Source organism: Episyrphus balteatus, chromosome 3 (genome assembly GCF_945859705.1).
Source record: "Episyrphus balteatus chromosome 3, idEpiBalt1.1, whole genome shotgun sequence".
Taxonomy (NCBI): Eukaryota; Metazoa; Arthropoda; class Insecta; order Diptera; family Syrphidae; genus Episyrphus; species Episyrphus balteatus.
In genome coordinates this window covers 17,916,774-18,188,878 of record NC_079136.1, presented here as the reverse complement: position 1 = coordinate 18,188,878, position 272,105 = coordinate 17,916,774, and the positions used below count along the sequence as shown (strand labels likewise).

The 272,105-nt window shown below is 30.4% G+C and overlaps 2 protein-coding genes and 1 long non-coding RNA gene across 3 annotated transcripts; 1 reads left to right on the top strand and 2 right to left on the bottom strand.

Moving 5' to 3' along the window:
• Positions 1-40,457: 40,457 nt before the first annotated feature.
• Positions 40,458-266,091, bottom strand: LOC129915696 (serine-rich adhesin for platelets). Its single transcript, XM_055995351.1, has 7 exons — positions 265,634-266,091; positions 245,311-245,933; positions 107,269-107,390; positions 45,682-45,880; positions 43,067-43,152; positions 42,746-43,001; positions 40,458-42,686 (listed from the first exon to the last, which is right to left on the bottom strand). The coding sequence occupies exons 2-7, from the start codon at positions 245,581-245,583 to the stop codon at positions 40,482-40,484; spliced, it is 3,141 nt and encodes a 1,046-aa protein (XP_055851326.1). The 5' UTR covers positions 245,584-245,933; positions 265,634-266,091; the 3' UTR covers positions 40,458-40,481.
• On the top strand, positions 263,798-266,423 carry LOC129915697 (uncharacterized). The gene is made up of 2 exons (XR_008772354.1): positions 263,798-264,983; positions 266,087-266,423. It is a non-coding gene; the product is annotated as an uncharacterized LOC129915697 (long non-coding RNA).
• A 3,418-nt stretch (positions 266,424-269,841) lies between these two features.
• Positions 269,842-270,383, bottom strand: LOC129914805 (39S ribosomal protein L55, mitochondrial). Its single transcript, XM_055994209.1, has 2 exons — positions 270,101-270,383; positions 269,842-270,044 (listed from the first exon to the last, which is right to left on the bottom strand). The coding sequence occupies exons 1-2, from the start codon at positions 270,293-270,295 to the stop codon at positions 269,895-269,897; spliced, it is 345 nt and encodes a 114-aa protein (XP_055850184.1). The 5' UTR covers positions 270,296-270,383; the 3' UTR covers positions 269,842-269,894.
• Positions 270,384-272,105: the final 1,722 nt, after the last annotated feature.

Below are 272,105 nucleotides of genomic sequence, written 5' to 3'. Positions count from 1 at the left end.
ATTTGATGCAGTCATGAACAATGAAAGAGGTATAGATGATAGAGTGATAGATAAAGTGGTTATAGAAAAATAAATAAATAAGTAGCCAAATTATGTACACTCATGAATTTACACCAAAAACCATAAAAAAGGATGCTATATCCATTATCCTTTTGTAGGCAAATGACACAAAATTTTATTTAAAAGAAGTGATCCTAAGACGAATCAGATCCGCTGCTGGTATACTAAATTACCACATCCTAGTCATGTCAGTTTAACGAAAATTTTGGTTTATTTTTGACTTTGTTTTCAATTCCTAACTAAAATATTTAGTTGAAATATGTAACTATGTTTAAAATGTTTCTAAAAATTTTGTTTTCACATTTAACATTGAAAATAAAATTTTTAATTCATTTTTAAGAAGAGGTGCAACAGTTATAAAACAGCTTTAACTGCATTTATGTAGTGGGTTAGTTATAAACAATTTTATAAACAATAGAAATTGGTAAATTCATTCATTCTTGGATTTGTGTTTGAAAACGTAAGATGATGAAATTAAAAACACACTGAATGAAAAAAAGGGTTAATATTTTTTTAAGTGGTTGGGAAATTGAAATTTTATTTTTAATTAACAATATGTACCATATGATCAAAATGGAGAAGCTCGATTTTCTCAAAAAATGGATATAATGATTTTGATTAAAAAAAACATGTATGCTTTGGCAAATAAGGTCATAAAATATAAACGCCACCTGTCGTATGATCTCTTTCTTGATTTCTCATTTTCTCGTAAGCCCTTAACCCCTTGTAACCCTAGGTCGCAAATTTTTAAATTAATAATGTCGATCAAGGCAAGTCCCTTTAGCTATAGGTAAAAAAACACGTATTTTTTTTAAAATGTAATATCTTCATTATTTACTTAGTTATTTCGAAATTTACGGGGTAAAAAAATAAGTTTAAATAATTAAATAATTTATTTAAAAAAATAAGTTTAAATAATTTATTTTTGTATATTAATGCAAAATTTAAAACAAAAAACTTTCCAATATTTATTTTAAATGCATTCTTAAAATCCAAAAATAAAACCCCGTTAGTTTATATGCAGGAAAAATATTGTTTCTGAGTTTCGTAGTTTTTACACAAATTTGCTTGTTTTTAAAAAAAGTCGAACTTTCAAAATTAACTGCCAATTAAAAACTATTGGTGCCATTTATTAGAATTATGGTGTATCTACTATTTCGATAAAGCAATATCTAAAAAAAATATGTTATAAGCTTCAAAAGAAGAAAAATATATATTTTTGCAATTTTTGTGGGATCTTTGTTGGTTTGTAACAGATATGTCACATGGGCCTACAAGGGTTTAAACAGATTTCAACGAGAATTTCAAGGAAAACAATTTGGTAACCCTTGTTTAAAAATTAAGAAAAATTTTCAAAAAAAAAAATATGAGTTTTGAATAAAAAAATTCTATTTATTTTTAATGATAATTATAAAAAATAATGATAAACGGATCATTTAATTTTGTTGAAATGTTGTTCCAATATGGGGATTAATGGTTTCTTCAGAACAGCATACCAATTTCTTTTAAAAAGATTTTCGAAAAACTTTATGTACAAATTTTTTTTGCATACATAGCTTAGAGATTAAAAACCATTTAAAACGTTGTTTTCGTTATTTTTTTATAATTTTTAAACAACTTTTAGTACACGGAGAAAAAATACCAGATAAAAACAAGCCTATTCCACATTAAATTAACCGGATTTCCGCAAGGTTTTTTGCCAAATTGACTTCAGTCTTAAATTTATTTCTTGAATGCGCAAATTTAAAAGAAATATACTTAGTACAGGTAAAATAGTACATAAAATCAAGAAATAGAAAAAAATTGTTACACTCATGAAACTTGGCAAAAAGTTTGCTTTTGTGATAAGAACCAAGAACAAAAAAAAGTCTATAAAAAAAAAGTTGGGTTTGAAGGGTGTTTTTTCGCGGACAAGAGGGAGGAGCTGAAGGTCAAAAATATACTGAAAAAATTGTTTGTTGAATATCATCATATGACACATGTTTTCAAGGTATTTTTTGATGCTGAATCTAATGACATACAAATAAAGTCAATACGATTGCTCTAAGAAAAGTTATTTCCGATTAAAAACCAGGGTGCTTGTTTTTTGACCTCAACAGGTAAAATATAATCGAAACCCATGTGAAAAACATGCTACACTGACTAACTTTGGGATGAAGGTTTAAGATAAAACAGGGACAAAGGATTCATAAAGTTTTTAAAAATATTTTGGGTGAAAGGGTGTTTTTTTTCAAGAAATGATGAAATTCGGAATTAGTACCACAAAAACTGGGAAAAAATTGTTACACCAATGAAAATTGGTAAAAATGTTTCATTTATAACAGAAAGCAAGAACTCAAAAAGTCTATAGGTATAAATATTTTAGGTTAAAGGGTGTTTTTTTGGGAAATAGGGAAAAATCCGCGATAAGTCCGATAAAATCAATGGTATAAATGGTACCCTTACGAAATTCATTAAATATGTTCTCTTTCCCATGGGAACTACGAATAATGTAAGTGAAATGAAGATAAACTTAAATTCAAAATAATTTTAGCGGATTCCACTCATTTAAAGCGGATATCTTATTGTTTCAAGAAAATCATTTATTAGTTTTAGTCTCTTTATGTGAGTGTGTCAGTCTCTTATAGTGGTTTTTATCCATGTACTTTTTACATTGCTTGAAAAATTAATGATAAAATTAACTTAAAAAAATTTGTTTAATGAGTGCTATACAAAAAAAAAACTTCAACATTCTACAGCAATTTTCACCATGAGACGAATTTTCGTGCGATTTCTTGTTTATCTCTGGCAATATTTTGAATACCAATTTAAATACAGCCTCGTTGTCAAAGTTTATATTTTCAAAAAATTATAGAAAAGGATGTAAAGAGAAATATTTTTCCATTCATCTTTGTAAGAAGGCAAGATGAATATACAGAAAAATCACCTACAGTAAATTGCCAAGAATTGATAAATTTTCTATTATTTAAACCATGTTTTTCAATTGAACTATCCATATCCCAAAAAAAAGAATAAAATTGTTCAATAAGAATCAATACGTCTTGAGAACAAAGACGAAAGAAAAATAAATAACCTACCATCTACAAAAAAAAAACAGTATATATTGACACAGAAAACTGGGTCATCTCAACAGAGAACTGTCAAAATTTGCAGCTCCAAAGATCAACTACACAAAAATGCTGGCTAAAAAAAGGGAAACCAGTTGAGCATACATCAAAAAAACGTGCCACCCAAAATGATCTCAATTATCACGAAAGGCCACACCGAGACCGATCTGACTCACATAAAAAATATCCAAAAAGTCAATAAAACATAATAACTGAATTAATAAGCAGACGAAGATGATGTTGATGATTACGATGATGATAATGTTGATAGCCAGCAGCAGAAGAAGAAGAATGCAAAAAAAAAGAAAGAAAAAAAGGTGAAAGTGAAATCTAAAAGAATATTTATGTGTTTTTCTGACCAAGCCTGGCATGGCCATCATCATCATTGGTAGGTAATAGCAATCTTCCTCATGCCAAAGATAATTATTTATTATACAAAATTGGAATAAAATTCCAGTGTCCAATAAAATCACAAGATGAATCTATATGCAGATGAGCCTTGAGCAAAGTGCCGGTTTTTGTTTTTGTCTCAAAAAAAAAAAAAATATTTAAAATTTTACTTTCATCTTTGTGAAATGAAAAGTGAAATAAAGAATCACGAAAAATTTATTCTTTACATCGAATAAACGACAGTATTGTTCAGCCTTGAGATTTCTTTGTTCTGTCTTTTTTTTTTGTGGTTAAAAAGGTCCAAAGATCCATTTTTCATTGTCATTTTAAAACCACCAGAAAGTGACAACTTCATTGTTGTCATGTGTATAAAGATATCTACCATCCAAATTAACAACTTCGGATATTGGAATCACATTCGTACCGTTAACGTAATGGCTAAGAAAAAGAAGAAACAGAATTGGTGTGTGTTTGTAACTTTGCGTTTCGCTGTGTTGTGTTACCGGCGCACTGCTTGCCGCTAAATAAAATGAAAGTTGTCCTCCTACATTCTTTCTGGAATTAGTTGAACATAGTCATCTCTTGGATGGGTTTGTTTGTTTGTTTATTTGTTTGGTGCGTTTTGTTGATGATCGAGTATTTTTATGGACATTTGAGGCAGAGTTGTGTTAGCCCGATGTACAAAAATACTTATGGCTATAAAAAATAGACTCAACTATTATAACTTGAAGTTGTTTCGGTTTGATGTTTTTGGATGGGTGTTTCATATGATACGACTACATCACTCCTTTATTCTATGTGTATATATGAATGGAAATAGAAATACGTCTCAGGTATTTCATCATCAATAGCAATAATAGGAGGTCTATAAAAAAATATTGACAAGATGGATTTTGGATTTTATCATTTCCCCTCAACAGCATTTCTCCTCTATTTTGAAACCCAACTTTTTAAATATATACATTTCAATTAACTTGTAGGAGGAAAAATGGGTTGAAAGAAGGTATATAGTATATTCAGCTTGAAGTTACATGCATGAAAGAGGACCCAAAATCGCCCCATAGAAATATTTTTTATGTTCTCATCAAGTTAAAAAAAGTGTTAAAAACCATATCCGTTTATATGTAGTTATTATAAAAAAAACACCCTTTTACGTCATAATATTGAAGACTTCATATTTTTAGAGTCTTGCACATCAGAGCGATCAATGAATAAACGAATGCACGAACAAACGCGATTTAAAGTATTTCTAAAAACAATTTTAACTTTATTTTGATTTTTTACTCGGAACTAGATTTGGCGCAAGGTCTGATGTAGGTATTTTGTTACGTTGCTGTACTATAAACAATGTTAAAACACAAATAACAATTCAATTCCCAAGCTTACTCTTACTTTTGTGTCATAATTATTTTTTCAAAGTTCAAAAAAAAGTGTATTTCCATTTAAAATAACTCTTTCTTCATGTTTATGTTTTTAATTTCACTTAAAGAATTCTTTGAAAAAGGAAACAGAAATCAATCAACTCAATGATTTTATTAATCACCTTCCATTGGACTTAAAGACCACATCACAAATCCTCTTGAAATCCAAGATGTAATATATGTAATTAAGATAATTAATCGCTGCTAAAAGTACTTTTCCCGATTGAATTTGCCGACTGCATTTTTAGTTTCCCTTTTTTCTTTTCAATTAAAGACTCAATTATCAATGACTTTGGAGCTTATAGCCACTTTATGTGACTACCGTTTGCGTTAATCAATCATATTCAGAAAACTATTCCAATAACTTGGATTACATGGAGAAGATCCCCTCTGCCTCTGATTCAAAGATACGACTCGTGTCTATTTGATGAAGAAATGTCACTTAAACCTACGGATCACTTTATGGCTTATAATGTTTGTGCTCTTGTAACTCGTCGTCGTTCATGGCTCTCTAATATGTATAAGAATTCCTCTGATTGATTGATTGGCAGGATCAGATAGCATCAAAGAGGTGCTATTTTAAATTGTGAAAATCTCCTTGCTCAATGAATACGCTAAGCTATATACAAAGTAATCAATCTCATTGCTAAGTATCATTGCTTTTAGTGTGTGTCAGGTTGTGCATATAAATGCGCTATATGTGCCGCAGTTAGTGACCGTTTTGAAAGCTAACAAAGAAAGTTTTTTTTTCTTCTCAAAAATTGAAAAAAAAAAAACAGAAAAAGAAAAAGAAAAGCAAACTAAATGAATAGCAATTTTAAATCGCTAACCAAACAATTTATGAGCCATTAAGTACTTATTTTTCTTTAATTTAGTATATTTTTTTTCTACAATATTGGTGGAATATAAAAAAAAAGAACCCAACAGATAGGCCATTGTGAGTTGCATAGTAATTCATATAACTGGAGGTTTCCAATTAAATCTCTGTCCGGGTTCACTTTTCATATACAGCTGTGACATTTTTTCAAACATATTTCCATTTTTATTGTATCTTTGTGGTTTTTCATTTCAAATGAAAGTGAAAAGATTGTTAAACTATTCAAACAAACAAAAAATATATTAATGTTCTACTGTAAGATTAAAATATTCGAAGCTCACAGTTTGAATCTATTAGGTGCAACAATAATTTATTCATCAATTCCGAAAATAAATTGATTCGATAGATTTTCTTTATTTAATTTGGAAATTGAAAGTTAAACATAATTTAATTAAGAGTTTAAGTAAAACATGATGGATTGATGGAAGATTAATTCTTAACCAAAGAACTATCCATATTTAGTTTAATTAATACAATTTAAACTTTAAATTAATTCAATTGGATATTATTTTGATTTGTAATGAAAGAATATTGAACCATAGTCTCTTTTGGTGTGTGAAAAACTAGATTATTTAAATTGAACATTTCTAAAAAATCTTGTAGATTTCGAAGATATTTAAATTTTTTTGATTTTCTTTGAAATAAAGATTTTGAAAAAGATATAGGAGAAGTGCAACCCCGATCCTTAAGTGTTTAACCGTCTTAAAAACCGATAAAAAACATCTTTTAATTAAAATAAAGTGTTTATTCATTAATTTTGATCTTTTTTGCAGGAAATCTCATCAAAAAAAAAAAAAAATAAAAAAAATACTGAACATAAGATAATAAGTTTTTAAAAAAACATCTTACAACTTCTGTTGACAGTAAAACCGTTTTTATCTTAAAATATGGAATTTTTTTGCAATAATCACAAACGTATGCTATATTTTCATTGGTTCCCATTTTTTATTACAAAAAATAAATAGTTAAGACTTTTAAATATTTCAATTAAAAAAGTACAAATTTCTTTTCACACGAAACATGACGATTTGTTAAAAAAAAATCACAAAATTTTCTATAATTTTTCGGGATTTCAACCAAACCTGCTCTTACTTACAGACATAATCGATCTTACTAGAAGGCATTTATTTTATATTACAAGTCCTGCCAATTAATTTTTTTTTTCAAAGAGCATAGTACAAAAACGGTCTTGCCCCCATAGATAGGCGGTATTGCCCCCACTTCCCCTACCTAATTTAAAGTTCAGGTTTTTTTGTTGAAATGTTGGCATAATGTCGGTGGACTTCTACATCCTTGCGACAGGAAGAACTGTTTTTGAGTTTTTGGTTTTTTTTTTTTTTAATTTAATTTTATAATTATGATTATGAAGGAAAAACTGAAAAAATGTCACTATCTTTGCTTAAACTTATAAGCGAATTAATAAATCTAAGGTAAAGGTCATAACATCACAACGGAAATCTAGGCCAGAACAAATAAATCTTAACTAATACATGTGAAAAAAAAAACTAGTAAACCACAACCGATGTCTGCTAGTAAATCACGCCCCAAAATGTTAAATGTAAATAAACTCTGAAGTCAAAAGCGCAAGAACATAACAACCAAAGACTTTACGCCTAATTTGTATTTTTGGGATTATGCCCCACTTCATAATAATTATGATAAATGATCTCCATTATGAGCTTATAGCTACTACTACACTGAAATTACCTATTTTGTTAAAGCCTTATTTTTTCTCCGCGAACATCGTTTGACTTGAGTCGTCCTTCGATTCCCCTTCCCAGAACTTCCAGCTAAATCCTCACATAGAAATCACTGCATATTTCGTCACAGGTTCACGCCTTTCTCAGACCCGAATTCAGAACCCATCTTATTTACATTTTAAACTCTCACTGCACATTCTCTCAGCTAACCAAAAATTATAGTTAATGATTTACAGCGGAAAATCCAAAACCAAATTTTTTGAGGACTAATGAGGAAAGCGAAAGCATTTTTAAAAAACAAAACTCTTACCCTTCTTATTCCGATAAATTCACATATAAAATAGTACATAATATAAAATAAAAGAAATTTAGAGCATTTAATTGAAGTATGACAAGTGTTTCCTCAAAAACAACATTACATTTTAATTCGAACGATATCAATTTTCAACGATTCCATATAAAACAAAAGAGCTGAGCATCAAACTCGATTTTTTTTCTTCATTGTAAATTGCTTATAATTTTTCTCTTTTCGAAATTTAATTGTTTGCTTGTTTTATAAATTGAACAAAAATGTTAAATATTGTGTTAAGAAAAATTATTCACTTAATAACAGCGATTTTCATGCCCCATCTGAGCGTGATGGTAATATTAAAGAACTAATAATAAACGAATGTTGTATTTAAACTTATCTATTCACTAATTTAAATTCACCAAACATTATCTTTTTTTTCTCTATCATCATTTTGTTTTTGTTATTTATGTTTTTCTATCAATTTGCAACTTCTGTTGAAAGATCTATCCATCAATTTCATACACTTCAACAGTCAGTGGCTCTAAATTAAAAACGATAAATTGAAAACACTGAATACAAAGAAAAAGATATATGAAATATCATGTGAGCTTGTCCATCCGCATGTCTGTCATTGTTGTGTAGATTTCAGCGCCCCTTTGAAAGTCCATCACTTTTGACAGCTTGTTCGTCGGCTAGTTCAATGGCTCTTTCACAACATCTTTGAGAGCAGCATTATCATCATCATCAACAACTTGCATCAAACCGAAACATTCTTAAGTGTGTAAGCAAGATGGATAGAGAAAAAAATTAAGAAGAAATCATAGAAAATTTACAGCATCCGTAACTCTCGATCGTGATAAGCACAAAACATGGTGCATCACAGGAAGCTACCACAGGAAAACCTTTTTTTTTATTTCTGCACAATAAACACACTTTTGCTTTATAACAACAGAAGCAGTATAACAATAACAACAACAATAATAAAACGATGCGAATTGACTCAAGACTCGTCGATAAAGATGATGATGAAGATAAAATTACAAACTTGGATTATTGGATTGTTGTAAATGATGGTCATTAATTATTTATATGGCTTTCGTTGCCCATAATTATATCGTGATGTGGTCTTGGTTGAGCAGTGTGACTTAGTGTCTGCGCCTGCAAGTCAATGTAGTATACGAAGCATCCAAAGCATCGCATCGCGCTTATTGAAGTAAGTGCTTATGAAGCTATTTAGGTTTTACTTTCATCATCGACGTTTCATCTATTTTTACGTGATGTGCACCCGCCCGTCACCACACCATCATCATCGACACGACCGTGAAGATGGCACATCAGAAGTTTCCTTATGAGGGTTTTATTGTTCGCGCTGGGAGAATGCATCAAACTTCGACAAATTGCTGTAGATATTACACAGTTGCTATGAATTTTTTTTTTTTTTCATTTTGTTTTTTTTTTTCTCCATTTTTGGTAATGGCAATTTTATTTTTAGTGCTGTTTGCCACATGAAACGGTGGGCGGTAGTCATTGTTAATAGCATCTTTCAATTTTATATCTCACTTATGACGATAATGTTGTGAACTACCAGAAAGGAAGTGCAGTCTTTGGTAAATTGTTTAGTAAAATTGAGGACTTAACGGTGGAAATGATGACAGTATTATTAACAATAATTCAATATAAATGGCAACTAGCGAAAATTCAAAAACGTGAAGCTTTCAAATTTCATGAAGGGCATTTAAGTTTCGGTGCTTCTCCACAAAAGTAATAAGAAAATCGTGACTGTAGTCTACTTGTATTTATGAAAGTTTATCATTTTTAAATGAAGACAATATGTGACCGATAGTTCCGCAACCTATTCTGGGAAATTTTTTGCTTCAAAATTTATTGAGGAGAAAGTTTTAAATCCATTTTATAAAATATAAGTCTATTTAATAGACCGGATTAAAAATTGAACAAATTTGTTCAAGAGTTTTTATTGCTGATTATGATTCCTTGGCATAAAAGAATACTCCAGCCAAAAGTGCTACTAAATCCATTGGTGCATTTCTTAGAAAACGGCAACACTGGTCGGTTTTCAGTTTTTTTAAATTTAACTCGAAAACCAAGCCTAACTTTGAAATACTTCAAAGACACTTTTCATAGCCTGGGCTATTTTTTAAAAAACTTGCTTTTAACTAAAAAAGTCAAAAATTTAGAAAAAGTGCTAATTTTTGAATAGGTACATTTAAGTTGTTTCTTGACAAAAAAAAATTAAAAATTGCATATTATAAAAGGATTTTACCTATGCTTTATTTCATTTGTATAAAGTTTGGACGTACTGGCTTCATATACAAATTGCCACTTGATTTACTAAAAAAAATAAAATCGTCAATTTTATAACTTTTTTTTTTCTTTGATTTTAGGTTAGAATTTTAGTCAAAAATAATTTTAAAAATTCTTTATTAACAATCTTTACTTGACAGAAAATTTAATTTGCTATGAAAAGTGTCTTTGAAATATTTCAAAGTTAGGCTTGGTTTTCGAGTTAAATCAAAAAAACTGAAAACCGACCAGTGTTGCCGTTTTCTCAGAAATGCACCAATGAAAATTTTGAAATTTTTTTTTCAAAAAATGCACGTTAATATATCAATCAAAACTGCATACTTGTTTTGGAGGGCAATTAATTTTCAGATTTTATTAAATTTTTTTTTTTAAACGAATTTTATTTTTTTTCCAAATTTCTATATAAAAAGTCTTAAACATTTAAGCAACTTTAACCCCAAGAGCAAGTTCGTGCGACCCAGTCGTGCATTTTATTTTCAGTTGCAATACCTAAACATTTGTTTTATGCAATTATTTTTTTTATTTGCCATAAATATTTTTTTTAATTTCAAATGCATTTTGTTCAGCTGATATTATTATTATTATTATATTTTACAACCCTGTATCAAACAAGCACTTAGGTGCATCCAGAAAAAAGAAGAGCTTCTTCGGATAAGGTTTTCTAAGATACAAAAATCACAACCGCTAACGGTCAGGTCAATTATATGAAATATGTATGTATATTCTTTTGTAGATGCTGTTAAGCAAAAAATCGCTGACTTCTCTCCTCTGCAGGACTGAAAAATACTGGAAGAACTGCTCTTCACAGATCTAAACGAGGTCCAACTCCGCGAGAACGCGAAAAACCTACTGTTTGTCTCGTATACCTCGACATATGCCAGGTGTGCAAAGACCACTTCTAGTGATTTAATGAATTAGACTCTTCTGGCAGTTATAATCGGGAATAAGTGATTATGCACAAACAGAATCAATAAGAGGACCCTTAGACATGTTTTACAATAACATTGCAATCAAAATTCCCGGTCGAGTGACAAAAATTTGGCAGTCAAACTCAACGAACTGTTCAGATTCAACTCAAGTGCAACAGCGGTTTTGAAGAAAGCTGACTTCGGTTTCCACCAGAAAACTTAAAAAGTATCTAATAAGTCCTACCATCACATGCAGCTTCCTAATTTAGTAAAACTTTGAACAACTCGAGATAAGAATTTATTTAAATAATTAATAGAAAGAAAAATATGAGTCTTATTAAGTCTTATCTCAAATTTAATACTTCTTTTCATAAATCTTAACTTTAACTGACACTTGTATTTTTAAGGTACTGTTGGTTTTAATTATAATAATCTCTTAAGCCTATACAGATAATTCTCTTACCTATTAGTTAGGGGTCTCGAATTTATGAATCCACCAATAAAATCTGAAAGGAAAAAAAAAATGAAAATTTGTATTAATTTGATAAAATGTAGTTAAAAAAAGTCGTTAGTTTGTCAAATTAATCTTAAAATGTCACAAAGCTAATCTCCATGTACCTACAAGTACCAATCTATCTTCGGCTAACGAACTTAACTATACACTGACAGCGTCACATTCAAAACAAACCAACATGTTTTATTCTCGTACAAACATACATCGCTTTGACTATCGATATACTTAAATTGAGATACTTTTTTTTTTTTTTTGTATTTGCAGTTTGCAGATATCTTTTGCGTACTATTACCATATCGGATGATAAAACTCAAAGAGAAAACAAGTTTACCTAAAATCTGACCTAGTTCCCCAGTTTGGTCGCCAGACTAACAACTCTGCCAGCCATTTAGACGGTAAGATTGGAAGCACTTGAGTGCACTTGCTGCTGCTGACGGTGTGACGGTGCTTGTGGGTAAGCGAGTGGCAGTGGATATGTGTGTGGTGATGTATTTCTAGAAACGAGGGGGACACATCTAAAAAGAGTGATGGACAACTCTTGAACTTGATTTTCCCATCGCCATTGGTATCGACTGAATAAGAAGTGATGGTTTGGTAGTGAATTAGTTGGCGGAAGGCTGTCGCCAGTCGCCATCTCTAGAGTCTTGATGTCGTTGTTGTTAATGATGATGATGATGATGGCGTTGTGGTAACATTGAGAAATTGCGGAGGGAGTCTTGTTTCAAATATGTTTGCAGATGAACTTTTTGTGTGTGCATTGAAACGAAGCATAAGTTGAGAGGAACATCATTATTACAAATGACTTGCTGTATAGTTTGTTGCTGTTATTGTTGTTGTTGTGTTTGTGTGTATTGGATATCTTTGCGTGCGATTTTCGATATTACGTAATTGGAGACCCCCATCATCATCAGAAGATCGTTGTTTCTGCTCTGTAATGGGTGTGCAGTGCAGGTGACGAGTAAAAATGACCGCATTAGGTGATGCACACACTTGCAGATCAAGTTGGTATAGTTGCAAATGATCTGGATTTGTTGATTGCTCTTTTGCACATCATCATACTGACTACACGTTTATTAGGTTCGAACTGGTTGAAAGTGTATAGCTTTGTCCAATTTAAAATTGAAAGAAAATCCAGAGAACGGTTGTGAAAATATGAAAATCATGTTGGTAATAAGCGGTTCGTCGACAATGATGAAGCGACACGGTCGTTGAGTAGATTTTGTCAGCTTTTGTGTTCGTTTTCTTCATTGCCAGAAAGTCAAGTTCAATTTCATGCTCGGTCAGAAAAGTTCGTGTTTGAAAATGCATGTGTGCTTTTGTGTCAACATAAACTTTGGAATTTCATAATTGGAGTTTGCATACCAATTTTTATAAAAAGTTATGAGACGTGTGATGAATACTTTGACATAAGTGGGTTTTTCTGTTTTCTACTCATAATATTGAATGTGGAATAGAAAACACACTGTTCTCTTGTGCTTTCAAAGATTTTAGGATAGGTACTACTAGGAAAATTAAATTTCTTTATGTTGGCCGTTTTGAAGAAGTAAACACAAATTATTATTTTTTTTTTATTGAAAAGTTGACCTGTGCCTATTTAGTCTGCTTTATTTAACACAAAGTATCTCATTTTCAGTTATTTCCCACTTAACTCTAAGAGTTGTTTAAAATATTTAAAATATCAAAAAAATTGCACTATTTGCGGCACTGTAACTCTGAAAGTGTATCTCCTAGAGAAAAATGATGTAGTAGAGAAAGAAAGATAATTTATTATTAGATTATTAATTAGATTGGATATACCTAATTTTAATCAATTGTTTTTGAAATGCCCGATTTCAAAGTCAAAACTTGTGAAAAAAAAAGTTTAAAAAGCACATTGAGTACAATTTTCAAAATGACTGTGGACTTCAATACGAAATTGATCGACAAAGTAAACTGCCTTAATTGATTTCTTATCAAATCATGAAAATCATAAAAAAATAGAAAAAAAGACAAAATACTTTCATTATCGGAATCACTCGCTTATTTCAAAAACAATTGATTAAAATAACTTCATTTTAAAATTAATATTAAGTTTATAATTCTAGCTTTTGAAAAAAGTATCAATCAAAACTGTAAGTGTTGCCGTTGTTTTTTAATAATTTTTTTTTATTTTAAGTATTTTTTTTTGAAAATTGCCCCTCCCGCCAAAACGGGGGGACATAGATCCCCCCTCCCATAGTAAACAATGATTGTATTTAACCCCTCTACAGAATCTCATTATCAGTTCTTGGTGCTTAAGTTATCGTACTTTCCCCTCAAATGTTTCTGTTTTACTTGAGTAAAACTAAAAATGCGAAAAAAAGCTAGATTAAAATGGCCATACTTCGGTTAATTTTCAATGAAAAAATTTAGTGAGTACAGCATTTTGAAGGAAATTTAATCTTCTTTTTTTCTTTATAGCAACGTTTATGTCTATCTCAATCCAAAAAAATGTACAAGTAAAAAAGCAAAAAAACTTAAAAAATCGATTTTTTTGATTTTTTTTTATGATTGTTTCGCCTATTTTGGTATGGAAATTTTTTTTTTCAATTTTTAAAAAACATTATTCCAATAGGAAATTTAATTCTCTACAAAAAGTTATATATGCAACATATCAAAATTTTGCTTGGTTTACGAGGTATATTGAAAAAACCAAAAAGGGGGCTTTTGCACCCCTATCTTCAGTTTTCACCCTCTCATTTAATAGCACTCCGCGGTTTTATCTTCTTTTATAACCCATTGAACGATTCCTGCAATAAAAACATGTGAACGTCTTAGTTCCTTTCTAAACTACATAATCAATAGCTTAATGTTTGAAATAAGGAATAAACAAACGAATCTTATGATTTTCAGGTTTTGATAAAAAAATTAAAAGGGGTAGATATTTCAGATTTTGGAGGTATTTTGAAAAATGAAGTATGCAGTTTTAATATATTTAATATGCCCTACAAAACGTATTAGGTCACCAGAAAAATATTTTCAAATTTCGTTTTTTCGTTAAACAGTGTGTTGAAATGTAGAGCTGTAGCAAATCGTATGTATTCGTTACTAAAATGCGGGTATTCACTTCAGTAACGAGTAACGAAACGTTACTTTCTAAACAGTATCGTTACTCGTATGTTTCGTTACTGGGTACTGAAGTAACGAAACATACGAAACGTACGAGATACGAAACATACGAGTAACGACGCTATTCCAGTTTCAATACTAAATCCGATGTAAGAGATACGAAATGAAGTGATACACTCAATTTGTCGCATTTCGCATCTCGTGTCGGTATCGTAACCATAGTCAGAATGCTAACTGCAGATAATTATCTAAAGTTTACTTTTGTCTTGATTAAAACAGTAGTGCCAAGGTTCAATAATCATTGTGTTGTCGATAATTTATACAGAAATATCAAAAGAGACGTTTTTGTATTTTCTATATTTGGCCGAAATATGTACATATATCCACGAAGCACGCAACCAATCTGTTTATGGCCTTGGTGTTAATGGTATTGATATATAGCTTAAGAATGTACAAAAGTTTTTTGGTTTTTCAAAAAATTAGTTTATTTTCGGTGCAAAATTTTCAACACAAAAAAAAGCAGAGAAAACGAGGTTTGAAAATCACTCTCAATAGAAAAAATAAATGAAAAATTGTTCGACATGGTTGTATTGAAGTGTTAATATTTCGAGATCTGCGCGTTGTACTTTTGAAATAAAGGTCTCTAAAGAATTGTGATAAGATTACTGAACAAATATAAACAAAAAATTACTAAAGTTTTGTCGAAAAATTTAAAAAAAAAATCAAAAAAGTTTTCACGTTTGATAAAAAAAACGAAAAAAATTCAATATAGCTACCTTTTAACTCTTATTACATGAGAATACCGCAACTAATTTTAATGTTTATGACTTTAAAATGTAGCTTAGATTATAGAAATTGTTTTTGATTTTTATCAAAAAAAAAATTTGTACACCCTTACTTAAAATACCAAACATACGAAACGTATCAAATACATGAAATATACGAAATGTACGAAACACACGAAGCATGCGAAAGTAACGAAAGTAACGAAACATGCGAAACACACGAAACATACGAAATATGCGAAACATACGAAAGTAACGAGTAACGATATTATTGATGCGGGTACTAGTATCAAAAGTAACGTATACATGCGGACTCATTTTGTCGTTACTTTTACAGCCCTATTGAAATGTAATAATCTGTAATTCTTCCAAAATACACAGTTATTTTATTTTTTTCTCTAAAAACATAAACATTATTTCAAATACTCTTCGTGCTGATTTTTGTTGAATTTTTTCTCAAACATCAAATTTCACGGTTTTAACTATTAAACGTCAATATCTCGAGTTACAGGGTTAGGGTAGGTCGTCCTAGGCTGGATATTTTACTATACTAGCCCAGACAAATTAGTAGGTAGGTAAAATTTTTTTCATGAAATGTGATTGGGTGAATGTCCTTATTATAAAAGTCAATATTTTGGGATGAAAGGATTTTGGGATGTTTTTAATTTTATAGCTCCATTTTTTACTCATTTTGACCATAAGTGACCAAAGACAGACTTATTCACAGTAAAATTATGTAAAAAATAATAAATACAAACAAATAACGTGAGTCCGTTAAATTCAATTTTATAATTAGTCAAAGTCCGAGTTTGTCTCGCAAGGTGAGAGCAAAATGACATTTTTCAAATAAATGAAGAACTTTTGATTTGGTTTATCCAATCCGATAATAAATTCTGAACAAATCTTCAAATTAGTTTTTTTTTTCTTTTTCAGAAGAAGTATCAATAATAAATGGTTCAAACAAAAGAGTTGACATTCGATCTTTGTTACATGTTTTATTATTTCAATTATCATATTCTGAGTTTTTTAATTACCCAGTTTATGTCACCGTGGCCGGAAATCTTCTTTTCTTTTTAATATGCGCAACAAAGATCTTGGATAAGCTTTTACGCACCTTAAAAAGTGAAATTTTTTTGTTGAGAAAAAAAAACCGAAACATATATTCGCATTAATGATGACTAATTTTGAAGAAAAAAAACACACATTCACATAAATTAACAACGAAAATAACTTAACACCGAATACCACACGCTGTTTTCTCGCTGTGTGTCAACCACCTCAACGAATATAGAAAAGCCCCTGTTTTTTTTTTTTTTATTTACCATTTCTCATTTTGAAAGCCAGCGTAGTGCGCTGCCAGTTGAACATTCCAACACGTTGCGTTGGTGGTCAATATTAATTCCAACTTATCTAGTTGGCTTAACTTATCAACCGGCACAATAATGGGGTCAAAATCAAAGTTCGATTGGTTATTTCTTTACACTCTGCTTGCGTCGGTGTGGTTGTTATGATCTGTTGATGTTGTTTAGAAGCCAAAAATATTGGAATTTAATTGGGGTTCAAATTGGGGGCCACCTTCCTAAATGATTACAATGCCAAAGAGAAACAGAATAAAGAAAAAAACAACAGAGAAACCACATCAGGCATTAATATTTCTCTGTATAGACATCACGAATTTTCGGCTTTGGATACTTTATTTTATATCTTTTCTTGACACCATCGGCATCGTCTCAGACAGGAACAAAAGTGAAAGTAAATTCTTTTGCGAGTGAAGAAGCACATTTTATTTATTTGTTTTTTTTTTTATGTTTTTTTTTTTTTTGAGAAAATTTTTTGACAAATTATACTACCATGACCATGGGAATTTGAATGAATTGAAGATAATTTGTTGTTTGTAATACGTACTACCAACTAACTATTCAACACAGTCACGACCGAAATAAGTGGCTTTGCAATTTGTTAGATCTATGCCGATTCTTGAAGTTTATTTTAAAAAATTGTATAATTTTGACAAGTTCATTTTTGTTTAGCTTCGAAAGAGTCTGTTCTTAAATGGCCTTAAATAGCCTGTTAAGACCTGATTTAACTGTTTAAGAAGCCTATTTTATTTTGATTGCTGAACAATGAACAAGTTGTCTAACATCATATCTTAACGCAGATATGAGAAATTATTATTAAAATATAACGAGAGATGGGCGCTAATAAAACCAAAAAAAAAACGTCTTTGGTACCATCTAATATTTTCAATCATTATTACATAGATAATGCAAAATTTGATTGTGGTGGTACTTAAGGAATATAATTAAGGACAGACAAAGAGGAATGACAGAAAAAATGGGACTAAGTGGCTTTTAAGAATCACAAAGAAAGTCCTTCCTTCTATATACGGAATGTCAGAAATCTGATTAATCTGAACATGCGTCCTCATGAATATTTCTTCGCATCGCTTTTGGCTAAAGATAGTTAGCACCGTGCCGTTTCAAGATTATCATGAGGGTATATGAAATTAATTTATTAATTTTTTTTTTTTTTAATTTTAAAATCTTTTCATAATTACAAAAATGATGTTATGGTCTAGAAATCAAATTTTTACTGGACATATCTTCGAAATTTCGCTCCAACTTGAAGTGTTTTGATCGTCACCGATTTCCAAAAAAGAAGAAGAAGAAGAAAAAAAAATGAAATCAAGTCTGTGATCTTTCATTCTAAAAGCTTATCTATTTCGTTGAAGAATTTGTTCTTCGCTGCAGTGGATGCTTCTGTTTAGCCAGGTGAAGTCACCTTTTCCTCAGTTTTTCTTAACCAAATTTGTTTTCGCTTTTTTAAATTTTTGAATTGTTGCTAAGCAAAATAGCATGATTCCATTTCTTGAAGAAAAACCTAGTTCAAAAAACTAACTAATTTTCAGAACTGTTCTTCTGTCTTTTAAACTTCTCCTACTAACAAGTCAAATAATTATTTTACCTGAACTCTACTACGGATATGGAGCTAAATTTAGGTTTTAATTTTTGTCTTCGTTTTTTTTTTATTCCATTCGTTAAAATTTTTGAGACAATCTACTATTGGAGCTAAAGCTCAGCTCATTTAAATTAATTTTTTATTTAAAAATGATTTTTTTTTAAGTTCACTCAGTTTGTTTATTTTTTTAATTGCTTTCAGTATGAAAAAAAAACTTATTTTTTTCGAAAATAAACTGGGCTTTAATAATAATCACAAAAAATTAATACTAATTTACGTGTTTTTTTTTTACTTAAATGATATGAAAGTGTAAAAAACAACTTAAAAAACGAAGAAAGTTGTGTTTAATGCAAAATTGCGGAGAAACGGTTGTCCGAAGAAATAAAAGTTTTGAAACAATCTAAAACTGTAGTAAATTCTTGATAGTTTGGCAAAGACGGGACGAAAACGAGAAAATTGCCACTTAAGTTTTTCGACTTAAAATGACTTCAGGAATCCATGGTTTTCATTTGGGGCGGTGACTGTTTGACATCCTGTATATAAAAAAATTTTAAAAAAGCCTCCAACGATTTTAAAATTTTGTTTTTTCTTTTTATTCAAGAAATCAAAATGAAATCTCAAAAATTATTTAAAAAAATCCGTGAAAATTATTAGATGAAGAGGTAAAACAAGTTTGACGCTATTAAACCAAATTTTTTTGAAATCTGTTTAAGTTTGGCAAAAAAAAAAATAACACAATAAAAACAACAATGAAAAACATAAAAACCATTATAAACATAATATTCTAGTGAAATTGTTGATACGATTAAGGAAAAAAGTTGTATGTTATTTCTTCTTAATATTAAAACAAAGATACATTCATTGTTGTCCAACAGTCCAAAAGGAATAATTAGCAAAAGGAATTAATTATGTAGATTCCTCTAACTGCTTTTAACTTTGAAAATTCACCATCAACTTAATATCACTGTGTGGCATTAAACACATTAAACAACAAGCATCTGTCTCAGCTACATGCCTTTAGATAAAAGTGCTTTGCTTTGAACGTATGTATAGGAGTCTACAAAAAAAAAACCGTACCGCAAATGTACAAAAGCTTTTATTACTGAAACCAAAATATTCTCAATTATTACCTTGTTATTGTTAAAGAGACTCATAAGTTCAAATATGTTTAATTTCATTGAATTTATAAACATTTATTTTAATGTAATTTTTATACCATTTATCTTCCGATACATTATTAAATAAATATATTTATCCATTTCCATCCTCTTGACTCAGGAGAAATCTAAGGAAAAAACCACATCATTGGACAAACCCATAAGATCAACGAACCAAAACACTTGCTACAACTCCATAATAACCATCATCACTTGGTATTAATTAACAATAAACAATTCATTTATCAGTTTCACGAATTTCTTTAATTAAGACTTCACAAACTGCATATCTACCATCATGCAGAAGGCAGCAGACACTCTTATGTACGTGTTAAAGAGTGTGTACCAGTACCTACTTGATTTTGGAGTGTGGCCGCGCATAGTGCAATGCACCTCAACAAACAAACCAACACAACAAACCGGCTATAACCACGTAATTACGTTATATCGATAAATGCAAGAATTATTGTGCATGAAGCCAAAAACCAAAACTTAACAGTTATCATAGAATAGGCCACCATATCTTCTATACAATTTCTCCAAACCACTTGAAATAATTTTACAAAAAAATGGGTCATCACCACCGTAAAAGAGTTACTAACTCTAGGGAGGAAATAATACAAAAAAAAAAAAAAAAAAACAGCCGAAACTTCATAGACCATAACGTTCTATATAAATTGGTCTAAGCCAGTTTCAAGCTCACCACAAATTTGACCAAACCACTCATCACCCCACAATTGGAGCTGCATAAGGCTGCTTGATTTTATTTTGTAGACCAAAAAAGAGTTATGGTGGAGTAAAAATTTAATTTAAATTCACCACCAAATGGCAATACAAGATGGTTGCTCGCAAAAAGGAAGTTAGCCATAGTCACATTCCAATTAAGGTTCAAACCAATTGGTTCGAATTGAATTTTTGAGTTCATAACATACACAATGAGTTGAGAGTTGGCAAAAGAACACCAAACTACCGACTCGTACAAAAATGACACACTTTTTTTGTTTGGTTTGTTGGCTAAAGAATTCTTCTTCCTATACAATTCTTACCTCGAAGTTGAAGTCATGACAAAAATATTAATAAGTACAAAATATTTTCTATACAATAACATATAAACGTAATAATGGAAAATAAGAAATAAAAATGAAAAATGGTAATAGCGCTCGCTCGTCTTGAGCCAGAAAAAGAAACGAAGAAAAGAACTAGTTTCCATTGTATTTGGTTGGAGTTGGTTATGGGGAAACCATAGATAAACTCTAGTCAAGACACACTGGTAAGTCAACAACTCACCGAGTGTGTAAACAGACATTGTGCCGCACCACATGCCGCTTGCTCAGCTCTCAAGATGTGGCTGGTGGCATATGGAGAGTCAAACCATATGAGCATTGTGGAAGGGAAATTGTTGTCTGGCTGTGATAATGGTTGTCGTGCGCACAGTACCACTTTCCTTTTTCAAACACACAATATTTCCATTATTGTACTAATGGTTCGAGAGTGTGTTTGTGTGTGATATTATGGTGGCTTTTGTGTATAAATGTATATTACATACGAATGTGAAATTTAATGTTTTAATTATCATATTTGTTTTTTTTTTGTATTCTTGTATAAATTCTTAGGAATGCATAAGCATTATGTTCGATGAAGATAACACAAAATATTATCGTGAAGAAATTTAACATTGTCTAAATTTTGTAATCGACAAGAATTTTTGCTTGAAAGCAATTATAATTTTTATGGATAGTAAAGAGGCGTGGTACTTTTTTTTGTTTAAAAATTTCTAGGTTAGTGGGTGGCATTGTATTTTTTTTTTTTTTATGGGAAGTTTGACATTCATATTTTTAATTTTCGGGGACAAGCATGTTTTAGAATTAAATATTTTATTCGATAAAAAAAATTACACATACACCCGAGTGTACCTTGAGCAGTCAAATGTATTTGAGTTAATGTTAAAGTGTGTAAAATTGTTGAAATTCAAGTGAAAACTGTTTAAGCCTTTTCAAAATATATTTTACATGATCGCAAAAAATGTTTTTGTAAAGAATGTTAAGATAAAATATAGTCTAAAGTTATATATTTATTTCATTTGGGCCAATTTTTCAATAGGCAGATAAACCCCAGTTAAGGCTTATTCCTACGAATAAAAGACATTTATTCTTCCGATAGTCTAACTGAAGATTGAAAAATCAGGGCTTAAACAGCTGAATTTAAAAATTAAAAAATAATTAACTCCCAGAATTTTGCGAAACTTATTCAGATCTGTAAGAGTTTAATTTTTATGGAAAAAATAATAAAAATAAGCTAGACAAATTTAGACAGCATTTGCATGGTAGAATATATTTTTATCACACAACGAGTTAAATACTAAATTGGAAAAGAACTATAGTATTTAATTAATTTAAAGTATTATAATTTTATTTTAAGTTTGAAGAGCCTTGTATATTTTTTTAAATAAATATTAATAAATAATAAATGCAAAACATTTTTATATATGCCAATGTTTTTTTAATGGAGAAAATAGATTTTCTGTTTGTCTCTATAACAGTATAATGGACCGAAAAGGATAATGTTTTTAATGTTGAGTAAAGGTATTGCCATGCAATTGGAATATGACAGCTAAAAGAAACTTTTCGAAAATCGGTTTCATGGAGAAACATTGAAATTCAAAATATGATAATTTTCGGGGTGAACAAATTAAATATCTTAAAAATCATCTCATGCCAGTGAAAACACTATTTCAAATATTGTCTCTTAAATCTTAATACGTACATATACATACATACATATATAAAGATTCAAAATTGTTGATAGAAAAATAAATTGAAGGTGTTGAAAAAAACACCCATAGAAATATTGTAGTTCTGGTTTTTAAATTTGGAAATTAATTACTTAATTACAATTAATGCCTTTTCTGACTTTAAGTTTATAAGAAATTTCACTGAGGCAGTCAAGATAGATGCATTTTAGTGAGAAGTTTTAAAAAAGTTATAAAACAAAATAAATTCGGAAAAAAAGTATTTTCTCGCTTGCCGAACTTCAACAAAAGCCCAGGCAAATAAGTTAAAATATGGTCATCGCAGTTTTTGCGATGACCATATTGGCCAAATTTTTTTCAAGGAATGTGTTTAGATGTATCTTTTTATCATAAAAGTCAATTTGTTAGGATGATCGGATCTCGGTAATTGCCGGCATCTTGGAAAAGATGTTGGTACCGTTTTTCTTAAAGAGTTCCATTTTTACTCATAATAAAATTAACACATTGTAACTACTTAGCAGTGAAAAAAGAATCGCCATCATAATCAATCAGTATCGGTTTCCTAAAAACAATCATTAGAATGAGGGATATTTATACTATTTCAAAATGTTTTAATTTTTAAGAAGATTACAAATCTTCAACATATTCATATTTAAATGCAGTTGGATACAATTTTAAAACCAATCTTCGTATTTTCCTCATTTGAAGAAATTCCTTGCTTAAAATATTCACAAAATTATATTAATAATATTGGTTTTAGCCTTGGTGTCTTACTTTCACCCAATCGTGGTAAGACTTAAATTATTTATTGTAATGAAAAAAAAAAAACGATAAATTACTAGTCTTAAATTAAAAACAACTAATCTTTGCTTTGTTTTTCAAAACAAGATAGAAGAATGGTTTAGTTTCAGTGTTAAGGAAATTAAATAATAAGAAAGTCATATTTCTTATCAATTTTGCTTAATAATGGGACGATATCAAATTTTTTAAGAGCTGTTAAGACCGGCTTTCAATTAATGATGATTTCGTTTGGAAAAGTACTGCAAGATCTCTTTAATCCCTTAATAATCCCTTAATAAAGTTATTTAATTTGCAATTCTTGAATTATTTTGTCTTAGGGCTAATTTTTCAATAATCAGACAAACCTCAGGTAGAGCTTATTCCTAGGAATATCTATTGTTATTATATTCAATTTATTCGTTTGATAGTCTAACTGATGATTGAAAAATAATGGCTTAGTGAAAAAATGTTTTATTTCGGTACAAGTTTTCTTTTTTTTTTTAATTTAAAATATCTCTAGTTTTTCGTTCATTTATTTTAAAATTTATTAATTTCTTTTATTTAATATATTATAAAGGAAATTAATACGAATTTAAAATGAGATAAAAATAGCCAATGATTGAAACTATACACAAACGCAATGTTGAGAGCGAAACAATGCACTCAACCGATAAGTTCTACGCGCTACTTACTAAATAAGTCCATCGTCCAAAGAAGATTCATAGCGATACTTCTGGTGTTTCAATTTGGAACAAATACAAAAACCAATCAATCGAACAATTGTGTTAATAGTTTATCAGGTTATTTATTATTATGATTTTCTTCCGTAAAAATCGTAATAAATAACACTATTTCAGAAAAAAGTGAAAAACTAAGAAAAAATAATTGCATAATTAAGGCCTCCAGTAAAATTCTTGCATTAATTTATTCAAAACTTGACTTCTGGAATCTAACCCATATTCATACTAGCTTTTTCATTATAAACATTTTAACAAGTTTTATTACTCAATCATAAAAATAACCACACACATACCAAAGACTCATCACTACTATGTCCCGCTAATTTTTATAGAATGTAGCATGTGTAATTTCTTGGTTTTACATTAATTGCCTCAATTAGATGTCTTACCATGCAAGTTGAGAGTGCTTATGCATAACTAAAACTCACATACCCGGGAATACATGAAGAAGGAAAACAAAAAAAAAACTAAAAAGTTATAATCATAAATGTTAGCATAAATTAACACATGCCAAAGAGCCTATAACATCATTCATCGTTGTATTTTTATATCAACTGTAAGACATATTCCATTAATATGTACAAGTACATGTATGCATGCTCTGCAGTACTATGATTGCATTTTTATAGGTCAACGTAACTAAATATTTAAAGAGGTATGAATACAAAATTCTTACCCTCTCTGGTAAAAACAGGAAAACAAATGAGAAAAATATACATATATTTTTTCTTCTTTTTTAATTAAAAAAATAAAAAAACAAACAATCTGGATGATTTATTAAGTACAAGCATCTGGAAAAATCTTTTTAAACGAAAGAGTTGAACATTGAACTCGAAGTTGATGCAAATTTGTTTTCCAAAGCAAATTTTCGAAAAAAAAATCCTATTTTGATGCTACATTTGGAAGGTCTCATAGAAAATTTGAAAAAATTATTAAAATATTAGTTTTATTAAAACAAGAATATTTGTCTCCTATTTTTCATCACAAAGAAATTAAATAATACATTATTGTAAATTTTAATATTATACTAAACGAAAGAGTTGAGCAGCAAACCTTTTTTTTTGTATTTTAAAAATCAATTGAATTTAAATATCAATTATGTGAAACTGGCAAAACAAAAGAGCTGAGCACCGAACTCGATTTTAATATTTATTGATATAATTTGATATATGAGGAGCTTATTTACCTTATATCGCCTTTTGAATTAAATGAATATCCAAATTGAGAAAGTATTCTTTACGTAAGAACTCAATATAACGGTTCTAGTTTAATTTTTAAATGTTGCACAATTTTTTCAAAAATATTTTCTTTTGCAATTTGAAAAAATCTTCATATTTTGTTGTTCGACACTTTGAAAATTAATGCACCTTTTCGGAATATCTTGTCACTTAAATAACCGTTATTTACGCACACAGATATAAAACAATTATGTATATATTTTTTTGTAATTTCCCCCCGGAACAGTATAATTAAGCGATTACACTTATTTCTTTTTTTTTTTACAATTCGGCAAATGAATTGTTCGTCAAAACCAAGAGAAATATTTAACCAAGCATCCGACAAGTCGGAAGGTTACTTACTGAATGAAAACTGGTAAAGTTAGCAAAAGAAATTTTATTAAAAAGAAAGCATAAACCTGGATGTGGATGAATGGTAGGTATACCATCCGTTCGTATATATATGCATAAGCTTTGCGAAGCACTGCAGCATGTACGTGTGTATGGATGACGATGACGATGATGATGATAGTAGCAATTTGTTGAAGAACGATGGCAAAAGAAGAGGAAAAAATAAAAGAAATTGTTATTTTTATTATATTCTTGTACATTTTTTTAAAGTTTTTTTTTTCTTCGAATAACAAAATTTTGAAATACTTCAAGATACAAAAAAAAAATTAATAAAAGACTTTTTCTCAATGGACATCTGTTGATGGAGATACATATTCAGCAATGGAATGCAAGTAAGAGTGCGAGATGACATTCAGCTTAGCAATTTTTTTTTTTTTTCTGATTTGATTTTTGCATTGCACACCAAAATCTGCTTAGATAAGAATCATGGTTGTTATAGGTGCGTGAGGCTTAGATATTGTATCTTTTTGTTTTTAGTTTTGTAGAATTGGTGTTAGCTTGGATTGTACGAGTATGTTAGATTTTTGTAGACATATTGAATTGACATATGTGTTGCAAAGAACACACATTCGAATACGAGTGTTGTTGTGTGCTTTCCTCTGGCTGATTTGCATGCAGGTTGTTTGCTATATTATGGTGGTAAAGCCTTAGTTAGAAGGTAGGGCGGTTGGGGAACGATATGGTATGTAGCTGTAAGTGACAATCCATAGTGTGACACTGGGTTACGTTAGTGTTTTTTTGTTGATTTGGTTTAAGATATTCAGTTAACGTTGGTTCTCTTTATTTATTTATTTTTTTTGTTGTTTTATTTTGGAACTGTAAATTGTTCTTTTAACGCATATGAAAGTGGAATTGGATTGTGTGTTGTTTTTTTTTTTGTTTGTTTGTTGAAGTGCAAACTGGGCGTCTCATATATGGTTAAGCAATAAAAGTATCTTTGTTTTTGTATCATGTTCATGGGTAAGAATATTTTGGTTAATTAAGATACAATAATGAAGAGAAACGTAGGGAAGAAATAATTAAAACAAATATTTTTGTTTAAACATAAATTAGCGTTGAACTTGTGCAAAAGCATATTTTTGAGGTCAGCTCAAAATATAATAAATTACATGTTTGAAAATCGGTGGACAATTTTTCGAATTGAATTGAATTGAATGGAACAACATTTAATAAAAATATATTTCAATAATTAAATTCAAGATAACAATTAAATAACGTTTTTCCATGATGGAGTTCGAAGAATAAAAGTTTAAGAACCTATAAATTGTATAAAGGGGTACCATTCTTGCGAAAGGATTGTTTGGAAACAACAAAATATTGAATACTATCATATGCTCACCGAATTAGATGTGGGTAGGTGGAAGAAGATGCATTTTGGCTAGATTTCCACAAAAAAACTTGACTCAGTATAAACTGTTTTTGTGGGTGGAGATTTGATTGGAAGTTTGAAAGTTTAATAATAATTCAGATACGGAGCTAGGAATATTTCTAAAGGACAATTCCTATGTCACAATTAATTTATAGTGTTAAATATTACAATATGTACATTAGGGTGGTCGTTATTTTCCAAAAATTGGAATTTCTATGCTCCCAAGGGCTTATATGGTTGGAAATAAATAAAAAAAAATATTCCCCAAGTTTCAAGTCTCTAAATTAAGTTTAACCCGTGCCGAAAAGCGGTTGAAGTTTCTTATGGGAATAACATGGGCTTTTGGACCTTGTCCCATCAAATTTAAATTCCAGCCAAACTATTCGTTCTTAAAATCTGAAACTTGGCAGACTTATACCTTATAGTTGTAGCAATCATGTGGATTTCAGATTTTTAACTTATATAGTTTCGGAGATTGAGCTTGGTAAAGAAAACCATTTTTTTTCAGGCTTTTTAAAAGAGTCGTTCTTTACAATTTTAATGTCAAAAATTAAAAAAATAAACATTTTATACGATGATAAACTCTTGTCTTCTTGGTGGCTGATTAGTGAAAGAAAGAGGTAAAACATAAAAAGTTCAAGTCATTAACAATAAAAAAAAAGTCAAAGCATAGATAAGACGAAAAACATTGCGGAATTCTATGCAGTTAAAACGTTAGAATTAATGAATCCAGTTTCGGTTCAAAAAAAATAATGTAGATTACAAATGGTTGGTAAAGTCTACCAAATGTAAAAAAAAAAATAAAAATTTGAAAGACATCACCAAATAATGAAGTGAGAAAATATATTTTCTTATAAATGAACGTATAAACGAATAAGGAATTTATTATTAAAAAAAAAAAAAAAATGAAAAAAGTCTGAACAAAATGGTTTTCTTTACCGAGCTCAATCTTCGAAACTATAATAGTTAAAAATCTGAAAAAAATCCACATGATTGCTACAACTATAAGGTATAAGTCTGACAAGTTTCAGATTTTAAGAACGAATAGTTTGGCTGGAATTTAAATTTGATGGGACAAGGTCCAAAAGCCCATGTTATTCCCATAAGAAACTTCAACCGCTTTTCGGCACGGGTTAAAATTAATTTAGAGACTTGAAACTTGGGGAATATTTTTTTTAATTTATTTCCAACCATATAAGCCCTTGGGAGCATAGAAATTCCAATTTTTGGAAAGTAACGACCACCCTAATGTACATATAATAATAATATTAAAATCGAATTCGTTACTCAGCTCTTTCATATTTTTTTATTTGTTTGGTCAAATGAATCACATGATTGATCTATAAATTTAATACATATTTAGAAACCTATTTTATTTTTACTAAAACAAGGTTCGCTGCTCAGCTCTTTTGTTTAGTAATAAAAATTATTACATATTTTGTTCATCAAAGAACGTTGGCACCTCATCATTTACAGAAGTCAACCTCCTCCAGTTTTACAAACATATTAAAAATATTTACTGTAACTGTAAAAATATGAACTGTAAAAATGTTTTGCATAAAATTAAAAATATTATTCTGCATTGAAAAAAAATTCAATGCAAAATGCGTGCATAAATGTTTTGTTTTTTTAATATTCGTCGAATTTCTTACAATTTTGACTATTTGAGATGGAAAAAATTACTCTGCCGTTCAAAAACACAAAGGTACTCGGCCCTAGCGAGGTAATTCGTCGGAGCTTATTTTGTCCGCTCCGACGGATTACCTCGCTGGGGCCGATTATTCTAATCAACACTAGTCTCATAAAAAAAATTTTGGACCCCGTTAAACCTTGAAAAAATTTAAAACCTATTCAATCCTCCAAGTTTTATATTTTTATTGAAAACTTATGGTTAAGTTATAAAGATGTGACCATTATTGCAACTATAAAAAATTCTGACTCTTTTTTTTTTACTTTTCGATCTTTTGTCTATAACTTGAAAAGCAAGAGGAATTTGAACATTTCCTACTGATTTAAATCCCATAAAAACAAAAAAAAAAAAAATGTTGGACAAAATTTAAGAAAAAACTATTCAAATAAAGGGTAATTTTTGATGTTTTATTAAGTAGCTTATTTGTTCTGAGCATTAATAGATATTGAACATATGAGCAGAAAAAATTATGTTTTATGTTTTATCTATAAACGGACGGACAATAAAATGCAGCTAAGATTGGATGAAATATGAACTATCAAAGTCTACAGTTTTTGGTCTTTTTGAACAATCTTTCTTTGTCATATCTTTTAAAAAGTTTGTTTTCAAACAGAAAATTACGAAAATAACGTAAAAAGCCCGATGATGGAGTTTGGAGTAAATGTTGTAAAAACTTGGTAATATCAAATAAAAATCATTAAGATTAAATCTAACTTTTTCTTTTATTTTTCTTAAAATTATATTGTTACATTTTCAATACGAGCATTTTTCACTTGTTTACAGCCTCTCAAAAATCACTAAAAAATCAAATTTGACCTAACATTTTTTCACTAGTGTATAAATGATCAGAACATATAAGTTAGCTGTATAGTAAAAACATAGGTATAAAATTTCCTTAAGAGTTGCTAGAAAATAACAGTGATATAAACCGTCCATTTTGGCTGTGAACCAGAGTTATTGTTCCCAAACTTAATTTTCTCCTCCTTTAGAATGGTTTTTGTCATTTCAGCTTTAAAACCATGACTGCCACATAGCCAATTAAAGGACGCCAATATTGTATGTCGTAGTTTCCTTGAATTAAAGGATTATTGGAGTTATAGGGTAATTCCCTATTTCTTATATCGCCACATTGTTTGGATCCCAGCGAAAATTAAAAGATAATGTAAGCAAGGTCACAGAAAATCAATCAAGAATTCTTGATGTTTATGTAGTTCTATTAGTTGAGTATATTAATTGAACCAAATTTTGTGATTGATTTACGCATGATTGCAATATTTGTCATAATAATTACATATTTATATAGAACCAATATTTGCATATATCGAAAATAAAATTAAGTTTTCGAAAGTGAAACATTGTTGATTCAACTAGTATTTACCTATTAGAAATGTTAGAATTGTCAAATAAAAACGATTTCCTTAACATATGATTTGCTTAATTAAAAACAATACCACACATGACAACATGTTCGCAAATGTATGACAACATATTATTTCCTAACATAACTTTGATCTGTTTTGATAGTCTGTTTTGCGTACGGTAAATTTACTTCTTTAATTGATTGACGTTTAATTACACAAAATTGCTATAATTCCTTCGCAATAAATAACAATCTTGATAGTATAATAGTTTTCTTAAACTGCTTTATAAACATAGTAAAACACCTCCCACACTTATGAGAAGGAGGACAGTGTGGCAGAAACCCAAGTCAACATTAAAATGACTAATATAAATGTTGCAAATTGACTTTCTTTTTTTCTTTTTTTTTTAATAATTAAAATTATCTTTTATGAAGACATTTCAATATAAATGGATGAATCAACGGGCATGACGTGCGTCTTCGTGTGTTATGCTTCCATATTGCCTTAAGGAAACATCAACTTATACTTCCGCCGTCAAGACAAAACAATCAGTGTGGGTAAATCTACGTTAAAGCTTCTGAGCTACACACAACCTACATTATCTGACATCTTTAAGAATTAAAATATATTTTCACATACAATTTTGTATCTTTCTTAATCGGCTAAAAGATACCTTCTAGTCAAATTATACCGTTGCTTAATTGTAAATATTTAAATTTTGTAATTATACAAAGTGACATAATATAGAAGTTGTATGTAGGTATGTGATTTTTAAAGCGCAATTAAAGGAAAGCCACACTATACAATATACAGACATCACAAAATAAAGAGGAAATAAGAGAAAGCAGTCAATTTTAAATAGAAGGTAGATCTAATTACGTATATAAAATCGGTGTTTGTTTTGGATTTGTACAACAATAATAAAAATAAAACCTGTCAATCTTGATTGTATGTCATGGCTGAAAACAATGAGATTTGGTGGATTGACAGTAGGAAGAGTGTAAAGGATTTATAATTTGTTATTGATGGTAAGATTCAAAAGATGATGCCGCAACATGTAGGATTTAAGTTAAATGAAATTATTAAATATAACACTGGGTGTGTGGTTACGAACCATGTAGGCAAAATCTATTACTTAACATACAATGGGTATTTCCCTGGGAAAGAAACACATAAATGATTATGATTATAATCCGTACCTAAGAGTTTAAGTACAAAATGAATGAATTTTTCATGGCCAAGCTAACTTATTTCACTCTTTGCGTAATTTTTATTGAAGAAGAATACAAAAGCAATCAAAATATGAAAAAAAAAGGTACAAGAATATTATATTGTTACTCTCTTTTCTCTTTTTTTTTGGAAGCAGAAAAATAATTACTTTTTCTTGTTCTATACTTACATTATAATATTTTGTATGGACAAATTTCAAAACTTATACAAATCTATATTAAAATATATCCTTGGTGACTGCTTTAAACAGTATCGCTTTTAGCTTTTTTTTAGATTTTCTGAGAAATGATAAAAAGTGTTTTGATCAACCTTACCCCTTTGAAAAGTCACATTTCACCCTTCTTATTCTTCTTCGATATTATAGAGGACAGTTCTGTTTCTATCAATCATTAAAGTTTCAGGCTTTACCATTTTTGGAACTACCAACAGTTGATTTTTTTTTTTATTCTTTGAACATGTCAGAAACAACTTAGCAAGTCGTGCTTTATTTTTTGGGTACATAGCTCAGATGTTCAAACACCTAGAACAGATAAATTTTGCATTAACAACATTAACAACAAAATTCAACTTCAAATTCCAATATTGAAATTCGGGAAGCCTGCCGATCACCTATAAGTTTTTTTATTCGTATTACAAAGAATTTTTAAAATTCTGTTTTGAAAATTGTGGAACCGTTTTTTTTTAATGTTCACAAAATTTTCAAAAGAAAAAAAATTGGTTCGCTATTCTGAAACTGTCCACATTTTTAAGCAAAATTTCAAGAATATTGAATCCTAGTCTTGCATTATAGTTCCTACATTTATTAAAATAAATTGCACGACTGGGGTCGCACGTACTTGCTCTTATGCTTAAAGTAACTATAATGTTAAAGCTTTTTATTCAAGAAATTTAAAATTCGATATTTTGAAGAAATTTCATAAGTAGTATAAAAAAATTAAATCTGTTTTTATAATTAATAAAACTCCGTTTTAAAATATCTTAAAAAAAAAAAACAAATATGCCATTTTGTTTCTCGTATAAAAAGGTATTTTTAGAAAAAAAATTTTGAAAATTGTAGGAGCCGTTTTTTAAAAAAATAATTTTTTATATATAAAATTTTTTTAACATTTTTCAAAAAAAAAAGTTGGTATGCCATTTTGAAGAAATAATTAATTTACACATAAAAACTAAATTTCAAAATTTTTCATTGATATGTTTTCAAAAAATTGATTTTTCAAAAAAAAATTTTGAAATATTTTTTAAAAAACCAAAAATGCGTTTTATGAAAATTTTCTAAAATTTTAATATTATCTTTACTTACACACTTTTGTATACAAATTTTCATTTAAATCGGGTTAATTTTGTACGAGATATTCAGAAACGAAAAAAACCGTTCTATGACAGGTACCGTTAATAACGGTACAAAAAATATTTTTTTTATTTAAAAAGTTGGCCCTTATGTATAGTATTACACACAAAAATTTTAATCAAAATCGTTAGAGCCGTTTTTGAAAAAAATTAACTTTTCTATTTCCGTTATATGGCAGGTACGTTAGTTTTGGTCATAAAAAAAAAATTTCAATTTCCCCTCTAGGGAACCACCAAAAATTGCTAACTACCAAGTTTGAAGAAAATCACTTCACTCGTTTAGGCTGCAGCTCCAGATAGAGACAGACGGACAGACAGACAGACAGACAGACAGACAGACAGACAGACAGACAGAATTGCCGGACCCACTTTTTTGGCATTCTCCATCATCGTAATGTCATGTAAAATTGTTATCTCGAGTTCGATTTTTTTTACGAATCCTAAACTTGCCCTATAGTACCTATATCGCAAGTAAAAAAATGCACGCAATTGATCCCTCTTAATTAAGTTAAGCACATTAAGTTTTTACTTTCAACTATTGATTGCTTTTCCAAAAATGTTCACTTTTTCAACCGAACAAGACCCATTGCATCGGATCATGAAAACTCCAAATCGGCCTTATCATGAATTCCACTCCAATTTTCCACGTTATGTTAATAGTTAAGGATGGTGGTTGTTTTCTTCCCCTTTAAAAGAGAGACATTTTTTGTTTTCTAAACTTAATATTCAAAACAATCGAAACAAAAACCTCGTACAGACTCTTAATATCAAAACAAAAATATTGAGTCAAAAAGGTACCCAAGTACCAACTTTAATTTGTCTATTTGAAGGAATTGTTTTACTGGGTTATATTTAGGTATAAAATAAAAACCCATTTATGTTGCAGGTAATACAATTGCGTGGCTTTTACTAAAGAATTTTGTAGCCAGAAAAAAGTGTTTCCAAGAAATTCATCAATAGCCATGTTTTATTTGTTTCATTTATATTTTTATTTATTAATTCTGCATTTGAAAACGTTTTGATCACTATGGCGTATGAGCAACAATATGCCTTCTGGGGAAAGAAAACCCGCAAGATGCGAGTAGTGACTTCCGTATTTGCCATTTTTATTTTTCAAAGCTATAGCTTTTTTTTTTGACAAAAATACATTTTATCATAGCCGTTCGGAGTATGATTGAACTCCTCTATTGCAGTTTTACTATTCGCTAACTTGAAAGACCAAAGTTTAATAATATCCACAAAAATAAATTTCTTAGTTTTTAATCTTAAAATTGTGATAGAACCAATTGACTCACCTTAAATGAATTTCATTTTCTTTTATAAGTAATTTAAACAAGCAAAAAACAATTTTTTTACAAATATACTTTTTTATTTCTTTCTTAAGACTATAATTTTCTTTTTAATATATTACGAATACACTTACAAATCTATAGTTTACAATTTAATTTAAATTTATTTATCCATTTTTCAAACAAATTCTCTTGCTTCTCTTGTAAAAAAAAGTTAAATAATTGAAAAATAAGTTTTTTTTTATATTAAATTAATATTTAACCTCAATTTAGATTTTTTATTTTATAAATACAAATATGAGGATGCTTAACTTAAAGAGCATGTTGTGATGTAATGAAAAATTTGGCATCAATGAGTGGGTAATGGTTGACAATGATTATAGTATATTGAAATAATATTTCTTTTGGCGATGGTTACGGTTTTTTTTTTTTGTCAAATTTTGTTTATTATTATTATTATTTTTGATTGATTGTGAGAAGTAGGTATTGATAGTAAAATTATTTATGTTTATTTGTTTGATATACATAATTAAAGCTTATTGTTACCTTTTCAAGGTATGATGGATAGTGAGTGTGTGCATGATGAGAAAAAAAAAGAAAAAAAATTTGCTATTAAATTTAATTATTTTTTTAATTTAAATATTTCTACAGAAATATGTGAATAGAGATGTGTGTGTAAGGAAGAAATTCAATAAAGAATATCTGGAAGATTAAAGTGACTACAAATATACGAAGATGTTCCAATTATTGAAATGATTAATTTTGTTTTGATTAATTAACAAGTGATATGATATTATGCTACTTAATTTAAAAATTTATAAATTATTTTTATTTTCGTTATAATTTGAATGCCAAAATATTAGTTTTAAAAAGTCTCTCAAAATATTTAGTTTTGAATTTTTGAGACATGAAAATACAACTTTAAACCTGTTTTCCAAATTGTCTGACTTTTATTATATCTTTTTTTTTCTGTTTCAAATTTTAATAGCTATGTATGTAGTTATATTTTTATATGTATTTAATTGCAAATTTTTTTGTAACTTTAATTGTTATGGACGACATTTCCTTTGAATACTTCTGCTACTCCAGATCAAGATACTATAATTTGTTTGCTAATTTAATTTTTTCTTTAATTATAATCTACTAATAATTAAATTACTTTCTATATTTTCTTTTCTAAAATTTTAAATACACAGACTTTTAAATTTACATTTTTTTATTATTTTTTTAATTTTAATTATCTTTTGCCATTTAATTAGATTGTTTTTGTTTTTTAAATTTACACAAATATATTCGAAAAAAAGAAAAATGGAATTATATAAAAGGGAATTTTTAAATTTTAATACAAAGTTTTTTTTTCTAATTGATGTTAATTTTTTTTTTATTTTAATTTTTTTGTTGAATGATTTGAATTCTAATTTGATGTCCATGAAATATACGTATACTAATGAAATGTATATAAGGCCATTAAATTGTATTACACATTGAAAAGAATTATTATTATTTTTTAACAATTTGCGAAGAGTCTTATTTGTTCATTTGAAATTTTTATTTTTTTTGAATATGAATTGAATTACGAAAACTGCGGGGAATCCAAGTTTATAAAAACAAAACAAAAACAATAAGAATGAAATCATTTCTTAATGATTACTTTAATAATTACAATGAATGGAAGAATTAGCGTGAATTTTGAATCGATATTCGGTTTTTGGAAAAAAAACTTTGACATGCGTTTATACCCCAAACCTTTACCTAAAATAATGTAATATGTAAAAATTACTTGAAAACAAGAAAAATTTTAACTTATTAAAATTTTTAATGTCGTTAAGTTTGATTTTGCATTTCAGTTCCAGTCATATTGATTAAATAAATAGAATAATCGAAAAAGAGTTTTCCCTAAAATGAATCTCGTTGGATTCTGGAAGAACAGAAAATTATATTATAGAAAATATAATAATAAATCATAGCATCAAAAAAAATTGCCATTAAATTAACTTTTCACTAGTTCAAATATTAGGATTCGATTGTTCAGTGACTAAATTAAACTCATTTATAAAAATCAAAATAGCCTTAAATTATACTCTTTAATAATAATAGGAAGAAAACAAAAAAAACTTTTTAGTTCTGAAAAGTAGATGTCACTAGCAGTTCATTGATTTTTTAAGGCATACTTTTTGGCGATATTGTGTAAAATGCAGCTTCCGGAATATTCTAGATGTCGAATTGCTAATCTGTCCAATAGATTTCATTACTCCAAAATTTGTTTGAAATTACAAAAGTCAATAACAAGGAGTAAAAAAAACCCCTACGAACGCCCTACGAACTCATTGAACTTTGAAAAAAAAAACTTTCCATTTTAGTCATCATTTAATGACATACGATTATTTAATCGATTTTTTTTTTAAATTTTTCTCTCAAGATCGGTTTTGAACTTTTTGTTCTGATACGTTTTGAATTTCGTCCCGGAATTTTCTCCGAACAAAGACACTTTAAGAGGGTTGAACTTTTGCCATTTGAAACGAAATACGATTATTAAATGTATTTGAAAGAATGGATTTCTCCAGTAGAAAACATGAGCCCATTTAAAATCACAGAACCAAAAAGATTAATAGGTACTTATTTCGAGAACAAAAGTTTCTTAGCCAAAGTTCCTATTTTCCGTTAAATACCAACAGTGATAAGCTCAATGATTTTCGCCAGCAAAAAAAAAAAAAAAAAATCAAAGCCCGTATTATGACTCGCGAGTCCAAAGTGTGACTAGAGTCAAACAATTTTGCAAACACTCATGTTGGAGTATTTTGACTAGAAAAATAGGACGTTCGCAAAGTAATTAAGTCAAAATAAAGAAACGAGGTGTTAATACCATTTTCAAAGTGCACAATAGATCTTATAAGTCGCAATCCATCTTACACACGCAGAATCCCTTATTAAGGACCCAATAACTTTGATTCGCCAAATTTGTTCTTGCGGTGGATAAGTGGATAACAAACCAAATTTAAAAAAAATAAATAAATAAACTCAAAATTGAATTCCCAACAAAATAATAAGAATTTTTATTCAAATATTTTTCATTTATTTTTTTAAGTTTTATAATATTTATTATAATAATATGTATGTATTTGCATAATTACATTTTTAGTCTTACAACCTCGTTTATATATTGTTTTATTATCATTGTATTTTTTTTTTAATTGTTTTGTATTTTCTTAATAATTCTATACTTAAAACCTATTTATTTAAGTTTTCCAAAAAAATTAATATTTTCTTTTTTTTTTAAAGACATTTCCATATATTTTTTTTTGTGTTTGTAATAAAATAATATACATTTCTATTTTTTATATTTGATAATAATAATAATTCATATATAATATTTGTTTTTACAATTGGAAATAAGAAATTATAATTTGTGATATAAAAAAATATATTTACGATAATTAAATTAACTTATAATATTTTTAAATAGGAAAACAAAATTAAGAAAGCATTATACAAAATAAATTAATTAGAATTTAAATTGAAAGAAATAAATTGTTTTGTTTATACATGAAAGAAAAATAGTTGAAACTAAAGAGTGTATAAGGTAATGGTTTTTTTTTATTAGAACTAAATTATTAATTATTCAGTATTGTATGGATAAATTGAACTTTAATTTTTTTACGTTTATAAATAATAACAGGACTAGGAAGTATTGATATAAATTAAAATAACAAAGATATTTTTTTTACAAAAAAAGAGGCTGTGTTTTTTGTGTTTTTGTATATAAATAGGTCTCTTTAATGAAAAAAATCTAGGACAGAACAGATCAGAGCAGCACAAGTTTATAAATACTGTCAGAACAAGAAAGAACAGAAAAGTTCAATTTCGTATTTAACAAGATTGACAGTTGAAAAAATTTGAATTCAAATTATTTTGAAATGATTTTTTACTAAAGTAAATGATTTAGGTACTAGCACTTTTAATAATTAGGTACTAGCACTTTTAATAATCCCGTATTTTTTCTGTTATTAATCAAAAACTCTTAAGAAATTCACTTTTTAAAATCTTATTTTCTCTTATTTTTTCACAATCAAACAGCTGACAATTAACACTTTTCACTCACTTGCTCTACCCTAAAAGTAGGAGCAGAAAAACTTGAACTTTTCTGTGCTGAACAAATTCATGAAACAAAAAATGACAGATTGTAGAACAAGCTGGGGCGAGTTTTTTTTTTCATGAAACACAAAAACTTGTACTTTTCGGATCTTTTCTGTTCTTTTCTGTGCGGATCAGATTCATTAAACAGACCTAATGTGGATATAAGTTTCTCATTTTTATGACTTATTTATCATTATTGATTCCGTTTATCTCGAAATTTTCTAAACCAAACAGAAAAAATCCTTTCAAATAAGTTGCAAGTTTATTTTTTTTTAATTTCTCCGATGTAATCTTAAGCCTTCTAAATATAGAGCGTCTCGCCATAGATCTTAACATTGGCAGCATTTGACTTGTATCAAAAGTAGGTAAATTTTCAAGTCTGAAATTACCAATACTTTTAAATTTAAAACCTCTGCATTCGATTTTGATATTCCAGATCAAAACATGAGTGAAGTTATCAAAATCTGGGTGATAGTCAGCAAGTTTTCACATTTCCCATCTTTATTCAAGAGAAGAGATAACAAAAACATAAAGGTCCGAAAAGCTTTGAACACAAATCCTTCCCACTGTTTTATTTATCTTCCATTACCATCGGCCGCTTGGTGGTGTATTTGTAATACATAATTGGCTCTAGCGAAGTATCCGTCGGACAGCAAATTTGTTCGATTTTATACAAATCGGAGGCCAAATATAAATACAATGCGGAAAACTTTCGCAGACTTTCTTCTGAATAGTTTATAACTATGGAAAGGATTGTTTTTAGATCTTCCTATTGTACTAATTCACTTTCACTATAAAAGCAGTCGGCTTGTTGGGTGAATACTATAAAGTCCAACTTAAGTTTTTTATTACACCTGCGTTCGTATGACAACGAAGTACGAAGATAATAGGAAAACTACATCTAAAAAAATACCATCTCAGTTGTTCAAGCACATATCCTGAGAATCTCGCCAAAAAAATAGCATTACAAAGAAAGGTATGCCTAAAAACTTGTACAGGCAAATCCAAAACATCAGCATTCAGTTGGCATCAGAAGTGGAATAATACAAAACCGGGAGGCTTGCCCCCTATTTCTGAGGTCAACTCGGCGAACCCAACAGGTGAATCTGTAGTGTGAAGCAGATACGAGGAAGATTTATGATTTCCTCGACATCAAGATAATAACCGCGCCAAATAAATTAAGAAGAAGAATATTACAGTCGGGTTCAATATTAAGCCTTGCAAAAAACTTCAAAGTACTACTGACTTTATTCAACTAGTTTTACTATATGGACAAGAAGACGTTGAATGCGACATAAAAGGACTTTCCAAGGTCCACAAAACACCTATTATAGACTTCTTAGGAGATTAACGCCCTAGAAGGTAGTTCGAATTTTGACATAAGAGAAAATTTTGACAAAAATGATAATAATAGCGTTTCATTATTCATATGGATCTGGATCCGGACCAATTTTACAAGTAAAACAAAAACAACTTGTAATCCTGGTTTCTATCGGGATCATTTTTGTTGAACCAAAAATGACGGTAGGGTAGGGAAATATATAATTTTTATCATCGTTTTATAGTAAGCTGGTTCGAACTTCAAAAATGGTACTGTTCTATTCTCACTTGAGAGTAAAAAATTATAAATTGGCACTAAACAATGTGAACTAGCTAAAAAATTGAACCCAGAACTTATGACCTCACAGTTCAGCGCACTAACCATTAGGGTACTATCCGAAAAAAAAGTAGGTAGGTATGTAAAAGACCTAATAATGGTTTCTAGAGGACAAGAACTTCACTTCCAGGTAATTAGCTGTGCTCTAAATCTTGAGATAAAGGGTGGTTTTGGCTATACAATTTTTTTCCTCAGTATGGCTTTGACGCGTTCACATTCTCAAATTTCTCTTACTAATATTTTGATTTTGATTACATATAAGATACATTCTCAGTTAAATTTCCATACAAAAATAAAAATATAAATCTTTTTGCGACATCATAATTCATTCAGTGAAAAAAACAAGTGACAATTTTTTTTCGAAATAAATAAGTAAACCCATATTTTGGAAAGTATAACAAAAACTAAATTAAATTGTCAATTGTATTTTTTTTTTTTTGTTAAATCAGAAATGTTCGTAAAAAAACATTATAAATTATATTTTAGACTTAAAGTAAATAATATGTTTTTTTTTCTTCTTGTTTAACTTAATCATTTCACTTAAAAACTATACAAAGTTATGACAAAAAAAAAATAAAGGAAAAATAATAATAATATTTATTTATATATATAAAAACACACTATAAATAATAAACTATAAGAATATTGATATTTTTACTTTTATTGTTTTGGCTTATAAATTAATTATTAAGGAAAAAAAAGAAATAAACATATTAAACAAATTAAATAAAAAAAAAAAAACAAAAAGCTAAAGAAAAACTTTTTCTATTTGTATTTTAGGGCAAGGAGGAGTATTGTTTTTGGAGAAAAAGGACATTTTTTTGTTTTGTTTTCATTTAAGCACGATCTTTATATATAATAAACAACAATAAAATTACAACAATTGTTACTTGTTTACTCTCTCATTTTTACTCCTCCAGAATCGACTCTCATTCTTTTTGCATGCCATGTGGTTGTTGTTGCTTTGGCTTGTCGAATATTTGTAATTTTGATTTGACAGCACCTTCGCACACCATCAGACGTTGTTGTGTGGGTTTTTTGTCCAAGTCAAAGCAGAATGCTTCATAGTCACCTTGACCATAACGACTGCGGAAATGTCTTGAATCATATCCACTCAAATAGTCAGATCGTAGATTAGCTGCAGCTACAGCTGCTACGGCTGCTGCAGCTGCCATGGACGACGACGATGTTGTGGAAGAAACACCACTACTACTACTGCAACTACTTGCAGCGGCAGCAGCAGCTGCAGCAGATGACGATGTCACCGACGAGGTTTTAAACGAATCAGGTACTTTAAAGTTGCTCAGCGTCTGGCCCTTGCGCTCGAAGTACTCGACAATTTTGGCAATTTGTGCCGATCGGGTATTGGGATGCGAGGAAAACGACCGTTCATCCCAGAGCAGGGAATCCGAGCCGGCCAGACTGCTGATGTCATCCGAGCTGTCGGTGTAGATCGATGATGTGCGGTTTTTGCTATACAGCAATTGATTGGCAAATGGAGACTTTTGGATGAGAGAATTTATCTCTGAATCCAATGCCAGTCGGTTAATAAGTCCCATGTCGATTGAGGTAGCATCCATGTTACTCAGTAGATGATGATGGCAAGGATATCGTTTCCGTACATCGGCAAGTTCTAGGTCATCCAGACTCCGCAGGGAGCTGACATTAGTTGATGAAGCAGCCACATCATCAATCATCAGCACCGATGAGGAGTCATTAAGCGTTTGATTGGATAGCTGACTGTTTTGAAAATAGCAACACCGGCAGAGATTTGCCAGTTTGTCACTGGACGAACCATCCAGATTAAGGTGTGTCTTTAATTGATCCATGCATGTGCAGGGTTGTGAATTTTTGAATGTGATTGCATCAGCGTCTTCATTGAAACATGAAAAGAAGCCACTCTCGATGGAATCACGGCGGGTTAGGGTCTTCGGAGTCACATAATCTTGACTCTTTGCCTCATAGTCGGCTGATTGCAATGTCGACGGTGGAAGAGGTGGCTTTTCGTCTGATTTCACTTTGATATTGTGCTCACTGCCTTCGTACTCTTCGGAGGAGTGTGAATCAGATGTGCCGCCGACATCATCGTTTTTTATATTCCTAAACAGCGGATGATTGAAGAGTGAATTGGCCCGATACTTTCGCGGCAGCGGGTGGTTTTCCACCTTATTTGGCATTGTTGACTCTCCATCACTGCTCGATTCACCATCGGCACAATTTCCACTCGCTCCATTCACTTGATCATCATTCGGCACACAGAATGCTTCAAGTTTACTCTTTGCCGACGGCGATAGTTTAAGCTCTATAGCGCTAAATTTGCGTGTCACATTTGGCGAGGTGGGCAGACTCTTTGGCTCTGTTGCAGATTTGGTAGCTTTTTGTAGAGCTGCGAGTTCTTTAAAGAACGGCGCTGACATCTCAAAGCACGAACTAAACAAATCACCAACACCGGCTGCGTAAGCCTTTGGATTGGCTCCGAGGATCTTTTTGACTCCCCTGAGCTGGGCTAATGCTGTGAATGGATTTGACTTGACACCATTATGATCCAGTCGGATGGGTTTATACTGAGGGTCTTTCAGGCACATCGTTTCAGCCACTTTGCGCAGCGTCAGGTTAAGTGAAATAGGTGATTCGGGTGTTGGTGTGCAGACGGTTTTCTGGCGATTCATCTGATGACACCGTGCTTTGTCACTTGGCGTTGTATGCAGTGGGAAGTGGATGATATTCTCGCTCATCGACCGTCTGTGTTGTAGTTCAGCTTCAAGCTTTTTAGTAGCTCGTCGAACTCTGGTCTTTAGAATTCTTGTCTCGAATTCATCATAACCTTGACTACTACTCTCATTGGAACTTGTGGGTTGTGGACTAATGCCACTTGCACCATTTGAATCAATAGAATAGCGCTTGCCATTATTACTACTAGCATCTAGACCATTTGGACAGCCGTTCATTAAGGTACTACAACTGCCACCACTGCCGTTGCTGGTAATTGTTATTTGACTCTCTGAGTCACTGCCACTGGGACTGCAGGTCAGTTCGAGTGAGCTCAACGGACTCACATCCTCACAGAAATTCTCCCACATGATGTTAAGTTTCTTAACGATGTCATTAAAAGTCGGACGACTTTTTGGGTCATACTAAAAGAGTCGAAGTTAATACAATAGTTTTGGGTGGTAATCATGTTTTTAAAACTTACTATACAACAATAAAATGCCAGTCTTAAAAACACAGGTGGTGTGTCCATCGGACACAATTCAACAAAAGCCAAATAGTCCAGACCAAAGGAATCGGTGCGTGGCATCACATCCGGATCGGCTTCAATTCGAGCGATTGTTTCGCACAAAATGATGCCAAAGGAGAAAACATCGCTGGTCTGGTCGTACCATTGACCTTTTAGGCACTCTGGACTTACCCAATATGGTGAACCGACTGTATCAAGGCGGGTTTTAACACTAAAATTGGATAAATTAAAAAAGTAAGTGGGGTTTCTTTCGAATTTTATTTGAATATAATTTACCCTTTGTCAGGAATTTTCGCTGCTAGACCAAAATCACCAACAACAGCATCAAGAAGACCATCAGGTAGTTTTCTTATTAGAACGTTCTGAAATTAAGGTAATCAAAAAGGTGAGTTAGTAAAGTTTTAAAGACATTTCAAAAGAAGAAGCTTTAATTCAAAGATAGGATTACAAAAGGATTTGATGATAAGTTAACAGAGTACGCTTCGTTTCTAGAATTCCAGGAATTCAAGTAGCAGAACGGATTCTGAAGACATATAAATTCTATTTAGAATGGTATATAGAAAGTGTATAGTATTTTTAGGGCCAATTTGTTCACACTTATCTTTTAATCAAGGATTTTCCTTGGCATCCTTGATTTAAAAGACAATCGAGTGTGACCAAACTGGCCCTTAGTCTGATCACTGAGGATTGCCTTACAAAGAAAATCACAACTGGTTGCCGTTAAGGGAGAAATTATATGCCCTTGCTTTTGAGTTGTAAATTTTTATCTAGAAATTGATTTTTTTTTCATTTACTAAAAACCTATTTTGAGTAAATGTATGACAGAAAAGTTATGTTTTAAAGGACTAGCTTAAAACTTATTTCTAGTTTGGGAGTTTATATACCAATTAGGGTCAATTGGTTAAAATAAAATTATTTAAAATAAATAACTTGGAAAACAATAGCAAAAGATTGATGGACCTTTTCGTGATTGAGTGATTCCAATCCTTTTAAGGGCTAGATAAAGGCGTCTTTGGCGTGAAGAACTTAATCTATCAATTTCTATGTGATGGTCTCGACTTTTTATACGAGTAAGTCATGTTCCAAGGCAAGAAATACAAACAAAAAATAACGAGTGTTTCTTGCATTGATAAAAATTTGCTGTTAGGTTAGATTAATCAGGAGGAGGTTAGGCATTTTTTTGAATAAAAACGGTTCACACACATTTTAGAAGCTGTGTAACAACATGTACGATAATTTTTTTTCGATTTTATAAAATTTAGGATTGTAAATTGCAGTTAGGCTGTTGTGGCTAAATAAATAGTTTGAATATGGGTTGCTTAGCGATATTCTTTCAAGTTTTATCGACTACGCGACTACAGCCCAAATGAGACAATTTAGCAAATTATCTCGTATTATCGTATAAAAAAAAATTGAATTTGAAATTTAAACTAACCTAATTTGCGAAAATATCCCATATAGGATCTAGTGAAACCAGGCTATAAATTTAAAAGTTCGAATATGTAATCAGAATTTTTAGAAATTAAAAATTTGAGTGGAGTAAACAAAGGTGAATTTATATAAGATTTATATTGGAATCGATAGATATTAGAAATGTATGAAAGTCACATACAAACAAAAAATGTAAAAGCCAACAAACTCTATGTTTGAGAAATAAAATTCATTAAAATCAGCATTAAAGGTGTTTGAATCAATTATGTTATTTGAAATAGTACAGTAAAGGTAGACTTCTCCGTGGAACGAAATATAGGAAGGCTGATTTTTTTCAAATTTAAAAGAAGGGTTATAAAAAAGCTTAAGTCCTGGTTTTCGGGACGGCTCCCCCAGGCGAGATCCGTCATTTTTGAAAACGCGAATACATAGATGCATATGTCCCAAATTATTGGTTAATAATTTATTTGATCAAAGTTGTAGGTAATACAAATATCTCTTTTTTTCTGTGAGGCAGAGGACAATACATTTGAGGTATTGTACAATATTTTTGTATGGTATGGAAGAACCATTCATTCATTGATGTCGGTAAATGTATTATATTTTTAGGTATCAATGGCTATTTAGACCACGTAATAAGGATCTTCCTTACTTATTAGAAGTTGCAGTTTTAAATAAACGGCGAAGGTTGAATATGTCAGATGTTGATTAGTTTACTTGTATCTTCTAAAAAGCATTTTTGCAAGTATAATTTACGTCTACTGGAAAGAGCAGTAGTAGCAACAGCAAATAAACTTCTGCAGAAGTTGTTTGAGGCCTAATTTGTATTCACTTTAGTCTGATTTTAATCATTTTTTCTCTTTACAAAAATTAATTGAATAAAATTTAATTGTCTAAAAATATATTTGGCAGAATAGGTCTGATGATCTCGCTATCGGGGGGATCATAACTTTTCCACTGTTTCATTTTTGAAGACCAGGAGTTTTTAAGTTTACTTTCCTCTTAGTTAGCGGTCGTATCAGCAACGTTAGTTATTATATTGCCTTTTTGACCGTGTTCTCAGGACCTATGAACACGCCAATACCAATCGGATATATTCTACTACCAAATCCGCATTGAGATTGCTCCTTAGCTATGTAAGAAAGTTTTTCTCGATATAACATTTTTAATCAGGGGTAAGTTGAACGCAGATCAATAACATATTAAAAAGTTTCAGAATAAAAAGGACAATTTTTGTCCTTTTTTTATACATTAAGTAAAAATATAGGTTCTTTCATTATAATTATCTATAAGCACGTTGTTGTACCTAAGTCTTTTTAAATAAAGAAAACCTCTCATAAATCATTTGCTTGTATCTACGAATATGTCTCTCTTTGACTAATAACTAAACACAAACATTATGTTTTTTTTTTTTCATAAGACAAACACAAAAAAAAACTCTATAATTAAAAACAACTTACCTTACTAGTTAGATCTCTGTGAAAAATACCAGCCTCATGCAAATACTGCATGCCTTTGGCAATTCCAAGCGCCAGTCTTATTTTAAGGGAAGGACTTAATACTTCATTCTTATTAGCTAATAATTGCTCCAAGGAACCACCATTAATGTACTCGGTCAGTGCATGGAGTTGTCCCTCTTGAACGCAAACACCCATAAAGCTAAAAAGACACAAAAAAAGTTGATTATTAATTGAAAAGTGTCAGACCTTGAAACACAGAAGAGAAGAAATTTTTTTATGTGAAAAAGATGAAAATAAAAAAGTTGTAAGTAGTTTTTTTTTTAAGTCTCCTTTGTGTTGATAACCAAAGACCAGTAGCTTCATAGCCATCACTTAATCTATCTATCAATGTCAGCTGAAAGGACAGTGATGTACCACCTTCAGACGAGAGACTATGCCCTAGAGAAAACCAAAAGGCTAACACAAAAGATTTTCTCGCTGAGTTTGCAGCATGGTTACCTTATACCTACTACGTGTGAATAGTAAATGGTTATAGTTAATGGAAATGCGCAATGTAAAAATGTGTTGTGTAAGTAAAAATGTAAAGCTTGCAATTGCAAAAAGGATGAAAAGAACAACGATTGCAGTGAAGGTAAGTCATCAGTCAGTACTGTTTTTTCTTTTTTTATAGATGGAGTGCCACTTAAATGGCTTTGTTGCATGCAATTTTCTTGAACCCCCACAGTACAATCATCAACAGGTGATAGAGAAGTTAAATTCAATTGGATTGGAGTGACACTGACATGTGGGGTGGTAAAATATCTATAGTTTTGTGGCATTTAATGACATTTATATGCATTTATGGTTAAAATGTTGATGTAGGAGGAGGACAAATGAGGATTTATAGTAATTATTTCTTGGATTACAACGAATAAGCTTGTTGGGGATCAAATGTAACTCATGGATAAGTCATGTTACTAAGGCATCAGATAGAGATAAGCAGAGCAGGAATAAATACATCCAATTATAGAAGCCAAGATAACAAAAGATTAAGTTTGAATATTTAACAAGCTTAGAAGAAGGATGGAGACCATCGAAACGAGGACATTCATGCAATCAATATTGAAGCTGAAATTTTTGATGGGAATGGAATGGATAGTTATTTGAAAATTTAAACTAAACATTTTAGAGTAGGTACGTCAGATAGGGATGTAACACTGTTATTATCACACTTCTGTTTTTGGAAGAAATTATCTTGATTTTATAAAATATTATTGCTGTTTTGCTGGTATTATCTAAATGTTTATAACTTTTCAAAAACTTTTGGAATATTGATTTTTTTTACCCATTGTTCCATCTTATCTTCTAAATTACTTATCGTTATTCGTCAAAAAAGGTTTCGTTTAAAGCGTCTTGTGCGTTCAATGGTTATTGGCTATATGACTCTAATTTAAATAGAATTTGGCGAACTCTAGAGGCAAAAGTCATGAACTAGTTTTTCTTATAAGTAGATACAACGACTCTGCAAACATATTTTCAGAGGATTATCTTCTTCTTCCTTTTTCTCGGCGCTGTTATGAGCTCGATGTCGAGGGGATCATAACTATCCCACGTAACTGCTTCACACTAGTGATCCGCCTGTGGGGTTCGCCGGGTTGACCTCAGAAATCGGCGGCAAGCCTCCCGGTTTTGTATTGTTCCATTTCTAAGGCCAACTGAATGCTGGTGGTTTTGCATTTGCTTGTACCAGGAGTTTTTAGGCCTACCTTTCTTTCTATTTCGTGTTGGAACGTTGTATGATATTGCTTTTTTGACGGGGTTCTCAGGATCTCTCCTTTGAACATGGCAATACCAACTGAGTCGGTCGTGTTCAATTTTTGCTCCAGTTTTGCTCCAGTTTTGTATTTGATCTATCTTTAACAGCACCGGTGATCTCCAGTCGTACCAACCCAGGGACTGGCATGCACACTTTTGGGAAAGTTTACAGGTGTTAAGTGTCGCTAGGTTCACCTTGGTGTTTGTGGCCTAGTTAAATTTACTCCTTTAGTTGCCTTTTACGACAAGCGGGGAGGCGCTGCAGGAATATTCCAACCCGTCCCTGCACAGGGAATATTTTCAGAGGATTATAACCTCAAGAATGACTAGGAATGAAGTTTTCTCAAGTTAGATGAAAAAGATGTTCGTATTTAATATTTTCAAGACTCTGTTGTCTAAGTTAGTCTGTGTAAAGTCGTCGAGTAATTTTTGTTTGTGAAACTTGAATACGTCCCAAACGAAAAAGCAGTCAAAACAATAATAATTAATAATAAGTTAATATGTACATCAAATGCTCGTTAGAAGAATTAAGGATCTTCACTTATGATGACTCCATCGTCATCCTTTTCACTTTTTGCTTCCGTCAGTTCATAATCCAGCTGGAAATGAAGAACTAAAGTAAAGAGCAATGGCCTTAAGATGCTTCCCTTGTGCACATCAATTCTGTTTGTGAACTGTTGGAAATGGGCATCTTACCGTTGTTTTTACTTAGGCTTGCATCCAACTAAATGACTTGTGTGTCTTTACCATTCCATTTTATATAAAGGAGATAAACATTTAAAGTAATTTAAAAGAAAATTTAAAACAAAATTCAAAATAAAAAATAAGGAAAATTTTTATATAAAAATCTATTATTCCTTAACCCTTAATTGCATGAATTTTCCAATTTTGAAAAAAAAACTACTCAAATAATTAAACGTAACCCCAATAACACGGAAAAAATAAAAAAAAAAAATGATTTCCCAACATTTCTCATAAAAATAAAAAAATAAGCATTTGTTTGCCCTTTTTATGACCTCCAATAATTCTCTTGCATTTCAATATTTAAATTTTTTTGTTTCCGTATTTAATAGCTTATATATTTACGATTCTTTTTCATATTTTTGAATTACCAAATTACGGCATAGAATTACTTTTTTTCTAATTTACAAAAAAAGGTTGGGTTCCCAAAATCAAAGCGGTTCAAGCCAAAACATCGGTTTAGGTTTTAAATATTCTTAAATTAATACAATATTTGAAAAAAAAAAAAAAAATTAATAGATGTTTATTAACAATATAATGTATACCACAAACAATTAATTGATTCTCAAAACAATGATATATTTAATCAATTTCATTTTAAATTACATACAATTAATTGCGTACCTACCTATCAAAAATGATATAATATGCATTTAAGGGTTAAAACCAAAACTCTTTAACCTGAGCTTTTCACAATGAAACTTTTTGAGATAATAATTAATTATTTAAAAAAACATGAGAAAGAAAAAGAAAGTCTGTTGATGAACTAAATTATAAAAAAAAAGTAACAAAAGCTTTCCTTTTTCTTGCAAATAAATATTTAATGTCAGCTCTATTAGGACACGACAAAAAATTGTTCTCAAATTGAAACAAACATGCAATGTCTACATTTGTTTTCTCAATATAAATCTTAAATCTCCTGTTGGTTTAACATAAAGAAAAATTATCCTGTCTAGACACAACCACACACATCTAAAGTTTTTATTTAATAACAAAATTGCATGTCCTTTCTACAAGAAAAAAAAAAAAAACAAGAATACACTCATCAATCTTTTGTTCTTTCCGACACAAGCCATTCAAATATTTATCTTCAAAATGTCATCTACTTAAAATAACATACACGATTTACACGAAAAGACAACAAAAAAAAAATTACTTTTGTAGTACCTAGGTAAGTTTTGAAGAAGATAAATCATAAAACGAACTTTATTTACATTTCATAGAGTCTTCCCCAAGGACATTGTCATAATAAACTTAAACTAAAACTCCAAGTCCAAACACAATGCAAATTCATTTAGCAAAAAAGAAATTCAATTTCCTTTTCATATAGATAGATAACAGAGTAATACCTAGAGTGAGATCTCCTTCCCTAAGGATAAAAACGAAACATGATGTCCTTTTCAAAGAAGAGACTATCATTAATTTTGTAATTCATTTCTACAGAAAAAAAAGACTACAACTTATTTATTTTGTTCTTTATCTGGAAATATCTCTTCTTTTCGAGAATCCTCTTCCAGCTCGACAATCTTTCTTGTAAATCAATTTACTGATGCATTTATTTTTGAAGTTTTTTGTTGTAAGGCAATCAAGAATTACAAGGAATCACCTCTCTTGGATTGTCTTGTCGTCCAGTCGAGATGACGAGTTCAAAAAAAAAAAAAAAAACTTAGTGGAACGTGCAATAGCCCCATACCTATTTCTGAGGAATTTTTCTGACTTACAACAAGGAGGACCTTCAAGTATTTCGTTGACCATTTAACGATACTTGCGAGTATTCATCAAAGTCAAGTCACTGAGAAACAATAAAAGAACAACGAATAAGCGCCTTTAAAATGTACATGAAATTTAATAGCTTATTGGCTACATCATTTGTATAGTGCCCTGCCCCATTGTGACAGGTTGATGATAATAATCATCATAAAGGATTGTGCCGCATTGAATCTTAAGTTAATTTTTTTTACTTTTTATGAACATGAACAAGAACAAAATAATTTGTATACACGGAAAATCATCAACATGTACTTGGAAGAGATTTATTGAACTCATTGAATGCTTATAACGTGTCCTACGTGCTTCTTTATGTGCAAAGACATAATGTGCTCTGTCCTTCTTTATGCAAATTCTAGCTTAGTTGCATAGCATCTCATTGTGGGGGTTCGTTCCTCTGCTTTTTTAATAGTTCAAAAGTACAAGTTGAAAATAAGATATTTTTTTCAGGCTTGATTTCATTTTATTCAAAACAAGTTCAACTAGATTTTTCGAAATTTGTCCAGAATTGGGCACCGAAGGACTTTGCAGAGAAATTATCAAAAAATTGGAATTACTCAAGAATTTAGCAAACAAATATTCTTCGTCCAAAATTTACCAAAAGAATATTCTTTGTTCGAAATTTACCGAAAGAAATATTCTTCGTCCAAAATAAAGAGCAGGAATATTTTTCGTCCAAAATTTAGCGAAAGGAATATTGTCAAAATTTAGCGAAAGAAATATTCTTCGTCCGAAATTTAACAAAAGAAATATTGTAGCGAAAGGAGTATTTTTCGCCCGAAATTTAGCAAAAAGAATATTCTCCGTCTGAAACTAACCGAAATTCTTCTTTCAAAATTGAGCAAAAGGAAGGAATATTCTTCATCCGAAATTTAGCAAAAGGAATACTCTTCGTCCAAAATTTAGCAAAAAGAATACTCTTCGTCTAAAATTTAGCAAAAAGAATATTCGTCAAATTTTGCGAAAGAAATATTATTAGCGCGAAATTTAGCAAAAAGAATATTCTCCGTCTGAAACTAACCGAAATTCTTCTTTCAAAATTGAGCAAAAGGAAGGAATATTCTTCATCCGAAATTTAGCAAAAGGAATACTCTTCGTCCAAAATTTAGCAAAAAGAATACTCTTCGTCTAAAATTTAGCAAAAAGAATATTCGTCAAATTTTGCGAAAGAAATATTATTAGCGCGAAATTTAGCAAAAAGAATATTCTCCGTCTGAAACTAACCGAAATTCTTCTTTCAAAATTGAGCAAAAGGAAGGAATATTCTTCATCCGAAATTTAGCAAAAGGAATATTCTTCGTACAAAATTTAGCAAAAAGAATATTCTTCGTCTAAAATTTAGCAAAAAGAATATTCGTCAAATTTTGCGAAAGAAATATTATTAGCGCGAAATTTAGCAAAAAGAATATTCTCCGTCTGAAACTAACCGAAATTCTTCTTTCAAAATTGAGCAAAAGGAAGGAATATTCTTCATCCGAAATTTAGCAAAAGGAATACTCTTCGTCCAAAGTTTAGCAAAAAGAATACTCTTCGTCTAAAATTTAGCAAAAAGAATATTCGTCAAATTTTGCGAAAGAAATATTATTAGCGCGAAATTTAGCAAAAGTAATATTCTTCGTCTAAAATTTAACCCGAAATAATTTCATTTGAAAGAAAAATCAAAATGGTGCTTGAAAGTGATTTACAATCCTAGGACCAACCAACTCAACCTCATAGACTATAAAACAGCCTGATGATAAATGTTTATTCTATGTAATCATCAGCACCCAGGTGGATGCAATACAGAGAAAACGACAGACAGACTATACACATCAGCCCACCCAGTAGAAGACGACGACACACAGTCAAGTCGAGTCTTTACTCTCTTATATCCGGATTTTGCTTAAGTCATATCCGGCACTTAGTAGGAGGACATTTTATTATTTACCCGCTTCATCATCATGGGAGATTTATTCAAACGTATTTTTTTGTTTTGTTCGTTGTGTATTGTTTTTGTTAAATTACACATGTCATGTTGGTGGAACATCTTCCTTATTGTCCTTGGTAATTTAAAATATAAACTACAAGCAACAAAAAAAAAAAATCTTCTTCCTTTATCAAATGGACGTCTCGTCGTCTGTCGTCGTCGTTTCAGTCGGTCGTCGGCGGCATTGGTCTTGGAACACAACTTGAAATGCCAAGTGTCATGCTGCTTGTCATTTTGTAAAAATGTAATTTAAATGCGAGGGTGGTTGGTTGCTAGGTATCCTTCTTCTTTTAACTTCATTTTTTCTTAGTTCTCTTCTGTTTTATGTTTTCCAGTCGCCTACTTTATGCTTTTAAATTGCCTATTATGGTGTGTGTGAACTTTTTTATCGGTGAGGTGAGTTTGGTGCAAATGCAAAAGAAAAAAACAATGTAAACACTTTTAATGTGAACTTTGACACTTTTCTTTTATTTTTTTCTTCTTCTTCTTTGTTTTTTTTTATCTTTTTGTTCATTGTTTGAAATTAATTTTTGAAGTAGAAAAAAGAAAAAGGATCAAAAAGGACGAGCGAGAAAAATTTCATTCAAGTTTAATTGCAAACTAAGTTGACAGTAGAAAATTGTTCGGTATTTGGTGTGCGATGATAAAGAAAGGTTAAGAAGTTCTTAAAGACTTAAAATTAGATTGAAAATATCACCATTGGTTTTGGGAATTAAGTTTGAACTTTGGGAAGATATATTTAGAACCGTAAATTAAATGAAGATTAAAGTTCAAAACAAAAAAAGTCATTGCAAGAACTTTGAATTGTTGTCTTTTTTTTTTTTTTTTGTTATTTTAGGAGGTCGTCTGGAAAGTTATAAGCCTCAAAATGAAGATGGGTATGAATTGTGTTACAGTGAAAAGTTCACCTAATTTGATTAATTTTTTTTCTCAGTCGATATCAATATTTTTATAAAAATAACAAGAGATGTGAACAAAGTTTAATAACTGTGTTTCAATGCCCTCAGATGGGTTATGACACTGTCCAACAACCAACTTAAACGGCTTAAGTTCATTTTTAACAATCTGTTATATTTATTAATTTTGACTTAGCAACGAAAAGTCCGCACCAGTCACATGTAAACAATTTCGATGGAAGACTACATAATTTAACTGGTTAAAAATTATCCAAAAAGACCATCTGGTTTCACTATTTACTTCGCAAAAGAACAATGTTTCCTAAGCAAAAAAAATATTCCACATACGCCACAGTGACCCTCAATTTTTAACTTGCAAAACTAAAGCCCACAGAGCACAGTTGCGATATAAAACATTTTTTTTTTGTAATTTTTTTCTAGCAATTTGCAACATGATGAGGACCGAGGCCTACCTTACCATGCAGTACACCTGCATAAAGGGCTTCTGAGTGCCATATGCTTCCGCGAAAAACCCACAAGCGATCTCTTTTGGACAAACACAGCCAAACGGCTATAGTCTCACTAAATAGTTATTTGTTATCTAAAGGCTGCTTGTCCCAAAAAAAAAACTGTTTCTCTTGTATCAACAAGTTGTCCACGATTACCATGGTGGGTCAGTGAACACAAAAAGCGAAATTAGAAGCAGTCAGAGGCAGTGGCGCATTGAGGGGGGGGGGGCTCAGGGGGCTCAAGCCTCCAAAATCATGTTACTATTTAGCTGATTTCATCATAATCTACATGATTAACTGAAACTTCTTCGTAAATCGTAGAGATTTAGAGGCAGCTCAAATGATCGAGCCCCCTCCAAATTCTAAAATGGTTGTTTGTGTTTGTTTGAGTAAGTGCCTTAGTTGACGTTGAGGTTTGGGATTTTCAGGATTTTAGTCCAATTCAGAATTCTTCAAATAATTCGATTGTTGTTTTGACGTCGAATTACATCACCGTTAAATTTTGCAAAGCTTCTTATGCAATCACGTCGTATTTTATTGTCTTGAGTATATTACTTTTTTTCAAAAATAATATTTTTCTCAAAGATATTGGAAATACAAATTTTTTATATCTCAATATCTTAGTGGTCAACATAATGGTTTATTTAAGCAAATTCCAGTTTGTGATTCTGATTTGTATTAAAAAAGGAACAAATTATTAAAAAATATATATTTCGGATTAAACATCAAAAGAATTTCATTGAAAATTAGTTTTTGGAGACTTTTACGTTCTGCATTTCACTTTTTGAGCATTCATTTGCGTTGCCGATAGTGAAATTAGTGTTCTACATTTTTTCGCTCATTTCATGTTCAAAGTAGCAGTAATTTAACTTTAGAAACAAAATAAAAATGGATGATCCTTCAGTTTTGACAGTTCGAAGCATTTTCGAAGTTTTCGAAATCGATCGGAGATCAATTTCACGTGAAATTGAAAAGTGATGCCAGTTCACTTTCGGTCGAATTGCGGAAATATGGGCATTTATACCGAAAAAAGTGATGAGTATAGCTCAAAAACTAGACGTGATAGGAATTAATCTGTAAACAGTTTTGAATTCAGCACATGAAAAAGTTCGAATGAAAAAGTGTTTTTTTTTTTAAAGATTACTAAACACCTTGCTGTTTGTGTAAAATGCTTGGGATACAAGAACTTGGAAAAATAGCTACTTTGAATGTGAAAGGAGACAGTAGTACGAAGTTGTCGGGAGCAGTAAAATGCTACTATACGACTTTCAGTACCGCAGCACAGCGCTTTTCTCTCGATCAAAGATCAATAAAAAAAGAGACAAATTTGTAGTACATATACCTTACCAAAAATGTTTGAAAATTTTTCAGCCCCCCCCCCCCCCCAATTTTTTTTTTTGGATACGCCACTGGTCAGAGGTATGATAAAACAAGCATTTTTTTTTTTTTTTTTTTTTTTTTTTTTTTTGTCCGTGGGTAGGTGTTGAAATCTTCAAAAGATTCTATGAGGACCGGAAAACGCGTGCTCATAGATATGTGGGACTCTTAACCACTAAAACCACCTCCTCCTCCCGATTGCAACTAAGTTCAGATGGAACTTATCTAGCAATTTATCTTTCTCGAAGTTAAGTTACGTGTTGTAGGTAACTTTCCGATGAAAGTTCCTACTGATGATATTTAAAAATAAATAAATAACTTTTGTTTTAAATTAAATCATTAAGTAATGGTTTAAATTTTTGTTATCAAAAAAATATTTTAAAGGAAGTTAAATAAATAAAATCTCTAAAACATTTAAATTTATATTAATCAATGCCGATATTTCGAAATAAAGGAATTAAATTGAAAAATTTCACTGTACCAAATTGGAAGGTTTAGTCCTTCGCAAACGTCGTACTAAGTTTGTTTCGTCGAGAATTTCTAGTATTGTTCTATTAGTATGTTCGACTAACCGTTTTCGATGTTTTTGGGCAAACGTTTTTATTTCTTCGCGAACCGTGGGGATTCCAAGATCCCTGTGAAGATCTTCGTTTCTTATATACCACGGCGCATTTACAAATGATCTTAATAATTTATTTTCAAAAGTTTGTAATCTATTTAAATTTGTATCGCGTGTACAACCCCAGAGTTGAATACCGTATGTCCAGACAGGCTTTAGTACCTGCTTGTAAACTAATAATTTGTTTTCGATACTTAGTCTAGAATGTTGTCCTAGCAACCAGTACATTTCTCTCAATTTCATATTTAATTGATCACATTTATTTTTAACATGCGCTTTCCATTTTAATTTCGCGTCGAGAGTCATCCCGAGATATTTTGCCTCATTTGCAAATGGGACTTGAGTAGTATTAATAAAAACAGGTAGTCTATTTATTTTCTTATATGTAAAGTCCACGTGGACTGACTTAAATTCGTTAAGCGCTATTCGCCACGTTTTTGTCCATTCATTGACATTGTTAAGGGCATTTTGCAATTTACTTGTCGACTCGTTGATTGTTTTGCCTACTGCAAGTATTGCGGTATCATCAGCAAAAGTAGCTACAATTGTGTTTTCTGTTTGAGGTATATCGCGTGTGAATAGAAGGTACAAAATAGGACCTAAAACACTACCTTGTGGTACCCCAGCCACTATTTCCCTAAAGTCTGAGTAATCATTTCCGTGTCTGACGCGGAAAATTCTGTTCTCTAGATATTCTCTAAGAATGGTAAAGAGTCCTTCAGGTAGGACTTGTCTTAACTTGAATTTGAGGCCCTCGTGCCATACTTTGTCAAAAGCTTGAGATACCTACATCTAAAAAGACCGCTGAACAAATTTTCTTTTCTTCGAGAGCTCTCTCAATGACATCGGTGATTCTATGCACTTGATCTATCGTCGAGTGCTTGTTTCTAAAACCGAACTGGTGTTCAGGTATAAGACCTTTTTCTTCTATTATTGGCTGAAGTCGCTGCAAAAATATTCTCTCGAAAACCTTCGATACTACAGGAAGCAGTGAAATGGGTCTGTATGATTTCTTTTCGTGTGATGGTTTGCCAGGTTTCAAGACCATTATTACTTCTGCGACTTTCCATTGATTTGGAATGTATTCTAACCTTAAAGTGGCATTCATTATATAGAGGAGATTTATTAAACCTTTCCGTGGGAGCATTTTAAGAATTTCCGCTGTAATTAAGTCGTATCCGGGTGCTTTTTTTGGCTTTAGCTTCTTAATTTCTTTTTTTAATTCGGCGAGTGTAACATTTCTTGTGATAAAGCTTTCACTTGACGTTAAATTCATATTTATACTATCATTCAATGCTTGCCCATTGAATGGTTTGAATGTGTCCTCTAGGTAATCAGCGAAAACGTTTGCTTTCTCTTTGTCGCTTCTTGCCCATGCATTTTGGTCTTTCATAATCGGAGGTGCTGGAAGCTTAGGTTTTTTCGTGGCTTTTATAGCTTTCCATAGAGAGTAGTTAGATTCTTTACCTGCCGTCAAATTTTCAAGGTAATTTTTAGCTTCGCGGTTCTTGAAATCTGATATCATTTTTTTAAGCAAATTACTTAAGCGATTTGAATTAGATTTGTGTTGAGGAGCACGAGTTTGTTGCCATTTTTTACGCGCTTTTCGCTTTTCTTTAAGTACGTCTTTTATCTCTTGGGGATATTTAGCATCTTTGTACCCTGAAATTTCTCTTTGGCAAGGGGTATTGTTCCATGCGGCTTTTTGAACAACATGCACAAAATTATCTACCGCTTTCTCAAGCTCAAGAGGTGTCTGTAGTGATACCCTTAATTCAACATTATCCTCAATATCTTTCTTAAAGCCTTCCCAGTTAGTTTTACCGTTTGTTAGTCTAGGTGGCATTTCAACTTTAACAAGACTTTCGCTGATTGTGAGTATAACGGGAGAGTGGTCTGAAAAAAGATCAAAGCATTCCGTTATTTTAATTCGATTTGACGGTATTCCCCTGACTATAAAGTAATCAATCAGGTCAGGTATTTTGGAGGTATCTGCCGGCCAATAAGTTGGTTTCCCAGTAGAATGAAAGCATTGACGATCAGAAAACTCTTGAGAAAATGCAAAAAAATATATTATTTTGACAATTCTGACCGCCTCTTACCTTTAATATGCTTTCATAACTAGCGCAAAAAACAGTTGCCTTTCCTAGTCGAAAAAGAAATTGTTTTTAAGTTTTATTATAATTAAATAATGTGTTTTTAAAAAATTTCTAAGGCCAGTGTCTTCTTTTACGTATGAACCGGGATTTCGTGACCAAAATATATCTAGATGATTGACGTTTTAATGAATTAAATACTGTGAACTTTATATTATATCATATATTTAATTATGCCCTTATTTCCATCAACTAAATTGTCTTATTAAAAAAAAACAAGAAACTGGAACTCTTACTCCACAATGTTTTCAGACTTAGGAAAGAAGAACACTATGATTTAATTATTTTTCTAACTGAAATTCTTGTGATTTATTTATCAATTTAGAACAATCTCTATCGAACCAAAAAAAAAGACCTATATGTGCTTCGTGACTAGATTTGAATTTCCATTTTTATGATACAATAAAAAATGATAATTCACTTCAAAATGATTTAATATCGATTTCAACCAAAAAAAAAAAAAAACAAAAAACCCTCAATCGTAAAAAAATAACTTTCAATAGATATTGAATTATGCTTATACCAAACAAAAAGGTCCATCAAATAAAGTACTACATTTCCATAGAATCTCTTAATCCACCAATTCTTAAATAGAAAATAACCATCTTGTGAAAATCAAAGGCGCACGTGCTTAAGATGAACAAAAAGACTTTGTCGAAGAGAGACTTCATCATCCTTCATCGGATTTCTAATCTTTATTCTTTCAACGCATCCATCCAAACGATAAATCCTTGATTTTTTTTTGAGAATTTTTTTTTGTCGATATCCTAGTCAGCCTGTTGTCTTCGTTTTTGTCATCATCATTTTCTTCTTTTTCCCAGATAGAGAGCAAAACTTGCAATGATGTAGTCATGGAAGTAGACAACCTGCACTCGAGGAATTTCAATAAAATTCCAAATTGATTATTTCGATGGATGATGATCTGAGTGTGCATCAATCTCGTAGATTTTTTTTTTTTTTTTTGAAACTGAGACTATACGGAATCAATGACTTGCAATTCTTTCAATAACAATTGAATTAAGTTAAAAAAAAAAAAACGAACTTGTGCCAAATCCATAACAATCACTCTTTCCGAACTGAAATTTATCGACAACGGAATTCTGATGTCGCTGTTCGAAATAAAAAATGTCAAATGATTCCCAATTACCCATGAATCCTGTGATATAGGTAGTTTTGTTTCAAAACAAAAATTCTGATAAAATATTTATTCAGCAAAAAAGGGTGAATATTAAATTTGCACCAAAAAAAGAATTTTAATAAAACTTCACAAACTTTCATAAGCCTCAGCACATGTGCAAATAAAATCGTAGCGCAAAAAAGAACTGTATTGTGTTCTCATGCGAAAGAATGTTTACTTTATCTATAAACAAGCGGCACGATATTACCAAGAACTTATGCCAATACCTATAATTATTGCAAAAGCAATAACAATGGCAGTAAATATTTATGAAGAACAAATAAACATACACTGAGAAGAAAAATTGTGTAAAATTGGGAAAAGTTGTCTAAATTCTTTCTGAAGAATTTCCTCAACCGTTCTTGATAGTTTTCTTCAAAGGCTGAAAGTTTACTGTCCTGAATTGGGTTGAGGAATAAGTTTTCTGTGATGGCTTAAACGCCAAGATATCGTTTTCAGGGAAAAATTAGCGGAATTGAAAGTTCTATTCTGATAATTTTTTGTTAGAATTTTGTATTACGTCAGAATTACAGACTTAACTCTTTAACTGATCTTATTTTTTTTGTCAGTGTAGCCAAAGTGGAGCTCTATTTTGATAGCTTTACTTTATTATTAAGTAATTGTTGCAATATTATATTTTTATATTATTGACTCTATACCTGTTCTCAAAACGTAAAATATGTTTGCTGAGTTTTATCGCTGCCATGGAAAATATTTACAGCTATTTGATAACACGAGACTTAGCAAAGGTAATAATATATACGAACTACGTAGGTCATGTGGGTTCTGTCGCGTCGATAAACGATGATTTACTAACTTACAAATGTGTAATTTTGTTGTTGTTATTGGAATGTAAAAGGTGAACGTATTTGTAGAATCGTGAAAAGTATTAGACTCTATTAATTAAATTTTAGTATTTTTTTGTTTTATGTCGAAAGTAGTTAATTATTAACGAAGAAAAAATAACAAAAATAATAAAAAATTATTAAAATTATTTTTATTTTAATTGATTTATTTTTGGTACCAATGCGATGCTATAAGAAGAATTGGGAAAGTATTATTAAATTCTGATAAATAAATCAGATAAAAAGAAGAAACCTAATTAAGAAGGTAGAAAACGGTCAAAGTGTTCAATAAAATAAGAATCTAAAAGTTACCAAAGCTTCTTCGGAAACACAACATTTTGGGGCATTTTCATGAAAATTATTGGTGCAACATTTCGTGATTTATCTCATTCAATAAATTTTTGTTTGCATACCACCTCAAGATAATTCTCTAAAAAAAAAAAGTGATTAAAGAGTTCGATTTTTCATCTTTTTGCATACTACCCATTGAATGTTGCAGTCTGCTTTTGGGCAGTGTTAGTTTCAAGAAGAGGTCTTAAAGAGGGTCTGTAAATAACTTAACTTAGAAAACGCAATCTAGAAAAAAAAAATTCTTCGGAGGTCATTTAAAGAACCACTATTGAGAAAAACACGAAATCCACTCCAAAACAAATGTTTAGCCATTGTTACTTTATAAACCTACCTGTTGAAAGTTAATAGAACTTGTATTACTAAATCAGTCATTTTGTAATTAATTGTATCAATGTTAATAGAGTCGTTTTTGAAAAAGTAACCCTTTGTGAAATTGTATATGGGAAGTATCGTTATTTTTGGTTTAATTTGGATAACACTAGTCTGCAAAATTTATCTTTTTCTGTCCTTTTTTCGTTTTTCGTAGGAGTAAAAGTTCGAATCCCACGCCAAAAACGTTAGCAGCATACTAAAATCCATAAGAAAAGTATACTTTTGTTCTTGGGAGAAAGAAATATTAATTTTTAATGATCTGTTTCTTTATGTTAAGATATGTTTACTAGGCTGGAGTGAAAAAAAGTTGTCTTATTTTTTGTTCTACATAGCCAGGATGGGTGCCATTCGGAACCTAAATAACGACAAAAAAGTTTCAGATCGATCAAAGAAGTTTTAGAGGGTTCACAAGTCACTTGAAAAAAATGAAAACACCATAAAGGTTAATTTATGGAGTTTTTTGAGTTTTTATTGTTTTACTCAGTTTTTTTGATTTGAAAAACATGTACATTTTTATTTATTGTTCAATTTTTATTAAAAAAATAGCGATTTTATTGACTTAAGGCCCTTACTGCAAGAATCCATGGGCGGCGAGCACCCCCAACCCCCATGATCCAGCCACGTAAAAACAAAAAATTAAAAAAATTCTTAGACAAAAATAGTTTTGGTTTTTTGTTAATTTCTCGAAAATAACAAGATATTTTTGGATGTGGGTGTCTGTTTTTGCTTAAAAACAAATAAGAGTATTGAATTTTAAAAACTAAAGTAGTACCTACTTAGTTACATAAAATTTTGAAAAAAATTTGTTTGAAAAATTTTTTTTTTCAAAATTTTGATTTCGAAAATTGATTTTTCAAAAACTATGCCAGAAAATGGCCATATTAAATTTTTTTCTAAAAGACGAGGCTTTTGGCTTTACAAAAAGGTATAGCACGTTATTGTAAGTGTAACCGTTGATTTTTAATATATTTTTTTTTTCAAATTAAGTAATTTTTTTTTTTAATTGCCCCTCTCCGCTAAACGAAGGGGAATAGACCCTCCTTCTTGTCTTTTTGGCACATTGTTCCCTCTCTTTTGGAAATTGCTCCCAGTACTTTACTTCCAACAAGCATGTAAATTTTCAAGGGCGTTGTGAACCCTCAAGATATTTTTTGATCGGGCTGAGATTTGGTATGCACTTTTTTGATGAATAATGGCACCCGTCCCTGGTATGTAGAAGAAGAAAATAAATAAAGTGCAGTTTCACTCCATCCTAATGTTTAACCTACTTGACTTACTAAAATTTTGATATCTTGGAGAAGAAAAGAAAAGATTGAAACTGAATTTGAAAGAAAAAAACAAGTTCTTTCATAAACCGTGACAAATTTAGTTGAAAAAAATTACATTACGCCAAAATATTGCTTCGAAACAGCAAAAAAAAAAAATGGGTTTTCGAGATTTTCTAGGGAATATCTTTAAAAAAAAGTGACGTGCTAGGCCAATTTGACTTCGGATTCGGAATCAGCACACAAAAATCCTCTACAAGAGTATAGTTAAATTAAAAGGAGGATTTCCTTGCAGACCAGTGTATTTTTTCGAACCAATTTATCTACTTAAAGCTAATTTGTTTAAGCAACAGTTTAAGTAAAATTTCAAAACAAATTTCGGAGAATAATGCTACGTCTACCTCATTCAGTTTTTTGTATGTATTAAACATTAAAGTACTACTTATTAAGTTCAATAAAGATTAAGTTCATGGTAAAAAATGACTGATTACAATGTCATATATAATTTCGTTAGAAAATTTGATTAGACAAACAAAATTACTGATTTATGACCAGTCTAGTGATTAAGTTTAAAATGTCTAATAAAATATTTATTTTAAAATTTATGAATAGCTATGTACGCCTTGGTTATATGTATATTCATGCATTTTGTCATTTACAAATAAATATACCATTTCAGTATAATTTTTAGTCATAAATATTATTAATACGTAAGTACATATTTGCCTATTGTTTTTAATTTCAACATGGCATTTTATCTCACTAATATACTGTAGTTATCGCAAACCAAATTAAAAAGGTGACAGTAAAATATTTGCATCGATTAAAAACGCCAAGAAAGAAATTAATATATCTACCATCAAGAAAACAAAAGTGAAATTTATAAATTTGTTTTTGGTTTTGCAAAAGAAAATTGGCGTCAATTCAAAAAAATTATTTCAAAACCCACAAGGAAATCCCAAATGAAATTCACTGTAAAATTAATATGCACTTAAGCTAGATGTGAAAATTTATAAGAAGAAAATAAATGGTTTTGCATTTTTCTTTTGTTGAATTTTTTTTCAGTTTAAATTTTTAAATTCGTTGAAGAATGAAGAAAAGGAAATGCTAGAAATTCCGGATACAGAACATTGATAAAATGAGACACGTAATTTTTTTTTTTTTTGCAAAAATCAAGAGTTATATAATTTGTAACTCTTCAATTGTCTCTTGGCTGTGTTAAAGCAGTGATTGGATCTTTGACAAAAAAAAAGTTTCTTCTATTCTCGTGGTGTATTTCTCCAAGAATTAAGTTCATTAAAAAGAACTTCTCACATTGAAGTTCTTAAAAAGAAAATCCTTTCCATGACGATGTGAGTTTGAAGAACTACAATCTCTATTAGTAACGAAATTGCCATAGCAAAGACGACTTGAAAAATTACCATCTTCATTTCCGCCACATAGCTCTAATCCTTGAAGATTTGCATTCGAATATGTACACAATTTCCTTTCATTCCCGGTATTCTCAAATTTCCTCTAAAAACCGCCGCCATCGCTACTACCGTCACCACATCACCATCACCCTAATGCAAAGCCACATCTTAAACGGAAGACAGAAATAACAAACTCCTCCACAACTACTTTAACTGCATATAAATCCGATTACTTCCTTCTTCTACTATACACCTTCAACTCAAAATCATACATACATATATAAAGTCGAGACACTTCATCATCTCAAGCCATACACATACACCTACTCCTTGTAGAGTTCTTACGTTAATAAAGGCAATGACACCACTTGCTCCTGCCTGTGCACAGCTTGAAAGTTCTCATATTGCAGCAACACATCACACTCCTTCATAGAATCCTGATCCCCCTTTTGAAAAAAAGTAAACAACAACAACAAAGTTTATATTTTCATGCAAAAAAAAAAGATTTTGCCAAAATCTATTTACCAAAGTGTCAGAGGCATGATTTTTTTTCGATAACCGATAACAAAAACAAAAAGGGCTTAACGCAAGTCAAGTGTGAATTTGCAGATTTCTTGTTTTTTGAAAAGGGGATCGACTTGAATATGAGAGGGCGAGAAAAATTGACAATATTTATATTGATTCGATGACAGCAAATGGGTTGTTGTAATATTTAACTTCGATAACATTTTCCCACACTCATTTGAATCACAATTCACAAATCGATTGTGCAAAATGTTGGAAAGACTAGGTATCTTCTATTTTCTCATATTTCTATGGAAATTTTATACCCATTTTATTGCCCATAATTGCATAATCCTTTTGATTTCAAAGTAAACAAAAGTTTTTTTTTTAATTCTATATAAGACTTGCAAGCAATCCTTGTTTTGTATAGACCAGAAAGATTGAAGAAGAAAAGTGTTCTTCCGTATCGTGCAACCCACACAGAGAGTTTGCTGTTTTATTGTAAGACATTATACCCGACCGAGAGGCAACAACTTTGTAACAATCGAAAATGAGCCTTTCAACAACAAAATGTGGGCATGTTCTACGAGTAGTACAGAGTGCAGCGCAAGTTTAACTTCCCTTTTCCGCCAAAAACAGCGGTAAGTGCAGATGTATATATATTTGCTTTTGTCATCACCTTTTAACCTCTTCATGGTTTTTCTGTTGGTGTATAGTGCAGTTTTATTGGTTGCCAACTGGGATATTTTTTGAAATTGTACTAGATTTTTTAAACAAATATACATTAAAGAAGTGCAAATGGTACTTATCTACTCCAAAAAGACACTTGACAAACCCTGATGGAAATCAGACGTTGAGAAATGTTTAGCAAAACTGAGCTCAAAACTCCAAGCTGTTAAAAAGCTAAAAGCCAGGCCTGGGACTAGGATAAGACAAGTTATAAAAGAACTCCGGTCCGGAAAGGCATCTAGAAAAATCCGGAAATCAGGTATTGAACAATGCTTACACTGCTCTCAAAATTTTTTTTTTTTTTTAATTGAATTTATTAGTTTCAATGAAACTCTTAAAAAATAATTTACAATAAAATTATAACAAATTATTATATAATATTAATTTTAGACGTGTTTTTATGACATTTAAATTACTCAAATTTTTTATTTCATTAGGAAGAAGATTAAAAAGTTGCAGGCCTTTGTAAAAAATGTTGTTTTGAGTATGACTTCTTCTATAGAGCGGTAGTCGAAAATCACCAATGTTCCGAAGGGCGTACCTGTCATTAGTAACATATTGTACATTATTCTGTAAATAGACTGGATAAAGATTTAATTTTATTTTAAAAATCATAATTAAAACGTTAAATTTTAGTCGCTGAGTAACATTTAGCCACTTTAGGGATTGTAACATATCTACTATTGCAGTTAATCTATCACACTTTAAAACAACTCTCATCGCTCGGTTTTGAAGCACTTGTAATTTATTCTGGTTTTGAATGGAAGACATATATATGATGGAAGAGCAATAATTGAAATGAGGAAATATAGTAGTGTTATATATGGTTACGGCACAGTTTTTTGATATATATTTTCTTATCCTTGAAAGGAATCCAATTTTTTGTGAGATTTTTGAACACAATTTCGAAGTATGAAAGTCAAATTTTAATTTATTGTCAATATACACACCTAAATATTTCATTTCATTTACACACTCAATGATTTCATTGTTTATTTGAATGTTCACTCCTGAATTACCATTTATGCACATGCATTTTGTCTTTCGAATATTCACCATTAGTTTGTTTATACACAGCCAATTATAAATTGCATTAAGTTCTTGTTGAAGAATAATTTCACATTCGTCACTATTTTTACCACTTGTGTATATTAAGGTATCATCAGCAAATAAACATATTTTACAACTTGTCAAGGAGTTTCCAATATCGTTTATGTACAGCAAAAAGAGCAAAACACCCAGAACTGATCCTTGTGGGACACCAATGGGGATCAGCTTGGAGCTGGAATAAGTGCCATTTACTTTTACTCTTTGCATCCTGCCTGACAAGTAGCTCTTGAACCAGTTTAGCTCGTTATCCCGTATTCCATATTTATAAAGCTTTTTAATTAATATTTCTCGGTCTATTGTTTCGAACGCTCGTTTGAAATCTAAGAAAACAGCCAAAGTTGTATTACCCTTTTCCATTTCCTTTTTCCACTCATTTATAACGAAACTAATAGACGTTTCACACGAATGGGCTCGTCTAAAACCGGACTGTTCAACGCATATAATTGTCCTTTCTTCAATAAAAGATGTAAGTTGTTTACAGACTATGACTTCCAGTATTTTTTCATATGTAGGTAACATATTTATTGGCCTCCAATCTTCAGGACTATTAGCGTTTTTAACTTTGTCTACCGGCACAATGTCAGCAACTTTCCAACTTTCAGGAAACGACCCTTCATTTAGCGATGAGTTTATTATTTTTAGGAGTGGAGGAAAAATGATTTCTTTGCATTCGAGGATCATTTTACAGTTTAAACCATAGCTATCATTTTTTGCGTTTACTGATTTCACCGTCGCTTCAAGTATTTGATCATCAATTTGCTCAAACTTAAATGCATCATCATACAAGGCAAAATTGTCAGTGTACTGAACACTTGGAATATTACTGTTTATTTCTAAAACACTTTCAATAAAAAAATTATTTAAACCATTCGCAATATCGATATTACTTTTCAAAATAGTCCCATTTATTTCCAAATTGTTAAATGTACTTTTTTGATCTTTGAATATTTGACTTTTTAATACTTTCCACATACCCTTTTGATCGCCAGCCTTTTCATTTATTTTGGATTCGATGTATTTTTTCTTTGCCTGAACACACATATTTTTATAAGAATTTCTCGAGATTTTATAAATATTCCAATCTTCCAAAAGGTTAGTGAAAACTGCCCTATCATGTAAACGAATTTTTTCGGATCTATAAATCATCAATTCATCATCATACCACTCCGCACACTTTTTATCTACTATTATATTTTTAGTTAATTTTAATAAAGAATTCTTTATTGCTGCCTCAAATTTCACTGAATAGTCATTTAAATTATCCTCCGCATTTTCATTAAAACAGTTTTTGAATTCATTTATAAATTTATTTTTTTCATATTTCACATACTTTATTGTGTTTGGTTTGCAAGGAACTGACAGTCTTGTATAAATTTTAATGAACAAAGATTCATGATCAGACATTTTCCAATCATTTCGCACTTTAACATCTGCTCTAAGGGTAAAGTCAGTCATCACATAATCAATAAGTGTTTTTGAATGCTGTGTTATCCTGGTTGGTTCTTTAATTATTTGTTGAAGACCAATAAGATATTCAAATTGCTTTACATGATTCAATTCATAATTATTTATGTTAAAGTAATCTATGTTAAAATCACCAGCTATTACAAAATATTCATTTTCATTTATGTTTTTGGGAATCCATTCATTAAGAACATCAAAAAATTGAATAACACTGAGAGTTTCAGATCTGTAAATTAAAATCATATTCCACACTTCACTTCCATACGCTATAGTAACTGATATAATCCAGATTTTTTTGTCTATCACTAATGAGGTTTTATATGTTGATTTAAGTCCTTCTTTTACGTATATTGAAACACCACCAGTGTACCGCGAACTTGACATGCAGTCATATCTTCTATAACCAGTTAAACAAACTTCACAACTGGCTATACTATCAGTCAGATGTGTTTCAGTTACTAAGATAAAGTCAAGGTTGTTTTTAGCAACAATATCCTCAATTAATGTAAAATTTCCCGTTAACCCTTGTACATTCAAAAATAACCCATTAAAAAATGAAATTGAATTTTCGGGAGATTGTTCTTTTAATTGCTAATAAAAGGTACGACTCCTCTTCGCCTCGAGCTTTTTTAAGTAAACTGGACAATTATAGTCTAAAGTTTTGTGGGTAACGTCTAGATTCAAATTTAATCTATCATTTGCCAACTTGCAATTCACGCATTCAAGTTTTTCTGATTCTACACAATTTCGAGAGTCATGCTCACCACTGCACTTTCTACAAACCGATTTATTTGTACATTCTTTTGATTCATGATTGAAACCTAAACAATTAAAGCATCTTTTTACTTTTAAATCTTCATAAATGTTGCACCGATCCCAACCAATGTTTACTTTCCCTACGCCCATGGCTTCTTGGAAGCTTTTAGAATCCAATTCCACCACTGCGTTGCAATATTCAATGTTTTTGCCATTCTTCTTTTTATTTACTTTCATCACTTTGACGCATTTGATTTCACCTTCACTCAATGTTTTGTTTTGTGCTTTAAGCCTTTTCTCAACTTCTTCTTCACTCATTTCATCACTCAGACCGGTAATAAATAATTTGGGTTTTTTTAGTATTGGTACTTTAACATCATATGTATTACCAAGTTCTTTTTCAACAGCTAATTTTACTTTGTCTCTTTCTCCCTCACTATCACACATGATTTCAACTACACCATTGTTTCTTGCAGCTATATTACTAATTATTAAGTTAGAAGGGTCAACATGACTTTTCAAATCTTCCTTTGTTTTTTTACCACTTTGCTTTTCTTTAGGTTTAACAATAACGGGTGGACATTTTTGCAATTGACTTGCATATGTTCCCGTTTTCTCTTCACTTTGTTGTTGACATTCACCACTATTTAGTGTATTTAACTTTTCAATTATTTCGTTTACCAATTTTTCTTGTTTCACGGCACTCTCTTTATTTGCATTTACTGACTGTAAAATATCTTCAAGTGATTTTTGGATTGCACTTTTTTTATCTAAGCAGTCGTCACAGATAAAAGCAATATTTTTATGTGATCTTACAGCATTTAAATCATATTCAGGCAAGCCAGTACACTTGTCATGAAATAAAGCTTCACAAAATCCACTACATTTTACTTTCATTTTTGTTTTTCCCGTGAATTTGTCACCGCACTTCTTACAGTTTTCTTCCATAATTTTTGCGAATTTTTATTTATCGAATTTAAAAGTTTTTCCGGACAGATTCAAAAACACGTCTATCTCGCTCGCTATCTCTCTTCTTAAATCCAGGTTTCAGACTTAATCAAATGATTAAATGCATTACTAGTCCAGATATTTCGTCGGAAAAAACGGCTTAGAAATGCAAATGAACCGAGAAAGCTGAATTTTTGATATGATGTAGGCGAAGGGATTCTTAGAAAAGCTTAATTCGACCAGGATTTCTTATAAGCGTTTTCCGCCATTTTGAAAAAAAGGAATACATTTTTTTTTGACAATGACGTTGCACCGTTATCGAGATATTTATCAAAATAATCAAAATTTTAGGACACAAAATTGTTCTTTTGCTATTATCTTTTTTCTACTAGTACCTAAACGGGTGGATAAATTTGCTTGAAATTTTGTACAGATAATTTTTTTGGAATTTCCGAAGTTCGTGTTTTTATCTTTTGAGTTATTCCAATTTCCTCAAAAACGGCTCTAACGATTTCGATTACATTTGTACGTACGTACGGTGTACGTACTAATAGTCTAATATATTTAAATTATATATATATTTGTCGTTTTTAGAGAAAACTTTCATTTTCGTTATTTGCGTATATATCTCCTCAAAGACTAGACCGATAAAAACTAAAAATGCAGTTTTGTTTAAATAACTTAGACCATTTTATACACCAATTTAATCGAATCGTTGGAACCGCAAGGGAATTTTAAAAAATTAATAAGAAAAGTTTAAATTTTTATATGTATACCAACATAAGCGACATGATTTAAAGGTATTTTTTAACACTTATTCCAACAAAACTCACAATAAGTCAACCTGACCATCCCTGAAAAGTAATGCACCTTATTCATGTTGATCTGACACAAATATCTGAAGTGTAGTTTTTCAATTTTTTTAAAATCTGCACCTTATTTTCAAACCAAGAAAATTAGGACTTGCGGACATGAGATTTTTTTAGATTTTTGAGGGTAGTTAAAGAACATCCAAACAAAGAATAAAATGAAAAAATTAGCCTATTAGCACTTATTCCTAAGATGAACAAGAATCTTCTTTAGTGCATATCCTAAAATTTGCCCCTCCATCAAAAAATACCATTATTTCGTAGGTATATATATTTTTTGTAATGGATTGTTTTGATTTTTAATAAAGATGGATTCTAAAATCTTTATGCAAAATTTGGTTCATCTACCATAACTTTTAAGGGTTTTTCGGCAGTAAGTTTGCAACTGTTATAATAACACTGGTCAACAAAATTAAAAACTTTTTTTTTGTTACAGAAACCAAGGTATACTTTTCTATAGGATTTTGGTGTGCTGAGCTCGAATCCAAAGTCAAAAAAATTCTATCACATCAGGTTTTTGAGATAATCCCGTTAGAAAATCGAAAATGCCGCTTTTTACCAGTTTTCGAGATTATTTCTTAGATTTTGGTTATTTGTTTTAAATAAATTTGTAAGGGTTTCTAGTAGAACTAAATCTTGTATTTCTAAATCCGTTTAAAACTTTTGAATATCTCTTTTCTTCTTTGAGAAATCTGAAATTGAAATCAACGTGTTTGGTATATCTCATGTTTATTTGCTTTTAATAGCAAATTTCCAAATGTTCTCTGCCAATCGCTTTCAAATTTTGACACAACGTTTCATTTACATTTCAGTTTATCTTGTTTTTAACAAGAAAAACAATATATTTTTCTCACTAGTAATTATTTAGTATAAGTATCTGACACGGTCACGCTTTGATGTATCTCACTGCGATTCACCACCTTCGCAAATATAAAAACTTGCAAGATTCTAAATGGAACGTTATGTCAAAATTTGAAAGCGATTGGCAAAGAACATTTCGAGATTTTCTATTAAAAGCAAACAAACATGAGATATACCAAACACGTTGATTTCAATTTCATATTTCTCAAAGAAGAAAAGAGATATTTAAAAGATTTAAACGGATTTAGAAAGACCAGATTTAGTTCTATTAGAAACCGTTACAAATTTATTTAAAACAAATAATCAAAAGCTAAGAAATAATCTCGAAAACTGGTAAAAAGCGGCATTTTCGATTTTCTAACGGGATTATCTCAAAAACCTGATGTGATAGAATTGTTCTGACTTCGGATTCGAGCTCAGCACCCAAAAAACCCATAGAAAAGTATATCTTGGTGTCTGTAACAAAAACCTTGTTGACCAGTGTAATATGAGTTGACAGATGAAAAACAGGTATAACTTTTTCCAGATTGTCTTGATTTTAGATTTTTTGGAATCAGCATTAAAAAATACCTTGAAATCATGTATCATATGTGTATATAATACCATAGCCTATTTTTGCTAATTTTGAAAATCTCCATTTAACGATTTGACCTTGAAATCGCGACAAGCGGACATGAGATTTTTCTAGACTTTTGAGATATGTTATAGAATGGCAAAAGGAAGATATTGAGCAAAAAAAATTTCTACTAACATTCATTCCGAGGTTAAACCCTTATTTCACTGGATTAATAACGATTTAAATTCATTTTTTAATTTTCACAACATCATTTTAAAATCTAGTCTAAGTAAGAAAACGTCAATATGTCATTTTGTCACTGATTTAAGTGATGTCCCATTAGTTATCAAATTCCAGTGACACCTTCTCTTCCATTTTACTGCACTAACTCTCAAAAAATGGAGTTTCTATCGTAGCTGGCTACATTGTTTATGATGCTTTATTGACGTTGTCTTTGTTTCAGAATGGAGAAGGTAAAGTGATCTCCAGGTGGAGTTCTGCGATGACTGTAAAAAAAAAAAAAAAACAAAAAACAGTACTTTGTGCTCTACTTAAGGTGTGTTTTCTATGTACACTTTCATGTTGTCGTCGTGTCGTGTCGTCGCCTATGTCGTTTGGTCGGATGAATAAATAGATATATAGTTAGGCACTTTGGGGTGGAGTAAAACAGTGACTGAACTGCACACTAACAGCAGGCATTTTTGTAAGATGAAGTTAAGAGAGAGAAAAAAACGTGCAAACGTGCCAATTTATAAGTTTTATATTTATCCATCAACCAGACACGAGGTTGCACACACAGGGTTAAGGAACAAACATTATGGTGGTGTCGTTGGTTGATGGTAAAAAAAAAAAAATCTAAGGAAATGCATTTGATTTTTTTTTTTCATTTTTTGACATCATTGTTACATCTTAATGTTTTTTTTTTTTTAAATTTTGTTTCTGTTTTAACAAAAGAATATTTTTAACAAAGGAAATATAGAAAAACGTACAAATCTTTATGATTGTTGCTTTTTTTTTTGATAAAAAGGTATGTTTCCGCATTTGAAAAAGTATCCTTTTTGAAACAAGGAAATTGTAGGTTTTTGTTGAAACACTATATTTTCATGGTACATTGAACTACTAAGTGATTTGGAGAAAACAAAAAATCATAAACCAAGGATGCAAATAACAAAAAAAGAACAATAAAAGAAATACAATAAACAATAATGAAGATAGGCTGAACAAGAAAATTATGTCTAAAAAAAAAGAAGTAAAATTTTGGCAATAGGTACCTATAAAGATGCATTGTCCAATCTCTTCTGACACTCTTCATCCTGGCAACAGGGGCCTCAAATACATCTTTAACTAGAAAATCAGAAGGTTACAAATGTTAAAAATCGCTGATTGGAAGACTCCTTAAAGTTGTGGCGTGATGGTTATTGCGATGGACTATGACGGTAGAGTTCTGGGTTCGATTCCCAGTCTCAAGCATTCCTCTTGCGAGGAACGGATTAAGCCCCCTCCTAGAGTATCATTGTCAAGAAAAAATTCATCTCTTCTTTGCCGTTTGGGCTTTATAGTATATTGTAGGTCCCTTCCATTCTAGCAAATTTCTGTTCAGTACGTACAAAAATGCCTACATAGAGCGGTTTAATAGTGACTCAAAACAATTGTATAAGTCTATTTAACGTCTTCTTCATTTCTGAAAATCATATTTGTCTAAGTTGTGATGACAAATAATATACTTTACACACAGAATGTCCTTCAAGGTCTTTTGTTTTCATGATTTTTTTTTTTTTTTTTTAACAAAAAAAAAATTCCGCTACTTTGCCAAAACTGTAAAAATCAATTTGCCGCCACTACCTACTATCTGGTACCCGTATAACAAAATAATATTCATCATCATCATGAGAGAAAAACCACAACCGAACATCATGGCGCATTTTAAATGTATTTAAAAGTTTCGAAATTTTTGCTGATTAATTTGTTAAAAGTCTTCATTCACAACACAACACCCGCACAACAGATAGAAACTGTACAGACGACAGACAAACAATTAAATCGTTTTTACTGATGATGGCTGGCCTGGCGCACCAGAAGCACAAAAACATCAGCTATGTGTGGTGTGGTATCCACAACAAATCACCCAAAAAGATTGCAGCAACATTTATGCAAATTTTTCCTCTTGTCAAAAAAATTAACAAAAAACCAAACAAATAATCCGAAACAAAAACAAAAGTCAATTTTAGATACAAAAACTCTCGCTAGTCGGATCACAGTTCAGTTCAGTTTGTTTTGTTGTTTTGTTTTTAATTTTTTTTTTTTTTGCTTTGTGTGGGATGGAATCCCGTGATGTTGCTGATTTCTATACTCATTCGCAGGGGGGGACAAGCATCCCCATAGTCACCGCCAAATGGCCAATTACTCATACAAATGGTATTCGCGAATTTTGTGTTCACAGTCAGACGCTCCGGATGTACGTTTGATGCGGCTGTCGACGACCGACGAAGACGAACTATGATGACGATGACGATTAGCATTTGGCACTCAAAAAGACCGTGAGAAATTATAAAAAAATTAATACGAAAATAAAATTCGTTTGTAAAAAATTGGAAAATATATAAAAAAAATAATGGAATGTGTTGTACGAACTTGCTTCAATATTATCGAACAAAGAAAATTTTACTCTTCAATTTCAAACGCTAAAAATAAATAAAAAACCGCGGAATACCACGAATAACAGCGGAAAAAATTCACAAAACCACGTTTTTTCAGCGGTATTTCGTTTTTTCTTTAGGTTTTCCCGTTTTTTCCGCGGTTATTAGCACTATTCCGCGTTTTTTTCGCGGTATTCCGCTGTTTTTGCCACGTTTATTCGCAGCGGTCCACGGTTTTTTCCACGATGAACCACACAACCGCCATTTTTTAGAAAACAGCCAAGACACATTCCATATTTATTTCGAAGACAAAACTGAATAGATTTCCCTTGAAATCGCCGATGGTTTGAATCTAAATAAAACATTCAAATCAGAACCATTTTTTCCACTTCAATATAATTCACAGTTTCTTTTGTTTGACGAAAATTAAGAAATAATAAATAAATAAGCAAATAACACGAAAAATGCAGAATAGATTGGTATGGAAAAAAGACGAACAATTTTTTCCCCGTCACCACTACCTTGCCATTAGACCAAACAAAAACCATATCCCACAGTAAAAATAACAAAAATAAGTTTCTTTAACGACTTTTAAGTGGAATCGATAAAAAAAATAAACTTAACAAAAAATTGAAAAAAAAAAAAAATAATAATAATAATAATCTAAGCTGTCGCCAAAGGCTTGCGACTAGCGCCAGACAAATTCGCACGGAAAAGTCAATCAACAAAATGCGAAGGCACAAGCATTTGACGACATACAAACGAACGCATGGACGGATAGATTAACAGATTCATCCAGAAGCGGTACGCGGTTCAGATACATTTTAAGATATAAGATACCCTCTACTGATAAATATATAAGCTTTTGCTATAGGCTGTATTTTTTTTTATTTTGTTATGCAAATTTCAAGAGGTGAGGATGAATTATGTGAAGATGTCTGTTATATAGGTACACAAGTAGGCGGAGAGTTTTATATTCATATGTAGGTCCAAATGGAATGCTTGTTTAGTTGATTGGTCTTGGGAAAACCATACGTGGCTTTTGTAGCTCATTAGGCAAATTATAGAGGTACCCTATAGATTTTAAATGAATGCGGGTTGACTAATTGCATTCGATTGCCGCAATTAGTTTATTTTTTTTTCTTAGTTTTATATTGATGTAAGAGAGAAATTGTGTGACGCCGAATGACGCGGAGTTCTTGGCGCCAGTAACGAAAAGTTTTTGATTGTTCAATAATGAGTTACTTTATGGTAGAATAGGGACTGTAAGATCTTAAAAGACATCAAAGAAAGTTGATAATTAAAATATTAAAATATTCGTTTTTTGAGATAGCAACATTCAAGATAAACATGCGTTACAAACATGCGTTACTAAATAATTGCGTTACTTGCTTGCGTTACTAACCTGCGTTACAAACCTGGGAAACGATCGCGATGGTGCCAGTTCAGTTTCATCGAATTTTTACAGAATTACATTAAAAATTAATTCTATAAGAGCCGTGTTTTATTGGTAACTCAGTACTTAGCTCAGTAAACATTTGCATGGGAAACAACAACAAATGAATACTAATAATTAACAAAAGTTTTTTATTCGTTGGTTTACAGAGTATTTTTTTTTTTTCTAAACTTATACATTTTTGATCCTTTAACAATAAAGGATTATTAATAATAAATAAAAGTAATCGTTTGTTGTTGTTTAAAGGATAAAATGTTTACTCAGTAAAATACTGAGTACCAATAAAACACAGTAACGATAAAAGTTTTTGATTATTTAATAATAAGTTACTTTATGGTAGAAAGGGTATTGTAGGATCTTAAAGACACCAAAAATTATTATTTAAAACTTTAAAGTATTCATTTTGTGAGATGACAATATTTAAGATTAACTTGCGTTACTAACTTGCGTTACAAACCTGCGATACAAACCTGCGTTTACTCGATAATCAGTTTATTAATCGAATTTTTATAGAAAAAAAACTTTTCATTTTTAACCAGATATTCAACAAGGTTATTCAGTAGCCAACCAGTTCATCAAATCCTCTAAAAAGTTTGCAAACTTTGGAATTTCCCTCATTTATCTTCAAATCCTTAATCTATAAAAAGAGATTACTGTAATTATCTTTATTAAGACATTTGTAGTAATAACTGAGTTACTCCCATTTATTAACCTCAAAGTCTAATTCTTCTAAAGCATGCCATATAAATTTGCTCCTAGCGCCATTTAATTAACTCATTTGATCTTAATTGACAATCTCTCTCTCTCTATCTTCACAAGTAACTTTCAATTGCTTTTAAAATTAGTCAAGCCTTTTAATATAGCAACTTCATACAAACCTCCTTTGCGAAAAAGGTACAAAATGGGCTTAAATGATCATCATAGTGTAACTTTAATAAAGTCAACAACAATCAATTCTTCACGATCGCCACCATTAAACAACATTAAAAATTAATTGGTCTTCATCTTCGATCTATGCCGAAGCAATTTTGTGTTCGACAATCAATCATCTATAGACTCCTAGTCACTATGGTTATGGTGGAAATGAAGTACCTATTCCATTGAACGATCATCCAGTAAATAATAAGTGTTTCGTGTTCAAATACCACCTTTTTCATCAATTACCGAGCGATGTTGAAGAAAGAAGACATTTCAACTGGACTGCGGTGGTAAGAAGAAACACAATCAATAACTGTAATGCGCCATGTTTTATAACTCTACTATAACTTGTTATGGTTTTGATGATGGTGTGTGCATCAGCAATGGACGACATCTCAGACAACGGCGACAATGTGGTGGACAATAAGATGTTCCATAATCTTGACAAGTGTGCCGAGCATGGATCTACTACATTTTTTTTTTTTAGTATGAAAAGAACCGACTGCGAACACAACCGTTAAACCGTTGTTAAATGATAATGGTCGTTGTTTTTTAATGATGATGATGGAACTGGATAAGATTGATCGATAAAAATTATGCTACATTGCCATTTGGAACCTCCCTGTTACACTTGCTTTAGACTTAGAGGTTCCTCATACCATTTTTAAGGGTCAAGTAACGGATTTGTTAAAAAATTAGCCCGATTTTTGTTGTATATTGTTCAAACGAAGGTTAGAAAAAATATGTTAATATTTCTGTATCGAATGTCTAGCCAAATTGGCAGAATTGGAAAAATTGGCACTGTTCCAATCCGAAAATTTTAGATTAAGGATTTAATACGAATACCTCACTTACAGTTTTGAGCTTCTACAAAGCCTTACAGAAAGTTGAAGTAACTCTTTAAAAGCTAAATCTTTAGTTGGGTAAACACAATCCGTTTGGTTACGATTGATCGCATTTTTAAATCTCGTTCTTAAAATCTCGCATATTAAATTCTCGCATTATGAAATCTCTTACATCGAAATTCAAGGTAGAGATTCTGATGTATCGAAAAATTAATGAACTACCGATATTTTTTTTGCTAAAGTGCGAGAAAAACGCGAGATTTTCTTATGTGAGCTGTTTAAAATGCGAAATTTTGTTTTGCGTGATTTTTGCAAAAATGCGAGATTTCGTTATGAGAGATTTTAGTTTGCGCTCAATCGTACCGCTCCCAAACAATCTCAAGGAATGAGCATAATCCGCAGTATTGAAAACACATTTCTAAAGGAAACTGCAGTCAATAAATTATGGAAAATCAAAAATTTGTACGTCGCATGGTTTTTGAGTTATTGAATTTTGCGCTAAAAAAGGTCTGAAGTGTGCTAAGAAATTTTGAAATTATTAAAAACAATGGGTCTCGTTGACATCCAAATTTGTAGCTTTTTATGCTTTTCAATTCCACAAACTTAGTTTTTATAGCCTTAATATTTTTTTACTATTTAAAATTCCGCTAATATACATAGGACTGAACTTGGCGGACGAAAATACGGAAATTACAATTATAATAATTGTAGCTTATTACTCGTAAATAATGCTAATGTGTTGCGCAAAAACTAATTTTGTAGCTTCACCCAGTAATTTTGTATTTCGACTTAAAGTTTCAGAAGTGAACGTCCGGTTTGATCAGGCCAGTGGAAATTTTTTTAAAAAATAACTTTTTTTTAAGTTTTTTTCTTTTGTCCGTAATTGAAGCTTGTATAAACAAAATTTTTGGTGCAAACTCCAAAAAGGGTAAGCTCGAAACAAAGCTTTCGTAAATCCAAAAAAATGCGAAATTCCTTTTTTTTTGCAGAAATTTTGAATTAACTTAGACTCAGATGAAACGCGAACCTCGGTTTTGTAGCTCAATAAATTTTCTTGTTATTCAAGATTCCGCTAAAATAAGACTGAAACTCATATGCAACGGTCAAAGTTTTCAAAAAAAAAGTTGCATTTTAAATTATTTTTCTGTTCTCGAAACAAAATTAGTTGCGTAAAAATAAATTTTGTAGCTCCTCTCAGTAATTTTCTGTTTCATTTTGAAGTTTAAAAAGTGTTATTCCGGTTTGCTGTAATAATGCACAGAAATTTAAAAAATTTTTTTTTTGATTTTTTTGCCAATAATTTTGATTTTGAAAACAAATTTTTTGATGCAATCTCCAACCCTTTTAAAAATATTCAAGGTTTTTGAAAATTTTAAGCGTTACATTATGAAGTTGAGTCATATTTTAGCGGAATTTTAAATAACAAAAAACAAGTTGAGGCTTAAATAAAATGCACGACTGGGGCCGCACGTACTTGCTCTTGCAGTTCAAAGCACTTTTATGTTAGCTTACTTGTAGATTATAAGAGCTGCCTCTATATACATTTTTAAAAAATTTGATTGATGTAGGGGAAGAGCCGGCATGGAGGTTAAATAAATTAGTTAGTTAGTTAAATAATTTTTTTTTTATTTGACTTGACTTTTTTGAGAAAAACTAAGAATGCAATTTTACTGCAATTACTTTGAATATTACGAGAAAATTGCAATAACTCCATAATGATGTACGGGAAGAGCCGACATCCGAGATTTAAAAAAAATATAATGACCATTTCCACTATCCGTATTTTTTTGAGAAAAACTAAAAACGCAGTTATGTTAGAACTATATACAGCATTACGTGTGTTAAATTTAATCAAAATCGTTAGAGCCGTTTTCGAGAAATTTGCAATAACTCGAAAATTTTGTATGGGGGGTATACGTTCTAAGCGAGATATTAAAAAACAAAAAAAAACCAACCTTGGAAATTACGAAATAAACATCCATACCAAATTTCAAGAAAATCAGTCAACCTGTTTAGGCTGTAGCTACTTGTACAGATGGACGCACGGACGCACCGACGCACAGACCGACGGACGTCATGACGAAACCCACTTTTTTGGACTTCTCCATCATCGTAATGTTAGTTTTGATTAAAACCTCGAATTTTTTTTTGACACGAAACCAATACTTGCCCTATTGAGCAAGTAAAAACCATATTTGTGGAACTGAAAAGCATATACAAAAGCTACAAATTCGGAAGTCAGCCAAACCTTAATTTTTTCAGGTTTGAACTATTATTATCTTATCATCTAAGCAATTTCGTACGACTTACTCATGCTATTTTAATTTATGCTTATTTATTTTTTTTTTTTCTTAATATTCTTTTCCTGAGAAATATTTGGTATAAATCCTTTTTGTTATCCATAAATAAAAAAAAAATAAAAAAAATTAATGACGATGATGAATGACCGCACAATTTAGGCTTTATTCAATGATTATCTGCTCACTTAAAACGGCACTAAAGCTGACACACACGGAATCTTTGACCAATTGTTGATTCCACACTATATACTTTATGGCTATTGTTTGAAGTGGTATTCGGGATTTCTCCGAATAACCGTAATTTATTTATTAAGTGATGGAACTTGTAATACTTGTTGTATTTACTATCTCTGATGAAGAGATGGTTTTGTTGATTGTTATTTCATATTGAATGTCAATTATTGTATCTACGTTCACATTCACATTTGTTGTATTTTTGTTTTTATTTGAGCTTCATTATAATTGGAATTTATATTGAACATTTTAATTTGAGATGCTTGTCAATTGAAAAAGGCTGGAAGAAGAAATAGTTTATGATTCTATATTTGGCATGAAGTGTGAAACTAAACAATGAACAATCGATTGAGATAACTGTGAGGTAGAATTGAACATGGTTAGTAAACGTGATTGTACATACCAACCTATGATGATGCTTTCGAATTATAAATTGTTGAAAGTGCTTTTAAAGAGGTGGATCAAATTAAGTGTGAGGAGTGCAAGTGGATAGTTGGGAGAGTAGTTTTGTTCCGTTAACTAGGTAGTTTAACATTTGGTTTTACAATAATTTTTTTATTATGTATGCTCGCTTTTTGGACGGATTTTTTTTTACTTAAGTTTAAGTAAGTATTTTGAACTCGGTGATATCTCCATTTGGTAATTTTATTTAAAAATTCTTACTTAGAAGTTTTTGTGTACATTTTTTTATGCAAAGTTAATGGAAAAATATATAATATTTACGCCTTGAATTTCAATTTTGATATCAAGGTATTCCATTAGAACAAAAACTAAAAAAAGGACGAATAGTCGCATTCTTAAATGAACGTAAATTCTCTAGAAAAAAATTTGCAAGATTGAACCAAGAGTTCTCTGTTTTTAATTTGGTAATTTTGATTTTTGCACGTGACTCTCGTACTTTTGATAAAATTGGTTGACAAACTTATAGAATACTAAATTTTCAGCAAAATATGTATGTTAAATATTTTCGCTTTTAAATTAAGAGTTGTGAACACTTTGGATTACCTACATTAAGTAAAACTTTTAAACCGCTAAAATTTTTAAAACTTTTTATTTTTAAATTTGGTAGGTAAACGTTTGTGAAAAAAAAAATTCGTTCTTCTTAAGTGATTTTGAGTTACAAAAAGTATGCAATTTAATTTTTTACCCAAATTTCAAAAACATTCAATGTACCATTTTCAATGGAATGGACATTTGAGATTTTTTAAAGTCGTCAAAAATCATTTCATGGGTAAAATTATAAAAATTTAGCACCCTTAAACGTTTAAAGGCCGGCATTTCATAACGGGCAGTTTTTTTGATTCAGTCATTAATGATGTCAAATTTCATAAATTTTTGTGAAAAGCGGGAAAGGGAATGATTTTTGACGTCGAAGTTCATGAAATTAATTATATTTTGAAAAGTAAAATTTTTTAATAAGGATTTAGCAGATATAGAGAATTTCAGAAACAAAACGAATGGAAAATATTTCTGCCACTTAAGGAACACTAATTGTATGAGATAAAAAAATAACATTTTATCAAATTCATATTTCGATACATTTGAAAGTATCATAAGTTAATCAACAGCTTAAACTTTAAATGCGTTTTTTTCGAAACAAGATTGTATAAAATTGCTTTAGTTATATTTATTTGAAGACAAATTAACCTATCGACTTGCAACTTTTTGCAACTTTTTACAACTTCTTTTATATGAACCTCCAGTTTTTCGATTGAATAAAAACTTTGAAAATCATCATTGCGAATTTTTTTTTTTTCAAATTCCGCCATTTTTGTTAAATTTCTATATAATTTTTTTATTTATTTGAGGTTCATGTTACGGATTAGATTTTTTGATTTTGTGGCGATATAACTGTTGCCAGAGTCGGCTTTTTATCCCCAAAAAGGCTCTTGAACGTTTCACTCGCTCCTTAAAATTTTGATTATCGATTTATCGGTATTTGGCTCTTTTAATTCTGAACTTTGCGATTTAAGGCTCCTTTAAAATCAGGGCATTTTGCAACAAAAGTCTACCACAGATGTGAACAGAGACAACTAATTTGCATACATTTTTCAGTTTTATGTATTACAAATTCAACGCACGTCAATGAGCATGAAAATCATAATATATCAACAAAATGAAAAACAAATAATTATAATTGATGTTTTATTAGGAAAAGTCATCTGAAAACTAAAATAAAAATAAAAAATCTCATACAAAAAAAAAAAAAATTGTTTGCGTTTTTTGGTCCATTTTTGAAAGCGGATATTCTTGGCTCAAAGATTTGTCAATATTCTGGAAACAATCTTAGTGGTGCTTCTTATGATCCTTAATATGAAATAGAAACCTCCTATCATCAAAGAAAATAATTAAAGTGGTACTTATTTTCGTTTTTCATTTTCCAATCCGAATATCAGTTGATAGAAATTGATAATCTTAATTAATTGCACGTGAAACATGGTGCATCACAAACAAAAAAACACAAAAAGTGTAAAAGTGCTTCTGATGCAAATCACAATTGAACAACCATCCCAAAACAACCTCTGACATCAATTTTGTCACCTAGCAACTTTCCTCAGTTGTAAACATAATATGTCTGCTGTCGCATTGCAATTGCAAAGAATTTATGAAACATGTTACAAGAAAGCTACATATATTGTCACGTTTTATCTAAACAACTTAAAATTGCAACAACAAAAAATTACTTTCCACACAAAGTATCCAAACTACAAACTTGAAAAGTTAAAAAAAAAACAAAAACAAAACAAATTCAAACTTGTAATTCATGTTCACAAACAATGGAAAGCCCAAATAAATCTATAATGAACATTTTACTTATCTAAATACGGAATCATTTAACGAAAATCATTTTTATCCAGATAATCATTAAATATTTTTATTATTTTGTTAATGCATCATAAAGAAAACAGGTCCTTCTCTTGTGCGCAAATTGGAACATTCTGGGTCTTTAAATTATACAAATTTGCAAAAAATTAAATTGATTGAAGTGAATAAGTTCTTCCGAAAAAAATGGATAATTTTATCAAAATCTTAGGAACTATTTCAAATACTTTTAGAGCTAGTAAAAACAAACTTAAATTTGTGTCTTAATGCAAGTGAACCGCAGTGTTAAACACAAAAACTGCTACCATTTATCACAGAAAATGACATTGAAACTCCCCCTCATCTCTCCCAACAGAGTTATTAATTTTAAAAAATTCCAAAGAAAATCCTCGCCATTCGAGCAGGTGTCGCCCGTTGTCCGTTGTCTTCGATTTTGTTCGCCCTGCTCTCAAGGCCCCTCCGGGGTAGATCTATATTTATTGTGATTTTTATATCTCGCGCACGATTACACACCTCAGCTGTACTTAATTACACGTTGATTACTTTGGCACAAGACACAAATTGGCCAATCCAGAAGTGCCTTCCCGTCTTTTCCTCCAGCCCGATAACGACAGGTATTTTCAGGAACCAGTTAAGAGAGGTGTGTTTGCTATAGTGCACACACATGGTCAATGCAGTTTTACATAAGAAAACAGAAAGAAAAAAAAAACCAGAGGCTATATACATGACGCGGCGGCAGGATGCTTATCATCATGGTTGAATTGTGTATAAACTAAATGATTGGACGATGGGATGGTGGTGTAACACTTTGCCAAGAGTTTTGCAATAAATCATACAAGTTTATAGGTATACTCAGGGACTGGGTGGGGACTGGTTTGTAATCGGGATAAGTTATGATGTTATACAGGGGTTAAGTAAAATGAAAGAAGGAGCAACATTGTTGCTAAAAGAGGAATGACTTTTCATGTATGTATGTGTTTTTGTACGTGCGGAAGAAAAAAAAACAAATGGAAGACCGGAAGAAATGTAAGGAAATAAATCAATCTAGGAATTTTTCTTAGCAAAAATAAAATTAATTGACTTTTCCTTCTTTTGTTGGTTCATTGAGTTCAAAAGAAGGAATGTTCTTCCGAAGAGCTTTTAAGGTTACTGAACTTCATCTTTTCTTCAAGAAATCTAGGTTTTGTTTGATGGAGAAATTTCAGTACTTCATTTACCAAATTACCTGACAAACTTATTCTCAACATGTACCCCACATTTATTGACTCTTACATAACAATCCACTAAGAAATCTAAAAGATACCTCCTTCCATAGTAATCAGCACAGTTTAACAAAAAAAAAGCACAAGACACATGCAAAAACCAACCCATAAAAGCGGATATTGAAAAAGATTTTTTTTCTTGATTCCTGCGGCCATATTGTTCGTCGTCGTCCATCGTAAGTTAAAGTGATTTACTCAAATGAAAGTGATAGTTTTTGGTCATAAGAGGTCGTCGCAAGATTTTATATGTGTGTTGCACATGACGACGATGATGATAATGATGATGATGACCGCCGCAGAGGAATATTATAAAATTCGCAAGCCTTCAACGTCAATTGATGCATGGTACAATGAGGCGGAGGATTAACTTTCCAAGTAAAAGAAAAAAAAACTATATAAAATGTGTAAATTATCCAGGAAATGAGTGTGTAATCAAAAAAGTATTTTTTGGGGCGAATTTTATATCTTTCGGATGCAATGCATGTTGTTCATTTGATTGCATCACACCTGTGTCATGTGTGAACTGATTTCATAATATTTTGACTTAAAATGTGTTTTTATTTATTTCGAGAAATAAAAAATTAAGTTTACGACATGGTCGTAGGAACTTGCGTTTGTAAAAAAAAAAAAAAATTCAGTTGGAAATTAATTATTGTCATGTTCGGAAGACTTCGAGGATTCATAATCATTCCGTTTTAATAAAAACTAGTAGAAAAATTCCGTTAAAGAATTCAGTAGAAAAATACAGTAAAAGAAGCGAAATGAGTGGAATTCCATAGAAGAATTTGGTAGAGTTCCGTAGGTATTTAGTAAAAGAATTCCATAGAAGAATTTAGAAAAATTCCATTGAATTCAGAAGAATTCCGTAGAAAAATTCATTAGAAGACTTAAGTAAAAGAATTCCATAGAGTATTTCAGTAGAAGAAGAACTCCGCAGAAGAATTCAGAAAAATAGTTGAATTCCGCAAATGAAATCAGTAGAAGACTTCAGAAGACGAATTTCGTACAGAAGAATTCAACAGAAGACTTCAGAAGAAAAATCCAGTAAGAGTATTCAGTAGAATTCTGCAAAAGGATTCAGAAGAAGCGTAAGGAATGTTCCGTAGAAGTATTCGATAAAAAGAGTCCACAAAAGAATTAAACAAAAGGATTCCGCAGAAGAATTTAGAAAAAGTGCTCAGGAGAAGAATTTTGTAGGAGAAGAATTTTGTAGGAGAAGAATTTTGCAGAAGAATTCAGTACAAGTTGAATTCGGCAGAAGAATTCAAAAAAAGACTTCAGTAGAAGAATTCTGTAAAAGAATTCCGAAAAAGAATTCCATCTAATAGAAGTAGAAGTCTAATAGAAGTAGAATTCTGCAGAAGAATTCAGTAGAAGTAGAATTCCGTAGAAGAAATCAATAAAAGACTTCAGCAGATGAATTCCGCAAAAGAATTCAGTAGAAGAATTCCGTGGAAGAATTTAGTAGAATCATTCGAAAGAAGAATTTATTAGAAGAATTAGAAGAATTAGTAGAAGTATTCTGTAGACGAAATCGTACTATTTGCTGGATATAATTTATTCTAGATTATCAGTTGAAAATTTCTACAAAGTGCTTTATTTGGCTTTCTTTCAGCGAACTTGGTTGCAGATGTTCTCTTGGAATTTCAATTCTTCTTCTTCTTCTTAGAAGACTAACTGAAAATTGAATTATCAGTTGAAAAATTCCACAAGACAAACTATTTTGGTTTTATGATAGAATTTTAAAAACACTAGGTACTGATATTTTGCAGCTCCTAAGGTCAACAATTTTATTTGTAGAAATAGTTAATTTTTCGGCTCTTAAAAATTACGTTCAAATTTAAAATCACAAATCCTTTATTTGACTTGGTCTGGACCAGAAAATATAATTTTTCTGATCTTATTTTTATTTTATTTTCCGGCACAGTTTCTAACATTTCTGCTTTATTTTCCAAATCATTTTCTGGTGTTGTTTTTCTAATTTTTGGTACAAACAAATTTATGGCTTAATATTCCCGTGAGCCAATTTTTTGGTAAGAAGCGGCTGCAAATTCAATAATTAATCTATGAAAACATAACTTGCCCCTTAAAACAATGCTAATAAAAAAACCAAAAATCATAATAAAATCAACCAAGTCTTTGCAGCTGACGTTGTCGCTCTAAAAAAAAATGTATCCCAAAAAAATTCAAACAACTTCTTGTGTATACGCGGATATTATTTTTAATTTCTTATAAGATGCCGCAAGCAACCTCCAATTCGTGCACTGACTCAGGCTAAACATACGGAATGTTAAAAGTGAATCTTAAATGTATTCAAAAAAAAAAAAAAACAATATATATTCGACGACAGTCGCGCGCGATCTCGTTTAAATTTTTGTTTTCTTTTTGTTTTTTTTGGGTTAAGTTTATCGCATAATCATAATAATAAAATTCAGGTGGTCGACAAATGTTGAGAAGTGGGCGTTGTAAGGCATTAATTTGGGTAAAACAAAAACAACACACAATACAAAAAAAAAAACGTTAGTGTTCTTCTTTTTGACCATACAAATGCCGCTGGCTGATGAATGAGGGGATTTATTAATAAGACAGTTTTTTTGATAGAGAAAAATTATTATTAACAAGAAATATTTAAAATGGGTTTCGAATAAATTTTATTTTTAGGTGTTTTTTTTTATAGGTAGGTATGTTGTCAAATTATTCATTTTGATTAGATAAAAAAAAAATAAAAGTATAGAAAAAGATGGGCTTTTTTTTTCTTTGAATCATTTTAAAGTGTTTTAAATGCGAACTTATGTACAAATGAGAGCTTATGTTTAAAAAAGAACAAAACAGGTGAATTTTAGTATCACAAGGAAGAAATAGTGAAATGTGAGTTTTTCTGAAGGAATAGCTGATTGATCGCTTCTTTTTGTCGTTACAATGAACAAGAAACTATTTGAACAGAAAATGTAAGTTTAATTAGGGAAATAAATGAAATACACATTAGCTTTCGAAAATCAGGACAAAAACAATAAGTCTGAATACTTCTCAAATTTGAAAAGGATAAATTCGACTTTTTTTATATCGATACCTTTTAAAAAATATCGACAACTTTCAAAATATATCGATGAATTTTAGACTACATATCGATTACTTTTAGAATATATTGATAAATTTCGATCTTTATCCATAACTTCAAAAATATATCCAGGACTTTCAAAATATGTAAATCGATTAATCTCATTATAATTCGAAAGCTCTAGAAAATATCGTTAACTTTTAAAATATTAACTTTCAAAATATATCGATGATTTTCCAAAAAATATCGATAACTTTAAAAATGTGCGTATTGATAGCTTTCAAAATATGTATATCTAAAATAGGTACATATATCGATAACTTTCAAAATATATACATAATTTTTAAATATATATATCGATATCTTTCAAAAATATATCGGTAAATTTCAAAATAAATCGATATTTTAAAAAAAAAAAATTGATCACTTTCAAAATATATCGATAATTTTATAATATATCGATAAGTTTCAAAATGTATCGATAAATTTCAAACAATATAGATAACTTTTAAAATGTATCAATGACTTCCAAACTATTTAAATTGATAAATTTCAAAATATGTACAGTTGTGTTCAAAATAATAGTAGTGCCTGCAACAAAATAACATTTGTTATATTTACGGTGCTTCTATGGTTAAAAATTTAATTTCTTTGATGTCAAAGTTTGTAACGGTCAATTACTAATAAATGTATCGTAATTTTAAAATGAAAAAGAAGGTGCCAAATAATTTTTCATTGATTTTTGGTTGTTCTTTCGAATTTGACCTGTTCAAAATAATAGTAGTTAAAGTTATTTTTTAAGAATTTAAAAGCGGTTTATAACTTAGAATATTTATTTTTGGTTTAAAAGTAAGTACTCATATAATTTGAATAATTTTTCAACAAAAAACGATTTGTTTCGGTTTTAATCTATTTAAAGTTCGAAGAGCAAAACACTGCAGTTCGGATAAAGGAAACTTATACGAAAGCTGCTTGAAGAAGGGAAAACCTACTTGGAAATTCAAGTTTATATTAGGATGCTCCCCTACAATGGTAGCCAATGCAATAAAGTCAACAAAAGACCCGAAACGCGCGGTAGAAAAAGAAAAAAGACCGCCGTAGATGACAGGCGTATTGTCCAGACGAGGAAAGTTGAGCCTTCTGCATCGTTGTTTCACATCCAGAAGGCTTTAAGCCTAGATTGCAGTGCAGTGAACATTCGGAGGCGAATGTTAGACACTAATTTGTACGCTTGAAGTCCACGAAAAGTTCAGCGAAACATGTTAAAAAGCGTATCCAGTTTGTAAAAGACCACATAAACTGGCCAGCAAAGTAATGGCGTAACATATTGTTTACTGATGACAGTATATTTGTCCCTTTTGGTGGTACTGGATCTCCACAATACGTCCGACGTCCACCCAATACGGATTATGTTCCAAAGTATACGACGAAAACAGTTAAACATGGAGGGTCGAAAATTTTAGTATTTTAACATATTTCTTTGTTAAGAGCGGAACTTTTCGTGGGTTTCAAGCGTACAAATTAGTGTCTAACATTCGCCTCCGAATGTGCACTGCACTGCAATCCAGGCTTAAAGCCTTCTGGATGTGAAACAACGATGCAGAAGGCTCAACTTTCCTCGTCGGGACAATACGCCTGTCATCTACGGCGGTCTTTTTTCTTTTTTTACCGCGCGTTTCGGGTCTTTCGTTGACTTTATTGCATAGGCTACCATTGTAGGGGAGCATCCTAATATAAACTTGAATTTCCAAGTAGGTTTTCCCTTCTTCAAGCAGCTTTCGTATAAGTTTCCTTTATCCGAACTGCAGTGTTTTGCTCTTCGAACTTTAAATAGATTAAAACCGAAACAAATCGTTTTTTGTTGAAAAATTATTCAAATTATATGAGTACTTACTTTTAAACCAAAAATAAATATTCTAAGTTATAAACCGCTCTTAAATTCTTAAAAAATAACTTTAACTACTATTATTTTCAACAGGTCAAATTCGAAAGAACAACCAAAAATCAATGAAAAATTATTTGGCACCTTCTTTTTCATTTTCAAATTACGATACATTTATTAGTAATTGACCGTTACAAACTTTGACATCAAAGAAATTAAATTTTTAACCATAGAAGCACCGTAAATATAAAAAATGTTATTTTGTTGCAGGCACTACTATTATTTTGAACACAGCTGTATATCGATGAGAAGGAACAAGCTAGATATTATAGGCAATTGAAATCAAAATATCGACAAGACTTTTCCTTATTATAAAAAAAAATCGAGTCTGAATTGGCATATGTGGAGGCTGTTATCGACATTTTTACAATGTCTTGCATCCTTTGATGACCCAATTATTTTAGGCTTATATTTTTTTATATACAAGTTTGAGAGTAAAACGTCATACTTCAAAACAAATAAAATCTTCAGGTAAATCTTCAGAATCACAATAAATCATAATTAAGCTTAATAAAAGTTGAAATTTTAGAAGATTACAACTATTATAAACACTTGAGAAGACCCTATTAAGAAATCACACCTTTAAAGAAACACAAAATAATCTACTATATAATTGAAAACGATAAATCAATAAAATCAAGCCTATTCCAACGTCACTTACTAAAAAGTGACGCAAGCTTATCACTATTTAAAGAAACAATAACAAACCATTTACGAAAAAAAAATTACTTAACCCCGTTTATAGCCTTTTATAAATCACATTTAAGATTACATCATGAAATATTTCCAACCAGCTAACTATACTCACTTACCCTTCATCACTGTTTTTTATTAACTCAACAAATCAAAATAATAACAATAATAAACTTGGGAGAAAAAATACAAAAAGACATTATCGTTATGATGACAGATGACAGTTCCAAGTTTGTGAATAAAAAATTTTTAACTCTCCATCACTTGGCCCCCTCAATGTCACATTATTAAGAAATAAAAATGACGTCGACGCACCTTTAATAATCACATTCATTCTTTTCATTTTGTTACTGAATAAAAATTGCATTTATTATTTTTCGATTGCATTCGAAAATATTTTTCTTACCCACCCCACCTGCCTCAAAACACAAAAGAGAATTAAATTTTTTTATATATCTTCGGATTTCACTTAGTACGAATAGCTCATACTTATAAGCTTATAATTTTGTACAATGGGAAATTCCCCTCCCCGGAATCTGAATTCATGACTAAAATGTATAATGGTCCCGCATAGTGTATAGTAAGTATATGTAAGATGGTTGCGCGCCAGGCCATACAAATTGCGTGACCAGACCTGAGACACTTAACTCGTGAACGGAACAGTGTCTTGAGAGCTTAACTCCACCTGCAAGTCATTATCTGCAATTTTATACAAAATGTTTTTATTTAAAAATAAAGAAGAAAAAACAAAAATTAAATAAGAAAATAACGTGTGTTCACTGAGGTACAGTAGGGCAAACTATGTGAGAAAGATGGCAGAAATTCAAACTAAACTTAAGACATGATTTTTTACATTGACAAATGGCCTTGAAATCTTTTCTATCTGCACTTTTGTATCAAAAGTAAAAGTATAGTCTGAGAAGTCTAGTAAGTATTTGTCCGATATTACATAGAAAGCAAAGTAGGCGTTAAATGGGGCGTGTCATAAAGAGAATGTAATTAAAATTTGATTCTCAAAAGTTTCAAACCCAGATGTGGACGTAACTCATCTGTAATTCATTACTCAGACACGAAATCACTTCAATTTAATTTTGTATTCCAATTTTTTAATTATTTTGTCCCACTGTACTATGACGATGCATGGTGAACACCATGCTCTAGATGAAGGCTGAACTGCCATACCGATGCCGGTCGTTCGTTCGTTCAGTCAGCTTGTAAACATGAACTTGACCTTTTATGTTTTGCTGGCTGAACGGCCATGGCTTTGTTGAATGTCATTGAATTTAAAGCACTTAACTCTCTTTTTTTCTCTCTCATGATGACGACAGTCAACCTTTTGATGGCTTTAATCTGCAGATAGTTAACAACAATTTGTTAAGCCACATTGTTATTTAACAACAACAACCACAACAACGTTGACAGTTTTAATGTTGGGTTACACCTCAGAGACGTTTTGTCGTTAACGTTTTTGGTCGGAATAGAGGTCTAGACTCTTTTAGACGTGTGATCGTTATTTTTTTCAATCCATTGTTGTTGTATATTACAAAATCTCTTCCCAGTCGAGAGGAATAAGAGTAAATGAATTTATTTATTTTTATTGAATTTTAATCGATTGTATGCAATATCGTTTTTTTTTTTTCTTTAGTCTAATTGGTTCCACACGAGTCTAGTCAGGGGCTTAAATTTATATACAGTCTGCTTTGAACAGTGGGAGGTGTCAATTAGATAATAATAACTTTGATAATAGGACAGCTAATTTGAATAAAAAATCTTTAAAAAAAAAATATAAGAGATAAAGTAGCTGTGTGCTATAAAAAAATTAATTCCCCATAGAGAATACATTTTAATTGAAATAAATTAACTGAGAAAAAAATATAATCAATATCGTTATCAGTTTTATTAGCTTCGGGTCGACAGAGGTGGCTTGCAATTTAAAAGCCATAAAATGTTTCAATAAAATCATAAAATAGAATATTTTATCGTTGAACTCTGTTCTTGAACCTGTTATCTTTTGAAACCATTAATGCAAGAGTTCGGTGAAATTGGGGAAGAAAGTGGAAATTAGAAATGTGGTCGTCTGTTTTTTTAGAGGAAAATTAAATAAAACTGCGATATCTTTCAAAATGATGGTAGTTTTGAGCACGATAAAAATGTCTTGGAAACAGTCATTGAAAAGGTTTAACTTACTCGTCATTTTAAATGACGAATTTTTGATTTAAAACAAAAATTATAATTTTTTGAAAGGAAATTTTTGGAAACTGCTGAAACTACAGAGTTTCAGGCTCAAATTTTGGTCCATAAAAGTTTTTTTTGTATTTTTTTGGGTACAAAATGCTATAAAATATTTTTTTTCTTGCTGGTTATTTAAGATTTTTGATTTTTTTTGTTTGTTTGTTTGTTTGAAAGATAAGTTTTATTAAAAATAATATATTGTTGTCCTAAAGCCAATAAAATTGCTTTAAACATGAGCTCTAAATCCTTTCTGTAGGTTTATCAGTTTAAAAGATATCGCTTTTCAAACATTATCAATTTATTTTTTAAACAAGTATGTTTCACTATTATTTAAAAAATATTATATTCCACTTACTGTTTTTCTACTAACAAAATATTTCGTCTTACCTGAAAATAAAAATAAACAAATAAAATTATTAATCATTTGAAAATGAATTAGTGCAAATATAGAAAATAGAAAAATATTTTTGTATGAATCATTACATTTACACAAAATTAGTATTTTAACAACGTAGTTATTCTGACTTGAATTGTCAGGCTTTCAAACCGGTATTCCTTTTTAGTGACAGTATTTATGTCTATCTAACTATCTGAGTGTGATGTCAAATTTTATAACATGTCCAATTTTTCAAATCATCGTAATAGATTTAATTAGTTTTTTATAGAAAAATTTTTGAATATATTTACTTGATAAAGAATCAAATTAAGTAAATTAAATTTTTCATGCAAAGTTATTATAATACATAAGAAAAAAACATTTCCAAGTCAAATTGGAGAGAAAAAACTTTTAATCTATGTGATTTAATAGAAAAAAAAAATCCCTTAGCTAGTTTATTATTTCTATTCTTGTTAACTTGAATGGATTTGTTTAAAAATAAAAATAATAATTTTATTTAAGTATCTACATCTTACTTTTTTCAAGTTAAAAACTGAAATTTAACAAAGTTTAAGTGAATTCCACCAAGATATATAATGAGAATCAACATGAACAAATAAAAACCACATGTTTTGTGAAAAACCCCAACAGATGCAGAATTAGATACCAAACAAATGATTGTATCAAGTCAAGTTATAACTAAATAAATCTTGTAAAAATTGGTTTTACATTTTATTTACAGATATCTAATGATTAATTGAATCGATTTTATCTTCTTATGAAAAAATTCATAATAATTTTTGTTCGAAATTTATGTAGTCTTTGAAGTGTTAACTTATTGAAATAAACTTTTAGTTTTAACTTGTTTTATTCCACCGAATTTTCATTATTTAGATTAAGTAAGAACATTTTTATTCATCTAATCGAGGCTTGTAGTTCAAGCGAAAGGCTGCAGAAAGGCTTATCTCATCAAGTTAAAAAAATTCCTTTTTTTGAAGCAAATAGATGACTATTAGTAGAAACGAAAACCACGGGTCTTGCCATCAGCATCCTGAGACAATTGATGCATTGTGTATCTTAACAAATACTTAAAAAAAATTCGACCTTATTGGTCAATTTAAATTGTTTTCCAAATATATCTGTGGTTTTTGGTATAAATATGATGACTAACAAAATGGGCACTTTTCGATTTAAAGCTCTTAAATATTTATTTAAATCATGTTAAATATTAAAAAAAAAATAATTACAGTCACCTCTAAAAGTACGTTCAGTTTTCTTTATTAAAAATAGTGAAAACATAGGCAAAAACTATTAAAGAAGTATTCTTTGAATGGCTTTTTAATTGCAGTTACCACATATGTTCATATAAACAGTCAATAATACAAAAGAAATGGTGCACACTCTATAGGTATACACAAATCGATTTGTCTTAACAGCCTAGAACTATATCGTGGGCACAACGCCAAAACCACGAATCTGCAAAAGTGTAGTTTTGAGAAAAACGGCTTCAAAGTTTTGGAAACTCGTGCAATCTTATGGAAACCCGTGCAACGAAAATTGATAGTTTAGGCTTTTAGACAACAGACGATTAGGATCGACACGGTGAATAGAGGGACCGATCTTCTTCTTCTTCTTCCTTTTTCTCGGCGCTGTTATGATCTCGATGTCGAGGGGATCATAACTATCCCACGTAACTGCTTCACACTAGTGATCCGCCTGTGGGGTTCGCCGGGTTGACCTCAGAAATCGGCGGCAAGCCTCCCGGTTTTGTATTGTTCCATTTCTAAGGCCAACTGAATGCTGGTGGTTTTGCATTTGCTTGTACCAGGAGTTTTTAGGCCTACCTTTCTTTCTATAGAGGGACCGATAACAAGTAAAATGACGCATTAAAGTGAAAATGTCCAAAAATGCAGATTCGCGGTTTTGGCTTTGTGCCGACCATATAATGGCATTGGTCATTGAAAAATAAATGGGTTGGGGTCAAAATTCTGCCGGGGTCAAAATTCTTTTGTCAAAATTCTGCTTTCAAAATTCTGATTTTCAAAACTCTGTTTTTCAAAATTCTGTTTTTCAAAAATCTGCTTTTCATAATTCTGTTTTTCAAAATTCCGCAAAAAATTAAAAAAGGGTTTTAAAAATGTTAAAAAGCGCGCGCTTTTTAACATTTTCCAAACCCTTTTTTAATTTTTTGCAGAATTCTGTAAAATCATCTTCTTGAAAAATGATCTGCTTATTTGATTACTTACCTAAGTAATTTGTCATTCTTTGAAAGCATATTAATTTTTGTTTTATAAATGAATAAATTTGAAAATATTAAGAAAAGGTTTTTAATACTAAAAATTTCCGAAAATAATTCAAAACTTTTTAATTTATCAAATAAAGATGAATATTCAAAAATTTGAATAAGAAAAGGAATATTTTGTATCAAACAACATCGGTTCCAATAAAATTTATAGAATTCATTTAAAGAAAATCAGTCTATGCATTTTAAAAAATATTTGGACACTTAAACAAATATATTTAGGAAAGTACCAATGTTGAATTACATTAATGATGTGTATTTTTCTTTAGTCAACGCATATGCTATAAAAAAAAAACAGAATTGGCAGAATTTTTTTGGTTATGTATAATAATGGCAGAATTTTGAAAAGCAGAATTTTAAAAAGCAGAATTTTGAAAAGCAGAATAGAAAAAAAACAGAATTTTGAAAAACAGAATTTTCGTTAAAAAAGCAGAATTTTGAAGTCAGAATTTTGACCCGATCCCAAAATAAATTTTTTGGCAAGACAGGATAATGGAGAATTAAAGGGTAAAAGATGTTTTTTTAGTAAATACAAAGAGCGGTTGAACAAAAAACAGCTTAACACTTAGCTTGGATATGCTTTGATGAGTTTATGAAAACAAAAAGTGTTCAGAGTAAAAAAATGGGGACTATCGGCGGTTTTTACTTTCAACTGAACGATTAGCTCAACAACTTTAATTGCAAAGATGTGGTTGGTTTAAGCCGGCGGGCTCAAACATTTCTCAATAAGGAAAAAAAATATTACCCCAGAGAAGTCTGCGCTCATATTCCAAAAATAAGCTTTTCAACGATGTATAAGTCATCAAGTGTTGATTAGATAAAACAACTTGTCCATTCTCATTTTCCAAACATTTTCCTCCATTTTACATAACAAGAAATAAAAAATTATGATTTCACTCTTCACTGTGATTTAAAGCGCGCACACTTAAGCGGAAAAAAGTACTTAAGGTTTTTGATAAAACTTCCTCTCTCCAACATTCTGTTAATTGCTTAAATGCTGCCGCTGCCGGTGATGATTAAATCTAATGGCTTTGCATCTGTTGCATTTGTATAAAATGGATGTCAACATGCAGTGTCAAAATTAATGACATCAGATAAAATTGCACACTCAGTGAATAATTCTATATCCCTCCAGACAACCAACCAACTAAGCTAGCCATTTAGCAGTCAATGAAAATTATACTTTTTTTTCTGCTTTTTTTCTGACCTTTGTATCTTTGTTTTTTGTTTTCTGTTTTATTAATCAGATGGAAAATAATTGACTATCATTAACTGTGTTTAATGTTTTGAAGAACTTTTTTTTTATGATGACATCCCATTTGACACCTGATAAAGCAAAAACATTCCGAAAGTTCTCACTCTTACACCCTCAAATGCAATCAAAACATAAAAAAAGATACAAAACCTACATTTTTCATTCTGAAAATATCTTTTTCAGAATTGGGTCAAAAGATACCTACACCAAAGACCAACATAATGACGTGAGATATGATTATTTTTTTTTTTATTTATGAAGAAAAAAAAAACTATTTTTGATGCACGAAGCAATACTTTTTTTGTGGGACAGTGTGGCGCCACGCCGAATGAGTTATAATTTCTGTCGCAAGAAATTTAAAATTAATTTCAAATTGTTGATGGTTTTTTTTCTTATTTTTATTTGAATTTTTTCGCAAATGAATGAAATATTAAAAAAAAAGAGAACAAATTTGCATAACGAATCGTTGCAGTGCTAAAGATTCATTCTGCACGAACAGATGGACATTGTCATCACGGGTTTCATTTGATGAAAAAAACTACACTGAAGAAAAATTATGTGAAATTGACTGTATACCAACTCAAATGTGTTAGAAATCATTTCTGAAACATTGCAAACATTAATCAACAACAAATTTCCTTAAATTATTTTTTTTTTTTTTAAGTGTATTAATACTGCCCTTGTAGAAGCTCGTGTTGCTGCAACGTTGATTAAATGGAGAAAAATGTAAACTAATTAAAAAAAAATAACAAAAAACAAACCTCAACAATTTGAATAATAATATTTGTACGGAAATATTTCATTTTCTTTATTATGAGGGCGTGTTATTTATTTAAACGAAAATTATTTTATATTCTTTTGTTGATGCAAATATCAAAATTAAATTATTATCACTGAGAATTATGAATTCTATTTTTTTTTTTTTTTTGTTGACAATATACCTGCAATAGATGGCGACAGTTTGATAATGATGCTGGCGCATTGATAATAAAACTGACGCGGCACGTCTATGAAGATCCGTGCGCGATAGTAACAATAATTTAAATTTACATATTTATTAATAATTCTGGTGTAATAATCGTAAATTTGTTATTACATATTTTTATTACTCTCTCTCTCTCTCTCTCTCTCTGATTGAAGGTAATGATTTGTAATCAATATGAGAATTTTGTTATAGAGTCATCATAATAAATTGTTGTATAATATGACCATAAAATGAACCGACAATACTATTTTATTGATTCTGAGGGTTAAATTTGTTAAATAGACATAATATTAATTCATTCATAATATTTTAAAATACTTGAATAGAAATTTTTAGAAAAAAATAAATTTTAATTTTAGTCACGCTGAATTTCCAAAACAGGATTTAATTTATTTTTCTATATTGCGCTTATTTGGGCATTTATTTTATCGTCACGGGTGAGACACTTGTATAAAAATTTATGTTTTTTGTTGGGCAACCCCGAGTAAAAATAGAAATTGAATTTTTAAAGAAAAAAATAAAAAAAAATCTTGACCGCCACACCACAGCTGCACCATCGCCGTTTGACGGAAAATTTCGGTGCACCGACCGACGCACATAGGAGTATTGTCATCAAAAACCTGGCCATAATTATTTTTCGTGGTTTTTGTTATTATTTCTGTTTAAAATGAGTATTTCTACAAGAAAATACAATATAAACCTAGTTTTTGTTATTTTTATTTTTTTACCAAAAACTAAAAAAATTGATTAATGGCCTGTACTCCGCCTGTCGACATTATTTTTCTCAAAATTTTTTCCTCATCCCTAACACGCAATTCTCAGTTTCTTTTCTCTCTTCTTCAACCTTAATTAAGATCACCCAAAATAAAATACACTAATAACATCAGTAAATTTAATTTAAAAACAAAAAAACGTTACATAAAGTAAGGAGTATTTTCTATCAGAAAGTGAAAACTAATTGACCATCGATTCTCTAAAGAGCACCTAAGAGCACCCAATTTTTGTTGCATTGTGTTAAAGTATATATAAACTAACTCAAAAGTTTCAATTTATCGCAGAATAACGGGGTATACTAAAACAAAATCATTAAAGTTCAAATAATAACTTACCAAAAATATCAAGTTTTTAGGTACTAGTTCTAAGCCCGAATTAAAATAGAAAAAAACCATCTAACATTTTCAAAGCTTTATTAATATCGTTAATAAATAACTGAAGAAGAATTCTCCATTTAAATTTTTTTAGATTTCTATCACAACACTTCGATATCGCATATAGAATAACACTTACCAAAATACTTCGAATTCAAATAAAAATGAGGTAGATGTAACAGTTAACTTTGAACTCATTTTTTTAACAAGACACGATCGAAAAACAAAAAAATGAGTGAAGCATATTGACACAGGTTTATTTTGCACCCACTTGCCAAACTTTTTGGTATCAATTTTGATTTTCAGAAAATCGACCTATGACCAGGTTTTTACTGCAAATACTCCTATGTGCGACGCCGCACCAGGATTGCACCACGTCCGCACCATTTTGTTTTGTATGAAAAATTCGCCACATCATGATTTGGATTTTTAAAAAATAAAAAAACAATACCGACGAGAAGGACACTCGAGTATCCAGAGCACTTTCAATTAGAAGTGCAAACGCTTTATTCACTCGACCACCAGTCATGTTTGTACGAACTGGCAATTTGTTACTTAAGTCAAAATAACTTCGAGAGCGAAGTGAATAAATTTTTTTTTCATTGAAAATGAAATGGTGCAGACGTGGTGCAGTCGTGGTGCGGCGGTGGTACAGCTGCCGTGGTGCAGCGGTTTAGAAATGTTAGATCATGGTGCAGACGTGGTGCAGCGGTGCTGCAGCGGTGGTACGGCGCAATAGAAATTTCTGATAATAGTGCGGACGTGGTGCAGCGGTGGTGCGCCGGAATTCCATTTTTACTCGGGACACTTGGATTCTAGGATAATTTTTTGGTTTAAAGAAAAAGTTGGTACCTATCAATTGGCCCCTATATCAGTATTGATTCACATTTTTTATAATCACTGACAATGTGATACAAAAAAAAACTGGTACAATTTTCCTATATTTCTCCAAACAGTAAAGTTTTAGGTCTTTTGTCATTGCATAAGAAAAAAACCATATATTTTGCAACTTGCTGTCTCGACAAAATTACTCAATCTCCATGATTTGGAGCAAGCAGTAATGAACAAAACCCAACTCTAAAACCTCAAGTTAAGACAGCTCAATGTCTGCTGTTGACCAAAAAAAAAAAAAAATAAAGAAAAACTCATTTTGGTGAACAGCTTCATATACCGGAATATAATATCTTAATCGAAGTGCTTCATCTCTTTGGCATAACAATCATATATTCTCTGCGGTTTTCACACTTTTACCTTCATCGTTGTTGTCAGTTTTTATTTTTTTTTTTTTTGTTGTTTTAAACCACAAACAGCTACGCCGACGATGACGAAGACGTCGGCTAAGTAAAACAGAAAAAAATTACAAAAAAATAATAAAACAAAATATCTAACTTTACGATAAACAAGACTGAAATCTATCAGACGTTTGTTTTTTTGTTTTATTTCTACATTTTAGTTCAGTATGTGTGCTTTATGCGCTCCAATAAAGTTGGCACCGCCGCACAATGGGACGAAATGGGGTTGAGCGTCTCAAAAATGGTTTTCACGAATTTCGCAATTTCAAAAATCTAATGATGGGGTTATTATATAGAAATAGAGCTCTTTGCGATACAGTATTTTTTTTCTACATAATATTTATTCTTGGTACTTAAAACAACCTTCAAACACCGCATTTTGTTATTTTATATTTTGCTTTTTTTGAAAAGAGACATTTTGAACTCAGATATTTCGTTAGTTTTTTAATAAACTTTATTAATGTTATATATTTTTGTAAAGCTTGTAATTTCTTCTCTCCAAAACTATAGGAATTTTTTGTATTAAATGGAACAATAAATTAAAAAAAAAAATTGAGTGTGGTGAATTTTTTTCTCATTATTTCGTTTTCAACTAGAGTTTTCTATGTTGGCTCCGGCTGCCTCCGCTGAGTTAATGACTGTTTTGTATTCTATTTTTGTTGTAGATTAAGAAACAAAAATACAAAATTTCCCATTTTCATCCTTTTTCGTTTTACAAGCGAAATTGAATAATGAGAGAATTTATTTTTTATTTATTTTGAGCTTTAAAAATCTATTACTTTTGCAATTTTGAATTTAAAAAGTTAAAATTTGGCACAATAAAAGTTCATATTATTGGCTTTGTAAATAATTATAATTTTTTGTTAAAAATTAAAAAAAACGGTAAAATTAAGCTCACATGTATAACAGCCTTCTTGAAGAAGCTTATGGATGTATACGCACCAAATTCACTCGTTTTCATTCATTGACTTGATAGTTTTCATTTAGCAGACCAAACGGTAAACAAAATAAATGAAATCCTGATCCTTATTTCCAAAGTTATTCCGAGAAATAAAAAAATACTATAGAGCATTTTTCTTTAGTATTTTTCGTTAATGATTGCCACGAAATTTTTACGCAGTGTGGCAATCGTGGCTCTGTTAGATATTAGACCCCTGTTCTTATAATTTTTAGTCGGTATTGTTTTTAATAGAATACTGAAGAATTCCAATTTTTGCATTGGATGTTTGGAAATGTTCTTAAGAAAAATCAATTCCATTAATTTCCCTATTATAATTTATTTATTTTTTTAAATAAAATACATTCTTATCTGTCCATTGAATAGACTAAAACATAAACTACGCAATAACCCATCTTTTGAAACAATTAAAAACCGTTATTAATGATACCTCACAATGCTTTATTCGAAGTGTTTTTTTTTTTTTGAATTTTGAAATAACTTAGTCCATTTGTCAACAAATGACTGATAACGATAAACAAAAGTATTCGTTTGCTAATTTTTACAGACAAATTTTTTTCTTTAATTATGCGTTTTGCTCATTCAACAAAGTAATATTATTTTTAATAAATAAAAGTTTATTGTTGTTAACAGTATAATATGTTTACTTCGATAAGTACTGAGTTATGTACCTTTAGAATAAGACTATTATGATAACAGGAATTGATTAAAACACAATTTTATGTTTTGGAACGTAAATTTTATGAAAAAGGTTATATTTGATCTTGAGAGTTTCGAAGTAAGGAACTATGGCAAACCCTGTCGGACAATTTCTTTTTGTTTTCCATTGCTTAGAAAAAAGATTAAATTATATAGTACATTTTTTGTATGAAAAAAATATTTTTTTAACTTTAATATATTTATTGTGCTTTTAAAACAAACTAACCAGAACAATACTTAAGTACATCAGTTCCTAATATATTCAAGATAATATGTTCCAAATTTCATTCAATTATTCAAAGAAACAAAGAAGTTACAGATTTTTGAGACGATCAACCTCGTTTCGTCCCATAGTGCGCCGCACACATTCCTCAAACTCAACTTGTAGTAGAAGCAGTCGAGTTGAATAGACCTTCTGGTATCGTTGACTAGAAGATGATTATGTTGATGATGAAGATGCATTGCGTCCTCACCACCATGGCTCCCTTTTCTCCTTGTTTTGTTTTTGCATAAAATCTCAAGGTGAATGCATTAGGATGAAGTAGCACATACTTTTATTTATCTTTTGAAAAATGAAGTCTTCTATATTTATATTATACCCCCACCAACGCAATAACTCTCAACGCCCACGTTTAATAACTCAAATGAAGTAACATTCTTTCACTGTCCGCTATTACAGTGGCAGAGTTTTGGAATGTTTGGTCAAAAAAACTTAAAAATATTTAAAAAACTTGAAGAAAAGTTAAAGTTCTTACATAGTTTAACAACCTTGAGGCTTTTAAGTCACGCTAATTCGCCTGTTTTTTAGAGTACTTAGTAAGACATAATTCCACTTCCTTCAGTCGAGGAATTAACACCCCAATCCTTTGAAAAAAGTTCACTCCAGATAACGAATAAATCTGTGCAAGTAAGGCCTTGACACTATGTCTAAAACCGTGTTAAATAGAAATTGGAACTTATGTTCCACTGAATTGCGCTATAACTCGTTTGATTATGTATGTTTTCAAAGTTAAGCTAGCAAATTTATTTGTGAAAGTTTACAATTTGACTAAATGCACTTGGCAAAATTAAAAAACACAAGAAAAAATTTTTGTGGAATGTATTCATTTTACATTCCACAAAGGTTTGAAGCGTCTCTAATCTTTTCCACAGCTTACCAATTCACATTTGATACTCTTTCGAAATAAGTTATGTACAAGATCCCCAAGCTAATTCGTATTCAAAGTCTGATTTATCTTTAATAGTTCAATGTGGGTACTAAAAAAATTTTGCGTCACAATATCACCTTAAAAGTACATTTTGCTATCAATTTTGTCGAAAAGAGCCATAGTGCATTTCTGCGTCCGCTGCCGGCCGTTGTCGATAAAGAATGTATTTTAAAGAATTCGTTCCGTCTTTTGCATTCCTTTTAGCGATCGACTTACGACTTACAAGCAGCAGCAACAACAACAACAACAGCACCCTGCCCCCATTAACGTGTATCTTTTACGAACAAGAAGTATCTTTTTTTTTTATTTTTCTTCTTTCCAACTTTGTATTCGTATGACGATGATGTCTGTGCAATTATTGACGATGACGGTAAATGACTTGTTGCGCGAAAGAAATATACCTTGCAACATGATTTGTTTTTCTTTATGCAGCAACAGCAGCATACTGAATACAAGATGAAAGAAGCAAGCAAGAAGCATGCAGATGTGGAGCAGCAGCAACAGAATGTACATGTATCTAACCATACAGAGTTTGCAGAGATTTGAAGCCAGACACGTAGTTGCCTTTGATGACCGGCTTGACCGCATGGTTAATGGTCTGGCGATTGATGTGACATAATACGAGCGTACAGAATGAAAGACGCAAATCACGTTGTCTTCGTCTGATATAGACTTTTACCAGAGAGCAACATTAAATACATTATAATCTTACCCCAGAGACATAGACCGTTTTTTTCTGCACGGAATGTGTAATGACAAAAAGGCCTGCTGCCATTTAAAGAACAATAGATTTGGTGTGACATGATTTTGTAAAAAAAAAACCTAGCTGGGAGGGCTTGGCTTTTGAGATTGTAAAATAAGTGGCATGCGTTTAAAACAGTTACTAGATATTGTAGTTGAGTTAAAGGGGGATTGTTTTACAATTCACAGTTGTTTGTCGTCTAAGAAAACAGACAAAACAAAAATAAACAAAGAAATTTTCTGTCAACTTGGGTGTTAAAATAGATGAATCAATAACTCGAATACAGTGCCAACACCATTTCGCCTATTCGTAAAAAATCAATGTTTTCTCATATTCATAAACGACCAATCAAGAAAAAAAATGATTTGGACGAAAATCGGTACATATCCCGTTTTTTGTTCCTTTTTCAAAGCTACGTCAACATAAATTTTGAATTTGAGATATTTTGGATGGCAAATATTCTTAAGTTGAAATTTTTTCGGAGTCATCTTTTTCAAAGAGGCATTTTTGAACAGTGAACTTTAAGTTTGTAGCGTTGTTACTTTATTTCGAAGCTCAACATTATTTTCTTCTTCTGAGCATACAAAAATCTTCATTCAATCATTTTCTTAATTTCATACCATCATAATTTTCTTCAATGGTTCCAAAGTTAATTTTGACCTTCAAGTATCAAAATCCCATTACAAAAAATGCTAATACATTATAATGACACAATGGAAAATAGAAAATATTATCCAATACTTCCTGTTCAAGGCCGCCAGCAGGTGTCAATTTAAACATTAACCGCGTATATCACATAGAGTTGTTTAAAATTAATGACTGAATGTCTTGGAAAATTGCTAATGATATTCCAGGAAGACATTCAAAGTGTCTCTTTGTTTTCATTAAATGTTGCGCAACATTTTCTTTTAGCAAAATCCTATCACAATAGAAAATATGTAAAAGCTCAATTAATTCAACTATAATTTCAAAAAGTTGTACAAAAACCATGCGCTTCTAAAAAACAAATTAAAAGTTAAGTATCACTTGAAATTGCACTTGTATATTTATCTACCTAACCACCCAGTGATTTTAGCTATAAATTTCTTCTTCCGAGTCGAATTTCTTCCGCAATCATTGCTCGAAGAAACATCAGCGATGACAGCCAACAGCAGTCACTACAATAACACAAATTTCAATTAAACTACTTTCTTCGTCGTCGTCGTTGCTGTCGACAGTCTTCGAAATTATCCCCACTCTTCAACCAAAAAAACGACGACTCTTCTTATTAATGATGATACCGAAATGGTGTTTTTTATTAGCAACAAATGTTGCCAATTAAATTCCCATCACTAGCACCATATGATGATATATTACGAGCACCATTTTTTTTTTTTTAATTTTTATAATTTGAATCAATATCGGAAAATTTATTAACAATAATTTTTAATAAATCCTGTAAACGATATACAAGTAGAGTTGCGCGAAAAGACATTCATAAATTAATATCAAGACTATCGATATGGTTTTATTTTTCATCATCATCATCGACATGTTGCTATATCGAACAAGGAGAAACAAGTGGACTTTCTTAATCGGGCGCTACCCAAGAAGTAACAACAGCACGGTATTAATAATTATGCCATAAATCTTGGAGCGCTATTGTGCGTTTTCTCCTCGTAAATATTAACAACGATTACTGCACAATTTACCCTATTTTTCTTCTTTCTTTTCTTTTTTTGTGGGCATAAGAATTTACTGTTGCGCCCCCTAAACATGAAAGCCTCTCGTTTTCTTTGTAACTGTTACTTCTTAACGAGGTGCCCATCGATCGTCATCAGTTTCGGTGCAGTTTTCAATTGACTTGACCCAAATTTTTTTTGCTTATAATCAAAATAACAACAACAAAAACGTTTATCCATCCGAAGAATGAAATTTTTTTGAGTAAAAATTATCTGGTTTTGGTTTTGGAGAATGTGCACAAAATATGCGTCCAAGTGGAAAATTGTATGAAAAATTACACAATTTGAGCAACAGGGTGGTTCAAAGTTGAAAATTTCGATTAAAATAAATTGAACTTTAAATTCGTGTCAAATTTTTATTGAAATAATAGAGTTGCCACCTTTAAAATGAGGGCTTCTGTTAGCAATCCTATTTAAAGAAAAGAAAAGCAAGTTGTGAGGAAAAAAGTTTTGTAGAACTGTTTCCTTTAAATAGGATTGCACCAAGGAAGTCCCTCTTTCGTAAGTGGCAACCGTAATATTATTAAATTTTACTTTGAACTGATCTTTCATTTGTTCATTTGACACCTTTTTTAATCCCTCGTCAAGAATATTTTGTAAGTTTTTATTTTCATTATAATTCATTTTTTTTTTTTATTTGGACCACCCTATTCCTAAGTAACAAGAATGAAACCAATGAAGATGAATGAACGCGAATTTAATGAAAGAGGATGACTCTCTTGGGGTGGAATATGTTATTTTTTTTTATGAGACTGTTGCTTGTTTTCAAATGAAATATTGATTGCAAAATCTGTTGCTAACGATAAGAGAGGTGGTCTTTTAGTAAACTACCTGAAGGTTTCTTGAAAATTTCTTCTTCTATTTTTTTGTTGTTGTTTAAAAGAAAAACATACATATATTCAAATTCTATGCCATTGAACAAATGAAGGTTTTTTGTGTTTTTTTTTTTTTTTTTGTGTCTATGTTACGGAAGGTAAGCAAGAAGCTTTGAATCGATGAGAGAATAAATTGTGAATCAAAAATTTAATGGAAATGTATGTGTTCAGTCTTTCGTTGAAAAATTATGTAATATAATTGGGCGTATGAATGAATTTCGATTAAGCTTGCAACATTTTATGGTACAAGTAAAGCAATTCTTTAAAACAAAAAAAAAATTAAATCATTTTTAGGCATGGTCTGCTAACTAAAAGTGTTGTTAAATGAAATTGATACAAACAATAATTTTGAGGTTATAATTCAGAATGTTTTGAACTACAACACCATAAAATATAAAAAATCCGACGTATGAATTGTCTGTAAAGCTTGTGAAAATTCTATTAAACAAACTAGGAAAAAACTGGCAAAAGAAATGCAGGATTCAGTGCTAGTTCAAAAAAATGTGTTTTATAATTACTTAAATAAACGAAAAAGTTACATATACGCTATGGAGAACGGATTTTTTTTTTTATTTAATGAACGAAATATAGTCAGCTTAACAAAGGGAAAAGACTTGAAGAAACTGTACACATTTGGCAGTAATCACAAATAAATAAGAAAGCTTTAAGGCGAAATTTAGGGAATAGGGAAGACGGTCATTTCAAAGTAATGAAGAGGACATTATACACGCTAGCTATCCAGTTTATCTCGTTAAAAAAGCAATCTTTTTTCTTGAAAGTTAGTAAGTCTTAGGCGCTTATCATTAATGTTGATGTCCTAGAAGTTTCACAGAAAACTAATTTACCGTTGCCAAATTGTTCACAGACAACAACGGAAAAGGAGAAGACTTGTACAATCCATTACCGTGTTTGTCTGTAAATAATTTACCTACGTTAAAAAAGATTTTCATGAAGCTTTAAGAACATCAATGACTATGATGGAATAAAAAAAAATACTCTTTAAACGCACCTTCTTCAAGTCAAAAAATTTCTTTACATATTTGTTTGGTATCTCAGTTAAAAACTGCTTAAAGAATGAAAAAAAGGACATCATCTTTTTAAAATTAAAGTAATGGCAACAAAAACCGAGACACATTAATACAGAAATAAATGCACCTTGTTGTAAGTTATCAACGTAATTATTTAAAAATTCGCATTGAAAAATCCTTGAACCTTTCATATTCTAGTTTTTTTAATTAACTCCACAACTTTTTTTTTACTGTCAATGCTCAATTAACTCTACAAAAAGTCAATATATAAATTAAAAACTAAGTTTGTGCTTTTTTCACATCAAGCCATTAAAATCGCAAAAAAAACAAGCCTCTTACTCATCATTTAATATAATATTTTTTTTTTACTAATATGGCAAGCTCCCATAACAGTCGAGTTTCAATTCCAATTTTCCCATAACACAGATAAATAATAAAAAAATGTGCGCCACCATCAACAACTTCTGATCGATTTCAAATTCATTTTCTAATTTCCCACGTTTAATGCTTCGGTAGCAATTAATAAGCGAGCCAATGTTGTAAAAATAAAATAAAAACAAAACAAAAAAACAATATAGCACAGCAGCAAAATTGAATTATTTTTATTCAATTGACTTATAATAGCGAGCTCGTTACATTCATTCATCCGATAGCTGATTTCAATGCAAAGGTCACACCAAAGCGAGTGATGTTGTTTTTTTTTTCTAAACAAATTTAATTGAAATAAAAAAAAAATAAATGAAATTGAATTATGTACACCAAGCAAAACCTCATAATCCACCATAACCGAACCGAACATTGAGAGGTAACATACCTTGACAGGCCACAGGTATTCGAATTCAATTCTATGATGATTTCTATCTCAGCATCGTGCACATTGAATTTCTGATGTTAATTTGTAGTTTTTTTTTTTGCTTTATTTTTGTTATCTGTTTTTTAGTGGTTTTATTACAAGTTTTACTCTAATGCTGACGCCATGCTCAGCTTAGCTTGTTAATAAAAAAGTAAACATAAAATGTGTTCAATTCTCATGGAGATACATGATATGAGTAAACTATAATAAGATTTACATTTTATTATTAATATGCGTTGTGTGTTAGAAATCATTACAAGCTGTCATAATGTCATAAAGATTGATGAAGGTAACATGGCGTAAAAATATTTGTTTTCGTTATTGTTTTTATCTAACTAAGGAAGAATTTATGATTATATTTAAATTTCAGAACGTTTAAGTTGGAAGTGCGAATAATTCAAGGTCATAGGCAAAAAAAAAAGGAAAAATAAAAAAAAGTTACGTATACGCCATAGAGAACTTATTTTTTGTTTTATGTGACTAAAGAAGAATTAACTAGTAGCTATTTAGATTTCAGAATGTTAAAGTTGGAAGTGCGAATAAATAAAGGTCATAGGAAAAAAAAGAAAAATTAAAAAAAAAATTACGTATACGCCATAGTGAACTCTTTTTTTTTATATTTTATTATTTTGTACGGCCTCCTTAGTTCATCATACAACATTTTTTAAAACAATCAAATAGATAAAAAGAGCTATAACTCACCTTAAAATGTTTGGATGTGATAATCTATTAAGAAGTTGCACTTCTCTCAGCATATTTGGTCGATTTGCACGTAATTGATTCATTTTTAGTACCATAACTTCTCCAGTCGTTCGATGTGTGACCTAGAAATAAAAAAAAAAAAAACAATTTTCAATATATTGGCAACGCAATAATAGAAGACATTTTTAAATTCCCATTTTTTAACCTACTCTTGCCATAAATCGATTTGATCTGGGACAGTATAAAGTCAGCTTTAATGCACTTGAATAAGTTCATGAAAAAAAAAAAAAAACAAAAAATGAAAAACAAAACGCACAAAAGAAGAGAGCTTGGATTTTAGTCTTTTGTGTTTTTAAGTCTTCTGCTACAAAAACAAAAAAAAATACATAAAACATCAACATCAGCAGCCATGTTGTCTACATTTTCTATATCTCTGTGATGCACTTGTATTTAATCTAAAAATAAACTTCCAACAAAAAAATTATTGATTTTTTATAAGCTTTCATGTCAATGAAGGCGTAGACTGACTTTTTTATACAAACTTATGAAGAATCAAAACATATCCATTTCAACCTTCAAAAAGGCGAACAATTTGATTCAAAAAAAAAAAAAAGTTTGATAAAAAATATCTTTAACAAAAAGTGATGGGCGGTCAAAACTCAGGAGTTTATGAAGTGAAACAAAAAAAAAAAAAAAAACTTTTGTCATTTGACATGTTACACGAGATTAAAGGAAGTTCGTTGGAAGTTCTTATTTTTTTTTTTTAGTATTTTGGCTGCGGAATATATTTTCTGCAAAATGCAACATCGAGTCGCCAGAACGACGCGAACATTCAATATAAGTTAGTGGTTTTGGTTATTTTTTGGCATAGTAAGGACAATATTGTAGAGTTTTTTTTTTTTTGTAATAGCAATGCAGTCATTGAAGTAAATTGTGTATGGTCAGGGACGATAATATGACCTCGTATTGATTTCATGATATTTTGAGTGTTTGTATTGGAATTAAAAAAAAATATTGTCATAAAGGAAATTAATTTAAGATTAACGATTATTTTCACAGGAACGGAATATAGGATAAAAATGTGTTAAGGTAGTAATATCAGATAAGCCTAGTTTTCCCAGTATCCCATTAAAAAATAATTACACTGTGATAGTTCGATTTTGTAACAGAAGCGAGACACATCGATTCTAGTTAATTCGAGTATGCTGAATTCAGTGGTGGCAACCGTTTTGAAAGTTTGGCTCAAGTTTTCGAGAAATTTCGAAAATAAAATCTTAGGTCGGGACTATTAAAATACTGATAACTTCGAATAATTAAGTTTTTTTTAAGCAGTTTTTAGTTTAGAGAAAAGCTATTCCTGTATATAGCTATATGTTTAACACTATTCCAACCTAGGTTGTTATGTTTCGGTCGCTTACAAAGCATTTTATAAACAAAAACTTCACTTTTTTATGTTTTTTTTTTATTTTGTTGACTTTCAAAGCCTTTAATATGGAGGCAATTTGAGTTTAACATTGATTCGGGATATTTTATATTATTTAAATAGCATATCATTCCAAAAATGAATAAAATACTGCAAATCTGAAAAAGTTCACTAGTGAAAATCAGCCTACTAAGCTACGGAAATGTATCAAAACGTGAACTTAAGATTAAATTAAGATAGTTTTTGGATTTTCAGCTTAAGCTTAAGATATATCAGAAAATAAATTAATGAATTAAACAGTTTTTGGAAAAACAAAAAACGTTCTTATATACTTACATCATGTCGGGATAAAAGCAGTCAAAATAACGTTTTTTCCCTTTTATAACTGTAATATTTAAAAAAAGGAAGCCAAATAAATATGTATGGCTTCGGATTCGAGTTCAGCACCCCTTTCACCTTCAGAAAAGTATATTTTGGTTCTTGTGTTTAATTTTGCTTACCAGTGTTATTTAATACATTTCCGTAGCTCAGTAGGCTGATTTTCACTAGTGAACTTTTTCAGATTTGCAGTATTTTATTCATTTTTGGAATGATATGCTATTTAAATAATATAAAATATCCCGAATCAATGTTAAACTCAAATTGCCTCCATATTAAAGGCTTTGAAAGTCAACAAAATAAAAAAAAAACATGAAAAAGTGAAGTTTTTGTTTATAAAATGCTTTGTAAGCGACCGAAACATAACAACCTAGGTTGGAATAGTGTTAAACATATAGATATATACAGGAATAGCTTTTCTCTAAACTAAAAACTGCTTAAAAAAAACTTAATTATTCGAAATTATCAGTATTTTAATAGTCCCGACCTAAGATTTTATTTTCGAAATTTCTCGAAAACTTGAGCCAAACTTTCAAAACGGTTGCCACCACTGAATTCAGCATACTCGAATTAACTAGAATCGATGTGTCTCCGCTCTGTTGCAAAAAAAAAGTTCTAAAAACTATCACAGTGTTATTAATTCATTAAAATACTTTATTTTAAAAAAAGCACATGAAACATAAACTTTTCCGAAATTCTTATACAAGTGTTTTTATTGTGACTGGTGTGACAATTTTGAACATAGCTTTATTAATTTTTTTTGTTTTGAAACATAAAGAAGTCAAATTAAGAAATGTACAAACGCATGCTTTTCTTTGAAATAAAATAAAGAGTAGATTATTTGAAAATATTTTTGGTTTGAGTTACGGGTGTGACATACTGAAAAAACATAATATTCTTTAAAGTTATTCGAGTTATAAATTTAATACATCATTTTCAAATATATGTATATCTGAATGTTGATCTTCAGTACCTCTGACATAATGAGGTTTAATATAGTGATAAACTTACAGTGTAACGGGTGTGAAAACAGAAACGTTATAGTAATGAAATTTTATATTGGTCTTATTTTAATTCGATTGTTTTATATTTATTAACTTATTAGTCTTTTCTATTGTCACGGGTTGGACAAAAAAAAAACGATAAAACTGCTTAATTTGATTTAAATTTTTTTTTTTAATTGTTTGGTTTCGTAATATGTATAAATAACAAAATATAATTAAAAGCGGATTAACATCAAAATGGTGGACCTTATTTAAAAAAAAAAAAAAAACAGTTATTAATTGCCACGTGTTAAAAATCTTAAGTACTCTAGATTTCTTCACGTTAATATTATTAGGATTGTATTTCTTACTTCCATTACGAAATATTAATCATTTTCCTCTTCGTTTGATATGACAGTAAAATAAATGTTGCAAATACTTTATCCTATTTAAATTCAAAGCTTTACTGACCCACTAATTAAATTACCGAATTACCTTCATTGCAAACACCAATAGCAACATTTAACATGTCACAAAACAAAAAAAAAAGAAAAAAAAACACCAACCAAAACGGATATGTACTCGTGTGTAAAATAATAAATAATATCCATGAACACTACAAAACATGAAAAATAATCGCCTTACAAGTCCATTTTCTAACATGATTCCATTTGGGTACATCAAAATCAAAACCAAAAAAAAAAAACATTAAAACCACCACAAAATATTTTTAACTATTAAATCAAGTTTACTCTTGACAACATTTTTAATCCTGTCCAAAAACATTTACAGCAGTAGAGTGAAGCCATAGATACGTTTTTATTTTTTTGATAAATTTAGTTCAAATCACACCATCAAGTGAGAAAACCAATTTGAATTCGAACAAACTTGCTAATCGTCTAATTTAATTATATTGTACGTCAGAGAATCAACATGTTGCTGGTTGCAGTTAGTTGTATTTGTTTTGGTGTAAAAATAAAACTAACAATACAAGAAGAGTAAGTTTTTGGTCATAAATCGTCTTGAAGTGGATGTCGCATTGGTAAAGATATTTGTGTCTTTTACTGTTTGCATTGAAACGATGTTGACGCATGTTATCTCAATGATATGCTAAGCATGCAAATGTTTGAATCGATTTCGCCGCCGTTTTTTGCAGTTTATTTTGTTAAGAGATGTGGAAAATTTTCCAAACAAAATTAAACCAGATTATTTTGCATTTCAGTGTCTACATTTATTCTGAATTAAAAATTAAATATAAATTGGTAATTTGTTTGGTAAATATTTAAAGATTAAAGTATTTTTCCACGACTTAGCGCAATTTGCCAAATTTTTTAGTGACCAAACGGTTCCTAACTAGGTACTTGTTAATCAGCAAATTGGAAGCATTCCAATATAGCTCTACTACTATTAAGTAAAATAGCATTTTTGGGATACCACTTAATATTTAATATTTAAAGAAAACAAAAATCATAGGTACTTAATTTTTACGACTATCTTAAATGAAGTGATGACTTCTGCACTCAGTGATAAACGCTTGTGAAATCCAATTACTGCTTGCTTCTTTCAGGTCCGTCAAGCTGGGTACGCCACAACCGAAAATCCAAAATCTGAGTATGCAGGAATTTGTTGCTAATTTGTTGCTAATTTGTTACCCCAATCCCGAATTTGTTGCTCCTGCCCTTACCCCTTAAATCTGTGGCGTGCCCAGCTTGACGTCAAGCTGGGTACGCCACAAATTAAAATTCAAAATTTCAAAAATGTAAGTATGCAGGAATTTGTTGCTAATTTGTTGCTAATTTGTTACCCTAATTTCGAATTTGTTGCTCCACGTTTTGCCCTTCAAATGCACATTAACAGATTATGCAAAAAAGCTAAATCGCCCAAAAATGATCGCACAGTCAAAAAAGTGGTATCAATAGAAAGAGGTCCTTGAAACCTTTTCAAAAAGGTCCATATCAAGTTTTTATTCCAATCCCTTCATGTCCAAAATGCCTTGTGGAGCTTGAATGCATTTGTGGAACATATGTGGATGAAACGAAAAAACGCAAAAACACGTAATACTCAAAATTTCAAAAAAATAAGTATGCAGTAATTTGTTGCTAATTTGTTGCTAATTTGTTACCCCAATCCCGAATTTGTTGCTCCCCCCCTTACCCCTTAAATCTGTGGCGTACCCAGCTTGACGTCAAGCTGGGTACGCCACAACGCAAATTTGAAAATCTAAGTATGCAGGAATTTGTTGCTAATTTGTTGCTAATTTGTTACCCCAATCTTGAATTTGTTGCTCCACGATTTGACCTTCAAATCGACTGCAACAGATGCAATTTTGTGGAGACTTTTTATCTATACGCTTTTTCAAAAAACTAAAAACGCCAAATTTTTGACAGAATTTGTTGCTCTGCAAAAAGCTATTTTTAAATTTTCTATCATTAATTAATCCCATCTTACAGGAGGAAAAATAATTTTTCGATGACGTCATCCAACAACGCAAAAAATCGTAATACTCAAAATTTCAAAAAAATAAGTATGCAGTAATTTGTTGCTAATTTGTTGCTAATTTGTTACCCCAATCCCGAATTTGTTGCTCCCCCCCTTACCCCTTAAATCTGTGGCGTACCCAGCTTGACGTCAAGCTGGGTACGCCACAACGCAAATTTGAAAATCTGAGTATACAGGAATTTGTTGCTAATTTGTTGCTAATTTGTTACCCCAATCTTGAATTTGTTGCTCCACGATTTGACCTTCAAATCGACTGCAACAGATACAATTTTGTGGAGACTTTTTATCTATACGCTTTTTCAAAAAACTAAAAATGCCAAATTATAGACAGAATTTGTTGCTCTGCAAAAAGTTATTTTTAAATTTTCTATCACCACCCAATCCCATCTTACAGGAGATAAACTAATTTTTCGATGACGTCATCCATCAAGCTGGGTACGATAAAACACAAATTTTAAAATCTAAGTACGCAGGAATCTTAAGCTATTTTGTTGCTAATTTGTTACCCTAATCTCGAATTTGTTGCTCCACGATTTGACCTTTAAATTGGCTGAAATAGATGCATGATTTTGAAACTTTATGATACAAAGTTAACAATGCATAGATTTAATACTCTTTGCAGATTAATGCTCAAATCTTTAATTTGATGTAAAAACTACCTTAAAATACTGTTAAAAACTTCCAAAAACAGAACATAACGCACTTAAACCAACTAGCTGCAGGTAATTCAATGCTCTTTAAAGGCTACGTCATTTCCAATATTTGGATATACATACATACCTATCATTACCCTTTCATATTTAAAAACCTTTAAAGGCTGGACCTACCTTCAACCTACTTTACTCCCTTCAATAAAACGCAAAGTAAAATTCAACACTCCAACTTGATTTTTATGGATGCTCCTCAATTCTTAGTTTAATAAGTGTTAGGTACTGCTACCCATTCAATTCCTATATTGCCAACAGCTTTTTTGTTCTATTTTTCCCAGAAGTTAGGTTCCTCAATTTCAATATACAGTAGCGAGCAAAAAAAATGCAAACGAAAAAGGTGAAAAGAGTTTTACATGATAACTAAGTCATTTTACATCGTTATGCTACCAAATTTGGCACACAATATTGAAAATGTTTTATTTTCACGAAACAGAGTCGATTTGTGGAATATCTTACTTCAAGACAATTATTTGGTCAAAAGTCTGCCTAAATATGCGTTTTTAGCAGAGCAAAAAAAATGCAAATGTGTAAAAAACAATAAAGTATAATGATTTATTCATATTTTTTTTTATGTTTTTGGTTTTTTAGGTTCATATTTTATTATTATTTTGTTGGGAACCCTTTATTTGAAACAAATGCGCGGATTTTTTTGGTATTGAGTCTATTAAAGACTATCATAAATTTTATGGTATTTGTTCACATTCTGATCAAATTTGCTCCATCAGAACTTTGCATTTTGAATGCTTTCGCTTTCTAATCACCCGATCTACAAGATCCTACAAATTTTCTGTGGTATTGGGGTCTGAAGATCGCGTTAGACACTTCAGAACAGCAAAATTGGTCATTTTCAAAAAGCTTTTTTCTAACCGGCTGGTATTTTTGGGGTCATTATCTTGTGTAAACAAGCTGTTTTCGGGGATATTGGACTAAAAATGTGAAACATATGGGTTTCCACAATGTCCTTGCACATTTCTGCATTCATCCGATTTATTCTTTTCATTTGGCACAAGTGACACACTTCTCGAGAAAACAAACCCTAAACAAAAACTTACTATTAATTTCTTTTCATGAGTATTTTATACTTACCCCACACCTCCTCCGTGTTTAATAGCAGGAACTTGATAAATCGGGTTATATCGATATCCTAGAGGCCTTCACAGACAGTGAAAGCCATCTGACAAGAACAAGTTGAACTTGCTCTCATTGCTCAAAAAAATCCTACCTCACTTTTTCACTTGTCCAATGCATATGGCACTTCGCGAAATCAAACCGCTTTCTGCTATTAATTGAAATTTTGTAAGGTTTTTTTCCGGTCGTCTTGCGCAAAGTTTGGCCTCAAAAATAGCTTGTTTACACAAGATAACAACCCCAAAAACACCAGCCGGTTAGAAAAAAGCTTTTTGAAAATGACCAATTTCGCTGTTCTGAAGTGTCTAACGCGATCTTCAGACCCCAATACCACAGAAAATTTGTAGGATCGGGTGATAAGAAAGCGAAAGCATTCAAAATGCACAGTTCTGATGGAGCAAATTTGATCAGAATGTGAACAAATACCATAAAATTTATGATAGTCTTTAATAGACTCAATACCAAAAAAATCCGCACATTTGTTTCAAATAAAGGGTTCCCAACAAAATAATAATAAAATATGAACCTAAAAAACCAAAAACATAAAAAAAAATATGAATAAATCATTATACTTTATTGTTTTTTACACATTTGCATTTTTTTTGCTCGGCTAAAAACGCATATTTAGGCAGACTTTTGACCAAATAATTGTCTTGAAGTAAGATATTCCACAAATCGACTCTGTTTCGTGAAAATAAAACATTTTCAATATTGTGTGCCAAATTTGGTAGCATAACGATGTAAAATGACTTAGTTATCATGTAAAACTCTTTTCACTTTTTTCGTTTGCATTTTTTTTGCTCGCTACTGTATAAAAATAAATTGAATTTAACGTATTTTTGCATCTTCCTATTTTAAACATATTTACTATATAGGTAACTTCTTCAATATCCTAGAAAAACCCTTAGACATCTTTTGAAAATACCCCCAATTTTTTTCCATCTTTAAATTTATCTCTATAGCCCTAGTTTTGGAGAGATGCATTTCATTTACTACCACACTAACGACCTAAGACCTCAACTCAATTTATGTACCTACTATTCATCCAATCAGATTATTGCGATTTGCGACTTATTTTTATATTATAAAAACAAACCAAATACCTACATAAAAATGTGTACCTACATTATACTAAATACAAAAAAATCACACATTGATTTTCTATTTTCATAGAAATAATCGAGTGTGTATGCGTTGACTTTAAATTTGACTCCGCCCACAACGGTCTGCTTTGATGAAAATAATACATATACTATTACAATTAGTTAGTATCTATATCTACGCACTACGCCTTGAAATGTTTTTTCTTTAGTCGGCCTCAGACCTCTAGTAAGGTAAGTACCATGTACGTTCTTTAGAGGCAAAAATGTTATGAAATAGGAACCTACATTTATAATGTTATAAACACACATAGGTAGGTAGTTTCGTAGGGTTTTCAGTTGAACTGAATTTAAAATTTTTAATTCTGGAAATATGTAGGTATGTGCAAGTTTTTTTTTATGTTTTGGGTCTGCTATTGATGTGATGAACAACGCTGCATATTTTTAGGGAAAAACTTTAAATTCTAATAAACTGAAGACCCGCTTATTGTAGGTATTCTAAATAAAATTAAAACTCTTAGGAAGGTTATAACGGTTTTTAAGTGAAGGTTGAAACGTCTATTTTTTTAACTTAAAGTTTTTGCTTTATATTATGTAAAGAAATGAAGAAATATTTTTGTTCATATGTTAAAATGTGCAGAAGCAATTATTATTGCTTTTTGTTTAAGATAGATAGATTTTTTCTGACTTCGGATTCGAGATCAGCACACAAAAAACCATTAAAAAAATATACTTTGATTTCTATAAAAAAAAAACTTTTTGACTGGCGAAATCGAACGGGCAGAAATAATCGAATGCCTTGTTCGAGTTCACTAGTCAAACAGTTTTTTTTTATAGAAATCAAAGTATATTTGTTTAATGTTTTTTGTGCGCTGAGCTCGAATCCGAAGTCAAAAAAAAAATCTATCACTTCACATTTTTGACATATTACCATGCCAAAACATCACAAAAATAGTGTTTTGGACGTTCAAAATACAATATCTCAAAAACTTTTCACGTAAGAGCTATTCTAATGCTAGATTCAAAATAAGAAGGTTAAAGGCCATTAGAAAAGTATAATTTGGTTTCTATGGAAAATTATTTCTCGCCAATATTACTGTCATTTACGGAAAAATCAATCTTAAAAATAGTTTTTTTTTTCAACTTTCTCAATATTTTCTAAAACAAAAGTGTAGGTTTTCTTAATCTTAAAAAATAGTTTTTAATCTAAATACATAATTGCATTCCAAGCTTTTCAAAAATGAAAATTTTTTTTGGTAACTTTTTTGATTGAAAAATAGGCTATTTTTTCAAATTAAATTCGTTAAAAATCCAAATATTAACTTTTTTCTCAAAAAACATATTAAATAGATATTCGATAGATTTCATGAAAAAGTGGACACGAATTTTGAACAAATTATGCAGTCTTTTTACTTTTTTTATTAGCAAATTACTATTTACAAACGGCAACTCTTTATGCAAGTTGCAAGAAAAGATTGTTTGTTGTATTCCCTTATGGATAGACATAAAATTCAGGGAGTTTAATAATCTTAAAGCATTTTTATAGCATAAGCTTGCCAACAACAGAAGAATTTCACATGAAAATGACGGGAAAACAAGCAAACTGAAAATATGATGAGTCTAATAGTGACGATGACAATATCCCCTCGTGAGTGCTAAAATAAGTTAACATTTAAGCAAACTTCGTTACACACTATTAGATTAAACAAAAACTTGAGTGAAAATGCATCTTTTCTTTACTTTTGGAACCACAAATCGCAGGTAACATGAGTTACCAAAATAATGTTACGTGAGTTACCTAAATATTTTAAAATTTTTCCTCAAAATATTGAAAAAATCTTTGGTTTTGTCACTCATATTAAAAGCTTGTAATTTTGTATGTATGGAATCTTCTTTGAAAACAAATTAAGATTCTTAATTTCAGATAAAAACTTCATACTGTCGGACTCTTAAAATTCGTGTCCGATTTTTGTAACGTGAGTTACCATCAAACTTTTATTTTTCCCAAGCAAATGTTAAAAATACAGACAATTTTTTTAGTTAATTATGAAAGTAATAGTTATGCTCCATTCATGGATAGTAATTTCTTATCAATTAACATTAAAATTGAAAAAAAAAAAAATTATTAATGTGTTGGAAATTTTTGTGAATTGAACGTGAGTTACCATGGAATTGCCCAAAAGATAAAAATAAAAAATCCTATTTTTGCATTTTTTTCAATATTTATTAATATTATATTATACAGGGTGTCCCAAAAGTAATGGATCAAACGAAATATGCTGAAAGGCCTGCTTAAGGGCTCTCAGAATTTGGTAACATGTTCATCCCAAATCCTTACGGTTTTCGATTTAATGCAATTCTTGTGAAATTTCGAAAAATCCCTACTTGGCAACAGTATTGTGCTTCCTACGCCCATAATTGATTTTTGTTTTTAACAATTCTTTCACTAAAACATTGCCAAATATTTAGGAACAATTAGTTGATCAAAATATTTTTTTTTCATACTCCATTTCACTGGAAATTAATTAACAGTTCCAAGTTTTATAATAACTCAATTTCTAACTTTTATTTCAGAGCAACACCGCGAAAAAAATTTGTATGGTGTTTATTATTTTAAAAACTTGCCCTGTTATTGTAGTTTTCAAAAATGTATTAAAGTGTCCAAAGTTGCAGTTAGATCGAAAAACATTACGGTTTGAATTCAACAAAACAGGATTTTTCATTGCAAAAATACAAACAAAAATAGAGGCTTTTTTTCAAAGAAAAATAAACAAATAACAGTTTGAGAAAATGTGTTTATTTTTGGTTGTTTTTTGTTCTGAAAAACCCTGTTTTGTTGAATTCAAATTGTAATATTTTGCGATCTGACTGCAACTTTGGAAACTTTTATACATTTTTGAAAACTACAATAACAGGGGAACTTTTTAAAACAATAAACCATTCTCACACTGTACAAATTTTTTTTGCGGTGTTGCTCTCAAATAAAAGTTTGAAATTGAGTTTTCATAAAACTTTAAATGGCGTATGGAATAAAAATTTTTTTGATTAATTAATTGTTAATAATTATTTGGCAATGTTTTTGTAGAAGAATTTTAAAAAACAAAAATCAATAATGGGTGCAGGAAGCAATATACTATTGCAAAGTAGAGATTTTTCGAAAATTCACAAGAATTGCATTAAATCGAAAACCGTAAGGATTTGGGATAAACATGTTACCAAATTCTGAGAGCCCTTAAGTAGGCCTTTCAGCATATTTCGTTTGATCCATTACTTTTGGGACACCCTGTATAATATAATATTAATAAATATTGAAAAAAATGCAAAAATAGGATTTTTTATTTTTATCTTTTGGGCAATTCCATGGTAACTCACGTTCAATTCACAAAAATTTCCAACACATTAATAATTTTTTTTTTTTTCAATTTTAATGTTAATTGATAAGAAATTACTATCCATGAATGGAGCATAACTATTACTTTCATAATTAACTAAAAAAATTGTCTGTATTTTTAACATTTGCTTGGGAAAAATAAAAGTTTGATGGTAACTCACGTTACAAAAATCGGACACGAATTTTAAGAGTCCGACAGTATGAAGTTTTTATCTGAAATTAAGAATCTTAATTTGTTTTCAAAGAAGATTCCATACATACAAAATTACAAGCTTTTAATATGAGTGACAAAACCAAAGATTTTTTCAATATTTTGAGGAAAAATTTTAAAATATTTAGGTAACTCACGTAACATTATTTTGGTAACTCATGTTACCTGCGATTTGTGGTTCCAAAAGTAAAGAAAAGATGCATTTTCACTCAAGTTTTTGTTTAATCTAATAGTGTGTAACGAAGTTTGCTTAAATGTTAACTTATTTTAGCACTCACGAGGGGATATTGTCATCGTCACTATTAGACTCATCATATTTTCAGTTTGCTTGTTTTCCCGTCATTTTCATGTGAAATTCTTCTGTTGTTGGCAAGCTTATGCTATAAAAATGCTTTAAGATTATTAAACTCCCTGAATTTTATGTCTATCCATAAGGGAATACAACAAACAATCTTTTCTTGCAACTTGCATAAAGAGTTGCCGTTTGTAAATAGTAATTTGCTAATAAAAAAAGTAAAAAGACTGCATAATTTGTTCAAAATTCGTGTCCACTTTTTCATGAAATCTATCGAATATCTATTTAATATGTTTTTTGAGAAAAAAGTTAATATTTGGATTTTTAACGAATTTAATTTGAAAAAATAGCCTATTTTTCAATCAAAAAAGTTACCAAAAAAAATTTTCATTTTTGAAAAGCTTGGAATGCAATTATGTATTTAGATTAAAAACTATTTTTTAAGATTAAGAAAACCTACACTTTTGTTTTAGAAAATATTGAGAAAGTTGAAAAAAAAAACTATTTTTAAGATTGATTTTTCCGTAAATGACAGTAATATTGGCGAGAAATAATTTTCCATAGAAACCAAATTATACTTTTCTAATGGCCTTTAACCTTCTTATTTTGAATCTAGCATTAGAATAGCTCTTACGTGAAAAGTTTTTGAGATATTGTATTTTGAACGTCCAAAACACTATTTTTGTGATGTTTTGGCATGGTAATATGTCAAAAATGTGAAGTGATAGATTTTTTTTTTGACTTCGGATTCGAGCTCAGCGCACAAAAAACATTAAACAAATATACTTTGATTTCTATAAAAAAAAACTGTTTGACTAGTGAACTCGAACAAGGCATTCGATTATTTCTGCCCGTTCGATTTCGCCAGTCAAAAAGTTTTTTTTTTATAGAAATCAAAGTATATTTTTTTAATGGTTTTTTGTGTGCTGATCTCGAATCCGAAGTCAGAAAAAATCTATCTATCTTAAACAAAAAGCAATAATAATTGCTTCTGCACATTTTAACATATGAACAAAAATATTTCTTCATTTCTTTACATAATATAAAGCAAAAACTTTAAGTTAAAAAAATAGACGTTTCAACCTTCACTTAAAAACCGTTATAACCTTCCTAAGAGTTTTAATTTTATTTAGAATACCTACAATAAGCGGGTCTTCAGTTTATTAGAATTTAAAGTTTTTCCCTAAAAATATGCAGCGTTGTTCATCACATCAATAGCAGACCCAAAACATAAAAAAAAACTTGCACATACCTACATATTTCCAGAATTAAAAATTTTAAATTCAGTTCAACTGAAAACCCTACGAAACTACCTACCTATGTGTGTTTATAACATTATAAATGTAGGTTCCTATTTCATAACATTTTTGCCTCTAAAGAACGTACATGGTACTTACCTTACTAGAGGTCTGAGGCCGACTAAAGAAAAAACATTTCAAGGCGTAGTGCGTAGATATAGATACTAACTAATTGTAATAGTATATGTATTATTTTCATCAAAGCAGACCGTTGTGGGCGGAGTCAAATTTAAAGTCAACGCATACACACTCGATTATTTCTATGAAAATAGAAAATCAATGTGTGATTTTTTTGTATTTAGTATAATGTAGGTACACATTTTTATGTAGGTATTTGGTTTGTTTTTATAATATAAAAATAAGTCGCAAATCGCAATAATCTGATTGGATGAATAGTAGGTACATAAATTGAGTTGAGGTCTTAGGTCGTTAGTGTGGTAGTAAATGAAATGCATCTCTCCAAAACTAGGGCTATAGAGATAAATTTAAAGATGGAAAAAAATTGGGGGTATTTTCAAAAGATGTCTAAGGGTTTTTCTAGGATATTGAAGAAGTTACCTATATAGTAAATATGTTTAAAATAGGAAGATGCAAAAATACGTTAAATTCAATTTATTTTTATATATTGAAATTGAGGAACCTAACTTCTGGGAAAAATAGAACAAAAAAGCTGTTGGCAATATAGGAATTGAATGGGTAGCAGTACCTAACACTTATTAAACTAAGAATTGAGGAGCATCCATAAAAATCAAGTTGGAGTGTTGAATTTTACTTTGCGTTTTATTGAAGGGAGTAAAGTAGGTTGAAGGTAGGTCCAGCCTTTAAAGGTTTTTAAATATGAAAGGGTAATGATAGGTATGTATGTATATCCAAATATTGGAAATGACGTAGCCTTTAAAGAGCATTGAATTACCTGCAGCTAGTTGGTTTAAGTGCGTTATGTTCTGTTTTTGGAAGTTTTTAACAGTATTTTAAGGTAGTTTTTACATCAAATTAAAGATTTGAGCATTAATCTGCAAAGAGTATTAAATCTATGCATTGTTAACTTTGTATCATAAAGTTTCAAAATCATGCATCTATTTCAGCCAATTTAAAGGTCAAATCGTGGAGCAACAAATTCGAGATTAGGGTAACAAATTAGCAACAAAATAGCTTAAGATTCCTGCGTACTTAGATTTTAAAATTTGTGTTTTATCGTACCCAGCTTGATGGATGACGTCATCGAAAAATTAGTTTATCTCCTGTAAGATGGGATTGGGTGGTGATAGAAAATTTAAAAATAACTTTTTGCAGAGCAACAAATTCTGTCTATAATTTGGCATTTTTAGTTTTTTGAAAAAGCGTATAGATAAAAAGTCTCCACAAAATTGCATCTGTTGCAGTCGATTTGAAGGTCAAATCGTGGAGCAACAAATTCAAGATTGGGGTAACAAATTAGCAACAAATTAGCAACAAATTCCTGTATACTCAGATTTTCAAATTTGCGTTGTGGCGTACCCAGCTTGACGTCAAGCTGGGTACGCCACAGATTTAAGGGGTAAGGGGGGGAGCAACAAATTCGGGATTGGGGTAACAAATTAGCAACAAATTAGCAACAAATTACTGCATACTTATTTTTTTGAAATTTTGAGTATTACGATTTTTTGCGTTGTTGGATGACGTCATCGAAAAATTATTTTTCCTCCTGTAAGATGGGATTAATTAATGATAGAAAATTTAAAAATAGCTTTTTGCAGAGCAACAAATTCTGTCAAAAATTTGGCGTTTTTAGTTTTTTGAAAAAGCGTATAGATAAAAAGTCTCCACAAAATTGCATCTGTTGCAGTCGATTTGAAGGTCAAATCGTGGAGCAACAAATTCAAGATTGGGGTAACAAATTAGCAACAAATTAGCAACAAATTCCTGCATACTTAGATTTTCAAATTTGCGTTGTGGCGTACCCAGCTTGACGTCAAGCTGGGTACGCCACAGATTTAAGGGGTAAGGGGGGGAGCAACAAATTCGGGATTGGGGTAACAAATTAGCAACAAATTAGCAACAAATTACTGCATACTTATTTTTTTGAAATTTTGAGTATTACGTGTTTTTGCGTTTTTTCGTTTCATCCACATATGTTCCACAAATGCATTCAAGCTCCACAAGGCATTTTGGACATGAAGGGATTGGAATAAAAACTTGATATGGACCTTTTTGAAAAGGTTTCAAGGACCTCTTTCTATTGATACCACTTTTTTGACTGTGCGATCATTTTTGGGCGATTTAGCTTTTTTGCATAATCTGTTAATGTGCATTTGAAGGGCAAAACGTGGAGCAACAAATTCGAAATTAGGGTAACAAATTAGCAACAAATTAGCAACAAATTCCTGCATACTTACATTTTTGAAATTTTGAATTTTAATTTGTGGCGTACCCAGCTTGACGTCAAGCTGGGCACGCCACAGATTTAAGGGGTAAGGGCAGGAGCAACAAATTCGGGATTGGGGTAACAAATTAGCAACAAATTAGCAACAAATTCCTGCATACTCAGATTTTGGATTTTCGGTTGTGGCGTACCCAGCTTGACGGACCTGCTTCTTTCGTTTTGTTTGTTGTCGTATAGAAAATGCAATAGAAAAAGTATTTAATTGGATAGGCGCCACTATTGTGTCCAATGACAAAATTTGTGAGTAGTAGTTATTATAAGGTACTAGGAAATGTTTGTTATTGAAAATAAATAGCTTTAAACTGTCTACTGATTTTTTCCCTTTTGTGAGACAAGTACTGTTTGTACTCTACCAGAAGTTGAGTTTTTTTATGGGAACTAAGCATTAATTTTTTTCAAAAATAAAGCAGTGAATTTGTCTTTGAAAACTGATGTTTTCATTGTTGTAAATTTGTTTTTTTTTTAAAGTGACCTAATGGAGTAACTTAAGCTGAAAAATTGGCAATATTAGGGAACCCGGCCGAATAGCTTAGTTTTTTATGATCTTTTTTTTCAAACGTCGGTAATTAAAAATACTTTAAAGTCTATAGATTAAAAATTGTCGGTGTTGCCGTTTTGATTTTTTAAATTTAATTAAAGATTTTTGTGAACAAAAAATTAATTGATGCCAAAAGATTGTCTAGGAAATTCAAGGAAAAAAAATATAAAGGAGTGGGGGACAATCTTCCATCGTTCAAGCGATAGATGCAATTTTCTTAGGTACCAATTGACTTTAAACAAAAAAAAAATCTTTTAACACAACGGCAACACCTACAAGATTTTAATATACATTTTTAAAAAGTTAGAAGCTTAGTCACATTTGTAAAATTAAAATTAAATTAATTGAATGAAGGGCTTTTGAAAAAATGGTAGTTGAACTCAGATTTTGAAAAAAAAAAGTTATAGACAAAATTTTAACATGGCGTTTTTAAAACTTTTTCGTAATATAAAATGCATTTATTTTCAAATACTTTTGGCCACATCTATTGCATAATTTTTCCTGATTATTTCTCAAGAATTCTCACCATAATTGAAACTATTTATTAATCAATCAGCATTTACCTATACTTCTGTCAAGCGAACATTCTAAGAAACATTTTATAAAATATTGAGAAATTTATTTCCTAAAAATGATTCTTATCGAATAACACAAAAATAAACAAGACAAAAATCTACTTAACTAATAAATTCACAACAATTTATAGTCATTAATTGTCATGTTGTCTACAAGAGTCTCCTACCATGGCTACATGAAAAAATTTACTGTCGTGCAGATATAATTTTCCGCTCAAGTGATATTTTCATTCAGTAAAACGAAACAAACAACAAAATAAAAAAACACTATCCAGCTCAGCATGTTGGCGTCGGCGTCTATACCAACAAGCTGTAATCATCCGTTGGTGACTTCGTCGTCGGTCGTGGTTGTTGCGCGCAATTCTTAAGAATTGCATTGCACATAGTAAATATTTTTTTCTATTTTAAGCAAAAAGTACCTAACTTTACCTTCCCATTCACACCAACATTAGGCCAACATGTTTCATGCAATAAATTTAATGTTTAACGGTTAAGATTTTTAACAAGTACAGTGCGGTTCTTTCAAAACATTTGTGGAAATTGTGCATTTTTGTATTCGATATTCAATCTATAACATTCCAACCAAACTCTGGTGTTGAGCAACATCAACTTTTTGATTAAGATTCATAATTGTCAATTGTAAACATGTGCCTAATCAAAAGGACCGCAGTGTTAAAATTTCCACCTCATGTAATATAATCAACCTGTGTTTGCTAATAATTATGAACGTAACAAATCAACAATTTTTTACAAAGACGTTAGATGTGGGCATCATTTTTTTACACTGCAACATGTTGCAGATATGTGTAGGTTAACATTAGGCCTAAAGTACATATTTTTCTTGTTTTTGAATAAAAACGCCGGCGTCATTGTTCACAGTCACGTGCGGAGGGTAATGTGTAAAAATAAATGCAGAAATGTGACGATTATATTATTATAGGGTGTGGGAGATTTGTTGTGCTGAGAGGTAGTCAAATGGGTTGTAAATGTTGCTGGCGAAAAAGAAACGTATTTTTACAGAAAACTGGGCTTGTAGTTAGAGATAGGGTGCAGCTAGAGTGTGGGAAAATATATTCCAGTTTCTTGAGTTTTAGACTATTATTAACTTAAGATCGCACAGCATTTTTTTTTTTTTTTTGTTGTGTTAGGTCTTAAGAGGTCTTCATGTAAAGGCACTTTTTTAAAGCAAATATTTTCCTATACATTGTTTCTCCATTATATGCGTTTGACCATGATTTGTTTTGTTTTGTATTTTTTTTTTTTTTTTTTTTGTCAAAACATAAGACATGAGATAAAAATAAGAAACAAGTTTTGCTCTACAAGTTCATTAACATTTTCATAATAATAATAAATATTTTGGCTAAAAACGTGGGATTGGAATTTTTGTTTTTTTATTTTGATTTTGAACCTGATAAGGTAATATGTCTGCTAACAACAATCTTAAATTATGAAGTCAAATTAAAACTGCTTATAAATGAGTGAATTAATTTATAAATTAAATTGATTGTAATTAATTGTCGTGTTATGTCAAAATCATTAGGTTGTCAAATTTTGAACTAACAGGTGGGTTTTGAAAAGAAATAAAGACACCAAATTGAAGTGAATTAACACTATTATGATAATAATAGGGGTATTTTTGAAACCGAATAAATATAAACGTGGTAAATGAGGTGTCAAAATTTTTATGAAAAAACTATACTAAAATTTGGTAAATTTCCTGCAAAATTTTATGTGGTAAAGTTAAACATCTGAATGTGCTAAATGTGGAAAAATTTAGATTTTCTATTTTGACGATAAAAAAAAATAAGAATAATAACTGCAAGACGTGGTAATAGTATACTCAAAAAAAATATAATAAAATAGAAAAAAAATATTTATGAATATGTACCTACTTTTTTTTCATGTCCGTCAAGTTAGCATTACCATTTTCTTGATTTTTGCCTTTTAGGGCCAATTTTTCAATAGCCAGATAAACCCCAGTTAAGGCTTATTCCTACGAATAAAAATTTTTTTTATTTTCACATTTTTTCTTCGAACAGTTTAACTGACGATTGAAAAATCAGGACTTGGTGAAAAAAGACTCTCTATGGATAATGGAGCTTTTTTTGGAATTTAAATTGTGATAAAGAAATGATTTTATACGCGTGGATGGCTTTTTCTGCTGCAAAGTTACAAAAATAAGGAAATAAAGAAATATGAGGTACTAACTCACTTATTTTATTTGTTCAACTTATTAATTTACAAATTCTTGTTTTAATTACATATATTCTTTTCTTATTCGTCACTACCCCAAAGTCCTAAAAAAAAAAAAAAAATAATATAAAAAACAAACTTTCCCTGCACTACCCTCACCCATAATACGTCAGTCTTTTTGACTTCTCCTTCTTTTATGTTTTGTTTTGTTAATTGATATTGTTCCCTTAAATCCCCATTGAATTACAACTGCAATTAACTTCAACTTGGCATCGATAACACTGAAAAACGATAAAACACCATATGTGCCTGCCTCCTTCCTTGTTAAACTAATCACTTCCAGCATTTTAAGTACACCTAATCCCATGCAATTTAAAGAAAGAAAATTCATTCATTTTTTCCAAATTTCCGTTTATTGGATTTAATAATAAAAATAAAAACCTAAAACCACCATGTGTGTAATCCGCGACACACGTCAGACGTCGCTGATGATGATGCACCACAAAAGGCATTTACAAACCCACCCTTCGATATTATAATATTTGTTTTTTTGACTATAACACCACAGGATTACTCATACGCTCCGATATCGAGTGCAAAACAATCACCCTGCTGCGATATGCCTATATGTTAGCATATTATTCATCCACCCGCATCATATTAATGTTGCATGCAACAACATCAAAAGTTTACCCTGCCATTTATTCGTTCGTAATTCGGCCATCTTTATTTTGCCGTTAAATTAATTTAAAAACAAAATACAAATAAATCTCACGGAAGTGACCACAGCTGACGATGAAGACCGACACGACGACACGGATGCACCACCGCACGGTGGCATTGGTAGCGGCTGCTGGCAGTCAACACGTTAAAACGTCAAACTAAAACAACAGAGCTGCACGATATCGAATAAAATGTATGTGAAGAATCACGTCATTGCTGTTATTTCAAATTGAGTTTTTCAAGTCAATTCACAGTTTTGTGAAACTTTTTTTTATATTCTTTTTTCTGGATTGAAATGTTGAATGTACTTTGAACAAAGTTTACCTAAAGAACTTTTTTTCAACCCTTTTTTTCAGAAAAAAAATAGTTATTTAAGTAAATTAAAACTGCTTTTATAAACATATTTTGCCTGATCTATTTTCTAAAATTTTTTGAAATATCCTTTTCGATGCAGAATTTAATTTGCCACAAAAAGTTGCTTAATAAAATTCTTCAAATTTTGCTTATTTTTCGAGATAATCTTACCCAAAGTTAAAATTGGAAAGTGAAAAGGTTTATAAACATTTTCTACACACTACTGTTTGTCCGTAATAAATGTAAGGGTGATTCGATTCGTGCTACTGGTGGTGGTGGTGGTTGTGACAACAATGACTATCGAATCTTATATGAACCAAAACCATCAGCCATTCGTGTGTAGGTATTAATGCTTCCGGAATGACTAGCTATTTCTGCACAATAAATGAGAATCCTAACTAAATTCTTTTAGTCCCTCGAAATCATCTAAAACCAGGAGAATACCTTTTCGCTCAAAGTAATCAAATCAAACAAAAGAATCAAACAAACCCTTGTTTTTTTTTTCTTCCACTCACAGGATGTAAATTATAATAAAAGAAAAAAAAAAAAGCCATCACACGTGTAGATTTGCAAACTAAGATACAAATCATATCAAAATGTTGTGTATATATGTAAGCCTTTTTATTTTTCTTTATTTCAGAATTCAATGAGAAAATAAATTGAAATTGATTCATAGACATTGAATGTAATAGATATTCTGCCCATATGGGCAGGGTGTGAGCTCAGAAAGTAATTTTCATTTCAAAAAGAGACTAATTTATTTCATTTTTGTGTTCAATTTGTTAAAAGATAGGATTTTTAATGAATATAAATGAACATATATGAACAAGTTTTTTAAGGATTGTCTATTGTTTTGAGATTGTCACTTGAAAGCAAATTAGTTTTATTTTTAGCAAAAATAGGATGGAATCAAAAAAATTCGTTTAAGTTAGTAATAAAAACAAAAGGTGTGGGTAAAGGACTTCAATTTATGACATAGGCTTGTAGGTTACGTCTATTTCTATGGAATGAAATAAGAAATTAACATAAGAATTATAGTTTTTATGACAACAATTAGACACGAATGATATCATTTTACATTAAAAACACTTGGTCGAGATTTAAGTGAAGCATTTTTATTCAGTCCATAATTCTAGAAAAAAAAAAAACTTTCGGTGAAATATTTTTGGGAAAAGGACCCCAAATTGTATAGTTTCCAGAATTTTCGTTAACTTTTCAATTTTTTGTTTCTCTTTAAAGATAATGAACCACTTTGCCATATCCAAACTGAAATGAAAACTTGCAAACTGAAAAGCCTCTTTTCAAGAACATTCCTTCGTCACGGGTGGAATGTTTAAATATTAAATATATATATTTTTTTTTAAATTTTATTCGTAAACTTAGATGAATTCAGCAATTCAGTAAAAAAACATGTTAATTAGGTACTTCTGAAATGACATAGCAGAGGTTGAATGTTAGAATGAGTACATCATATTATGGCACTTGAAATTTTTCATAGACCCTCACAATTTCAAGTTATCGTAAAAAAACTGTTTTTTAATATTTTCAGGCTTAAAAAATGTTTTACTAAGTCTTTCTTCGGTCAATTTGAGATGTTTTTACAGTTTTAAATAAAATAGGTAGTATTTTTGTTCTTTTTTTAAATATTTTCTTTTGGATATCAAACACCAAATTGGGTGAAGATTTTTTAATTGAATCTCAAAGTTTAGCATTTCTTCCACTTTTTTTTAGAATTGGGAGACCGTTTTAAGCTACATTTTAAGTTTTGGTGTTCATTTTTGCTGAATCGAATTAGCTTTTATATATTAAAGAAGGTGAGAAATTATTGTGGAAGCTGTAATTTTTTACTCGAGAAATATCAATTTATTGGGACAATCGAAGAAATGAAAAACTAATTTCTCGGCTGATAATAATGCTAGAAAATTTGTTATGGTCTTAATTTTTAGAAAAAAAAATTTTATTCTGAGTTACTAGGTACGTTTTTTGGTTGCTCAGATATAAATTTTTAAACACTATTAATTTTTTATTGCCCACAGTCCCACAAAAAAAAGTGCCAATACTTTTGACCGAACCTACTTACCTTTATGTATTTTGACGTGCTGAATACGAATCTAAAGTCAGTTTTGTCCAACACTTTCAAAATTATGAGTGAATTGCAAAAATCCTTAATTTTTAATGCGATTTTCATGTTTTTTTTGCAAATTACTCAACCTTTAACAGTTTTCGCTGAAAATAAATCAAAAATGGTTAATTCAAAGGAAAATGTGGAATATGTTAAAAATGTTTTTATTTTGCAAAAATCCATATGAAAAGAATGTTTTTCTTAGTTTATGTACTGAGTTCAACTAGGTAATAATAAACTCTCAAAGTTCTTTGACCCAAGATTATATCTCTTTTCGCTTAGAATAAAACGTAAAGATGAAAATGAAAAGATTTGAGTCACTGTGACGACAAGCACAACCAATGCAATTCATAATAAAGGTTTCTCTCAGACCTTAACCGAAATTTTTCTTTTTTTTAAATAAAGGTTATTTTATAACCTTTATTGAAAATGGCAACAAATAAGTGTTATTAAGGAAACTTTTAAAAGTTTGAGATTTATTTCTGATCTCTACTTGTAAGTTATTGATAAGTAGGCTAATTTTTATGAATTTTTGTCTAGCTTTAAAATAGTTTTAAGATGATGAAAAATAAAAATGAATTGAAAAAGAATTTTTTAGAATAAAAAAATTGAAATTAGTTGGAGGATTTTTTAAGTTGTACCCAAAAAAAAAATTGGAAATATTAATCGAAACATAAAAACAAAGTTCCATTTAAAAAAAAATGATTTTCAAAAACTCAAAAAATTTTTTTTTAATTTGTTCTCAGTTTTTTACATTAAGGGTGCTTAAAACTTATTGTAAAAACATTTTCGTTGAAATCGGTTACGTTGGTTACGTGAGAGTGTAATATCAAGAAAACAGATCATTAATAACACGGTCCAATTTTTTTTTTTTTATTTCCAAAACTAGGACCGTATTTGGCGCAGTACCTACATGAATTTTCTTCAAATCAAAATCATTAGAGACGTTTTTCAAAATAAAATAATACAGTTTTCTTTTCTGGTCATATGGCAAGTACCGTTAGTTTTAATTAAAAAAAAAAACTATTTCCCCTCTAGCCCTCTAGGAAATTACAAAAAAAAAGCCTAATTTCTTTTCATCACAACAAAAAAACAACCCGAAGACACTTGTTTTTCACATCATTTAATTGCGTTGTTCTAAAAGCTGTTAATAATGCCAAAGCTTCTTCTTTAAATAGTATCGCCTGGTTTGGGATAAGTTCATTCAAAAGAACTCTAATAGAATTTTCCACAGCAACAATTTTTCTATTAAACATATCTTTGTCAAAAAACTAATATGATATGTACAAAAAAGTCTAGAAGATAACACTATTCAGGCAAAAAGCCTTCAATACCTTCTACCTCAATAAAAAAAAATTGCTCATCAAATGCAGCAATCGAAACGTTAATAATAGACCTAACGCCGGCATCAGTAAAAGTCAATCAAGTAAAATGAGAGAGCAAAAAAAAACAAAAAGGAACTCAATAAAAATGCCATCAGGAACCACAATAAAAATAGCGTTGTTCTAATAATACTTTTTTCATACTGCACTAACGAACTACGAAGTCCATAAGTATAAAAGTGTGTATTTCACAACATGCAACATAACATCTCGCACAAATAACACAAAACTCTTCGATTCAACTCGTACAATTTTCTCGGGTCGAACGTCATCGTTCATTTATCAAGAATATTACTTCACCACACAACATCATCACAATCACATATCAAAGTCTATTGGCCTTAATTCCTTTGACTATTTCCAACTGAAGAAATATCTGTGCAACTTGGATAGAGTTACTCTAACGTTATAATAGCGTGTGGTATTGCATAAGTTAAGCACAAACATACCTACTACAAATATCTGTCGTATATTTATTTCCAGTAGAATGCACCAAACACATTCCATGTGCGCATATCTGCACGTCACCAAGATTAGCTTTAAAAGCCTTTATACCTATCTAAACCAACCCTATTGATCCCCATTCTTTAATTAAGTGTAAGTCCTGTCTTGATATCTTTTGAAAATTGTTATAAAAGGAATTCGCTTATAGGCAAGTTTAGTGGCATAGTTAAGTTTTTTTGTTTATTTATATATTTTTTTAGTGTCACTGATGCGCGTCCGTTCGATAACCTGTGACGATCTGAAGGCCGAACTTAAAAAAAAATGACCATGTTCTATGAGTGGATTGAGTCCAGATACCAAAGAGCTAGTTGTTGGAATTTAAATGAAAATAACTCTAAAGCAAGCATGTCATGTTGCATGACTTTTTTATACGTGATCCCTCGGAACAACACTAATTAAAGGTGATTATTTATTCACATGACCAGGTATTTGGCGTCGCGGCTATTTCAATATGATTAACATGGTTAGATTAGTACGCTGTTGCTTTTGCTCTTTTGACTGCTGTTGCTGCTGCTGCTGCGGCAGTAGCATTGCAATGCCGGCAATCTTTAATAGGTAATTCAAAATTATCTAATCGTGTGTGACTAAATAACATAGTTGCAGGGGCGTCAAAAAGGGAAGGGAGTAAAAGGGGTAAGGGAACCCCTTTGATTATATTGATTGTGTGAAAGAAATTACTTGCTTGTTGGCACACATTTTTGTAAGAATTTCTAAAATCCAGAAATGATCATGAATGATAATTACTAATTTTGGAAAAAAAATTTGAATTTGCGAAAAAAATCTAATTTTAAATAAAAACTGATTTTGGAAAAAAATCTGATTTTCTAAAAAATATCTGATAATGAAAAAAAAATAATTTTGGAAAAAAAATCTGGCTTTGGAAAAAAACATTTGACTTTTGGGGAAAAATCTGATTTGAACGAAATTAATTTTGAAAAAAAAAAAATTAATTTTGGAAAAAATCTTATTTTGGAAATTTTGAATAAAAAAAATCCGATTTTGAAAAAAAAATATGATTCTGGAAAAAATCTCAATTCTGATAAGAAAAAATCTTAATTTTGAAACACAAATTAAGCTTTTTATGAGGAAGATAATCTCTCTCTCAATTACCAAATCTGATTTTGAAAAAAAAAATCTAGTATGTATTTGAAAAAAATCTGATTTTAGAATAATATCTGATTTTAGATAAAACTCTTATTTGGGAAGAAGATCCAACTTTGGAAAAAAATTGATTTTGGAAAAAAATCTTATTTTGGAAATATCTGCGTTTGAAAAAAAAAAATTAAAAAATTATTTCAAAAACAAATCTCATAATAGAAAAAATCTGATCTGATCTTTCAAAGGAGCACCTGATTTTTGAAAAAAAAAATTTGTATTTGGGAAGAAAATCTAATTTTGGCAAGAAACTTTGGAAACATTTTCTGATTTCGGAAAAAAAATTATTTTGGCCAAATAAATCTGATTTTCGAAAAAACAATTAAAAGGATTGTGAGCTGATTTTTGAAAAACAAATCTTAGTTTAAAAAAAAACCTAATTTCTAAAAAAAAAACTCATAACTGAAAAAAAAATCTGATTTTGGAAAAAAAAAACATTTTTGAAACAATTCCGATTTTGGAAAAACATCTGATTTCAGAAAAGAATATTTCATTTGCCTTAGACCAAACTAAAAGAGACTACAGATGAGACCATTTACTAACGATCTTATGGTACCTACCTTGAAATTACAATTAGTCTCTGAAAAGTTCAAATGGACCAACACTTCATAAGCAAAATTTTGACTGACGTTTAAGTAATATTAATGGTCAGAAATAGATCCACAAAGATCAACGGTTTGCATATTTTTTTTTTTTTAATAACAAATATTTTTCTCAACCTTCAAAAAAATTTTTAAAAATAAATGTTACACATACACCACAGTGACCCACCAGGTTGAAGGTATGATTATTGATATAATATTTGTTTCCAATGTAGTAAAAATTAAAACAACTGGAATTTGTCGAAATTTTTCCGCTCTTTTAAATGATATATAATATACCTTGCTGAAATATAAATTTTTCATTTCATTGATGGCGGGTAGAGCGAAATCCAAAATTCTGTAAATCCATAATTGTTGATGAAAGTACAAAATTTGGGTTAAACCGAAATTTTGGAATACTCTGAACGTTATGCTCTCATTTTATTTGCCAAACATGCCCCCACTTGGAAAAATTTCTGCATACGCACTTGACCGTTCCATAAGATGAAAATCTTTCAATTTCCTTTAAAGTAGTGCGACACAGTTGGAATTTTGTTTAAGAAAAAACATATTTCTATGCGTAGGTTTTGGATTGATTTTTTTTGTTAGTCTTTTTTTAAATTTATGTTTAAACGAATACAAAACGTTTAGATTTATGATACAAGTTATTTGGTAATACGATGACAGGGAAATAATAAACTGCAGCTATAAATTTGTATTATTTCGTAACCGAACATACCTAAAAAAAATTTAAAAATTTTAACATCCGCGTTTTTCATATACTCGTTTATTATATTGTGTAAAAATTGAAGTTTTTTTGATGAATGAAATCAAAATTAATTATGTAATCAAATTGAAGAAGAATATTTTAGAAATTTTGTTTATGGAACATATAATTTTAAAACAGAAATCTTTAAGAATCTAACAGCTTTAAAGAAGAAGTTTCGATTTGCTTTAAAGAAACTCATAAAAGGCTTACATACAAAAGAAAGATACAAATTGCAGCAAATATGTAAGTCTTCCAAACATTAAAGTGGAATTTTATTTGTTTTTTGCTTTAATTATGCCAACTGAAAATAAAAAAAAAGACAAAAACAATCCATATTCCAGATTCCACGACTAAGAATGAAAAAATGATGCCAAACCGAGTTCATTGATTCGAAATGAGTCTTTCTGTTCTCGTTGTGTTTGCAACCCTTAATGACACATTTTTTCCGGCACAAAACAATTGCCAGAGCATTAATTGCTGGTGCACTGCAACAATGGATTCGAAGAACGAGGCCAGTTTTCTTGCAGACATATTTTTTTTGTATCAACCACCAACATTATTACGTATATATATGTTATGAGAAGTATTAACTCCCTACAGCTTGGTTTTTTTAAAGCAACCAAGAAGAAGAAGAAGGAAGTCAAACCCTACTTATTGCTTGACTTTATGCTTCAGCACATCCCACTTCATACACAACGACACGATGACGGCAACGTGCCACATTTTCAATCCCGACCTAACTTTTTGATTACTGCAACGCGAAAAAATCTAGTGTGGGTGTTGAGTTTGAAATTGATGCCCCATATCTGTGGCAATTCATCGTCGAGGAGCCACACAAAAAAACACAAAATACAGACAACATTAAAAAGTGCATATAGATACGATTACAATAAAAACAACAACAACTCTGACATATCAACATCAAATCATTTTGCGATTATTTAATTGCAACAAGATGTGTGGGTGGGTTGGCTTGAGGTTAAAACTGGGATGTGAATGTAAATGTGAATGTGTTTGGTTTTACTGCAGTGGATGCGGTTTTCGTTTCATCGGAATAATATCGATGTCAACATGATGTACGATTAGTTGTTAATTGAATATTTTGCAACATTGTCTAGTATTGAATTTCCTGGAGTCCTTTTTGAATGGTTTTGGCGGTTTGAAAGAAAAAAAATCAGGAATCGATTGGATTGATATACCTTGAAGTGTATTTATTTTTTTATATGTATGCCACCACCCACACTCATGTTAAAAAAAAAGAGAGAAAGAAATCAAAGAAACGTTGTTGTATCTAGGTTTTTGAGTGATTCAGTGCTTAACGAGCAACAAACAACAAGAAATACTGAACATTATCTGCTAGATACGTTTGTGATGGAGGTCTTGAGGCGGATTGAAGTATGTTGCATTTCATTTGCCAGATGCTGTTTTTTATTTTGTAAGTTTGAAAAGAATCTTAAATAAAAGAGATATGTTGGCTGCAACGATTATGTAATGGATTGATTTTCAAGAGGTTTCTGAGTCATTTTTTGTTAATGGAAATCGATTTTGATGTCATTTTAAATACATATTCATAAAACAGTATGAAATCACTTTAAAAGTGAATCACAGTTCAGTGACATAATGGTGGAAGACAAGTTTTTTTTTAAACGAAATTATGTTGAGTATTTTTTTGACGGGAGGTCAAAGACCTCAAATTAATTTATTCTTGTAATGCATTCGATAATGCATTGATGATAAATATTTTTGAATTGTCATAAATTCACAGCAAAAGCAAAAGAAACATTTTTCTTATCCAACCAACATTTGTAAAAACAAACTAAAAACAAAAAAAATGGTTCCACATACGCCACAGTGACCATTTAAATTTAAACGTTTAAAATTTGCAACACACATACCGTTTCATCAAAAAATTAAAATAATTTTTTCTCTTAAAAGTTCTGTGCGTTTTTTTTAATGATATAATAAAATGAAGTTTTAATTTGGTAAAAAGCTTTAATTTAAAAAAGAAATGGGCTGTAACTTTTACAGGATTTTTTTTTTCGTCTTTTCCAACAATTTTCTATATAACTATGAAAGAAAAAAAAAAATATTTTTTTTTGAATCAGTCAAATTTTTATATCTTTTTTTTTTACGTGATAACGTCTCATAAATCGATGAACCATGGCAGCCACCACGAAAAAGTGACACCATTTTCTAACGTTCCACTTGAAATTTTTAGCAGTGAGGCAAAAATTTCAATTAAATATTAAGAATAAACTATTAGAGATACAAAAATCTTCTATAGCTTATTTGAAAGATAATAACCTAAAGTTAAATACATTTGAAGGATTTTAAAAAATTCCATCTTATAATAGGGTAAATAGGGGTAAAACAAAATTTCAAAAAAATTGGCTATTTTCTAAACGCGACAATGTAAAGAGTTGAATTTTTTTTTAATCAATAGATGAATTTATTGCAAGACTGACAATTGTATTGAAAAAATTCTAAAAAATTTAAAAACCAAGCTATTAATGGTTTTCTTAAACTAAAACATGGGGTAGACCTTTGACAAAGTAGTGATTATAGGTAAGGGAATTTTTTTTGACAATTTGAAAAAAATCATTCGAAAGATAGTAAAAAAAAGTTAGGGGTCTGATACGAATTTTTTTTTAAGTCCCTGCGTTTCAAAATATGAATTTTTGAAAAACACCTACTTACAGTGAAAATACTAAACGACAAACTAACAATAAAGACTAACTCACTGTTTAATACAGCTATTAAATATCAAAACAGGCAAACAACAACCCCAGCTTAGACGAGACAAACATATAAATCACAAACAACAATTACAATAATTCAACCAAAGCAAGCACTGAAAACAAATATTCTTGGCAACCAAAGTCGAATAATTGAGCCCGATGATGGTTTTCTAAAAAACCGAAACGCGTCGCAATAAAAATAATAAATTAATGTTGTGAAAAATTAAATTTTATAAAATAAAATTAAATTAAAATATACAAATATAAACAATTTTTTAATATATTTTTATTTTTATTTTATATTTACATAAATATGTACATAAAATTATATGTTTTTCTTTGCTTTTTTTGATGAAAATTGATCGAGTTCAAATAATTCTAGCTCTTTTTGGAGATGCCTAATAGACATCATCGATATATAATATTTTGAGCTGAAGCAATAAGCTTTCAGGTGGTATAAAATTTATTATAGGTTGTTGTATCAAAAAAATGAATTTTTGGGTGATGGAAATGATTTTTTCACTTTTTTCATAAGAAATGATTGTTTTTAATCAATTATTTTAATACTTTTTGCGCATTGTAAAAATTTAAAAATGGTTTTATTATTCTTAAGTATATAAATTGTTAAACTTTATGATGAAAAAATAAAGAATCTATCTATCTATCTTATTTAGAAGAAATATTTGGCTTTTTAATGGTATAATTTTTTTTTGTAAGCTTTTAAAATAAAAAAATTAATGTAATGAGAAAAGAAAATAGGAACAATATCAATTAACAAAACAAAACATAAAAGAAGGAGAAGTCAAAAAGACTGACGTATTATGGGTGAGGGTCGTGCAGGGAAAGTTTGTTTTTTATATATATTTTTTTTTTAGGACTTTGGGGTAGTGACGAATAAGAAAAGAATATATGTAATTGAAACAAGAATTTGTAAATTAATTAGTTGAAAAAAGGAAATAAATGAGTTGGTACCTCATATTTCTTTATTTCCTTATTTTTGTAACTTTGCAGCAGAAAAAGCCATCCACGCGTATAAAATCATTTCTTTATCACAATTTAAATTCCAAAAAAAGCTCCATTATTTCCATAGAGAGTCTTTTTTCACTAAGCCCTGATTTTTCAATCGTCAGTTAAACTGTTAGAAGAAAAAATGTGAATATAAAAAAAAACTTTTATTCGTAGGAATAAGCCTTAACTGGGGTTTATCTGGCTATTGAAAAATTGGCCCTAAGAGGCAAAAATCAAGAACTATCCGACTTCAAAGTTTTCATTAATTTTTGTTTTGTTTAAATAATTAAAGACTTTAAATCTAACAATGTTTTTGCAGTTTTACTGTATATTAAAAATAAAAATTTTAGTTCATGGCGCTATACGTCCCTTCAATCGACTTAGGTAAATGTGGTCGACGGTGATTTATTTAATGTCTATTTGGAGCTAGAAACTGAAAAAAAAGTAGGTACATATTCAAAAATATTTTTTTTTCTATTTTAATACAGTAAAATAAGGAGAAAAAAGGGGTAAATCTCGGAATGAATGTTAGTAGAAATTTTTTTTGCTTAATATCTTCCTTTTGCCATTCTATAACATATCTCAAAAGTCTAGAAAAATCTCATGTCCGCTTGTCGCGATTTCAAGGTCAAATCGCGAAATGGAGATTTTCAAAATTAGCAAAAATAGGCTATGGTATTATATACACATATGATACATGATTTCAAGGTATTTTTTAATGCTGATTCCAAAAAATTTAAAATCAAGGCAATCTGACGTTTTTGAAAAAAGTTATACCTGTTTTTCATCTGTCAACTCATATTATTATAATAGTTGCAAATTTACTGCCGAAAAACCCTTAAAAGTTATGGTAGATGAACCAAATTTTGCATGAAGATTTTAGAATCCATCATTATTAAAAATCAAAACAATCCATTACAAAAAATATATATACCTACGAAATAATGGTATTTTTTGATGGAGGGGCAAATTTTAGGATATGCACTAAAGAAGATTCTTGTTCATCTTAGGAATAAGTGCTAATAGGCTAATTTTTTCATTTTATTCTTTGTTTGGATATTCTTTAACTACCCTCAAAAATCTAAAAAAAATCTCATGTCCGCAAGTCCTAATTTTCTTGGTTTGAAAATAAGGTGCAGATTTTAAAAAATTAATAAGAAAAGTTTAAATTTTTATATGTATACCAACATAAGCGACATGATTTAAAGGTATTTTTTAACACTTATTCCAACAAAACTCACAAACAAGTCAACTTGACCATCCCTGAAAAGTAATGCACCTTATTCATGTTGATCTGACACAAATATCTAAAGTGTAGTTTTTCAATTTTTTAAAATCTGCACCTTATTTTCAAACCAAGAAAATTAAGACTTGCGGACATGAGATTTTTTTTAGATTTTTGAGGGTAGTTAAAGAATATCCAAACAAAGATTAAAATGAAAAAATTAGCCTCTTAGCACTTATTCCTAAGATGAACAAGAATCTTCTTTAGTGCATATCCTAAAATTTGCCCCTCCATCAAAAAATACCATTATTTCGTAGGTATATATATTTTTTGTAATGGATTGTTTTGATTTTTAATAATGATGGATTCTAAAATCTTCATGCAAAATTTGGTTCATCTACCATAACTTTTAAGGGTTTTTCGGCAGTAAGTTTGCAACTGTTATAATAATATGAGTTGACAGATGAAAAACAGGTATAACTTTTTCCAGAGACGTCAGATTGTCTTGATTTTAGATTTTTTGGAATCAGCATTAAAAAATACCTAGAAATCATGTATCATATGCGTATATAATACCATAGCCTATTTTTGCTAATTTTGAAAATCTCCATTTCGCGATTTGACCTTGAAATCGCGACAAGCGGACATGAGATTTTTCTAGACTTTTGAGATATGTTATAGAATGGCAAAAGGAAGATATTGAGCAAAAAAAATTTCTACTAACATTCATTCCGAGATTTACCCCTTTTTTCTCCTTATTTGACTGTATTAAATCTTAATTATGTAAATCTAAATTCTGTATTTAATTCAATTCCGTCAGTCCTCAATTCAAATTTATAAAAATTCTGTAAAAAAAAATTAATTATCTGAACTGGGGGCACTGGAAAAAGTACGCACTGGAAAAGCGCCATTTTTTTTTTTTTAATTAAAAAAATATTTAAAAAATTTTAAAACCCAATATTTTCAAATACAGAATCATAGATATGTATATAGAATCATATATTTACACATTTTTATAAAACAGAATTTTTTTAACACAGAGTTTTGAAATAACGAATTTTAAAAACCGAAAAAAATATAAAACAACTGTGCTTTCAGGAAATGACAGTTTTTTTATATACTGTTGTTCAATATTTTACGTAAGTTTGAAAATTAATATTTCAAAAACTATATAAAGATAAGGTATAACAAAAATTATGAAACTAAAAGAACGGCTTCTTGATTTTTTTTAAAAGCTATACTGGGGCTATACATTTACGAGTATAGTTATTTTTGCGGAAAGTTCGAAGGCATTGATAATAAACCTGAGAAAAAAAGTGTGTGTACTAATAGGGTAGATTTGAAACCTATCTATCTAACCGTTACGAGAAAAAACACTAAAGTGCGCGAACAAAATACTATTCTGAAAACATTTGGTAAGAAGTCATAATTTTGTAAAAGGTTGTGCTGAAAAGGTCTGTTCTTTTTTTCGATAGTTTAAAGTAAACGCAATATTTTTTGAGATGCCTTTAAAATTGGCAAACATATTTATACCAACTATATTCTTTAATAGCTTTGGATTTAAAAAAAACATCGAATTTTTTTTATTTATCTTTCCACTGCCGTATATTTGAAAAACGTTCCTGAGCTACTAGTTAGTTCCTTGCTTGCCAAGACTTAAATTTCACATCTTAACACCTAGTTCACCAAATTTCATTCAACTCTGATAAAAAAAACATAAAACTGTCAAATGTGCACTGAACAAAATCAACATCTAAAATCTAAACTTATTCCAAGACGTTAATTGAGACCATAAATGAATAGTGCAACATCCTGGAAAATCTGCCAAGCTATAAGAGTCAAACAAATATAAATCCAACCAATATGGGTATGAAACGCTTTCTCTCTAATTTTTGCGATGCAACATGTTGATAATATTACGTTTGTGGATAGACATTAAACATAACTAAAAATTAATTTCATTCAATTATACTGGAAATTATCATATTACAACTTACGAGTGCGAGTGCTTTAAAAGTTGGCAATCAAATCAAATAATCAATTCAATAAATCACAAACCGTAAACCAGAGACTCTTACCTGAAAAGAAAAAGAAGAGAAGAATATTAAATTAAGACATAAAAAAACAGTGCTCAAGATAAATAAAATAAAAATGGTTATGAAAAAAAAAAATAAAGAAACAAGATTCAACATTGTACAAAATCTGTCCAAACGGATTTGTCCCAATTTACATACAGGATTCTTCTTCTTCTTTAACATTTATTTCAATTTAAAGACACCCAATACACACACATCTGAATCTTCTGGATGAGAGACAACCTGTAAAGAGTATTTGTAAGGTCCCCTTGAACAAACGAGTCATAAATTAATTTAAACAAGAAAACAAACAACAACAAAAAACCAAAACTAACAGACATTATTCCAGAATCAAGTTCGAACTATGTAGGTTAAAACGCCATCCGTCGTCGTTGGTCGTTCCATGTCTACCATATCCAACATATTACAAACAAGACTGCTCTAAGAAATGTACCGCAAGGAAAACCGCATTAAAGATCTTTTCAAAGTAAAAAAAAAATATAAGAGCTTCCACCTAGCGGAGCAGACTTAAAATGTTTGCTAATTGGAAACCATAAAGCGGTATTGCGCGTTTTTTTAGAGAAGACATCGACAGTCAACAGTCGACATCTTTGACACCAACTACTTGTCCATATACTGGCCCAACCAGTCCAGTTTTTTTTTTCTTCTTTTTTCCTTTATTTTTTCAACTATTTATCTTGAAGTTTTTTTGGCTTGAATCAGTGAAACACGAAAACCCACTCCCAGTCTGACCATAACCAACCATAATTTTTTTTTTGGCTACTCACGGAGTCACGGAGAGTCATCTGATGGAAAAGCGCGTCATTGAAAGTGAAAATGAAAACTTTGTGAATATTGTTTTTTTTTTTATTTTTTCCTTCATAACCATTTGAAGAAAAGTTACTGCTATATGGGTGGTGGGAAACTCGACTGGTTGTTGCGAAGTACATTCACCTTTAAGCTGTAAAAACAGGTAACTCTGATAGTACCTCGAATTGACTGTAGGTGAGGCAAGGATGAGCAAAAAAGCAATTATTGGTTTTAATAGTGCTCTGATGTTTATGTTTAATTAGGGTAGAGCTTGTTTTATTTCATAATTAGCATGTTTGGAGGAATGTTAATAACTTTAAAGTAAGAACAGTTGTGAGTTCATATAAAAGAATAAAAGAAATACCAAGCATAACAAAAAAATGAAGGAGTCTGATCTATCTCTTTAAAGTTTTTGCAGATGAAAACTTGAATAACCTTTTCGAAAACCTCGATAACATTAAATATCTAAAACGATCCCTTTTCCAGAAAATGAGAAAATTCAGTTAAAGCATTGATGTTGAAAGATCCAATTTTAAAAAAATAACTGCAAGGAAAAAGACTTAGTAATGCTTAATGCCTTGAGATTTCGGGTGTGACACAGTTACTTCATTTTTTGTTCCTGGCTTGTGTACTATTACAATTATTACATAGTTTAATAATAGTTTAATAACACTCTAAATATACGCGGGCGAACACCTATCAGGTTTTGTAGAGCTAGTCGCACTGAATGCGAAACGGTATTTGAAAATCCCCTAACACCCCCAAAATCTGGAGTTACGGGCAAAAAACGGTTTTTTATGACCTTCACCCATTGAAAAAATTTTACAGTTTCTGATAGAAGATAAATATACCTTTTTAACAATGTATAAAACATGTAACTCGGTTAAACCACTTAGAATTTATAAGCTGTCAAAGTTCAAAAATTCAATTTTTTTTGTCATTTGCCCAACTTCGGCATCAATTTAAAGTATATGTTTTCAAAACAACATGCTATTTAAAAAATATATTCTAAAACAATATCTATTTCCCAATTAATCGAGGTATATTTTATGAAAATCACTTCAAAATTGGCTTAGAAAAAATAATTTTTCGATTTCAACCCAGATACAGAAATTCGAACTTTAAGGTATAGAACAAAAACTAGAAGACATAGAAACATATAGTTTTCACGGTTCGATAAGGAATCAATTGAGGCAGTTTTCTGTGTGAGTAATTTTTTTTACTAAAATTCACAGTCTGGACAAAAATAGTATAAAATGAGTTTTAAAAATTTTTTTTTCGCCTATTTTTAACTTTGAAATCGATTATTTCAAAAACTATTGGTTATATTATATTGATTTAAAAATTAGAATCAAATGTACAATTTTGCCTTTCGGAAATGGTATCATTTATTACTGTAAGTGTTGCCGTTTTTTTTAAATAATAATTTTTTATTTTGATAATTTTTTTTTTAGAAAAATGCCCCTCCCACCTAAACGGGGAGAGATAGACCCCCCTTCCAAAGATAAAAATGTTTGTATTGAGCTCCTCTACAAAAACCCGTTATCAAATCCTGGCGCTCAAGTTATCCTACTACGTGCCGAAATAACATTTTTGTTCTATACCTAAAAGTTCGAATTTCTGTATCTGGGTTGAAATCGAAAAATTTTTTTTTCTAAGCCAATTTTAAACTGATTTTCATAAAAATGCCTCGTTTGATTTGGAAATAAATATTATTTTAGAATATATTTATAAAACAGCATGCTGTTGTGAAAATATATGCTTTAATTTGATGTCGAAGTTGGATAAATGACGAAAAAAATGGAATTTTTGAACTTTGACGAAAAAATTTATTTTTATAAATATAAACATTAGGTAAAGAAAAAAATCAATAAATTCAAGTTTCAAATATTTTATCTCTATTTACACAATAAATAATTTTTTACAGTCAGAAGTTATGTGTTATATGTGTTTCTGTTGTTCTTTCTCTCTTTGTCTTTCTTTGTTGTATTAATGTCTTGTGCTGTATCAGCCAAATGGACTTAGTTTCCGAAGCTGCAGTGTATCTAGTCCGGAAGATTTATCTTCTGATTAGATTAATATGTAATGTAATGTACAGTCAGAATAATGTACTCGAGATTTTTCTGAGCAAATTATATATTTCAATTTTGGAAAAAAAAAAAATGTGCGTCCACCGTCAATACAGATTATTCTAGGCTTTTTTAAAATAATGCCGGCCTTGGAAACTTTTAGAATGTTAATTTTTCGCATAATTTACTTTAATTTTTCGATCATTTAATAAAAATTTCTCATTTTTTTTTTCAAAATTTTAGATTGAGGAACATAAAAAAAAATTTAACTAATATGAAATTATTAAAATAAAATGCAGAAGTATTAAAATCATATCATTAAATCTCTTATATTTTCCCTTTCATTTTTCGCATATTATTTTATATTCTGTACGATCTTATTGTACATATGGGAACTTCTTAAGAAGTTATTCAACACTGAATCTTAATATTGAACAAAATACCTATGCCATCGAAACTGACAAAGGGCTCATAGAGAACCGTGGTCTAATGACTCACGCTCTTAATAATTTTTTTTTGGGCGTAATATTAGTCAGCAGCTTAATAGCAGCTGCTCATCAAATTTTCCACCGGGGCCTCACTTGTACCAGCCATGAGAAGTGCTACCAGGGGTTTCACTTGTTACAATGTTTGAAGACCGTCGTCCACTGAAGTTAAATGTTCTTTTTTTTTTAGAATAACCACGGCGAAGATGATAATAAAGAACCTCTTATCTCAGTCCTTCGGATTTGGCGAAGAACTAATGAGGGTAACCTTCATTTCTAGCAGCTTATAAATTGTAGACAGAAACTTTAAGCCGCTCTCTTAATCCTTTGAATTCATTATTTATTTTACTAAATAGGCCTTAAAATATAAAAATATTCGGGTTTTGAGCCTTAAAGTTTAGTAGGTCCTTTTTCTTAGAAAACTGATAGGGCGAAAGATTTTGGTACTTTTTTCTAGAAGCCTGTTTCCTTTCTTTACTAAATCTTCACATTTCGATGTTTCTATTCTTACGGGGATATTTGTAAGACTTCTGAACCTTATGATTCTTACCAAAATTGCTGCTGGTTCTCAATATTTGTCACTCAAAATATCAATCGAAAAAGGATTTAGATTCTTTGTGTGTCAAGCTTTATTGCAGTATTGTCTTTTTTTGACGATGATGGTTTACATTGAACGTAATAGTGGCTCGTCGAAATGCTCGAAAACCAATCAAAAATCCTAACTGAGCTTCTTGTTTTGATTGCATAATATTCAGTGGTGTGTTTCCATTCTTCTACCTTCTGTCTTCCCGCTTGGTGAATAAATCTTTGTAGAACATTTAAAAATCAATATTAAAGAATTTCAGATCCTCCGCTAGTTTTTCGACTGGACTTTCCACAAGCAGGACCGAAATATGTTAATTTCACATAACCCCAAGGTATTTAAGCGCCATCTAATGTGCCCTTTAGTTAATGTGTTAATTTTATTCCTAGCACATCTTTCTAATTGCCAACTAATACGGTGTTGCTTATTTGTCAAAGCAAATACGCAGACTTTTCTGTAGACCTTTTTTTTTCATGCAAAAAAAAAGTCTTCTCAATCATCATCGAGACATTTATGTCTCTATTAATGCCTGGGAAATTGTTTTCCCTTGCTTTAACATTTTTGATATTCATTACCAATCGCTATGTCGCCGTCGACCGACGCCGCCGCCGCCGGTACCGCCCCGCAACCGTCCTCCATCGTCGTTATGTCGTCTATCATAGCAGCAAATTAATTTTCCATTTCAATGGCATGGCTTTTCCAGAGAAAATAAAAATACACAAAAAGACAATGGGATATGAGGATGTGCGGGGGGGGGGGGGGGAGACTATAGCTCTGACGACCGCACCATCCTAGGTAACCATCAGCAATTCAATTGAAATCATCTCACGAAATGTGAGGGCCCCCGATGGCATTGGTGCTGATAGTATGGTGCGGAAGATGATGATGACGATGATGGTGGAGAAGAACGGTCGGACGGCCAACGATTGGAATCGTCATTGTTGGTACTTGTGGGGAACCACAAGAAGACTGGGAATTCTTTGAAAATAAAAACACAAAAACTTCGATATGAGTAGGATTTTCTTCTTATTGTGTCTCGTTGTATGAAAAAAAAAAAATAAAGATTTTTCTTTAATTCATAGCAAAAAGGTCAATAACCTTGGCGCGCGAGGAGTTCTTCTTCTGAAACAAACACGAAAGGGAGTCTTGCTTGAAAAGATTGATGATGATCCCATGACGATCTTGGATCCCGAACTTTTCTTAGTCCAAGTTCAAAAGGTTTTTACCATTTAACGCTATTTAAGTGTTAATTGAACTTGATTGAGCGGCAGCACCAACAACTAGTTATGAAATAGAAAATATATCTACACAAAGATTTACGTGAGAAGATTAAAAGGTGGATTTGTATTTTGTGGAGGAAAAAAGAAAAGCAAAGAGCATGCCAAAGATGGTTTTGTGTGGGTATTGGGAAATTCAATGAATGTGCCATGGAATTCTGATGAGTTTGGCTGAGACAGAAAAAATATAAGTTTTCTGTTTGTGCAAATGATTGGCAGTTTATAAGGATTGACATGTTCATTTGGCAAGAAGACCAGATAGGTATTATCGATATTTGGAGAAGCTTTTGGTAGCAAATGAGTTATTTACGTGAAATTAGTTATGGGATTGAAATAAACAAACGAAAAGTTTTAATGAATTAAAGCTTAGAAGTTTTTCTGTGTGCATCGTTTATTAGCTACAGTCTTAACATTCTTGCAAATTTTTTCAAAATAAATTTTGGGTGAAAATCTGATGTTCATAATGGACAAAGCGGGAAGTAAGTAAGCAGCCTTTAAAAATAATGACAGATGTAATAAAAATTGGTTAAACTATTTTGGTGGCCATCAAGGAAAAAAAGACTTTAATGGAAGAAAGGGTGTTTTTTTCTATTAAACTGAATTTTTATTGGATTTAAAGAGTGATAGCTATTAGTATTTAGAGGTCTTTAAAGAAAGATGGTTCCAAGAATATTAATAGCTATCACTTTTTAAATCCAATATAAATTCAATTTAATAGAAAAAAACACCCTTTGCAAAACGTTCATCCATTAAAAAAAAACTCCCTTTAACCCATAATATTTCGATACACCCATTTAGTTCGTTTGTTCTCATTGCAAATGAAACAATCATGGGAAGTGGGTTTAATTTTTAATTTTAATTTAATTTGTAGAACATTTAAGCCCTTACAATAATCCCTCTTACTAATGACTTTTCAGTGAAGTTGAAAATTTTGAAAAGTAAAAAAAGTTTTTATATTTTTGTTTAACTTTGACCTCGAATATCTTTCAAATGGTTAGATTAATAAAGAAAGTTAATAAGACCTTTTTTGTGGAGCAATCTGTTTTCTACAATAATATGTCATGCGCGTTTGATTATTATAATTTTTCAATTTGTTACAAAATTAAGAACAAAAAAACGAATTTTTAAAGATTTTCTCGATTTTTGGACCTCAAATATCTACTAAACGGTTAGATAATTCAAAAAAACTGTATTTAACGTTTTTTGTAGAGCGTTCAATTTTCTACAAGAATATATAAAAAAATTGGCTAAAAATTCAATTAATAAAAAAATATTTTTTTTTAGTAGAAGCTTGATGTAAAAATGGCAAATTGGTGAGTATATTCTAGAGTTGTCTAGCAATCGAGTTTCCGGGGTACCAAATCAAAAATGTACCTGATATAGTAACTAATAATAGTAACTACATCACTTAGGCCCAATTTATTCACTCTCCATTATATTTAAAGGCTCCATTAAAAATTATAAAACTGTCAAATAGCGTACAAATTTTAAAATTTCCCTTTTTTAATGACGACTTTAAATTTAATGGAGTGTGAATAAATCGGGTCTTAGGCCCAATTTATTCACTCTCCATTATTTTTAAAGGCTCCATTAAAAATTATAAAACTGTCAAATCGCATACAAATTTTAAAATTTCCCTTTTTTAATGGCGACTTTAAATTTAATGGAGTGTGAATAAATTGGACCTTAGAATAATTAATTTTGTTAGATTCAGCATACAAATATGCTGATTTTGGCCTTTTAATGACCTTTCAAGAGCAACTGGTTTAAAAGAAATAGCTCAACCAAAAGCTGCATAATTGATGCAGTTTTTTAATGATGATGTCCAAATTGTGAATTTTTTTGTTTAAGTTAGCACAATTTTTTAATTCTTAACTGTGTTCATATAAAATTGTATATTAAGGCGTTATATTGTTTCCAAATATGGTCTAATGAAAATAAATACGGAAGATATAAAAAAATGTGCGTTTTACTACTTTGAATTTTTGGGCCTTTGCTTTGAAAAACTTTTTTAATTTTTTTTTTTTCATTGAATATATGAACAATTATACATGAATCCAAGAGCAAACATCTTTTGCCTTCAATTTAGCAAAATTTATAGTTTATTATAATTTATAAAGTTTTAAAAAAGAAAATTCTATAAACTCTTAGTCTGTCCGCCATTTTGGAACCACCATTTTGAATATATGAAATTAGAAAGATTTTTCAAATTTCTCATACTAATATGCTTTGGTGTCCTCAATTTCATAAATTTTCGTCAAGAAATGGCCGTGCAAATGGTTTTTGAAGTCATAAAACACCAAATGCACCACTGTGCGGCGAGGAGCCCTTTTGACCGACAGAGTTTTTAATCCTCAGCAAGTCAATGGCTTTCACTGATTGTGCCAACTTCATTTTTAGGTACTTCTTATTTGGTAAAAATAAAAATTTATCAAATAGTCTCTAAAAATGAAAAAAATACCGTTAAAATAGGAATTTAGCCACACCCAGAGAAAAAACGCATAGTAATTTTTAATCCGTTCTACATTGAATCAATGGTGAAAAATATATTCAATAATTTTCTAAAAATCGTCCTATGGTTAACTTAGAGTTTGTCACATAAATTTTTATAAGTGAGATAGCACAGTGGTAAAGCACAAGCTTGACAACCCAGGTATAACAGGTTCGATCCCCAGCGGATGCCAGTTTTATTTTTTTTTATTTTTTTTAATGTGTGAACAACTTAGATTTAAAGTGTGCTACTTTGATTCAATCATTTTCCACTTTAGGCTAAAAATGTTGTGATTTTCCATTGATTCAAAGTGGTTTCGATTGATTTTACGTTGTTTTTTGGCTCAGTGCATATTTCGACAAATTTCAAAACCCAATTACCCAATTTGAACAGTTTTTTTTTTCTACTTAATATTTAGCTCAAAAATAAGTTGTTTATAGCTATTATGTTAAAAAAATTAGATGTAAAGGTGGTCAAATTTTTTTTTCTAAAAATACAATTAAAACAAGTTTTTTAAGCTAGGCCGATAGGGAGGCAGAAGATATTAACCGATTTTGATTATTTCTTAAACCCTTCTTAGAGCCCTAGCACACTACAGACTTTCTATCGCCGATAGTTTAGTCGGGTTGGACCCTAGTGGGCGCAGAAATTTTTTAGTTTGAAGGCAATTGTGTAGCAAATTAAACTATTTTTTCGATCAAACAAACTTTTTGATCGGCCGATACTTAATCGTTGTAGTTGTAGTGTAGATACCGACTAAACTGTGGGCCGATAGAAAGTTTGTACTGTGCGGGGGCTCTTAGTCTTCACCATTTGTAACTTTTCTGGTGATTAGGTTTTAAAATTCGAAAAAAAAAAAAACAGTTTTTCCAGGGGCCCAATAATGGTACCCACCTCCAGGCAGCAACTATCCGGCAGTACGCAAAAAGACCCTAAGTTAAAATATCTTATCTTCCTGCTGATTCATGACCATTTTACAGTATTTGTATCTATAGATGAAAATAAGAAAGCTAACTGAACATTAGATTTGTTAGTTTTTCGTATTTATTTTATTTTAACTGACAAAACTTTAGCTATAATAGTCAACTTATATTCAATGAGATTTAAAAAAAAAAATTACTAAAACTTCAAGTTTTATTTGTTGTTATTTTCTTATTTTTATATCAAATAAAGATAATGATGCTATATCTTTGTAGACTTGCTTATCCGCTTTCTAAATTAAAAAAAAAAAAAAAAAACATCATAAATAATTTTGATACTCGTGTTCACTAAACGTTCACGTTGGTCACCTACAAAAAATTTAGCCGACACCTAAATCAAATCTATGCCATTTCAATGTTGCATAACTGTGCTAGGCCTAACATAAATAAATCACTCATGACTAACTTTCTTATAAGCAAGCAAGTTTATAATCCTTTAAAAATATTTTAAATGTTTACTCCGAGGAGGCACCAACAACTACAACCATCAATTTTTTGTGTGATATGATCTAAAGGTTTAGTATTGGTTTCGTCAAAACAAACCTTGTAATCGAATATCCTTTAACCAAAACGTGTAAGAATCTGATTATAGTCATAAGTGCTTCAACATACGACAAAGTGGTACCGCTGGTCTAGTTAATCCTGTAATATAGCAGACTTGACAGTTTGGTCAGCAAGATCAAGTTTATACAACCTACAGTTGTGGCATTTTATTTATATATGTTCAAATTGCATTCATGTTTCACGGCCATGTTAACATAAAATTATTATTTTAACTTATCTTTTAGAAAACGCTTTTCTTTTATGGCTTTAAACCAGCACAACATAACTTTATGTTTAAAAAAATGATTGGTAGGCATTGTAGTTGATGTTGACGTGCGTTGTATAGATTCACGTTGCAAATCTTCTTTGGTTAAAAACATCAATCGTCTTAAACGGAGACGCGACGCGACGGACTTAAAATGATGGTTACGATATCGTTGTCGTCGTTGGGTCGTCCTCATCAAATGAAAGTATATGTGCAACAAAAACAACAACAACAACAACGCATTAGTTTCTCAGATTGGTTTTGTCTCTTTATTTTTATAGCTTTTAAATCCCAGTCAAACTATATGATGGCGGCATAGATCAAAGTAGATTTTCCTCTTTTACCTTAGCGCGCATCATGTTGCCAATAAATGGAGTTCAAACCATCTTTATAGCCAAACAAAGAATGAGATAAGTTAGACATCATGTTACAAGTTCTAATAAAATTACAAGACTCTTTGTTTTGCTAAAAGGAAATTGAACTTCCTTATAAAAATGTTCTACACACAACAAATCGTTCAAGAAAGAAATCTAACTAACTTAGTCAAGTTAGTTGGTTAAACAGAAGAATTTGTTGTAATTGTGTCTATAATCGACTTGAAAGCTAGGTTTAGGATTGATTAATTGAATGCTATTAGACAAATCTAATAGCTGTCATCCAGTGGTTCATTAAGAAGCCATTATTATATTGTTGTGTGAAGGAAAAAAAAAAGGTTTGAATGATTCGAAATATGCATTATTGGCAAGTTGATTAGAGCCATTTCCTTAATCGATTACAGTAAAAAGGTACCATTAAAAGGGTTATTGATGGATGAAGGAATAAATCATAGCAGAGAAACTGTTTAGGGATAGTGAAGTTTTTTTTACACAACATTCTTTAACGAGTCATATATCATTAACCAAACAACAAAACAAATGCATTTCAAATAAACTAAAATATAGAACAGGTACTTTTTTGCAAACATTGTTTAGCTACATTTATGCAGATAAGAACTAATTAGCGGCATGAGATTAAAAAGAGAGATAAAATTTTTAGAATAATTGGTTTTATGAACCGATAAGATAAGTTTCGACTTTGAAGATAAACAACTAAATGGAAAACAAAATAATTAGAGAAATAGAAATTTCTAAGGGGGATTGTTTTTGATAGATTGAATATTAACACGCAATATTGTTGCGTCAACATGAAATTCGTTATGTAACTTTTTGGATCTTTCTTTTTCTCACAAACAATTGAAAAAAAACATTGAAAGAACGACCTTGTTCATCTTAAATATCACTCATTCGCTCATATTATAATCTGTGTCAAATATATGGAGTGACAACATTTGCCACAGTCCACATCTTTAACATGACACGAAGTATGATGTGTTCGCAAAAGTATGATATTTTACTAGGAATAAATTGTTGTAATAATAAATTAAGATCTATGTTCGCTGATATTTGTCATAACCTAATGCGCATTTATAATGAAGCATTTACAAAGTAACAGCAAGCAAAAACGGCCTTATTAGCTTTTGAGTTCATTTGGTCTATTTTGGGACATCAATTTAATTGATGATCTAAGATCGTGACTTTTATTTTTTTTTTGCAAAATATATATAAAAAAAAAAAAAAAAAACAATTCAATGACACATTTTTAAAATGTGAATTTAATTCAATTTGTTCGTTGGGTTAATTTAATTTTGAAAAAAAAAAAAAACATTACAAATTTTTCACAGGAATTCTTGGAAAATGTTGCTTTTATTTTTGTACGTCAAGGGGGGTCATGCTCTGCTACTCACTCATGTTCATATATAATACAGTCCAATAAGGTGAAAAAAGGGGTAAACCTCGGAATGAATGCTAATAGAAATTTTTTTTGCTCAATATCTTCGTTTTGCCATTCTATAACCTACCTCAAAGGTCTAGACAAATCTAATGTCCGCAAGTCGCGATTTTGAAGGTCAAAGCCCGAAATGGAGATTTTCAAAACTAGCAAAAATAGACGATGGTATTGTATACACATTAGGGTGGGTCAAAAAAATCGAAATTCGTTTTTTTGATTTGGTACTCCGAAAAATCGATTGCTAGACTCCTCTAGAATATACACACCAAATATGAGCTCTTTATATTAATGGGAAGGTCCTCCGCTTTGCAATTTTCCATTTTTACATCAAGCTTCTACTAAAAAAAAATCATTTTTTTATTAATTGACTTTTTAGCAAATTTCTTTTCATATTCTTGTAGGAAATTGAACGCTTTACAAAAAAGGCCTTATACACTTTTTTTGTTTATCTAACCGTTAAATAGATATTTGAGGTCCAAAAATCGAGAAAATCTTTAAGAATTCGTTTTTTGTTCTTAATTTTGTAACAAATTGAAAAATTATAATAATCAAACGCGCAAGACATATTCTTGTTGGAAATTGATTGCTCCACAAAAAAGGTGTTGGTAACTTTTTTCATTAATCTAACCATTCTTAAGATATTCGAGGTCAAAGTTAAAAAAAAATTATAAAAAAATTTTATATTTTTAAAAAAATTTCCAATTCACTGAAACTTCATTATTTTCAAATTAGCAAGATATATTCTTGTAGGGGCTTAAACGTTCTACAAAAAATTCCTTGGAATCAAATTGATTGCTTTAACCGTTTAGAAGATATTCGTATCCAAATCGCAGTGCATACGGGTCATAAGAAAACTATTGAAATCAGTGAGCTTTTTGGATACGAATATCTTCTGAACGGCTAAAGCAATCAATTTGATTCTAAGGAATTTTTTGTAGAACGTTTAAGCCAGTACAAGAATATATCTTCCTAATTTGAAAAAAATGAAGTTTCAGTGAATTGAAATTTTTTTAAAAATATAAAATGTTATTATAATTTTTTTTAACTTTGACCTCGAATATCTTTAGAATGGTTAGATTAATGAAAAAAGTTAACAACACCTTTTTGTGGAGCAATCAATTTCCAACAAGAATATGTCTTGCGCGTTTGATTATTATAATTTTTCAATTTGTTACAAAATTAAGAACAAAAAACGAATTTTTAAGGATTTTCTCGATTTTTGGACCTCAAATATCTATTCAACGGTTAGATAAACGAAAAAATGTGTAAGGCCTTTTTTGTAAAGCGTTCAATTTCCTACAAGAATATGAAAAGAAATTTGCTAAAAAGTCAATTAATAAAAAAATTATTTTTTTTAGTAGAAGCTTGATGTAAAAATGGAAAATTGAAAAGCGGAGGACCTTCCCATTAAGATAAAGAGCTCATATTTGGTGTGTATATTCTAGAGGGGTCTAGCAATCGATTTTTCGGAATACCAAATCAAAAAAAAGAATTTCGATTTTTTTGACCCACCCTAATACACATGTCATACATGTTTTCAAGGTATTTTTTAATGCTGATTTCAAAAAATCCAAGATTCCAAAATTGTACCAGGATGTTTTTTAGTGCATATTCCAAAATGTAACCTTTTCTAAAAAATACCATTTTTTCATAGATATGAATGTTTTTCGGCTGCCCGTTTTATTGGAAGTGATGGGCGTTCTTATAGGGCCTCCAGCTAGATTCCGATATACCGTCCAACAGGCGAACCCGAAAAACCAACAGGCGAACCTGACAAATAAACAGAAGAATCCGGTTTTTTTCTGTAAGGGGGTGTCTTTGGGAGAAATATGATAACACTGGGAAACAACAGTTTTGTTTTATAAAGTTTGATAAACTTTTCCGAAGGTTTTTGGGGTTCTAAACTCGAAGCTAGCGTTTTTCCGTTACCAAACATCAATATAATCAATTTTTTGGCTTTTGTTTCAGGAACAAAACAAATCAGAATTTTTCTATCAACCCGCGTTTTTGAGATATTCCCATTATAAAATCTTCATAATCAATTTTTTGTTACTACTTTTTAAGCATTTCCCTAGCTCTAGCTGAAAGTGGTTTTATTTCAGAAAACAAAAAAAAAAACGTATTTTTCTAAATGATTTGGCTGTGCTGAACTCCATTCTAAAATCAAACTTTTTTAATATGCTTAAGTTTTTGAGATATTCCCGTTATAAGGTTTGTATATTCGATTTTTTTGCTACATTTTAAGCATTCCCCTAATACATGTACCACCCAAATTAGAGCTGCTATAAAAAAAAAACATTGGGCAGATTTGAAATAAGTGATGCCAAATTAGTAAAAAGCTAGTGTAATAATTGCATGCCGGCAGACTAAACGCATTTGATATCATTATCACCTTCTCTTAATAAAAATATGAATCTCGCGGAAACAGCCCAGGATCTTATTTAAAATTTTTTTTTTTTTACCTGATATAATAAAGCAAACCAACTCTGAATTTTGGAATAGAAGCAATAAAATTCTAAATAGCGACAAACTTGTTTTAACACTTCAGAAAACAGTTAAAGTACACTTCAGATTTTATTTTGTGGTTCAAAGTCATATAAAATGTTTACTACTTAAACCTTAACAGAACTAACTATTCACCTTTTAGATTGCCAACATAGAAAAAAGAAGAAAAAACAAACATTCGAATGAAAATGTCGAAAGCAACTCCTTATAGTTGTAATTTTACTTAACAACTTGCTAGTTAAGTATGCAATTTTCCTTTTCTACAAATTCACTCCTTATTTTTTTTTTTTTTTTTCATTTTCTTGTTTACATAACTAATTATATACGAGAAAGCAAAAGTATGATACTCCAACATCATCAACATCATCATCTCTCCCTAGTGATACCGGTATGCCACTTGAAAGTGATGCAAGTCGACATCGACAACTACAACACCACTTCCACCCAAAAAACTCAAACTCTGTATCTCAAGAAACCTAACCAGAAATATGTACTGTACACTCCAACTAGAAAAAAAAAACTCCAAATGAGATGGTGATGCCTTTAGAGACTTGAAGCTTGATGTCTTAATCAAATTGTTGCTGGCTGTGGCTCGCTCACTCTGCATTTGGAGAGGAGGCTCTTCAGCATCTTTGGAAAATTTACGTTTTTACAACTTTCTTTTTGGCCAATGAATTCCAATGTTGTTCTTTTCGTGATGATAACTATTGTCTTTGTTTGTCTGTCTGTCGTCGAAATAAGCTTTGAAACTTAAAAAAATTCCCAATAGCAGTTAAAATGGTTGGCAATGATGATAGTGGTGGTGGAATTTTTAATGACCATCAGGAGTTGTAAAAAAAAAAAAATAAATGTTTCCAGACACGATTTTTCTCCCCCTTGAAACATATTTTTTTTTTTACTTCTTAAACAATACACTCACTTTATATCTATTCCGTTATGTATACTGAACAGTTAACCAAAGTGCACGGTTATTATCTTTAAATTAAACCAGTACCCATGCCAAAGGGGGAACAAGACAACCAGCAACAAGTTGCTGATTTTTTTCGTTACTAAAAATCCGGAACAACACCTCGAATTAGGGATATTTTGCATTGTTTGTTCGTACTGTACACACATAGTTTGCATTACACAACAATTTGTTGTTTGTTGTATGTAAAGTATACATGCACTTGGACTTGAACTGTGTGGTAAAGACAGCGTCTATTAAATTTCATGGAAGTTTAGAGTAGTGGTAGGTTAATAGCGGCTGGCTGCGGTATGGCTGGTATTGTATGTTTTTTTGTTTTTGAGAGGCAACATTACGGGTATATACAGCAACATAAAAATGTTTTATGGAATTGACCGTATAAAACGGAAGTTTATGTCGGAATTGTTTTTTTTTTGCTTTTTTTTAATTTGGAACATAAGGTGGTCTTCGGAAATGATAGTATGTAGTTTCTCTTTTTTTAATCTTTTTCAATACAACTTTATCAAGCTTGATGATGGATTCGAAGAAAATAAAGTAGTTTTATTGTTGACTGGTTAACAGTTATTGTTAGTGATTTAATCTTTTAGCAAAATTTTATTTAATTTTGTTTGATATTTATGTAATTAACAATGACAATGGATGGATTTTGGAAAATAAATGCTTTTGCAGATTGTGGCTGGTTTAAGTTGGAACCTCATTACGGATATAAACTCCTGCTCAAAATTAACGCACACATTTTTCATCTGAAGTTATACCCCTGCATCTTATTTTAAAAGGCTTTAAAATTCTTTGGTACATTTTTTTGTGTTTTTTTATTGTTTAGCAAGTCGAAAAAATGCTAAACTGCAACAGTATTATCAACCAAAAAAAAAGTTGAACCAAATTTAACAATTCAAGGTCTGAAAACTGATTATAAAATAATTTTTATTTTTAAGAAGAAAAATTTAAAAAAAATGGAAGCGGGTGACGGTTCTTTCCCATAATTGTATGCAATACTTGGTATAGTCTCCTCTAGCGCATATGACAACCTGGAGTCGTTTGTCCATTCCACTAATTAACTTTTGAAGGTTTTGTTTTAACACTTCTTTCACTGAAGTTTTCAGTTGATCAAGACAGCTTGGAGGTGGATTTCGGTCGCGAATGCATCTTTTCAATATTTCCTACACATGTTCCATTAAATTCAAATCCAGATTTCTGTGTGGTTAATCCGAAGCTGGAATATTAAAATCTTGAAGATATTCTCAAACTACTCTAGCATGCATTATAGTGCATCAGACTAAACTGTGGACCAAATCTAGGGGTGATTGGAACCGGATGCTGTTCGAGGGCATCAGTCAAGTATTTTTGGGTACTTAACTTAGGTCTAGAAAGGCTCGCTAACTCCGTAGGTGTTGTAAAGCAGATTTAACTCCATGACATTTTATGACTCTTCTTTAAAAGGTTCGGGGGTTAACAGACAGACTTCAGCAAATCTCTCCCAAAATCTTCCCGACAAACATTTTATTCCATACCTTTAATTTAAGATCACTATTGTCTCATTTGAGAAAATAACCATGATACTGTGGCATAAAGTAATAGCAGGACTTTACTTTAAAATAAATAGGATGTGCGTTAAATTTGAGCAGGAGTGTATTTATACCCGTATCGAGTTAATTTGCAATGTTTCTATAAAAAAAAATAGGTATCGATAAATAAGATGTAGTTTTAAAGTGTTTTTCTTAAAAATTCGGTAAAACTGGAAAATTTTATAGAAAATTTTCAAAATTTGCAAATATGTACGAGAATATCTTCAGCGTTATAAGGAGTAGACGAAAATATATTTATTTTTTTTTTAACAATATTTTGTCAGTAAAAAAAAAAACTAGCCGTCAATATCCTGAAAACAACTAAATTGACGGTTGCTCAAAAGAGGGACACCGTACTCATAAGCAACAAAAGTGCCCTTCATCACAAAACTAGAATACTGCTTCAATTTTAAATGGTTGAGTTAATGGATGCAATTAGAAAACAAATAGTCCTAAAAAGGTTATTTCAGTGTCCATATTGTTTTGAATTAAATTGAAAATTTAAATGCCAGAAATATTTCTTTTTTTTATTACCAAAAAAACTCACACATAAACACTTTTGATAACACTGCCCTGAATAATCATTGTTTACTATGTCTTATATTGAGGGTGCTGATTCCGAAAACCTAGGGCTTCTAGAAAAAAAAAAAATGATTTTTAGACTTCATGAGCATAAATACATTGGCGCCAATTTTTAGTTTAGTTCTAAATCCTCGTCTAACTTTTTCTCATTTTTTAACAGTTTAAACAACTCTTCTAACTAGAGTAGACATTTAACGTAACGTGAGCAAATTTGTTGTGAAACACACCTAAATTTGACAGAAAAGTAAATCCTTACAAAAAAAACAACAAAATAAACAATTTGCAAAAAAATTATTTAAAAGAAAGCTCAAGTGATTTTTATTATTTTTCACTTCTAAAGCCAATTTTCTTCACTTTTATTGCTTTTCACTGACAAACATGAACAAATAAAAGCATACTTAAAAAAGATAAAAAAGCGTGTTGCTGCTTTTAAAGTTAGACGACCTGTTTAACGATAAAGTAAACTTTAAATCGTTTGAAAATGTCAAAGAGTACACTTTCGTTCTAAATTTTGTTTTTAAATCCGACCTCTGTTTTACAGTAGGTAGATTTAGAGCAGGGTTTAAATATTTGAAAATTTGCGCTATTTTCTGGAAATTTTAATAAACGCTTAAACTAAGAAAAAACTTAAAAAAATAGTATGAACATGATCCCAACTCAAAAAAAAATTAATAAATAAGTAGGTACTTCAAAAACTAGAGCTGCTGGAAAGAACCAAAGACTTCACTAGTTTCAAGTGAAGATTCAGGTTAGAGAAATGATTTAACTATCGAAGACCGTCACAAATTCAGCCGAAAAATAAATTGTTATGATTTTTAGTAAAAAGCAAATTCGTTGATTCAAAAAAAAAATATCAGAACTTGAAGAAGATTTGTAGTTTTCCAAACATTTTATATATCAGCTTCTGTTTGTTTTCAAAGTTTTGAGTAAGTCGTCTTTATTCTTCAAGCAAAACCTCTTGTGGTTTTATTCCTCTTCGTTTTGATGGATATATCTTACAATACACTGGTATCATTTAAAAGTTAATGCAACTTTAAAAATGCGAATCAAAAAAACTAGTTTCTAAAATTTGATGATTAATCATAAGGTCGCAATAACATTAAACAATAATATTAAAGCTCATATCGAAAAAATTTGTCATGAAACTTCCTGTTTTCTGAAAATTTATTGGAATTACTTTTTTTCTGCTGAAAGTCGACCTTTCAATCCTAAACGTTCAAATGGGTGAAACGAAGACGATTTGCCAAAGAAAATTTGTTTAGATTTATGAAACCTCCTATTACGTTAAATTTATAAAAATTCTTTTTAAATTTTCAAACGAAATATTAGTTCATATCCTGATCATTACAATTCATATCACTCTGTTTCTCCAATGTTATCATAATATCTAAGGTTAAACCACACAATATTCTCGACAAAAAAAGGATTATTTATGTTGGCCTACGTCAATTTTTTGCAAAGTTTCATTTACAAAAAAAAAATATCAATATTTGACCCTCACCTTCTTAGAAAACTTACAAAAAATTAAAAATTCAAAACTCATATCGAGGTTTATTTTAGATCGAAAAGAACAGATAAAACAAAATTTATATTCGAAAACACTATTTTGTTTATGAATGAATCAGTCGCCCAACCAATTATACAATCTAACTATAAATCATCAAAACATATCACGTATCCCAAGAAGTCTAAGGCTGCAAAAAAACAAAAACATATGACACATAATGTTTATTGTTTGGTTTGGTACCTAATGTAACTTTAAATTAACACTCGATTTAAACTGTTTTCTTAATTTAAAAAATCCACCAGCTTTGCAAAATAATATATTTAGCACGTATCATGAGGTTTTTTTTTGATATTGCTGTTGTAAACTTTTCCATTCTTGACTTAAAGGCCGAGGCTTACCAACCGCAATTAGTTAATTGCTGATCTTATCTCGATCAAGCAAAGTGTGAATAATTGTTAGCACGTGCTTCTTTGGATTATAAGCAACAACAACAAAAAAAAAACTTGATATATCCAACGAAAGGATGAGCTAAATTTTAAGAACTCTTTTAGACTCACGACTTCTTCCAAAACGATCATCTGCTGTTCTCTGGAAGAAACCACAACAATGGTATCGTTTAATTTTGTTGTAATGGCTGCTAAGCCGTTATTCGTTATTTGGTATTTTAGATATCAAGACGACAATATAAATATTTCACTTAGCTTTAGGATAAAGACAGGGCCGAATTTACTGTTAGGCCTCCTCAACATCGTCAAAGCAAGGTTGTAAAAAATCATTTTTTTTAATGCAATTGTTTTTCATAACAAATTAAAAAAAATATAAGAAAAAATAATTATTGCAACTGGAAAAAATGTTCATCAAAAAAAATTTTTTTTTGTTCCAACTAAAATAATTTTTTAAAAAAATTTATTTATTGCAACAAAAAAAATTTAATTAAAAAAAAAAGGTTATGGCAAGTCAAAAATATTTGCAATGAAAATAAAATTTTTATGGCAACCAAAAATATTTTACATAAAAAAAAAAAAAATTGTTGCAAATAAAAAATTTTCTGCATTAAAAATTCAATAAAAAATTTGGACATTAAATATTTGTTTTCGTCGAATTTCTTACAAAGGAGTCAAAATTGTAAGAAATTCGACGAAAATTAAAAAAAAATATTTGATGCACACATTTTATATTGAATTTATATAACATTTTTTTTTTAATGCAAACTTTTTTTAATTAACAATAATTTTTTTTATTTAATGTAAATTTTTTAATGTAATTTTTTTTTATTTGCAATAAATATATTTTTTTAATGCAAATTTTTGTAAGTTTCAATAATTTTTTTTATTTTAAATGCATTTTTTTCACTTAATATCACAGCCACACAAAAAAAAAATAAAAGTCCTGACCTGGGGTTGTGACTACCTATGTTTTTCATATAGTTTTTGGGTCGCTGAAACCGAATCCGAAGTCCGATTTCCCCCATCACGTCAGGTTTTCGAGATAACCTCAAAAAATGTCACGAAAAAAACGTCAGGTTTTTGAGATATCCTCAAAAAATGTCAGAAAAGAACTTTTTTTTTAGTTTAGACCTTTATTTGAGGATATTTCAAAAACCTGACGTGATAAGGCAAAATAAACTTCGGATTCAGTTTAAGCGACTCAAAAACTATATGAAAAACCTAGTGCAACTCCAGATAAGAACTTTTGTTTTTTTGGTTTTGAATTTTTTGAGGATATCTCAGAAACCTGGCGTGATAGGGAGAAATTGACTCCGAATCTGGATTTAGAGATCCAAAAACTATATGATTAACATATTCGCACATCCAGATCAGAGAAAAAAATTTTTGTTTTCGTGACATTTTTTGAGGTTATCTCGAAAACCTGACGTGATGGGACAAAACGGACTTCGGATTCGGTTTCAGCGACCCAAAAACTATATAAAAAACCTAGTCGCAACTCCAGGTCAGAATTTTTATATTTTTTTGTGTGGCTGTGTATTTTTACAACTCTGCGTCAAAGACGACCAACTAAAATATAAAACAAAGCTTAAAGGCCTTAATGTCCATCAAATCCGCTTATGTGTCCAAAGCAAAATCCACGTCCGGAACAGGATGGACAAGGATAGTTGAACCTCGTCGTCGGTCGTCATAGAAACGAAAACAACATTGAATGAATGATGGCGACAAAGACAGAGGACGACAACGAGACAACTCCGATCATATATACCGACCGCCAACCAACATGACCGACGACGATGGACGGACGTGAGACGAATCTAGTTCGTGATCATCATTCCAAATTGGGAATTGTATTCGTGCGTTTTTTGAGTAAAGCATCACCAGCCGGCGCGCGAACCATCACACAAATCTCCTTTGTAAACTGTCACGAATCACGATTTCAAGATTCGGTTGTTTCTCTATAGTTTTCCCCCTGGAGAGGTTTCCCATTTAAGAGGGCGAGTTCAAAATACTGAATTAAAAAGAAAGAAAAGACACAAAACTGAAAACACAAGACAAGAAACAAAGAGATGAATTGACCGTTTTTGGATTGTCTTTGAGAGATCGATTCTCTACCCTCGCTCGCTGGAATAGATTGGATATGTGATGTTGTGTTGATGTTGAAATCCATTTAAAAAGGGCTTGGTTAGTGCTTCGAGGTAAAACTCACACAAAACAGATCTTTTGTGACGGACGGTTTTCTAGCTAGGTAGGTAAGGTAGACACCATTGCCGCCAAACAAGGACTTTTTGGATGTGATCGATGGATCTAAAGAAACGAAATAGCTAGCTCTTCGGTTTAATTGACTTTAATGTCCATTGGCACACGTTTTCCATGTCGCCGATGTCGATTCACGCTGCAGATCATTGATCACAGTTGTTTTTTGTTTAGTTTTTATTCTTTTTGTTTTTTAGTTTTGAGCACGAGTGTTGTTTTCGTTTGCCATGAAAAATTGTTTAGTAATTATTATTCAGTTTGAACGGAGAAAATTTTTTATTGTCTACTTTGGAAGCAAGCAGACTTAAACAAGATCAAAGTGTTTCGGTTCAGATGTTGTAGATGGTGTTCTTCTTCGAATTTTATTTCTATTCATGGAAATTTTATTTGAAGTTCAATGAAAAAAAAAAAAAAATAAAGGTGTGTTCACAATCAATGAAGGGTAATATTTCATTGCCTTTGAGTTGAAGAACATTTTTTAAATTTGTTTTGGAATTTGAGGTGGACGATCGTTCTTTTGCTTAATGATTTTAAATATAACTTACAGATGTACAAGAATAATGTTCAGCCATTTTGGAAATCTTACCTGAAAAGAAAAAAAAAAGAGTATTAGTTAATAAGTTAAATTTTTATCAAGATCAGAAATAAAATTAATAAAATACCAAACTTTTTGTTTTTAATTCACAAATTTACAAGAAAATGAAAACTTTTTAAATAAGTTTAGTACCTAATTGACTTTTTTGAAAATCAAAGGTAAAAAATTTCTAAAGAACATTGCTAGCGCATCTTAACACTATAGTGCAGTACAATTTAGTTTTCTTCAAAATATGTTTTGAACTGTTATTGTTATTATTATTAGCTACCGTTATCTGCAATAGAAGCGTTTTCTTGATTTCCGTTTTCTTATAATTTTTTTTTTTTTTTTGAAAATCTTACTCAACTTGATCACTAATTTCAATTCTTAATGAGAAAAATTTTCAAACAAAATAAACAAAAAAATTATATTTAATGTACAGGGTGTCCCAAAAGTAATGGATCAAACGAAGTATGCTGATAGGGGATCTTAAGGGCTCTCAGAATTTGGTAACTTGTTCATCCCAAATCCTTACGGTTTTCGATTTAATGCAATTCTTGTGAAATTTCGAAAAATCCCTACTTGGCAACAGTATTTTGCTTCCTGCGCCCATTATTGACCAATTTCGCTGCAAATTAACTAACAGTTTCAAATTTTATAAAAAATCAATTTCTAACTTTTATTTGAGAGCAACACCCCAAAAAAAATTTGTACGGTGTGAGAATGATTTATTATTTTATTGTAGTTTTCAAAAATGTATAAAAGTTTCCAAAGTTGCAGTTAGATCGTAAATTATTACACTTTTAGTTCAACAAAACAGGGTTTTTCAGAGCAAAAATACAAACAAAAATAGAGGCTTCTGTTCAAAGAAAAATAAACAAATAACAGTTCGAGAAAATGTGTTTATTTTTGGTTGTTTTTTGTTCTGAAAAACCTAGTTTTGTTGAACTAAAATTGTAATAATTTACGATCTAACTGCAACTTTGGAAACTTTTATACATTTTTGAAAACTACAATAACAGGGCGACTTTTTAAAATAATAAACCATTCTCACACCGTACAAATTTTTTTTGGGGTGTTGCTCTCAAATAAAAGTTAGAAATTGATTTTTTATAAAACTTGAAACTGTTAGTTAATTTGCAGCGAAATTGGTCAATAATGGGCGCAGGAAGCAAAATACTGTTGCCAAGTAGGGATTTTTCGAAATTTCACAAGAATTGCATTAAATCGAAAACCGTAAGGATTTGGGATAAACAAATTACCAAATTCTGAGAGCCCTTAAGATCCCCTATCAGCATACTTCGTTTGATCCATTACTTTTGGGACACCCTGTATGTATGTATTTTCAAAACCGGTTATGAATTTTCCTGAAATTTTTTTATGTGTGGATTAATAGCTCTATCTCTCTCAGAAGAGGATACCAATTTTTTTTTGGAAAATTTTGTATACGTATAAAAAATTATTTTTTTTAAACACCTTCAACAATTTGTTAAGAAAAATTTCAAAAATTCTTTACCATAAAAACTTTTTTCGGAGATTAAAGCAAAAAATGTGTTTTCGTAAAAACCAGTGGATAGGTTTTCGTATTCAAAGTTAAAAAATATTTTAAAAGCATTGTTGACTTTTTCAAAATTTTCTAGTTCACTGAAAAGTCATTATTATCTTAAAAAAAAAAACTATTGTGGGCTTTAGGGTTTGGATACGAATATCTTCAAAACGGCTAAAGCAATGACTTTTTTGTAGAACGTACAAGAATACATCTTACTAATTTGATAATAATGACTTTTCAGTGAACTTGAAAGTTTTGAAAAAGTAAAAAATGCTTTTATATTATTTTTTTTTACTTTGACCTCGCATATATTTCCAATGATTAGATTAATGAAAAATTTTCATATATAAATATATATCGTCGCCGTAAAGCAAAATTGTTCTAAGTCATAAAAAGCAAATTTTACAGGGGACGATTTTTAAGTTTCAAATTGGTTTAAACTTTAAAGCGACAATTTTTTGCTCGTTTGCCATTCAAGTTATGTTTTTTTATAAAGTTTGTTCTGTTCTCTTGAATAAAATATACAAGTTCACCTCATTAGTAGGTGCATACTATTTTTAAATATTTTTTTAAACTAAAAACCCAAAACTGGACATAGAACAATTCCTATACAAGTAGGTTTTTTCCTTAAATAAAAAGTGGACTTAGAACAAAATATGATGGGACTTAGAACAATCAAGAATACTAGGGATTATTTTCAAAAGGCTACTTTTCTGTTTTTATTGTTCTATGTCCCAATTAATTACACGGTGTAACACTCAAAAAATACGCGGGCGGAGACCTATCAGGTTTTGTAGAGCTAGTCGCACTGAATACGAAACGGTATTTGAAAATCCCCTAACACCCCCAAAATCTGGAGTTACGGGCAAAAAACGGTTTTTTGGACCTTCACCCATTGAAAAAATTCTAGCTTCGACAATTTTTTACCCATTTTCGATTTTTTTACAGTTTCTGATAGAAAATAAATATACCTTTTTAACAATGTATAAAACATGTAACTCGGTTAAACCACCTAGAATTTATAAGATGTCAAAGTTCAAAAATTCAATTTTTTTTGTCACTTGCCCAACTTCGGCATCAATTTAAAGTATATGTTTTCAAAACAACATGCTATTTAAAAAATATATTCTAAAACTATATCTATTTCCCAATCGATCGAGGTATTTTTTATGAAAATCACTTCAAAATTGGCTTAGAAAAAAAAATTTTTCGATTTCAACCCAGATACAGAAATTCGAACTTTTAGGTATAGAACAAAAATGTTGTTTCGGCACGTAGTAAGATAAGTTGGGCGCCAGGATTTGATTAAACGTTTTTGTAGAGGAGCTCAATACAAACATTTTTTTTCTTTGGGAGGGGGGTCTATCTCCCCCCGTTTAGGTGGGAGGGGCATTTTTCTAAAAAAAATTATCAAAATAAAAAAAAATTATTAAAAAACAACGGCAACACTTACAGTAATAAATGATACCATTTCCAAAAGGCAAAATTGTGCATTTGGTTCTAATTTCTAAATCAATATAATATTACCAATAGTTATACTATTTCAAAGTTAAAAATAGGCGAAAAAAAATTTGTAAAAACTCATTTTATACTATTTTTGTCCAGACTGTGAATTTTAGTAAATAAATTACTTAGGCAGAAAACTGCCTCTTAATTCCTTATCGAACAGTGAAAACTATATGTTTCTATGTCTTCTAGTTTTTGAGAAAATTGAAAAATTATTTTATCAGATTTTTCTTTTTTCAAAATATTTTTTGTTTTTATTTGTTTTTATTTTTCAATTTTCTCAAAAACTAGAAGACATAGAAACATATTGTTTTCACGGTTCGATAAGGAATCAATTGAGGCAGTTTTCTGTGTGAGTGAGTTTTTTACTAAAATTCACAGTCTGGACAAAAATAGTATAAAATGAGTTTTTACAAATTTTTTTTCGCCTATTTTTAACTTTGAAATCGATTATTTCAAAAACTATTGGTAATATTATATTGATTTAGAAATTAGAACCAAATGCACAATTTTGCCTTTTGGAAATGGTATCATTTATTACTGTAAGTGTTGCCGTTGTTTTTTAATAATTTTTTTTTATTTTGATAATTTTTTTTAGAAAAATGCCCCTCCCACCTAAACGGGGGGAGATAGACCCCCCTCCCAAAGAAAAAAAATGTTTGTATTGAGCTCCTCTACAAAAACGTTTAATCAAATCCTGGCGCCCAACTTATCTTACTACGTGCCGAAACAACATTTTTGTTCTATACCTAAAAGTTCGAATTTCTGTATCTGGGTTGAAATCGAAAAATTTTTTTTTCTAAGCCAATTTTGAAGTGATTTTCATAAAAAATACCTCGATCGATAGGGAAATAAATATAGTTTTAGAATATATTTTTTAAATAGCATGTTGTTTTGAAAACATATACTTTAAATTGATGCCGAAGTTGGGCAAATGACAAAAAAAATTGAATTTTTGAACTTTGACATCTTATAAATTCTAAGTGGTTTAACCGAGTTACATGTTTTATACATTGTTAAAAAGGTATATTTATCTTCTATCAGAAACTGTAAAAAAATCGAATATGGGTAAAAAATTGTCGAAGCTAGAATTTTTTCAATGGGTGAAGGTCCAAAAAACCGTTTTTTGCCCGTAACTCCAGATTTTGGGGGTGTTAGGGGATTTTCAAATACCGTTTCGTATTCAGTGCGACTAGCTCTACAAAACCTGATAGGTCTCCGCCCGCGTATATTTTAAAACCTCATTTTTGTAACACCGTGTTATATTATCTGCGGAATGAATTTTTTTTTTGACAAGAACGGTTTTCAAATTCGGAAAGAGCACCCTCAAATTAATAAAACTGCATCATTAACTCATTTTCGGTAAAAAGTGGATTAACCCTCTGTAGGCACACCTCTTTTTGCGAATTTGGTTTATACTTTTTCAAGTCGCTAGAACTTTTTTCGGTCTCACTATTTTATAAAGAATCATATATGAAATTGATGTAGAATATTCCGAGGAATTCGAATATTGTATTTTCACCCTTATAAAGACACTTTTTTGCTTTACGCCGACGATATGTTTACTATAAGAATATGCTATGCCTTTTTGATTATTATAATTGTTCAATTTGTTACAAAATTAAGAAAAAAAAAACATTTTCCCAAATTTTGGTCCGCGAATATCTTTTAAACGGTTTGATAAACTAAAAAAAAAGTGTGCAAGACTTTTTTTGTAGCGCATTTAATTTTTTACAAGAATATGTAAAGAAATTTTGCGAAAAAGTTGATTGATAGAAAAATGATTTTTTTTTTTTAATAGGTATGAGATTTTTGAATATGAGGTTGGAAAAATGCGATGCGGAGGATCTTCCAATTTTTAATAAGAACTCATATTTGATGAGTATATTCTAGAAGTGTCTAGCAATTGATTTTTCGAATAATAAAACCAACAAAAAATATTTAATTTTTTTGCCCTACCCTAATTTTCATAGTTCTTGTTCTTATTCTGGTTCAGATAGAATTTTTTTTGACGTTAAAACCGATAAGCAGTTAGCCAAAAAGCACTAATTCCTTCATCTTCATTCTATTCTTTTATAAATTCCAGAAATTCTGACTTTTCATAGAATAAACAAAGATGTTTAACAATAATTTCATCATGAAATACCAAATTTATTACATCACCAAAATAATTGTGTAAAATTATTTCCTCAAAAAAAAAAAAACACATATTTCCTAGACTGTTACAAATTAAGAGCAATATTTTCGAATACTACTTATATAAAATGTACAGGTTTTTGTGTGTTTCTTTACTTTGGATCAGTATGTCATGCCTGTCAAAACAGAAAACTTTTTAAAAATTACTCTTTTCTGTTCCTGTATTTTGATTACTCGCATTAGTTCCACTAAATCTACTTTCTTGACCTAATGGTAGTCGGTATTATAAACAACAATTCGGTTTTACCAAAAACTGGTTAAAAAGTCTTGATTTCGTGCAACATCTCTTTTCGATTTCCGGCAATTTTAATTATGAACGCATTTAATTTTTTTTTGTTGTAAGTTCATTCGTGTGAATTTGATATGGTTGTCCGTTCCATATAAATGTTGGAATGTGACGTAGAAGATTTTAATCCGATGCAACACACATGAGTTAGATGGATTCTTCTAAAGAATTTAAAGACTTTCTTTCTGCTTGCTAGAAGTATTATGGAGCTTTTAACGTTATGTTAAAACCTTAAAAAAAAAAACATTATAATATCAAAAACACCCCTCCTCAGTTTTTATACTTCAACACTTAAAAAAAGATGCGCAAAGTTGATCTTGTTTTTGTATTTTTTAATCAACAACTTGTTCTAAACTGTCAATCATAATTTATATCAAATCAAGTCACACACACAAAATCTGATGCAACAGATATTATAAACCAGGTTTAATTTCTGTCAAACAACTTTTTAAAGATCATCAACAGAGAACGTGTTAACCTTATCAACAGGCTCAAAGATAAATATTTCAAACAAAATCCTGTTCCTATATAAACATCAAAAATTCTGCTCTAGAATCACTCAACATACAAACTTGTTGCTACCAACAACATTTTACAGAAAACCTGCCATAGAATAAATCATGGCACAGATATCTGGAACTGATGCAGCACCAAACAATTTCCCCTCTCTCATTTCGCAGTTAAATTACTAATTAATTTAAAATTAGATACAAAAAAAAAAACATTTTTTTTTCGTTTGTTTTGTGTTTCTATGCTAGCAACATTAACCTATATTTAACGAAAAAGGCAAACGAATCAATCAACAACATCTACACCGTAACAATGTTTGTTTCGCTGTCAAAGATTGTTGATGGGGGCAAAATTACACCTCGCTCTTCGCCTAACATCTTTCGTTAGATATCGTCGACTCTAAACCGAGGTCAATAGTGATGACTTGGCGCAAATGTTACTAAGCATCCATCGCGCTACTGTATAAGATAGATACTTTAGCTGTTTGATAAGTTGGTATACAAGAATGATGCAGCAACATCATCTCATCATACAAAATGAATGGTTTGCTAGTTATTGCGCTGCTGTGTACTGTGCGCCACGATAAAGATCTTTCATTCTGGAGGTGTTTTCTGATACCGAGATGATCATTCATTATTTTTTTACGTGAAAAGGTACACATTGTAAAACAAGACTTTTGTCTTATTCATCAAGAAGACAGAGAGAACTATAATTTTGTTCTTATAAACATGGTGCTGGGTAAGCGTAAGAGCATGTCATATAGAAGAGATTTAAATAAATTATAAGCTAATTTACATTTGCTTGAATGAATTTGATTAAGTGTGGACAAAGTGGATTTAATCAATCATAATTAACTCGAGCTGAGGTGCTTCAAGTCGCTATTAACTGAACGGATTAAGTCTATTTAATAGCATTGCAAGCATGCTTCTTGATTTTATTTGTCATTCTTTTTCTTTTAACGAAGATCGACTTTCCTATTAAAATTCTTTTTCTTTTATTTATTTTTCTAAATAGACTCTTAGCAAACAATTTAATAAGATTTATCGGTTGAAAATGTCAACAAAAGACAATAAAACGCCACTTATAATTGGCACACACCATAGCCAGCGCTAGCAAGTGGCTTCTCTCTACAAATATGTATTTTTACAATTATCTAATTAAACATAACTGTTGTATCCACAGCTCATCACTTCGACAGAGATAGTTTATCTAAGCCATACATTTAATTATTGTAGATCCTAAGCAATATGGCCAAGACAAAAAAAAAAACAAAAAACTAAAGATACTTCAAGTTCAACCCATTCAGAAAAGAGTGTTCAAGTCGCCATGACTATTTCTATAATGGATGGTTTCTCCATACTTTACCACAGTAATGTCATGGTGTTTGCGGTGTGGAGCATAAACATGTCTTTGAGAGAGAAAAGACATTCATTTTGCGGGCTCTTTGGCAAAATCTTCTTTACTTTGTCGTCTTCGTAGTTTGTGTTGTTGTCTCCTCACAGCACTTTACATTAAAGAAGAAATTCGAATTATACAAACAATTAAACGGTAAACGGTGTAAAGAAGTTTTGCGGCGCGTCCAACGAGACGTTAACATAGTACGGTTAAGCACCCGGTACTATACCCATTCAGTTGCAGGATTTTTGCTGGAAGTTCTAATGCACAGGAACAAGAAAAGGGAGATGATAATTTATATACCTACCTTTTGATGATATTTTTTGAACTACGATCAGGGATGGCTTTACTCAATGTTCATGAATACAATATTTGTCATGGTTTTGTGAAAAAAAAAAAAAAAATTGCCCAAGCGGTAAAATCACTTTTAGAAAAAAAAAGTTCCTCCAAAAAATTTGGGATAAATGTTTGGTTTGCATTTAGAATGAAGAATCAAAAGAGTCCTTTTATTTTTTTTAAGACAGTGGTGAAGGTTAAAATTTAAAACTTTTAAACAGAAACAAAGAAAATCATTAAGTTTGACATTATTATAAGAATGCTATTTCATCGCTAGTTACTGATAGACCAAAAAAATGGTTTTTTTTTTGTCAGAACAAGGCAATCAGCCAAGTTCATTTAGTATTCTTGTAACCACTATGAGGAAATTCTATATAGAAGTTTTAAAAACGGAGAATGATACCAACCGTTATTAAATGAAATGCAATTGAAAAATTCCCTTAACAAGTTTGACTAGTCTTCTTATATATAAAAATGAGTTCGTTAAGTGTGTGTGGCCGATAAACTCGCGTTTGGCTGGTCCGATTTTGGTAATTTTTTGTTTGTTTGAAAGGTATTAATATGTAGATGGTTTGTATAAAAATAAAATAATACCTTTTCTCCCACTTTCACATAGCTGTCAAGTTGTGATCTTTATTTAGGACACGTGTTTTGTTTGATGATTGCGAATAAAGCATTAGCACAATTAGGATTGGTTGCTCCAAATCGTGAAGAGCAAGATGTTCTTGATCAAGAAATACTACGCGGAAGGCATTACAATTGCGTTGAATTAAGAATATTTGTGCAAACCAATTCCCGAAGTATGACACTATTATGCAAGGTTTCATCAATTAGAGTTGTGGTTTGTATTTCGTAGATGCACCCGATGGTACGGGAAAAACATTTTTGATATCATTACTTTTAGCATAAATACGATCTGAAAATAAAATAGCATTGGCTCTGGAAATTGCAGCCATGTTATTAGATGGTGGCCGTACAGCACACTCGGTTCTTAAATTGCCTTTGAATATGCAGGTTAATGAAACACCTACAGTACCTTGCCATATTATTAGGGCCAAGCGAAAAAATACAATTTTTTGGTTCATGTTGCTGAATTTTCAAAGTTTTTGTCGAAATATCTTGAATTTTATTTGTCCCATTTACTTGAACTTATCATGTAGATATGGATTGACTTAAAAGAAGTCAAAGAATTCATACTTTTTGATACAAAATAACGTACAATAGGAGATAAGCTCTAAAAGAAGTTTCCTATGGAATTCACGCCCGGATAATTACCGGTCCAATACTTAACTTTTTTGTACCGAGGAATAACGTGACATGCTTAACTTTAATGGCAAGGATCGCATTTCGCATAAACATAGAAGCTCTAATCGTCTGGATAGTACGTAATTTTCTTAGATTTGGAGTAGTTTTTTTTTTCGTATAAGACCAGACAAGTACGTTAATCAAATAAAATAACATCCTCTGATCATTATTGGCTGTGCTGCTATTTCAGGGAAAGGAAAACGCCATAGCTCCAGACCAAAACAAAAGGAGCTTGGGAACGTTTTGATTTTACGATTTCAGAATAGGCTCGAGACTCGAAGCATCTATATCTATGCAAGACTGGGTCCTTGCCATAAAGTTAAGAATGTCACGTTATTCCTCGATATACAAATTCAAGTATTGGACCGGTCTGATAATTCTCCCGGCATGAATTCCATAGGAAACTTCTTTTGGAGCTTATCCCCTTATGTACGTTATTTTGTATCAAAAAGTATGAATTCTTTGACTTTTTTTAAGGCAATCCGTATCTACATGATAAGCGCAGGTAAATGTGATAAAAAAAATTAAAGACGTTTCGACAAAAACTTTAAAAATTCAGCAGCATGAACCAAAAAATTATATTTTTTCGCTTGGACCTAATAATATGGAAAGGCTTTTTGATACATTATAGTCCTGGTATATCCAATGAATTCAAAAACTCCGTTTGATAATTTGATACATTGCTTTCATTTGTGATAGGGTCAACCGATTTGTAGGCAAAACATTGTGCATTTATATAGTTTAAAATTGTTGCATTGATTTTAGAAACATTTTTATTTGTAACAGCCATTATTGCACGTTCACTCAGCCAAGTATGATTTTTGTAATTTGTCTTTATACTTGGAAAAACACTGAATCAATTCATTTTTTGAATTTACATTGAAAAAATTGTATTGAAGTGTAATTCGGCCTTCCGAATCAAGTGCCGCTATTTCATTAACAATGTCCAATAACTGCATAAATTACAATAAAACACATAGGTAACTTTCAATTCTTGCAATGTTGGAATATGAGCACTGATCAAGTCAAAGAACTTCTTTACGATATTTTTCACCACTTTTGATGGTACATTTTTTATCATACATTAATTATTAGTTAAGTTTGTTAATACATAAATCGAGATTTAAGTTTTGTACAGGTATTCTTACAGAGGGAATTGTTAGTTTGAAAAAAGAAGTTCTGTCATTCAAATAACTTTGTGCCGAAATAAAAACTATCAACAATTAACGTATGAGGTGTTTAGAATAATAACACTGCCCAACACACAAAAATTTTGCAGACCGTTGTTAATCATTTCTTGCTAAATTCAGGGTGCTGATTCCAAAAATAAAATTAGTTTTTTTCTAGCAGCACACATGAAAAGGCATAGAAATTCATAAATTTTTTTTTTGTTAATTTTTTTTTTATTTAAAAGTTTTTTTTTTTTGTATTTTTATTTTACTTACTGAACCGATATATATTACATTCGAAACAAATTTTTCCAACAAAAGTTTAAAAACGTTTGTAATAAAAGTGAAATTACCCCAAATACCTATGTTAAAAATTAAAATATACAGGGTGTCTGGTAAAAAATGGATAAGCCTGAAATGACGGATAGCTAAACTTATGACTAGTTTAGAAAATATTAGATTTTTTTCGTTCAGTGTATTTTAAATTTCATCATCTTACATTTTCGTTCACCACAACCACGAATGAATGAATGAATTTTATAAATTTCTTATTTTTATAATTTTCTACAATTATTGACTAAAACCATGAGAATTTTAAAATTTTTATAGCTGTTGCACTTTTTCTTTAAAAAAATATTGAAATATTTTATGAAAAATTTTAAACACCTTTGGTATAAAAAAAATGTATAAGAACTTAGGTGGCCAACTTTTTTAAAAATATGCGCGTCCAAAGGTGATTGCAGAATGGTAATAGTTTTTATCAAATCTAGAATTACTAGGAAGTTATTGGTACAAAAGTTAAAAAAAAAACTCTATTAATTTAATAAATTATTTTAACTGTATAATCTTAAGTTTTTTTTCACATTGCTGCGACAAACGCATGGATTCCACTAGTTTTTTTGATCAGTCATATTTTACAATAATTCTTCTAATACATTACCATTAAAAAAATGTTATAACCGTTGAATAGTGGCTATAAAAAAAGTAATTTAACTTTTTTTTTTAAATGCAAAGTAGAAAAAAAAACAAATTCAAGTTAGCAGAACACGAATTTGTATGAAAAATGAAAATATTTTTTTTTTAATGAAAAATCTCGGAAAATTTTTCGGAAAATGTGGTACTTAATTCAAATTAGTCGAGCACTTAATTACTTCATTAGAATTTTGTCGAAAAAATTGAATTTTTTGAAAAAAATCAAATTCAAGTTAGCAGAACACGAATTTGTATGAAAAATGAAAATATTTTTTTTTTTAATGGAAAATCTCGAAAATTCTTCGGAAAATGGGGTACTTAACTTAAATTAGTTAAGCACTTAATTATTTAAGACAGTTTGAAAAAAAAAATTTTTTTTTCGAAAATCACAGAAAAAAAATTATTTTTGGAAATTTTTTTTTTGTATTCGTAGAGCACTTAATTAGCACCTAAATATTATACCAAACCCGATTTTTCTGCTAGCAGTTTAGGGCATTTTCTGGTAATTGCTCTGCTAACTTTAAATCAAGTTACATTATTTTCTCCAAAAGTAGTGGAGCACTTAATTTAATTTTGGGGCACTTAATTAGCACTTAAAGATCCAATAACAAAACATATGTTCTGCTGACCTTGCACTGCTAACTTGAGAGACATGATCATAACAGCGCCGAGAAAAAGGAAGAAGAAGATTCGCATCTGTTTCAAAATTTGGCGTTTTTTTTTCAATCTCTTAAAATTCAAACAAGAAATTTGAATCATGCTTGATCAATTGCAATTAGATTTAATACTTTGGAAGTTTAGGAAAGGACTTCATCCAGTGTATTAAATACTCTATTACTTCTTTTAATACGAGAGATCGAGAATCTTAATTTGAAGAAGAAAATAAATAACGAATTATCAAATTTCATCCAAGAATAGAGATTGAATATATTATTGTACACTTCAAAACAAATCTATACTCCTTTAAAACCAAGTTAACATCCCTGGACTAGGAATTTATCGCTGTCATTGATGCCTTCGCACAACACACAAATACTTATGTTCTTTAACAAACACAAAAAAAATACAAACATTATTTGCTCTTTCACTTCCATTTATCTTCATCGGTAGCATCATCAAATACTTTACGACCGAAGCCAAACGAAGAAGTATAATAATGGTGATAGTTCTTCGCCATTAAAAACAACAACTGTCATTTAATTCACCATCACCACCATCCCATAGCTGCTGGCTGGCCGCCTCCAACCTCCAATATCATCAATATCAAATAACTGTAAAATACAGGGTGTCCCACAGTCACCGCCCCAAATAAAAACCATGGATTCCTGAGGTCATTTTAAGTCGAAAAACTTAAGAATTACCACGGTTTTTATGATTTTTTCTCTCTTGTCCTTTAACTGGCATTATCTTTGCCAAACTACGTTTGATTTGAAAGATTTTTTTTGCAACCAATCAAGAATTTATTGCAGTTTAAGTTTGTCTCAAAACTTTTTTTTCTGCGGACAACCGTTTCTCCACAATTTTGCATCAAACACAATTTTCTTCGTTTTTTAAGTTGTTTTTTACACTTTCATATCATTTAAGTCAAAAAAACACGTTAATGAGTATTTATTTTTTGTGCTTTTTATTAAAGCCCAGTTTATTTTCATAAAAAAAATAAGTTTTATTTCATAAAAAAGGCTACTGAAAGTAATTAAGAAAAAAATTAACAAACTGAGTGAATGAAAAAAAAAATAATTTTTAAATAAAAAATTAATTTAAATGAAATAAAAACTTTTTTTGAGCTATTGTGGTTAAGAAAAGAACAAATAGATAAAGCTCAGAAAAAGTTTTAATTCATTTAAATTAATTTTGTATTTAAAAATTATTTTTTTTTTAATTCACTCAGTTTGTTTATTTTTTTTAATTACTTTCAGTAGCCTTTTTTATGAAATAAAACCTATTTTTTTTTTTTATGAAAATAAACTGGGCTTTAATAAAAAGCACAAAAAATCAATACTCATTAACGTGTTTTTTTGACTTAAATGATATGAAAGTGTAAAAAACAACTTAAAAAACGAAGGAAATTGTGTTCGATGCAAAATTGTGGAGAAACGGTTGTCCGCAGAAAAAAAAGTTTTGAGACAAATTTAAACTGTAATAAATTCTTGATTGGTTGTAAAAAAAATCTTTCAAATCAAAAGTAGTTTGGCAAAGATAAGGCCAGTTAAAGGACAATAGAATAAAAATCATAAAAACCGTGGTAACTCGAAAACGGGACGAAAACGAGAAAATTACCGCTTAAGTTTTTCAACTTAAAATGACCTCAGGAATCCATGGTTTTCATTTGGGGCGGTGACTGTGGGACACCCTGTATATGTGCCTTGCTGTCAACTAACATTCCAGAGAAGTACCTACATATGTACCTCTAACCAACCTAAATAGACTCTGAGCAATTACATTGTCCGCCTTGACTCCAATTATTCATTTTGATGTGTTGCTGTGATGTTGCTGAATATGGTGCGTGTGTACTTATTGCGTTATGGTTGTCTTAAGGAGTTTTTTTGCCACTCTCACTGCGTGCAGATTAATGACAGTTATGTATATCTGCATGAGATTAAACTCCTTCTATGTGTGATATGTCATTATTTCATATGTCCCGTTTTAGTGTGATCGAAGTGCAACAAACTTGCTGCGATAAATTTATTGACAGTTGTTGTTTTTTTTTTTGCTTTTCTTGAAGTTGAAGAGGAACTTCTTGCAAAATGGAACAGCAACACACACAGCGGGCGGTCTTGCGTTGTCGTCGCCATCGAATCGTGTTGAGATGGCGCTATGGCTCGTTAAGTTTAATTGCAATGGTGTTATGATGTATAGTGTGATAGTTATTTAATGGGTAAAATATAGCGGTATTTGAAAGACGTTTATATATTTTTTTCTTCAACCATAAAGAAACGATACAGAATAATTATAAACAAATTCAATATGAAGAAGGTTAAGAAACAGTATGGTTTGGGAATTGCAACTTAGTAACCTATCAAAGGAAAAAACTAGAAAAGAAAACAAGAAAAATGGACAAGAAGACTCCCAAGAATAATGAAGAAAAGGCACTCCAAAAAAAAAGTCTACAATGGAGATAGTTTATTTTCTAATCTATTCAAACTTTACTTTTTAATTAACTTTCAACTTTTTCTTTAAGATTGTCATCAAATTTGACCAATTAGTATATCAAGCAGATGTGCACAAATTTATTTATTTATGTTCAATTTATTTCTCTTTTGGAGCTACCTACCACGCACTTTCACTTGCAATTGAAATTATATCAAAAACAAATCAAAGAAGTTCAATTCCAGTCATTGAATAAAACAAAAACAAATAAACAGCAATGAGAAAAAATCAAGCTAGAGCCAGCCAAATGAGTATCAGATAAGTAGTAACGACGTAACTGTTAAATGAATAAATCAATGAAACAGTATGTGAATACGATTTTAAATACAACGTGGCTTGCCTACCATATTGGTTCAGCTGGTTGCGGTATAGAGGCGGCTCGGCGCACTATATGCTAAAATTTTCTGCATGAAAGTCAAGGCTGTTTGGTTGGTTAGTAGATATTAAGTAATAGGGTTGCCTTGTGTACAGTTTAATATTCTATGATTTAAGCTTTCTATAGTATTTTGGACTTGGATTGAAGATACTGACTTCTCCGTAGAGTTTGGTGCTGTAAGATCGGGCTATTTGACTATGTTTATGACCTCATAACTTCTAAACTACTTGCAAAAGTTTGAAAAAAGAAGTGCCGTTGGAAGTGTCTTGCATGTCCGCTGGTTATAGGCTATAAAATATTTTCCTATATTGCGCCCTCTAGCGGCAAAAATAATGAACTATGCTGCTTTTAGTTTTAAAATTGAGAATTTGGATAAAGGTCGTTAGCGATGCTTGAAACCAAGTTCAGTTTCTTGATATCAATCGATTCGTAAACTATTAACCATGGTTTGAAGAGAAAAGTATCGTTGGCAGCATCTTGTTTGTCCGCTGGTTATAGACTTTAAAATGTTCTTCCATATGGCAACCTCTATAGGGAAAATTCATCAACTAATATTCTATGATTTAAGCAATACCAGACTCACGATAGTGCTTTAGATTTGGATAAGGGTCGTAAGGGATGCATCCAATCAATTTCAGCTTCATGATGTTTACTTTCTCGTAGATATTGTGTTTAAAATTTGCGTATGTGACCATGTATGTAACCCTCATAACTTTTGAACTATTTAATATAGGTGGAAAAAAGAAGTAACGTTGGAAGTGCTGGTTGTACATATTTCTTTCATATGACGCTTTCTAGATCCAAAAATTATGAACTATCCAGGTTTAAATTTTTTTTAATTTTAAAAAATTTTCAAAAAACTCAAATCATTCATATGGCAACTCTGTTTTATATTGGCATTTTTTGTTTGATATTGAAGTCAATGTGCCGCTAGCGCTGCTGTTTGGTGCTACTACTACTGCCAACCAACACTGGCATCAGCTTCAAATTGACAGAAAAAAAAAAAAAAACAAATGGAAGCTCTGTAAAGTGGAGGAGCGTTGAACTTGCAGAATGTTTACACGTACCATAATCTTGAATGCAGTAAAATATGCGGGAGACGTATATTGCTTATTTTTTCTTTGCGTCTTCAGTTTTTTTTTTTTTTTTTTCATTTTTTTTATTCATTTTCTTCGATTTTATTTATTTATCGCGTGGTAATTGTTTATTTGCAAATCAAATGTTGATGGAATTGATTAAATTTTAAATGGTGGGATGTCGATGTTGGCTGCGTTTGCTGTTGTTGTCGCTCGACTGGTTTTTATATACGTGATGGTACAAACTCATCAAGATGATGATGGTGTAGGTAGGTAGACACCAGCAGTGCAGTCCGCTCGAGATCAGTAAGAAAAAAAGATCGGAATTTCTGGAATGAATATAAGGTATTGCATTTAATGTGTGCATACAAAACCTCAAAGACCATATTTTTATAAAGCCAGCCAGGGTGGAGAAGATTGTGGAATGAATTTGATTTTTTTTTTTTTTTCAAATGTAAATATTTTGAAATGTTTATTTAATTTTTTTTTTTTCTTCTTAATGAAGATTACGACAAATAAACAGTCGAAATTATGGGATTGTATGTGTACAAATGCAGTTCAATGATATTTGGTTTTTATAATATAAACTATTTACCCTAAGCAAATACATTTCTTCAAGCTTTTATATTAATTTTGAAGTTTTTCTTTGACTTGACTTTGAAAATAAATAAAAAAAAAAATATTATTAAATGGCGCCCAACGTAAACTTCCTGTCATTCTTTATTTTTCATTTTCCATACAAAACTTCATGGGAAAATGATGACATTGGTGTTTTATTGTTCCACAAATGTTTGCCTCATCCTTGACATGAGTTTAAAACCCCCAAATCCATTGGCAAATACATAATGGTTGAGTTGAAATAAAATAAATGAAAAAAAAAAAAAAACAATTAAACATTTTTGTTCAAAACCACATGTCATGCCCAAATGCATTCCGTCGTATTCAATCATACAAAAAACAGCCTGCCATGTGAATGAGTCATTTTTCATTTGATTTTTAAGCTTTTTTATTGATTGTTTTATGTTTGACTTTTCAATGTCATTAACAACCGAACAACGCCCCTTTTTGGTATACCTACAAAAACAAAAAGAAGGTCAAGATTTAAGAGACAATAACCCAGAGCAAATTATGCACTAAATTATGCTGTTAATAACCTCTAATATAAATTGATAAATTAAATACAATTTGGAAAAAAAATTAAAAATAGGTGTAAATATATATGAAACGAGTCATAAATATTGGATATTGTTAAAACTTGCAAAAATGAACCCTTGCCTTTAACTATGAACCTTTTTTAACTATTTCATGGAGTCGGATAGGAAGCACCCATTTATTGGTGTTTAATGTATTTGATATAGGTAGCTATGTTCGAAGAGAAATAGAAATAAATAAGAACTAAAAAGAACCCGAAAAATTTGGTGAAATTTTTACTCAGACGGGAATCAAAATAATCCATATAACTACTTATTTTGAAATAAATTCTTTTTTGCTATTTAGAGTATTGGTTTTTTTGTAAAAATGTGGAAATTAGCCTTACAAATTTTTTGTTAAAAAATGTTACCCTCATAAAAATTGGAAAAATGTTCTATTAAATTCGAGGATCAACAATATAAAACTGTTGTGTGAAAAAAATTGAAAACATTCATTCATTCGTTTATTTCAGTTTTAGGTCAAAATGGTCATAACCCAAAAAAGTGTGAATACAGTTTAAATTAATCAATTGTAAGAGTTGTTCTTATCAACTTTTTAGTCTACTAATAAATTTTTTTGCCCACCAACCAACATTTTGGAAAATAAATAGCATTCCTTAAATGCAAATTTGTTGCGAAAAAAAACAAAAATTTTTAGCTCGCATAGTTTTTCAGTGATTGAATTTTCTGCCAATTTAGTTTAAAGTTTTCAAGCGGACAAAAAAACGGATTAAAAACAAGAGGTTTGGCTGACCTAAATATTTGTAGCTTTTAAAATGCTTTTTAATTCCACAAACTTGGTTTTTATAGCCTCAACATTTTTTGGGACCAATTACAGATTTTACTGTCTCTTCGAAAAAAAAACAACCTTTCACCAAAATTTTTTTTATGAAAACTCTTTATTCTTGCTTTCTATCCCAAATTCAATGTTTTCACCAAATTTCATTAGGGTGACCCATCATTTTTGTTTTCACTCAAAAAAACACCCTGGCAACCATGATTTTTTTATAGACACTTTAGATTCTTGTTTCTTATCTTAAAAGTAACATAATTGATAAATTTCAATAGGGTACCACCAATATTAATCTAGTATTACACACTTTTTCAAATATACCTACCCATATTTTCTTTACTTCTAAAAAAACACCATTTATAGACTTACATTATTTGTAGTTCCCATGGGAAAGAGAACATATTTAATGAATTTCGTAAGGGTAACATTTATACCATTGATTTTATCGGGCTTATCGCGGATTTTTCCCTATTTCCCAAAAAAAACACCCTTTAACCTAAAATATTTGTATAGACTTTTTGAGTTCTTGCTTTAACATTTTTACCAATTTTCATTGGTGTAACAATTTTTTCCCAGTTTTTGTGGTACTAATTCCGAATTTCATCATTTCTTGAAAAAAAAACACCCTTTCACTCAAAATAATTTTTTACTTTTTATAGATTCTTAATTCTTATACCAACCAAAACTATTTCACCAAGTTTAAAAAATTAATAAAATACAAGTTAGCTGTTATGATACCTTTCTCACACACAGCTTAACCTATCAAAAAAACACCTTTTCACCCAAAATATTTTTAAAAACTTTATGAATCCTTTGTCCCTGTTTTATCTTAAACCTTCATCCCAAATTTTGTCAGTGTAGCATGTTTTTCACATGGGTTTCGGTTATATTTTACCTGTTGAGGTCAAAAAACAAGCACCCTGGTTTTTAATCGGAAATAACTTTTCTTAAAGCAATCGTATTGACTTTGTTTTTATGTCATTTCATTAGATTCAGCATCAAAAAATACCTTAAAAACATGTGTCATATGATGATATTCAACAAACAATTTTTTTCAGTATATTTTTGACCTTCACCCCCTCCCTCTTGTCTGCGAAAAAACACCCTTCCACCCAACTTTTTTGCATAGACTTTTTTTTTACTTGGTTCTTATCCCAAAAGCAAACTTTTTACCAAGTTTCATGAGTGTAACAATTTTTTTTTTTATAAATGCCTATTTTACCTGTACTATTAGCTCAAAACAAAGTTTTCAAAATCCAAAAAAATGTCAAATTTAATTTTTTTGCAGATGAAACGCGAAAACCTTAATTTTGTACCTCGATCAGTTTTCTTGTTATTCAAGATTCTGCTAAAATAAAACTCAACCTCATAAATGTAACGGTCAAAATTAAAAAAAAAATTACATTTTTAATTTTTTTCTTTTCTTTTCCCGAAGTGTGTACGTGTAATTAGTTTTGCAAGAATAAAAGAACCTGAAAACTGCCACTTTTTCTCTGAAACTGTGCCAATACATCCTGCCAGACTAAAATGTTTGTTTTCGCTACAAATGGGCATGCATGTAATATAAATATGTATCGTATGGAGTTTTATAATATTTTTTCTGTTTAGCACTGATCTTTTAAAGTTTGGCAAATCAAGTACATAATACCCAAAACTCAACCACTTATTAAATTGGTGGTGAAAAAAATACATGAAGAAGAAACTTGACGCCTTTTTTACATATTTTAAATAAAACGTTCATATGGTATTACGTCTAACTATTTCCTCATAAATTTAACACTTCTTCCACATTATACATTTTTTCGATGCAAAGCACGCAATAAAGTAAATGTTATTTATGTGACACTGTAACATCTTTCAATTTTCCACGTAACTTCTTCAGACAATGAATTGCATGGCATGCGTCAAAAAAGTAGTTGAGAAAATTTATGCTAAGCTTTACCTTAGAGTTATAATATACTGTGAAGGACTTAACAAAAGGTTAGGTACTTTTTTATTTTTCTTTTACATATTATTGGACATTTCCTTCAACTTGAATTTTTGTCCAATTTCGTATTCATTTCCCGTGTGTCAAATTGATATTTATGTTAAACTGATTTGAATTTTTTGAAGAAGCTTCAGACACCAACAACTTTCAATTTTCTAACTCAAATATTTTTTTTTCTCCGAAGAAAAAAAATATTATTATGTAAAATAGCTCTCAGAAGACCAACAAAAAAAAAACAAAAGCCACACATCATTCTCTCCATTTTATAAGATACCATCATTCCAAAAAAAAAGTATCTCAAAGAAACTTATACCATCGATGCCATATAAATGTGGGCTTTTATGTCGACTGTTGTATTGCAGACGAATTCATGGTGATGACATGCCACAACAACAAATCACTTTCTTTTGATTAATTCAAAAACGTAATATCAACGGGAGCGATTATAATCATCATCACATGCATGACAGACCACCTGAGAAAAATTTTTAAATTCAAAAAAAGATTCAACATGACTCGTGTGCGTTATTCTGTATATCTTAAAGATACAATCGGTTGGTTTTTTTTTTTTTTGTTGGTGCAACAGAGCAACCAACTTAAAAAATATGGCATTTTTGTGCATCTGCGTGCATCTATTTTAATTACAAACGCGCAACCAAGAGAATTTTTTAAAAAAAAAATAATCGTCTGTGAAACTTTGAAATATTTATGACCCAAACTAAAATGCGTATCCAAGTCTGTTTAGAGTACACAGGTATCCATGAACTCCATCACAATCTCAGAGAGAGAGAAAGAAGTTTGCAATGGAATTTGAATGATTTTTTTTTTATTGTAATTTCCATCAAACGAAGAAGAAAGTAAATTTTACACAAAATTTAGAAAAGTATCTCAAGTATTTATTTTTACTTTCTTGATGAAGATGAACGCACTTGACTGCTGCAAATTTAATGGATGCACATGAAATATCTTTAATATGCATTTTTATCTAACTTTTTTAATGAAATTCACATAATTATTTTCAACATTTAACTGATTTGGTTATAATAGAGATCTTCAAACTTATAAGATGTTTAAATATCACTTTTTTTTGTTTTACAGTTTTTTTTTAATTAATTCGCATTGTCTGGTAAAGATACAGATACATCTATTTGGAAATCAAAAATAATAATATCTTTTTCTATATCTGTCTGTGGAGTGCAGAAGATGTGATAAGTGTATTTTAATGATTATTGTTTGTTTATTTGTTTTATGAGTTGATGTTGCAAAAATAAAAATAAATAAATAAAAAAAAAAACATTGAAATAGAAAGTAAAAATTGGATCATTGATCTCTACTTCTCTCTAACACGACTCTGATGTGATGTGTGAGGTTTCGAATGAAGAAATTAATTTTATTCTTTTGTATGCACAGCAAATTAATTAACAAACAATATAAATCCGAATGTTCGAGAGGAGGTTTTATTATTTACTTTTTCTTTTTTTTTGTTTTCATTATTAATGAACCACAAATTATGAATAAACGAAATGTTTAATTATCCGATTTATTTAAGAGATGACACTTATATTTCGAAATGATATAAATTCAGCAATTTTGTTTTTCGTTTAAAATCGGTGCGAAATATAAATATCTGTGGTGTAGATATTTATAGAATGTGTTAATCTCATAGCTTTTTGCATTGACTTTTTGTACGATTAATGGTTTGTTTGAGACAAAATGCGCACGAATTAAAAAAAAAGAAGTAAAAGCTTTAAAGATAAGACAGATTTGTCGTTCAAAAACCTAAAGTTTATTGCTATAGTCAATAATATGGACTCACAAAAAAAAAATAAACAAAAAATGAGCCAGAAACGCCTTATTTCAAAAGGTTGTGGATTATAGGTACTTCAGAAATATTTACTTGTATACAATGAGGAAGAATATTTTTGAAAAATTGATTTTAATATAATTTTATAAATTTTTTTTTTTTTTTTTTTTGAATATTTTTATGAACAATTTTTTCGAAACTGACATTTAAAAAACTTACTGACGTACTTCTCACGCAAATTTCGAAAATTGCTTTATTAGTTTTTCTAAAAAGAATCACGTTTCAACTCTCAAAATGTTCTACATTACTTTTTTAAAAAACCCAAATTTCCATTAAAAAAACTAGTTTTCAAGACTACTTTACAAAAATTGGTAGTTAAACATTTAATGAAGAATCTTTCGAAAAATGACCAGTGATACAGTAATTTTGAAAAATTCACGCGAATTTTGGAAATTTTGATAAATTTCATATAAAACATGGGTCAATTTTGGAACTTTCTTCATTCAATCTTCAAAACCCAAATTTAGATTTTTCAAAACTAAACTGCTTGTGAAAGTTTTTTTTATATATGTATGTAACTGGTTTTTGAAAATTCAATGAAGATTCTTTCGAAAATTTTTGAAAAGTAGTTTTCGAAAGTTCAATTAAATTTTATTTGTTTACTTTGTTCTGCATTATAGAGAAAGACAACGAGAGTACAGCTCCATTATAAATTTTGGCTTTCCTAAGTGTGTCGTTAGCAATCGATGGGCCAAAAGTACACAGTAATTTTGGAACATTCGAGTATTTAACGATAAGCAGACAATGATAGTCAACTTAAACTATTTGGAAAGAATACTTTGACGAATTGGCCCTGTTTGCAAGTTAGGCGTATGGAGAAAAAGATGGATGATAGACGTCAAGCAAACGAATTATAAATGCTTCAGAAAAAAAAATGGTTTTCGAATATCAGCCTCCAGGTTTTAAACAGCAACGAAGAACGAACCTTCACTTCAAGAAACAAACGATACGGGGAAAAGGATCATGAACAATTTCAATTTGACTTCAAACTTAATTAAAGCTCTTAATACTCTCTCAAAAAAACAATGCAAAATAAAAAATTACCCTCAAAGATAACACAAAGTCTTTAATCCTATTTTCAAACTAACCTTAAAAAGACAAAATAATATCATTTTTCTAGAACTCATCCATTAGCAATGTAAATTAGAACTAGCAAGCTTGAGTATTATTAAAGTGTGTTCCGCATTCAAGTCTTCAAACATCCACCAAATACCCTCTAACAAGAATACAAACAAATATAAAAAAAAACTGTAACCTACTTAAAGTTGGCCCTAATCTATTCCAAAGTAAGAGAACACATAGGAATGCTCTGCTATTGCTACTGCTACTACTGCTTTGCTATCCTCTTCTCTTCTTCTTATTTATATTTTTATGTTGTTGGCGGAAGTGTTCCTATTTTTAAATCGTATATAAAAACGAAAGTGCAGAGGTATAAGGATTTAAAAGCGAAAAAATAAAAATCGATTCCTACTGAACACAGTTTTCTACGACCACCATAAGTACAACCACCACCATCATCATCATCAACATCGCCATCATTATCATCGCGCACCCATCAAGTTGTTAACCCATTTCGAAGAAAGAACGGGAAAAAAAAATAAGGGTAATACTTTCAAATCCGTTCTTTTGCAAAATGAAAGAAACGAATTTGTTGAAGCTATACCCAGTATTAAAGGGACTTTTATAGGAAGATAAAATTTCCACAAGTCATCGAGACTTCCGAATAATGATGAAAGGATTTGTCTATCCATCGAGCGGAAGAAAGTGAGAAGAAGAAGATTGGTCTTATTTGTTATATTTTCGAACAAGAATAGGGTTTTGTTACCCATACAAAAAGGAAATATAATAAAAAAGAAACAAAAATCGATATCCGCGCAAATTACTCTCTTAGAAGGGAAGGAGATCACCAATTTTTCCTTGTCAACTTCAGCTGAATGATGGTGAAAGCTTTTTTTCGGTCAATCTTCAAAAACCATTTTTTTTTTTTAGAAAGGGATTAGGGACAAGGACATACATACTTGGTGTAATGTAAACAAATGCATGTTTTCGATGTTAACTTGGAATGGGGGGTTTATTTTAATGAGAGAGTCGTTTTTTGGAATGGTTGTTAAAAAATGGTTGTAGATTAGATTGTTTTTTAGGCAAAAGTTAAAAGTTTTTTTCCAATAATAAAAGTAGTAGCCTTGAGAAAAATCCACTTAAACTAAAAACAATTTAAAAAACTGTAAGACCTCTTGTTTCCTTTATTTGTTGTCATCTAGATTGTCTATAAGCTGACGAAGAAAAGTATTGTTTTATCGAACTGGAAACCATATCGATAATTACCGATTATAATCGATAAAATGTTCTGAATAAGCTGTGTTACTTTTTAGGGATAGGACCAAAATAGCAAAAATTTCATCAAGTCACTTAAAACAATACCTCAGAAAAAATCAACGCAAATAGATAATACAACGACAAAACAAATGCAATGCAAAGAGCAAATGCCATTTAGATCAATTTTTTCATGAATTTCCGAGTACCTTTATTAGTATTTCAACATAATTCGTCCTCCAATTTAAACAAAAATTCCACAAAAAACAATTAACAGCTTATTTCAACATTTAATTTTATGAAACGTTGATGAAACTCCTGTGTTCGACATATCAAATTAAATCCTATTATTTAGTTTAACTTGAACTTTTAAATTGAAATATGTATATTCGCATATCAACCAAAACAATACATATTAAGTAAAAGTTAATATTGGATCCGTCAGAATAGAAATCTATTATTCGGTTTTGGAATTTAACATGTAATACTGTGAGCGAAAAATACCAGGAAATTTTAATCTAATTTGTATTTCGATAGGGACAATTATACTTTTAAGCTGGAAGTAATGTGTATGACAGATGTGTGCCAAACTTCATACAAATCTCAATTATTTTTATATTTATGCTAGAGTTTTAAAAATAGCCAAAAGTAAATTCTTCATTTTTTTTAATGTCTGATTTTATTGAGTTGCATTTAATATTTTTGTGCTGCTGAAACTATGGAGATGTTGCAAAAAGAAATCAGATATAAATATTTGTAGACAAACTAAAAACAATTTTATTTTATGACGATTTTGGGGACATTAAGTAAGAACAATACCGCGTTTAAAACCTCTTGGTTTCCTCCACACATAAATAAAAAGAAAAAAATGTAAGGATCTAACCGCCATTGAATACCGTAAAATAAACCAGCCAGACTTTTGAATCCTATATCAAAACGCTTATGCCTTTACATTTACATATACATGAAATGCATTTTTGATCAAATTTCCATTCCTAGATGATGAAATAAAAGACATTATGTATTTGCATCCCGAAAGACGTTTATACAATAGGTAAAATAAGGAAAGGGATAGGTGTGGTAAATCAAAATCTTCTACAACTAAAATTTTGTTACTGTAATTAGACCAGCCAAAATTGCATTGGAAAAGTTGTCGTCTCGATATTTTTTTATAAAAGAAGACTGCTGCCAAAGTCCAAAAAGTTGAATAGGATTAATAAAAAAAAAACACGTTTTATATTTTTATAAACACTTTGGAATCCTACGGAGAACTAATCTTTATGTTGACTTAAGCTCTTAACCATTCTTGACTGTTATGACTGGAGGAATCTTGATTTTTTTGCCTTTTGGTTAAAAAGTGCGCCTACTAGACTTTTGGTCGCCATTTACACAAAGGGCGTTTTTAACCACCTTTTAAAAAATTGTATAGTTTTCGGTAGAATTGTTTCATCACGGCGACCGGTGCGCCGCGGCGGTCTTACTATCCTGTTCAATTTTGAACCCGTTGTAGGACATTTCGAGGTAAGGGCAACATTTTCCATTCACTTACGCAAGTTAAATAACGATTTCTGAAAGAGAAGTCATTAAGACGAATATGTCATCTCTCTCAGAGAATTGGAATGACTCAGACTGCAATTTTTTTGCCTTTTTTATCCAAAGTAAATGTTATTTTTATTATTTAAAAAAATCCTCTTTTAGAGTTTTGCCTGTGAAAAAAAGGTTTCATACCCGTGAAATTATCCACTTTTTGTTTCATGTAAAGCCAATCATTGTTATTTTTATTCTATTTTCATAATAAAAACTGAGAATGTTTTTAATTATGTTTTTAATATATCAAAAGAATAAAATCAAAAATTTAAATACATATATTCAAAATCACGTTCTGTTTGTACCACCCGTGGCAGAAAAAAAGTGCTTGTCTATTTTCAAAAGTATTACCTAAGGTAGTCAAAAATTTCTTTGCACAGCTTATTGTATGTGAATTCTGTACAATTATGTGATAATGTCCCAACCGTGACAACTGAACGCTTCTAATAGTTTTGCTAAAAAAATGTAATTATAATCTTTGCAATTTTTTATTATTTAACTTCTTCTTTTTATAAATTAAGGAACTTGTTGCGTTTCAATTTTTAATCTATTTCTCATATATGTAAACATTCAACATCTCAATCGATTTTTTGGCGACAACACTGTATGATTTTCAGCTAATTTCAAAACTCAAAAATTTCTCCATGATTGTACTTCCTGTTCAATTTCGAGTTCCGTTCCTCTTCTACAAACATCATAAACATTTCAATTTGTGTATATTCCTCTAATATCAACAAAATTAGCCTTGATCTTATTCCCCTTTTATTTCTCACCCGCTTTCTATCGGCCCCCATATCTTCTATATGCCGATACCAATTTCGTATGCATTTTGAATTGAAATCATAAAGAACCATCAAGTTGCATTCATTTTTTGTGTTCTCTCTTGTCGTTGGCCTACTATAACAATGCCCAACCTACGCACTCGTACCTATTAACACGGTTCTTCAACTATATAATAGATAAGGGCACGCATACACTATCTTGTGTGTTTACACTGTTGCATCTAGACTTGATCTAGTTTTTATTTAATTCAACAATGTTTATTATGAAAAATAATCTTTTTTTGAATAAAATAAAAAAAAAAGAAAACTAATTTTTATAACGAAAACGGTGTATATTTTATGTGTACCATTACAATGTAAACAAAGCTGCACCCTTGTTTTTAAAAATAAATCACTATATCTATCTGTCTCTCTTTAAAAAAAAAAAAAACAGGAAACTCGACGAAGATCGCTTTTTTTATATTTGTTGGTGATGGTTGTTGTTGGAACGCATTGAATCTGATAGAATCATCCAACAACGGATGCAGACAGATACATAGGTGGCGGTAGTGGTTATGTTGTTGTATATAGATAGACAGATGCTGTTGCATTTTTTGTTGACACATATTTTATTTCGGGTTCATGTGCGCACATTTTTATATTTGGTTATTGGGTGCAGTTTATACAGATTGCGCCAACACGTCTCTTCTTTGAATCTTTTGCCGCGATGTTATGTTTGGTTAGGGTGCAACGACAGATGCTTATGTTGTTTATGGGCAAACCAAACGAAATGAAAAAAAAAAAACTAGAGGAAGTGCGGGTGATATTCATATGTGCGGGTGGGTTTTAGAAATTAAGAGAATTTATGTTGAAGGACAAACTAATTCAAATTGTTTAAAGTACCTCTACAAAAATTAAAAGTTTATCATATTGGAGTCAAATCTATTACAAGTGTGAACAGAGAGAAAATAACACGGAGATAACTTTATATCTGGTATATTTAATATTATATCTGGTATATTTAACTAATTTCTGGTATATTTAACTATATTAATCGTGTTTTTTCTAATATTCAGTAGCTACTCATTTTTCATTTTATTCGCAAAACAATAATAAAAATTACACAAGTAAGTATTTGTTTTTATTGTTTTTCGAATAAAATAAAAAAATTAGTAGCTACTGAGTTGTAGAAAAAACACGCTTATTATGATTAAATATACAAGAAGTTAAGTTATCCTTGAAGTTATTTTCACCGTGTGGGAGACATTCTGTCTCCAACTTCTAGATAACTTTATTTCTGGTATATTTAACATTTTTTCTAGTATATTTTACTAATTTCTGGTGTATTTAACTATATTGTATGATTATTTATTTTTTCTCCGTGTGGGAGAATTTCTAGATCTAGAATGTAGATAAATTTATTTCTGATATATTTAACACTATTTCTGGTAGATTTAACTAATTTCTAGTATAATTAACCATATTATGATTAAATTCTACCAGAAGTAAGGTTATTCTTGGTGTTATTTTTCTCCGTGTAGGAGATATTCTGTCTCCAACAAGATTTAGATTCTAGATAACTTTATTTCTGGTATATTTATCTAATTTCTGGTATTTTCACTATATTATATGATTGAATTTAACAGAAGTAATGTTGTCCTTGGCATAATTTTTTCTCCGTATGAGAGATATTCCAACTTATAAATCAAGATGCTTGATAACTTCTAAAATATTTAATCATACCATAGTTAAATATACCAGAAATAATGTTTAATATACCAGAAATGGTATATTTAACATTATTTTTGGTATATTTAACTAAATTCTTGTATATTTAACTATATTATATGATTAAATATACCAGAAGTAAGGTTATTCTTGGCTTTAATTTTTCTTCGTGTGGTAGAAAAGTCTCAAGACTACCATCGATTTCAATAGTCAGCAAATGGAATTTCAATTTCTCGCTTAGGGATCACTTTTCTCTTCCAAGAAATTGTTTCGCCAATTCCCACACTTCAGCTAAAAGTTTCCATAATTTTCCTCCAATACTCAAGAAGGTCATTACTATCAAAGATAAAATAGGAAAGGGAGAGAGAGAGAGAGAGATATCATAAAATATGCAACGAAGAATATAAAAAAAAAAAAAAAAAAAAAATCAATCTGGAAGCCCCCAAGTAATTCGACTCTCATGGTCTTGAAAAAGCTGACCTATCCATATCTACACAACACATCCCACGATGAATTTCCACAATTTTATGTCTCGTAAGCTGGTTTCCCTTTTTTTGCTTTTTTTTTTTTTTTGTTTTGCTAAAAAACTCTTTGGCCCTTATATTCTTATACTTTAACTTGGAAACCCCACAAAGACAGTTTTTCCTTCGCTAATTAGACGGGCAAAGGTATCACTGAAAGACAAGGACAAAATCGGAATGTAGACACCTTCATATATTTATATCCAGAGTTTAAGAATGATGGGGGCTAGAAAAAGGTGTACCACTCCTTGGCGTATAAATTCTTAGCAAGCATTTTACCGTGGTGGTGGCAATGAATGCTTTAGCACTCAAGACTCTGAACTCTCTAAGATCTTTAATGGCGTTGTTCCCATATCCGTTCTGCACTGTTGCCACATATTGAACCATAGAGGTCCGCATCATCACAGCGACAGACGAGACGGTGAGGAATTTCCTAGACCTCTCTCATACCTCTTACGTAAACCTACTTCATTGTTAGTAGTTGAGCGATAAAAGGAAAACCTCTGCATAGTTGGTCTTCTCGCAACTCTGAAACTGAAGGCGTATAAAGTACTTTAGAAAACGGTGGTGTTGTAGTGGCGCGGCTAGCGATGATGATGGTGGTGTGTTTGAATCATTCACTTATGGTTCATTGATAGTGGTTTTGTGTCTGCAGTCACGTTTAAGCTATCATCGTCGGATCATTTGATTGGGAAGACCACCGCAAAAGCCATCATCATCATTGGCAGCGGCATCAACAGCAACAACAGCAGCTACCACCAGCAGCAGATGTCCCGTAGTGAGATGGGTACCATATAAACTCGTATGTTTGAAATTGATAGAGTAGCAGGAGTGGTACATATAGTAACATCAAAGTGAGATTCTAAGTTAGGAGGAGATCCCAAGGAATTATATGGTGATGGAATTACCCGCGGGAATTGTCTATTTTTCATATATGAAAACCCCTTATTTTTGATTAAAACACAGCACCAGAGAACCCAAAAACGGTAATGGTTTTCACCGATGCTATGCATCGACGATGATGGTGATGGGATATCAAATTGAGAGGAGGTATTATGTACACATTCACTCTGCATGAGGAAATATTACTTTTTTTTTTGTTTTGGATTTTGGTTAAGCATCATTTAACAATGATTCACTGTTTTGGGGAATTTTTAGGGTGCAAAAGGGGTGTCACACATCACTAAATTATTAATTTGTTGAGAGGTCGTTGAGTTTCGTTTAAAAGAAAAAAATTTTAACTTTTAAGGAGAGGAAAATTTAATTGCTCACTTTGGTGATGAAAAATTTGTGGGGGTAATAGATGACAGAATGTTCTTTCTTTCTGCCCTTTTAATTGCGATACATATAGGTTTTAAATTAAAAAAAAAAAATTTGTCGTGCGATGGACTGTGAAACCAGAGGTCTGAGTTCAAATACCGGCCTCCACCACCTTAAATAAAAAGATTTAATTTTTCAGCGGAATGGACAAGGTCAGGGGTAACATTCAGACCTATGATGATAGCCGATCGGAAAAATATCCGATCGGAGAAAAGTTCCGATCGGAAGATTTTTGTATTCACGGTACCCGAATTTGAGAAGAAAAATTGACAAATACAAAAATAGAAATTACTTACTCATTATTGTTGTGTGCACTCATTTGTGTGTTTTTTAACAGTTAATTTGTTTATTATTCCAATTTTGTTGGTTTTTACATTTGTCTGATACTATTTCATGTTTAATTTTCTATCGGGAAAAATCGGAAAGAAAAAAAAAGCGCAAAGCACAACGCGTCGCAAATAATTTGACAGTTCACTGCATAGCATTGCATGTATTTTAAATTTTCAACGCACCTAAGATTTTTTTTTCGTAGAAGGGTTAAAAATTGAAAAATTCGTACAAATCGGATAAAATTTTCTTCCGATCGGCTATTATCATAAGGCTTATTGTCATGTGATTTCTGAATCGGAATCGGCTATTAATTTTTTGGAAATTAATACCTACATGCACACAAGAACGGTTGAGTCTTTTAAATCACTAGGCCTTACTTTTTCATGAGGTCATCGTGCCAGAAATTCATTTATTTATTATTTTATGTTTTCTAGACGTTTGGCACAATTAATATTTTCTTATCTCATTGGTTTTGTAATAATTGGGAACAAAACTATTGAATATTTATATACCACTGGGGTTCCACAAGGAACTTTACTCGGTCCTCGTTTATTTTCAATGTACATTGTACATAAATGAACTTAACAAATGAAATATAATTTCAAGTATTTTTTGGTATAATTTTGATATTTTGATTAAATGTCATTTAAAAAATAATGCGGCATTCTAAAAATTTATTTTAGAGTTAGTATTTTATGCGTCTCAAAGATCCTAATATTTTCTTGGTTGATATTATTATTATTTATTTTTCGAACTTTTTAAGAAGGCTTACCATCAAGTAATTTAAGCTGTCAAAAAACTTTCGATTTCCTTACCTGAAAATAAAAATAAGAAAATATTTAAGTAAACATTGCAAAGTTAATATTTATTTCAAGTTTAATCCAAATTGAAAACAAAAAATAAGTAAGTATTTTTATTTATAGGTACAGATTACAATTTTATTTCCAAATTTTTAATCTTCGCATTAAAAACCTGCTGATAATTTGAATTTATAATCCAAAATACATATTCCAGTATTCATATTCATATAAAATTTAAAAAAAAAATGATAAAAGCTCATACGATATTTTTGTGTGTAATTTAATTGCCAACAAATCGATGTTCATTGACCTCACTTAACCTTAAATTTTGGTTCTATTTATATTTTGACGTTTACTTTAGAGAAGTTGACCCTTACTGCTTTATCATTAATCAATTTATTAAACAAACTCATCAAAAAGAACAATATTTGAGATCAAAATTTTAATCTTTAAGCAAATAATAAACATCGTTAATCTTCTATTAATGGAACTTGAAATTTTGACCTTGACAAAGTTTAAGTACTCACAAATTTATGAATATTTAAATTTAAATTTGAACAATTTATTATTTATATTCAACAGATCAGAGATGTTCTAAATATAATTTCGTTTTTTTCCAAAACACAATTCAATAACAAGTTTATCCCATTAAAGGAAAAACATTTTTTTTTGTATTCTAAAAGTTCTGAGTCTTTAAATTAAATATTTGATTTACCTAAGTGTATTTCGTTTAATTTGAGTATTTATCTTTTTTAATTTTATAAAACAATTCGTTCATAAAATGGAGGTAGCTTATTTTTTTTAATATAGTTTCGGGATTTGGAAATTTCAAATATCAAAACTTTCGGAAATAACTTGAAAACTGAAATTCTAACATCCGTTCAACCTAATCAAAATTTTCCTAGACTCCCTAGAGTCCAGAAGATAATTGAATATTTCTTATCAACTTTTAGACTTTTAACTAAATTTTAACTAAAATACTTCAATACTTGTAATTTATCGATATTTAGTATGGAAAGCTTTGTGAACCCACCGCTGCTATTTAACATTGTCTATCTGTGCTAAAGAGCGATTTTTAAAAATCAGTGATAGCAGTGAGCAGGATATACAAAGAGCAGCTATTAATAATAACTATTTAATCACTCTTTAAATCGCAGTTAACGCAAACTACCCTTTAAATTTCATTCTGATTTGAAATATAATTGAAAATATGGAACATAAAAAAATAAAAAAAAAATGGCCATTTTCGAAATTTTAAATTAGAAATAACACCTTGAATGCCTGCACTGAAAAAATGGTATTTCAAACTGAACTTTTATGTTTTGTTATCATTATTGTAAGCTTTTTCAAATTATGAAAAAAAGAATGATCACAAAAAAAGCAGTGAATTTTTAAAGAGCCGAAAAAGAGCAGTGAAGTTACAAAGAAGTTACAACAGAGAGTAGTTTTGCTTATAAATTGAAATCTTTAAGAGCATTGAAAATTTTTACTGTTCTCTCTGTTCACTTGATCGCTTCACGCTTCATTTTAATCATTGTATAAGAAAAATAAGAACACAGCAAATTGGATTGAGTTGGATTTTTTTTTTTGTCTTGGTCTTTGAATTGCACCAACAAGCTAAGTCAGCCAAGAATTTTCATTGCATTTGTAAAATGTATTTCATTTTGTAAAACATACTATATTATTCGAAAGTTCATAGCAATTATTTTTTAACTTGGACCGAAAACTAGAATTGTTCGCTTTCCGCTCCTTTTAGTCTCTCGAATTCCAAAATTATTTTTTTTATAATTAATTTTCTTTGTATGAAAAAAGTGAATGATGGACAAAAGAGTGTAGGCATGATAAAAAAAAAAAAAACAATTATAATTTTTTACTAATGATCTGTTGATTATGAATAAAATACCTCCTTTTGTACTTTATTTTTCTTAATTTTCAAAATAATTGAATTGATTAATTCATCAAAGAATCCAATCAAATATTTACCACCATCATCATTAAAAGTCAATTTCTAAAATTTAAATTTAATTTCTTTCTGTCTGCTTTTCGAAAACGGAACATTCACCTTCATTGATTCCAAAGTTGATTTATCAATCAACACCAAAAAAGAGACACCGCCCAAGTTATTTATATTTCATTGATTTTGATGTGTGCTTCCCCCCCTCGCACTAATTAAAGTCCAATTATATGAAAATTTTCTTTTAATTTCAAACACAAATTACATTTTTTAAAACCTCCTCTGTGCTCCGAGTCTTCCATCGTCACTACTGACAACGACAATGACGACCAAAACCGAAGCAAACCAAACCATTTCGTGTATAGTAATTATTTATTATCTTTGGAATTTTTGCTTTGCAATTTACCTTTAACGGTTACTTGGGGCCAAATTAAATATTACGCAAAAAAAAAATAATTCCATGATAAGAGAGCGAGTCCAAGTCGAGTTCAAAGTCAATATTTGAACATGTCACATTCCAAGTCTGTCTTAACCTGCCCAGCAGCCAAAGTAAAAACATATATTTCTTTTACTTTATGACAACATTTTTGTTATTTTTTTGCACTTATTTTTATTTGTGTCTACTTAGTTTGAAAAAAAAAAAAAATGAAAAAAAAAGAAAGGTATTTTTGCTTTGACAACGATTAACAGTGGGGTTAAATGTATTTGAATATGGATCAAAATCAAATAGTATTTTTGATCATTAATTCAGCTTTTCACGTGAAATTGTCAATACAAGTAAAAAATTCCTCTAAGCTTAAATTTATTGTTTTCGTTCAAAATAAATAACAAACTGCTCCACTGTGCAACAAGTATTGAAAAATTCCATTCGAAAAAAAAAAAGAAATATCACCCGCATTATATTTCCATCGTCAAAATGACTAAAAGAAATAAAATAAAAAAGCTGAAGGGGCTGTACTAGAGCTAAAGCTTTAGAGCTCTCCAAATAGGTGAAAACGTAAATAAATATGTCAACTTATTTATATATTATTTTCTGCATTCCACATACGACTAAAGTAAAGACAGAAAAATATTAATATCGATTGCAAAGTACATTTTCCTTTTCAATCCAGGTGACATATGATTTTAACAAAACAGCAAAAAAAAACAAATAAATATTTATGTCCGTTGCTTTTGATTATTTTATATCGTTTCTCGTCAAAAAAAAAAAAAAGGTATATGACAATAATTTTGTATCTAGATAGACAATGACAAGAGTTATATATTATTTCTGTTGTGAGTGTTTTTGTATTATTTTCTTTGAGAAATATTTATACCTACGTGTGACATTTTGCAATGAAAATTATATAAATAATCCCAACAATCGATTGGAATGTCATTTTTTTTTTTTTTGCAAAAATAGAGTGTGTTAAAGTTGATTTTATTTTTGTATTGTTGTGGTTATAGATATTCATTTCATTAGCGGTAATAGAGAATGTTGAATGAAATTCATGTTGACATATTCTTTTGTTAAAGAAGAAAATTATTTAATATATATTTTTGCTTTCAAAGATGATTGGAGGTTAAAAACAATTGTATCTTACACATTATTAAAAATTACGCAAATTTCCTTTCAAAAGAATATCATTATTTTTCAGAAATCTGCCACTAAATAAAGGCATCGATCCCTTGAAAGCTGTAAAAGACTACGGCCTTTCTTTTAACTTATTGTTTGACTTTTAAATAATCACTCGCATCCAAAAAGTTGCCATGGAATTTTTTTTATTTTAGGGAAGAATCTTCTCTTTGAAATGAGTGTAATTTTTTTTCCAAAATTTTGTTCCAAAATTTTTTTTCAAAAAAACCTTTTTGAACTTTAAGCAATTAATCATTTAAATACATATTAGAAAATCAAAAAATCCACAACCTTTTTAAATATATTTATTTTATGGATAAACTGCTGGGTGAGATTTTAAACGCACTCTGGAATGAATTTTAAAAAAGCAATACAATTTTTGTATCCAAGACTGTATTTTATCGTCAACGTTTCTTTAAAACAGCACACACGAAGAAATCGAAACAAAATTAAATTGATAAGAATTTTTTTATGGTGCCTTATGTTAGTTTAATGATAAGGGAGTGTGCTGTGTGTGTTTGTGTCGTACCTATGGTGGTTTATAATTATATTTGTCAAGGATTAAGGTTAGTTGGTAATCAGGTTAAAAGTGAGCCATAAAGTTTATATTTGTTTTTGTCTTGGTTTTATTTTATTTATGATATCATAATGAAGAAGTTAGTCAATGAATTTTATAGGTGGAAAAATTGAGTTATCGTATTTGTGGTTGCTTTTAAATTTATGTTGAAATCGGTCGAATTGATTAAAAAAAACACAAACCCCTAAAAAAGAAAATAAGTCACGCAATTCGTAGATAACTGACAAATAAAAAAATTGAAGTATGAAATGTAAATTTTAAGGCCTCTAAAAACCTAAATCAAACAAAAATATTTCTATAAAGTTTCATGAAAATTGCAAAAATTAAATTGAAACAGCCAACTTTTCCACACAAGTAAATTGTACCTACTTTAAGCAACAACAAAAAAACCCAATCTGGCAGACATTTCATTCAAAGATGAATACGAGAAGAATCATTATAATATTCTATTCGATGCCAAAACAGAAACTGAAACAAAAAAATCAAAAACAAAACAAAATATTATTTCCTTCCGTCTCGTCTCATTAAGAATGTCGCCGCCATAAAAATTATTATATTATTTTTTTTTTAGTCAGAAAAAAATATATTTTCCAACTTTTGGCAAACATTTTAGGTGATAATTTAATTTTGTTTTTTTTTTTATTTTTTTTAAAGTCAAGGTCGTTTGAAAACGAAACAATTCAAACACAAAAATATGAGTAATATCTCTGAGAGAGTTGTTCATCATGTTGACAAGTATTTTTCTCTATATGTGCGAAGAAAAACAAAACAAATTAGAAAAAAAAACAAAATATGTTGAAAATAGGGAAATAGGTTAAAGCAATAAATTAGTGATGACAGTTTTTTGTAGTGCTTGAATTCTTTTCTTTGACAAATTATCACACAAAAAAAAAAAAAAAAAAAGTATTTTGAAAGTGAAAAGAATTTTGAAAAATTCCTGCTAAGCTTCTTTTTATAATTAAAGAGACGAGAAATTGTTTTGAAATGTTCCTTAAATTAAATTTAAATGCCAAATTGCAGTACCAAAAATACTGCAGTTTCTTTACGATTCTAAATTTTGACTCAATTATTGACTTTTAATAATTGACTGTTTTAGTGAAAAAATAACTAAACCAGTTCAACAGACATTTGAATCAATTGCAGTAACTTTTACATAATTTACTTCTTTCATTGACAGTCCAGTCAAAATGTAAGTAGTGTCTTCAGTAAGATTTTTTATGTGGTTGTGATGATTTAAAAAAAAAAAATAATCTGTTAGTCAATGAACCTATGTAGGTACCAAAACTTCTGCAGATTTTACAATTTTGTAACATGTCCACTTCACAAATTAACTGTTTTCTTAAACAAAAATTATAACCAAAGCAATCAGGCACTTTATTAAGCTAAAAGTTTTTAACAAATTAGTCTTTTTATTTAAATGACTGCATTACCAAAAATAGTGCAACACGAAAAATACTGAAGTTTCAAAAATAGTGCATTTTTTTTAACAATTTTGCCTGCAATTAACGGCTGAACCAAAAAATAAATTTTCTTACATTTAAATTAACAGTTATTGTGAACAAAAATCTGAAGTTTACAGACTGCAGTAATTTCAACTCAATCCATTAGATACTTTGTGTTGGCTGCAGTATTATAGTCAAATTCCTTTGGTAATTTAAAAGGGTTTAACAAATCAGCCTGCAGCCCCAAAAATACTGCAGTTCAAAAATGCTGCAATTGAAAAATAATGCAATACTAAAATTGCTGTAATATCAAAAATACAGTTATACCAAAAATATTGTACTATCAAAAATACTGCAGTACTAAAATACTGCACACCAAAATTACTGTAGTACCAAAAATAATGCAGTAACAAAAATACTGTAGTGCCAAAAATACTGTAGTACCAAATTTACAGTTTAAGAGTAGGCAATTCTGCCTGCAATTAACAAGTGTACCAAAAAATAATGCGTTTTTTTTACATATATATTCCACTAATTCATCCTAGATTTTGAAAAACTTCCTCGTTTGACTGTTTTAATGAACAAAATTGTAACCAAGCCACTCAAAAAAACTGCAGTAGCATTTACTCAATTACATAACTAGGTACCTACCTATACTTACTATAGACTGCATTGTTATAATTCTTTTGCAAGTTAACCCTCTGTAGGCACACCTCTTTTTTGTGACGTGATAGGCACACGGGTGCGAATTTGGTTTATACTTTTTCATGTAGCTAGAACTTTTTTCGGTCACAATATTTTATAGAGAATCAAGTATGAAATTGATGTAGAATATTCTGAGGAATTCGAATATTGTATTCACAATTCCGAAAAAAAAATATTTTCACAATTATAAAGAGACTTTTTTGTGACTACTTTTTTGAAAAATCGTAATTTTTTTATTTTTGTCCTGCCAAATTCGCACCCGTGTGCCGACAGAGGGTTAAAGAACTTGACAAAAATTAGCCTTTTATTCAATTGACTGCAGTTTTTACAATTCTATAGATAAATATACTGCATTTTGACTATTTTACTCACTTCAATTGATCAAGTTGACTGTTTTACTGAACAAAATTGTAGCCCATAAACATCAAAAGACAGCAATCGAAGTCCTTTTGTAAGTTAAATGATTTGAATAAACTAGTTTTATTGAATTAAATAAATTGACTGCAGTATGAAAAAGACTGCAAAACCAAAAATTGTGTTGTAGGTACCAAAAAAAAACTGCAGTTTTTACAATTCTGCATGCAAATTTTGATTCTTACGATTCAACTATTTGTCATCACAGGAACTAGAATTTTTTTCCTCAATATTCGGACGGGACTTAAAATTTTTTTTATATACAAATTTTAAACTTTAATATTATTAAATGCACATGTGTCTCTCCTCTATTCAAGTTCACATGGTGCATGACTTAACTTTCAATTTCTATGGCGCTGATTTTTGTTAAACCTACAAAAGCCGCATGTTATATAAAAAAAAAAATAATCCAAAAACGTTGAATCAGCAAAAAAAACGTTTTTAAAATTTATCCAGAACCCAGACACCCTTTGCGTGATACAAAGACAGACATTCAGCTGGTATGAATTATAAACGTTATACCGCATCTGCCGGGGCATTGCATTGGAGGCATGCGGACAGGAAAAGAGTCCCTGCTGCACCACAACACCATTTTAGCACTATCAACTGCTGTTGCTGTACTTCTTCGTCTGGCTGAATGCCTATAGTCCGCTGGTTCTGTTGGTCTGGCATTAGGACTCTGATCACCACACGACCGCGTCGGTCGTCATCGTACTCGGCGAGACAAGGATTCAACATTTGGCTGGCAATTAAAAATGCTTTTGAATCCTTTTTTTATGTTTTTAATCCTTTTGCAATTTTTCCCGATAGTTGGACACCACACGCTCAAGGCGTAGGCAGAGCAAGATGGCAATGAAATTCCAATCGAGGTAATAAAATAAAGTCAAAACTTTTTACTTCTTTTTTTTTGTGCTATTGCCTGCAGATTGCTGCGCTGCTACATGCATCACAATTTTTGTACTCGCCATAGTCTCGGTCGATTGGGGTTGCGTTTTTTAACTTTAGTATCTCTTCCGAGGATCGTATTGGAGTGCAATTATTCGGTACTTCAAACGGCATCTAGCATCCATCCGTAATGGAGTCCTAGAGCCTCATGAAGCACGTATACGTTACGTAGTATATTGCATTGGTCTGGGCTTTAGGTGTGGAACTGGGCTATGGAAATGAGCCTCGTTTTGCCGCCATTTCCACACCATATCTGTCTGAGTTGAAGTGATTTGTAGATGAAAAAGTCTTTGTGTCGTAAATTGAGAATACTAGGTCGATGAGCGTGGGATTTATGCATCAATTGATAAGGTATCAAATGGGACTATGACACGACCGAAGCGACCGACATGACGACAATAAATTGCTTTTGTTTTGAAACTTCAAAAGAAAAACGAAAGCTTTTTGACTTTTCGTCTATATCTTTAAAAAAGGTTGTAAATTTGAAAAACAATCTTTTGTTTTTTTTTTTTATTCTTTTGTGGAGTGGTTATTTATTAAAAAAATACACCTTTTTTTTATAAAAAATGTGTTAGGCATAAATCCTCAGACAAAAGCAGTGTTGACCATCAAAATTGGGCAAACACCTTCACACTTAACCACAGCTAATTTGGAATTCAGTTACAAACAAAAAAGAGAACAACAAATAAATAACACCTCAATCTGTCCTCTTTTGACCATTAATTACCCTAACCACAAAACTCATACCCTTTTTGATGAAATGATACATACTTTCCCCCAGGCGATGCGCGTTGTACTTGGTTGAATTGGTCATGGATTTTGAAATCATAATTTAATTGTTGTAAACATAAAAGGGGAATTTTGAATTACCAAAGGGATGTTGTTCTATTATACGTTTGCTTTAATGGACAAACGATTGGGCTCGACCTCCTTCTCATATTGTGTATATAAAAAGGAAAACCTTGGTTATGGTGGTCATTATAATAATGCGGTTATTTACTTTGACTAGACGGTATTTCAATTATTTGTTTTTCTATCCTTTAATTGGGAAAACAAACAAGTCGCGAGTTAGGTAAAGAGTTATTTTGATTTTAAATTCAATGAAATAATGGCTTTAACAACACCTAATTCTGTTTATTTAAAACATTCAACAAGATTATGTAAAAAATGTGTTTTTATAACGCCATTAGTCTTTTTACATTGAAAACAGTTTGTTTTTAAATCGCAAAAAGTGTACCTGAAACTTATTGCTCTTTCAAAAAAAAGAAGAAACTTCTCTACAATTTTTTTTCAATGTTTCTTTCTTTCGAGTTTTTGAAAGTGCTAGAAGAAGTAATGTAAAAAAAAAACAATTGAAAAAAAAATGCATTTGAAATTTTAAAAAAATATTTATTGCAACCAAAAAATTGCATAAAAAAAATATATTTATTGCAATTGAACAAATTTTGCATTAAAAAAATGAAATTTTTATTTTAACTGAAAAATATTTGCATTCTTCTTCTTCTCCATTATCGACGATAGTCATGATCTCGGATGGGGTCACAACTCTCCCACTCTACTGCTTCACACTACGGCTCCGCATGTGGGGTTCGCCGGGTTGACCTCAGGAAACGTCGGCAGGCTTCTCGATTTTGAATTGTTCCATGTCTAAGGCCAACTGAATGCAGTTGTCGTTGCATTTGTCTTCTCCATGAGTTCTTAGGCCTGCCTCTTCTTCGCGATTGCGTTGGAACGTCGTAAGCGATCGCCTTTTGAACTGGGTTCTCAGGGTTTCGTCTTTGTACATGACAGTACCAGCTTAAACGGTCATGCTGTATTTTATCCAAGATGGTGTTTTTGACGTGAAGGCTTCCTCGGATTTTCTTGCTTCTGATTCGATCAAGCTTTGTTACTCCTGCTGTCATACGAAGCATTTTCATCTCAGCTGTTGTCAGTTTACTCTCATACGTTCTGTACATTGTCCAACATTGTGAACCGTATGTAAGTGCTGGGCGAACAACTGCAGTATAGAGCTTTCCTTTCAGTTTAGGGGGCATTTTTCTGTCACAGAAGATGGCAGAGTTTTCGCGCCACTTCATCCACCCTACACTTATTCGGTGATTGATGTCGTCATCACAAGAAGCTTGGTTGTTGATCATAGATCCAAGATATTTGAACTTTTCGCACTTGGGAAGTGTTGTTCCATTCAGGTAAATGTCCGGAATAGGGCCGTCTGGGTCAGAAAATGGACAGCAGAGATATTCTGTCTTTTTCGCGCTTATCCGGTACCCACTTCCTTCCAGAACATCCACCCACACATCAAGTGCTCGTTGCAAGGATGTTGGATCTTCACTTATGATGGCTCCATTATCAGCAAAGAATAACTGATTCACTTTCGGATCCGTCACTTTTCCTTCAAGCAGGAAGTCAAGGACTGTAATAAAGAGCAAAGGACTCAGGACTCCTGCGGGGCATTTTACCTTCGTTTTAACTTCCTCGTACATGTCCTTGATCATCCGCACGTAGACTTCCGAAACCCCTCGCTGTCTCAGGGACACCCATATCAGATCTCGTGGTTGTCTATCGAATGCCTTTTCGAAATCAAACAGCACAATATGCAAATCCCTTGAGGAATCACGGTGTTTTTCCATTCGGATTCTTAAACTCTGTATGGCATCTGTGGTTGATTTACCCGAGACAAACCCGCACTGGTCATCAGACAGCCGTATTATTTTTCGCAATCGGCCGTCCAAAATCCGCTCAACGATCTTCATAGTGTGTGACATCAGCTTAATCGATCGGTAGTTATCACAGTTTCGTGTGTCCCCCTTTCCTTTGTAGATTGGGAGAAGGAAACTTTCTCTCCACTGATTTGGCATTTGGTCACCGCTAATGAGTTTGGAGATGAGAATCCTGAGCCATTTACACCCAATGTCTCCCATCTTCTTCTTCGACTGTAAGGTCGGGTACTTCTTCGACTGTAAGGTCGGGTACTTCGTCTAAATTAGGTTCGGCTGTTGGAAAGTATATCCTGGGAAATTGCTCATTTAGGAGTTCATCACAATACTGTCGCCACCTGTGGAGAATTTTGTCGTCATTCACAAGTAGTAGGCCTTGAGCATCGTTAATGAACTTTGGTGAACGTATTTCCTGAGCATTCCTTCTCCTTTGAGCGGCAATTTTGAAGATGGCTGCTACCTTGTTCATCTTGGCATGTCGCAGTTCCTGGAGAGCCTGGTTTGCATCAGCAGCTGGATCAGATATTTCCCCTAGCTCGCGACACATGCTTTCCGTACTCTCTGCTTTATGCTGGGCGCATTTCTTCTTGGCTTCCTTCTTGTAGCGCTTGTAGTCCACTTCGAGTCGTGCTTTTTCATCTCTATTATGAGAGGGGCATTTGGACCAAGCTTGGAAAGCGGTCTTTTTCCTTGATATCACTGCTTTGACTTCATCGCTCCACCACCATGTTTCTTTTTCCCGTTGGTAGTTTCCTTTTGATGTTCCTAGCAGTGACCTCGCCTTCAACAAGCAAGTTCGTTGCAGAGAGTCCCACATATTTTGTACTCTGCACTCTTCGTTTTGTAGTCTGCTGATGGTTCCGCACAGATAATTTCTCATAACAGAGATGAATGCATTGCCTTTTCCTTTGTCCAGGTTGTACCACTTGATTCCTCCGGTAGCCTCTCTTTGTATGTTTGCTGCCTTCGTCTCCATAAAAAATTCTGTCAGTAGGAGACGGTGTTGCTGGGCGATCGCTTCTATTAATATCACTTTGCAGTCTTTCACTAGCGGCTTCATGAAACTAGATACCAGATGGTAGTCGATCTGTGTTTCATTTCCACCGCTGCTATAAGTGATAAGGTGTCGGCTTTGTTTAATGAACATGGTATTCAACACTATAAGACCATGTGACCTGCACATGCTTAGAATTTCTTCACCAGGAGGGTTTCTAGTTCCGAATCCGAGGCCACCATGGCAGTCCTCATAGTCTTCGTTGCCGTTCCCCACATGTCCATTTAAATCTCCACCCACAAACAAAAGCTCTTCCTTTGGGATGTCTTTAATGAGGTTGTGGAAGTCTAGCCAGAATGCATCTTTTTCCACCTGCTCACATCCAATTTGGGGAGCATATGCACTGACTATATTCCACACCTTTCCTTCCATCACCAGTTTAAGAGACATCAATCGGTCACTGGACTTCGAAATGGCCAAAACGCTTCCAAGAAGCTTTTCCGCAAGGATGACACCGATTCCGTTTCTACCTTGCTCTGTTCCGTAGTAGAACATCTTGTATTGTTTTGTCTTGACGTCTAAGAAACGGGCTCTGTTTCCAGTGTTTCGCCACTTGGTTTCTTGGACGCACAAGATGTCCACTCGCCTCCTCTTCATCATCTCTTCTAGTTCACAGCTTCGGCCGTTCATGCTACCTCGTGCATTACTTTGCTAGCCCCCGGAATCCGTATAGCTCTGACCCGATTATTTCTAATCGGTCCAGGATCAGTACCGTGTGTAGCAGCGGTACTGCCTGGCGGGGTAGTGCTGTTCGTGTAAGCAAGTACTTCCATAATGCTCGAAATTTTTCGGAAAATTTCGCGAAACGTTTTTCGCAAATTGTCGACACTGGCATGCTCCTGATTTTGTACTGTGATCGTCTTTTACTACGCCGGTGATCTCCAGTCGCCTAACCCAAGGAATTGCATGCACGCTTAATGGAAAGCTCTTAGATGTTGGTGTGTGTCGCTAGGCTCACCTTGATGTTATTTTGCCTAGATGTGATTTGCTCCTTATAGACCTGTGCTCTGAATATGTCGGAGTAGCTCGTATAAGGGGTTCACCAAATAGTTCGGCCTAACTGGAACTGGTGACGCTACCGTTGATTCTATAAATGAATTCTTCCGCTACCGTCAATTGTTGGGAGTGCCTTGGTGGGAACACTCCTTCGTTGGGAGGGTAATTAGTAGCAACAGCCTACTCCGCTTCGACCTGTCGACCATGGGAGGCCCTTCTGCGAAAACAAGTTTCGCGATCGCATAGCTCTTAGCTTCACAGTAGTAGTCACCGTAAGCCCATCCGCCACGACAAGGCTTACCCCCATGGATGGGTGAAAAATATTTGCATTAAAAAAAATATTTACCTATTGCAAATAAAAAAATTTTGCATTAAAAGAAAATGTTATTGCAACTGAATAATATTTGCATTGAAAATAAAATTTTTATTTCAAACAAAAATATTTTGCACTAAGGAAAAAAAATATATTGCAAATACAAAATTTTCTGCATTGAAAAAAAAAATCGATGCAAAAAGTGAGCATTAAATATTTTTTTTTTTTTTTTTGCTCTGGTCGAATTTCTTACAATTTTGACTTACATTAACCATACACTAACTTTTTCAATTATAATATTGAACTTTGAATCTCATGTATACCTACTCGAAAACCCAAAATTGTAAAAAATTCGATCAATATTAAAAAAAAAAATATTTAATGCTTAAAATGCAGACAATTTTTTATTTAAAATAAAATATTTTTTTTAATGCAAAAAAATTTTATTTTAAATAAAAATTTTATTTTAAATGCAAAATATTTCAGTTACAATATTTTTTGTTAAATACATAGAAAACTAAAAATAAAATAACGACTTTTTAGAGTTAAGCTACAGCAGCGCCTAGTTTTGAGCAAGTCTTTTTTCTTGTCAATAACTAACATTTTGGGGGGGGTAAGAGTTGAAATGTACCCTAATGTACATTGTACTCTTCAATATTCTATGAAATTTATAGTTGAACGCTTTCCAAAGGACTTGCAAGAATTTAGTTGGCATATTTCCAGAAAAGATCACTAGAATACCTACTACTTAAGTACTCCTTAGAGCAGATGAGAAATGCGTTTTCACAATCTTTTCTATTATAAAAAGTAAAAACTAAAATTTTTTGCATCTTAAATCTTATTAAACACCAACCAGTTACAACAACTTCTATTCATACTAGTAGAATTCTTCTTCCCACCAATTTTTTCAGCATTCGAGACATAAAAGTCAAGTGGGGTTCTTATCTTTTTTTTTTTGCAATGTCACTCAAAAAGAAGTCATGAAAAAGTGTTTAAAGAATTCTGTCTGCAAATTCCTTTAAAAATAAGATAAAATGAAAACGAACAAAATTAAACTTAACCTGCTCATAGGGCGTAGTTCCTTTAATTAAACAAAAAATTCCTTCCTTTGCAAAAACAAAAAAAACAAGGAGTAAAAATTGCACCCTTCTATTTCGAGGGAAAAAAATGTATGTCTATGGGGCGTACGTTGATGGCCCACCCTTTTAATGCACACCAACAGCATGAGCAAAGCAAATGTGCACTCAACCAAGCGTGAGGCTCTTAAAAATCATAGCCACACTGCAGGCGGTTCCTTATATTAAAAACCAAAATAAAATTAAAAAAAAAAAAATCATGAAAAATATATACATATTCGCCCCCATTCGCATTTATATGTATCTTAAAGTACACGCACTAATAAATTTAATTACGCCTAAATGTTTACAGGCTAGGTTTTGAAATTGTATTTTTTTTTTTGTGTTAAAGACAGTTCTTAAAGAACAAAAAAAAAATACAACAAGAAGAATAAAAGGATACCTATATTTAGAGGTCTTAAGAAGGTGGGTAATAAACCTTAAGTCAAGTCCCTAAACACTCCTTGTTTTTAACTTCGTGTCTACTTCTTCTTTAGCTTTACAAGTCAGCGGCAACTAACTTATATGACCACAATATTCTAGTTCGATGATCGTTGTTCAGGATAGGGTAGGTCGATATTGAATGTGCATCAGGCAACTGCAGCAGCAGAACTTCCAGTCCAGTCCAGTCCGAGTGCAGAATAATGACCATCCATTGGAGACTGCTGCGATACCAAATTAATGTGTGGAACCTCCTCAACGCTTCAAGTTGTAGAAAATTTATCGCGGAATTTTTTTTCTTTCGATTTTTTTGTATTTGTTTTGTTTTATTTTGTTTTATCATTGCATTTCAATAAATTCTTCTTTTTGAAAAGACATTTGCACGCCGCCAATGTTTCCTTGCACACAGTGGGTCATTTTATAATGAAAATTACCAAATTTTGTAACTTTTATGTCACATGTTTCACAATATTTAATTATCCGAAAATCAAAAAGAGGAGGTAAATTAGAAAAAAACTAAAAGTTTGTCAAAAAAAAAAACATCTTTATTTCAAAGTGGAACTTGTGGATCGTAAGGTTTAAAATTTCATACAAAAAATTTTCAATAAATATTGAACTCAGATCTAGATTTTTATCGCAAATCACATAATTTTGCCGAGAAAACTCTCCTTCAAAACATTAATTCTAGTGATTATTCTCGTGGAGTAGAAAATAATTACGTTCCACAACGTGTAACGAATCATATTACTAATTCCTGAGTTGGCGATTGAAAAAACCCACAATTTTTTTACAAAAGCACATTAATCGACACTCTCATAAACAGGATTCAGGATCGAAGAGTGCTTTGGAAGGTTAAATCCTTTGTTATAGAATGCGTTCCACAAAGTATTAGCGGCGTAAAGCAAAGGGAAAAAACTTAAGTAATATGGAAAACAACGTATATTTTTTCAGTAAAACAACTTAACTTGAATAAGATGCTGTGGAACGTTTAATTTCATTTAGAAAAATTCTTAATTCAATTTTTGTTTGTTGATAAGCCTATTTTATGATGTTTTCCTAATTTTGGGATAGGGCATAAAAAAATGCAATACCGCCTTAAATTAATATTGAGTCACAAAAAGTTTAAAAAATAGTCCCACTGTACACTCTTTTTCTCTCTACATTTCTGTGGTGTGTAATAAATCTTTGAATGATTGCAGTACCGATACCAATATATTTTAAATTCCTTTACCAACTAGTCTTATTCCCAGTCGCAGTTGTAGCTCCCATCAGTCGAGTCGGCTTAAAATTCATTTACAGAAAAGAATAATTTTCCTTATGAAACTGGTCAGGACATAAAATTTACATACTTCATGTGGTGAAAGATATTTGCGTGATAATTTTTCTCCATAGTAAACTTCTATAGTATTTGGCTAGTAAAGAGCTGCGCTGATATTTGGATAGCTTGTCTGAAGGACTTTTTGTAACACATAGGTTCACAAGAAGCTTTAGCTAAAACAGCTGATAGAGTTTGTGAGATTCTTATCCACTCTTCAACATATATGAGTGCTTTAGTTTAAAGTCAATGACTTTTTGTTATTATCACTCATTTATGTTGTTCGATGTTTAGTACTTTTTTTTTTGCAAGAGATCTTAATACAACAGAAATAAGCATTAATGAAAAAAGCATAAATGGTAATTTCTAAATTATATGGAAAGTGATTTATTTATTAAGTCAAAAAGGAGTAATATGCGGTTGAATGATATTCAAAGGGTGATGTAATAGCAGCTATTAATAGCTGCTTTTTTTATATGCTGCTCACTGCTATCACTGCTCTTTAAAAATCGCTCTTTATCACACCTGTAGTTATCTTATAATAAAACTTAGTCTGTAGTTGAATAAATAAATAAATAAATAAATAAATATTAGCAAAGAAAATCATTTTTGAAAACTTCGTGCGAGGAGTCGTAAAATTATGCTTTGCAAAATCATAATAACTTGAATATAGCTTTTCTCCAAAATATAGTTCCCATCGCTTAGCCAGTGAGTACTGAAAGTTGTGCCCATCTCACATTGGAGTTCCTTTTCTTATGAAATCATATTTATTGCCAGCCAATTAATGCCTCAAAATATTTTTGAAACGATAACAAAAAAAACTGCTTTAGGTCGTTGGATGGATAAAATAGAACTTAAACATGCTCGTTAAAGTATCAATTCACCCAAAAGCATTGATATCCCTCGAGAAACACGATAATGTACTTTTTCGTTTTTTACTACTCATGTCTCACGAAGGCTATTGGGCTAAAACTATTTATGTATTTCTATCTTTTAAAATTGCAAATCATCTCTATGATGATGCACCAGACAGCTAAGACTCTTGTCTGTCTGTCTGATAGTATTTTTTTTTTTATTATGGTGTAGATGAGAATCATCTTTTGCCCCATCATCAAAAAAGAGAGTCGTTTAAGTCCTCCCTATTTAGATGGTTAAAAAAAATAAAACACAACACAAAACCAAAATTAAAGAAAAAAACGCACTTAGCTATTCATTCATTTAATGTATATTTTATATATATTCTTTTCTCCCCCTTTAGGCAATCTATTCAAATTAACGATTATCCAGGGTCCAAGCAATGAATGAAGGATTGATGGACTGTCTTACTTTTTATTTTACTTTTTTTCTTATTTGTAGGACGCATAAAGGTAAGATATGACTTCAAGAAAAAAAAGCTGTTAGAAAATATTAGGTAAAGGTCATATTAAATGCAAGGTCTTAAAATTTAAGGACCTTAGTTTAATCTTGAGACTTGTTTTTTTCATCTTCAAAGATCAGGCTGTCATTTTGATTAAAGTTTCTTGAAAATTTCATCAAGGACTTTAAGAAGTAAGATGATTTTGGGACCACAGACTTTGTGATGAGGGTCATAACTGTCTGAAAATAAGTTTAATAATCAAATAATGTTCAAGCCACAATATAAAAAATTTTGGGACTTGTGTCGCACTCAATTGATTTGATTGACCTCAAATTTTTAATCACCATTGGTTCCAAATCCTGTGGGTCTCAATTTTAATTCAATTACCAGAAAAGGAAGAAAATATCTATTGCCGATACAGGGGATCATAAATTCAAAAGTGGATGAATATGAATTTGATTTAAGACAAAGTTTTATCGCTTAAAACTCAGTTAAATTATAAATTTTGTATTGAAAAGTTTCCTCAAATCAAGTCTTTAGAGCTAAAGACTTTGTCATGAAATCGAGCGTAAGACCTCTATCCACCAGGCTTCCTTAAATGAATATTATGCTAATTCCCTAAAGGTGAATCAAGATTGTATGTTTATAACCAAATATCTACGACTCTATGGTAGCCTTCAGATATAAAATTTTTTTTTCTCCTCTTGCATTCATCGAAAATTTGTAAATCAAGCATTTATGGTCATCTATTTATTATCGAGGGCGATACACACAATAATGCACTCATGCACACTCAGACTAAATCTCAGACTGAGGCAGTATTTAGTCTTCTTGTGTTGATGTTAAATCAGCTTGAAAGCTGTCAGATTTTATTTTATGATTTCTTCTCTATACATAAATGTATTATTATATGGGGTTAGAAATTTTTTTTTATTTGAATCAAAGTGCAAGTGTTTATGACAGAGAGAAGATATAACTTCAATGTGAATTAATGCAATATTGTATGAGTGTGTTAAGCATTGATAAAATATAAATAAAAGCAGCAAAAACCCTCTTCCGTTGTGGAGTCTTTGAAAAAAGAAAGAATCTTGTAGGCAATTTCAATTGCTTACGCTTGATTTGTAACAAAACGCATAATAATTTGTATTGTGAATTACGATTAAACGCAATATGAATGAAAAATGGGGTGAAGAACTCAATTCTTCATCCGGCGGAGAAAAGTTTAGTGCAGATAAGAAATTGAAATTAATGAAGAGGTCTTTGAAATATGATTTTTAAATAAAATGTTGTGTTAGATGTATAAGAGTTTGAGTTTTAGATAAAATTTAAGGTTTGAGCAAAGCTCAAATGCAAATAAAAAAATTTGCATTGAAAAAAAAAATATTTATTAAAATTGAAAAATATTTGCATTAAACAAAAATATTTATTGCAACTAAAAATATTTTTTTTTATAGAACTCATTTTTTGCTATTTGACCATTCATAAACTTTTTCAACTATAATGTTGAAGATAATTTAGGGTCAAGAATTCAAATTTGTAAGAAACTCGACGAGTATTAAAAAAAAATATTTAATGCACATATTTTGCATTGATTTTTTTTTTCAATGCAAAGTAGGTATTTTTATTTGCAATACAAATTTTATTTTCAATGCAATTTTTTTTTTTCATTTTCAATAATTTTTTCTCTTAATGAAAAATATTTTTAGTTGCAATAAATATTTCTTTTTTTTTTCAATGCAAATATTTTTCAGCTGCAATATAAATTTTTTTTAATGCAAATATTTTTCAGTTGCAATAAATATTTTTTATTAATGCAAATTTTATTTTATTTGCAATAAATATTTATTTTTTTTTAATTTAAAATGGAAAGCAAACGCATTAAAAATAAAATGATTTTTTGCAATCCAGCTTTTCAGAAGTGGTGTTGTGTTGGACATTCATAAGATAACTCATAAGTCTGTATTTTACAAAATAAATGCTAGTGTGCCCCAAGGTTCCGTTTTGTTTCCGACTCTTTTGTACATTTTAATGCTTAATTTAAGTCTTCAACGCTAAAAATATATCACATTATGTTTATTAAGATTTGAGTAATTGTGATGAAAATATTTTACTTCTTTGGAAATTATGTCCACAAAACTATTAAAATTTGTTTCTTATCAAGTTTAAAAGCAGTAGGTATTTGGTAAGCTTCGCATTCAAACCTAATTGAAACTTTTCTATTCCATATGGTGAACCTTTAAAAAAAACTATGAGGCTATTCAACTTTATCATTCTTTGTCTCCTCAAAACTTTTATTTTTCATTTTATAAATGAAAAAAAAAAACGAAACGAAAAAATGCAAACTCCACTTCATACTTTGGTAGAAAACTTTTTCTTGTCCTGAACCGGCTGATTTTCATGACTTGAATGTACCAAAAAGTACAAGAGCAACAATTTTCTCCATCGAATAATCTGATTATTCTTTCTCTAAACAATAAACGACCCGCTAATTCACTCACAAAACAAAATGAAAATGACAAATGGCCTCAATTTAGACAAAAAAGGAAAACTTTTTTTAAACAAAGCCTTTTTTCTTTTTCTTTATTTTTTTATATGATGCAGATAATAGCACGTAATGTTAGTCCGGTTCCAATTCAAACTTATCTCAAACTCTAAAACAGGCAGGCAACATAAAAACACAAAGAAAAAAACCATCATGCATCCAATTTAATTTGCCAATTTTGAAATTGAACTTCAATTTAAAAGTAAAATGTCCACGTCCACCCTCTCTTTGTTGTTGTATTGGAAGTAGCCATTGTAGTTATTGTTGGAGTAGAGTGCCCCAGAAACCTATTGCTCTTGATGAAGTTGAATTTTTCATTTCGCAAAAGATCTTAATCTTTATTCCATCGAAGAAAAGAAAATTTAGTTTTTTTTTTTTTTTTGCTGAATCAAAACCAAAGCCGTAGATGGAAATTTGTTTTGGAGGGTGCAACAAATTTTAGATTTGCATGTTTTTGATTTTACAAAGTCTGCTTTAAATTTAAAAGTAACTTAGTTGATGGCAGCGATTAGGTAAATTTTATTTTGAGATACGTAAAAAAAGTTTCGAAGAGAGGGTCATATTCCCCTTATTCTAAAATAAACTCTCTCCCTCCCTGTTTTCTTCTAATTTCCCCTGACTTCTGTCTTTAGAATATAGTTTTTCTTTAATTTAATTGAGTCTAGATACATTCAAAGTCAAAGCATATTTGGAAAAAAATTGCAATTACACGAAATCACGAACTGTCCGTTGAAGCATTTAATGTTCATTCTATCTCATCTTTCCATCACCTATATATAAAATTGAGTCCTTGGGGTGCATTGCATGCTACTTAAGATACATCTAGCCTATAAAAGATAGTGTATAGAGTAAATTTATGTTTTGTAAAATAAAACAAAAGCCAAAAACAATGGCGTAGATAGATACAACTCGTAGAACTACTAGACGACAAGACGGACATGGAGAAGCGAACGAAGGCAACGAAAATTTATTTCATCTCAAAGTGCAAAAACCGTAGCGCAACGTGACAGACCTCGTCCGTTTCGTCGCATTTGCTGGTGTTTGGTAGTCGTCGTAGTCGGCTTTTAAAACAAAACAAAAAAATAAAAAGTAGAAAAGATATCGTAGATGGACCATTTAAGTTGATTGTTTATATCGGGTAATTGAATTAAATGGCAACAAATGATTGCGGTCAACAAAAAGAGGGAGATATTCTATTGTTTCAGTTTTTTTTTTTTTTTTGAGTTTTGTAATTTTTATTTTTATTTTATTATTATTGTTATAATGCAATTTGACTTTCAGCGAGGTAGTGGAAGATTTTCACACAAAAAGGCGGCTTCTATTTTTTTTTTGAAAATTCTATCTATATTGCAAGTTTCTCTAAGTTGAATGCACGAATGTGTGAGGATGGATTTTGTGTTCAAACCGTCACGCAAGCATGTCCTGGGATGTACTCTATAGGTATGAGAAGAAGAAAAAAAAGCACTCTAATCGGGATAGTGTTAAATTAAGTCAGTTGAAAACTGATAGAAACACTTTCTAAAGCGCGGCAAAAATTGCTTCTTTGCGTTCATTACATTTATTTTTGGTAATCAGTACACTTTTGCTTCAAGACCTTTACGTAACATATCTTTTAACTACGACAGAAAACTCTATGCGCCTTTATAGAGAAGGAGCATAATACTCATATCAGAGACCATGGCACCATTCAATGAGTACATAGAACATTATGATCATCGTTTTCAAGCCCATGGTATGTCTATTGTTGTCTAACGTTATATTTATATGGATAAATACACAATGCATAATTATTAAGTGACTGCACAAGCAAACTAAGTGCAAAAAGGCGTACTGTACATGGTACAGTATTATGTACTGATCACTGACTTTTTTGTACACAATAGAGGCTTAATACTCAAAATTAAGATTACTAGGTGCTTAATTAAGGTTAGTATATACATGTTGCAGGCTTAAATAATACTGAACACAAACTTAAATGTACTGAGTACAGAATTTCATGTACTGTGTCAGTTAACATGTAACATTTAAATTAAACTTGATGTGTTGAATAAAAACCCGATGTATAAAAGCAGAAGAGTTTTGATGAGTACAATAATAAACAGTTATCAGGTTTGATTAACTTGCTTGCAGATATTTATGGATTTATGCAAAAGTGTGTTTAGACTGAGTGTGTTTATATGAGTTCTTTTGTGCATAGTTATGTACGAACTCAATTACTTAATTTTAATAGTTGTGCTGAAGAAAAAAATTTATGGTAAGGACCGCTTTTTGACATGGTTATAGAACCCTAAATGAACTAACAACACTCTAATTTAAAAACCAAATGGCATCTAACCAAACCATCATCCGGTCTAGACTACAAAGCAATTAATATATTCCGTACAATAATGATTATTGTAGGATTTTCAAACACTTTGACAATGAAGCAGAATTCATTTATCACCCCCACAGAATTCATGCCTCTTAAATAGTCTTCAATTTTCAAAACACGTGCATCTTAGTGTCTTTGGCAAGGGAAAAAAAAGCCCTTTTACTTGCAATTAAATTTGTACCCTGATAAAAATACGTTGCGTCTTATTGGAAGCCTTAGGTCAATTTCAACACTCAACCACAAAAAATAAGAGAAATAATTAAGCATTGCAAAACTCACGTTTTTCCCCTTATTCAAGTAATTTTCAATTCCTCGAGACAAAATCCTATAATCCAATCGATAAAGATTTCTAAAAATATACCCCAAAATTCCACCCTTCGAAGGAAGAAAAAAGTCTATATTTTGCCTTTCAATCAAAAGATTCCCTTAAGGCAGTTCTTAAGGCAAGAACTTAACTTTTTTTTTTCTGTGTGTGTTCAAATGTCTGTATCTGAATGCGTAACCATCACCCAGACAAGGCCTCTTTTATTCATTCAAAAAAACAACAACAAGAAAAAAAAGGAGGCTAGCAAGCACACACATGGCTCAAACGGAAATTGCAAAGAAGTACAAACATGTTGTTGGGGGGGGTTAGATTAACATCCATATATAGACGTCAAGCTATAATCCTTAAGTCTACAATAATTCTATACATATCAGCTATATGGGTATGGTCGCATTAAGATCATATTCCCTCTCGCACTCTACCACACAAACCATAACCATAACACAATTCTTCTTTTCAAAAATGGCTCCTTCTACGTTTTTTTGAAATCTGAGAGCATATCCGCCGGATGAGAATATTCAACACAACACAACAAACATATTAAAATAATCTATTTCGTCTTCAAGTTTAGCAAAAAATAAAAAAAAAAATTAGAAAATAAATAAATAAATAAGTCTTTACCCAAGACCTAGAATTTATAGAAAAAGAAAAGAAAAAAAAATTCACTTGTGCCACAGTTTTGTGTCTTCTTGTGTTTGTTGTTACTCAATATTTTATTTGCTTGCTCGTAAAAGATGTGGAAGATTAAAATGATGAAATGTCAAGGTACAACGAAAACATCAGAATACACATGAGGGGGAGCTCTATAGACCCCCTAAGAAAAGATATATTTTGCCATTTCCGTCGCAAACATGATTTTGCCATTTCTTCGCTCTGCAAATGTGTAGCAATGAAAATAATGTACTAAAATGTGCAATAATCGGGTATAATATTGTAACAAATCCAAGTATACAATTTGTACTTGGCTTTGGCCTTGAGATAGTTTCACAATCCATATAGTTTATTTAGGGGATAAACTATAAAATAAGCCAAAAAAAGAGACATAATTACTTGTACTTGGATTATGTTCTAAAAACAAGTTTATTATTTTTTTTTTTCATTTTTTAGTTTGCATAAATAATTATATACTTTGTAGCAATTTTAACAATGTTTACATGTTTTTTTTGTTTATTTTTGTTTGTTTACTTAACAATTTTGTAAAGCTTATTTCAGGTTTTTTTTTTTGATATTGAATTATATTCAACTATAAATAAGTTGTATGTTCTTAATTGCTTAAGCTCGATGAAAGCTTAATACGATTTTATTTCTGTTTTTAATTAGATGGAAATACAGACAGGTCTCGTTAAGGCGGTGCACTATGGGACCAAACGATGTAAATCATCTCAAAATTCCATAACTTTTTTGTTTCTCAATATTTTTTTTTTGAAATTTGGCACAAATATACTACAATGTATATGCTTCAACTTGTAATAAAAATCAGAACTAAAAAAATTATGTGTGTATTTATTATAATATTTTCAAAAACAGAAATTATGAAAAATAGCTCAAATTCATCAATTTTTAAAATTCATATACAAAATTATATTTTAAGTATTTTGTGTTAAATATAAGTGAAGTTATCCTATATATAATATATTGATAAGAAAGCAAAAATTAAAAGATTATAAATTTAAAACAAAAGCATACGAATGAAAGATAATATAAAATTCATTGTAGGTAGAATTTATTTTATAAGTAAGAAAAGAAAGAAAAAATGTAAAAGGGATAAGTATCCAAAAACGTAGAGACCAAATTAACCACTTTCTTAATAAAATCAAAATTATTGTGTATTTTATAAAACTCGACCAACAAAAAAGGGTTGAAGAGGAAAAAAGTATTAAAACGAAATAGAATATGGAAATAATTTATATTTTATAGAGAAGACTTTTTAAATAAAACAAAAGCTTGAGATAAGAATTAAAATAGCGTAAAAAAATAAAAGTTTGAAAAAATGGGATGAAATAAAATAAAATCAAATCTGCAGATTTTGATTTGCGGCAGAAAATGGGTCTTGAAATCCGTTCAGAATGTCAAGCTTGTTGGGAATTCCCTTTATAGGGGATCCCAAAAGTAATAATTTAAAATACATATCTCAAATTCGTACCATTTTCGATTAAATGCACTTCTTGTGAAATTTCGAAAAATTCCTACTTTGAAACAGTATTTTACTTCCCCTGTTCATAATTGATTTTTGTTTTTACAAACGTTCACTAAAACATTGGTAAATAAGAATCAATTATTTAATCAAAACATTATTTATTTTGTTCGCCATATCGCTACAAATTAGTTAGCAGTTTTAATGAAACTCAATTTCTTACTTTTATTTTAGAGCAACACCCTACAAAATAAATTGTACATTTTGAAACTGGTTTATCATTTTTATAGCTTGCCTAGTTATCACAGTTTTCAAAAAAAAAGTATAAAAAATTCGGAAATTGAAGTTAGGATGAAAGAAACTATAATTTGAATTCAACAAAACAAGTAAAACAAATAACAATAAAAAACATAGGCTTTTGTTGAAACTAATTTGTAGCGAAATAATTTTTTTTTTTATTTGTCAATTGTTCCTAATTGTCAATTATTGTTTTAGGGACAGATTTGTAAAAAAACAAAAATAAATTATGAACAGGGGAAGCAAAATACTGTTTTAAAGTAGGAATTTTTCGAAATTTCACAAGAAGTGCATTTAATCGAAAACCGTAAATATTTGGGATAAACAAGTTACCAAATTTTAAGAGCCCTTTAAATCGCCTATAAGAATATTTCATTTGAATCATTAATTTTGAGATACAATGTAGATGACAGTAAAAAAAAGATCTGCAAACATTTTTGGAAAATTTTTATTTTATACATTTTTGACCATAAATCAAAATGGCGCAAATATGCGCAAAATTTTATTTTTATTCCTTAATTTTGAGTAAAATGAGATTCTAAATTCATTCATAACTCGACATCGGCAGTCGTCGGCAAAGGAGAAATCTACAATTGAAAATTAAAGTTGGCCAAATTACTTCCCATTAATTGTTATTTTTTTTAAACAATCAATTTAAAGTACATTCAAAAACAAATAACGGATTTATAAAGAAGAGATTCTAACCTTTTTATTGATATACAAAACTTATAAGGTTTCTTCACAAACTTCTGAGAAAACTAAATTTAAACTGTTTTATAAAATAGGACGAAAAACAATAAAAATTTAAATGTAAGGTTCGAGACTCATTTTAAGTACTTTTATCCAAAATATATTAAAAACAATGTATGCTATTATAATTGCGCACATTTCTACTATGTTAAACAATCATTACTTTTTTGAAATGATCACATTTGTTAAAACCAATTTTGAGATCGTTTTGGTCGTTTGATCCCATTGTGCGGTGGTCTAAGGAAGATACCACGTTGGATGTTGTTTGTATATCAGTTTAAATTATCGTATTCGTTGTGTAATTTTTCTTTTTAGTTCTTTTCTATTTCTGACCCTATAACTGTGGTACTGAAACTCATATTGTATACTGAGCTGTTAACCAGACTTAAGCAAAACTGAAATCCAGACATTGTGAGTTTAAAAAGGTATTTGCAAGCATGTTTTTTTTTGAAAAGGTTAACAGAGCATGGTTTGACTCGTTAGGGATATTAGCCAGTAAAATCTTTTCCACTTTGCAAAGTCATGCCTGGATTTAATCAAAATAATGGTCAATCTTTTGAAACCAAAACAGATTTAAGAATGAACTATACAAGGATTTATCTAGTTTAAAGTAAGAAATAACGAACACAAAACAAATTTTAAAAGTGTTAAACACTAAAGAACCTTCGTAATTTAAGTTGGTGTACCACAAGGAAGTTTCGTAGGACTTGTTTCTTTTATATGCATGGTATTATAGTCATTCCATTGCGTATCAGACGAGCACCAGTGAAAGAATAAATCTTAAAAATCATTGAAGAAGATCTGAAATTGACACAAGACACACTGGATACCAGGGGTCGAATTACGGCATACGATTACGATCATACGTTATCGTTTGCACTATTATACTCTTTCTATTTTATCAGAAGTAAAAAGTTCGACCCCAGGTCACATTCGCACTTAAAAGTAAACGATTGCGTTCAAAATCAAAATGTGTGATACGTCACCGGGACGCTAAGAATTCTTAGATTAGGGGCCAGTTATAGCTATTATTGAAACGCTTTAGCGTTTTTATTAAACTCGTATCTGATTCTCGACTTCATACTACGAATTCTAAACTTGCCTTGTAGTAACTGAAGCTATCGCAAGTAAAAGATTTATGGTCAATTTCATAAGCATTTAAAAGGCTTTTAAATTTTTAAATGACGTTTTTTTGTATGGAACAAACGTCATTTTAGGACGTAAAAGCGAAACTGGCGATTTGTGATAATTTACCCTTTTATCTATAGTGTTCACAATGAGAGATTTTACTGTATTTTTTTGAAACACTAATTTTTAACGTTATAAAGTGGATACATCAGGAAGTTTACTTAAATACCAGAAGGCACTTACTTCGACGTAATAAAAATACCTAATAATTTTGGTAAAAAATGAATATTGTTTAAAGTAAAAATATTTGTGTTTTTTTTTTTATTAACGAATTAAAACAATATATTTCTCTGTTAACGATTGTTGAAAGTGTTTGGTATTTTGTTTTATATTATCAATATCTATAAATAAAAAAGTTAATGAACTTGATCAGTTTTTTATTTTGTCACGCTTAGGTCATTATTTCGATAAAAAATCGTGAAACAGGTAGCGGTTTCATGTTTGCGCATTTAAAGCAGAGTTCAGACCCTACACCTTATATCACTAGAGATGTATCTTGGAATGTCTTGTAACAACTTAATTTTTAAGATATATCGATAAGATCTGTTCAACTATTTTTTTTAACTACCTTTGATTTTTTTAAGCCCTCAGTTTGGCGAAGCGTTTTAGAGAATTTTTCGAAAACTAAGGAGTTATTAAGTTTTAATTTATGTTTTACTAAAACCAGCTACCTACTTGCAATCAAAATAAGGGCAACTGTCGCTTTTTAATTAATTTAAAATTTCTCAATTTGTACTAAGATTTTAAACACTCTTAAAAAAAATAACAATTTTATATTATATGCTAGGACTATGTAATAGTTTTGAAATTAAAACAATAATAATAAATATGTATGAAATACGTTTTATTTAATCAAAAATTTCCATTACAGGAATGTTAAAAAAAAAATTTATATTACAATTTTAAATTCTTAAACATCCACCCACAAACCGTAAATGCAATTATGTCTTTTCATTTTACTTTATTAAATTAATAGCTTCCAGACAATATTTAATTATATAAAATTCAATTTAACTTAAACGTAAACACCAAGTTCATCATAAAAAAAATTTTTATGTTTTGTAGTTTTTAATTTTTAGGAACCAGAAAATATTTTTATTGAAAACCAAAGCTTTTTTTTTTAATTTAAAAAACTTTACGATCAATTATTATCGCCTTGGAATTTGCATGAAATCGAAGCTTGGATTAATTTAAAAGGTGATAACGTCTGAGTTTAATGTTCTTTAAAAATCTGTTTTTGTGCATTCTTAATTTAAACTGGTTCTATTAAGTTTTTTTTTTTTTTCCTAAATTGGTTTCATCTCGTGCAGTTTTTATTGCAAATAAAAAAATAAGCTGCAATTTACATTATGGAAAGTAGATACTTAAAAATTAGCATTGAACACATTGTTTATTCTATTAAATACTGTGATAACAAAAATTTTGTATCAATTTTTCATAATAATAAATAATAATATTCTTCTTTTCTTAACTATCAATTTGCATTAGATTTTGATTTTAATGAACGATGTTCAAAATTAATGCATTCAGCTCAATTGAAACTTATAAATTAATGATGAATTTTTTTACAGGTTTGTTGTGGGAAATTCTCAAGACGTTTATTATTGTTTTTTTTTTTTGTTTTTGTGTAAAAACGCGGAATTGCGTTTTAGTTTTTTTACTTCCTGAACAATAGCTTGTCAATTTTGTATCTGTTCTCAAAGCGTAATTAAATAAAACTAGTGAACATTAGCTACCTTTGGGAAAAAATAGAAATTCTACAATGTATTTTTAACGTTTTAATAATAGTTTAAAGTGACTAATAGTGAAATTGTGTAATAGGAAATGTAAACTGACTTTATTAAAATTCTTAAGTATTATTTTATTTTTGTGGTATTCGTTCTACTCTACAACTTATTGCAACAAATTCACTAAACTCCAATAATATTAACGTGAGCAAATTTTTTTAAACGCCACTGTGAATTTTAATAAAATTTACAGCTGAGTGTACAAAGTTGATGTACTTTGGAAATATTTGTTGTTGATTTTTTTCGATACCAATTTTTCTTATTCAACAAGCGGAAAATTTTTCAAATACATATTTAAAAGTTTTTAAGTTGTCCATTACTTAAATCGAATGCCAAAATATTTTACTATACTTCATTAACAAAATTAAATTTTTATTTACCTCAACAACGTAATATTATTTTTGTTTACCGTAAAGTGTCTATGTATTGAGACAAATCATTTATTTTTTGGCAACAACTTGCGGTAACAAAATTTTTATATTGAAAATAACAAAATTACTTACATACATGTATTAAATAGATATTGATTAGAATCGGTTAAAAATATGATTGAATCGCTCACCTGAAAATGAAAGAAAAAAAAACAACATTTATTTATTGGAAAAACCCACAATTGAGAGAGATGAAAAAAAAAATATAATTAAAAATATATTCTAAGTACGAAACGAACCATCTGTTGAGAAAAAGAAAAAAATCACAAACATGATGCATTTATCAATACAAAAAAAAATTGATTTTTATTGCTTATTCCCCGTAGTTGAAAGAAGAATAATACATATATTCGCTTTTAATAAAAATGAAAGAAAGGATTTCAACTTTGAAAGCTATTAAAAGACATTAATGATGTTGTTAATTTTAAAGATGTGATAGATAATTATTCTGTTCAAAGTGCTAATGACTTTCAAAGATGCGTTTGAATGGTATTATATCTAAGAATATGAGATATTAAAATGTTCTTTTTATAGCTCTTTTTTTTTGTATTTTTGATGAATTTACGTCTTTTGATGATTTGATATGTTCATCAACACAAATGGCAGCAGATGCAATGTGTGTTAATTTTCATTTCATTTGAAAGACATAAAACTAGGTCAAAAAGAGCAATTAGATATTCCGTGTTAGATGATATTTTGTCCGAATGTCTATAAAGGCAATTATCATCAAAATTCATTACTTACGATGCAATTTATGTATGTTTATTTATTTTTTAAATACAAATTTATTTGGGTTACAATATTAATTTTAAAAGTGCTAACACTTTTTTGAAAACATTTTTTTTAATGAAATCGACAAATTTAAATTCAACGAACTCGAAATTTTTCTTCAAAGTATGTTCTTAATCAACATTGGGTTAAATATTTAGCCGAGGATAAATTTTTGACATTTGTATGTCTTTTGAATAAAAAATGTATCTTTGGCCAAATTTAGCTGTGTGAATTGGTATACATTTTTGAATTTCCCTAATACACACTCATAATTTTGTATTACTTTCCCAATTTTTTTTTCTTTATTTTCAGTTCTTGATTTTTTAGATTCTCGGACCAAAAATATTCAAAGGTATGGACTTTTTTACTTTTATTAAAATTTTAATCTTTTGATTTAAATTCATTTTTATTTCTCGTTTTTTAATTTTTTCATTTTTGTTTACTTTTTTTTTTGCATTTTATTTTCATTTTTTGTTTTCATTATTTTTTCATTTTTTTTTCAATTTTTTTCATTCTCTTTTTAAATTTATTTTTTCATTTTTTTTTTTTATTTTCTTTTATTGTTTTTTTTTTTATTTTTTTATATTTTGTTTTTATTTTTTTATATTTTGTTTTTATAAAATTTTTTTTCTTCATTTTTTGTTTTAATTTTTTTTTCATTTTTTTTTTCATTCTTTTTCATTTTTTTTATTTTTTTTTCATTTTTTTTTATTTTTTTTCATTTTTTTTTTATTTTTTTTCATTTTTTTTTTCATTTTTTTTTTTTTTTTTTTTTTTTTTTTTTTTTTCATTTTTTTTTTTTCATTTTTTTTTTCTTTTTTTCATTTTTTTTTTCTTTTTTTCATTTTTTTTTTCTTTTTTTCATTTTTTTTTTGTTTTATGTTCGATAATTTTCATTTAAACAAATGGAATCCAATAACTCAAATATGTCGAATTTAGATTATATTTTCAACAACAAACCACAAAAAAAAACATCTTTACAACTGTAAGCATGTATTTCTTTCTTCGTGCAAATAAAATAAATGAAAAAAAAATTATGAGAAAGTGCAATAGAAAGTAAAACTGCCACAAAAACTTAACGAACAAAAGATTGACAGTTAAATAGAAAAAAATAAAACCTGCACAAATTCATAACACAACATAATTTATTGCATTCGTTAACTGAGAACTAATTAGTTTAGCTTCATTTTTTTTTTCTTTTTCTTCTTTTTCAATTAATAAAAATAATAAATAATAAACCCCAGTAACATATAAACCATATGACAGACTGACGAATGTAGAAGAAACTCTATCGTAACGTCAATTAATTGGATTCGAAAGAAAGCCTATTGTGTGGATGTTATGATGGATCAAAATGTAACCGTGCATTTTTTTCACACATGGTTTCACTATGTTTTTTGTGCACGTTTTTTTCTATTTTTTTTTTTTTGTTCAGAAAAAAAGATAGATACTTAGATAGAAATGACACTCTCTTCTTCTATATGATGTAGGATTTTTATATTTTATTAAATAATTGTGTGGTGAGCATACCATCAAACCATCCATGCCTAACAAGATGCCGCCGACAACATCAATCGAATGAAAGTTATTTTTATTTTTTTTTTAAGCAAGATTATTTGTAAGATACAATATCTTTTTGCATGACAATCACTCACTCTCTTTAAGTAAGAACGAAAGTAAAAATCAGATAAATATCACAAAAACTATTTCCAACTCTTTATAGCTTTCTCAAGTGTTACTTCTCCTTTTCATTCTCCACATCATAGAAAAGGAATACTTTAATGCATATCCTTATGGAATATTTTAGATCCATTTATCAAAAGATTGTAGCCCTAAAGGTGTTAAATCGCCACTTCGAATGAGAGTGTTAAAGATAAACATCTCGAGAAGATATCATATTCTAAAGCCATTACTCAATGTTGCTGCATCATGTTGCATAAAGTAGTTATAGACAAAGACCACAAAACCAGCGAGATGAGGACGCAGAAGTGTAGACAGTAGAAAACTGATATGAGACCACTTTTTAAAGTGGTTAATGATGGGGCGCCCATTGCTTTGACTTGACTTCTTCTATATACTGGCCAACCCTTCTAAACTTTCAATGATGAAAAATGGGCGCGGAAGTATTTGATTAGAGTTAAACAGAAAAAAGATTGTAGGCAACTTAAGTGCACATCTAAGTTGCGCGTATTTGCTTCAAGCAAAACTGATTGCAAGGATACTTTTTCCCATGGTATCTTTTGTACTTAAAACTGATTGAACTCATTCAATGAAATGAATGAATCAGAGAGAAAACGCATTAAATTAAAAAAATCAAATAAATATGTACTATTAATGCGAAGCAGAGCGAATCAATCAAGTCAATGCAAATCGGTGCAAATTAATGCAAATCAACTTTTATGGTTGAAAATGCTGAATGCAAATCAATGCAAATGATTGGGAATTATATTGCAAAGTTTGCCAAGTCATGAAAACGAACCAATGCGAGTCAATGCGAACAATGCATTTCAATCAATGTAAATCAAAGCAAACTAATGCATAATAAATGCAAAATGAATGTAACTCCATGTAAATCAATGCCAATCAGTGTAAATTATTGCAAATTAAACGAACGTAAATAAATCCAAATGGATGCAAATTAGTTCAAAGTCAATGCGAACCAATACAAATTATTGCAACTTAATTTGTAAATGCAAGACAATGCAAAATAAATGCAAATTACTGCAAATAAATGCAAATCAATGCAAATCAATGTAAATATGTAAATGTAAACCAATTCCAAACGAACGGAAATGAATTCAAATGGATGCAAATCAGTGCAAAATCAAGTAAATTAATGCACATTAATGGAATTTATTGTCAATCAATGCAAATCAACGCAAGTCATTGAAATTTAATGCAAATCAATGCAAATCAATGCAAATTAATGTAAATTAATGCGAATCAATGCAAATCAAAGCAAAGTAAATGCAAAGTAAATGCAAAATTAATGAAAATGAATGCGAAATTGAGGCAGAAAGTTTTATATGAATGCAAATCAATGAAAATCAACTATAGGTACAAATGCAAAAAATTATATAAAAATGTATTTAAAGAAGTGTTGAGGCAAAATTTATTCACTTATTTATTTCATATCGCATTTGGTTAAAAATTTTAAAAACTTTCTTTAAACGAACAAAGTGAAAACATGCCTTTAGAGTTAATTCTATTCTAAGTGAAAAAAGGGTAAAATTTATTTGATGGTCATTTTAGATGGTCATGTTAGAAGATTGTAGCTTTAGAATGGTCACGTCCCATTTGCATTAGCTTCATGTCATTTGACGTCATTAACATTATTCAACGATTTATATTAATATTTTTTTTTTTTGCTGTGATGACATTTTATTCAAGGCAAATGACCTGCAATTTTATTTGCTAGAAACATAATTAATGATTCTTTAAATGGAATGTCGATTTGATTTATAGACATTTTTGACAACTTTTTATAAAATAATAAATGAACCAAAAGAAACTTCATTGGCGCCATTCAATCAAAGTTAATGGTAAACTGTTAAATGATGTCTATTTAATAAAACAAAAATTGACTCTATTTTCGGTTAAAAAAAGGAAATTCTTCCAAAGTTGATGAAAGAAACATAAATTTGTTGCCAAAATTAGTCTTCTAGCCTACTTTTGTCTTTAAGTTAGAAAAAAAAGAGGTGTATATCTTTCGATGAAGTCACTTCTAAATGTTTTTTTTGCGCAGCAGAGATTCCCTTTCTTTATCATGAAAAAAATCACGCAAAAGACAAACTAGTCAAATGATAAACTTTTGAGCTTCAAAACTAAAAACCTTTTTCATAAGCAAATTGACAAATCAAAACTATTGTTAATGTTTTTGTTTACCAAAAAATAAATAAATTACAACTCTGCACGCGACATAAAAACGACTCACTCCAAATGTGGGAATATAAAAATCTCTTGTTTTGTCATAGTCACTATAACTGTATAAGGTTTTGCCAAACGAACAAATAAGACTTAAAAAAATGTAAATATGCTACCGTTTGTTGGTTATTCACATGTAGGCGTGAAAATTAACTGCTGCTTATTCTGCAACCAATGATTAGCCATATTAAAATGGGACTTCAAATTGTAAGTGATTGAGTGGTACTTGAGTGAAAAATTGTACATAAATTAAGTCACAATTTGTCTTAATAAGAAAAGCAAATAACAAAAAAACACAAACAAATTACAAAGCGGAAGAGTAAAGAAGAGATTTAGCAATGAAAACGATTGAAAATTGTATTGCAATTGAAAAAACAACTCTCTTATAACCTTTTGCCAATCGTTAGTCAAGTGTTTGATTTTTATGCGGTTTATCGTGAAGGGAAATGTAATGAAAAAAAAAAGACGTTCCAGCAAAATAAGTGTAAAAAAAAGACATTGAAGGGAAACCTAGCACGTTTTTCAAGGACAATGTGGCAGGTTTTTTTGTTTTGCTGTTTGTTTGCCATTTCAATGAAGTGAAAAATGCGCATAAATGGAAAATGATAAATCAAGGATATAAATAGAATAAACCTTGCTTCACTGAACAAAAATATAGATAATACAAAAAAAATATGATAGTCGGAAGTGCATGCAAATATGAAAAGTATCTATCTGTTTTTATTCGAAGTAATCTGATGATTGACCATTTTATTATAATTGAAATATCTACTTTTGATAGAAGGACTGGTCCAGATTCGCTAAGTAATTGAATAGTTTGATGCGGAAATAAAACTAACACATTTTCATTTTTTTCTGAATATTTAAGAGTAGGTGCAAAATAATCGTGACAAAGTTAAATTTGGAAGCTAGTAAATAAATAGTTAAAGCTGGTAAACGTTAAACGAAACTTGTAAATCACAGTGAAACCGAGTCCGTTTTTAGTCGCTGAACCCGAATCCGAAGTTCGTTTTGCCCCATCACGTCAGGTTTTCGAGATAACCTCAACAAATCTCAGTTAAAAAAAAATTTTTCTCTGATCTGGATGCGCGAATATGTCAATCATATAGTTTTTGGGTCGCTGAATCCAGATTCGAAGTCAATTTTGCCCTATAACTTTGGTTTTTTTTCGTGACATTTTTTGAGGTTATCTGGAAAACTTGACGTTATGGGGCAAAACGGAGGTCGGATTCGGTTTCAGTGACCCAAAAACTATATGAAAAACATAGTCGAAACCCCAGGTCAGAACTTTTATTCTTTTTGTTTTGTGTGGCTGTGTAATGCACCGAGACCACTATACCACTAATTGGTTGTGGGAATCTAATGGCTAATAGGGTTACTGATTGTTACCTATGGAAAAGGATTGTGGATTGTCCATCAATGACAAACATTCCCTTACATATGAGATAGGACAGCTAGATCTCAATTATAGTAGTGGGGTTCCACAAGTTAGTGTTGCAGGTCCATTACATTATTTGAAAAATTTATAGACAAATTAAGCTGTTTGCGACTCAACTTCGTTGAAGATGAATGGATACAAAATTTGCTTTACAACTTGTTAGTTACAGAAAAAAACAGGGGGTTTAAATGCAGTAAGAAATACCTACTTACATGAGTACTTGAAGATTTAAACATCCCACCACAGAGAAAAATGAAAAAAAAATATGAAAGAGAAAAGTTCTATTACGTACTTTTAATTGGAAACCATTTGTCTCCTTAACAGATTAATCTTTTATTCAACAGTAAACCTTAAGAATTATTTAATTTAAAAAATTCGAATCTAACCAAAATTTATAAGTTTACGAAACATTGCAAAACACATTTAAATGTTGAAATTTAAGAAGTTAAAAATGTTTCTTTTTTTTTTGGAAAAACTTAGAAGATACCAATATCGGCTACAATATTGACATCACATCAATAGGTGACAAAGTTGAAAATTTAAATTGACCTTATCTGAATACCCGGTTTGTTTGATGAAATCAAATCATCTATACAACAGACTTCAAAACCCAATATGGATTGGTGTCAATGTAATGACATCAATATTTCCAAAGTTATCAATTAAATAGTCTTGAAAAAATAGCTAAATCGGAGGGTTTTTAACTTTTTACTAAGAAAGCTCTAGAAAGTCTAGAGAGAAATATGGAAATCGACAACAATTGTAGCAATTTCAAACAAAAGCTGCTTTAAGCTTTATTTTAAACAACAAACTTCTACAACAAAATCACCACGATTATGGAAGAAGTAATTCACATGAGGCTTAATAATTTCTGTCAAGAAAACGCGATTATTATGAGACAAATTTACTTGACAATTTTTTCCTTCATAACCGGATACCAACTGCTGCTGGTACTATTTGAACTTATGAAGCCATTGAGTCTATTGAATAGACCCTTTTGAATGGAACCAATTCGTTTAAGAGTTTTAATTGCTGAATATGATTTCTTGGCATAAAAGTATACTCCAGCCAAAATTGCTACTAAACCCATTGGTGCATTTCTGAGAAAACGGCAACACTGGTCGGTTTTCAGTTTTTTTTATTTAACTCGAAAACCAAGCCTTACTTTTGAAATAGTTCAAAGACACTTTTCGGAGCAAATTAAATTTATCGAATTTTTAAAACTTGCTTTCAACTGAAAAAGTCAAAAAGTCGCTAAAACCAGATTAGAAGTCTATTTTGCCTTATCACGTCAGGTTTTCGAATTTCGAGATAACCTCAAAAAAGATGTTCGTTTCAGGTTTTCTATGAACTCTTTTTGAGTATATCTAGAAAACTTGACGTGATCGAAGAAAGTTATTAAAATTGTTGTCAATTTGATACAAACTTAGTATGAGCAATTTTAAAGCATTTTTATGTTGTTTTTTGTTATTGAATATAGGCAGTATCCAGTTCAAATTTGCCCTATTGTTTCCCAAAAAGTATCCTTTTTTTACCGACTTCCAAAAAGGAGGAGGTATTCAATTCGTCTGTATTTTTTTTTTTTATGTTTGTTGCCGCATAACTTTGGACTGAGTGAACCAATTTTGATAATTCTTTTTGTATTGGAAAGCTGGTGGCTGCAGTGTGGTCCCATTTCAATTTCATTCACTTTTAGCCATAGGAAAATAAAACCCAGTTTGGAAGTCGGTTTTGTTTTTTTGCTAAAAATGATTATTTCATGAACAAGCTTTTTAACATGTCTCTCAAGTTAGCAGAGCAAGGTCAGCAGAACATATGTTTTGTTATTGGATCTTTTAGTGCTTATTAAGTGCTAATTAAGTGCCCCAAAATTAAATTAAGTGCTCCACTACTTTTGGAGAAAATTAATGTTCTGCTAACTTGATTTAAAGTTAGCAGAGCAATTACCAGAAAATGCCCTAAACTGCTCGTAGAAAAATCGGGTTTGGTATAATATTTAGGTGCTAATTAAGTGCTCTACGAATCCCAAAAAAAATTTCCAAAAAAAATTTTTTTTCCAAAAATAATTTTTTTTCTGTGATTTTCGAAAAAAAATTTTTTTTTTTTCAAACTCTCTTAAATAATTAAGTGCTTAACTAATATAAGTTAAGTACCCCATTTTCCGAAGAATTTTCCGAGATTTTCCATTAAAAAAAAATATTTTCATTTTCCATACAAATTCATGTTCTGCTAACTTGAATTTTGATTTTTTCAAAAAATTCCACTTTTTTCGACAAAATTCGAATTGAATAATTAAGTGCTCGACTAATTTGAATTAAGTGCTCCATTTTCCGAAGAATTTTCCGAGATTAAAAAAAAAAAAAATTGTCATTTTCCATACAAATTCGTGTTCTGCTAACTTAAATTTTGATTTTCTCAAAAAATAAATTTTTTTTTGACAAAATTCAAATGGAGTAATTAAGTGCTCGACTAATTTGAATTAAGTACCCCATTTTCCGAAGAATTTTCCGAGATTTTCCATTAAAAAAAAATATTTTCATTTTCCATACAAATTCATGTTCTGCTAATTTGAATTTTGATTTTTTCAAAAAATTCCACTTTTTTCGACAAAATTCGAACTGAATAATTAAGTGCTCGACTAATTTGAATTAAGTGCTCCATTTTCCGAAGAATTTTCCGAGATTAAAAAAAAAAAAATTGTCATTTTCCATACAAATTCGTGTTCTGCTAACTTAAATTTTGATTTTCTCAAAAAATAAATTTTTTTTGACAAAATTCAAATGGAGTAATTAAGTGCTCGACTAATTTGAATTAAGTACCCCATTTTCCGAAGAATTTTCCGAGATTTTCCATTAAAAAAAAATATTTTCATTTTCCATACAAATTCATGTTCTGCTAATTTGAATTTTGATTTTTTCAAAAAATTCCACTTTTTTCGACAAAATTCGAACTGAATAATTAAGTGCTCGACTAATTTGAATTAAGTGCTCCATTTTCCGAAGAATTTTCCGAGATTAAAAAAAAAAAAATTGTCATTTTCCATACAAATTCGTGTTCTGCTAACTTAAATTTTGATTTTCTCAAAAAATAAATTTTTTTTTGACAAAATTCAAATGGAGTAATTAAGTGCTCGACTAATTTGAATTAAGTACCCCATTTTCCGAAGAATTTTCCGAGATTTTCCATTAAAAAAAAATATTTTCATTTTCCATACAAATTCATGTTCTGCTAATTTGAATTTTGATTTTTTCAAAAAATTCCACTTTTTTCGACAAAATTCGAATTGAATAATTAAGTGCTCGACTAATTTGAATTAAGTACCCCATTTTCCGAAGAATTTTCCGAGATTTTTCATTAAAAAAAATATTTTAATTTTTCATACAAATTCGTGTTCTGCTAACTTGAATTTTGATTTTCTCAAAAAATAAATTTTTTTTTGACAAAATTCAAATGAAGTAATTAAGTGCTCGACTAATTTGAATGAAGTACCCCATTTTCGGAAGAATTTTCCGAGATTTTTCATTAAAAAAAAATATTTGCATTTTCCATACAAATTCGTGTTCTGCTAACTTGAATTTTGATTTTCTCAAAAAATAAATTTTTTTTTGACAAAATTCAAATGAAGTAATTAAGTGCTCGACTAATTTGAATTAAGTACCCCATTTTCCGAAGAATTTTCCGAGATTTTCCATTAAAAAAAAAGTGGAATTTTTTGAAAAAATCAAAATTCAAGTTAGCAGAACATGAATTTGTATGGAAAATGAAAATATTTTTTTTTTAATGGAAAATCTCGGAAAATTCTTCGGAAAATGGGGTACTTAATTCAAATTAGTCGAGCACTTAATTACTCCATTTGAATTTTGTCAAAAAAAATTTATTTTTTGAGAAAATCAAAATTCAAGTTAGCAGAACACGAATTTGTATGGAAAATTAAAATATTTTTTTTTTTTAATGGAAAATCTCGGAAAATTCTTCGGAAAATGGGGTACTTAATTCAAATTAGTCGAGCACTTAATTACTCCATTTGAATTTTGTCAAAAAAAAATTTATTTTTTGAGAAAATCAAAATTCAAGTTAGCAGAACACGAATTTGTATGAAAAATTAAAATATTTTTTTTTAATGAAAAATCTCGGAAAATTCTTCGGAAAATGGGGTACTTAATTCAAATTAGTCGAGCACTTAATTACTCCATTTGAATTTTGTCAAAAAAAAATTTATTTTTTGAGAAAATCAAAATTTAAGTTAGCAGAACACGAATTTGTATGGAAAATGACAATTTTTTTTTTTTTTTAATCTCGGAAAATTCTTCGGAAAATGGAGCACTTAATTCAAATTAGTCGAGCACTTAATTATTCAATTCGAATTTTGTCGAAAAAAGTGGAATTTTTTGAAAAAATCAAAATTCAAGTTAGCAGAACATGAATTTGTATGGAAAATGAAAATATTTTTTTTTAATGGAAAATCTCGGAAAATTCTTCGGAAAATGGGGTACTTAACTTATATTAGTTAAGCACTTAATTATTTAAGAGTTTGAAAAAAAAAAAAAAAATTTTTTTTTCGAAAATCACAGAAAAAAAATTATTTTTGGAAAAAAAATTTTTTTTGGAAATTTTTTTTGGGATTCGTAGAGCACTTAATTAGCACCTAAATATTATACCAAACCCGATTTTTCTACGAGCAGTTTAGGGCATTTTCTGGTAATTGCTCTGCTAACTTTAAATCAAGTTAGCAGAACATTAATTTTCTCCAAAAGTAGTGGAGCACTTAATTTAATTTTGGGGCACTTAATTAGCACTTAATAAGCACTAAAAGATCCAATAACAAAACATATGTTCTGCTGACCTTGCTCTGCTAACTTGAGAGACATCTTTTTAACATATTTTCATCAGACATAGATTTGAAAAAATTAATATTAAAAATATACAGTACCTTGCCATATTATTACGCCCAAGCGAAAAAAATACAATTTTTTGCTTCATGTTGCTGAATTTTTAAAAAATTTGTCAAAGAATCTTAAATTTTTTGTTGTCTCATTTACTTACACTTATCATGTAGAAACGCATTGGCTTAAAGAATTGAAAAATGTTGATAAAAAAATAACTTAAAAGGGGATAACTTAATAGACGTTTTCTATGGAATTCCATAAAGTTAGGAATATCACGTTATTCATCGATACAAAAGTTTAAGTATTGGACCGGTCTGGTAATTCTCCGGGCATGAATCTCATAAAAAACGTCTTTAGGTGCTTATTTCCTTTTGTAGGTACATTATTTTTTATCAAAATTTATCAATTCTTTAACTTCTACATGATAAGTGTAGTAAGTAAAAGAGACAAAAAAAAATTAAAATATTCCCACAAAAGTTTTAAAAATTCAGCAACATGAACCAAAGAAATTTGAAAGGAATTTAAGATCAGGACCTACTTTTCATTGAACTACATCAAGAATATCAAGCTCCGCATTGAGCTCCAGTCAATATATTTTAAGACCTATACTACGCGATTTTAAAAATTTTCCAAAGTACTGAAAAAATATCTTTTACTAAATATCTTTTAATTGCGCTTAGAAAAACTTAGAAAACCTTAGAAATTTGTTCTGGCATGTTCTCTTCTGTCTGCTGTCGGGATATCATGTTAAGGCTCCAGCATTCCTACCTTTGTCTGGACAGCGAAACAAATAGCCTTTAAATAAGAAGAAAAACAGCAATGTGCTACCCTTCACATCACTTTATAAGATGATCCATTAAATCCTATCCATTGTTTACAAACAATGTTACTCTCTCTTTTTTTAAGAAACAAAGAAAAAAAAACACTAATTTATACACAGAATGCTTTGTTTTGCATGAATATACCCGCTGATAAAAATGTAAACAAAACAAAAAACTGAAATTTAACAAATCACGTACCTATCGATGTGCGGGATGGAAAGTATAAACAAATTTCAAATTCTTATCAAGTGTAACAAAAATTCTAAGGGAGAGGGGTAGATTTGTCAACGCTTAATACAGCTAAAGTAGGGGATATTGTGGGGCAAAACAAATTAACCCCAAACATAACCTCTTTGTTGTTGATAATATTTATATTGAATGACGAATATTCACACGCTCCCTACAACAATCACGGTCGTCACAATAATCATACGCCTTATAAATTTATATAAATAAAACGAAGAAGACGATGATGATGAGAAATTCTCAGACGAAAGATACAAAACGAATATACATTGTATACCGGGAGACAGACAGACAGTCGAGGCGACTCAACTTGACTCGACTCTGACGCTACCCAGCATCCGTATAATATACAAATAGAAATACAAATTTATATTTATGTAAATCTTCTTCTCATCGAATTCATTCATAAAATTTATTGTTGTAAAAAAGAAACAAAATAAAAAAAAAAAAAAAAAAAAATAAACTATTTATAGATAGGCATCCACTATATGAGGAAGACGATTGGGAAAAATCAGTCAAGCAAAATAACTTTATAGAGATGTAAGAAACCAGTGCTGTCGAAAGGAGGACTATAAGAGTATTCGTTTAAAATTTGTAAACCAACTGAAAAGTACAAAACAGTTTTTTTATTCTTCAGACATGTAATAAGCCTATTGAATTTTAAAAATCGACAGCTCTGCTGAAGAAGAAACAGTCGAAGTCGATACCAATTTGATTGATTTCTTTAAACAACACGCAGTCGATGGTTGCTTCGTTGATTGGTAAAGTTCATAAAGAAAAAACGATTTCTATATTTTTCGTACTCAACAACATATTTGCATTTTTTCTGCAAAACGTCAATAAATTAAATCGAAATATTCTCGACTAAAGCAAAGTTTCAGCTTAACTAAAAAATTCAGAGATCTTTCACATTCTTAATTAGAATATTTAATGGCACCTGTCAAAGCCTTTGAAAATGAGCTTTTAGATGTGATTCCGAAATTTAACGTTAAAATACAAAATTGGTTCCAAGAGTGAAATTTTCTTGTAAAAATATGTTCTTTGCGATAACAGACAACAGATTTCGATATAACTGATGTAACTTTTAAAACCTATTTTTGAATAAATACTCCTTATTAATATTAAAATGTAATACCGCCTTTTAACAGTGTTGTTAATGAAAATTTTGGGCCCCGCTTATACCGAATTGAAATTGAAAAATGACCTAAGCTGATTTAAAGGAAATTTCTTTTTCCTACAAAAATTATAAATTTGTATAAACTACAAACTTATACAAAATACACTTCGCGTCACTTGAATAGAAACAACAATTTTTCTTTAGAAAATACCGATTGGCGCTTCGGTGAGGTAACTTAGTAGGATTTTGGTTTTGCATTTTCAAAGAGGAACTTTTAACAAACAATGTTGTAAAAACAAAAAACCCAAAACAGAAACCGTATGGCTACTAGTTGCGTTTTTTCGCATTACTTCACAAAAAACAGTGTTTTTTTTTTGCGTCACTTGAATAGAAACAAGCTCTTAAATTAGATAAAAATGATGAAAAATCATGGACAACACTAATTTTTGTAAAGCAGTCTTAAACTTTGACATTATTTGTACATTATATCCAATTATGGGCTACGAGCTACCATTAGGCATCACAGAAAATGCATAAATAGCAGCTAACATTGGAAATGCACTTGCACTATGCAAAATCGCGAAAGATATTGGAAAATTTGTATGAGAATATTTTTGAAATATCGTAAACTAGTGATTGAATAAAAAAATAAGACAGGTGAGACCCAAATCAAGAGCAGAGAAAAAAATAATTTAAAAACTAGCAGCAATTTCCTTCACTTTGCCGCTAAAATCGGTCAAAAACGTGGTGTTAGTGCGATGGTAATGTGTTGGTTTGTTCCATCATGGAAGTTATAAAAGGTGCACAACATTTAAAAAGCCTCAAGATGCAAAACAACAACATTTTAACTTCTACTAAGATTACAAAAAAGTTAACTATTTTATAGTTGCATTTGAACTGAAAAGAAGTGAGGTAAAGAGTGGTTTTATAAAGGAAAACATACCAACTCAGATGGACCACGTTAATATTAGTCCTATTTCATTGGTTTATGAAAGAATAACTTTTATCGCATCGCCAATAAAGGGCAATAAAATGTGTTATAGTAATACGCTTTGTTTTTATGATGTGCAATAGGAAAATTGAAGCTTCACGCTTCGAAAAAAGATGCAAACTTTTACAAAGAAATAATGGAAGAAGCTCTTGGGAAGTTTAGGAACGTGGAAAAACAACCCTCTTAGAGATTGCACAAGGAGAGTTCCAGAAAAAAACAACGCAATAGAAACAAAACAGATCCATTCCGGATGAAAACGAAAGTTTATTTCACTTATTCAAACCTTAAATTGTAGAAAATGTCATTTTCTTAATTTGTAAGAAGTTACCAAACACTATAGTCACTTTCTCCAATTAGGTCCACGATTGTGTACAGTACAAGTGCATTTTCAATGTTTAATTCTATTTATGCATTTTCTGTGATGCCTAATGGTAGCTCGTAGCCCATAATTGGTTATAATGTGCAAATAATGTCAAAGTTTAAGACTGCTTTACAAAAATTAGTGTTGTCCATGATTTTTCATCATTTTTATCTAATTTAAGAGCTTGTTTCTATTCAAGTGACGCAAAAAAAAACACTGTTTTTTGTGAAGTAATGCGAAAAAACGCAACTAGTAGCCATACGGTTTCTGTTTTGGGTTTTTTGTTTTTACAACATTGTTTATTAAAAATTCCTCTTTGAAAATGCAAAACCAAAAATCTACTAAGTTACCTCACCGAAGCGCCAATCGGTATTTTCTAAAGGAAAATTGTTGTTTCTATTCAAGTGACGCGAAGCGTATGTCACGGAGGTGTAGTAACATTATGTTCATATCAAATTTCAAAATTAAAAAAAAGTGATAATAACATTAAGTTATGTACATCTTGATGCCAAAAGGTATGTCCTCAATACTGAAATAAGGCTTTTATTTTTCGATGACAATTTGTTTTTTATGAAGTTAATGCAAATTTTTATGTACTGGTACTGAGTACCCACATTTTTCTCATGCACTGAGGAAATTTGTTTAATGTACTGAGTACATTATCTTGATGCACAGAGTACATTTTTTTTAAATATTGAGTACATATTTTTTAATATACTTGGTACATTTTTTTTATTGTTCTGAATACACTTTTTTAAAGTGCTAAGCACGTTTATTAATGCACTAAATTACATCTTTTTAAGGTTCGAGTGTATTTTTTAATTGTGCTGCGTACATTTCTTTAATGTGCCAAGTATATCTTTTTAATGTACCTACTGATAAAATTTTTTGAATGTACTGAGTACATAATTTTAATGTACTGAATACTGTACAGATTTGTATCTGCTGAGTTCAAGCATGATACATAAATCCAAAAACAGCTTTTAGAATCATTTAACTAAATTGTTGTGTCCCCTTAAATTCTGGTACTGGTATAGCTATCATGGTTAGTTAAAAATAGTGAAAACTAAGAAAAAGAGTATCAAAGAAGGAGTCTTTTAACGACACGTTAGTCCTTAAAGCCTAGTACGCAGATCGGGAAAAATTTTATTTCTCATACAAATTTTTTCTTGGGACAAATTTTGTCTTGAATATTTTTCCAAGCAGTACGCAGTTAATGAGCAAATTAATGCATTAAATAAATAAATAGACATATTTCTCCCAAACATCACAGATATGTAGTTGGAGAACGAGTATAACTCATAAACTGCAAGCAAGTCTTTGCTAGATACAAATCTGTACTGAGTAGAAATCTATACTGAAGACATACAAGTCTGTACTCTTTAATGAAAACTCTGTATTTTGAAAATAAAAGTCTGTATTCAGTACATTAAACTCTTTATTAACTTATTCAGTGCATGGAAGCTATTACTGAATACCTTAATATTTGTATTCAGTACATACAGGCCTGTATTTTTTTAAATAAAATTCTTTACTCAGTAAATAAAATTCCTGTAGTCACTAACTTAATACATTACAGCCTGTTTTGAGTACCTAAAAATGTCTGCTATAATACATAAGTCTATACTGAATACATTACAATTCAGTACATTTTTTGACCAACATGCAAATAAAGAGACATTTTTAAGAATGCAAAATTGTACTGATAAAATTTAATGATTGGAAATGATAAGTGAATTTTTGTATAAATCGTAAAAAAGGTTAAGGCTTAAAATATTGCGTTTTAACCGTGATTTAAAAAGAACTAGTAAATAAAAACAATCATAAAGCAGTTGTTAGGTTGATAATTTGCAATTCTTGCACTGAATTCTGGCAGATGTAATTTTTTCAAAACACTTAAAAAGTTTAAACATTACAAAGTTCTCAAATGCTAGGGAGGGAATTAGTTTCTTTGAATATACCTAAAAGTTTTTTTTTTAGCTCTTAAAATTCATCGATTAAATTAATATATCTTTCGCTAGCATATCGATGACCTCTTTAAACTTCTATCAATCATTCCCGATGCATCAACAAACGCTTTCAACACTTAACATAATCAAAAAAAAACAACATCAGAGCTTTATCAATTTAATTGAATTTAATTAAAATGGAATTTAAATCTCATCACACATCACCACTACCAGCTATTTTGTATGTAGTAGAAAAGATACCAGAAGATTGATATCATAGATGACAGTTTGACCCCGAAAATCTCTCCTCCAAAGTGCATAACATTAATGCTAACGCATTAGATATAGCAGAAATAAAAGAAGAAGCATCAGAAGCACCCCTTTTTCAAACTAAAGAAAATGAAGAAAGATTCCTCTATCTTCTTCAATGTCCGGTCAATGGATTCTTGTCGGTGGCGGCGCGCGTGTTATAGACTGTATATAAGCATCCAGCGTGTTAGTCTTTCGCAGCGCTAGGAAATTCATTTAAAAACAAAAGAATCTGCCTTATGCGGAGCTACGAAAAAAAAAAATAAAGAAAAAAAAACGAGGTTAAAACTTAAAAGATTTCTGCATCGGTGGCAGCGATGCAGATGGAAAGATGTGGAGACGTGTCGATGCCGCTATAGCTTTCTTATGGTGTTTTGTGTTTTAACACACAACACAACACAAAACACGAACTCGAGCAATCTCCCTTTGAATTTAGCACACATGAAGCACCACTTGTATATTGTACTGGTGTTGGTGGTGGTGGAAAATGGGGAGCAAAACGCTATAGATTAGGAAGCAGCAGCAGCAGTACCATCGATGCTGCGGCTGGGCTGGCATACACAAGTTTTTGGACCTTCTTCTATTTCTTGAGGCGATGCGATGCCGCCGCGTACTCTGCTAGCTGATCGTCTTTGTTTTTATCGTCATCTTATTCTCAGATAGTCATAGACCCCGACAATGGAATTAGGTCTTTGAAATGCAAATCTCGTCTATGATTTGGTTAATGTGATGTACGCGCGATGGCGCGAGTTAGGCATCCTATACAAATCGAACTAAATGTTGGAAGGTGTATTTCACCAGAATGATTGCGTTTCAAGAAAAAAATTTTTTTTTTTTTAGTTATGGTTTAATTTTTTAAAAAAATATAAGGCTTGCAAAAAAAATGAGAAATGCCAATTTTTGATTTAATTGGTCACCAAAACTGCACAATTTGTATGTTTTATTAAGTTTCTTAACCGTTTTTTTACTAATTTTGCATCGCTGATTTCAAATCATTTTTTTTTTTTTTCTAGCAGCTCGAGTTTGGGTGATTAGGGTACCTACTAAGGAAATGCTTAAAATGTAAATCGATTATTGAAACCTTATAACGGGAACATCCCAAAAATGAAGATTGATAGAAAAAATCTGATTTCAGAGTTCAGCGCATCTAGAAAAATGATTCTCTGTTCCTGAAACAAAATGCTTAAAAAGTCTATAGCAAAAAATCGATTATCGAGATTTTATAACATAAATATCTAGAAAACGCGAGCTCATAGAAAAAATCTGATTTCGAATTCGAGTTGAACACACTCAAAAATGTATAAAAATACTATTTTGCTTTTGAAACAAAGCCACTGTAGGCATACAAAGTACATATCAAAAAATCGATAATCGAGGTTTTAAACGGAAATACATATTATCTCGAAAACAACTTCAACACACTCAAAACATTTAGAAAAATATTGTTTTGTTTTTAAAACAAAACCACTGTAAGCTAGTGAATGTCTTAAATAGTACATAACAAAAAATCGATTATTGAGATTTTATAACGGGAATATCTCGAAAAAGCGAGCCCATACAAAAATTCTAATTTCTTTTTCAAGGTTAGCATACCCTAATCATCCAAAAAAGTATTGCTTTGTTGTTGAAACAAAAAATACTATAAGCTAGGGAAATGTTAAAAAAGGACTTAGCAAAAAATCGATTATCGAAATTTTATAACAGAAATATCTCGAAAACGCGAATTTATAGAAAAAATCTGATTCCAGAATCGAGAAATGCTTAAAAAGTAGCAAAAATCGATTATTGAGACTTTGTAACGTTAATATCTCGAAAAAGCGAGCTGATAGAACATTTTTGGTTTCGGATTCGAGTTAAGCACCCCAAAAACCTTCGGAAAAAACCGTCAAAATTAATAAAACAAAATCCTTTCTATCCAGTGTTATTATTATTATTATAAATAGTATTATTGCTGGTAAAATACACCTTGTTACAAGCAGAATGCACCACTATGCACAACAACAAGAAAAAATAAGAAAAGATATGGGTAAAAGTGCTGAAAATTGTTCGTAAAAGAAAATCTATGCAAAGTAGATTGAAAGAAAATCCCATTCTGCAATGAAAACAGCAATGAAATAACAAAAAAAAAAAAATAGAAAAAAAAAACAAAGAGATGCATCTCAGTGATGTATCTTATGGAATAATGAGTTCGAATAATGCCTTTAGTTGTTGTTGTTGTTGTTGTGCTATTGTGTGTTGCTGTTGAAAGTTTAATTGTAATCAGATTAGTTGTTTGTTCGTGGATATGGAGGCTTAGACAGAATTACTAAAAACACCATATCCAGCACAGTATCCAGCGCGGCACGGTTTGAGCTTCTTTTCAAGATTCGGTTTGATGCATGCGCTATTACTGCCACACATGCGCTGGCCGCCGCCGCCTTTACTTGATATAGCTACATGTTTCTTATTTTCTTCAAAACAAAAGGAATCCGCGGTTCAATTTTCTAAGTAAGGTGATCACGGTTTTAAATTAGTGTGTGATGTTTTTTTTTTTTTGTATTTTCTTTTGTGAATTTGCATTCATTGAAAGAAAAGAAAAATGGAAGGCGAGAGAAATTAGTGCAAGATGCTATGAAAATACTATGCAACTATATATCTAGGGTGCTATACATTACACTCTAGAGAGGTTTGAGTGTATATATTTATATGAAAGAGTGACCTGTAGACCGACCTATTGTTTGTTGCGAGAATTTATGATTTCTATTACAGAAATATAAGAAAAAAAAAACAGCCATACAGACACTTCAGCAGCTCAAGGGGTTGCACAATTTAACGCTACGTTATTTCCGCATTGGCCGATGGAAAATTAGTTTTTATGATAACCTAAAGGCTTGAGAGCCGGTAAGTTATATGTGTTGATTGGAAAAAAAGTTCAGGACCACGTATAATTGTTTTGATGCTTCCATATACACTTAAGTGCATTATGCACATATACAAATAATACAGTGTTAATCGTGAAAGCGTTAAGCCCAAGAGGTTGTTAAAACAAATGGGCTTTCTGAAATATTTAGATATTCTGCATTTTAAATCGAATTTTATACCGCATTATCCAGAATGAATTTACAAGTCATTAAAAAATTCATTTACTTTTATATTTTCGTATGGAATGAGACTTTAAACAAATCAATAGGTTATTTCCATATTTATTTCACATTGTCACATACGTAATTTTTAACCCTCTGTAGGCACACCTCTTTTTTGCGAATTTGGTTCATACTTTTTCATGTCGCTAGAACTTTTTTCAGTCTCACTATTTTATTGAGAATCATATATGAAATTGATTTAGAATTTTCGGAGGAATTCATATATTGTATTTACAATTCCAAAAAAAATATATTTTCAACCTTATAAAGACACTTTTTTGTGACCACTTTTTATTTTTGTCCTGCCAAATTCGCACCCGTGTGCCGACAGAGGGTTAATACTTTTTGCAAATTTATTGTTCAGTTTTGATTTTTATCTGTTAATAATTTTTGCTTCAAAATATCAAAATATTTAAAAAACGATTTCAATTTAATTTGTATTCTAAAAATAAAGCCATTATTTAAGTTTCTACCGTTATTATTAACAGAGCAATTTTCGTCAACATGAGTGAGGGAAAGTAAGAGGAAGGCTTTTTTAATTTATAAAGCCAGCAAAGGCGAATATCTAGAAAACCAATTTTAAAAAGGCATTCTTTGGGTCTCAATAGTAAAATTGGGACCCAAAGAAATATTTCTTCATCAAAAAATCTGAATTGCAAGAAACTTCGATTAGTTTCGAGTTCAAACAATCCAGTGCCAAAACATCACAAAAAGAGTGTTTTTTCAAAGTTCTAATTTCGATATCTCAATAACTTGACACTTTAAAGCCGTTCTAGATTCAAATTCATAAGATCAAAAAAGGCTCTGGTTCTTAAAAATTGTTTTTTTTTTTTAATTTTTTTTTCAATACTTTATAAAATAAAAGTGTACCTAGTTTTTCCACATGTCTTAAATTAAAGATTTTTATCTAAACAACTGCATTCGAAACTTTTCAAAAATCAAAAACTTTTTCGGTAACTTTTTTGATTGAAAAAAAGGCTATTTTTCCAAATAAAACTAATATTTTTCTAAAACAACATTTAAAATATATAAAAAAAACATAACAAAGTAAGTTTTGACGAGGTTTTGTTAAAATCCAACAATTTTTGCAAAAGATAAAAATACAAAACCAAAAAATCGTATTTTTGCATTTTACTCAATATTTTTTTCCCTATGTTATTTTTCCCCTTTTATACATATTTATATCATTTATCCTAAATTTTCCCACCACCCTTATGCTGCTAATAATTTTTTCAACTTTTGCCCCCTTTGGATTCGGTTTCAGCGACCCTAAAAAGCTATGGATTCCACTACAAAAATAGCCTAAAACACAATAAAGGGAATTGCTATCCCTTATAAAGGGTATGAGATAGTCATCGGAAAAAACCCGTTATCTTAAAAACTGACCATTTTTCGACTTTCTTCCCATATCGACTTCTGATCAGGGGCTTCAAGAGAACAACATACTAAAATTTTAGACAATTTCACCGAGGGCCATTTCCCATACAAAAAGTGCGGGGTCCTTTCATGAAGATAACATTTTTTGTACTATTATGTCCTCTCTACGGATCTTATACTTTAATAGAAAAAAATATAGAAGTTTAATTATTTTGATTAAACAATTTTTGAATAGAATTATAAACTAAATTGTATCTCTAAAAGGCAAGGTATATATCAATTTGGAATTCTGAGCTATCTACTTAATTTGGTTGCAATGTACTATTTTAACTACCTAACATTTGGATGAGATTTGCTTACTTTTAGTAAATTCAAAGACTTGGATTTATAAGATTGGAAAAAGCTTAAGGTCATTAAAATTTCGAAATTTGGAAAATAGGACCTTATTTTCTTGACTTGACTGTACAATGTACAATGTACATTTCGACATTGTCAGTTTTAATGCAGAACACTTTGATTTGACATCTTGTGGCATGCTAAGTAGACAAAGAAGCAAAACAAAAAATCCTGTCAAGTAAAAAGAAAAATTTTCTAAGCACATCAAATGACATGTGTCATTTTTAAGTTTGACATATAGCCTTGGTCGGACTTGAATAATAAATTAATTTTTTGTCATGTGGCAATCATTAAAGAATGTTTAAAAATTATGTTTTTTTTTTCAAAAATAGAAAAACTCAAAGTTAAAAAAACCACAATTAGCCTTGGTCAAAAAATAAAATATTAAAATTTATTTCCGTTTTTTTTTTTTTTGATGAAGTTATAAAATTTGACGTCAGAAATGCCATTATTAAATTTGTATACATCTTATTTTTGACAATAATTATTAATAACATACATAAATATAAAATATTAAGATGCACGTAAATTCATAAATGCAAAAAAAATCAATTTAAATTGCGTCGGTTTGATGAAAAAAAAAAAAACTTGCTCTCCAAAATGACAGCTATTTAAATATTCAATCTCTAGTGAAAAAAGTGAATGTTTGCATTTTTTGTTTGCATTTTTAAATTGATTCACCGATTAATGTCAAATTAGTTAGATGAAAAAAAGTATTGACATTTAGAAAAATAATAAACTTATGCAAATATTCGCATCTTTGTGGATAATTAAGTGCTTTGTTTATACATTAAAAACAAAAAATAGATGAAGTCGAATTTTAACAAATCAGCACGTTCAAAAGCGTCATTCTGTGTATATTCTACCTCCCTAACAACTGCGCTATTGTTTTTGCTTTTTAAATTTAGATCAAGAATGTCAGAGTGTCACCTATGTAGATTATTTTGCATTGAGAGTAAAAAATGGAACAAGTTTTTATTTTATATTTTTTTTTATTATTTCTATAGAAAAAAAACTCACCTTATAAACTTCTGAAAAGAAGCCCGATCCAATTTTTTCCTTAACAAAATCATCCACTGAATATAATGCTGAAACCGCAGTTTTTAATGCTCGACATGATGGTCCGGTAACTAAACGATCTGAAGATATGGCTCGTGCAACTGGTGGTGGTGGACCACCACCATTGCAACTAGCCATCATGGTAACACCACCGGGGGCAACCAATAATGATGATGATGATGATTGTGATGATGATGTTGGCGGACCAGGTCCACTGTGTTGATTTAGATTCATTTTTATCAGCTTTTAATTAAACACGACGAATAATTGATCATAACTTTTTAGCGATTCGCGGTTTTTTGTATTTTTCTTTTTTTGTATTTTTGTATTTTATTTTATGCGAATATTTAAACTTTTTTTTTTTACAAATTAAACACAATGAATGTGAGGGCAAATATATTTTATTTAATATTTTTTTTTTTTCTTAAAAAATTTGGCACACTTCACTATGAGAGGGTGATAAAATTAAATTTTATATATTTTTTGTGTATTTGGGGAGTTGTGAATTTTTATAAGTTAATGAAGTTGGCAATCAATTGCGATTAATTTCGGAAGAAATCGATGATAGTCCTTTAAAAGTCAATCTGTATAAAGAAAAAAAAGGATGTTGTTTTAATTAAGGTTTTCAAGTTGAGGAAAAAAAAATTGGTAGTAAAATTGTTCAGTATCAGTTTTTTTGGCATTTAGATTTGTAAAGGAGGATGAGGCAAGAAGGTAAATAGGTTAACAGTAGGGTGAATAGTTTCGATTAAAATGTAACACTTACATAATTTTTTTTTCATTTCTATTCACTTTATACTTATAGTAGGTTAAATACCAATTTTTTTTAGTTTTCAATATGTTTTTAACATTACACTTCTTTGTAAACCTGTCTTTCAAAGTCAAAAACTTTTAAGATTAGATGTAGGTAACGGGTGTGACGGGTGCTTCGGTAACTTTTACGAGTAGAACCCATTTTGTAGATTTTTGAAAGAAAAGTCGTGGCTATCGTTCGTATTCAATAAGAATGAAAATTTGATTGCTTTCCCAGGAAGCATATATTTTAAGGAAATTTATAAAAAAAAAAAACTGTCTTCATAAAAATTAATAAACGTAAGGGGCGTGACATTATGTTGTAACAATATATACATACATAAGCATTAAAGACAAAATCAATATCTACAAAATACCACAAAATAGATGTACCATATACCACAAATTTGATATCTCAAAAACTTTGCACGTTAGAGCCATTCTAAAGCTAGATTCGAATCAAGAACGTCAAAGGCCATTAGAAAAGTTTTGGTTTTGCATGGAAAAAAATTTCTCGCCAGTATTATTGTCATTTACGGAAAAATCGATCTTAAAAATCACTTTTTTGTTTTTTTTTTATTTTTTTCATTAATTTGTTAAAAAGAGTAGTTTTTCTGATAGTCTTAAATACAAAAATTTAATCGAAAAAACGGCATACAAAAGTTTTCAAAACTAAGAATTTATGTCGGTAACTTTTTTGATTGAAAAAAAAGGCAATTTTTTTTTAATTACATTCGTCAAAAAAATCAAAAGTTAACTTTTTGGTCAAAAAAACATGTTGTTAAAATTCAACTATTTTTGTAAAAAATTAAAATTAAAGTAAAAAAAAATCGTATTTTTGCATTTTTCTCAATATTTTTTAGGTTATGAAAAAAATTTGAGTAAAAGTTGTAGACGTTTTTATTATCTACAACTTTTGTACTTATTTTTTTCGATAGGAGGTCTACTTTTGACAGATTTTTGACACCAAACCCATTTTTTCGCCCACACACCCTTTTTCCCCCAATTTGTTTGTGGGCAATTTATATACCATTTATTCTAAATTCCCTCAGAAAACCGGATTGGCACTGGTCTGTTACTCATAAATTTGTTCATCACTCATTTTCTACCGTTTCCACTTTTGGTCTCTGAAAACGGTTTGAAATTGGTCTAATGATTTTGTAGCAAAATCAAACTTGCTCTTCTTTTCGCAAGTGGCATCCGATCGAGATTGGATTTTCAATAGAGCTCTTGATACCCGGATACCCGAGTACTCGCCCGAGTACCCGGGTACCCGAGTTTTCGGGTATTACTCGAGTACCCGGGTACCCGGGTATTCGGGTACCCGGGTAGTTCGGGTACCCGGGTACCCGGTTGTTTAGTTACCCGAATACCCGGGTACCCGGGTACTCGGGTATCAAAAGAAAAAAAAAGGATTTGTTAGGAAAATTGTTAATACTGAGCATTTTAAACGGTAAATAACACACCATAGGTATAAGATTGAAGGCAAAAATTAAACTCAAAACAGTTCTCCAGTCAAAGCGAAGAATCGTCGTCAAAAAGAGTTTTAAATTGGTTTACTAGCAAAAAGCAAAAGACGCAACATCCGCATCGTCTCCATTCCTCTGGGTGGCCGAACTATTCCCACCGGAGAAGGGTCCTTGCCGTGTGCAAAGATACCTTTCATTTTGTTTATTTTGATTTTTATCCATAAAAATTTTCCAAAATATTAAATCAAAAAAAAAAAAAGCGAAGAAAATGAGGTTTGAAAAAAGCTCTCATAGAAAAAAATAATCAAAAATTAGTTTGACATGGTTGTATTGAAATGTTAATATTTCGAGATATACGCAATGCATTTTCCAGATCAAAGTCTTAAATGGATCCTGATAAGATTGTTGAACAAATATATATATAAAAATACCACAGTTTTTTCGAAAACTTAGAAATAAAAATAAAAAAGTTTCCACTTTTGATTTTTTCAAAATCGAAAAAAAATCAATGTGGCTACCTTCAAACGCTTATACCACAAGAACGACGCAACTAATGTTATAGTCCAATAAATGAAGCTAAAAAAAAGGGGGTTACCCTACAAAAGGTCCGGTAGTTCTAAATTTTTGATATGTTATTAGGTATGGTTAGTAGATAGAAAAACCAAATTTCCACAACCACGCCCCCTCCGCCCCCTTCAGCATCACCGAAAAACCATAGAAATCTGGCACTTTTTTCACTTTTATGCACATAACTTTCTTCTGGTGCATTTTATTGAAAAAAAGTTGTTGGTAGACTTGTAGAAAACATAATTTCCTACGAAAATGACCTTGGTAGTATTTTTATACATCCAAAAACAACGAAGTTATGAAGCTTCCAAAAACATGTAAAATTTCGGATTTTGCAATATTTTCAGTTTCTTGTCACTTAACAGTGCTATAACTCTCTAACAATTGACTTTTACGCAAAAGTCTTCATAATCAATCTTATAGACAATTTAATTACCTAAAATAAAATGTAACCCACTTCGATTTTGTGAATCAAATAACCGAGTTAGGGCTAAAATAGTAAAAAAGTATTTTTGATAGTTTTCGACACTTTTTGAAATATCCATTAAATGTATAATTTGTATCCCACAAAAGGTCGGGTGGTTCTTATTTTATATTTAATCAGGTTTCAATGGTAGATTGAAAAAAAATTCATAGCCACGCCCCCTCCGCCCCCTTAACCATACTCCAAAAACCAATTCTGCATTTTTTCAGTTTTATGAAGTTTCATATATGAGTTGATGAGTTGACAAGTACGATTGAAGGAGGTTCAGCTTTATTGCTATATACAACAGGGTGGTCCTTAGGAACAAAAAATTGGGGACGCCCCCTAGAGTGGTTCCAAATCAGGAAAAAAAAGCCCTATTTTTTTCAAATTTGTATTCCTAACCCTTCCTGACCATATTTAATTAAGAAGTTTATATCAAAAATCCGCCATTTACCCAACACTGGACACAGAATATCGCCCTTGCTATAGTAACTTCTTATCAAAATAGGGCCAGGAAGGGTCAGAGATAAAAATTTGAAAAAAATAGGGTATTTTTTTCCTGGTTTGGAACCAATCTAGGGGGCGTCGCACTCAATTTTCGAAAAAGAGTAAAATAAGGACCACCCTAATATACAACTATCAATCGGAAGTTGATACAAATTTAATTTTAATATCTTATTACTTAATTAAAAAAAGTTTTGAAAGCAGAGAATGGTCCTAGTCGTTATAAAGAAATCTAATTACAAAATTCCAGTTGACCAGTTTTCCTATAATTTTGGTTTAAAAATCCAAAATTTCAGTATTTATCAAGAATCGATTGACAGTTGTAAATCACAATACGGGTGATTATAAAATGGATAATAAAACAGTCAAATCCTGTTTGCCTAAGAAGTATGGAGAAGGTTAAAAGGTTGAGAGTAGTCAAAGCAGCCGCAGGCACAGTTTTGGAAGTCATTCGGTCTAAAGTTTACAATACAGATGAGTACCCTTACCCATCCTCTATTTTTTGAAACTGTAATACTGAAGAATAAGAGTGGCCCTTTGGATAAATGGAAAAGGAAATGTTTGGCCTTATCCCATGCTGTTATAGCTGCTGCTCGTCCCCGATCCTTCCTTTCCCCCTTCAAACAAGAATAAGTGTATATGTATAGGAAGGTCCTGAGCTTCTCATTTATATGATTACATCCCTTGGCTTTTCATCAAATCACCACGAGGCGCAGCTACTTTAAGTTTCTACTATCATGCAACCACAACCACCCCTGATTCAACTCGAACGTAAGGATGCTTTCTTCCAGTTGCGCCAGAATTAGTATCTAAAGCAGGTACCATAGAGCTTCAAAGATTTTTGAGGAAGACATCGACTTACTATACCTAGGGCAGAGAACGTGTGTGTACCTTCGAAAACCTGGGAGGATCAATTTATCTGATGAATTCTCCATTTTTCACATTCAATTCTATGGAGAACGTCTCATTCATGCCATAAGTGAATGTGACACCACCTCAAACATCTTTGTTTTCGGAAAAAAACAAATTTTGCAAAATGTTTCAAAAACCCTCTGCTCTTGAAGCTGCAGAGAAGCTAAGGACCCAAATGCCAGAGATCAGAAAGTATCGGAGGCGGAAGAACATATCTTGTTGGCTTTATATGGAGAGGACAGTAGTCAATCTCTAAGCTCTCTTCGATATTTCAAATTTATGAGCAGTTCAACTAACTTAATTTGTGCAAACTACCGCGTACAACAGATCCAGCACACTTTCATTTCCTCCGGACTTATCACCAGATCATGGCGTGGATGGGTATTGAGAAAAACCTCTGGAATGGGGCTGGACGAGAGGATGCCACGTATTGCAACGTATTGATGAAAGCTGTGTCATGCAAATACCTATGTGCCTAGATGCATGGGAGCTGGCAGATGCAGGAAAGAGGGACTTAAATGTTCCACATTCTGTAAGTTTTGCTGTGGACAATCCTGTCAAAATCGTCCACTTGAATTTTTTATGAAGATGTCGACGAAGAAGATCAGATATCATCGATCAATTTGAAGAAAAATTCAACGAAGCCAACTTTTCTCATAATTCACCATCTTCAACTCCACCTATTACTTCTATATTTCCCCACCTGCTACCCCTTCCCCTCATAACGCAATTCTTTTACCTTGCGCTTTATAAGCGCATGAGATATTAAACTAGGTTATTAAGAAATACGACTTTTATTAAATAAAAACACTTACTATTACATGGTTCTTATCAAAAGAATAAAGTTATGAAAATGAATTCCCTACAAAAGGATTTTTGGCTAAAAATTAAAAATTAGGAAGTTATAGCGCTGTAAACAGGTAAGAAACTGAAAATAAAGAAAAACGGAAATTGTAACTTTTTTTTGAAAATTCTTAGTTTGGTGGATATTGGATGTGCAAGTTGTAGGAAATTTTGTGTTCTACAATTTTGCACATTAATTTTTCACATTTAAATGACCAGAAGGAAGCTATGGGCATAAAACTGAAAAAATGCAGAATTGGTTTTTGGGGTATGGTTAAGGGGGCGGAGGGGGCGTGGCTATGAATTTTTTTTTTCAATCTACCATTAGAACCTGATTAAATATAGAATAAGAACCACCCGACTTTTTGTGGGATACAAATCCTTCATTTAATGGATAATTAAAAAATTTTATAAAACTATCAAAAATACTTTTTTACTATTTTAGCCCTAATTAGGTTATTTGATTCACAAAATCAAAGTGGGTTACATTTTATTTTAGGTAATTAAATTGTCTATAAGATTGATTATGAAGACTTTTGCGTAAAAGTCAATTGTTAAAGAGTTATAGCACTTTTAAGTGACAAGAAACTGAAAATTTTGCAAAATCCGAAATTTTACATGTTTTTGGAAGCTTCATAACTTCGTTGTTTTTGGATGTATAAAAATACTACCAAGGTCATTTTCGTAGGAAATTATGTTTTCTACAAGTCTACCAACAACTTTTTTTCAATAAAATGCACCAGAAGAAAGTTATGGGCATAAAAGTGAAAAAAGTGCTAGATTTCTATGGTTTTTCGGTGATGCTGAAGAGGGCGGAGGGGGCGTGGTTGTGGAAATTTGGTTTTTCTATCTACTAACCATACCTAACAACATATCAAAAATTTAGAACTACCGGACCTTTTGTAGGGTAAAACTCCTTTATTTACTGGACTATTAATGGTTATGGGCTTAAAATGTAGCTAAGAACATTCCAATGATTTTTGGTTTTTTGGAAAAAAAAAATTTTTGAATCCAACATGGATGCCATGGCCATACAAATGGTTTTTGTTTTCTTGTGAAAATTTTTTTTTGTATCTAACATGGATGTAATGGCTTTTTTGACAGACAACTGCCAAAGTGTATGTACAGTGGTGCCAAATGTTTGCATGGATTTCAAAAATCCCGATGTCGTTTTTTTGCACAAAATCTATATAGATAAACAAAAAAACACACCTAATGTTAGTGTTTATTGTCTTAAATTGTAGCTTAGAATATACCAATCATTTTTGGTTTTTGGTAAAAAAAAAAAATTTTCCACCCATCATAGATCCCATGGCCCTAATACTCTTAAATCAAACACTTCCAAATAAAACAAACAAATGGCTTTATTGTACCCGAGTACCCGGGTACCCGGGTATTCGGGTATTATAATACATGAAACTACCGGGTACCCGGGTACCCGAACTACCCGGGTACCCGAATACCCGGGTACCCGGGTACTCGAGTAATACCCGAAAACTCGGGTACCCGGGTACCCGGGTATTTGTGAGGACGGGTATTACCCGGTCGAAATCAAGAGCTCTAATTTTCAAAAAAAAAAAAAACACCCGAAATAAACTAAAAAATTTTTTTAACATTAAATCAACATTGAACATAATATTACATTTTACATTGCGTTTTTTTTCCTCAGTCTATAGAAAATCAAATCAAATTATAAATTCTTGTATTTCATAGACGATTTATTTAAAATTTGGCTAAATTACTATTTTTGGGACCCCAAATCGATTTGGGCCCACTGTGCCATGACCCTAAAATATTTTAGTCACCAAGTATTACCAGAACATTTTAGAGGCAAGGAGTCAAATTTGAGAAATCTTGGAGCTAAAAAATAGCTTTCAAAAATGATTAAAAAAAACCGCATACAATTTTTAGTTTTCTATCTTTTGTACTATCAACACTTTTTTGTACTATCAATCCTTTTTTCTTAAATACAAAATTCAAACCTCTTTCACTTCTATATAAATATTTATTAACTTTTCTAATGTTTAGTTTTTATTTTATCGAATCAAGTCTACCTATACCTTTAGGTTATATCAAAAGAAAACAAAAACATTTTATCTTTGCATCACAACCTTCTATCTACGACAAGTTCACATTTGAAATGAAGAGACGCCATTTCCTCCCTGTCCATCAATGTTAATTATTTTATTTCAAATTCTATTTCTAATTTTGTACATTATTTGAATGCAAATCAAATAGAAATAAAAAAAAAATAATAAGAACAAAATCACACAAAAACAGACAAAAAATTGCAAAATTCCGTCTCTCGGAAAATTTCAAAACTGGCACACGTAGAAACAAAAGGGAAATAAAATAAATCAAAGTAGTAGATAGGTGCCGCAATAGAAAATCGATTTTCGAAATATACAGAAACACACACACAAGTAGACCTCTTAGAGTTTCTTTTCGTTTTACAATACTTTTGAGAAATTCCTCTGAAGGCGCAGAACTTCAAATGGTTTTTCTTCCTTGTTTCGATTTTTTTTTTTGGCAAGGAAACCAATTTAAAAGAGCCGCACTTAAAACAAAAAAAAAAAAACGAAATAAACTATGCTAAAAATATTGGATTCAAACGTTCAGCAGACACTTTCAAGTGCTCGCCCAGAGGAGGCCATTACCAAGGCTTGAAACAATTGTGACAATGAATAAGTAAAATTTCTACCTCCTCGCATTTGTGGAACCTGTGGGTGGCCGACCTAACCAGATAAAGAAATATCCTCAAGACAAAAAAGATTGCAAATTCGATAAGAATAAGAAAAAAATAAAAATAGAATTGTAATAAGCACATATTAATAACACACGAACGTGTATAAATAAATAAAAAAAAAGGTCAATTCGGTAATGCCTTTCCCTTCTTCAAAAACCAGCACTCCTCCAGATTATGGCCCAGAATCAGATTTTAGTGCGTGTGAAACAATTTATTGCTTGAACGATTTCAAAGAGAGGAACGTTTGAGTTTTGAAGTGGAGCACAGTATCCAATGGTACCGACTGTGCCGCCCGCCACCCGCCCCCAGCCAACATACTCAAAAAAAAAAAAAAAAACATCACAAAATCTGAATAAAGAAATCATTGGGTGCTGCTGCTGGTGGTGGTGGCTTGATGCTGTAGACATTGGTGTTGTTCTTCGTTTGGCGGAACCGGAATTTCTTAACGAAGATTTATTGCAGAATGCACTGAAACACCATCACACTGTGTGTGCACCATAAAGTCCACACGATATTTTTTTTTTTGGGTCTTCGCCATAGCATGATGGCCGAGAAAACAAAAAAAAAAAAATTAAAGACAAATATTTCGCCTTCTGGTGCATACATAAATATTTGTTTTCATTGAATTAACAACGAGCTTGAAACTAACAGAAACGTGTAGGAATTGCATTTAAAGTGGGCAGCATTGAATTTAGTATAAATATGCAATTGGAGGCTTTTTTATGATACAAAATTAAGCTTTAAATATCTTTGTGAAAAGAGATGCCTATTAGAAAAAGTATCGACAATTGTCTTGGTACTATGGTTTGAAAATCAATCATCCATAATTGTTTTTCCATCTAGAAGTTTAGTTTTATTTTAGATTAATGGGCGCTTAAGAGAAACCATAATAAATTAATGTAAACTGGGAGCTTTGATTGCCCTCAATTCGCCTTTAAGCTTTTTTGAAAGAAAAAAAAATTATAGCGAATAGCACCCCTAATACACACTTCAGGACGGTGTTTCATCTACCTTTTGTTGAATCTGCTTATATTTCATTGAAAACGAGATGGTTATAAAGTGACCAACTCCAAGCGGGTGACATAACCGTTGCCGGCACACAGGAAAGTATCGAAACTATTTAAATGATCCCCTACAGAATGCTTTTAATGTACTCTGCTCAGCAAGTCGACAAATCGATTTCACATCTTCTCCGTACCTTGCCCTGCTTATTTCTTCAAGTCTAAAAACTCATTTGGTAGAGTTTTTTTTATAATGATAACAGTCATTTAGTCAACAACGACATTAATATTGTATTTTGCTTAACAGTATTACAATGGGCCAATAAAATTACAATAAAAACAAGGTTTTAACTAAATATATCGGGATCATCGTTTCTAACCTCGCTATGTCTAAAAACTTTGATTCGGAAAATCCATAAATTTAAAAGTAGACGTTAATTTATTAAATTTTTCATCAATATTCACCACTTGTTCTAGAAGGTGCAAATGCACATTCATTACCGGGGCAATCGTACTTAAATGCAGTGATGTTATGTACGCCTCCACTCCTGCAAAACTTAACTGGCAGGAATTGGCAATTGAATGAAAATCATGCTAGTATGGATAACAGGTCATAGTGACAGTGAAAGCAACGAATATACCGATGAACTAGTCAGACAATGTCCACCCCTTCATTGTCATGATACAACACCCCTGAATTGTGAAGGGCAAAATATCATAAACACCACTAAAGCTGACGGCTAAGCCAAAGCTATCTAAAATTCAGTACTATGTAACTTAATTAATGTTTCAATAAAATCAATTACCTACTTACTTATAATTACCACCTATCTTCCAACGACAAAAACACATCTTAGGTGCTATAAGCTAAACTCAGGCCTGATAAAGACAGTATAATAGCTCTAATCACTGGGGACTGGCATGTGATCACGTAACTCAACTCGGTACCTATACCGTACATACAATGCCCATTCTGAATAGTAACCAAACTATGAGACATCAGCCTGCCACGAAGACGTTTGCTGATTTGGGCATCGGATATTATCAGCACCCCTACATACCAAAGCTATGAAGCTCTAAAAACTAGCGATTGACATTCACAATAACGCCATTCGTTGGACGAACTCGCTTCTAATCTTCGGAGCTTAAGCCACTAGCAATGGTGAAAATTCACCATCTAAACTTGTACCATCATTCCATCAAAAATAGGCCCAATAGCTCAAATAAAACTCAAAGGCCCTTACTTCAACCAACGGTAATAAGGACGTGAGTGAATGATATTCACAAAATTCCGTTTCAGCAAGAGACTTGCTTATCGTGTTTTGCATTCAAGGAAGGTGCTGAGGCTCTAAATGGTTACTGAAGCCTATGACTGTAGCCTATCACATAAAGGACTGCTGCCTTGGTTGGTGGATACAATTTAGCATTCGCCAAAGCTATTCCAGCTATCCCACAACTTTAATCAAGCTTAAAGGGAAAAAGTGAGCAACAATCACAGTTCACAGGTAGCCTTTCGAGCGAGAGACTTTCTCACTGAGTCATCTGATGGACGAACTCGACTTTTAGATTTGCGTTGCTAAATAAGAGTGACTGGTACATACATAGATACACGAATGATTGTTGTGCTGAGCAAGGCTAAGCATTAAGCATCCTTCCTGCCCCTAAAAACTCCATTACATTACTAGGCTCGGCCAGGTATCTGACCAGGATAGGTTCACACCAACAGTCTCTCAGGAAAAAAAAAAACGATCAGTGACGAAACTTTTGTCTCCCTAAGCCAAAACCACACTTAACCATTCCACAAACAGTTAAGTTCACAAGTGTTATAGTAACAAAACGTAGGTTTTATAAGCAGGTGGTCTAGAAGCCGCCATTTCTACCTACCAATAAACTCTTAGAACATGGTAATATTTTTTTGTTATTAGAAAAATAGCTGTGTCGCTAAAAATAATTAAACAAAAATTCTTATCTTTTCTATATTATTTAATAAATCGATCAACAAGAATTGTTTAGCTGTAGTATGTACCTGCGTATCTCTATACAACCAACAAATTAAATTATCTTTCTATTTAATCCTGACTAAACCAAATTTTATCTTATCTAATCAATCAGGAAAATTTGCGCAGCGTCAGGTGTAAGGTTATTATTATCTTGCTGATAGCTTTAGAAATAAAATTGTTTTTGCTATACTTTATTTAATATCGAACTTGTTAGATTTCTTTATTAAGCTTTATATCAAGTGTTTCTCTTTGAACAAAAAATTTCTAACAAAAAATAAATATTTGTGTTTTTGTTTGCAAACTTTTCAGACATGTAAAAACAGAAACGAAAAGATTGTAAGAGTCATGAAAAGCAATTTCGTTCTCAACAAAATTTTTTTTATACCTATTCTATAAAAATCTTAAATTACCTATAACTTTTTCATTTTAGGTATACTACAGAGCTTTTTCTTATCGTAAAGTAACACAAAATTACCAATGAAATTTGTTATCTTGGGTTATTTCAGGTGTTTTTTTTTTAAGAGCCACGTGATACGTGATAAGAACTCAAGCAGATATTGAATAACAAGTAGGCAGATACATTTGATTTGTTGACTAAACTATATTTCAACTTCTGAATTTAGTTATTATTTACAAAAATAAAAAAATAAATAAAAAAAAATACATATTTAGACCTTTATGCAATAAATTTATGAGACACTATTTACAACTACCTCTAGAAAAAAATAGACTTAAATTTACTTAATTTATTGACGAAAAAAGTAAAAAAATTTTTAATGATTATGACTTTTTATTGATTATTATTTTCAAACTTGCCACCATAAATTCCTTCCTTATTTGATAAGAATATTGTTCATTGAATAAATTCTTTAGCTTAAAAAAAACAACTGCATTTTTCAAATACTTATTGGGTAAAGTACTTCAACGACTCTTGTTTATCATATGTATTAAAAGTTGATATCGAACCCAAGTAAGTGTAAATAGACTGCTGCTGCAAATGGTATATTCGCGTAATATAGTTTCATAAACTCTTGTATTATTATTTGATGTGAGTGATTGTGTTGTTATTATGATGAAAAGTTTTTACCCCCTATTCACCACTCATATTGAGGCTTTGTTTATGTTTATTTAAAAACTTAGCGTCAAAACTGCAATTTGAAATTCATAATTTTTGGTCTTTATTTGTTGATGTTTGCTTTAAAACGTGGGCAATAGGCAATATTTACAATACAAAACCCCCATACAAATAACACTTAAAAATGGAAATTACTTTTTTTTTATATTATACATATTGGTTTGTGTTTAATTTTGTCTCAGTGTAAATATTTATTCTCAAGATAGAAGAGAGAAAAAAAAGTACTTTAGGACATTTGGTTGACAAATATAAATGCAAAAATGTTGAAATATAGCCTGGCATGTGGCAATTTTTTTTTTTTTTATTGAAGAATAAGAAATGACATTGACATTGACGAGGGTGATTTTACAATTATTTTGAAATATATGCATGGATCTTTTTTAGATTAAAAAAAGTTCATAAGGTAAGACAATTTTCTGTGCTATTGGGAAAAAGTTTTATTATTATCATATTTTTTTTTGTTCACATTGGTAATATAGTCGTCAAGATGCTTCCATTACTAAAAACCATACTATGATTTTCTACCTTTCCATTCCATTCGTATCGTAGATTTGCTAACAATCAAGAAAAGCAATCATAGTAACCGTTAGTTTTAGCAATTTGTATGAGATTTTCCATTTTGATGAAATCCTAAATAAATTTGGTATTGGTAAGAAATCTACGAATGGAATTCAATATTAGGCCGACTAAGACAAAAAAAAATAAGAATCCAAGTTAATACTCAAATCGGTATTTACTTATTTCTTCACCCAAGAACTAAGTCCAAGTACTGTCAATTAATCTAGTCAATAAAATTAGATAGGACTTAGTTATTTTACCGATCGTTAGTATAGTTAGGTACTCAAATCGGTGCCAAGTGATTTTTTCACACCAGGACTGTCGAATTGGTACCGAGTAGGCTAACCGCATTATTACTTGGACCGAAGCTATTTTTTTTTCCAATTACTTGAATGTTGTTTTGCCAAATAAGTTTTTTTTTTTTTGATTGATTTGAAAGCTTTTTTTTTTAAACTGCCCAAAACACCAACAATGGGAAATGCTATGCCGGCACGAGAAAACGAAGAAGAAGCGATCGTTCGTTCTTAACAAGGCTGACAATCAAGTACAAAAATAAGCTCTTTAATGACTAAAAATGAATTCTGTAAATTTTGAATTATATTTGTTTTGTTCAGGTCTTTAGATTTTTGTCAATTCAATATTAATGTGTGTTGAACTCGTTGCACATCTAGATGTTTTCAACTGCTTAATTTGGTTCTGCCGAGCTGCAAAAAGTTAAACAAATTGAGGTAACTTTTCCATTTGGTGTATCGAGGTAGAATTATTTATTCAACTTCGGCTCTGATATCAAAAATTTGCACTATTAGTTTCCTCATATCATGAATGGCAAATAGCTAAGTTTGATAGTTAGGGAGGTTCAAATCGAGTCGATTGTTGAGACATATCAAGATAGATATTTACACGTTTTAAAAAAAAGGATACATTTTTAACGTTCCAAAAATAACTTATCCATAGATTAAAACAAAAAAAAGTGTATTTTAATCTATGTCAGGAATCAGACTACGTAAACAAAATTTTAAACTACGAGGATCGAAAGATTTTGTTTTTTTTCTTTTTTTTTTCAAAAATTTCATTTAAAAAGTAGAACACTAATTAAGTAAATTCCGCTATTTAAATGAAATTGTTTCTATGAGGATTTCTTCTCTAACAATAAATTATTGGTAGATAAACCGTGCTTTTAACCAATTTTATCTAAAAAAAATAATAATATTGATCACCATTAGAGTACTTTGAGCACATTAACTCACCATCAATACACAAATCTTTTTCTTTTATGTATTTACATTGAGTATTAAGAAGGATTGCAATCTCTACTGAACTGTTTTGTTTAATTTTGAAATTTAACGATATTTTGGTTTTAATTCATATCTAGATCGACGTTTTGCAAATTAAAAACAAATCAATAAAAACCATGAGTCTCCCTTCTTCAAATGAAAGGCTAATTAAAATAACTGCAAACGTTAAATAATTAAAATTTAAAACAAATTCCTTCCCGTGTTGCTCAGTCTAGCCAGGCATACGCCACTTCTAACAAATACCTTTCACTTCAATAAAACACGATACGTAGTGAAATTATCTATTAATAGAGATATATCAATTTAATTAATACTATTGTAGGTGGAGTTTTGATGTTTCGTTTCAAACAAAAATTTATCAGAGAAATGAATAACTGGTCATTACTATTTGAATTTTATTCCAATTTGACGAGGTTCACCTTATTCATTGACGTCCGTTAGATTTAAGTATACATAATAAATAGTCACTCTTTGTTGCATAAGAAAAACAATTAATATACATTTTATGAGGATATCTTTTTCACATGCAATTCCGGTTAACCAAAATATCAAACGAAATCGTTATTTTGATCTAGTTTAGTTTTATATCTTCTTTATGGCTTGTCTTTAAAAGATCACTCGTAAGACAAGTTTATTTCTGTTTTGGTGTTTTTTTGGGGTAAAAACTAAAAACCAACTCATCCGGAAATCTAACCTTTGTTGTTTTGTTTTATTTTTGGTTTATGTGACAAATTAGATTAACTACTTCTAAGGTGATGAATATCAAATTTGCAAGACAACAACAAATTAAATGCTAAACTTTGATCACAAGTCAAAAATGTTAATCTTATAATTAAATTTTGATATAATAAAAAAGACGATGAGAATAACCTTGAAGTAAAAAAAATCATGCTCGTGATAGTTATAAATTAAATTATATTAACGTTTACGATACGTTTTACTTTGTGAACAGAAAATAAAACAATACATTTATTAAATTGAGATAAGAAAGTTATTAAAAGCAATTTAATTAGAACGATATGAAATTGCGTGATTTTCAAATACATAAATGTAGACTAACTAGGATTTTTATCTTTCATGTTCAATCGATCTGATAAGACATGTTTTAATAACAACTTATGAAAAGAAAAGACATAAACACTAATTGAAAATCAATAAATGGCACAGAGTTTTGCAAATAATGTGAGATTATCGGTATTGATTTTTGAATTTTTTAATTGATTTAGAAACTAAGATAAGCTATTGTACATTTGATTATTTTTACAAGTACTAGTCCTCTGAATCTATGAAATCTCTTTTGTACCTGTTCAAGTCTATATATCTATAGTGGGGTGATCAAGCCTAACAGGCATATTCTAAAATGGGACGAACAAAAGATATAAACACCTGTTTTGTAAAGGGTCGAAAATTTTTTTTAACTCTCTCTTTATCCAACCATAGGGCTGCCAGACGTCCCGATTTCGGCGGGACAGTCGCGACATTTGGACCCTGTTCCGATATCTGTCCCGATTTTGTCCCGACATTTCGATTTCGTTCAAAAACTTTGAGAAACAAAAATAAAAGTGAGTGCTATATGAATGAATATGTATTTATACATAATGTCCTTACTAGGAACATTTGCAGCATGTTAAGTGTTGCTTTTCCTTTTTTTTTAAATAAATATACATATTCACACTTTTTTTTTATTATAAACACGTATAAAGTAAAATTATTGGTCAAATATTTGCTTGACTATCTATTGTATGTTATTGTATTTTAAGCATAAAAAGCTTTTATCTTCAATTTATTAACTCTCAAATAAAAAAAAAAAAACTGGTAAATCGCATAAAATTTTTAAAACTATTTTATTTAAAAGGCGACGTTAAATTTAATGGAATCTTGGGATTGTTATCTACATTTATTAAAAGATAAATCAATTGAAATTTTTTTGTTTGATGATTTTTTATGGATAAGGCCCAATGTATTCACTATCCAATAAGTTTAAAGATGCCATTAAAAGTTTAAAATTTGTCAAATCGCATACGAATTTTAAAACTTCCCATTTTATATGGTGACTTTGAATTTAATGAAGAGTGAATAAATTGGGCACTAAGTTTAGTTTTCAAAAAATGAAATTTTTAACAATTCATATTTTTGCGTGAAATCCACAAAAATGTAAAAAATAAGTCAAGAAAAATTTTGCAATCACACACGTGATTCTTTTTATTTGTTTTTAATAATTAATATGTATTTTTTTGGTGTCCCGATTTGTCCCGACTTTTAAGACCTATTGTCCCGACATTAATAAAATTTTATCTGTCAGCCCTATCCAACCAAGAATTGAAATAGCTTCATTGGTAGTGGAGGTAATATATTGAATAAATTCGAGTTTACGATCAAATGTCACACCGAGAACAGATACCTATATCAATTTCACGAAATATTGATATATCGTTAAACATACCTACATATAGTTAAACGAAGCAAAATAAAACTTTCTTGTAAAACACATTGTTTTACATTTATCCACTTTGAGAAACAAACAATTACATAGTGTAGATACACCATTCAAAAAAACGAGTTAAGGTCACATTGTAATTCTTTACAATCATGATAATTTGAAATAGTTTTGAAGATTGTCACATTGTCAGCGTAAATTAGACTTTTGGAGTGTTTTAAAATAGTAGATAAAAGTCGTTTATAAATAAATAAGAAAAGAATGGGACCCAAATGACTGCCCTTAGGAATTCCAGAATTTGAATTTATTTGATTCGCAAACAAAACAGTACAGAGAAAGCTCTTTCAAATAAATAAGATTTTATCCATCTTACAAATCAAATCCTAATTTTTTTTAATTTGAAAAGCAGAACACGATGTGACAACTTGTTAAAAGCTTAACTGAAATCAGTAAACACACAATCTACTCGATTTTATTTATTTTCAGTCAATTCCAAAAAAAATGTTACTGTTGAGCGATCTTTTGTAAGACCATGTTGATTAAAAATAATAAGAGATTCAACATAAAAACATAACGATTTACAAATAGGTAATAGCCTCAAACAGCTTAGGATTCACAGATAGTATGGAAATATACATATAATATAAGTTATAATGCCACCCAGCGTTACCGTTGAAAATTTTTGAAAGGTCGCTTTTTTGTCGAAAAAGTCGCTATATGAAAAAAAAAAGGTCGCTTAACCGTTTTCATATGTTTTTACATAGAAAAATAAACACAAGTTGTCTTGAAACAAAGTTTTTATTAAAAAAAAAATTAACAAAATTAGAAACTAAAAAGTGGTTGTCTGTAAAGCCGGTTTACGGACACTTATTTTACGTGATATCGTCATAAGAAAACAGGTCGTGTGCTTTTGTTAAAAAAATTATCTAATAATTATTTATTTGCCAACTTTTTTGTAAAAAAAAATTATAAGATATAATAAATTGTGTAGTAAAGTACTTAAACTAAAGATTAAGACCTAACTGTATGATTTGTGGAAAAACTGAATAACTTTTTGAATCCTATCATAATTTACAAGAAAAAGCTAAATCAAATATCTTTTTTTCTTTTCTCATTATATACCAATTTTTGTATGTGAAAAACTTATAAAAAAATTACGCCATTAAAAAGTTTGATATTTTTTCTAAAGAATAAAGCCATACTTAGATTTTTACAATGCGTAAAAGGTAAAAAATCCATTTTTGTTATATAAATTTTCATATCAACCATGTCTGCACGACATCTACAAAAAGAGCTAGAATTTTTTGAACCCAATTAATTTTCATCAAAAAAAGCAACAAAATCAATCTTCATTTATTTCAATTACCTTGAAGTCCATTTTTTTTTTTAAATGACAATTTATAATAAATTTTATACCATCTGAAAGCCTATTATTTCAGCTCAAAATATTAATATAGACCATGTTTGTACGACATCTACAAAAAGAGCTAGATTTTTTTGAACCCAATCAGTTTTCATCAAAAAAAGCAAAAATATCAATCTTTTTTATCTTCTCACGCCATTAAATCAATTTTTTTAAATTAAAATAAAATATTAGACCGACTACTGCACTCTTGCAATATTATTTTATTTGTTTGAAATTTTTTTTCAATTTCTATTGCTAAATGCTTGTTCAGCATTGAACTCGGTCTGGTCAGAGCGCGATCGATGGACTCAGCAGGGCTGCCAGAAATCATGATTTAGCATGATTTTCATGTTTTTTGAACTAAAATCATGTTTTAATGTTTTCGTGCCCAAAATCATGTTTTTTTTTTTAATCCAAGAGAAAAATCTTTATAATCTTTTTGTAAGCCCACAATCTTTTTCACTAGATGAACTGTTATTTTTAATGGGGGTTATCATGAATAAAAATTTCCCTCGAAATGTTTCCCATGTTTTAAATATGGGATCGAAAATGATCATTAAAAGTTTCCCTCGGAATTTATTGGTATCGGCAATCAATTTTCCAGGGGAATGTAGACATCATTTCTTACGATTTTTTGCTAACTGAAAATAAATTCCGAGGGAGATTCAGGATCGCACAATAAATTCCGAGGGAAACAAAATTCCCCTCGAGATTCACGATAGGGCCCAATAAGTCATTCAATACCTACATGAAGTATGTATATATGAAATTAACCTTAAATGAGTACAAATTATAAACTGATTTATGTTTTCAAGTTTTATTCCCGCCATTTTTGTAATTTAAGTTATAATTACAATGGCCACCATTTGAAAAAAAGTGGGTAAATTACAAAAGCAAATAATTATTTTTTCCTTCAAAGGGCAATTTTTCCCGAAAAAAACCATTGTATATATATTCCTATAGTACTCTCATGAAGTAGAATTTTCTGTTTTGCGTCGCCACCGCTTTGATCGCTAGTTTATCTTATATTTGAACCTTATGCAGAAAATTGAAATGCAGATCTACCAAAACATGTCGCTAAAGTATTTTCTTCGATTGATAGTACTATAGAAATATATATACAATGAAAAAACTATAAACGTTTTGAAGCCAAGATCTAAGAATTCTCCATCATAAAATGAGTTTGATAATTTTCACTTAAAGAATTTTTACAAAAAGTACCCTGTGTAGTTATACCTCTGATTCTAAAATAAACTCGAAAAAATTTGTTTTATTCACCCCTAGTCACGATGTGGTTGTTCATTTTCTTTCAAATTTTGCTTTTTTTTATAAATCATGTTTTTTGAACTGAAATCATGTTTTTTATCATGTTTTTTTAAATTTCGAAATGGCAGCACTGGGACTCAGAATAAAATAACTTATTCTGAGTCCATCGATCGCGCTTTGAACAAGCTCAGAATACTTTCAGAACGAAAAAAGAAATTGAAGCTCTAAATGTTGAGAGGTAAAAAAGAAATACAATTTTTAGAAAAAAAAAGTGGCTATAATGAAATTGTTTGAAAAGGTCGCTTTGAATAAAAAGTCGTCGCTTGGTCGCTAAGGCTTCGAAAAGGTCGCTAATAGCGTCTAAAGTCGCTTAGCGGTAACGCTGATGCCACCATTCCCCTCTGCATACAGATACGACATTTGTAGGAGTAGGTACCCTACGTTGTCTTTTAAAAATTAAATTTATCTTTATTTAACATCTGCTTCGTGTCTACCACCAACTTTTGGATACTTTTATTCTTTTTCTACAATTTTTAGTGAATTGGAGCAAAAGAATTTACGACCGAATCCAAACATATTAAAACAACGGAAAGAACATAGTTATTTCTTATTATTTGTTGTTCTCTGCTCCAATTCTTAACAAACTCTTCATGATTTTGATTAAGAGTTTTTACCCCAAAATCTACCTACTAGGTAGAATATATCCACAAAAATTGCAAAAATACTACCAAAAATTAACAAAAAAAAAAAACCTGCCCAAACAAATGAATGTAAACAAGTAAAAATATAACAAAACTTTGTGTAAAAAAATTCAGAGTGCAAATTCAGAGAAAAAAGTTTTGTTTTAGTTTTTCCTTTTCGGTCTGGATTGTGTTGTGGGTTGCTTACATTTTTATAGGCGCCTCTTAATTTTGCAGCATAATTTGTGTCCCTGCCAAAAAGGGTTACTCCAAGTTAATGTATCCATTATTTTTTATAGCGAGAAAACCTCGCAACTTTTATTAAATCAAAAATTCTATCCATAAACAGAACACATTTGAATCTCGAGCAAGAGCAATAAAATAAATTTAAAAAAAAATTGAAGAAAAATATATCACAATTTCTTCATTTCCTGCTCTTCTACGTTTTCTTGCACTATTTTCTTTTTTTTGATATCACTCTTCTTATTGGATTCTTTGGCACTTTCTTCTTCTTCTTCTTGCAGAGCTCTCATTTAGCTTTTTTTAATTCTGTTTAAAATTTTTTTTAAAGAGACATTGTATTTTTTTCTATTTTATTTTAATCATCGATTTGTTTATTTATCATTCGATTGGTTTTCTATTTTTGTTTTTTTTTTTTTAGCTCATTTGTTTGTAGCCATTTGTGTATTTCAGCACTACCGTTGCACTATTTTTCGTTCAACATACACACAACACAGAGAAGGAATCCGATATAGGTATTGGAAATTTTGACAGCTCAAAAAATGTAATAGAAAAAAATAAATGAAATAGGATGCTGTTTGTTGGGCCGATATTTGATGATGAACAAGAAGAAAAGAAGAGCGGTGACGGTGAGGGAGGGAGGAAGAGAGATTTTTTGGATTCTTCTATTTATTTATCACTTGGGCTCTCTTTTTGGCACACACTCATTTACTTATGAAAAATCAAAAAAAAAAAATCCCTTGCCCGGCTGTGTGGAAGTGACTGAAAAATTCCTTCAAAGATGCCAAAACGATAATGACGATATCTCGTTTTAACCTTTGCATTCAGAAATGACGCCTAACCAAGGGTTGTCTTTCTCGCACGCACATAAAATACAGGGCTCATAATAAACATGAAATAAAAAAAAAAAGGTTTTTTTCTTGTTTTTTTTTTTTAGGTTTTTCTATATTTCTAGAAAGCCCTTGTTTTTTTTTCGTTTATACAATTTAAGTTTTATAATTTGTTTACAATTTCAATCAATAAACATTTATTTTTTTATAATTCAATTAAAGAATTAAAGTTGTTTTTTTTTTTTTCTTGTTGGAATTTTTGATTTATGTCTCGGTTGTACTGCAGTGGCCGCGGCATTGCCAATAAAATTTACAGTGAGAGATAAAATAAAAAAAAAACGAACGGCGGAGTAACGGTTTGCGCGACAACGACAGTAGTAGAAACACAACGGAACGACAACAGAAAAGCAACTGAAGACGACCGATTGGAGAGGAATGCGAAAAGGATGAAAAAAAAACATGGATGACAACTTGCATGGGGTGTTTACAAGAAAAAAACGAAAAAGAAGAAACACAAAGTTTTTTTGTGGTATTTTGCTTTGGTTGGGTAATTCGTAAAAAGAGTAGATTATGAGTGATGCCAGATTTATTTTTTGAAATTTTTTTTATATTGTAGTAGATTAAGTCGACAAAATTTAATCTGTGTGATTCAGCAACTTTTATCTTTTGAAATCGGTAGTAAAGCTGAGGTTTAACACTGGTTCAAGGTCCATACATGTTAAAAGCGCCAAATCCATACTCCAAGTCTGTACCACGTTTGTACAACAACTGGCCCTGGGTATTAAAAAACGTATGGGAAACTGCTTTGGCGATTTTCTTATCTGTGTTTTCTTTTGTATAGCCTTAAAGCCTCTCCAGAAAAGACGAACTTATGTCGAATTCCTTTCAATGCAAAAATCGAATTTTTTTGAAAAAAGAAAAAAAAAATAAATAAATAAAACCTGTTAGCCTCGTTCTTTTTGAGGTGGTTAACTACTCAAGTAGGTCATGTCGTGTAATCGTTCATAAAAAAATCGTTCAACGCCTTGACCGGGACACAGTTTTGGTCTTTTGTCTTTTTTTTTCTCCATAAAATTTTTTTTTGAAATAATTATGAAAGAATCGGCTTTCTTGAATCTAAATCTGGATTCAAATCACGGCACACGATTACTATCATACGTTAAAGTTTTTACTATTTCTGTCTCTAGTTTAATTAGAATAATACTATGTTTCCACCTACGCTAAATCCGAGATTTAGCTAAGTAGATTTAGCATAAATCTCGAGTTTTATTCTAAATCTTGGATTGAAAGTAGGTAAATTTCTTAGATTTAGGGCAGCTGAACCCAAATCTGAGATAAAGCAAAGTAGATTTAAAATAAATCTCGAGATTTATTCTAAATCTACTTAGCTAAATCTCGGATTTAGGCTAGGTGGAAACGTAGTATAAAAAGATAGGAACCATACGTAAGCGAACGCATGGCCCACAAAAATAAAACTATCGGCCATATTCTGCTATTCAATTCATGAGTTTAAATGGCGGTTAAATTTAAACTTAAGCAATTTTTTTCTTTTCAAATTCTAAAACAGACGAAAACAATGTTTTGCTTTCGGAAAATTAGAGGTTTTTCAAAGTCAGTTTGACGTGATAAAGAATGAAATCCTTCGATTCACTTGAACCGAATAGTAGAGTAGGCCTCTGTGCTACCACCAAGGATTGTTTACTTCTATAGATCGCAGAGTATAAACAAAATTTCTGTACATATGTATTTGGTTAATCTTACACGCAGATGGTAGTCGTAAAGTGTATCTCGGGTCATTTTAAGTTACGGCTATTTTTCCCCGTGAGCTGTCAAAGTAGCCAAATATTTAATTGGTTGGTAGTGCTCAATATTCAAGATATTATGCCACTTTGAATTCCATTTGGAAGACCAGATACAAGACGAGTTATTCTGTGTAACACTCATGTTTTATTGCATTTCAAATTACATATAATATATATATGTATACATCATATAAAAAATTTGTATTCATAAAATAAAACCAAAATAATTACTTACCATTTTTAATAAGAAATGAGAAATTTTCTATGGGCGTTGTATTTTATTGTTTTGCATGATAAATTCGAATCCGAAGTCGGAAAAATTCTATCACGTCGGCGCGGCGTTATGATTTTCAGATATATGTACGTGTTAGAAAATCACTTTAACAAGAGCCGAACGAACATTTTTGAATTCGCATTAGAAAATGCATACTTTTGTTCCAGGGGTGACATTCTGTAATATGTATGGCGAAAACGAACAAACGTGTGTGCGAAAGGTTTGATTAATACAACTTGAAAAACGAAAGAATTTGTTCTGTATCAGTCGCAAATATTTTCTTTCTTTCTTTCTTTCGCAACGATCGTTTTTGTTTTTTTTTTTTTTTTTTTTTTTTTTATAGAATGTACCCCCTGAAGTGCAGAATTGATCTACCATTTCAGGACTTCGGAATCAGAGAACCAAAATCTTTTAGAAAATTGAAGTTTTATTAAAAGGAGGACTTCTTTGCAGACCACTGTTATTAGAGAATCAAATAAGAATATAGTAGCAGCCAATTTATTATGGCGATGGCGCCCAGATATCCCGATTGGTGTGCTCAAAAGAAAAATAGACCTCATAACAGGAGAGCAAATCAATAACTCCTAGAAGAAAAGAAACGGCTGTCTTATCTTTAAAAATGTATGGCCTAAAACTAATGAAAATAAAACTCGATATGCCTATCTTATCGCTGAGTAAAAAGAATATTAGAATAATAATAGGTGTACTAACTGGTCATAGCGCCATTACAACAATATCAATAAGTCAATATGTAGAAGAAATAGAAACCTGCTTTGCGAATGCCGGAAACAGGTTAGTGGGAGTTCGAGGCAGACATGAGAAAATTAATTGAAAGTACAGGATAGTTAATAAATTAACCATTCTATGTTAACCAATATTTTAGGAGCATCTATGCATAAATTCGATAGATCTTTGAGATTACTCAGTGTGACGAGAAATGAAATTCAATGCAAAATTAATTATTATTTTGAACAATCAATCGTTATAATCCATAATGATTAAGTAATTTAAATCTATTGATTTCGGAAAGACTACATAGTTAACCCAATTGGTTTTAGTTCGTGTTAGAATAATTATTCTTTTACCTGAATCTGTAACTCATCTCCTTCTCAAATCATTTTTGTTTTTGTTCTTAAAGCTACTTAAACCGTTAATCTAAATTAATATTTCAAATCATCAAATAGGGTTAAATACCTTAACATACAAGATAAAATACGGTTCCTTAATCTTGATATTTCATATTTGACTTGATTTGACCATAAAATGGAAATAGATTTTTTTAACTAACAAAATTTATTGAAAACCAAAATGCTTCTTCTACATTCACTTCTTCCTCTTGATGTATTTCAAGTACTTTTTGGAATTGAATGTGTCCTCAACTTCTTCCTCAATCTTGATCTTCTTTCGTGGTTTGCGAGCATCAATGCGGGCTTTACGTTCAGCTTCAGTAAGTGTACTTAAATCCAATGGAAGCTGTAAATAGACAAGTTTTGAAAGTTGCAGAATTTAATAAAATACTAAAATCAAACTTTAATAATCTTTCTTGGCTCGTGGTATCGAATGTTGATGGATGAACCATCCGGCAAAACGACAACGGTTGGATACATTCTACAATAAACTGATCGATGAAGTTTTGTTATTGATGCTGTTGCAGATGAAATACATCTTTGTTGTTGATTTATTATTGGACTCGAAATAAATCGAGTTAATTGTTTAATAAGCATTTTAATTTATTTTTTAATAAAAAAATAAAAGAAAATTGTGCTCAAAGTGTTTTATAACAACGAATATTAGGATGAAATGAAATGTCAAATAACTTTCCAGTTTATAGCAGAACAGCTGATTTGTGGCAGTGCCATGTAAAATTATAGGAAAATTATGCCTAGGGTGTGTATACACTTTATTGATTTTAAGTCAAGACTTCTTAGTCAGCTATTACACGAATCCTCAAGAGGCTTGACTCTTTTTTCTAATTCTAATTTTCTTGTGTCAAAATTTGAAAGCGATTGGCAAAGAACATTTCGAGATTTACTATTAAAAGCAAATAAATATGAGATATACCAAACACGTTGATTTCAATTTCAGATTTCTCAAAGAAGATAAGAGATTTTTAAAAGATTTAAACGGATTTAGAAAGACAAGATTTAGTTCTATTAGAAACCGTTACAAATTTATTTAAAACAAATAACCAAAAGCTAAGAAATAATCTCGAAAACTGGTAAAAAGCGGCATTTTCGATTTTTTAACGGGATTATCTCAAAAACGTGATGTGATAGAATTTTTTTGACTTCAGATTCGAGCTCAGCACACCAAAATCCTATAGAAAAGTATACCTTGGTTTCTGTAACAAAAAAAAAGTTTAATTTTGTTGACCAGTGTAATCATTCTGTGAGGCGCGTTCTATTACACGATGCCTCTTGAGTCCAGGACTCAAATTTGACATTTCTCTCTTGTTGTTGTATTGCACCAAGAAGCAAAAAGAAATGAAAGGGAATGTTGAAAAAAGAAAAAGTGGAAAAAGAAACGTCAAAAAAGAGTCTTAGAATTTCGACGCACGACTCTCTTTTTGGATAATTTTTTGTTTGATCTTTTTTCTCTTTTGCACTCATTACGTTTGAAAAGAGGCGCGCCTCTTGAGGCTTCATGTAATAACTGACTTAGGGCCAGTTGGACAAATATTTAATCCGTGGTTCAGCAACTTTTATTTTCTGAAATCGGTGGTAAGGTTCCGGTTTAGCACTGGTGCAAGTTCCACATATGTAAAAATAACCACAGCCATGCTTGAACCGAAGTTGACCCGCCCTACTAACAATTTTGCTTCTATAATGCTTTACAGAAGCAACTATTGCATCTGTAAAGCTTTATAGAACCAAAATTGTTTGTCGGGCGCAGCCAATCCGCCGAAATCGGTGGGTTAAAATCCTGATCCGAGGCTGAACCAAGTTTGTACAACTGGCCCTAAAGTGTTTTTTTTTTTTGCAGTCAAGCCTGGTACGCTGCTCGCGCTAAATTTTAGCTGAGATAAAATTCCCATACAAGTTATCGATAACTTGTATGGGATCCATTTTATCTCGGCTAAAAATTTTCTATAATTTGTATGGGAGCTAAAATTTAGCGCGAGCAGCGTACCAGGCTTCAAGGTTAAAAATTTTTGTTTACAAAAATACATACCCTCAAACTGTCAAAAACCACCTGATGTTTCTTAAATTTAATAGTATTAATACAAAATTTTGTACTAGATTTAATTAGTCAATTCCCCTTCATTTTTTGACACAACTCTATAGATTTGTTAATCATTTGTGGAAATTCGATTTTAAATACAAATTTAAGCAACGTTGCTTAAAGGCAAATTAAATATTTAAGCAAGCTTAACTAAACAACCTTTGAGAACTAATTTAAGCAAATCTAATAAATACGGCTGTTACTATTTAGGCTATTGAGAACAAATCATATGACACACCCTTAAAAACGGATTTTACAGTTTCGTTCTCTTTCGCATTTTATGCCCACTTTTCACGAGTCGATTTAAGGCAA

Bases quoted from the DNA above. Each gene is read 5' to 3' on its own strand.
- LOC129915696 (XM_055995351.1), bottom strand. From the start codon at position 245,583: ATGAATCTAAATCAACACAGTGGACCTGGTCCGCCAACATCATCATCA. The intron at 45,881-107,268 runs GTGAGTTATAGC...GTGTCTTTTTAG, and splicing joins TCACATCCAAACATTTTAAG to CTTTATGGGTGTTTGCGTTC. The intron at 42,687-42,745 runs GTAAGTTTTAAA...CGACTCTTTTAG, and splicing joins TGGCATTTTATTGTTGTATA to TATGACCCAAAAAGTCGTCC.
- LOC129914805 (XM_055994209.1), bottom strand. From the start codon at position 270,295: ATGCTTATTAAACAATTAACTCGATTTATTTCGAGTCCAATAATAAAT. The intron at 270,045-270,100 runs GTTTGATTTTAG...GTCTATTTACAG, and splicing joins AGCCAAGAAAGATTATTAAA to CTTCCATTGGATTTAAGTAC.